We start from the raw sequence: 249,509 nt of genomic DNA, 5'->3' as shown, positions 1-249,509 counted from the left end.
GAGAGTCGGGGAAGTTTGGCAGAAACATCAGACCAAATGTTGCAGGATTATAAAAGAGGGAGACACCACATCTCCATCCAAAACCTCAAGGTAGTATTAGATTAATCGGTCACCTCTCTTATAAATCCAACATTCTTTTCATTCTTAGTCGATGTGGAATTTAACAGCTCAAACTTGAAACCCAACAAAAACAATCACTTAAATATTGGTTCAAATGTCTAACCCTCCAAGATAGATGTGTACTCTTCTCTCAATAGCAAAGAGAGTTTTAGAAAATGGAATTGAGCTCAAAGTGAAGAGATCACTTTCAAATCATAAGTTGTAGGGTATGGCTCAATATATGTTGTAGACATGATTGCAGTACTTAAATACAAAATTGTACTATGTAAATTATAAGTTTGATAAATAGAAATGCAATATAGTTGCTCTGCACTTTGGTACATCTGTCTCTAGTTATAAAACTCTTATAAAACATCTTATTTTCAACTTTTTTTTCCCACTATTATAAGAGTATATCCAAATCTTAAGTCCAAATTCTTGTGACCATAGAAGAATTTATTGCCATTGCATACTTCAAAAGGAAGTATGCCCGATAGAAATTCATCTTCCAATTCCTCCCAAAGTGGTCAAAACTCGCATATTCTTTAAGAAGAGGTCTGTTACATCAACGTCTCCTTTTTGCTATGGATCAGTGTTTAAAATTAACGCAACATTAATATATAATGATCAATATTCTTGTCAAAGTAGAGACTATCAAATTCAAAATATTCATGTCAAAGTAGAGAATATCATCAATATTCTTTTTCTTCAAATTTGACTTTTCCATGTAGAAAAAACATAGGAATAAAGTTTACTTTGATCTCGTAGGAATCTTGTTGGATTGACTGCATTTTATCTTTAGCAAAATACTCATATATAGACCGAATCTCTATAATAAATACTAATAGTACTACCCCTCAACTCAACATCACCCTAAGACATGGTACGTGCCGCCACAAATGTTTAGAAAGTGATAAGAATAGATTTTGTAAAGAGTGGCTTCAACACATAAGAACAAACTCACTCTATAGAAATACACGTCTTAGGACCACTTTACCGATATAATAGTTTCTATTCACACATTGCTTATTCCACCATCCTTTTCTTCAACACCTCAATGAAAGGGTCAAGAAACTAATAATCATTTCATTAATTCTTATTTTATTTTAAACATATGTACATTTGCTAGAATTATAATTTACCTAATTTTTCAATTATTGAGGGAGTTGTCAAGCTAGTTTTGTTTGTATTAGCAGGATATTTTTGTATTGAATTATTTTCGACTTTCGAACATATGATTTGGTAGGTCTTCTGCAATTCGTCATAGAAGGTGGGTAGTTAATCTTTGCTATAATATTGGGTCAAAATATTATTAGTTGTAAGGATTAGAATATTCCTTGTACTCACGATAAGAAAAATTTTGTTTATAAAAAAAGTGCATTTGATGTTTTATATCTGATAAAAAATAAATGAACACAAATAATGTGAAACTGCTTTATATTACAATGTTATGTTAATTTTTTCTCTTTTGCTAGGACTTGAATCTTGGACCTCCTGCTCCTTAACCCTTAGCAGTTAGCTCAACTAACTTCCAGTTGAGCTACTTATCCCAACCCTGAAACTACTTTGTATAACATCGGTTGTTTCATTGGTGTCGTAAAAGTTGTGTGTAAATAACATGACTCTTTATATTATTACTTTTGCTAAAGATATAATTAATTGGTAATTAAGAAGATTAGCTAGTAGTTAGTTGATGCCTATATATAGGCTTTGCAAGGAATAATAGACTTACATCACGATATCTTTTTCTTCCTCATTCTAATTTTGGTTTTCGTATCACGAATCTTGGTTCGCGCTTTATGGCATTTCCACTGATATAATCTTTTATAGTCACTTCTTCTCATTTGTAATTTTTTTCCTTTACATTTTTGAGCTTTACTCTACTTTTTTTCATATGGATGTCATGTGTGTACTCCCTAGTTAATATAGTACTTAATATAAACAAACACCAGAAGCATAATGTTCTCGTTGAAAATTGAATGCCACCCCTTACCTTGTCATTGAAATTAACCGAACTGAACCTGGAAAAATAGGAAAGATTGTCTAAGTTCATTGAAGTTGCTTTTTGAACAGTATTTACTTTTACATATTAAAAATTAAAATGATTCACCACATGATTTTATTTTTTTTGGAATTAATTAGTTGTTTGGGATTGGATTTTGGACTAGCTAGTTCAAATCCAATACCGAAATTGGATCCCCTGTTGCCTATTTTGTTCTTCGATTCATGCTGCCCTTCTCCAATGTCCGATAGTCAAGAAAAACAGTTTTAAAGAGAGAGAAAAAAATATGAATGGACGGTTAAGATTAATATAGCACATACAACGAAAGAGAATGAGTTGGAGAGGATCTAGATCCTCCAATACCACCTCATTTGAGCTATATAAGTCATAAACCATCCCCTATCAAGATATGTCTTATTCTACATATATGTTGCCTTATTCTCATAGACGAATTAAGTTAGAAGGGGACCAACATAAGTCACGACATCCTCCAAAAAAAAAATTTAATTGTAATTTTGGTCCCATATCTATTTTTTTTGGACTAAAGTCCCAGATTTTTTTTTCTTTCAAACTTACAAAAATTGTCCCTTTTTTTAAATGGAACTTTTTAGGAATTTATTTTTACATTTATTGTAATTTTGGTCTCAACGCATATTTAATCCCAAAAAAATGGTGGTAAATTATGCGCGACACATATATAAGGTATCAAACAAATTATGATTGAAGTGAGGGCCCTTGTCCACAATGTCTTGATCGTGGGTCCGTCTCTAAGTACATCTCACTATCGGTCATCATCCCTACCATAAATTTCAACGAAATTATGAAGCATTTCTTTCCATCGATCTACCATCACCGTAAAATATTTGATAATCTCTAAGACCTGATCCGAACATTATAGTACAAGTTTGTCAGCTCAAATAAAATCACATAAGTTCTCATTCAAGAGTTTTTATATTACGACATTTATAATATTCAATCCAATATTTTAAAATCCCACAGATGAAACCTCCTATGATGATTCAATCAATTCAACCACAATTAAATGACAACTTTTAAAAAAAAAGCATTTAAAAAGGTTTGAGAAAAAAATAACCTTTGAACCAACCTCAGTTGAACCGGTTCACTCCGATTCAATTTAATTCAACCACATACTAGTACCTAGTTAGTAGTATTTTAAAATTGTCTGATTTTATATGTGCCTTTAAAATCAGACACGTAGAATAAGTGGTGAGAGATTTTAATAGTATGTTATAAGTCTTGAAATCGATCACTAGGTCATTGTAAACAAAAAAAAAAAAAGTTTATCTGATTCTCAATTTAACCAGTCAAAAGCTTATAAGACTCTTTCCTTATTCTTAACACACTCCCCTCACACTTAAAACTAAACATATGGTCCAAGTCTAACCTACCTTAAATAAACCTTAATATCATTTTAAACACTTAAGTCTAACTCAACTATAAAAAATAAGTTTTATTATATAATTGATTCAAACTTTATTTTTTCTTACAAAACAATTATTCAAACTTAAAAACCTCAAAATAAGTAGAAAGAGACTCCTATAAAAAATATAATTTTTTTGAGAGAGAACATAAAAATAAAATTAATAAAAAAAACATTTATTATATTTAAATGTGTGAGTGAGTACATAGTATAAATGCCACCACCATGACAGTCATAGCCAGATAGCTCTTTTAGTTTAGTTCATAACGCCTCATTCTCCTATATCACCCTTCATGCATAAAACTATAACAACACCTCTCTCACTATCTCTTTTTCTTTCTCTCACACAATTTTATTCCTTGTAACAACTAAGAACAAACAAAGAACAAGAATAATGGTTGTTCTATCTCAACAAGCTACATTAAACGAATTATTTCACATAAACAAATACAAACCAACAAATCATCATCATGTTTTCAAAGGTGTTCCTGAGGTTGACCTTTCACACCCTGATGCTAAGACACAAATAGTCAACGCATGTATAGAGTTTGGATTTTTTAAGGTTGTTAATCACCATGTTTCATTGGACTTAATGACCAATTTGGAAAATGAAACACTCAATTTTTTTGGACAATCTCAAATAGAGAAAGAGAAAGCTGGTCCTCCTGATCCTTTTGGGTATGGAAGTAAAACTATTGGCACAAAAGGTGATGTTGGTTTGGTTGAATATCTTCTTCTCAGTACTAATCCTGATATTGTCTCTCCTAAGTCTCTTCAACTTTTACAGCAAAACACAAAAAAATTCAGGTACTCAAAAACCTCTGCTTTACATACATACATATATATAGATACGTATAAAATTTCACTAACACATACTTTGAATATTTTTGTATTACTGTCTGTCTCTGGTGTTATATAAATCAGATACATCAGTTTTTATTAACCCAACTATTTTTATATTTAGTATCGGATGGACGTAATTTTTACACATACATCTACTTATATTTCATTAATATGCCATGTTGCAAAATTATTTGTACTAAATTTTACATGACAGCACATATTAATGTCCGACGACAATGTTTGTCCCTGTTAGCATAACTCAGATGATAGAAACATTGCATATAATATGCAGAGATTGGAGTTCAAACTTTAATACTTTCACTTAATCATCTTAAACGGTAAAATTCTATCTACTAGACTACTGCTTGAAAAAAAAATTCTGACAATGCTTCGAACATCATATCATTTTGTGGAGGAAACTTGTGAGAGAAAAAATAAAAATTACTTACATGATAATATTAATATATGATTCAATACCTGTAGATTTGTTTTATACTAATTAAATTATTATCTTAGTGATTAAATTTAAATCTATCAAACTTCTAGTTGATATATGCAGATACAATGTATAATAGTTGTTGTAAACAATAATTCAATATTACAATTACATCTCACTATAATGTGACTTATTTTTTAAAATATCTCGATAAAAATCTACATAATAAAATATCATATATCGAATAACTAACTATATATAAAACTTTTCATGATGACATATAGATTAGTATTTATATGTTATCTTCAATTACAGAGCATATAAATAGCTCATAATAAAAGAAAAACAGAGCATATACATGAAACTATGACATATGAAGCACAATACTCTTCAGATTAGGTGTGTGTGTGTCAAACATGCATTGGTACCAGACACCGATACAACATTGACACTTATAATTATATTAAATTATGTTATTTTCTCAAATTTATTAGTGTCAGCGTGTTAATATCGTGTCAAGTTTGGTGTCTGTATTTGTATTCGCGTCCGTGCTTCATTAACTACGACAAAAAAAATATTATTTTGTTATGTGTGGTTTGATTTTGATTTGAATATTGTTAAACTTTGTTTGAAGGTGTGCTATTGAAGATTATGTAGTGGGAGTGAAGGAGGTGTGTTGTGAAGTATTGGAATTAATAGCAGATGGATTAGAAATTAAACCAAGGAATGTGTTTAGCAAAATGGTAAGAGATGAAAAGAGTGATTCTTGTTTGAGAGTAAATCACTACCCGGCATGTGGAGAGCTTCAAGCATTGAGTGGAGGAAATTTGATTGGATTTGGGGAGCATACTGACCCACAGATAATATCTGTCCTTAGGTCTAACAATATTTCAGGACTGCAAATTTGTCTCAGAGATGGGTCTTCTTGGGTTTCAATTCCACCAGATCATACTTCCTTTTTTATCAGTGTTGGTGATTCCTTACAGGTAACAAACATCCATTCACAAATTTACCGCATTCACACATTCGACACATCAGTGGTGTCGTTAGACTAAATGGACCGGTTTCTATCTAACGACCGAGAATGTATCAAATGTGTGGATGTGGAAAATTTGTGGTTACTACACATTAATATTGCCAAGTCTTATCTAGGCATAAGGGCTTGAGCACAAAATTTAGGCACATGCTCACAAATAAAAAAATTAAAAAATAAATAAAATAGACACATCAATTAATTTTACTTTATTCCTTTTCTATTTAATTTTTTTTAGTTTAATGCGAGTGTGGCTAAGAAATATTTATTTGGGCTTATGTCTATATAAGTATTTCTCTTACATACATACAAATCAATAAGATTAATGAATGTACACATGCGTGTAAAAAAAAAAGAATGTGCACATACATGTGTGTAAATTTATTTTGTATCAATATCTAATAACATATCTTCATCGGTCACATCATGTTTGCCAATTTTTAAATAAAAGGCTGTTACATAATTCTATGTTATGCAAAACGGACTTTACACAACATAAAATTATGTTTCTTGTTTGATTATTTATTATATTTTACGGTAAAGTCAATATTTTTGTCTCGAAATTATAAAGAACATCATTTTAGTCTCTTAAATTAAAAAATATCAATGACGTAATTTTTCACTAAAATTAATGAATGTATTATTTTAAATAGTTTCTTGTTGCATAAGATAAAATTGATTGATATTCTATAATTTGAGTGACTAAATTATCATTTTGCAAATTTTAAAAACTAAATTCTTTGATATATGATATGATATAGTTTTAAGGATCAAGTTGTTGATTAATGTATTATTATTCTTATTATTCTTATTATTATTATTGAATGAATAAAAAATTGTTTTTATAACCTAAAAGTCAATGTTATTCCTCATAATCTGCCAGCAAATAATTTTGTTGTTTTTCTTCCCTACCTCACTCAACACTATGTGGTAAAGAGAAAGACATGTCGATATTATATATGGGAATTTTCTACTAAGGAAATTTATTTGTACTATTTTGAGTTTGAGGCTTCTATATGTTTTTCAAATTTCAGGTTATGACAAATGGGGGACTAAAGAGTGTAAAACATAGGGTAATGACTGACACAAATATGTCAAGGTTGTCAATGATTTACTTTGGAGGGCCACCCTTAAATGAAAAGCTAGTACCTTTGCCATCAATATTGGTATCAAAGGAAGAACAAAGTTTGTACAAGGAATTCACATGGAGGGAATACAAGAATGCTGCTTACAAGTCAAGGCTTTCTTATAATAGGCTTAGTCTCTTTGAGAAAAAAACTTCTTCTCTTGGCCATGCCAATTGAATTAGAAGATCATAAATCTCATCCATTTTGACTATGTATGTAAGGATATGTTCAAAGAGTTGACCTTGACTTTGATACAAATAAGGAAAATCACGATACTTGTTTGTTTTTACGGCGACAAAATTTGATTTTGAATAAATTAGTTATGCAAAGTTTTTAAAATTTTGGGTTGAATATAATTTAATTTTGTGAAATTCTTTTACTTATAAATTCATGTTGAGATATCATCCCATTCAATGAGAGATTTTTAACAGGTGACCCAATTGATCTTGAAGTGTACTTATGATATCATCTTAAATTTTTGGGTTGAATTCAACTCAACCTTATAGAACAAACTTATAAGGCCAATACCACCTCTACTTATAAATTCATGTTCATGTCTCATCTCATCCAATAGATAACTCTTAGCACACGTAGATTAAATGCAAAATGTGTTGCTGTTGGTGGATGATTTCATCACTTTGATCCAGTTATGGATGTTTCGTCTAAGCTCATTTGATGGCCGCTCACCGTAGTCATGTTTCGTTAGTGGATTGTTGGCTTGTGGATTTGCTTTTGTGTTGGCGGTCGGATATGCTAGATTGTGCTCATGGTGGGGTTTTTGTTTGCTTCGCATTTGGTTTTATTTAAGGGATATTGTCTTTTACCCGTAGTGTTGGTTTTACAAGGTTGGATATATTTGTAACACCATTTAAAGTTGAATTCTACAATTTTGTGTGGTTTAGGTCTTTTAGAATTTCTATAATTTCATAAACGAAATTCAACCTTAAACAGTGGAAACAAAATTGGAATTGAATAGCCGAAATACCTCCCGTCATTGTTGTTGCTCACAATGTGCACTTAGTGGTAATTTCCACTTATTTAAATTAATAAATAAATAATTAAAGGAGATAAATCCAACAAGGTCTACTCCCCCAATTTTATTTGTTTAAAAAAAATAAAAATGAGTTGAAAAATAAATTCAAAGCTAAACATCAATTAAAAAAAACTAGTCACCGACCCGTGCGATAGCACGGGTTTTGTACACCAGCATATATGATATTAAAAAAATAAAAATAATTGCAAAAAGAATAAATAAAAACAACTCAAAATATAGTGATGATAAAAATAATAATATTCAGTACAACGATATATATAGATAAATAATTTACAAATTAACTACTAAACATTATGGAAAACTTATTTGGATCAATTAGTGAAACATAACGATTCACGGTTTCACCAAAATCCGATGAAAACATTTTTGGCAACATGACGGCGCCCTAAAATAAAAACAATAAAATTGTTAAATTTTTATTAATGTTAACTGACTTATTGCAACACATACAATCATATGATATAATAAGTATACTTACTTCATCAAGATGAAATTCAACATAATAAGTTCGATACTTGATCCGACAATAATTAACGTATTTCTCCAAGCCAGTTATTGGATTTGGATCCAATGGTGCTATGTATTTGATAACAAAAAAAAACATCAATAAATATAAAACGGGTCGAGAATGATTAGTTAGAACATATAAAAGAGAGATGACGAAAGCAATGAAAACTTTTTAAACAACGTAGCGCAAGTTGAGTTTCTCTATTTTGATGATCCATATTGGCAATGAAAACAGAAAATACGTGAAACTTCATCTATATATAGATGAAAGTAGATGATTTGAGACTATATATTGATGTGTTTTTAATTGATGATTTTTATTTAATAAAAAAAATGAATATGTATAAAATGGAAAGAAAAAAAATCGGATTTTCTATAAAAAAAAGGTTAAAAAAATACAGTAACATATTTGATTTTGTAGATGGAAAAAAAAGTGGTTTTTGTTTTTAGAAAGAAAAATAAAACGTGTTAAGTTTAAAAAATGTGCATTTAAATAATGTTGATTACTTGTTGGTTACAAAATTATTTCAACATAATTGATATGGTTTAGTGGTAAGTATATAAAGAAATATAACCAAAAAGTGATAGGCTCGAATCCTGTTGAATATATGGTTTGATTCTTTTTTTATATGCCGTTAATCTTTATTGAGAGGTGTATTCCAAAACTCCAAATTGTTGTTTGACAAAAATAATTTTATCATAAAAACTTTTAAAAATATAGTATACATTTGTAAAATTAATTTGTGCTCTTAAAATAAAATCAAATATATAGACTTCTCTCGATCAATTATACTTTATTATCTTCTTTCTTTTATGCCTCTGCTCCGCTCGCTCACTACTCTGCTTGAAATGGAACTGTCACTACCAGTTCTTATGTAATATATTTAATAAAAATTTCATCCCATTCAATATTGTATAGTTTTCTAAGTCAACTACACGTATAGCTAGGATTTAAGATAAATTAACAAGACAATTGGTTCATATCTAATAAATGTTGACCTGAATTTATAATACAGTGGTTCACGTATATACTCAATATTAATAATTCGACGACATAAAATGATTAATAATATTGTGTCAATTTATAATTGAAAAAAAAATGTAAACAATCATTTTCAACTTTATATTTTTTTTGCCTAAAAATACTATATAGTAGTATATTTTTTATATAAATAATAATTTGCATATATTAGGTGGATCATGTTGAAAATAATTTAATATATGGGCTCTAGTTCTTTGTAGATGTACATCAGTACATGTCACAAGTACTAATGTACTATGTATTTGATTTTTCTCTTCACTTCTATGTTGTCTTGTGTGATGTGTAGTTAGATATTTGTTTGAGTGAGTGTTTGAGAGAAGTATTTGTTTGGTATAAAAGTTTACGTATATTATTTATGGCCGTTTTTATGATTTTGGTGTCCTATGGGCAAACTTATAATTTGGGCCTAATTTGAATTCTTAAAAGGACCAAACTTAGGTACAGTTCCATATACACAGTTTTTACTGTGCTAGATACATGAGGGAAGTTATTTTTATTTAAAAACAATTTTCTTTTTCTTTTTTTAATTAAAAAATATAAATAACTACCTTTTTATGAGAGGAACAGGAAAAACTGCATCTAAAGAAATGCATATAAGTTTTGTCCTTCTTAAAATTCCTAAGAAACATTGAATTCAACTGCTAATTTTTTTTTAATGAAATTACTGTTATGTCAACAATCACAAAAAAATAATTGACTCTAAAAGATTCTCCGGGTGATTGTATTCCTCACCATTATCCTTTTCGTCACATTGACTTTTCCTAAAGCTACAATGCTTTGTTGGAAGTTTCGACTCTATACCTATATATCAAATGCAAGACTTTTGACAATATTCATGCTAGATGAAAAATCTTCATTTCTATATTTCTCAAAGTACAACATTATACCCCAACTTTTTTTTCATTATTATTATAACTCCAATACATGTTTAATTTAGATTGCAACTTCTTATGATATATCATTGTATTTTTTTTTTTTTGAGCAAGACATATCATTGTAAATATAAATAATTATTCCTAATGGTATTATTGTAAATATAAATTTAAAATATATGTAAATTTAAAATCTTCAAAATCTAGTTAGGCATATTATTTTTAACCATTAAATTTTTTGGTATTTAGGGTCTGTTTGGAATAGCTTATTTTTTAGATTATAAAAAACAATTTATGCAAATAAATAAATTTTTATTATGTTAATTTATAAGTTCCAACTAACATAAATTGTATTTTTATAAGCTATTTTTTTATAAACTACCTTGACAAATTTATAATAATACATAAAAAAATTATTTATTTGTATAAGGTGTTTTGCATAAGCTCAAAAAAATAAGTATTTCAAACGGCCCCTTATTTATTTTATTTATTTTGGCATATATAATATTAATATACCCCTAAAAAATTATTTTGGGCCCTAATTTGTAGGGGCCTAGGACTGTCGCCCTCCCTCAGAAACGGCCCTGATATTATTCTGCAAACGTATATTATTCTGCAAACTGGTGAACCGCCCAGACCGTCCGGGTTATCGGTTCTAGTCCGGTTTACGCGTTTTCCTCCCGTTTGCTTGCAAAATGATTTTATGCACTAGCCAGAGCGGATGCAGGTCCGGTTCTCAGTTCCAACGGTTCGACCGGTCCGATTTTGACAACGTTGATGTTCACACTCACACCAATGTGTAAGGCACTTTGGTTGTCACCAACATAAAATAGTTTTTTTTTTTTTTGTTAACAAAACCAACATAAAATATACTCCGTATGAATGTGTTGTTTTTGGTGAATATTATGTAATCCAATATTTTTTATAAAAGACGTTTTATTTTTTAAAATTCATTAAATAATTAATATAGATAATTTTCTCCATTTTATCTCACTTCACCTGGATAAGGGGATAATATGTAGCGTGTGGGGTAAACATTTCTCCATTTTGCCACCCCATGTCATCAAGTCAATTTAATGCTTTCTTTATGCCCCAAACTTCCACTTCATTTGGGAGTGGTAATCCATGAAACCGAACCATTTTTATTCGAATAAACTCTTAAGAACATCCCTTATTCAAATAATACTTTTTTTTTCCAAAATATAAGCGTAAATTGGTCAAACAAAGTTGATGTATCTACTAGTAAATTTCATTAATCTTATACATAATGTTTATCTTTCTAAAAAATGGACAATAAATGGAATAAACACAAACTTAAAAAAAAAGTGTGTAACATCCACCAATTTCAAGTTTAGGTTCCCTTTATTTATTATTCCTCCATTTGTTTTCTATTTATAGAGAGATAAACACAATGAAAATCAGTGGACCCCACTAATCGTCACTCGTGTTTATCTCTCTAATCGAAAAATAAATGGAGGGACAATAAATAGAGGAAATCCAAACTCACCAATTTTTCAACACCGTTTGCTTAGAGCATATAAGTTAGAACTGAGGCAACTTCCAATCAATGTTTCAAAAGAAAAATAAAAAACATTTCTCACCAATTATTTTAGAAAGAATAATCAAAAGCTAAATACTACAATTAAAAGAACAATAGAAAAAATGTTTAAAAACAATAATAGTAAAGTACATATTTACTAATAAAAAGATTATACTCCTAGGCAAGCACTAATTTTGCCAACAAAACTAATTTTGCTATACAATTATTTTTTGATAAATTAAAAGCATCTAGATATCAAGGTAAGAAGCGACATCCCAACTATGTTGGCACCCCGCGAAGTCCCCATCGTCTACCCGAATCTCATATTATTAAAATAAGAAAATAAAATAATTACACGGGGGCAAGACCTTACCCCAAAGGAACAAGACGGAAATCAAGCTTAAGTAGTACGATATTGAGGGAGTCCTAACTTATCATTTAAAAAGTCATCACGTAGTGTGGGTGGTAAAAAAGACCACCACCTCATTTGTGTACAAGCATGACCCAAACTAGCTAGCTTATCCGCATACGCATTCCCCTCACGAAAAATATGAGACCACTGCAAAGTAAGACCAAGGTGCTTAGGTGCAGCAATTCGACCATCTATTTCGTAAATCCCACGGAACAACATTCATATCCTCAAAGGCGCGTAGCACGTTCAATGAATCACTTTCTAACCAAAGATAATACCAATTTTTTCTATGAGCCAACTCCATATCAAGAATCAATGCCATAATTTCCGCGTGAAACATCGACAAGTAATCACGAAACAGTTCTCCACACACTGCATAATTACTATTAACCGAGTCATCCATATTCACCTTCATCCAGCCAATGCTCGGAGTGCACCACAACACCATTTTCATTGCTGCAGAGGACGATACAGCAGTGCTGGGCATGACTGCCAGCAGCTGCAGAATTTTCTGTTCATCAGGTCATTTAATCTTTGCTGCGGGAATTGAGATTCTTGCATTATTAAACCGTATGCCATTTTGTGCTAACCAAATCGCATGTAGAACATGAAGTGCAGCGACATTGGCAAGTTGTGTGAGTAAGGGGACTCCAACCTGTAATTTTTTTTATTAGAATCATAAATTAAATTCAAATTAAAATAGATTAAAAATTTATATTAAAATAAAACAAAGTTCATCTAGTTTATTTTTATTTTTTTTACTAAAAGTTCATCTTAGTTTTTTCTTCTCGACAGTGAAAAAGTTCATCTCAATTTATTAAAGTATGTATTCTCTCTTCTATTTGAGATCATGGTCACTAAAGATTGCAAATCAGAGTTTTAAATAAAGATTAATCATTAATAAATCAATGAAGTGATAGAGTTGTCTATACTTTGCAAAAATAACGAGAGTGGATTCCCTCCGTTTAATATTGACTAGAGAGGTAGCAGTTTTCATCTCTCCGATTAAAATCTTATCAATTCATGTTTTTCATTTTTTTTTTAAATTTTTTAATGGAGGAAAACATAGTGGGAGAGAATCCACTCTTATAAATAACGTGACTAAACTAATAAATATAAATATATTGTCTACAAGTCCTAAATCAACTAATAAAAATTGTCGAAAGTGTTAGATCAGACATCATGATTGTTGTTTGAACTTCAACTCTCTCACTATAAATTTAAAATGATTTTATCATTTTTTCTATCTAAACAAACTACTCCCTCTGCTCCTTTTTTAGTGTCATTTGAGAATCGTGCGCACTATTCATATAATATACTTTGATTGTAATTTTTATTGATATATAAAAATAAATATTAGCATATAAGATGTTGTTCAGTTTGTCTCGACGAGTATTTTTAAGATATAAAATTTTATAATTTTTTATAATAGATAGTTAAAGATATTTGTGATAAAAGTTACGCATTGACATGTCTGCAGTAATCTAAAATGACATTTAAAAAGGAACGAAGAGTAATAAATATATCTACAACATGCTTTATATAGTATACGACGTATATACATATTAATTGCGCGCAATAAAAAAATACTCCTATATGATACTATTTTTCGAGAATGAATCCTCTTAATTTTTTATCTTAATTTTTTTCAATTTTCACTTTTCAACTATTGATCAATATTACACCATTTTTCTTAAATTTAAATATTATTCTATATTTAAAATTCAATAATTTGAATTCCCACATTATTTTCTCAAATTTTTTCCAACATGAGAGGATGATCTTTTCTCCTATTTTCCTTATCACACAACCAAACAAACATTAATTATGGTATCAGTTGGCCCGGTGAACATAACTAAGTAGAGAATCCAGATCCGGATTTATTATACTACTGTACAGTAGCTTGATAAACGCACGTGGTGAAACACGTGATTAAAAGTTTGAGTTCTTCCACTTCAACTATCTCTCTGCATTATTATTCATTTATTCGTTGGCCTCACTCTCAAAACAGCGCGGTGGGTGGTGCTGTTCACTTGGTAGCTGTATCTATTCTTCTCTTCATCCATTCTAGAGAGAGAAACACTTTTGTCAACTCTCTCTCTCTCTCTAAAATGGCCGACGATGAACCAATGCCTACTCGCTGGTCTTTCCAGGTTTGTTTTCCTTTTCCCGACAAATTTTCTATAATCTCAGATTCCCGATTATTTTTATCCCTCGATTCTATCATTACATCTTAATTCTTCTACTAAGTTCTTACTGTTTATTACTCTATCTCCAATCAAATTTTCTTTACTACAGGTAATTGAAGCTGTTGTTATTGTTGCTCCAATTGATTTTGCTTCTTTACTTACTAGCTTTCTGAATTTACTATATCAAAATTTACTATTTGCAGCACTTGTTATTTTTTTATTTATATATGATGTAAATGTAAATGTTTGGATTGTTGATTTGGTTAGATGTGATTTAGAATCTTGATCTGGTGGATTGAATTGTTAATTTTGAGTTTTTAATTATTTGTTTGGATCTCTAGGAGTTCAAAACTTATTATGATGTTAGGCTTGGTAGGAAGAGACTGGTGGAGAAGAATGGTGAGACGGCTGATAATGCGGTTAGTAATGGAAATTCTTCCGGCATTGTATCAAATGGTAATTTTCATGGTAAAAGAACGTCGGATAAAGCTATTTATGAGCAGTTTCAAAGCCAGGTACTATGTTTGATATATCTAGTTTCGTGGTGATTTGGTAGTTACTCCTTCAAATTTCACTGATATTTGTGTTTTGTTATGCTGCATTTCTGTGTTTCAGGGGCAGAATCCGACGCACACAAATGGTTTTGCACAAAACAATGTTGATGAAACCCCGTATGGTTCCTTGATCCGTTACTTTGTAGTATTGGGCATTGTAATTAGCACATACTTAGTTTCTGTTCTGCAGAAAAGGAATAGTATTAGTCTACCAACAATTAAAAACCATCATCTTGTTGACCAAATATCCATTCAAGTTGATTAAATAGGTAATTGACCGGTAGTAGTGTACTGGTCATGTGTATTAGTTTGTAATGTACTGTGAAAGTATACATATTTTTAGTGCTAATAATGAAAACAAATCTTCCATAGGAGAATGCTATATTCTATGAGCTTGGCATGGCTTATCCGTGTGCTAACCTTTGTAGCACTAATACTGCTTGGATTGACTTATTTGAACCTATCTACTGACATAAATTTTGTGAGACTGTTTGGCAGAACTTACAAAAACAGCCTATGACATTTTTCATAAGCTTATTTCAGCTTATTTTTATAAGTTCTCAAAAATATTTTATGAAAACAAACTTACAGAATATACAAAAACAATTTAATTTAATCTGATGTTATAAAAAGTGTATGTAAGCTTATACACAAGCGCTTATCGATGTTATCATGATAAGCGCTTGTGCAATAAGCTGTTTATCCAAACAGGGCTAGTCTGGTTCTTTCGGGTTTTTGGGTTTTTGCCACTCCCAATGGAAAGAAAAAGACCATATGACATACTTGTGCATAGTTTAACACCCACTACTGTAATTTATCCTTTGATCTTTACTCACAATTGTTGCAATTACTAGTATCATCATCATCATCTCATGAGTTCTCTGACACTTAAGTACTGTAAGACTGAGAATTCGTTTCCAACAAAAGGAAGAACTATACATATTGTACAGTTGTGCATCTTTAAGATGTGACAAATGAAATTGATTATTTGATCTTTGCTCACAATTTTAACCATCAGTACTCAGTAGGATTGTCTTTATGAGTTTTTTTGACTATTATGGAACTATATGAAAGATAGAGTACTTCTTCGTTCTCTGAAGTACTGATAACTATAATTATCCTTAACATTTACAGGCAGAAGTCTTTGCTTCCACCTTTTGAATCTGCAGAAATGCGTACTTTAGCAGAGAGCTTAAGTAGGTAAGATTTCTCTTCTTTTAGTATTTTATACACCCTTGAGACAACTGGTTACTGCCAGGATGTTACGTGTTTTGGTCAAGGTTTTCTCATGCCTTTCTATTCGGTTCTAAGTTCTATATTCATGTATGTATTTATCATTTCACATAATAACCATTGGCAGGGATATCATTCGTGGGAGTCCAAATGTGAAGTGGGAAAGCATCAAGGGGTTAGAGAATGCCAAACGTTTACTGAAAGAAGCTGTAGTGATGCCAATTAAGTATCCCAAGTAGGTATCGCTGATGAAAACTTACTATGCCTAATATTCCTTAGAGCTACTGGTGCCCTTTTTGCAACAAAATTCTAATAATGGCATTGTTAAGATTTAAGATATTGTTGTGAAATGGTTTACTTAAGATATAGAATGCTTTTCTTCCCCTCGTATTGAAACTGATCTTTCTCATTTGTCTAGGTACTTTACTGGTCTGTTATCACCATGGAAGGGCATTCTCCTTTTTGGCCCCCCAGGGACAGGAAAGGTTTGTACTTATTTGGCTCTCAGAAATATTTATTGGGTTGCTTTCTCAGTTTTATACTAAATTTTTTTTTTATATATATATATATATATATATATATATATATATATTAAAAAATAAACTATGTTAGAAAAAATATATAGATTTTCTATTTTCATATTTTCAATTTTGATGATTGTGAATATGACAGTTTTATTTTAATTTTTTATTTCAAATAAATGAATAACTGTAGAATTTTTTGTTCATATGTTGCAGACAATGCTTGCAAAGGCAGTTGCAACAGAGTGCAACACTACATTTTTTAATATTTCAGCATCGTCTGTTGTCAGCAAATGGCGAGGTATGTGGCTTAAAACCATTCCCTCTTCCTTTCCTGAGTATTTTTGTTTACGTAAATCTTAATCTTGGTATAAAACTTGAAAATGTTCAGCGTTTCAAGAAAGTGAGTTAATTCTCTTGCCTATGCATCAGAATAGGAATACAAGATAAACTAATGTCTTTAGATCATGATACGACTAAATATTGTTCTTCAAATACTATGATGTTAACTACCACTGGTGGACCTCCGCATTTTAATTGCTAACTTTTCTACCTCCATTTCTTTTCTGCCTCTATGTTTAGAATGTACGAGTCACTACAAGCATGTACATTTACAAAGATTTTTTTATGATTTCAGGTGATTCAGAGAAGTTAATAAAGGTGTTATTTGAGCTTGCAAGGCATCATGCACCTGCAACAATATTTCTGGATGAAATTGATGCAATCATCAGTCAACGTGGTGAGGCACGCAGTGAACACGAAGCAAGTAGACGGTTAAAAACTGAACTACTCATTCAGGTGATGCTTGTTTCTGAATTCTTTCATATCATTGAGTTACTTGTTGGGTACTTGGGTTATAATAGTATGGTTAATTTGTTTAAAGTTTTGTTATATTTAACTTCCATTGTTTGCTACCACCCACTAACACAGCCATTGATTTTTTCCCTTGGGATATCATATCTGGGAACTCTGTTGATTTATTTCTTAGTCTAAACTCTGTTGATTTTTTTCTGCGGGCAATGAATACAATGGCGATGAGGAGAGGATTGAACCTATGCCCTCATGCTAACTTTGAAAGTCATCACCTATACAGGATTCTTTTTTCAATGCCTCCCACACCCACCCTTCCCTATGTCGGATTATGTTATATGTGATGGGGACAAATGCCCTCACTGAGTATGATGAGGAATTTTTATTGAATATACATGTTATTGACATAAATTATCCCCATTAACCAGCAACTATGACTGAGACTTGAGTCTTAACCAATATTATCTCTTGGGGAGAAAGCAATAAAAGGTACTTCACAATTGCAAAAATTCACTACTAGTTTAAATGTAATATCACATTCACATCTTAAATAGGCAGTAATGACAATCATTGGACTTGTAGAAATTTCAGAACACTTCATATTCTTCACCATTTTACTTTACAGATAATCCTACATTTCTTCTAGTTCCCATGCAGTATGATGGAGGTCCTTAACCTTATACATAATTTGAACAGTAATACAAAGATTAAAGAGAGATTATGTCTCACAAATATCCAAATAAATTGTTAAAAATTAGCTTTTGCAGTACCTTGACGTGTTCCATTAGGTTATTTAAGTTTCCGTGGTGATTGGCATTTGGAACGGTGAAAGTTTTTCTTTTTTCTTCAGTTTGTTCCTTCTGCAAAGTCAGTCTTAAAGTAAATATGAATTATCAATACACAATGGTGCTGCATTTATATTCTGCCATGCTTTCTCCAAAATTAATCATTTAAATTAGATTGCAGATGGATGGTTTAACACGGACAGAAGAACTTGTTTTTGTTTTGGCGGCGACAAATCTTCCCTGGGAATTGGATGCAGCCATGCTTAGACGTCTTGAGAAGCGAGTATCCTTCCAAAGTTTATGCTTTTTGCTTAGTGTTCATGATAATTGAATTGGTCAAATTGTTCTAGTTTTCTAAATGACATTTTAATTCATGGACTTTGAAACTGATTTTGGGGAAGTGCCATGTATTATCTGTTAGATTTCCTTTTTCTTGGGAGCATTGAGTAAATTATTAAGCATTTCCATCACCTCATTACTTATGTTTTCTAGAGTACCGTAATTAAAACATTTTATTCTTTACAACTGAACCTAGTGTGCTTTCTAGTTTGCTTTGTTTTCAAGTTATCAAATTATCAGTAATTGTTGTTTTAGGGTTAAGTTTCATCTGCATTTGAAGTAGGCACCCTTACACGTGCATGTAAACATGGTATGCATGAAATACAGTGCACCCTTTTTATTTATAGTACTATATTTATTCCAACATTAGGGATGTACCAGCATTTACTATCTTTTAGATCCGTTTTGTGAGATAAAAATGTTGCCACTTCATTTTTGCCCCTTTCGATAAGCAAATTGATGTTCATCATCTTTTACTGCAACATAGAGGATATATCATAGTTCACTGCTTATTTAGCTGGTGTTCAACAAACAATCTCATGTTGCAATTGAATGCTGCATTAATTCTTTTTAATGTTTGTTCCTTAACCATCAATGAAAGATCCTTGTACCACTTCCAGAACCAGAAGCAAGAAGAGCGATGTTTGAGGAACTTCTTCCTCCACAGACTGATGAGGAACCGATCCCCTATGATTTACTTGTGGATCGGACGGAAGGATATTCAGGCTCGGATCTCCGCCTGCTTTGTAAAGAAACTGCAATGCAGCCATTGAGACGCTTAATGTTACAACTCGAACAGGAACAAGATGTGGTGCCTGAAGAAGGTATGTTGATTACAAAATCCAGCCTCAATATTTATCCATGATGTGTGGTGCCTGCATAGGAACACCGATATCTGTTCCCTTTTAGTTGATTTTCAAATATGAGCATTTCTCATTAAATTCGAACAATGGTCTCTATTCTCAATTTCTCATTATTATCGTTGCAGAGTTGCCAAAAGTTGGGCCAGTCAGGCCTGAAGATGTAGAGACAGCTTTAAGGAACACACGGCCATCTGCTCATCTCCATGCCCACAAATACGACAAGTTTAATGCTGATTACGGTAGTCAAATACTTCAATGAAATAGTAGTTGTTACTGTTAGGTGTCTGTGATCTGGTTGTCATAAAATCACCGCTGTACAATAAGGAAACAAAAATATTATTTTGGGTACAGTGATGTTTACAGATTTTGTTAACATGTTTATCACTTTATATGCGAGCGACCATTTTACTTGAACGTTTTTCAAATGGTTATGATATTTTATATTCCTCAGTTTGTGCTTCTGCAGCAGTAATATTACAATCTGTATGCAACTTTATAATTGATTTTGTACATTAGTATTACCAAGTATTTTTACAAACTTGAGGCAGAAATGCGTGTTTCAAAATGTCATACTTATTTTGTTTTACTTTGAAACAATATTTTGTTGACAAATTCTCACCTCCCTTCCCACAAGTTTAATTTTCGCACTATCTTATAGTTAGAAAATGAAGACATGTTTCAATGAAGTATTCTTCACGTCAACGCTTCAGAAAATCCTTGAACAGAAAGCTCTTCATAATTCTTATTTCTGCAGACTAATGGTGATTTGGTTTACATGTGTGTGGATCAATTGGAAAACTCAAAATATGATGGTTTTTAGGTCTCAAGATAAAACTAATTTTTTTTCATTATTATTATCGATATTTTGGTCCGATTCACAAGTTATAACTTGACGGGTTGTTGGTGTGGAGAATCTCTCTCGTGACTTAGGATTTCTTGATCTTAGAGTGGCCCTACCCAACTAACTCTCTCTAAATAAGAGCTCGCCCATCTCGATATGAATGAGAGAAAAGGTATGTCCTTCTGTGAGAGACTCCGAAGTGGGCTGCTTTCAAGGGCTAGAATTTTCCAATTTCCACATGAGATTGACTTAGCTTGGTCTTTCTGTGTACCCAGAGTCAGTTTTTTGCTGGTAAGCTTCAGGATTTTTCCTTAATTTTCTATACTTGTTTTGTAGCCTTTAAAGTGCCAAGGTTATGTGTTACTTTATTATCATATTTTTTATATATTTTATTTATTATGATAAAATCATAATATTTTTTTAATCTCATAGTATGTAATAATATTGTGATAAAAAATCATCGAGCTCAATTTAGCATGAACAATAATTTATTTATTTTTGTATAAGCAACATAAACTATAGAGAGTTACTTATAAAATTAGAGTTATTGTGCTTTATAACTCATTATAAATATTATACTTTTACCAAATCAAACTGTTGAATTAAAAATTCTCATTATTGAACGAATACATTTTCCAAATTTTACAATATAAGAAACAAATTACGTTGGTACTACAACAAAGGATAAGTTACACACATTTAAATTAACCAATAGAATAAACAAATAATATACACTAGCTAGCTGATTCATTTTCCTTGATTCGTGCAAACCTTCTTATTCCAATAGTGGCCCAACTTTTACATCATTCTGCAAAATATGAAGTTGAATACAATAAGAAAAGGTGTAAGGTATTTGAATTGAATGAGAAATTTTTGTTATGATATTTAATTTTAGAGGATGATTTAAATTCTTCTACTATGTAAAATTTATCGTTTCGATGATAAATTGGATGAATTTTCAATATGAATAAATTTTATGAAGTATTTTGTCGAAGTTAATTTTAAAAAATTTCAAATATTACTTTTTTGACGTAAGAAATTTCAGATATTATTTAAAAATTATGAAAGAATGATTTATAAATAAAATCTTAAATTGGTCCATGGAATTCTTTCAAATTTTAGAAAATGAACCCTTTAATTTTTTCAAGATTTTCAAATTGGTTCCTAAATTTTGAAATTTTGCAAATTGGTCCCCCTTTTTTCATATTTTAAAATTATCCCTCAACTTTTTTTTTTTTATAGAAATAGCCCAACAAAGATTAAGAATAAAGGATTTTATTACTCTCCGAACAAAAGAATTTTGAAATTAAGAGTGCGTTTGGACTTTGGATGTAGGAATTAGAAATTGTAGAGGATTTATAATTCTAAGCAATTCAAATTAAATGATTGTATTTAAATTACCATCATTTTTAACTATGTGTGTCTGGATAGAGAAATAGGAAATTTTATTGTGAACATTTTGAGCCACTTTTATAAATTTGAAAAGTTTTGGGTCAAATTTAAAATTTGAAAAAGGACCAATTTGTAATTTTCATAATTTTAACGGACCAATTTGCAAATTTTTAGGGACCATGTTGCAAATTTTGAAGAAAAAATATGGGTCAATTTGCAATTTTAAAAATATTATAGGTTTCAATTTGAAAATTTTGAAACACATGGAAGGAATGAATTTCAAATTCCTAGCTTTTTGGTTTCATTTGAAATTTCTTAAATTTAACTTGGACAAAATACTTCATAAAATTCCATCATTTGAAAAAATTTCAAATTAATCATCCAAACAAGGGAATTTAGACAAAAAAATTTAAATACCCTCAAAACATTCCTCCATCCAAACACACTAGAATTCAATTGAAGAATTTGAATTGCTTAGAATACTAATTTCTTTAGAATTTCTAATTACGTCATCGAAATATATCCTAAGCAAAAATAAAAAAGTTATCTTTATCAATTTGGAGTAAAAGGGTACCATAATATTATAAATAAGCATTCACCTTTTGCCAACTAACAAATATGGTATTTTTAAGGTAATCACTTCCTTATTCCAAAGATTTGATGCATAGATGGAAGTTTAGTCCCAGTGGTTGAAGGTTTGGATGTTTGAGGAGTTGGCCTAGTTGTAGAAACAAGAATCTTTTGAATGCTTAAATCTTTGGAACTCATATTGTGATGTCTAGCTAGAACCTTTAAATTGGAGGGTTTTTTTTTTGTGTGTATGGATGATGGATCACAAACAATTAAGTTTGATGAAACATGGCATTGAGGCTTTGTGTATTTATAATATGGAATGGAAAACAAAAATGCCATGTAACTTAATATTCATTGCTTAGAAATTTCTATTATTTTTCTTAATTCTTTCACATTTATTTTAATGTTCAACAAATTAAATTTGAGTTTGAAATGTTGTGTGTTGGTGCAAGATAGTATGGCAAGTGTATGTAGCTTGTAACACAAGGACATATCCAAGATAAATCGGCAAGACTAGTCCTCCTACATGGCCATTTTGCTATTTAATTATTTAATTGGAGGTTTAATACTCTCTTTTTTTGACTATATTGGCAGTTTAATACTTTAATAATAGTGTTATGATACAAAAGATAGGAGTAAGTAACTATTGAAATTGTGAAGAAAATTACTCTTATCGTCAAATTTGAATACACGTGACCATTTTAAGCCCCTGTGTGTGTTTGTTTGACAAAGATATATTTATTTACATTTTCTTTTCATGATATTTTTCACATTTAATCTTTTCTCACGCAAAAGGCCAAGTCATGTGCAACCTCAACAAGTCCTTTTTTTTTTTTGTATTGTATTTTATTTTATTTTATTATAATCATCATATACCCGTTGCACAATATCATTGTCTTAATATATATATATATATATTACTCGTGCGAATACGGACATGCGGTCTAGTATTTATTATCGGATATTATATTGTTGAAATTAATACATGTTACAAACCCAAGCTAGCAATACTTAATAAATGTTCCCTCACAAATAATATTTCACACCTGAAAAAAAATACAAAATCAGTTCCCACACACAAATGATAAAAATCATTATTATTCACTTTTTTTTTTAATAATATTCAATCTAGGAGAAACAAACGACAAAGAAAGAAAACAGAGTGGAAATATAATCAGAGAATGGAAGCCTCTACTAGAAGAAAATAACAAAATATATCACTAAACAAATACAAAAAGGTACACGAAGCAATTGGAAAATTAAGAAATTAGGGTTAAATGCAATTTTGATCATTCTATTTTACAAAATCTACAATTTTGGTCTCCCAATTTTATTTTCCACTATTACACATTTTTAATAAAAATATTCATTTATAATATAATGCAAACACAATAGAGATATGAACTTTGGCATGTGTAATGAAGGACAATTTTGTAAATCAACTCATAATTTCTCTTTTTTATACAACATTAATTATATTTTTTAATATGTGTAAAAGTGTCAAAATGACTTAATTATATTGTGATACGGAGGGAGTATAAAATTATTTTCAAACATATCATTGGAAGAGTAAAGAATCTTTTTCATATATATAATAACACATAAAAATAAAGCACCTATAAAATAATATGATAGAAACAATAACAATGTTCTTATCTTTTCAATAATTTTTTTTTAAATAGTAACAGTTTACGAAAAAGAAAATCTGGTGACAGTCTCCAGAAAAAAAAATACACATGAAAATGGATTTATTTATTAAGCTAATTTTATTAATTAATAACTATGCAATTATGTTGTTGTTTACTATATCTTCTATAAGCAAAGAAAGATAAAATTACTCGCATAATATAAATTGAAAGACTAAAGAAAGATAAATTAAATTTTGAAATAAATTATAACAGCACAAACATTACGACAATCACATAAAATTATATCCTAAAAAGTATAAATTTAATTAACTCACAAAATTTTTCTCGACACTGCCACCAAAATTGACCTTTTTCTGCTGATGGACAATCACGGTTAACTCCACAGGGGATAGTAGCTGTATTGTCAAATAAGAAAAAAGGAACATTACTAAGAGGTTTTATAATATTGCGTATAAGATAAATTTGAAAATGGTGTATCAAATGACATACTTGTCTTATAAGCAGAGAGTTCATTAAGAAAAGTAAAAAGAAAGATGATCAAAGCATAAACAAACATGTCGATGTTAGTCATATTTTTCTTATTTTGCATTTTGTAAGTACAATGTTTTTAAACGATTTATAAGTAAAATGTTTTGTTATAAAATTTAGCACTTAGGAATTGCAAGAAGTCATTTTTGTAAAATTGAAATTAATGTTAAATGTCTTCGATCGTGTAATCCAATAGGTCACTCAACTTTTAACATATATAAGAGTAACAAGAAGTCATTTGTTAATATTTTTGTTATAAAACTTCATAATATATTTTTATTTATATTTTAGTCTTTTGTAATAAATATGAAAAACAATTTAATGAATGACGAAAAACATTATTTATATATGTTTCGGATAGGTTAAAGGCCACAAGATAAGTAACTCATTTCTATGCTAAGTATAACACTCAAACCCACTATTTAAGTATTTCTACCTTTAGAAATAATATTTTCAAAATACGCAACGGAAAATCTAAGTTTGTTATTATAAAATCATGGTTCAAGTATTACATTCTTCATAAAAATGATACTAATATGATTAATTAGTAAAAGTGTCTCTTTATACAAAATAATCCTCTTTATAAAAAGATACAATTTTCCAAATAAATATCATAAGCCATAAAGACTCTATACACTAAGTACACCATTTTCCCGTGTCACAATCAGAGCGGAGCTTCACCGACGACTCGACATCGATAAACACATAACATGTGGATCTGGACCCAAAGTCCAGCACATAACACATAAAAGAGAGTTAGATAACATAATCAAATATACAAGTGTAAGTAAACGATACTTAATCACTTCATCACAATTCATGCATATTTATAAATCATAAATATACATCATCATTCACATACTTCATTAATCGCATTCAATTAGGAGTTACAACATAATTGTACTCGCACTTCATTTATAAGTATACCTCATCAATTTCATTTAATTATAAGCTACAAGAAGTTATAATCAAATATCAATCACAATCCACAAAACATCAAACATTTCCATCTTATGTGTCACATATCAATTATCACCAAAATGTACACATAGCCAATGCATTCTAATGCCACAAATCTTCATGTCATGTCCCCTAGACATATTTAATGCATGTGGTACCGTATTCTTTATTAAAGTATCTCACTTCTAATATTCTTCTTTATTAGATAAATATAATCTGATATCCTTCTTTATTGGAATATCCAATATCACATATAATTCATGAATGCATGTATGTATTTCATGAATTCACTCACAATCAATAGCATTAAGCTCTTCATTTATAATGTGGAACACTATCCAACATTTCATCTTTATTAAGATAACACTATACCTTAATATCCTTATTTATTAGAATAATATAATTCTAATATCCTTCTTTATTAGGAGTATACAATTCCTAATATTCTTCTTTATTAAGTTGATTCACATCTTAATATTCTCCTTTGGTATTTAAACAAACATCATTAACACACTCACTATGATTCATCCACGAAAATCAACAACAAACATCATCACTCATCAACAATACAATTAATCATGGTTATAAACACTTAATTGCATGTTAGGATACCTTAAATCCATGTTACAAGTGCCTAATTGCACTTTAAAACATCAACAAATAAGTCAGGCTCAGTGTTGCTTGCTAAGCGAAGCCATGGCGAAGACTGGCGAGCCAAACCCGTGTAAAATGGCTCCTAGCGAGGACGGTCACTACCGCTTGCTAAGCGAGGGCCTCCTGACAACAACGCTCGCCACCCGCTCGCTAAGCTAGGGCCTCCTGACAGCAATGCTCTGCATCGCGATTTCTAGCTCAAATCGACTCAAAACCCAAATTTTGATGTTCCAGACCCAAAATAAGTTCATTTTCAAGCATATAACACACACACACAAATATATATATATATATATATATATATGAAAGGACGGTTAGAATCACCGATCTACAACATATGCATCAACATCTAGTGAATTCTTCATTTATGGTTAAAAACTCAAGAACACCAAGATCTTGATCAAACATAAACAAATTCTCACTTTTTAACCCACAAATCCGTTTTAACAACATGATAGGAGTATATTAAACATGTTTCAATCGATAGATTTCACTTTTGTTTAGAAAAGATCCCTCAACCCAAAACGAAAATGGAGTGGAGAAAGTTCGGTTACGGAGAAATCGACATTCTCCCCTTTCTCGTATCACTCACGATTATGAAATCTACTCTCTTACCTTGGATTCGACGATTCCTCGAGTTTTGCTCTTGAATCTCTTAGCTCAAGCTCCTAGCCCTAGCTCTCCTCCTCTTTTGCTCTTCCTTCTCTCTATCTTTGCAAGACAACACCAAAAATGAACTCTTTCTCTCTCTAATGGGCTTAAATAGCGCCCCTTCCATAAGTTCAAGGCCCATTGGGCCTCAAGCCCAATTGCTCGGTCCAACTCGCTTTAAAACTCATAAACTCGCGCGTTAACTTAATTGCTCGATAAATAATTATTCGCCACTAAATTAATTAAAAGTCATTGCAACAATTAATTAAACACTTAAATAGCGAATAATAAAAATCGGGTCATTACACTAAGTTCATTACTACTTCTCATGTCATGATGTCGTCCACACATTAATAACAATCTCCCTTTGCAGGACTACTACGCCTTGGTGCACTGCCTATAGCGTTAAGGAACACTCTAAAGGAGATATTTGTGACTCATTTCATTCACATAGGCCCCACAAAACGGTTATAAGGAACACTCCAAAGGAGATATTTGTCACACAATTCATACACTATTTTGCTGGTATCTTTCTTGTTGATATTTGAAGCTCAAATCACCATCATCAATACATCAGACACCATCAAATTCACCAGAGGAACGTACGGTTCAATATAAATAATGCATTCAAGAGAGTACAACATAATGTCTTTAGTTGAGTATCGTACCATCCTTAAGTACCGCCTCATGATTCCGTTATTTCCTAAGGATGAAGTTTTCCCTATTTGTCGTAAAGCGTGTCTCAACACTTTTAGGGAGCATGCAGTTCATTGTATGGATCTTATTAGCTTCAAATACAGGCATGACTTGGCCAGCGATGTGCTTTTGATATTTTTAGACGTGAGGGAATATCTGTGAAGAAAGAGGAACTAGTGAACTTCTTGACTGGCCCACAAGAAGTAAGATCGACACTTCACCCAACGGATGTTCTGGTGTTTGGATGAATAGGTAGGAAACATGCTTGTGTAGATTTGACTGGAGTTTCCCCACTTATAGGACTAAGGGTCAGAGATTTTACTGTGAGACGGACAACCCTCAAAATTTGTAATGTATCAAGCCTAATTTAGAAAAAGCTTTTATTAAAAGCTAAGCATATGGAGTTTCTAATCATTCTCATTAATTAGAGTAAATCATTATTGTTGATATGTATTTAACCGTAAACATGCCTAAACATTATTGGAAAATTTGTACATGAAACTTAATGTTCTAATTTTATTAGCTTTTTTTTTTTTTTTGATACCTAATTTTATTAGCTTTTAACCATCAATTTCAACATCAAAAGCCCTTCTCATAATGATTTATTATTGTGATTTTGTGAGTCTCATTACATAATGTCTTTATTGTTGTTAGTCACATTAATTACTTGCTGCATATTTCAGGTGCCAACTTCAAATAGACATCATAGCTATGAAGCAAAACAACTCGATGGATTTATTGTGGTTTATGTCATTTGATAAGTTGAGAGAAATCATTTTTTATGGAGTTTTGGTTTATACAATTGATTATAGAGTTGCTTATGTTAGCAACCATGCTTTAGGTAAAATTGAATGGGAAAGCTATTTTTCTAGCAACATTCAATCCCACTAGGCAATTTGAAAAAGAAAAAAAATTATTTAGAATTATATAGAATTTTGTTATATATAACCATGATTATTATTTCCATATATATATATATATATGACACGTGCCAACTCACGGGCATGCGATCTAGTATTTATTATCAGAAGATATAATATTTTATTCTAGAAATTAATACATGATGTTACAGATCGACATGAGGTAGCAAAACTTAATAAATGCTTCCTCACAAATAATATTTCACACCTGGAAAAAAATACAAAATCAGTTCTCACACACAAATGATAAAAATCATTATCATTCACTTTTTTTTTTAATATTCAATTTAGGAGAAACAAACGACAAAGAAAGAAAACAAAGTGGGAAATATAATCAGAGAATGGAAGCCTCTGCTAGAAGAAAATTAAAAATAACAAAATATATCACTTTGGTCTCTCCATGTTTTGTTCTTCTTTTTCATATCAAGATTGCTTATTTTCCTCTATATGATCCGAAGGATTTAGAGCACCTAATTTTTTAAATTTCTACATTCGAAATATGGAGATGTAGTGACAGACAGACAAATGGTAGCTATCAAGCCCTGATACGTGACACGATACCGATACGGCGATACGAGAATTTTTTTAAAATTCCCGATACGATACGTTCGGGATACGTTATTTAAAAATTAAATTTAAAATTAAATATATAAATGCACAATATATAAACATAACTAAAATCGATAATGATAAAAATTAACATTCAAATTACTCAAAATAAGAAAACAAGTGACAATTATATATATTAAATTAAGTACTACCCAAAAAGCGGAGTGAGATTGGTAGCTCAACTGGTTAAAGGGTTTAGGAGTTGGAGGTCCAGACTTCAAGTCATGACAAGGAGAAAAACTAATAAAGACAGTTGATAACATCATACTAAAACATTCAATACTTAAAAGAAAATACGAATTGTATCAGTCTCCTCTTATACGTTTTCATCATCAAAAAACATTAATTGCACGATACTTTTTTGATCGATACGCGTATCAGAGAAGTATCTGACAAGTATTGGTTATATTTTTATTTAAAAAAATAATATTAATTGTCGCTACTTCTCCGATATGATACTTCTCCGATACGTGTATTGGAAAGTATCGGACGAGTATCGGTATCGAGTACGTATCAGACACGATACTTTGCCATTTTTGGAGTATTGGGGCTTCACATAATGGTAGAGTGTTATGGTTGTGTAGCTCTTTAGAGTGGTGTTGGAAGGAGGTGATCTAGAGATCAATCGATTTTCTCTGTTCACTTCTCTATTTTGTATTCATTTTTTAGTTGTGGGGGTTAAAAGTTCACATGGCTCAATACCCGAATGAACCCGTTCGATTAACCCGTGAATCGACCAATGCATAACCTGTCAAAACCGAAGTAATATATGGTCAGCAATGGGTTGGAGTTTTGCACTCAGTTTCGTTCGGGTGAGCCATTTTTTGCCCGAAACCGCCCATAACTAACTGATGCTCGCCCCTAGGGAATGGGTTGAATACATTTCTTTGGACCGATCCTTGATTGGGCGGACTCCCTTGAGTGAGAGGTTTAGGCACATATTCAATTTGATGGATAATCAATCGAGTACGGTAGCCTATATGTTTTCTTTATGGTGGGAGGCCGGAGGGGACGCGTGGGTGTGGCAGAGACAATTGTGGGTGTGGGAGGAGGAGATGTTGGAGGAGAGTTAGACTTTACTTTGGGATCTCTTTCTTGCAGGCCCAGAGAGTTTTGATGTGTGGTAGTGGCAGCTTGATGTTGTTTGAGGTTATTGGTTTCGTGGTGCATATCAGCTATTAACTTCTCATCAGCTTGTTACTTTGGATGCAGCTGAAAAACTTATTTGGCACAAACAATTCCCTTGAAGGTGTCGATTCTTGCTTGGAGACTCTTGTGAGACAGGTTGCCAACAAAAACAAATTTGGTAACTCGAGCTATCATCACTCCATAATCTTATTTTTGCGTGTCCGGTTGTGGAGGTGTTGAATCAGCTCATCACTTATTTTTCTCCTGTAGCACTTTTTGCCTCCTTTGGTCGTTAGTCCGGTCTTGGATCGGTATTTCTTCGTTGGACTCTCAAAATCTTTCAGACCATTTTCTTCAGTTTACTTGTTCATAGGGCGGTCTTCGAGCACGACGCTCCTTTTTGCAACTTATTTGACTCTTATGTGTTTGAGTTATGTGGAACAACAAAAATCAAATTTTTCAGAAGCTAAGAGTTGTCCCCACCTCAACTGTTGGACAACGTCAAACTCTATCTCTATCGATGGTTGAATACAACGAACAATAATCTAGTTTCAAACTACCATCTGAACAGTTTGTAATAGAAATAGGGAACGAGTGCTTCTGAACCTATCTTCAATAGTCTAATTCCTAATAGAGGAAAACAAAGGAATAACCACCAAGCAGGAGTAAGGGAGGGATCCGACCACACTTAACTACCCCGTGTGGTCACACACACTATTTATTTTTTCTGTCATTTAATTTATATCCTTTAAATTCCTGTTATTTACTTTTACCCGCACAACTATCTTTAAACCAAAGCGAATGCAAAATCATTCCTAAGTGAACTAGTCATTTTGGCACAATTCCTATGGAGAACGATAAACTTATCACTTTATTACTTGGTAGCGATTCTGTGCACTTGCAAAATCACCGTCAACATGAAAATGGATTTATTTAAACAAAATGCATCCATAGGTCCTTTAAGTTTTATGTTTGTATTTGATAATCCTTTAAGTTTTTTAAGTATCAGATAAGTCCTTTAAGTTTTACATTTGTATCAGATGGGTCCTTTAAGTTTTTTAAGTATCAAATCGGTCCTTTTAGTTTAAAGTTTTTTTATCAAATAGGTCCTATTAAATTTCTTAAGGACCTATTTGATACAAACTTAAAACTTAAAGGATCTATCTGACACATGTCAAACTTAAAGGATCTATCAGATACTTAAAAACCTTAAAGGACGTATCTGATACAAACGTAAAACTTAAAGAACTTATAGATGCATTTTGACATTTATTTATTGTTGGGTTTTTGTAAGTTGGCTACATTTTTGCAAAAACATATTTTAGCCAAGTGTTGAGACAAATGTGCTGACCCCAAGTGTTGTGACAAATGTTGGTACACTTTGGAACAACACCTGACTCTGCATCTGCGCGCGCCAGCTGGATGTTATTATTTTCTACTCAATCTTTTGAAGATCTGTTTGAAGAATTGTTTCAAGGTTTCTTACAGAGGAAGGCGCACGTGTTTAATGTGTTTCATGAGGCAGCCAAACCCTAGTTTTATTTTCCAAAGGAATTATATTTTTGGAAAATATATTTTTGCGGTTTCAAAAATATAACTATTATTTTCAAAAATATATCACTGCTGCCGCAATTCTAGAAGCCCTAATTTTGTCTTGAAGCCCAAGTCATTCTACTACTATAAATACGAAGGCAAGCATATGGTTTCAAGGATCTAAAACCGTGTTCTTACAAAGCGTGTGTTCTTAGGGTTTTAGAGTGTTAATTGTGAGCCTTTCTTGTATCTCATTGATGCAAGGTTAGGACCTGTGTTTTACTGAGTTGTAATTGTGAACTTCTCCCAAGCTTTGAAGTACGGAGATTGTTCTATTGTGTTGTGTGGTTTACTCGCAAGCTTTTAAGCAAAGAGTGAATCCTAGTTTCTTAGGAGTGTGTCTCCACCGTTTGTAATCGTTGAATTGAATAACAACGCTGTCTGTGTTGTTAAGGTGGGAATTGGGACGGGGTCTCATATCTAGGAGTTCCTAGGTAGAAGGGTCATTGAGTAGTGATTAAGTGAGAAGTTGTAAACGGGTGAGTTTAGCTTCGAAGTAATACTGCTGATAGTGGACTTCATTCCTGGATTGGTATCCCCCAGAGTAGGCTTTAGGCTGAACTGGGTTAACAACTCTCGTGTGTTATTTACTTTACTGTTTGTATTGTTTTATGTTATTTGCTCTGTTTATAGACAAGTGTTGGCGCACCAGTGACAACATCTGTCTACAACAGACAAGTGTTGCTACACCTTGAGCAACACCTGTCCACTGTGTGCCAGGAATTTCAATTGGTATCAGAGCAGGCACCCTTTTCTGAATTTTAGGGTGAGCTCCAGGGAAATCGTTTATGGCAAGGATGGACAAAGAAGGAGGTTTTGTTACCAGACCACCTCTTTTGGTTGGCGCTTCAAACTATGACTATTGGAAGTCCCGCATGATGGCCTTCCTAAAACAAATTGATAGCAAGACATGGAAGACAATTCTGAGAGGATGGACTCCACCTGTGAAGATGGACAAAGATGGTAAACCAACTCTTGAGTTGAAATCTGCTGAAGAATGGTCCAAAGAAGAAGATGAGCTTGCTCTTGCAAACTCAAAAGCATTATATGCGCTATATAATGGTGTTGACAAGCACATATTCAGACTCATCAAAAAGTGTGTCTGTGCTAAGGAAGCTTGGACAATTCTTGAGACTGTTCATGAAGGTACCTCTAAAGTGAAGCTGTCTAAGCTACAACTCCTAACAACTAAGTTTGAGAATCTAAGAATGAATGATGATGAAACCATTCAGGATTTTCACATGACCATACTTGATTTTGACAATCAATTTGATGCCTTGGGTGAAAAGATACCTGAAGAAAAGCTGGTAAGAAAAATGCTTAGGTCTCTACCTAAGAAGTTTGACATGAAAGTCACAGCTATAGAGGAGGCAAAGGACATCACAGATATGAAGTTAGATGAACTGGTTGGTTCTCTACAAACCTATGAGGTAGCTATAAATGAAAAGATGGATAAGAAAAACAAAAGCATTGCTTTTGTCTCAAATGCTGAGGAAGAAGATCAACAGAGTGACACAGAGTCTGAACACAGCATCTCTGATGCAATGGTTCTTTTGGGAAAACAATTTAATAAGGTGCTAAAGAGAATGGACAAACGCTCTAAGACAGGTGCAGCTGACATTGGTCGCAACACTTACAGGAATTTCAGAAAACCTGTAACAGATGAGAAATCAGCTCCAAATAAAGGTGTTCAATGCCATGAATGTGAAGGTTATGGTCACATTAGAAGTGAATGTGGAACCTTCCTGAAGAAACAGAAGAAAGGGTTAACTGTAACTTGGTCAGATGAAGATTCTGAGGGAGAAGCTGATACTGCAAAGGCTATACATGTACTGACAAGTGTTTGCACATCTGACACTGAATCATGTGAAGAAGAACTGACATTTGATGAACTTGCTGAATCATATAAAAAGCTGTGTCTGAAGAGTGCAGAAGTTTGCAGAGTCTCTGAAGAGCAAAAAGAAACAATCACTAAGCTACAAACTGAGAGAGCTGCCAATCTGTCAAGAATCTCTGAATTCAGTACTAAATGGGAAGATAGTTTAAAGATCATTGAGGAACAAAAGGCAACTATTATCAACTTAGAAGCAGACAAGATCAAACAACTGACTGAGATAGCCCATCTGAATGAAGAGGTAACTGAATTAAACTCTCATCTTGAGAATTTAAAGAAACATGTTCTTAGGCTATTCAAAGGAAGTGATCTAGATGAAATCCTGGAAACTTTGCCTACTCCTAGTAGATCAAAAACAGGCATTGGGTACGAGTACAAAAATGTTAATAGGATTATGGATTACAACAAAGAAGGGAAATATATGCCTGAGATGAGTAAACAACCTTCTCCAAAAATGCATGCCAGGATGTCGCCACACTTGTGTCCTAGACAGCAGAGACAACTGTTACCACATGTGGCACCACATCAGCAAAGATGGCAGAGACCTAGATTTATACCTAGACCTAGAAGCAGGTACCACTCATGGAGATGTCACCACTGTGGAAGAAAGGGGCACATAAGGCCCTACTGCTACAAATTGTATGGGTATCCAAGTGAATTTCCACAAGAGTCTGATCCATCCATGACTAAAACAAGGATGGAATGGAAGCAAAAAGATGATACAACCAATACCAAGGAGTATACAGCTGAAAGTAGTGGGAAAAGTCTGATTGCCCATACGTCACTCAGAGCCTCATCAAAAGAAGACTGGTACTTTGATAGTGGTTGTTCCAGACACATGACTGGTGTTGAAAAATATTTGAAAGAGGTAAAATCCTATGCCACAAGTTTTGTGACATTTGGAGATGGAGCAAAGGGGGAAATCAAAGGTATTGGAAGACTGATTGACCATGGTCTACCAAAACTTGAAAATGTACTCCTTGTAAAAGGACTAACTGCCAATCTAATCAGTATAAGCCAACTATGTGATCAAGGCATAAAAGTCAACTTTACAAAAAATGAATGTCTGGTCAGCAATAATGAAGGAGACATCCTTATGAAGGGTGTTAGATCAAAAGACAACTGCTACTTATGGATCCCTCTTGAAGAAGCTAATGTATCTACATGTCTCTTAACTAAAAATGAAGAGGTTAAGCTGTGGCATCAAAAATTAGGACACCTTAACCTAAAGAGCATGAAGAGAGTCATATCAGAAGAAGCTGTCAGAGGACTACCAAGCTTACAGATACAGGAAGGCAATATCTGTGGTGAATGCCAGATTGGGAAGCAAACCAAAGTGTCGCACCAAAAGTTGCAACACTTGTCCACCTCTAGAGTTCTTGAGTTACTACATATGGATCTGATGGGACCCATACAAGTTGAGAGTCTTGGAGGTAAGAAATATGTTCTTGTTATTGTTGATGACTTCTCTAGATATACTTGGGTAAATTTCATTAGGGAAAAATCTGAGACTTTTGAAGAATTCAAAAATCTTTGTGTACAACTTCAAAAAGAGAAAGACTGTGGTATTGTAAGAATCAGAAGTGACCATGGTAAGGAGTTTGAAAACTCCAAATTTGCTGATTTTTGTGCTGCTGAAGGAATAATTCATGAATTTTCTTCACCAATTACACCTCAACAAAATGGTGTGGTTGAAAGAAAGAATAGAACCTTACAGGAATCTGCTAGAGTAATGTTGCATGCCAAAAATGTTCCTTACAAGTTCTGGGCTGAAGCCATGAATACAGCATGTTACATTCACAATAGAGTAACATTAAGAAAAGGTACTGCTACAACACTGTATGAACTATGGAAGAATAGGAAGCCTACTGTGAAGTACTTCCATGTGTTTGGGTCAAAATGTTATATTTTGGCAGATAGAGAACCTAGGAGAAAATTGGACCCCAAAAGTGATGAGGGGATATTTTTAGGTTACTCAACCAACAGCAGAGCCTACAGGGTCTTTAACTCCAGAACAAGAACTATGATGGAATCAATTAATGTTGTTGTTGATGATAGTGATACAACGAGTGCAGATCCAGCGGAAGAGACAGATGTCATAACACCTGTCCCAACACCTGATGATGATCAAACTGAACCTGAACCTGATCAACATTCTGAATCTACTACAGAGGTTCCTAGACCAAACAAGGGACCTTCCACCAGAACACAGAAGAATCATCCTCTGGAACTTGTCATTGGAAATCCAAATCAAGGAATTGCAACAAGAAGATCAAAAGAAGCAATCTCCAATTCATGTTTCATATCAAAGATTGAACCAAAGAATGTTAAAGAAGCTTTGACTGATGAATACTGGATCAATGCTATGCAGAATGAACTAACTCAGTTCAAAAGAAGTGAGGTATGGGATCTAGTACCTAGACCAGATGGTATAAATGTTATTGGTACAAAGTGGGTGTACAAGAACAAAACTGATGAAAATGGTGATATTACTAGAAATAAAGCCAGACTTGTAGCACAAGGATACACCCAGATAGAAGGAGTAGACTTTGATGAAACTTTTGCTCCAGTTGCTCGCTTGGAGTCCATAAGATTGCTCTTGGCTGTGGCATGCATTTTAAAATTCAAGCTATATCAAATGGATGTAAAAAGTGCATTCCTAAATGGTTATCTAAATGAAGAAGTATATGTTGAACAACCAAAAGGGTTTGTAGATCCAAGCTTTCCTAACCATGTTTATAAACTAAAGAAAGCACTCTATGGATTGAAACAAGCCCCTAGAGCATGGTATGAAAGACTGACTGAATTCCTTGTCAGCCATGGATACAAGAAGGGTGGTAATGATAAAACCCTGTTTGTAAGAGAAGAGAAAGGGAAGCTAATGATAGCTCAGATATATGTGGATGATATTGTATTTGGTGGAATGTCGCGACAAATGGTGGAACATTTTGTGCATCAAATGCAATCTGAATTTGAAATGAGTCTTGTAGGTGAGCTAACTTATTTTTTAGAACTTCAGGTCAAACAAATGGAAGACACCATATTTATCTCTCAAGAAAAATATGCAAGAAACATTGTGAAGAAATTTGGAATGGAGGGTGGTAGTCACAAAAGGACACCTGCACCTACACACTTGAAGCTTACCAAAGATGAGAAAGGGGTTGATGTGGATCAAAGTCTCTATAGAAGTATGATTGAGAGCTTACTATATCTCACAGCTAGCAGGCCTGATATCATGTTTGCAGTTGGAGTTTGTGCTAGATACCAATCTGAACCCAAGATGAGTCATCTGACTCAAGTAAAGAGGATATTCAAATATGTCAATGGCACATGTGGCTATGGAATTCTATACTCTCATGGTAATGATTCTACCTTAATTGGATATTGTGATGCAGATTGGGCTGGAAGTGCTGATGATAGAAAGAGCACCTCTGGTGCATGTTTCTTCTTGGGAAACAATCTAGTATCTTGGTTTAGGAAGAAGCAAAATAGCGTGTCTCTATCAACAGCTGAGGCAGAATATATAGCAGCTGGGAGTAGTTGCTCTCAATTGTTATGGATGAGACAAATGTTGAAAGAGTATAGTGTGGAGCAAGATGTCATGACACTTTACTGTGACAATCTGAGTACTATAAACATTTCTAAAAATCCTATTCAACATAGTAGGACTAAGCACATTGATATACGTCATCATTTTATAAGAGAGCTTGTGGAAGAAAAAATTGTTACACTTGAGCACATTGCATCTGAAGAACAGTTAGCAGACATTTTTACTAAAGCTTTGGACGCAAGTCAATTTGAAAAATTGAGAGGCAAATTAGGAATTTGCCTTTTTGAAAATCAATAGCAGTTACTGCTTGGAGAGCGTGCAGCAGTTAATTTCTCTCTCCCACTTTTGGTGCACGCTAACTTAAGAGAGTTATTATTGGTTTTTCAAAACCAACCTATCTTCACGCAAACTTCTCATCTTCTTTTCTCTCTCACGCAAATCAACTCAACTTCCACCTTGTATTTTCTCAGAGAACGTTCAACTTCCATCTTCTTCAATCACAAAATTCACCTCTGTTCACTCATCATGTCTGACTCGGCCAAATCTTCACCAACAAAGACAGATGCTGTACCATCACCACAAGTGGCGATAAATGCTATTCCTCTCAACACCATACCTGCCACAAGTCCAACGATGAGGAGAAAATCCGTTGCAAAGAAGGCTAAATCATCGCGAACGAATACAAATCCTTCCTCTCCTGCTGCAATTAAAACACGTAAAGGCAAGAAAGGGAAAGGTGAATCGAGTAAGCCTTTTACAATGTCTGAACTTCACATTGATCCACTACCATCAAGTGGTGTTGCAACGCCTGTCTCCAATCCTACAGTTGAAAATGTTACTGCATCTGGTAAGATTTCTGTTAATTTAGGTCTTAATACACCAAAATCTGATAAAACCCTAGGTGTAGAGACCCCTGATATGTCTGAAAATTTGGGGAAAGTGTTCCTGACTTCCCTGTTGCTGTTGATGATAATATTGGTGCTTCTACTGAGACCAATAATGATGTTGCTGATGAGTCCATTAAGAAAACTGGTCCTGAGACTCATGTTGCGCCAAGTGTTGCAACACATGGCGCTACGCCAAATGTGGTGCCAGATGTTACCACATCTTTGGCACAAGAAAACCTGGTTGACTATTCTGAGTCTGATGAGAGTCCCCCACCTAAGGCTACTGATAAAGAAACTGTTCCTAATAAAGTTGTGAATGAAACTCCTGAGGTTATCATTGTTAATGAAAATGAGATTACTGTTAGTGATAAGACTATGCCTACAAATTCTGAGGCTAGTGTGGCTAGAAGGACTAGAAGTAAGGCTGGAAAAGGGGTAGAAACTGCTAACACATCTGCCCAAACACCCAAACCTTCTAGGGCTGGAAAAGAAACTGGTAAAAAGCCTCTGTATGGACCTCCAAAACCTGTAAGTAAGGTAATACCTAGAACAGAAACTAGGAAAAGGAAGGCTCCACCAAATAGTGATTCTGATTTTGAACCAGAGACAGATGTTGCTGCATCTGGCAGCACATCTAGGAAGAGTATAGGAAGGAAGAAGGTCCCTCAAACTGTTCCCTATGCTCCTTTAGACAATATATCATTTCATCTGGAGAATGGTTCTGCAAGATGGAAATTTGTATATCATAGGAGGCTGGCTCTAGAAAGGAATTTGAAAAATGATATTCTTGAATGTCCTCTTGTTGTTGAAGCTCTTGAGTATGCAGGTTTGATGAAAACTGTGGTTGGTTTGGACAAGTGCTATGACAGGCTTGTCAAAGAATTTTTGATTAATGTTGCTGAAAACTGCAATAATCCAAAAAGTCCTGAATATAGGCAAGTTTTTGTACGAGGAAAGTGTGTGAAATTCTCACCAATTGTGATTAATCAATATCTACAAAGAAGTTCTGATGAAGTGGCTCCTCTAAAAGCCACAGATAATGAGGTCTGCAAAGTCCTCACTGGTGGAAGAATTAAAGTATGGCCAAGCAAGGCCAAGTTGTCTGCAACTTCCCTCTCCCCATTTTATGCAGTTTTAAATAGGATTGCTGCCCATAATTGGGTGCCTACAACCCACTCAGGTGATGTGGCCAGAGGATTGGGAAAGTTTATCTATGTTGTGGGTACCAAGGCCAATTTTGACTATGGAGCTTATTTCTTTCAAGAAACCTTAAGCCATGCCCTGACTTATGCTGTTGAGAAGCCAGTTGCTCTCCCTACTCTGCTATGCAATATCATCCTTGAGCAACACCCAGATATACTAAGGAGTACTGATGTTCCTTGCAAAAGGAAAGGGGTGTTGGTTATTGAGCAGAGGCTGCTGGATGGGACAAATGCTGCAGCAGGTGCTGGCACATCTGTCCAGGCTGGAGCACTTTCAAGGAAGCAGATGATTGCTGATCTTACTGAGACTAGCAGAGCCCTTGAGGCTAGAAAATTGAAAATTGATCGTGTGATTGAGGCACTAAAGGCTGAGGAGGCTGCTGCGACTGTTGAGGGTGAGCCTGATGGACAAGAAGGTGAAGGAACTAGTGGCTCTGATGATGGCACTGAGGATGTGATGGAGGACTCTGATGAAAGTTCTTCAATATAGTTCTGATGTTTTCTTATTTGTTTCTGATGTACTTTTGGTGTTTCTTTGTTGGGCAAGGCCCTGGATTTCTAGCACCTGTGTGTTCTCTATGGTCTGTAATAATTGCACCCTGACACTTCTATTTCCTATGCATGCTGTTTGTCTAAATTGTGGCTAAAAAGGGGGAGTAGTGTGTGTTATGTGTGTGTGTGACAAGTGTGTGGACAGATGTTCCCACATCTGGTGACTGTGTTTGCATGAATTGTTCGTATGCTCGTATTGAGGGGGAGTGTGAGTAATATGCATGTACTGAGGGGGAGTAGTGAATATTCTTTCTCTATCTGGTGTGTGTATGCATGAATTCAGGGGGAGTGTGAGTAATATTATCTCTTGATCGCCTGAATATATTTGATGACAAATGTTGTGCCAAGTGTTATGGCACCCGACTAATGAGTCCACTATCCACTATGACTGAGAATTTATTTTTCTCAGATACTTTATGGGAATTTATTTTTCCTGTTGATCTTATGATGAATGGATGCGCGTTAAACTATTAGGAGTTTATTTCTCCTACTTCTTAGCATCTACTATTGGGAGTTTATTTCTCCCTTGTGTTGTTCCATGAGGCTAGTTGTGATTATTCCGCTGTTGCATTGCTTCTGATGCTACTTACCTCTCTTGGAAGTAGTTTTATTATGTGTTACTTTCTTTCCTAGCTGTGTGATCATGTTGACTCGAAGGAAAGGTAATACTGTATCTCTCTATATACTGGTCTAATATTGTTTTAGCCAAAATTTGCCAAAGGGGGAGATTGTTGGGTTTTTGTAAGTTGGCTACATTTTTGCAAAAACATATTTTAGCCAAGTGTTGAGACAAATGTGCTGACCCCAAGTGTTGTGACAAATGTTGGTATACTTTGGAACAACACCTGACTCTGCATCTGCGCGCGCCAGCTGGATGTTATTATTTTCTACTCAATCTTTTGAAGATCTGTTTGAAGAATTGTTTCAAGGTTTCTTACAGAGGAAGGCGCACGTGTTTAATGTGTTTCATGAGGCAGCCAAACCCTAGTTTTATTTTCCAAAGGAATTATATTTTTGGAAAATATATTTTTGCGGTTTCAAAAATATAACTATTATTTTCAAAAATATATCACTGCTGCCGCAATTCTAGAAGCCCTAATTTTGTCTTGAAGTCCAAGTCATTCTACTACTATAAATACGAAGGCAAGCATATGGTTTCAAGGATCTAAAACCGTGTTCTTACAAAGCGTGTGTTCTTAGGGTTTTAGAGTGTTAATTGTGAGCCTTTCTTGTATCTCATTGATGCAAGGTTAGGACCTGTGTTTTACTGAGTTGTAATTGTGAACTTCTCCCAAGCTTTGAAGTACGAAGATTGTTCTATTGTGTTGTGTGGTTTACTCGCAAGCTTTTAAGCAAAGAGTGAATCCTAGTTTCTTAGGAGTGTGTCTCCACCGTTTGTAATCGTTGAATTGAATAACAACGCTGTCTGTGTTGTTAAGGTGGGAATTGGGACGGGGTCTCATATCTAGGAGTTCCTAGGTAGAAGGGTCATTGGGTAGTGATTAAGTGAGAAGTTGTAAACGGGTGAGTTTAGCTTCGAAGTAATACTGCTGATAGTGGACTTCATTCCTGGATTGGTATCCCCCAGAGTAGGCTTTAGGCTGAACTGGGTTAACAACTCTCGTGTGTTATTTACTTTACTGTTTGTATTGTTTTATGTTATTTGCTCTGTTTATAGACAAGTGTTGGCGCACCAGTGACAACATCTGTCTACAACAGACAAGTGTTGCTACACCTTGAGCAACACCTGTCCACTGTGTGCCAGAAATTTCATTTATTAAGCTAACTTTCTTAATTAATACGCAGTTATGTTGTTGTTTACTGTATCTTCTATGATCAAGGAAAGATAAAATTACTTGCATAATATAAATTGAAAGACTAAAGAAAGATAAATCAAATTTTCACAAACATCACAACAATCACAAAAAATAAGATCCTAAAAGGTATAAATTTAATTAACTCACAAAAATGTTCTCGGCACCGCCACTGAATCAAAATTGTCGTTGGTGGACAATCACTTTCAACTTTGCAAGGGATATCAGCTGCATTGTCAAATAAGAATAAAGGAACGTTACTAAGAGGTTTTTATAATATTGCGTATAAGATAAATTTGAAAATGGTGTACAAAATGACATACTTATCTTATAAGCAGAGAGTTCATTAAGAAACGTAAAAAAAAAGGTGATCAAAGCATAAACAAACATGTTGATGTTAGTCATATTTTTCTTATTTTGCATTTCGTAAATGCAATGTTTTAAAACGATTTATAAGTAAAATGTTTTGTTATTAAAAAAATTTAGCACTTAGGACTTGCAAGAAGCCATTTTTGTAAAATTAAAATTAATGTTAAATGTCTCCAATCAATATGTCGTATAATCCAATAGCTCACTCAACTTTTAACATATAGGAGTAATTAACAAGAAGTCATTTGTTAATATTTTTATTGTAAAGCTTCATAATATATTTTTATTTATATTTTAGTCTTTTGTAATAGATATGAAAAACAATTATTAATAAATAACGAAAAATATTATTTATATATGTTTCGGACCGGTTAAAGGCCACAAAGTAACTCATTTCTATGCTATGTTCATTAATACTTCTCATGTCATGACGTCGTCCATATATTAATAACAATCCCCTTTGCAGGACTACTACGCCTTGGTGCACTGCCTATGGCGTCTAAGGAACACTCCAAAGGAGATTTTTGTGACTCATTTCATTTACATGGGGCCCACGAAACGGTTATACACGTACCTCTCCTATATATATATATATATATATATGCATATGCATTCACCTCAAAGTACACACATTTCACCTAATTCATACACTATTTTGCAAGTATCTTTCTCCTTGATATTTGTTGATTTCGGATTTAAAAAACAGTTAAAAATTAATTTTTACAGCCACCGAAGAGATTACTGGGTTGAGTCGCGGACTAGGTCGCTTTCTTTAAGACGTTTCGTGGCACTGCCCAAAATTGTGCAACCAGACTATCAACCACGCCGTCCCCAGGATAAAACAGCCCAGTTACAACAGTATACCGATATGCTACTGCACGGTAGAAATCGGTCAAAGAATACACTTTCTTGAATGGTACTACAATACCACTCGAATTGATGCTACGACATCAATCTATGATTCATCGGTTATTCAGTGGTACTACAATACCACTCAAATTGATGCTGCGACATCAATCTATGAATCACCGGTACTATGATACCACATGTGGTACTACAATACCACATGTATTGATGATACTACAATATCAATCAATATAATGACACTAAGGCCATTCCAATATGGTACTAAAATCATTCTCAAATCAAAGGGATAATGGTACTAAGACCATTCTTAATTTGAAGGAACTAGTGATACTTTGATCACTCTTAACCAAATTAATACTAATACAAGTACTAGTATAAAAAGGTCGCATGTTTACGATTAACAAGATAAAGATTTGTTCTTTTCTAAACAATTCAATCAGAATACCAAATAATGCAAATCTTTCCAATTAGCATAATCAAATAAAATTACAATAATTAATACTAAATCATTCATCCATGATCAACAAAATTAATTTACGGGAAGCCTCAAATATACATATCAGTAAGAAGACACCATCGGTATCGATCATTGTTAAAAAAAACCAATTACAATCTTGATATAAAATCATCCAAAATAGACTACCTAATTTAAATAGGTTCACATAGTTATATAGATGAGTGCAAGAAGACATTCAAAACTGGATTTCTTTCCTTCTATTTCTTAATATTATGAAATGCAATCGTTGAAAGAAAAAATCTCATTCACAACTATTATCTAAACTTTAAAGCTTAATTGCAAGATGTAATTTTCTTATTTGACATACTGGTAGACATGGCCAATTTATATATCCATAAGAAATCAATTTTGTTCCATTTGTCTTTGCATGGATTACAACCCCACTTTTGTATATTTGGAGAATGAATCATGGATGTAAAATAATCTAAATAAGTAACTAACCTCATTGTTAGTGAATTGCCTACAAGCAAAACGAGCATGATGATGACGACCAAAACACCATAGCAGGTTCGGCAATGAATTAGTGAGGAAAAATCTTGCCCACAGTGAACACCCACACAAACCTTTTTATTTTTTATAAAAACTAACTTTTATCCCAAAAGACTTAGCACATATATGTAACACATATATTGTAACCGAAAATAAATAAATAAATTGCATAATGAAGTCTCACATTAGTGAGATTTAATACCTCATTTAATTATTATTTATTTTCTCAAAAATACACACTAGTATGCTACAACACACTAGTATGTTGGTACCCGATATAAGACTCAATTTTATTTTCAATTCACACAACAATGTGAACTTTATTCCAACAATATTTGAAGCTCAAATCACAAGAGGAACACTCTATTATCAATGTACGGTTAAATATAAATAACACATCCAAGAGGTGATAACATATATTAGTGTAAGCAGTAAAAAAAAATATTGACTGCTGTCCCTTTTTCTTTTTATTATATATATTATTTGCCATTCAAAAAAATGTAAGCAGTAAAAAACGGACAAAACTTAACCACAGTTCTCTGTCACACCGTTAACCCACACAACACCTTATTTGTTTTTCCTGGCACAACCACTTCCGATGTTTTCAATCTACAATAGTTCATGAACCAAAAACCTTGCCGGAATAGCCACCAAGAACCACCATGTTTTTTCTACCTCCAAAAACACCCACAGATTCTTTTCTACACCTTTTATGAATAATTATAGTTATTAGCACAATATATAATCACTTGAATGGGGAAGTGACATCATTATTCTTTAGTTTCTTTCAATTTGAGAATTAGATATGTAAAAGTTTTGAACTCTTCAGATTCAACAATAGTGCATCCAGAGATAGAGGAATCAAATGAAAGTTATGGTCCGTTTGGTTTAGTAGAAAGAAAGAAGGAGAAAAAAAATTACGGAAATCAATCCAAGTTTTTCATTGGTTTCCGCAATTTTATTTCCTTCCTCTTTCTTTCCATTCAACCAAACCGAACATTTTAATGTTATTTAAAAAAAAATAGAGTTAATGTTTTCTTTAATTGGAAACATTTTGTTGGGAAAAACCGGCATAGAGAAAATAAATGAACGCAATCAACAACACAAGAATATAACGTGGAAACTTCAAATCGGAGAAAAAACCACGGCCGTTGTCAAAACCGACAACCAGAGAATAAACACTATGTGAAAAATTGTTACAACACATAGACTTCACTCTCAATCACCCCATGCCCCAATACACCCACACTCTCCAAAGTAAATATTTGAACTACATCTCAAATACTCTTAAACAAGAGCATAAGAGAAAAGCAAAAAGACACAAATATAAACTTAAAGTGTTTACAAGTGTTACTGCTTGGTGCTTTGAAACAAGGAACTTGAGGTCTCTTTATATAGCATTGAGCTCCTCCACTCTTCACTTTTCTAAGCAATGTGGGACTTCTCAAATATAATTTCCTTGACCTTTTTTTTTCCTTTATTAGCAATGTGAGACTTACATTGCAATCAACCCCAACAATCTCCACCTTGATTGTAATGGTCTTCAATCTTCATTGTCTACACCGACAATCATTATCTTATGCTTCCATTGTCTATACCGACAATCATTGTCTTCACCGACAATCATAATTCTCATTGTCTATACCGACAAATTAAATTATCATACTCCACCATAAAGAGTATACTCCACTTGGAACTAAACCATCCCAATATTTTTCTTCACTTGGAACCAAGTCATCCCAAGAATTTCATCTCGAAACCTCGCTGAAAATTTATGGTGCAACTTCCATGTTGGCTTTCTCCGGAAGTTCATCAGCCATCGAGATAACCGCGTACCTTGCATCAATGCCAACCAATGCATGCACGCTATCATCACACACCTTGCATCCATGTCAACCGATGTCAATGTGCCACTTGAACAACTTCAAATATCTATGAAACCACCTCAGGCATTTGTTAGGCTCCAACAATTCCAGTTTAGTTACACCGCCTAGTAAACCTTGTTTAACTAGTCCAACTAAACTCATGTCACTAACAAGTACCCACCCGAAGATCCACAACTTAACCAAAACATGAGAATCACCACTAGTAACAGATGCATAACCAATAATAGTATAACTATCTAACAAGTATCTACCTACTATCTATGCATCAAAGTTCAAGAAAATACCTCGCATTGTGTTAAAAGAAACTCACCCATACCTTGAACCTTACAAGCTTTCCGTCACCAAGATGAACAAATCCACCTTCAACTAGCTATAGGGATTCAAAAGTATTTCTTCTTCAACCACATGTGATAGGAGCTTCCAAAGTCCATATGACTCAACATTCCACTGATTCTCAACTTCCACTAGCACCTTCGCATCCTCATAATAAGTTGTTGTTTCAGACGTAACCCGAGTATTCTTAGCACCGCCTCTCCAGACTGATGTCGAGTATTATTACCACCGCCTCTCCAAGCTGACCTTGTGTAACCCTGATTGCATCAACACATCCTTGACTTGATTTTCTATAAGCCAAACATCAATTTTCTCTAGCCTAAACTTCACAGCGGAACTCCCTCCTCCTGAATCAAACCAAGAGCTCTGATACCAGTTGTTGGGAAAAATCGGCATAGAGAAAATAAATGAACGCAATCAACAACACAAGAATATAACGTGGAAACTCCAAATCGGAGAAAAAACCACGGCCGTTGTCAAAACCGACAACCAGAGAATAAACACTATGTGAAAAATTGTTACAACACATAGACTTCACTCTCAATCACCCCATGCCCCAATACACCCACACTCTCCAAAGTAAATATTTGAACTACATCTCAAATACTCTTAAACAAGAGCATAAGAGAAAAGCAAAAAGACACAAATATAAACTTAAAGTGTTTACAAGTGTTACTGTTTGGTGCTTTGAAACAAGGAACTTGAGGTCTCTTTATATAGCATTGAGCTCCTCCACTCTTCACTTTTCTAAGCAATGTGGGACTTCTCAAATATAATTTCCTTGACCTTTTTTTCGTTTATTAGCAATGTGAGACTTACATTGCAATCAACCCCAACACATTTTGTGTAGAATATGAGTGTGGAAGATAGTCAAGATACCATTGAAGATCTATGTTGATTATTATGTTGGTAGTTGTTCCAAGCGGTGATGAGAGTCGGCAAAATTTCGAGAATGGATCCTCTCAATTTGGTTTTCTTCAATTTTTACATCTCAACCATCAATCATCTTTTCTCCATTTCTTTTAAATTAAAATATTGCTTTATATTTATCATCCAATGGTCTATTGTTTCACATTATTTCCTCAATTTTTTATAATTTCTAATGTTGTGATTGTCAGGGTTAACAAAAGTAAAGAGATTTAACGGAGATTAGTTCATAACAAGGCTGATGTGAGTTAGTAGTCCACTTGTCATTATTTAGTTGGAGAATAGTTTGAACAACATCTAAAAAACTGCGGCTAAGTTTTGTCCTAAAAAAAATATATATGCCAATTTTCAGAACATTAACTTTAACTTCTTCATTAAAAAAAACTTTAATTTCTAAAAACACCAAAAGATGGATGATTTGAGAAATGAGGTTGAATTGTTTAAATAATTAAAAAGTATGAAATAATATAAAGAATGAAATTAGACCCATTAAAGAATCCATATGAGTTCTTTGGATAATGTTGCTCTTAGTTTTAGGAAAATCCGTTAAACACCTAACTTTAGAGAGTTGACAAAAAATATACAGTAAAGGCATTCAATTTTAATTTTGGTCTCCAACTGATAGACTATGCATTTAATTTTTTGACTCTATTTTTGAAGAGATTATCATGTAAAGGCTTAAATTTTAATTTGGAGTTAGACAAAAGTTATATATTTTAGTGCTTTAAGAAAATTATGATAAATCATTTTCCTCTTAGTAGTAATTTTAATATCCTTCATTGGCAATGATATCAGTGAAATCTGTAACCTATGCATGGATTGCTATGGACTAAGATTTTGCTATTGGATTGAAATAAGTGTTGTACATATACTTGGCAGCAGCAAGCACCAATATCATGTGTCATATATGTAATTTAACATGCTATTGAGTTTTTAGTACTTAAACTTTTAGCAATTCCATTTGATACCAACTAATCTTTTATTATGAAATTTGTAATGTATCAAGCCTAATTTAGAAAAAGCTTTAATTAAAAGCTACGCATATGGAGTTTCTAATTATCCTCATTAATTAGAGTAAATCATTATTGTTGATATGTATTTCATCGTAAACATTCCTAAACATTATTGGAAAATTTGTACATGAAACTTAATGTTCTAATTTTATTAGCTTTTAACCATCAATTTCAACATCAAAAGCCCTTCTCATAATGATTTATTATTGTGATTTTGTGAGTCTCATTACATAATGTCTTTATTGTTGTTAGTCACATTAATTACTTGCTGCATATTTCAGGTGCCAACTTCAAATAGAAATCATAGCTATGAAGCAAAACAACTCGATGGATTTATTGTGGTTTATGTCATTTGATAAGTTGAGAGAAATAATTTTTTATGGAGTTTTGGTTTATACAATTAATTATAGAGTAGCTTATGTTAGCAACCATGCTTTAGGTAAAATTGAATGGGAAAGCTATTTTTCTAGCAACATTCAATCCCACTAGGCAATTTGAAAAAGAAAAAAAATTATTTAGAATTATATAGTATTTTGTTATATATAACCATGATTATTATTTGCATACATATATATATATATATATATATATATATATATATGACACGTGCCAACTCACGGGCATGCGATCTAGTATTTATTATCAGAAGATATAATATTTTATTCTAGAAATTAATACATGATGTTACAAATCGACATGAGCTAGCAAAACTTAATAAATGTTTCCTCACGAATAATATTTCACACCTGGAAAAAAAATACAAAATCAGTTCCCACACACAAATGATAAAAATCATTATCATTCACTTTTTTTTTTAATATTCAATTTAGGATAAACAAACGACAAAGAAAGAAAACAAAGTGGGAAATATAATCAGAGAATGGAAGCCTCTGCTAAAAGAAAATTAAAAATAACAAAATATATCACTAAACAGATACAAAAAGGTACATGAAGCAATTGAGAATTAAGAAATTAGGGTTAAATGCAGTTTTGACCCTTCTATTTTACAAAATCCACAATTTTGATTCCCAATGGCAAAAACTTTAGTTTTATTAAAGGTGGAGAATGGTAAGGGTGAGCAAGAATTTCGATTCCGACCGAACCCGTTCTATCCGTAATCAAATTTGGTGCAACGGGCGGATTCGCACGATTGTTCGGGTCACTAGATAAAAAAAAGAATTGAAATGGTTAAAGGTGGGCGGTTTTGGTTTCAAAAAATTCATTCCGTCGGTACTTGAAACCGACATATAGGTAAGAAGGTGATACTTGTTTGTTCTTATCTTTAGTATTGAAATTACTTTGATTCAGGAAAAAGAAAATGCACACGTCATTTGGAACAAGGCTCGAGGTGTACTGTAATGTTATACACTGTCTTTCCATGGTCTTTTGTGGTACCAATATTTTTTAAAGTTTAAAGTGTATATTTTAGTGAAGGTGATAAAGTGTGAACCTTTCATCATACTTTTATCTTGGCTAAAAATATTGTGTGGGTGAGTTGAAGACTTTGGTCTCTCCATGTGTTTGTTCTTCTTTTGTTCTTCTTTTTCATATCAAGATTGCTTATTTTCCTCTATATGATCTGAAGGATTTAGAGCATCTAATTTTTTAAATTTCTACATTCGAAATATGGAGATGTATTGACAGACAGACAAATGGTAGCTATCAAGCCCTGATACGTGACACGATACCGATACGGTGATACGAGAAATTTTTTAAAATTCCCGATACGATACGTTCGGGATACGTTATTTAAAAATTAAATTTAAAATTAAATATATAAATGCACAATATATAAACATAACTAAAATCAATAATGATAAAAATTAACATTCAAATTACTCAAAATAAGAAAACAAGTGACAATTACATATATTAAGTTAAGTACTACCCAAAAAGCGGGGTGGGATGAGTAGCTCAACTGGTTAAAAGGTTTAGGAGTTGGAGGTCCAGACTTCAAGTCATGACAAGGAGAAAAACTAATAAAGACAGTTGGTAACATCATACTAAAACATTCAATACTTAAGAGAAAATAAGAATTGTATCAGTCTCCTCTTATACATTTCCATCATCAAAAAGCATTAATTGCACGATACTTTTTCGTTCGATACACGTATCAGAGAAGTATCTGACAAGTATTGGTTATATTTTATTTAAAAAAATAATATTAATTGTCGATACTTCTCCGATACGTGTATCGGAAAGTATCGGACGAGTGTCGGTATCGAGTACGTATCGGACACGATACTTTGCCATTTTTGGAGTATCGGGGCTTCACAGAATGGTAGAGTGTTATGGTTGTGTATCTCTTTAGAGTGCTGTTGGAAGGAGGTGATCTAGAGATCAATCGATTTTCTCTGTTCACTTCTCTATTTTGTATTCATTTTTTAGTTGTGGGGGTTAAAAGTTCACATGGCTCAATACCCGAATGAACCCGTTCGATTAACCCGTGAACCGACCAATGCGTAACCCGTCAGAACTGAAGTAATATATGGTCGAAAATGTGTTGGAGTTTTGCACTCAGTTTCGTTCGGGTGAGCCATTTTTTGCCCGAAACCGCCCATAACCAACTGATGCTCACCCCTAGGGAATGGGTTGGATACATTTCTTTGGACCGATCCTTGGTTGGGCGGACTCCCTTGAGTGAGAGGTTTAGGCACATATTCAATTTGACGGAGAATCAATCGATTACGGTAGCCGATATGTTTTCTTTATGGTGGGAGGCCGGAGGGGAGGCGTGGGTGTGGCAGAGACAATTATGGGTGTGGGAGGAGGAGATGCTGGAGGAGAGTTAGATTTTACTTCGGGATCTCTTTTTTGCAGGCCCAGAGAGTTTTGATGTGTGGTAGTGGCAGCTTGATGCTGTTTGAGGTTATTGGGTTCGTGGTGCATATCAGCTATTGACTTCTCATCAGCTTGTTACTTTGGATGCAGCTGAAGAACTTATTTGGCACAAACAATTCCCTTGAAGGTGTCGATTCTTGCTTGGAGACTCTTGTGAGACAGGTTGCCAACAAAAACAAATTTCGTAACTCGAGCTATCATCACTCCATAATCTTATTTTTGCGTGTCCGGTTGTGGAGGTGTTGAATCAGCTCATCACTTATTTTTCTCCTGTAGCACTTTTTGCCTCCTTTGGTCGTTAGTCCGGCCTTGGATCAGAATGTCTTCGTTGGACTCTCAAAATCTTTCAGACCATATTTACTTATTCATAGGGCGGTCTTCGAGCACACGCTCCTTTTTGCAACTCATTTGACTCTTATGTGTTTGGGTTATGTGGAACAACAAAAATCAAACTTTTCAGAAGCTAAGAGTTGTCCCTACCTTAACTGTTGGACAACGTCAAACTCTATTCTTATCGATGGTTGAATACAACGAACAATAATCTAGTTTCAAACTACCATAGGTGGTGGTCGAGCCCGTTTACTTGTTTGGGTATCGATTAACATTTCATGTGTTACTTCATTTTTGACATTTTGTAATATTTTGTAGTTTTCTCGGCATCAATTAACTATTTATTACTCTCTCTTCTTTCAATTCTTCAATTTATTTTTCTCATACCATTAATAAAGGACAATTTTGTAAATCAACTCATAATTTATATTTTCTATACAACATTAATTATATTTCTTAATATGCGTAAAAGTGTCAAAATGATTTATATTGTGGCAAGAAAGGAGTATAAATTTTTTTCAAACACATCTTTGGAAGAATAAAGAATCTTTTTCACATATATATAATAACACATAAAAATAAAGCACCTATAAAATAATACGATAGAAACGGTAACAATGTTCTTGTCTTTTCAATTCTTTTTTTTCTTCTTTTTTTAAATAGTAACAGTTTGCGAAAAAGAAAATTTGGTGACAGGCTCCAGAAAACAAAATATACATGTGATGACAGCCAATTATATGATGTTTTAATAGTAATTTAGGATAGTTTTAATTGCAATTGAAGTCCAAAAACAAGCAAATACCTGGAAAAGTGAAGTTACTTGGCCCAGAAACAAGAAAAGTGGAAAAAACAGCAAAAAAGAGAAAAAATGTAATAAAGCAGCGCAGTCATCGTACCCACGATGAATCTCAGCGTGGCGCGATGTGAAGACGGTTTAATTGAAGAAAATCTGCAGAAAATCTTTTCCATCGTACCACGATGGCTTGTCATCGTGGCACGATGATGACTTGAAAAACACACAGAAAATCCTGAAGAAATATTCCATCGCACCACGATAGGATCCATCGTTGCCACGATGAGGCGAAAATACACGCCATCATGGCCACGATGGGTGTGATGGATGCGCAGAAAAAGCCCAAACCCAGCTAAAAAACTATAAATAGAGCCTCCTTCCTCCACTATTATTCATTCAGAAATCACTCAACAATAGTGATATTCACTCTAGAGTTAGGAGAACTCTAAGGAGGAGGCAAGGAGGCCAAGAAACCCCAAGACCAATAATGTTTTTTTCTTTCTGTCTTTGTAATTTATTTTTCCTAGGTTAGGTGGAGTCGAGGAAGAACTCCCTTATGAATGCTTGGTTTGTTATTTTGTACAATTTGGGTATAAATTCAATTGTTTCTACTTTCAAACTCTTTTATTATCCGGTTTTATATTTATTTTAATATTGATCACATTAGAATAAAATCTAAGGACCTAGTGGATATCACATATGAAACGAAGCTAGTAATCCCGAATGAAGGATAGTATGCTAGGGACAACATGAGACCATTAAATTCAGTATCTGAGGTCTTAGTGTAGGATTAGAAAGAACGATAATTTCTACTTAAGGCAGAGTTAGGACTAGTTAGAGGCACACATGACGGCTTATGACACACTGAGTCACTGAGGTAATGATACCAACGTTTTAACAAAAAAGTGGAACTTTGGGACGATGATGCTTAAATAGAGTAAGGGTAACAACTAACTAGACTCTGAAAAGTTTGTAATAGAAATAGGGAACGAGTGCTTCTGAACCTATTTTCAATAGTCTAATTCCTAATAGAGGGAAACAAAGGAATAACCACCAAGCAGGAGTAAAGGAGGGATCCGACCACACTTAACCACCATGTGTGGTCACACACACTATTTATTTTTTCTGTCATTTAATTTCTGTTCTTTAAATTCCTGTTATTTACTTTTACCCGCATAACTATCTTTAAACCAAAGAGAATGCAAAATCATTCCTAAGCGAACTAGTCATTTTGGCACAATTCCTGTGGAGAACGGTAAACTTATCACTTTATTACTTGGTAGCGATTCTGTGCACTCGCAGAATCACCGTCAACATGAAGATGGATTTATTTAAACAAAATGCATTCATAGGTCCTTTAAGTTTTATGTTTGTATTAAATAATCCTTTAAGTTTTTTAAGTATCAGATAAGTCCTTTAAGTTTTACATTTGTATCAGATGAGTCCTTTTAGTTTTAAGTTTTTTTTATCAAATAGGTCCTATTTCTTAAGGACCTATTTGATACAAACTTAAAACTTAAAGGATCTATCTGACACATGTCAAACTTAAAGGACCTATCAAATACTTAAAAACTTTAAAGGACGTATCTGATACAAACGTAAAACTTAAAGGACTTATAGATGTATTTTGCGATTTATTTATTAAGCTAACTTTCTTAATTAATACACAGTTATGTTGTTGTTTACTGTATCTTCTATGAGCAAGGAAAGATAGAATTACTTGCATAATATAAATTGAAAGACTAAAGAAAGATAAATCAAATTTTCACAAACATTACGACAATCACATAAAATTAGATCCTAAAAGGTATAAATTTAATTAACTCACAAAAATTTTTTCGGCACCGCCACTGAATCAAAATTGTCCTTGGTGGACAATCACTATCAACTTTGCAAGGGATATCAGCTGCATTGTCAAATAAGAAAAAAGGAACGTTACTAAGAGGTTTTTATAATATTGCGTATAAGATAAATTTGAAAATGGTGTACAAAATGACATACTTATCTTATAAGCAGAGAGTTCATTAAGAAACGTAAAAAGAAAGGTGATCAAAGCATAAACAAACATGTCGATGTTAGTCATATTTTTCTTATTTTACATTTCATAAATGCAATGTTTTTAAACGATTTATAAGTAAAATGTTTTGTTATTAAAAAAATTTAGCACTTAGGGGTTGCAAGAAGCCATTTTTGTAAAATTGAAATTAATGTTAAATGTCTCCAATCAATATGTCGTATAATCCAATAGCTCACTCAACTTTTAACATATAGGAGTAACAAGAAGTCATTTGTTAATATTTTTATTGTAAAACTTCATAATATATTTTTATTTATATTTTAGTCTTTTGTAATAGATATGAAAAACAATTATTAATAAATAACGAAAAATATTATTTATATATGTTTCGGACCGGTTAAAGGTCACAAGATAAGTAACTCATTTCTATGCTATGTTCATTAATACTTCTCATGTCATGACGTCGTAAATATATTAATAACAATCTCCCTTTGCAGGACTACTACGCCCTTGGTGCACTGCCTATGGCATCTAAGGAACACTCCAAAGGAGATTTTTGTGACTCATTTCATTTACATGGGGCCCACGAAACGGTTATACACGTATCTCTCATGTATATATGCATATGCATTCATCTCAAAGTACACATATTTCACCTAATTCGTACACTATTTTGCAGGTATCTTTCTCCTTGATATTTGAAGCTCAAATCACAAGAGGAACACTCTATTATCAATGTACGGTTCAATATAAATAACGCATCCAAGAGGTGACAACATATATTAGTGTAAGCAGTAAAAAAAAATATTGACTGCTGTCCCTTTTTCTTTTTATTATATACTAGCGGCCAAACAGGCGCGTTCCGCGCCTGTTTGTGTGATTCGCGTTTTTTATTCTATTAATGTACATAAATTGTAAACAATGGTTTATTAGAAGTTTGATTTTTATTTAAACTAATTTGTGCATTTTCAGGTTCCCTCAAAATAAAAATTGTAATATACGTGTATTAGTCCGCACCATAGGAAAAGTAACGTTGAAGAAAAAAAAATCATAGCAACATGAATTATGTAAGTTTGTTGATAAAAGTAAAACTAAAAGAAGACATTTTTTCTTGACAGTACCAAAAGAAGCATATAATAGATATATTGTGTTATTAAAACATAGTTACATAGAGACGTTGAATCCAATGTAAAAGTCCCTTTCAAAAGAAAATCCTTATAAATGAATAGGTACAAATTAAGTCCGTCAACATTGTACAACCCTTGCTATTGTATAATATTCATATAATTTCATTTGAAAACACTCCTTATAGAACCTGTAAAACCTGAGAAAAATAAGCATAAAAAAGTAATTATTTAGTGGCCAATAATAAGAAGAAAAAGAAAAGACCCTTATTTTTTTTTTTTTACTGAAAATGACAATAATGATGAAAACAGCGTCGCTACGATTATTGCGGTTATTTAAACTTTCCATCTCTCGATGAGATCAGTTTTTTGTTAAGAGAAAAACTGAAAAAATATAAAGATGTATACATCATTCCATTATAAAAATATTGAGGACTCGACTAACAGGATGACGATTAAATAATTATGAAAAGAATTTATTCATAGTCACCCTCAACAATGTGATCTCTTCCCTCCACTCTTTCTATGATTACTCCCATAAAAAAGGAAGATGGTTAAAAGCGAGAACAATAAAAAACAAAATGCATGAAAAAATTTACATAGATGAAGAACAGAAACGAAACATACGAAGAAATAGGGAATGAAAATAAAAATGAGTTACACAAAATATATGGAATAATATAATGTATTGTTGGTGTCAGCCATGATTGTTGTAGTGTATTGCCTCAGTTTTTCCTATACAAACTTTTCTCCTTTTTATGCTAATAGGAAGAGGTGATTTTGCAGTGATTTTTCAACGTCGAACCACAAAATTATTAAACTAAATTAAGTAAAAAATATAATAAATCAAATGAAAGTAATCTGATGTGAAAGTCACAAAAACCAGCATATGAAACTATGAAAGAATCTCATTGTATCTGATGCACGGCCACTTCTAGTCACGCAATTTTCCTCTCCCCCACTTTTTTGTTGTTGTTGTTGTTGTTTGGATAGGCAAACCACTAAAATTCATGTTTCATTTTTTGTTGGTTTTTGCATAACTGATGCCTTTTGTAACGTGGGCTTTGAATCGAGAAAACTACCATGAGTTTACAGTTATTTCTTTTAAAATCTGCTTATTATAGTTACTTTCCATTTTTTCCTTTTTTTTTAATAAAAAAATAATAATTATTAAAGGGTAAAATTGGGATAATGAAAAATCCATACCAAAGTCATATATCCTATTTATTATATGTAAGATATATGTAAGATGTATAGATATGGATAATTCGACTTAATTGTACTCGCTTTTACTCTAGAGAATACACATAGATAACAATTTTAAGTTTTTTTTTAATAAAATTATTAAATCTAACTTAAAGTTGTGATTCATATTGTTTTGTTGCCCAAGGAATCTCCAAATCAGACACAAAAAACTAATTATTGGAGAACAATAAGTTATATAGAGACGTTGAATTAAATTAAAAATCATTCAACAATTTATGCAATTTTGTAGCATATGATCATCAGATGCTTCAATATGTAGTACAAAAAAATAAAAATGAAACGCTTTCGATCCAAATAAAATTCATTGCAAACAAAATTAACAAACCAATAACATGAAAAGTTTAGCACAATATTCAAAACCTTGAAGGGATTTCTCCTCCTTCTCCTTGCGCTTTATTCCATCTACTTCATGCTTGTTCTTGTATTCATATTTGGACTTAATTTAAACTGCAAAGTCACCACAAAAGTAAGAAACTTAGTAGTTGATTCAATGGTGTTGAAGTTGATTATGATGTGAACACATGCTAGGTTATTCAGCATTCAAGATATCCTATGAAAATGAAACCTTGTGAATTTATACCCAAGTAACAGCCAATTAATTACCACTACACAAAACTGCAAGTTAGAAAACATGGGACATGAATCTTGTCAAAAGTGCTAATAATAAAAAAAATGAAGAAATAGGAAAGGAAAATATTAAAAACATGAGAACATCAATTGCCAATGGTATCACTCAAGTAATTTGTGCATTCGAATTGAGTGAAATGTAAATAAATAACTTGGTCGAAATGTTCCAAATTTGAGTACGTCAAGAGAGAAGCATATATCAAAGACACAAAGAGACATGGATTCAAAATCTAAACACGGTTTTATTTCACGCTTTCATATATTTTTTAGTATTCAGTCTTGAATTTGACTAAACATCAATAATGTTTTTCATCCCTAATATCAATTTATGTCTTGCGATCGCTTATCTCAAGTAGGGTATTTGCAGATCGCTTAACATACTATTTGGTTTGCAGTTATTTAGTTTATCTAGAAACTTAGAAACAATGTGATTTTTCAAGTGATGCTTGTCTTGATTAGCATAAGACTAAATTATCATAAGTAAATTATGGGTTATTCCAAAAGAAAACAGTGAGAGGGACGTGTATAAACAAAAAAGCACGTGTTATTAGCATATCCCTAAACTTATTGTTAATTAGGCTATAATTAACGGGTCATAATACCAAGCCCAAAAGCCCATATAAATAGAAAAACAAAAACAAAAACAAAAAAAATTGATAGGGTTTTTAACAGAGTGTTCTTCTTGCGTATAAAAGAGATTCCTTATCCCATTCCACCGTTTAGTTCTTCTTCTTCTACTTCGCAGTCTGCTCCAATTTTCTCAAAGGTACAGTTTTATCACTTCGCAGCTTTCAAAACAGGGTATAATAGAAAGATAATTTATTAGTGGATTAAAACAGGGTATAATAGAAAGATAATTATAGCTTAAAATTCCAATCGTGGTGTCTGAATCAGAGATTTCAACACAATTCTCCATGCAACATGTATATAATTCTAGCTTAAAATTCCCATTAGTTTTTTTTTTTTTTTGGTTTGAAACCTTGATTAGCAAGTTTTCTGGTTCAATGTCACTATCATCATCACTCTTGCTAGTTCTTGGTGTCTTGCTGCATCCCTCCATCTTCAGTTATACACAGATAGGTTTAAGGTTTGATTTCATTAGCACTTCAAACACAATTCTTCTTGCGTATAACCAAAACATATAATATTTATTTATTTATTTAATTATAACTATCGTCGCAGATTGTGGTAAAAGAATTTGATTTCATTAGCACTCTATACATATGAATTAGAAAACTAACCAAAACATGACTAAAACATAAAAACAATGTTGACCCATTACAGCAAAATTGACTAAAAACATAATCATAGGAAACAAAAACTTACAGAATCTATAATAAATTTGGTGTTCTGATCAAATTAACCACACGATGAACAACTTCAATAACCTGCTTAAATTGATGAAAATATGAATTAAAAAAATATATATAATACCCAAAATTGAAAAGAGAATAAAGTACCAAATTTGAAACCCCTTTCAATTCTCAGAAAATGAAGAGTCACACAATATACCTTTGATTGAAGGAAATATAAGAAAAGGTCAGTAGAAAAAATGTGAAAGTAGAAAGTGATATAAGGAAAGAAAGAAATGCGTTTATCTAATGGAAGAGAGTGGGTTTGGTAGTTTTAGGTAGTTTATACGTGTTACAAAAAGGGTAGAATTGTAAAAGAAAAATCCAGCCCAAAAAGGGTAAAATAGGAATTAATAAAAATCCACACCAAATTGACACATCCCCTTTATATTATGTATAGATGTATAGATATTATTTACCATTCAAAAAAATGTAAGCAGTAAAAAAAAGGACAAAACTTAACCACAGTTCTCTGTCACACCGTTAACCCACACAACACCTTATTTGTTTCTTCCTGGCACAACCACTTCCGATGTTTTCAATCTACAATATATAATCACTTGAATGGGGGAAGTGACATCATTATTCTTTAGTTTCTTTCAATTTGAGAATTAGATACGTAAAAGTTTTGAACTCTTCAGATTCAACAATAGTGCATCCACAGATAGAGGAATCAAATTAGAGTTATGGTCCGTTTGGTTTAGTGGAAAGAAAGAAGGAGAAAAAAAATTACGTAAATCAATCCTAGTTTTTCATTGATTTCCGCAATTTTTCTTCCTCTCTCTTTCTTTCCACTCAACCAAACCGAACATTTTAATGTTGTTTAAAAAAAATAGAGTTAATGTTTTGTTTAATTGGAAACATTTTGTGTAGAATATGAGTGTGGAAGATAGTCAAGATACCATTGAAGATCTATGTTGATTATTATGTTGGTAGTTGTTCCAAGCGGTGATGATAGTCGGCAAAATTTCGAGAATGGATCCTCTTAATTTGGTTTTCCTCAATTTTAAAATCTCAACCATCAATCACTTTTCCTTCATTTCTTTTAAATTAAAATATTCCTTTATATTTATCATCCAAGGGTCTATTGTTCCACATTATTTCCTCAATTTTTTATAATTTCTAATGTTGTGATTGTCAGGGTTAACAAAAGTAAAGTGATTTAACGGAGATTAGTTCATAACAAGGCTGATGTGAGTTAGTAGTCCACTTGTCATTATTTAGTTGGAGAATAGTTTGAACAACATCTAAGAAACTACGGCTAAGTTTTGTCCTAAAATAAACATGCCAATTTTCAGAACATTAACTTTAACTTCTTGATTAAAAAAAACTTTAATTTCTAAAAACGCCAAAAGATGGATGGTTTTGTGAATTAAAGTGCAAAATTTATTTATAATTAAGGTTGGATATTTGAGAAATGAGGTTGAATTGTTTAAATAATTAAAAAGTGTGAAATAATATAAAGAATGAAATTAAACCCATTAAAGAATCCATATGAGTTCTTTGGATAATGTTAAACACCTAACTTTAGAGAGTTGACAAAAAATATACAGTAAAGGCATTCAATTTTAATTTTGGTCTCCTAACTGATAGACTATGCATTCAATTTTTTGACTCTATTTTTGAAGAGATTATCATGTAAAGGCTTAAATTTTAATTTGGAGTTAGACAAAAGTTATATATTTTAGTGCTTTAAGAAAATTATGATAAATCATTTTCCTCTTAGTAGTAATTTTAGTATCCTTCATTGGCAATGATATCAGTGAAATCTGTAACCTATGCACGGATTGCTATGGACTAAGATTTTGCTATTGGATTGAAATAAGTGTTGTACATATACTTGGCAGCAGCAAGCACCACATATCATGTGTCACTTATGTAATTTAACATGCTATTGAGTTTTTAGTACTTAAACTTTTAGCAATTCCATTTGATACCAACTAATCTTTGATTATAAAATTTGTAATGTATCAAGCCTAATTTAGAAAAAGCTTTTATTAAAAGCTACGCATATGGAGTTTCTAATTATCCTCATTAATTAGAGTAAATCATTATTGTTGATATGTATTTCATCGTAAACATGCCTAAACATTATTGGAAAATTTGTACATGAAACTTAATGTTCTAATTTTATTAGCTTTTAACCATCAATTTCAACATCAAAAGCCCTTCTCATTATTGAGAGAAATTTTTTTTATGGAGTTTTGGTTTATAATTGATTATAGAGTAGCTTATGTTAGAAACCATATGCTTTAGGTAAATTTGAATGGGAAAGCTATTTTTCTAGCAACATTCAATCCCACTAGGCAATTTGAAAAAAAAAAATTTATTTTTTATAATTTAGACGAGTTAACTCATCATGGTTATATAGTATTTTGTTATATATAACCATGATTATTATTTGCATACATATATATGACACGTGCCAACTCACGGAAATGCGATCTAGTATTTATTATCAGATATAATATTCTAGAAATTAATACATATATTACAGACATGAGCTAGCAATACTTATTAAATGTTCCCTCACAAGTAATATTTCACACCTGGAAAAAAAATACAAAATCAGTTCCCACACACAAATGATAAAAATCAATATCATTCACTATTTTTTTTTTTAATATTCAATTTAGGAGAAACAAATGACAATGAAAGAAAACAGAGTGGAAATATAATCAGAGAATGGAAGCCTCTGCTAGAAGAAAATTAAAAATAACAAAATATATCACTAAACAAATACAAAAAGATACATGAAGCAATTTGGAATTAAGAAATTTGGGTTAAATGCAATTTTGATCCTTCTATTGTATAAAATCCGTAATTTTGGTCTCCCAATTTTATTTTCCACAATTTTGATTCCTGATGGCATAAATTTTGGTTTTATTAAAGACTCTTGGCCGAAATTGCATGGTGGGGAGCCTGTATAAAATTCTGGCAAAAGTTTTATCAAACAGACCGAGGATGATGATTGGCAGTGCGATTTATGAGTCATAGACTGTGTTTGTGAAAGATTGACAAATTCTTGATGATATCCTCATCGCGAATGAGGTGGTGGATGAGGTGTGCAAGTCTAAAAAGAAGCTTTTGTTATTCAAGGTAGACTTCGAGAAAGCCTATCATTCGGTCGATTGAGGCTATTTATACGCCGTTGGGGAGAATGTATTTCCAATACTGTGGAAGAAGTGAATTAACGAATGTGTTTGTTCGGCAATAGCCTTGGTTTTAGTCAATGATAGTCCAACAGATGAATTTTCTTTGGAGAGGGGCTTAAGACAAGGAGGTCGATCCGCTTTCTCCTTTTCTATTTATGTTGGCGTTGAATGTGTTGATGCAAGTTTTGCATACCAATTCAATGTCTTTACGAGATATGGGATTGGTATCAAATAGGACCTAGCTATTTCTTAAAAACCTATTTGATACAAACTTAACTTAAAGAATCTATCTGATACAAACGTAAAACTTAAATGACCTATAGATGCATTTTGCCATTTATTTATTAAGCTAACATTATTAATTAATAACTATGTATTGTTTACTATATCTTCTATGAGCAAAGAAAGATAAAATTACTTGCATAATATAAATCAAAAGACTAAAGAAAGATAAATCAAATTTTGAAATAAATTATAAAAGCACAAACATTACGACAATCACATAAAATTCTATCCTAAAAGTATAAATTTAATATTTAATTGCATATTTGGTCCTCTATGTCTATTTTAGGTTTCAAGTTGGTCCCTTATGTTTTAAAAATTTCAAGTTGGTTCCTTATATTTATTTTAGGTTTTATGTTGGTCCCTTAAATGTTTCAAGTTGGTCCCTCAAGTTTCGAAAATTTGAATTAGTTAGTCCCTATTTAATCATCTTTATAGGACTAACCAATTCAAATTTTAGAAATTGAGGGATCAACTTGAAATTTTAAAAACTTGAGGGACCAACTTGAAACTTTTAAAACATAAGAGACCACTTTGAAACAAAATAAACATAAGAGACCAACTTAAAACCTAAAATAAACATATAGGACCAAATATACAATTAAGTCTAAATTTAATTAACTCACAAAAATCTTTTCGGCACCACCAATTGTAACGGTTTATGCTTGGTTGTGGACAATCACTATCAACTTTGCAAGGGATATCACCTGCATTGTAAAATAAGAAAAAAAAGGAACGTTATTGAGAGGTTTTATAATATTGTGTATAATATAAATTTGAAAATGGTCTAAAAAATGACATACTTATCCGATGAGCAGAGAGTTCATTGAGAAACATAAAAAGAGAGATGATCAAAGCACAAACAAACATGTTGATGTTAGTCATATTTTTCTTATTTTGCATTTTGTAAATGAAAGTTTTCAAACCATTTATAAGTAAAATGTTTTGTTATTAAAAAAATTTAGCATTTAGGACTCGCAAGAAGCCATTTTTTGTAAAATTAAATTAATGCTAAATGACTCCAATTAATATGTCGTGTAATCTAATAGCTCACTCGACTTTTAACACATAGGAGTAATTAACAAGAAGTCATTTGTTAATATTTTTATTATAAAACTTCATAATATATTTTTATTTATATTTTGGTCTTTTATAGTAATAGATATGAAAAACAATTATTAATGAATGACGAAAAACATTATTTATATATGTTTCGGACTGGTTAAAGGCCACAAGATAAGTAACTCATTTCTATGCTATGTCCATTAATATTTCTCATGTCATGACGTCGTCCACATATTAATAACAATATCCCTTTGCAGGACTACTACGCCTTGGTGCACTGCCTACAGCGTGTAACGAACACTCCAAATGAGATTTTTGTGATTCATTTCATTCACATGGACCCACAAAATGCTTATACACGTACCTCTCCTATATACACGCATATGCATTCACCTCAAAGTACACACATTTCATCAAATGCTTAATATATTTTTGGTCCCTATATGAATGAAAAGTAGGGACCAAAAATCATGGCAAAAAATACTTCAAGGACTAAAAATTGTGAAAAAAAAATTTAGGGACTAAAGGCAAAATTTTGAAAAACTATAGGGACAAAAAACATATTTAACCCTTTCTTTAAATAGAGCAGACCAAAACTTTTTTTATAAATCTATTTAGTTAAAAATGTCAGGCTGCATGCAATTAAAAAAAATCTTTCAGGCCTACTAGGCTAGCCTCTTTAATTTAATATGAATAATATGCTTACTACTATATATATATATATATATATATATATATATATATATATATATATATTGTCATCAAATTTGTACTTTAATTAAATTATAAATTTATTAACTTTTTCATTAGTTAATTTTTCACATATATAAATGTATTATTATAAACTATAATTGAAATATGATGACATATATAGTCAAATTCTCTAAAATATCATGTTAAATATAAAAAAAAACATTGGTTTATCAGTAGTTCATAAGTATATTTAAAAATAAATATAATTATTTATTTAAATATGTTCATGTGAAATTGATTTTTAAACAGGCTAACAGGTTACAGGTCACATCAGGCTTTCAAAAGGTCGGACTCAGGCCTAAAAATAAGTTTATGATAGGCCCCAGACCAGACTCAGACCTTCGATTTTTTGACATTCAAGCTCAGGCTTGACAAAGTCTGGCTCGGCCTAGTCTATTACCACCTCTATTATTATAATGCTCATTGAACAAAACTTAGATACAGTTTTGTAAGTGCAGTTTTTACAGTTGACTAATGAAATTATAACATGCGGATTATTTAATTATTTAATTTTATAAAAACTAAACGCCGTTGCATCCTCCGTTTCCCAACAACTTATTTGCTTTCTCTGGAAAATTTTCTCCATTATTTTTTCTTTCTCAGTTCTTTTCCTTAAACGTTGAAACAAAATTGAAATTGAAAAGAGATTTTTAGTGTGAATCAAAAGAAAAAAATATTTTCAAGTGATATTCAAAAAGGGCTCCATGGCAATTAGTATAATCAGATCTTGATAGCAATTTGCGAAATATACATCATCCCCGTTCAATTGAAAAAGGCCTCCATGGCACTTAACCATCATGGTTTATTTGAAACTTACAATTGACAAATATCCTTTCAGGTTGTGGTGTCACTCATTCAAACATGCAAATCTTGATATGGATTAATATGACATTAATATTTTATAAAACTTTTTACTTTATTCAACCAAGTGAAGTCATTTCTTGAGTTATGATGTCCATTATATATAGACGTCCAAAATGATCAGAGTCAAACATACTGATGATCTCAAACAACGACATATTTCTTCACAGTCGACCTGACACTGATTATCTCAAACAACAACATATTGTACCGATTGATTTTGTATGTCGAATCCATCATCAAATCAGTTGAATAAGTTCACAAATTTAGGATATGAAAAGAAAATATTATGAATAGTTGGTAGACTCACTAACCGTTCTAACTTTGAAAACATACTTGTTATCCTCAAGACATTTCAAAAGATAATGCATTTGAGTACTTTACTGCCTACTGGCAAGTTTTATTCTATGACGGGCATTGTACACTTGCTTTATTGCAGTCACATTATTAGGATCTCTCTCTCTTTCAAATGTGGAAATAATATTTCTAGGCGGAACCAAATTTATTGTCAATTCGGCAAGTGCATCCTTCTCTTCAGGTTTCAAATGGCCCGCAACTATGTGACCTTCTAACTCTTTGTCCAACACATGGTTGTGTAAGCCGGACACAACTATAAGATGTCATTCCTTTGATGCATAAAAATAACCACGGAGTCTAAATAGACATCTAAGTTTTCTCGATCCCGTCTTTTCGTATTTTTCCTTTTTCTTTGTTGGTTTATACACACCACCCCTTTCACAACTCAACACCAAAAATGGCTTTCTCCTATCCAAACCGTAGTTGGATCTCTCAATTATAATCGTAAACCGTAACTTGGAAGCTTCTTTGCGAACCGTAACTTTCAATCGCAAAATGAGAACTAGTATCAATTAAGATTTCTAGAGGTTGACAATTGATAGGATTCATCATCCATATCTACAAAAAATGACAACACATATCAACAACAAAGTAACATGAAATAAGCATAACATGATTAAGTGTATGCAACATTTATGAAATTAGCCATTAATAATAACACCTCAAAATTGTAACAATCAAAACCTTTCATATGAATCCCAAAATGATGAAAAACAGCCTATGTTTGAGCTTCCACAACAAAAAATAAAGGGTTCAAACTTAAAATTATCTTTGATTGAGCCTCAATAAGGGTAGAAACCTCTAGGCTCTAGCCAATGTTCCAATGTTGATTTTAAGCATTCAATCCAAAAAAAACAAAAACTTTTGAAGGAGGGGTTTAGATTGAGTGTATAGGTGAAGAAGAGAAAGTGAGATACCGTGGCTTCTAACCTATCTGTATATCGCAAAATTTCGGAAAACGTTTTCCGAAATTCTAGCAAGCGAAAAACAGATTCCGAAGGATTAAAAATTCAGTTCGTAGAATATTTTCATGTACAAATTTTCCAATAATGTTCTAATTTTCCAATAATGTTGAAATTGATGGTTAATAGCTAAATAAAATTAGAACATTATAATTTTCCAATAATGTTGAAATTTAAACATGCCTAAACATTATAATTTACTTGGAAAATTTGTACATGAAACTTAATGTTCTAATTTTATTTAGCTATTAACCATCAATTTCAACATCAGAAACCCTTCTAATAATGCTACAACATCAATCTATGATTCATCGATGATTCAGTGGTACTACAATACCACTCAAATTGATGCTACGACATCAGTCTATGAATCAACGGTACTACGATACCACATGTGGTACTACAATACCACATGTATTGATGATACTACAATATCAATCAATATAATGACACTAAGGTCATTCCAATATGGTACTAAGACCAATCTCAAATCAAAGGGACAATAGTACTAAGACCATTCTTTATTTGAAAGAACTAGCGATACTTTGATCACTCATAAATAGTAGATACTAATACCAGTATCACATGACAAACTGAAAGTAATCTTCCAAAGATAATAATTATTTTCATAAAACCAAATTTATCAATTTCTCGGAATGATACTCAATTAGGCAACATGTTCACAAAATTTCTTTTATATGATACAGTCGTAAATACATATCATATACATACATAACCATATAAGCAATTCAATAAACATATGATTTCTTTATAGTTCTAGTTGTGAAGCAATATTTTAAGGATATACTTGTGATGCCAAAGTACTTGTACCACAAGAATTATGTAAACAAAAAGGAAAAAAGAGATAACATTTCAACTAGAACCAGGGAAAGAAAATTGAATCGAATACCCAACAAAAAGGGGCTGAAATTTGCAAATTGAAAGGCACATATGTATGTATGTATCACTTTTCACCGACAAGAAAAAGATTTCAAGTAACACTAACCGGGAAAACAATTTTACTCTTTCATCTTCTACATTTGTGATGGAAGAATTGAGTTGATAAACTCTAGTAGACTTTTGATGTAGATATTGTCATATTTGAATGAATTAGGAACATGTTGCATTGATATTCCTTTGCCACTTAACAAGTGATTATCAGAGCCATGAAAATTATTCACACACCTCTATCTCGTTTTTTTTTTTCACTTGAGATACGGGTGATAGATGATGAGAAAATAAAAAAATCGGTTTTCTTAGCCTAGCCATCAATTAGAGTTATACTCTCATAAACTTGACAGTTACAAATTGATGAAAAATAAAATCACCATAAATTAAATAAATAAATAAATATGAGACTTAATTTATTTATTTCCTCAAAATTACACACTAGTATGCTACAACATACTAATATGCTCTAGTACCCGATAAGGGACAAAATTTTATTTTCAATTCACACACCAATGTGAACTTTGTTCCAACAGTATTTATCATCAGATATAATATTCTAGAAATTAATACATGATGTTACAGACATAGGTAGCAATACTTAATAAATGTTCCCTCACAAAAAATATTTTGCACCTGGAAAAAATACAAAATCAGTTCCCACACACAAATGATAAAAATAATTATCATTCACTATTTTTTTAGTATTCAATTTAGGAGAAACAAATGACAAAGAAAGAAAACAAAGTGGAAATAAAATCAGAAAATGGAAGCCTATGCTAGAAGAAAATTAAAAATAACAAAATAAATCACTAAACAAATACAATAAGGTACATGAAGCAATTAGGAATTAAGAAATTAGGATTAAATGTAATTTTGATCTCTTATTGTATAAAATCTACAATTTTGGTCTCCCAATTTGGTCTCCCAATTTTATTTTCCACAATTTTGATTTCCGATGGCATAAATTTTGGTTTTATTAAAGACTTTTGGCCGGAATAGCAGGCAGATATTATGTGGTTTATCACTGAGTTTTATTGGAACGGTAAACCGACTAAAGGTTTAAATTCCACGTTCATTGCTCTTATCTAGAAAGTTGACAACCCTCAACGCTTAATGATATACGACCCATTTCGTTGGTGGGGAGCCTGTATAAAATCCTGGAATTTTTTTTATTAAACAGACTGAGGATGGTGTTTGACAGTGTGATTTCTGAGTCCCATATTGCTTTTGTGAAAGATCGGCAAATTCTTGATGGTATCCTCATCGCGAATGAGGTGGTGGATGAGGTGTGCAAGTCTAAAAAGAAAAGCCTTTGTTATTTAAGGTAGACTTCGAGAAATCCTATGATTCAGTTGATTGAGGCTATTTATACTTCGTCATGGGGAGAATGTCTTTCCAGATACCGTGGAAGAAGTGGATTGACGAATGTGTTTGTTCGGCAACAGCCTCGGTTTTAGTCAATGGTAGTCTAACATATGAATTTTCTTTGGAGAGGGGCTTAAGACAAGGGGATCCGCGTTCTCATTTTTTGTTTATGTTGGCGGCGGAAGGATTGCATGTGTTGATGCAAGTCTAGCATACCAATGTCTTTACGGGATATAGGATTGGTGTGTAAGACCCGATCTTCATTTCTCACATTCATTTTGCGAATGTTCGTGCCTTGCAGGCTATTCTTGTGTTGTTTGAAATTATGTCGGGCTTGAAGGTAAATATCCCCGACTCTTGGTTAAATGATGTTGCGTCTGCTTTGCGGTGTAGAGTGGGAAATGTGTTTTTCCTCTATTCGGGCCTTCCTTTTGGTGGGGATCCGAGGCGAATGAGTTTCTAGGAACCAACGTTGACTCGCATAAAAAATAGGTTGTCTAGGTGGAAGAGTCGCATTCCTTTCTTTTGGTGAGGCAGTTAAAGGAGTTCAACTTTCCTCTTTTAGGTAAATGGTATTGGAGGATGTTGGTGGATAGAGTGGGTTTATGGTTCAGGGTATTTGTGGTCCGTTATGGGGCGCATAGAGGGTGTTTAAGAGAGGGAAGGAGGAGTGGGTCTTCTTAGTGGAGGGAGATTGTGAGAATCTGGGATGGTGCAGGAGATCTAGGGGGTGGGTGGTTCAAGGAGTGCGTGTCGAAAAAGGTGGGGAATGAGTTAGATACATTTTTTTGGACCGATCCTTGGTTTGGAGGGACTCCTTTGAGTGAGAGGTTTAGGCACCTATTCGATTTGACGGAGAATCAATCGAGTACGGTAGCCGAGATGTTTTCTTTAGGGTGGGAGGCCAAAGGGGAGGCGTGGATGTGGCGAAGACAACTGTGGGTGTGGGAGGAGGAGATGTTGAGGGAGTGTTAGGCTTTACTTCACGATCTCTTTTTGCAGGCCCAAAAATTTTAATGTGTGGTAGTGGCAGCTTGATCCTGTTTGAGGTTACTGGGTTCGTGGTGCGTATCAGCTATTGACTTCTCAGCAGCCTGTTACTTTGGATGCAGCTGAAGAACTTATTTTGCACAAACAGTTCCCTTGAAGGTGTCAATTCTTGCCTTGAGACTCTTGGGAGACAGGTTGCCAACAAAAACAAATTTGGTAAGTCGAGGAATCATCACTCCAGAATCTCATTTTTGCGTGTCCGGTTGTGGAGGTGTTGAATGAGCTCAACATTTATTTCTCTCCTGTAGCTCTTTTGGCCCCCTTTGATCATTAGTTTGGTCTTGGATCAGTATTTCGTCGGTGGACTCTCAAAATCTTTCAGACTATTTTCTTCAGTTTACTTATTCATCGTGCGGTCTTCAAGCGCGGCGCTCCTTTTTGCAACTCATTTGGCTCTTATGTGTTTGGGTTGTGTGGAACAAAAGAAATCAGACTTTCAGAAACTCAGAGTTGTCCCTACCTCAACTGTTGGACAACATCAAAATCTATTCCTATCGGTGGTTGAATACAACGAACAGTAATCTAGTTTCAAACTACCATAGGTGGTGGTCGAGCTCGTTTACTTGTTTGGGCGATTAATATTTCATGTTGTTACTTCTTTTTTGACATTTTATAATCTTTTGTAGTCTTCTCGACACACCTTGTGCTGAAGAGATTATTCGGTTAATTTATATATTTCATTTTTGCCTTTTCAAAAAAAAAATGAAAATAGTTGTTCCCCCCCCCCCCCCCCCCCGCAAAGTTAGAGAGATTTGATTTACGCCGCTGCCGAATTATTTTTTAAAATCCACCTTTGTAAATCTTCATATTACTAGGGTGGATTTTAAAATAAAATAAAAAATAGACAGGGGTAAATCAAATTTCACTAGCTTTGCAGGGGGTAAACAGATTATTTACCCAAAAAAGGACATATAAAATGTTATAAAATATTGGGATGTTACATTATTCTCCCCTTACAATAGTTTTGTCCTCAAAACTAGAAAGTCAAAAAGATATTTAGGATAGAGTTTCCTCACTAAATAAAATTATAGAGTAAGAAAATCACTTTCTAAAAGATGAAGTTAAAATATATTGACATTCTACCCACAAAAAATTTATCTATTATTAAAATAAAATTTTTCACGTCTAACATTCTACCCACAAAAATTTAGTTTCATCCCTAAAACTAGATAGTAGAAAAAGATTTTTTGAGGTAGAGTTTTCAAAAGCTCTTTATGTGAGGTACTCCTTTAAATAAATATCAACAAAATAATAAATTTTAAGAATTTCAGATGTGTACTTTGATGTCAAATAAATACATCATTTAAATTGAACAATTCTAGTAAAAAATTATAAAATTATTTTCAAACACATCATTAGCAGAATAAAGAATCTTTTTCACATATATAATAACACATAAAAAATAAAGCACCTACAAAATAATATGATAGAAACGGTAACAATGTTCTTGTCTTTTCAATTAATTTTAAAAAAAAAAAAATAGTGACAGTTTGCGAAAAAGAGAATTTGGTGACAGGCAAAATATACATGAAAATGGATTTATTTATTAAGCTAACTTTATTAATTAATAACTGTGTAGTTATATTAAGCAACTAGGTTTGGTATGGTGGTGAGAGGTTTTGATAATACTATGTTATAGGTCATGGGTTCGATCTCCAGCTCATTGTAAACCAAAAAACAAAAAAACTATGTAGTTATGTTGTTGTTTACTATATCTTCTATGAGCAAAGAAAGATAAAATTACTTGCATAATATAAATTGAATGACTAAAAAAGATAAATCAAATTTTGAAATAAATTATAAAAGCACAAACACTACTACAATCACATAAAATTATATCCTAAAAGGTATAAATTTAATTAACTCACAAAATCCTTTATGGCACACCCACGTAAAACGTTTTATCCCTATTGATACTGGACAATCATCGTCAGATTCGCAAGGGATATCAGCTGCATTGTCAAATAAGAGAAAAGGAACGTTACTAAGAGGTTTTTATAATATTGTGTATAATATGAATTTGAAAATGGTCTAAAAAATGACATACTTTTATGAAAAGCGGAGAGTTCATTAAGAAACGTAAAAAGAAAGATGATCAAAGCACAAATAAACATGTTGATGTTAGTCATATTTTTCTTATTTTGCATTTTGTAAATGAAAGTTTTTAAACGATTTATAAGTAAAATGTTTTGCTATTAAAAAAATTAGCACTTAGGACTTGCAAGAAGCCATTTTTATAAAATTGAAATTAATGTTAAATGTCTCCAATTAATATGTCGTGTAATCCAAGAAGTAACAAGAAGTCACTTGTTAATATTTTAATTATAAAACTTCATTATATATTTTTATTTATATTTTAGTCTTTTGTAATAGATATGAAAAACAATTATTAATGAATGACGAAAAATATTATTTGTATATGTTTCGGACTGATTAAATGTCACAAGATAAGTAACTCATTTCTATGCTAAGTCCATTACTATTTTTCATGTCATGATGTCGTCCACATATTAATAACAATCTCCCTTTGCAGGACTACTACACCTTGGTGCATTGCCTACAGCATATAAGGAACACTTTAAAGGAGATATTTGTGACTCATTTCATTCACATGGGGCCCACAAAATGCAGAACACACTACGGTATATGCATTCACCTCAAAGAATTTTGAGCATCGGTCGTCCGCTACTTAAGTCGCTGAACACACAACGCAGTACGTCCGCTACTTAAATAGCGGATGAACGGTGCTCAAAATTTTTGTGGTCTTTAGTAATAGACAATGGTCAAGGACAGTGGTGGAGTTTAATTGGTCATTAGTGAGGCTGTTTCCTTTTTCGGCCAATGCAATTCAAGCAAGAATTCTATAAATTGAACTCTCTCCTTTCATTTTTTCTCATTCTCATTTCTTCTTCCATTTCTTCTCAATTTTTTTTTAGTGTACTGTTAGTTGTAGTTTTGTTTTGTTAGGCGTTAACGGCTTCAATGTTCGTCGTCGATTAATCATAATGATCTTACGCATGTTCTTTGATGGCGGCGATTGAGATCATTATGTTAATCGGCGAAGGGACTTTTTGAGGCCTCTTTAGGGTCTGTTTGGTTCGAAGTAGATGGAGGGGAGGGGAAGTGATGGGGTAATCTTGACCGAAAAAGTTTCTTTTTATTAAATCATTTTTTTGACAGAATTAAATCATTTTTTTATTAAATCATTTTTTTATAAAAAAAAATGTTGAATATTTTAAATTCATAGAATATTCCCTTGATTTTTATTTTTTTTTTCAAGAATAAAAAACGTTTTTTTTTATTAAAAAAATTATTTAATAAAAAGATTTTTTTTTTGTCAAGATTACCCCCTCATCTCCCCTCCCCTCAATCTACTTCGAACTAAACAGACCCTTAGGATCATTATGATTAATCAGAAGGGACGGATCCCTTTTTTACTCCCAAAATGGGGAGGAGGAGGTGGTGGTTATGGCGGATTCGTCCACCTTAGGTTTGTGGTTGGGGAGGTGTTATAAAGTGCTTTATAACCTCCCAACAAGATTGATCATTATGATTAATCATTTTTTTTTCTTTTTGTATTTCTTTAAAATGTAATTTTCGTCAATTTATTTAGACAATAATATTTATGGGTGAATGTAATCAATTGTAATAATGTAATAATATTTATATTATGTAGTATAATAAATTGTTGTTACAATTCTCCTGTATTTTATATAATGTTGTACTTTTTTGTTAATTTTACTATCAAATCAACGTCCGCTACTTACTGGTAAAAAACTAACAAATTTTAACGCATCCGCTACTTAAGTCACGAATTCATTTTGTTACTTAAGTAGTAGACAGGGATATATTGGTAATTTTGTAGGGCGCACCTGAAAACCAGTAAGGTGACAAAAGTAAATCTCTTCGATGAAAAATTGTGAAGGCAATGCAAGAGTCAATAGTTCCATCCTCTAAGCTTAAAGAAGGAAGTTTGAAGAGCTAGGCATTAAAATTGGGTGATGGGGTCACTTATGACTTTGCCAAGGTCATCCTTGTTGCTAATAAAATCAGAGCACAAGGGAAGAACATGGGACCTGTGAAGATGACAGAAAATCTTCAAATCCTTTAATAACAGATTAAAATTAGACTCCATTTGCGACTCAATTGAGGAGTCCAAGGATGCTTGATTATGCTCAATTCATGAGCTACAAATCTCTAACTGTAAATGACCTAACAAATTTGAAGAATAATAGAGTGAGAATCAGTTCCAAGTAAAGATGGTTGCTCTAGCAGTAGGGAAAAATGGTAGAGTAGCCGATGTCTCACGTGGAGATGTATGAAACGTGGCAATATATGTTTGGTTCCTTGAGATTGGATGCTCTAATAACACAAGTGGAGACAAACATGTTCTATGAACTAAATGACGGCTGTAGGAAGGTGGTCAAACCTGGAAACAAGACATTAATGACATTACTCTCGGAAATGTGAGATGTACATCATGCCATTCTTCATGTGTTACTCGGAAATGTGAGATGTACATCATGCCATTCTTCATGTGTTATAACAAAAATCTACTGTGGCAGACTTGATGAACAATCTTTAGAGTAGGGGACAACTCAAAGAAAAAGGTTTGGTCATTCTCATTGAATCTGGAATATGCAAAGTTCATCTTAAAAGGGGTTTGATCATTTAAACGGTTATACCACCGAGACTACTAACCAAATGCTTAAAGAGGTCACTTGCTTTCATGCATTCTGGCAATGCCAGTCATCTCGGATAAAAGGGACTGAGAACTTTTTGAAGCAAAAGAATGATCCAAATCTATAAAAGTCTAATACCTCCACGATAAATAAAACAACTCATTAAGCAAATTTTTCAGAATTTTCTTCAGTTACAAACAAGGTAATCATACCTCATACACTTACAACTGTGTAAAAAGGAGTAACGGCACAAATACAGATGGAAAAGCACCTGAGTCCCAAACACTGAACCTATATTCCACACTAAACTCAGTCAAATTACATTAAGGGGCCTTCGCTGACTGTTCTGGCATATCATCTTCGTCATGGTAAATGTTCTCTGCCATCTGCCATATTTGAAGTATGTTGTCTTCAGCCACACTAGCAACAACCCAATCTTCACATGGGTTCCAAGAGAAGTCAGATATTTTGCTCGTATGACCGCCATGAATAAAGAGCAATTCTGGCGGACCATCTTCAGCATCCTCCGGCGACTGCTCTTCATCAATCCTACATAAATGAGTGAACAACGCTGTTATGGCAAATATTCTGACATATGATTATTAATACAATATATGAATCAAATATTGGTATTTTTTTTAATAATTCATTTTCATCAGAAAATCAACACGCAATGGCCATTTTAACTTGAAACGTTGAAGGTACACTACAAGTACCGATGCCCGTATATGATACACCAACAAAAGAATCAACAGATGCATGCAATTGGCCCCCTGTCCACAACAAAAGTAGCCGCTAAATCAAAGTCCAAGGACCGGGGGACAAGGGTGTCGGCAACTGATTTAATATCTATGTTAACCTTGATAAAGATTTGTCCCAATATTCGATCATTCTCATTATCATATTTACAGAACCTAATATAACTCAGGAAAGACGAAATTTGTTGTCCACTTAATTCACTAAAAAGTGTGGAGCTTTAATTCACCCACTAGTAAGAGGGGGAAGGGTTAAGGATTTACCTGGTGTGAGATATCACATTATTCGAGGGAGGTTAAAAAAACCAACAATTGAAATGTAAGAGAAATTTTAATCCAGGGGAAGGACCATCAATAGGGTTTATAATTTATAAACATCTCTAGTGAACCACTAACATACCAAAACTCCGTAAACATTTCAGTGCAACAAATAAAAATTCGCTATAAAGTCCAGATATGGTGATGCTTTCATCAAGCAATACCTGCTAAGATCCCACACCATGAGTCTCCTACCAAGACAACAAGAAGCCAAGACGGTCTCATTCTTTGGATTCCAGCCAACCTGGAAAACCTCCTCCCTGTTAAGCCGAAAACAACAATCCAGATCAATAACTGTTAAATATAATTACTTCTAATGTAAAATTAGAAACATCTGAGGAGAATGTTACTTGTGACAGTCAAAGGTGTGGAGAGGATTGGTGATCTTGCGCAGATCCCACAATTTCACTGTTTTATCAGTAGAACCAGTAGCAACTATCCATTCATTGAAGGGGTTGAAAGCCAAGCAGTTAACCTAACAAGATCCAATGTAAATATATAAAGAAAAGTGCTATTAGAAGTGATATTGAGAACGATATCAGCATTGTGAAAACTATAGAACACTGCTGAAAGATAAAGGCGAGTTAAAGCATAATATGAAAGACGTTAAGGAGCTGACAGATTGAAAATCTGAGTAGCATTGGAAATCTAATATGACTAGATTCTGTCGGGGTATGTCAAACATTCTCATGAATTTATAAATTTCAAAAGATATAATAAAAGATTGAACAGTGATAATTTCAGAACAATCGCCAAATATAATTTGGTGTTTCAAATTCCCTCTCACAATGGCACATGATAAACCATATGAAGCGGTACCAGTTAAACGTCCCCGTATCTTTCCACCTAACAAGTTATATCCAGGCCATGCTCATTTTGACAAAATTTCCGATTCCTCGCTAATTTCCACATTATCATAAATCAAATCATGCATAACAAATACTCAAATCAAACACATGTTCTGACAACAAAACCAATCCCTATACTATTAGACTTCTTTGAAAACCAATAGTAAAAGACCTTCTAATCCAAACCAGTAGCAACCACCCATTCATTGAAGGGATTGAACACCTAGCAGTTAACCTAACAAGATCATATGTATATATATATATATAGAAGAAAAACATTATTAGAAGCAGTATTGAGAAGGAGTATCCACTTTGTGAGATCTCTGGAACACTGCCAGAAGAGAAAGGAGAACTAGCGCACAATAGAGAAGACCGTATAAAGAGCTAACAGGTAGAAAATCCAAGTATACTCGGAATTTCAATCAGCAAGGAAAATATGAAAAGCCAGATATTTGAAATAGAGCCACAATGTATAATAGCAGAGTGGAGTCATGGCCAGTTCTTAAATATTGACCTTGATTACAAATTTGTGCCTTTTTCACATTCAATTTTCTATCATATCATCACCCACCCAACCCTAAATAAGTCTTTCAACACAGCGTTGAACCACAACTCCCTTTACATCTAATATGACTAGGTTTTGATGGGCTATAGGTCAAACATTCTCATGAAGTTATAAATTTCAGAAGAGATTACCAAATACTATAAATTGGTGTTTCAAATTCCTTCTTATAGAGGCACACCATAAGCCATATCAAGCAATTCAACTTCCCCGTATCATTGCACCTAGCATGTTATCCCTAGGTCATACTCAATTTAACAAATTTTCTAATTTCTCACACTAATTTCCACAAAATAGCTTGCAATTTTCAAGACGCAAACCGCTTTCACAATCAGAAAATACATCAAATCAAACACATGTTCTAACAAAACCAATTCCTAGATTTATTTTAGATATAGATTAGACATAAAAACGCACCTCGCTTGAATGAGCAATACAAGACTGAACAGGCTTAGTAACAGACGGTGTTCGAAGATCCCATATAAGCAAATACTGATCATCACCAACAGAACCAAACAAATACTCATGCCTCAAATGCCAAGCCACATCTTCAACAACACCTTCATGTACCTTAAAACAAAAAACAAAAACATAAACAACAAATAAAACAATTGACTTCAAACAAACAAACAAACAAACAAACAAGTACCTTAAAGATCTGCATAGCATCTAAAGATCGATTTTTGGGAGTACCATTAATATCCCACAAACAAATCTGAGCATCATCAGAGCCACTAAGCAAATGACCTTGTTTAAAAGTACTCCAAGACAAACCATAACCTTCAGTATTATGACCTCTTAATCTCAAATCAGGGTTACAAGAACCATCAAGAGGAGGTTTAGAAGGATGTTTACTATAATCAAAAACATAAACCTCAGCACTAATAGTTTTAGTAGCAATAACAAAAGGATTCTGAGGCATATAACGAGCCCTATTAACTTCACCATCATGATTAATCTGTTGAATAATCTGAACTTTACCATTAGCACAACCAAAACCACCAACTTCAGGACGATCATCTTCATAATGACGAGCATCGTTTTCGGAATCGTCGAGAGGAAGTTGAACTTGAGCTAACATGAGATAATTGGGTTCGTTTTCGGAAGTGTGAGTACCGAGGATCAGTTTTTGAACAGAGTAATCTTTTCCGGCTGGTTCTTGACGGTCGGGAAGCCATTCGACGGTCAGAGATGGCCATTCCAGAGCGTGAGTGATGACCAGATCGTAGAGAAAAGGACTGTTCTTTTTCCAGATTTTGTATTCTTCGTTGATTAAACGTTCTTCAATTTCACCTCTCATTTCTTCGTCTTCTTTCCCCATTCACAAAACCCTAATAACCGTTTCGTTTGTGTTGAAATACCCCTCTCACTCACTACTACAACATTCTATCACTTTTCTTCCCTCACTCTCTCTACTATTTTTTTTTTCTTTTATTTTTTTATTTGTAAGTATTTTAATAGTTGGAATTTTCATCTTTTACTTTACAATAAATAATTACATGAAATATTCTTATCAACTTAGTTGTTACGTTCGTTTCATCTTTTATTTACATCTTTTTATTATATTAAAAAAAAAACTATGAATAAAATTGGGGGACATAAACATAACACAGTAAGTTCACAGTATCGTATAATAATGAAACAAACCAACTTCTACTTAATCCTAAAAGACTAAAAAGAAGTCCCAAATAATTGAAGGCAAATGAACCGACTGCCAACACAGAAACGGTTCACGAACCAGCTACTCCCTGCAACAAGCATCAAGTGATGTTGGCTTTTTCAAGTGAAACTGTCCGAAATCAAGAAATGATACGGATATCGAGCAAGTTGTTGTTGAAAGGCCAAAACTCAGAACCAATCGAATGCCAGATACTTACCAGTAATGTTGGCTTTTATTTGTTTATTTTCTACCAGGAAACTTACAAAATTTTTATACCACCGCTTAGTTATGATTAATCTGAGTCTTGTTTAATTATTTAATTTCTTTTGAAGGAGGTTTAATTGAATTATAAACAATTTAATTTGTAACAAAAAAAACAATTTAATTTGCAATAAACAAATAGACCATTTAGATTGGTTCATTTTTTAATTACCTAATAAAAAATAACTTATAATATGCAGTAATCGAGGTTCGAGTCCCAGACAGTCCACTTATTCACCTTTAAGATGAAATTTCTAGCAACTAGGCTACTAGACCAAAAAAAGATAACTTAGACAATTAAATAAGTTTTTATAGTATTTCATAAATTCTTACTAACAAAAATTGTATTTTTATAAGTTTTGTTTTCATAAACTGCCTTTACAAACTTATAAATAAATATAATACATAAAAATTTATTTATTTGTATAAGTTAAAAATAATTCAATTCAAACGAGTCCTAGATATTTTTGGACTTTTAACTAATTTTATTTTTTAAAATCACACAAATGGATGAAAATATAAGAAATCAACCAATTTTGATTATTTTATGCTAAAAAGTTATAATTACTTTTTTAAATTAAATTAATGATTTAATTATTATTTAGATAGTTTAAAAAATATTTTTGTTTGGTCTTTCAAATTTTTGTATATGATTGTATTTCTAAAACAAAGTTATGTAAAAAAGGAATATAATATTGTCAACATTTTAATGACTTGGAACAAATTTGAGTCTCATCGGGTACTAGAGCATACTAACATGTGTAACATACTAACGTGTATTTTGAAAAAATAAATATTTAAGTCCTATATAGATAAGGTTACAAACTTTATTGACTCATTATTTATTTATTTTTCCTTTGAGAGCATACATTACCAGTGGTAGTGTTGTGTTTCTTGAGAATAACCCTATTTAGTAGTTAAACAACACGTGGAAAATAACATAAAAAGAGCTAACCTCTTTTTCCTTTTTATACGACCAGTAGACTATTTCTCTTTATAAAATATTCCACTTATCAGGGAAGTAGTGACTAAGTATCGTGAGATTGGTTCTCACTCTAGGATGTCTCTCTTAGAAAGAAGGTTTTGGCTTGGTGACTATCCTTCTCAAGTTCTACTGTTTCCTCAATTTTACACGACCTTTCAAGTTGGTAAAGCTTGCAAGGTATACAAAATTTTCTATCCCCTTTAAGCTTCTGAATTCGAAAAACAAATGTGTCAAGCTCTACAATTGTGTTCAGGTATCTTTATATATCTATATGTGGTTCAAGCCTGAAGTTGAAATTGTTTTGATTTTTTCTCTTTTGCTTGTGCGAGACAGATCGACTCTTATGCACTTATCATATTGAACCAATATATTGTGCATTAATTGAATCTGTTTAATAGAAAAATGTTATTTTTCATATCCAATTTATGAATCCAGTGAGGAATAATTTTGTGTTGATTCTTAATATGGTTGGTGCCATATTAAAAGTTAGAATAAAAGCTTTAGTCACATTATAGACTTATTTACATGATTATGCGTTATATAATTAGGTCTGTTCCTAATTGATTAAACAAAATTGAAGTTTATTTTATGTGTTGAGTAATACTAGTATTTGTATTAACTTATTTAAGAGTGATAAAAATATCACGTTCAAGTTAAGAATGGTCATAGTACTATGATTCCTTTAATTTAAGATTAGTCCAAGTACCATAAGAGAGTGGTCTCAGTACCATATTAGAACGGTCATGGCACCGTATTAGAATAGACTTAAAATCATAGCGCAATGGTTTTAGTACCATATTTGAGAGTGTAATCTTGCCCGATATCTACAGTGTAGTATTTACCGGTATCAGTAGAACTAGGCTGTTTTATCCTGGAGACTTCGTGGTTGATCGTCTGCCTTGCACAATTTTGGGCAGTGCCGCGAAACGTCTTAAAAGAACGTATCGACCCACGACTCAATCCAGTAATCTCTTCGGTGACTAAAAATTATTTTTAACGATTTTTTAACCTCGGAAACAAGAGGACATGACCCTTATAAAAATGGATAACATTATAACAAGATGCATTAAAACATAATTAATTTTGATTAATCAATAATAATTAATAACTTCAATAATTAATAATAATTAATTTTGATCCAAAGAAAAATTACTTGAATATAATAACACTGGTTTAGAATAGTCAACTTTCAACATCTGGAATCTGAATACCTTGCAGTACAATAAACGTGTCCACCTAAAAAAAACAAAAACAAAAGTAAAGTTGTTTCTATTTCTATTCTAATCCATCTTCTTCCACATCTTTCTTCTTCGGTCTCAATTTTTCTTCCAAATCTCAACAATCCCAATTTTCAAATCCCTAATTCCCAATCTCAAATCCAATTCCCTTTTTCTCATTCAACAACAATCAATCATGGATCTAGCTCCTGAAGAACTTCAATTCCTCAACATCCCTAACATCTTAAGAGAATCAATTTCAATCCCAAAAACTTCCCCTAAAACCTTCTACCTAATTACCCTAACCCTAATTTTTCCCCTTTCTTTCGCAATTTTAGCTCATTCTCTTTTCACACATCCATTAATTTCTCAGCTTCAATCCCCTTTCACTGATCCTGCTCAATCTGAACACGATTGGACTCTTCTTCTCATCATTCAGTTTTTTTACCTAATTTTTCTCTTTGCTTTTTCTCTCCTCTCCACCGCTGCCGTTGTTTTCACCGTCGCTTCACTTTACACCTCAAAGCCGGTGTCTTTTTCATCTACTATATCTGCTATACCAAAAGTTTTTAAGCGTTTATTTATTACTTTCTTATGGGTCACTCTTCTTATGATTGTTTACAATGTTGTGTTTGTTCTTAGTTTGGTTATTATGGTTATAGCTCTTGATAGTGATAATTCATTTTTGTTGTTTTTATCTGTTGTTGCTATTCTCTTGTTGTTTCTCGTTGCTCATGTTTATATTACTGCTTTGTGGCATTTGGCTAGTGTTGTGTCTGTTCTTGAACCTATTTATGGTTTTGCTGCTATGAAGAAGAGTTATGAGTTGTTGAAGGGGAGGGTTAGGTATGCTGCTGCTTTGGTTTGTGGGTATTTGTTTATTTGTGGGGTTATTGGAGGGATGTTTAGTGTGGTTGTGGTACATGGTGGTGATAGTTATGGTGTGTTTTCTAGGATTGTTATTGGTGGATTTTTGGTTGGTGTGCTTGTTATTGTGAATTTGGTCGGGTTATTGGCGCAGAGTGTGTTTTACTATGTTTGCAAGAGTTATCATCATCAAGGGATTGATAAGAGTGCTTTGCATGATCATCTTGGTGGCTATCTTGGAGAATATGTGCCTCTTAAGAGTAGCATTCAAATGGAAAATATGGATGTATGATTCTGGTTGGCGGACAATTAACCCAAGTGGGTTTGATTTGTAAGTTTGTTTTCTTTCTTTCTTATCATGTAATGATGAAATTGTGTAAAATGGTTCCGAAGGAAAGACTAATGATAGATTGTATGTTGGTTGAATTTTCAATACTTGCCTATTTAGTGTGTTTATTTTTTTGGTTTTTAATAAAAGGTATTTCAACCAATCCTTGTTTAGCAGTAGTAGATCAGATTAGTAATTTTTCCTTTCATTAATGCAGCATGATATCATGGCTGTGTTCATATATTAGTAGTTTTCCCTAAATTGCAACATAAATAAATTACTTTATTAGCTTTTTCTTTCACTTGTTAATGATTGAAGTTCAATCTATACTTTGACAATTTTTTTAAGTATTGTTTGTGCAAGCTATACAAGGATTAGTTACAACTACAAACTAGTCATTTTCGCCCAATTTTTTTTTGTTTCGTGTCATGCTTTGTAAGTTAACTACTTTGGAGGGCTTTGCAAAATCATTTGTGGCAAGCCATTCCATCCCACCAAAAGGCACAACTTGAATGAATATTGAATTTTCAGGAAGGAAAAGTATGTAAGACCAGCACCATTAACTCCCATTAATGCATCACAAGAATTCACAACATCTGCAATACTCCACGTCCGCCATCCTACTTCAACAACAATTACTTTGAAACCAAACCCTTTAGCCATTTTTGCTATTTGATATGTATTAGTGAAGGATCTTGAACTTTTTCATGAGAGAATCAGGAGCCTGGGCTTCTCTTACTTTGATTACCAGTATCTCTGATTTTGATTGCATTAACTCTCTTCAGCGAATAAGAATTTCTCAAGAAATCTCTGAAGTCTTTGATAGAATAGGAATACTTTTGAGGGTCAATGCTTAGCCCTTTATGATACTACCTTTTAAGGCCAACAATCACCTTACAGAAACAATGTCCATAATCTCATAGGTGGACAGCTTTTTAAGAAATGCTTGGTGTTTGACAATCCACCAAGGCTTCTTACTAGTTATGATAAGTTGTGTTTTGTGTGACATAATGTGGATTGGAGGATTTTTCCAGTGTTTGGCAATATTCTGTCCATGCTTCTTAAATGCAAGTGACCAAATGTATAGTTAAGCCTAATATTAAAAAAAAAAAATTCATCTCAAAGTCTATATTAAACTATATGTCCATATATTTAATTTCTCTCACATTATTATTTTTTTGTCAAGTAGACTAGTGACTAGAAAATTCATCTCAAAGGAGAATGAGTGGAGTGTCTCGGGTTCAAACCCGAGCTCCTGCACATATAGTGCGATGTCACACATTAATATTTAATTTTAAATATTTTAATTTCAAATTAATTTGTATTTATTATTTTACTATAAATATGTATTAATAATATTGGTGGAGAAAAAATCATTCTCCTTAGATTTTCTCTTAAACATTGAATTATAACCCTCTAGAAACGAAATAAAACAAAAAGAACACCTGGCAACATCAAAATTGAAAGGTAAACACAAGATCACAATTACATAGCAATTTTATTGGAAATCAAAATTTCTTGAACTATGAATATTAAATTATATTTGTTTCACTATCAACATTTCGTCTAGCATCAATATTTACTAAATAAATAACTAAACTAGAAAATAAGTAGTATTAATAATTTGTGGCAACAAGTTTTTGATGGTTTTACATGAAGAAGTCTTCAACCTATTCATTTTCTGTAAAAAATATTGATATTCAAACATCTCTTGAGCCTTTTACAGTGAGCTCCATCTAGGAATTATAAGTATGTGTATCATTGAAGATTTATTCGTCTTCAAAATTTCTTTGCGTCATGTCACTATATTTTCTTTGAGTGACAAAACTTATACTAGTTCTCTAGTATTTGCTTAAATAGAAAAACTTATAGTACTGGACATTAAGGGTGTGTTTGGAAGTCCAATAAGCTAGCTTATAGTTTATTGAACTAGTTTATAAGTTTGTTTAAAAAAAATAAAAGTGTTTGGTAAAAAACTTTTCTCACGAGCTTATAGCTTTTTTTGAGCTGCTATTTCAAGTAGCGTTTGAGCTTATAGCTTATAGCTTTTTACAGTTTTTTCCATTTATAACCTTTAATTTTATTTTATTATTTTTTATAAAATAAAAAACTACCCACTAAAAAAAATTACCCACTACATATAAATGTCCTTTTATGTCTTTTTATATTTATCAATCATTTAAAAAGCTAATTTTACCAAACACTTTAATTTCAATCAGCTAGCTTATAGTTTAATTTTACCAAACAGAGCCTAAGCTTGACTACGAACGTGTCACGTACGTATAAGCCATTGAATAAAACTTTCAAATGACTTAATCACACTAAGTTAACTACTTAAGTTGCAATTTATTTTGTGATTTTATCATCTTAGTGCGTCGTTGTTTGTTTTCATTTTAAGTTTTAGTGCGATGTATTTTATTTTCCTAATTTAATTGATATAGTATTAATTTGTTTCAGGTTGAAGGATTAAATTAAACTCGATCTAGTGCAGACCCAATTAATGATGTCAACACTACAAATTCAAAGAGTTGAATATTCTGGACACTTCAATATGATCAAATATGCATTAACATGAATGTTATGGGTTTGTTCACAGATTCATTTGTTTTGGTTTTGCGACTTTGAATCTGTATTATATTAATGTACTCAAAAAGATATTTGGTTATAAATTAATGTACTCTAATTTGAATGAATATTGTTTATTTAATAAAATAAAAAGCTGCTATTTATTGTTCATTCAAAGGTTGATATAGCAAGCTAGTACGATTTTTCACTTGAGCTATATATGTCTCACCAACTATGGCAATAAAACTTTTGTCAAAAAGAAAAAAACTAAGGTAATAAAACTGCAATAATTGATATCAACATTTTACCCAAGCTTTAGTTGGTTAATGTTAATAATTTTCAAAGCTGGCTCTGGTAGTTCTTGCTTCATATATGAAAAAACTATAATTACCTAACCAAAACATGTACCAATTAATCATTGAAAAAGCATCATATATGTCTTAACAGTCAACCACAGAGTCCTTTTCATTCCCAATTTTATTAGTTTTGGAGAATCCTTATAATTCAAGAACTAACAACTACGTGAGGAGCAACATTGTATAGATAAATTTATGCACCTTCCTCCATTTGTCATATATATAAAAGTATGTATCAAAATCTTAGTTTTGCCTACTAAGATATTATATATGGGCATCAATTAATCAGCTATTAATCAGAATGGTTTTTATTTGTGAGAATGGCATTCTGACATAGAGTACTACTGGGTTCTTTTGTTGATAAAATAAAAATGATTTACAATACAATATTTTCCAAAAGCTTTAGTCGTTTTGAGCAGAAAAAGTTGGGATATGGAGCATTTGTTGGCACTTGCTGATAGTTTTGAGTCTGTGAAGTGTTTAAGCCTTACTTGGGTCCTAAATATGATTGTGAGTACTTCACTTCTTCCTTTGTAATGTGATTAACCATTAGCCACTTGTTTCCATATATAATGCATGTCTAAGTAGTATAATAAGCATGCATGTTGTTTTTCATTTATATGGTTCTTTGGCATGAAATGCAGATAAATCCAATCATTTTTTTTCTTCTGTGAAATGAGTTTACATAAGTAACCTTTGAATATATCTTACTTCTTTTCACAGTGAACTTGAAGCTATCTATTGGTGTTGACACCAAAATGTTGATGGTCAATGACACTAGTGGATCACGTAAAATAGCCAAAGATATAACTCATGCTTCGACAAACAACTTAATTAAGCGCTTGTAGCATAAACAATTATCATATAAGTGCTTATGTATAAACTGTTTATATAAGAAGAGAAAATAAAATAAAATTGTTTCCATATAAACTATAGAATATTTTCATAAGCTATTTTGGAGAACATATATAAATAAGCTGAAAAGATTTTATGAAAAATGTTATAAGTTATTTTCATAAGCTCTTTCAAATACTTTCACAGGCGCTTATGTTAGTAAGCTCAAATAAATCAATCTAAAGAGACTCATGTTCTGAATTTCAAAAAAAAAAAAAAAAAAAAAGGGTTAATACAATAAGGCCTTTTCAGGTAAGAATAATATATACACTTTTCGAAACCAAATGATTCTGACATGTGTTTGTTTATGTGATTATTCTCTGGTCTACTGTTGAAGACATTGTAACCGAAATACTTGTTGGAGACATTGACAATTCTCTACATATGATTGAAGGTAAGATTTTTGAATCTCAATATGGTTAAAAGGATTTAAGGTAAACATTTAACCCTCTAAACTGAATATCTCATTTGTCAGATGAAAGAATTGTACCAAAGAACCCTGTGAATGCCACAAGAATCTCTCCACAAATGGCTAAAGGTAATAACAAATTCATATTAGTAAGGGCAAGTTCAGATCAGCTCTACTTGTGGTTTAAATATATGAACACCTTAACTTCCTTAAGTTCAATATAAAAAGTTAAAAATAAATATAGGCAAGAGTACACTTGGAATATGGTAACCATAAGGATTGTGGAGGCTAATGATTTTGACAGAAACTTCTTTATTTTGCAGTTGAAGATAATACAACAAAGACTCTCATCAACGAAACCGGTATCACTCTTACAAAAGCTGAAGGTAAGATCATCTGTTTGTCTCAGTTAGATTGAGACTTGAAAGCTTATAGTTCAAATAAGCTCCATTTGTAGATTTGCCATATATACTAACATTGATCTCTCTGTACTCCCCCAAATAGAAACTGCAAGGCTTAATCATTCTTCATTTTTCAGTTGAAAAATTAGAAACCGGAAATGTAGAGCAAGAACAACCACTATGTGTTTCAGAAGCAAGGACAGAATATTGCCAAACATAAGGAGATATCCGAGTGCATGGAAAATCCACTTCTGTTTACATCGTGTCACGCAAAACAAACAGCTTCGCTGAAAATGCCTTGTGGAGTATAAGGCCTTATGCTAGGAAGAGTGATGCATATGCAATGAGTAGTGTAAGAAAATGGTCAGTACAAACTGTAAAAGCTAGCCAACAAGTCTCACAATGCACCAAAAATCACAGCATTCCAGCAGTAATATTCTCAACTGCAGGATATACTGGAAACCATTTCCATGAATTCGGTGACATTATCATTCCACTATTTTTGACTTGTGCACAATTTAATGGAAAAGTACAACTTATCATAACTGATAAGAAGCCTTGGTGGATTGTCAAACACCAAGCATTTCTTAAAAAGCTGTCCAACTATGAGATTATGGATATTGATAGAGATGATGAAGTGCATTGCTTCCCTAAGGTGATTGTGGGCCTTAAAAGGTATCATAAAGAGCTAAGCATTGACCCTCAAAAGTATTCCTATTCTATCAAAGACTTCGGAGATTTTTTTAGAAGTTCTTATTCACTGAAGAGAGTTAATGCAATAAAAATCAGAGATACTGGTAATCAAAGTAAGAAGCCTAGGCTCCTGATTCTCTCAAGAAAAAGTTCAAGATCCTTCACTAATACAAATCAAATAGCAAAAATGGCTAAAGGGTTGGGTTTCAAAGTTATTGTTATGGAAGCAGGGCGGAACATGGGGAATATTGCAGATGTTGTGAATTCTTGTGATGTATTAATGGGAGTTCACGGTGCTGGTCTTACAAACATACTTTTCCTTCCTGAAAATGCAATTTTCATCCAAGTTGTACCATGTGGTGGGATGCAAGTGGAATGGCTAGCCACAAATGATTTTGCACAGCCCTCAGAAGAAGATATGAAAATAAAGTACTTGGAATATAAAATAACGCTGGAAGAAAGCACTCTTAAACAACAATATCCATTAGACCATATGATTATAAAGGATCCCTCATCAATTGTAAAACAAGGATGGGAAACCTTTAGGTCAGTGTATTTTGACAAACAAAATGTAAAGCTTGATGTTAATAGGTTTAGACCAACATTACAGAAAGCCCTTGAGTTATTGAATCAATAAGTTATGGTTTTAGATGTAGTTAGTTGGATTCTTTGGGCTGTCATAGATAGTATTCAGATGAGATCTCTGTAATTTATGCAACTTAAATAAATTCACATGTTTTTCTAATCATTTATTGAAATTTAGCAAATCAAAATAGATCTCCCAATTCATTCAAGTTATCTCTTATAGCTTACAATATCAGCTTGAAAAGAATCCATCTCAGGAGGGGTCTAACATGCATCATAATCCTCGAGAGAAAAAATAATTGTAAATACATATTCTATAATTTAACTGGATGATCACCTTGATTAACTAAGAAACTACAACTCCTAGAAACACATTAATATATTGCAAGTGAATTACCTTGATACGAAATTTAGTTGCTTACTCCTTCCATTTTTCATGAATTTGTTGCAAGTACAGTAGCTGCTCAGCTAGCCATGCTATGCTCTGGGTCAGATTTAGTTAAAAGCAATTGTAGAAATACACTTCTTGAAATGTGCCCCAAATTTAGGTGGATTCTGGATACAATCACCCCGTTACAAAATCAAAGGCTCAGATCTGTACCTTTCAGAATCAAGATCCCTAATAGCTCTGTACACTCTTGCTGGCAAAATTATCCCTGAATCCATTGCACCAAGGAGAGACCATAGACAAGCCTTGGTATAGGACCCTATCAAACAAATCTATCTAAAATATGTCTTATAAATGTAATTCAACTCCATTTAGCATCACTAAGCGATTTTTTTCTACTTTTCTTGTTTCTTTTCTTCAAAAGCACAGATGCATGATCAATATCACCAGATGAATGGGTATTATCCCCTTTTAACCATAGAATAGCCTCAGCAGCAGCAGATTTTTCTGCTAGTTTCTTGCTGCCGCATGGCTTCCCAACAAAATCCATGCCGTTGAATATAACAGTAGAACGGAATTGGTTGTTTCTCAGCTGCTGTGTTTTGTAAGTTGGTGCCTGATGTCCAGCCCTGGTAAGGAATGTTTGAAGCTGATTTTTAGAATTATCACCCCCACCTCCATCACCACTGTTGGATTTCGTTGCTTTCTTCAACTGTGGTAGGTCCTGGTGACTAAAGACAAATCTGCCATGACAGTGGTCTTCTGATACCAACAATCTTACAGCTGAAAGAAGCTGAGTATGCGATTGTATATCGAACATAGGATCCAGAAGCTGGCATAACATGCAGAGCATAAAGTAATTATGTCAAGGACTTAAAGAGAGACTGGAAATTGGAAGGGAGGGGAATATGGCTACACACAACTTAATTATTCCCTTGATAAGTATCAAAGTTTTAAGTTTTTTTTTTTACTCACAAAGTTTTAAGTTATGGCCAGTAAAATTGAACTTACTTTTTTCTGTATCAATTCCTCCAGTTCCCTCTTTAAAGTTGAGTAAGTCTTGGCTAATTCTGGTTTCATGAAAAATTCCAGATACCCTCCCAACATTTTTAGGTGACCATCCTGTCAAAAGAATCGTATGTTTACCATATGTCAAATCACAGTGAGTAGTCAAAAGGAACAAACAATAAAGAACAACTTATCGAGGGAAAACATGAAGAAAAAACAGAGTAGGAACTTACTAGTCCACCTTTGGATATGTTCCCACCAAATAAGAGCAGCATGGAGTCAGATATGGCAGTTGAATCCCTAAGGAATACTGAATTCACTTTAATCTTTTCATTAAACACTAACCATGGGTATGGAATTTTGGGTACACTTCCATTTACAGAGCTCTACACGATGGAGCGCCAAAATTTTAGAACTTTAATAGATTATATTTTCCCCCAAAACAAAACTTAGTCATAAACATACAAGAATTGATGAAAACATCAGGATATTGGAGGGAGAAACTTACAGCATACAGAAGAACCGGACCATCCTCCATTGTTTTCAGTGCTATTGACTTTTCCTTGTTCTGCATAACAATTTGCACAACCTCACATCAAAAACAAATTACATGGAAAAATTCAACTAATTTACAAATAAAACACGACAGACAGCATTCCCTCCATATCCAAGATAAACATATACAATATCCAAAGACATGAACACTTATCGATGTTACAGCATATGTATAAATATTTGCTTAAATTACAATTTCAGCAGTCCTAATTTTAACAAAGATCAATTTATGTTCCCCTAGTTGCAATGTTATCATCACCTCCATCATTTTCATATCGACGTTATTAGAATTTGGGAGGTCTATACTCAACCACAAAAGCTAGCTTGAGAGTTGAGCTTTGCACTACTATTATAAAGGCTATTTATGCCATATCTCTAGCCAATGTGGGACTTCTAACACACACCCTCACGTCCAGGACTAACAAAACGTGGAATCAACAACAACGGGTGGCCCAAATATGGGAGGTCTCCACAACAAACAACAAATGGATCTAGGATAGGTTCTGATACCATATTAGAATTTGGGAGGCCTATACTCAACCACAAAAGCTAGCTTGAGAGTTGAGCTTTGCACTACTATTAGGCTATCTATGTCATATCTCTAGCCAATGTGGGACTTCTAACAGATGTAATCAATCGCAACAGTTATATCCTACTTTTGATATGGCAATGCTGTGTCTTTCTTTATCTTTGTTTTTTTGCTGATGTGATATTAGATGTAATGAGAAGTTACTTTTTTCCGGTTTGTTGATGAGGATATAATAAAAAGTGCAATTAATATCAACAATGAACATTAAGGGAACTTAATGAGTCACTTTTAAACTAAGAGTAATATAGTTGAAATTGAAATAAGAAACAAAATTGAACTTCGACAAAATTATCGAGAGCATGAATGTGTGTTATACGCAGGTATGTTACTTTCATGAAAATGCCATAAATGTAGAAAATGAATTCTGCAGACAACAACTCAACATGCATCAAAGCCAGAACAAATTCAAAAAAGTGAAAATTAAAATTGAATTATCACAAAAATGAAAAGGACTCGTAAGTGGATTACCACAACAGAGGATATTCCGGGAAACAAACCCGCACAGATAACTGCTCGGAGCAGATGCTCCTCATTACTCCATTTATTGTTGGTTTCAGAATTGTTGCTAACCAGACCAATATCTTTGAGCAAGTTAAAGAATTGCTTTCGAAGAGAGTCAATGGCCCTAAGTGTCTGAGAAGAAAGAAAATTACGCCAACAGTACTCGTAACCAGCTTGCTGTGCTTCAGCATCTTTCCAACCATCATAAGCCCGGACAAGTGCAAGATGATCACTGTATGCACCAGCAGCAAAGTGGCCCTTGGCAGACTCTGCAAGCTGCATAAAAAGTACAAAGTAAACAGTTAAATAACCTTAGGTAACACAATGCATGTACTTCACTTAACAAGTTTAGCTTATTATGAGATAGTAGGTCTATAATATGAGCAATGTGGTCTAGATTTTCATCCCTGTTATCCCCATTCTTCTAAGATTATAAATTAAATTTCAGCATAAGGTAGAGTGGAACTGTGGTCTACGCTTCAAGCTCAAAGGGCTCTTCATAGAGGGGGGGTGTTAGTTATAAAATATTTGTGTCTGGGGATGTATTCATGAGTAATGACATACAAAGCTAGGTCTTCTCTACCTAGCGTACACATGACAATATTGATTTGATCCCAAGCAAATAATGAACGAGAAAGTGATATTTATTTTTTGAAGATGAGACAGCGATATTTTAATACAGTATAAAAAGTAAACCAATATAGGCACAGTTCCTGCAAAAAAACATGAATCCATGTTTATTCAATGGGATCAACCTAATCAACCAATTCAGAGTGCATGTGTTTTGGCCCAATATAATAAACAAAGCAGCACAGACATAAGAACTTACTACACTTTATGTCCAAAAACAAAACTGGACTTATGTGAATACATCAAAACTAATATAATTTACCACTATTTCTATCAAGAGGAGTGTGTCATGGGGAGGGGTGGGAGAAATATTAGTAGTGCTCATAACTTACATCCTTCTTGTCAGCCGGCACAACAAATGGGTCTCTCACACTAAGCCCAGCAACAACAGTCAATATGGGATCCAAACAGTTGAAAATAGCTCCCAAGATGAGCATCTTGCCAAGCTTAGGTTCTACGGGGAGCATTGACAACTTGCGCCCTAAAAATTGACAACTCAACATCAGCAGTGACTTTTGAAATAAATAAAAATTGAAAACTATCAGCAGTGACTTAATGCCTAAAAACGGCTTGGGAAAACAGTGGCGATGTGGCATCAGTTGATAAAAAAATGCCAGGAGAAGCTGAGACGATGATGCAGAAAAGTACAAGTTCTTTTCTTTTACCTAGAACTGTCAAATTTTCATTCTCATCTAAGGCACCGATAATCTTCAAATAGTCAACAGCATTTTGAACCTGCACAGTGAAATTAATAGACAACATAATAAATTGAATAAAACAAGTTTGATGCAAGTTGAAGAATGTCTTAAATCAACACATAGATTTCATTGAAAATAAATTCAAACAACCAGCATATTTCAGTTCAAGTTCCAAAAACAAGTGCAATGAATTTTACCGATAGAGGCTCTGGTGGCTGGAGAGCACTAGATAAAAACTCAGAGATGCTTCCAAGTTGTAGACTTTTTATTTGTAGACATAAGGACTGTAAAGGTGTTCTTAAAAGCTCTGGTAACTGATAATCATCAAAAGCATCATAAACACATTTGGGATAAAGATGATAGCATTCGCCAGATTGAACACGACCAGCCCTGCCTTTTCTCTAAAGAAAAAAAAAGTAGACTTTCTAAGCAACCAGATAACCAAAAAATTAATTAATGGTAAAGAATACATTATGAAGCTGTATTCAAATGATTCTTCCTAGAACCACTTTAGAGCCTGTTTGGTAAAGTGATTTTGACGTAAAATAATTCAATGATTATTTTTTTAGATATTTTTAAAAATCAGAAGATAATTTATGATTGCCTGCAAGTTTTTTTTTTTTTGGTTTACAAAAGAGTCAGTGAGGATCGAACCTAGGACCTCGTGCATACTACCCAAACCCCTCACCGCTAGATCAAACCTAGTGGCTTCCTTTAAAGAGGTGCAACACAAGGACTTCTCAGGAGGTCACCCATCCTAGTACTACTCTCGCCCAAGTCACTTTTTATATAATTTGAATACGGTCAGTTGTAATGATATTTCTTGAATATATTTTATATGATAATGTGAACATTATTAAGTTTTTTTTTACCAAAGAACATTGTTAACTTAATTAATAGTAGTATATACTAACATAATTATATAAATTAACATAATCACGTATACACAAATGTTTCTATGTTAATGTAGTCACACGCACATATATGATATATTCGAGAATGGGATGAAAAACAGGACTCAGCTGCATGCTTGTATATTATATCCCCAATAAGGGTGAAACAAGAATGGGACGAAAACGAGTATAATACAAAGGCCAAACTTGTCATATTAGGAAGATTTTAAAGCAAATGTACCTTCCGTGTTTTCAATTAGACTTTCTCTTTCATCTATTTTGACTGATTTTTTTCAAAGCTACTGAAAGTTAGCTTCTGATTTTAACCTAAAAAAATATTGTTATTTTTTTAGATTCTTATTATTTTAACAATTGAAGTCTTTAAAAAAGATTTATTTAAAAAAAGTTTTTTTACTTGAATAATCTACAACAAACAGACTCTTAATCTGACTTTCCTTTTGAAAGGAAATAGACAAATAAATTCTCAAATAATCCAAATTCACAAAACTAATTTGAACAATCTAATACCTGACGGGCAGCAGCTTTTGAGATCCAAGATGGAAGCAAACAAGGAGTGTTATTTAATGCATCATATGATGTCTCTTTTGCTTTTCCACAATCAACCACAAAGACAACGTCGTTGATGGTAATACTAGTCTCGGCCATATTAGTAGCCAGAACAATTTTCCTCACCCCTCCTTCAGGATTTTCAAATATTAATTTCTGCAAGGCAAAACAGGAAAGCAAACAAAATTCACTATGCAATATATTGAATGAGAGAGAGAGAGAGAGAATATTCATTCAATTGGAGTACAAAAACTAATAATACAGCACCCAATTTAATACAGTACTTAAACTTCAATAAGCTTAAGAGACTCATTATTCCCAACATTTTAATAAAAAAGCACACATTGGAAATATATTAAATTGTAAAATAGATAGCAACAACTCCAACAAGTAATATTTACTGTGGTAGCATTTCAGTCTATTACTAGCAAGGTCACCTGCTCTGTGCTGGACATAGAGCCATGGCATGCAAGAAGTAATACTCGGCTCTGATCGCCCAACAAAGGATGAGCATGGAGGTGATCCTTCAAAGAGTGTATATCATCCCAACCAGTCATAAAAACCAAAACAGCACCTGGCCTTTCATTCTTAACAATGTGGCAAAGCACATGTTCAATAAGGTTGAAACCAATTGAGTCAGGGTTCCAGCAGGACATTGATTCCTTAGTGCGTAGGCTATACCCCTTGTAGTCTGCAACCTCTAATGCATCCTATGCAACAACATAGAGAAATTAACAGAACTAGTCAAAAAAATAACCTCCCAAAAAAAAAAAGACAGCGAAGAAAATATTTCCAGATCAACTTGTGTACCTCAACAGCAGAAGCAATCTGGCTCTTTCTTTTTTTGAAAGATTGAGCTTGTTTCTGCATTTTCCATGATTTTTCTTGACCATAGTCATCAATTTGATTATAAGGAGTCAACCGATATCCAGTCCTTTCCAGAATATCCTCAAGAAATTGTGCTCGAACTGGAAATGTAAATCCCTAGATATTGCACATGTCCCAAAAACAAAAAGAAAATAAGTTTATTGTATCCTTTAACAACATCTATAAGCCAATGTTACTCGTAGCCAAAGCAGAAAATTTGGAATCTTAATATACTCGTTTGTGGAATATTAGCCGAAAAGTAAGCTGTCTGTGAGTTTACTATCTTACTATGCCAAATAACTCCAACAGAAGCATTTCTTTCAACAGCTAAGTTGTTGAATTCCTAAAGTACACAGTTTTACTTTTTAAAAGCATATACAATCATTATCGAGAGAGAAAATCCATCATGTCCATAAAAACAGAACATCACTGATCATTGAAAAGTTAACGAATGAATCACATCAGAACAAATTATATGACTGCTGAATACAACAACAAAGTAAGATATATTGTGATGGCATCAATTGAACTTAGTTGAACTTAGTTAAAATACAGAAATGAGTATCCTGAGCTTACAGGGATATGCATAGTTGGGGCACCATCAAAATACGAAGAAAAAAGTTCAGCATTTAAGGTTGCACTCATCAAAATTAATCTCAAATCAGGACGACGAGGGAGAAGATCCTTTAGGACAATGAGAAGAAAATCTGATGAAAGTGAAAACCAAAGGTAAGCATCATACTCACATATTAAACTTAACAAAACAATATTGGAATGAAACAATTATGACGCTACCTTCATTCATTCCACGTTCATGAATTTCATCAACAATAACATGAGTTACACCTTTTAAACTTCTATCCACAAGTAGTCTCCGCAATAACACACCCGTGGTGCAAAAAAGAAGACGAGTATCCCTCCCTCTCATACCCTCCAACCGAACTTTATAACCAACCTTTCAGAATGGAAAACATGCAAAGAATTTAAGTCAAACGGATAGCATATAAGTTTAAGTAGTTCAAGCATTGACAGACTAAAAAGGCCCAAAAACTAACGGATTCTCCCAATTTTTCCCCATGTTCTGCTGCAACCCTTTCAGAAACAGATATAGCAGATATTCTTCTAGGCTGAGTACAAATTATGTTACATAGAGCTCCACGTCCAGCTTCAATCTCAGATTCTAATATGTATTGAGGAAGTTGTGTGGTCTTACCGCAACCAGTTTCACCCGAGATAACAATGACCTGCAAATTTCATTAATGATACCAATTAATACACAAATTATCATTCAGCAGCACAAGCATACGCATATCAGTATTAATATTCTCAACAACAAATAGACCTGCAGAGAAACTATCACCACTTATTTTACCCATTCTAAATTATCATTTGCTCAGAAACTATAAGTGGATCAGTTTGATTGTTCGCTGCTGACTACTGTAACATACAAACAGACCGTGTAGTTCATATCTTACTAAAGTATATTGTAATATTTCTTATCTAATTAAATGTAAGTTATAATCTATGCCCAAATTTCTTATATTTGTTAGATAATTGTCTAAAAAAGTGGACTGCAGTGTCTATATCCCTCCATGCTTGTCCTTTTTTTCGTCCTTCACTCCTCCACCCTAATATTTCACATGTCAGCTTGATTCAATATGCAATCTAGTTTGCATCCAAGCAGAAGCTCCACATATATCGATATGCAATATAATACAAGAACTATGTGCTGCACACTATGAAAATAGAGAGTAAAAGTTTGCAGATCAGGTACGACTGATGTTGGATGAGCATAAAAAAGAAATCTGTTTAAGATTAAGATTAAGATAAAGATGAAGATGATGATGATGCTGGTGGTGGTGGTGGTGGTATCCTGATTTATCAAAGAACAGCATCTTGTATAAGTAAGAAATATTGACACTAATTCACAATAAGAATCTATAAGTTATACAATGGCACCTTATATAAAGGATCATACACGGACATCATAGCCTTGCACCTTTTTTCACTTGGCTTTTGATTTGTAGAAGTAAAAAATTATAAGGAAAGTAACACTCTCTCTGTGTCATAATAACTGTCATGTTTCCTCACAAAAAACTATCACAAAAAGAATGCCACTTTTAGTTTTTCAATGTAATTTTAAATATATTTTTCAATTGTACCCAATAATAAATATTATGTACATAACTCCCAAGTTATCATTCTCCACTTTTCCTTTATGATAATGGGAATACACTAACAGTTAATAAGGATAAATTAGTTAAATCACCATTCTCTTTCTTTCATTTATCATTTTTTCTTATTATGTGTGAAATGGTCAAATGCGACGGTTATTGTGGGATAGAAGGACTAATAAATTACAAATCACAGAGAGCACCGTTTATTCCCTTTTCACCTGATTCTCTGAAACGACTTTCAAAAATGCATCTTTCTCTTTGAATGCAGGAAGACTTCGGCGAAATTCAAGCATCTTTTTCCCTTCGGAAGATTCCTATGGACAAACCAGCATATGTTATAACATTTCTAAAGGCTAAAAATCAATGACAACAAACATTCAAGTGTAGAAATTTTCACTTATAGAAAATATCAATAAACAGCTGACATCATGTGATGTATCAAGGTAAGAAACCATATAACACGAATTGTAGCTATCAAATATAGATCTAGAATATTCAATCAAAACTGATTATTCAACAAGTTTGCAATTAAATAACCAAATTTCCATAATTGCTTTAATGTACTTTTCTCTCCACTAAAAATGTATTGTTAAATTGATAGCTATCGCTAGTGTGCAATAGCACCCTTATAGCAAAACTGAGTCACTTGCGGCTGGCAGTCATTATGGATATTACATAGCAGATCATTTTTGCATTAACTTTTTTCTTGAATAATACATTTCTGTATTGTAACCCACCTTCTCTTGGGATTTTCTTTTCACACATGTTCTCAGTTGCCACTGTATCTATCAATCATAGTTTTAAACTTATTGATTCTACAACTTTTGTTGTTATTAACTTGTACACTTAGCTTAAAAGTATTATTTAGTATTCAATTAATTATGAATATGCCTCTAATTTTATGCATCTTTACTTTTTGAGTATTTATGTGTGTAGTATAAATGATATAACTTATGTTGTAGTCTTCAGTATAGCAGTCATCCCACTATCCAAGAGTTTTACATGCAAGATATTTGAAAGATATATGTTTTCAAATGGCCAGACTAAAAGATAGGTTTGTTTACTTTGTAAGTTCCTGAACTATTTGAGGATTTTTTAATAAGTCATTGAACTAAGAAAATTGGCAATTGAGTCCCTAAACTTATCAACAATTTGTCATTAGGCCCTTAAATTGAAGAAAAAAATCAAGGCATTAAACTGTTGAATAATTTGTATTTGGGTCCCTCAATTACAATTTTTTTTTAAAGTTCAGGATGGGCCTAATTACAAATTTCGGGGACCTGATTAAATAAATGTTGAGGGGATTAATTCCAAATTCAGGGACTGGAATACAAACATTTTAATTCAAGAACATGTTTGAATATCATCAAATAGTTCAAGGACCTTCATTTTAATTATAACTAAAAGATATACCTCTTCTTAAGATAAAGATATGTATAAGATATATGGCCAGACTACAAGATATAACTATTATGAAAAAAATCAAGGCTGAACCAAAAAACATTGCTGGCTATAAAAAATTTACATGATATATTTCTATAAATTCACACACAATAGGAATGTGAAATAAGCAGAAATTACTTAAACAACTGAGACTGTATTGGAAAATGAGATGCACTTCAAAGTTTAGACAGAAAAAACAAGAAACCTTCCAGTCTTGTTGTTGCTGACGCAGTTGCAAACTTCTTCTTTGAAGGATTTTCTCTTTGGCAACACTATTATGGATCATGGGCTCCGGATGCCCATAAATCCCTTCATCAGCAGGAATGCTTCCATTATGCAAGGAATCATCCAAAGAGCCTACTCTTTTTATAGCCATATTTGAAAAATGAGCAAGGAGATGAGTGTCTACTTCTCTATGAACACCAAAGGGTAAGGTTACCTGCAGAGCATAGAAAAGCAGTCAATCAGGATACATGCAAAAGAGGATAGAGAATTTTCCAAACAGCGCAATGTTGCAGTGTTAAAACCGAAAATATCAAGACAGCTGTTTTCTGTTTATAATTATTTGCACTGTTAGTTGCTGGGAATCTATTATAATCATAAACAGGGTCACAAAACAATTGATTGACACCAAATCACATATTTTTCCACATCATTAAAATGATGAGGTGCCGTCATTGAAAATAGTTCATGCATTTCTTGATACGAATTAGAGTGCTTCTTGATCAATTTTCGCATCATTTCTTCTCCATACCTCACCAATTATTCACCTAAACCTCTCTCATCACTACCTACACTTTTGTCTCCAACCTTTTTCATCCTGGAACGGTAACAAAAAATATGTGATAACTCCCTTTAAACATTACAACTTTTATAAATTCCTTTATTAAAAAATTTACACCATCATATCAGAGTCAACACATAATTTCCCATGATCCCATCAGTAGAAATTTTCTCTAGATTGTTAGCTTTAAAATAGAAGCTTTGTGGCCATTTATAGTGATCTATGATAATTGAACTGAAACTGTGCAGTCCTCACTGACTTAATAACAGAGATATAATTTCTTATGGTTGATTGGGAGCTTAGTGAGCGACAGAGTAGTTTACTGAAACACTATCTCTCTCTACATACACCAATTAAGTAGTTTCTTGCTGTCCTCTATTTGGCCATTGTCCATATCAGCAAGCATACTTCACTGATTTCCACAGCCACTTACTCCAATCCTCCCCTCGATCACCACCGCTACTACCATCAACACCATCACTACCACCAGTAACTACAACAAAGTCTCCTTCACATGTGTCATTGATGACATCAAACAATAAAATTAGAGTTGAACTGAACTAATTACAGTTCTAGGGTTGCAACTCCAATTGTAATTCAGATAAGGTATCCCCTAAAAGTGTTTTCCTTCACCCAAACTTTACAGGTCCATCAAATTCATTTAGTTAACCCAGTTCATGCATTAAAATTCTTTGCCAAGATTCAAAGAAAAGGAGGCTGATTCTTTTCCTTTATACACAAGAATTAAAATAACAGAAATGAAATCTTTTATGCAAAGTAATACCTCTCTGAGTGGACGCTTATCATCGAGATCAGGGCGGTAATTTGGCAAAGGCACCTTGCTAAAGACAACAACTCTTGCATACTGTCGACTGCCAAAGTAAAAAATATATATTCACAAGACTGAAAAATAAAATAAAACGCAAGAGAAAATGTGAATGAATTGATGCAGAAGTGAACATACATACCTATATAAACCCATCCTGGTAGCTAAAGTTTCAAGTTGCAGAAAATCACGACGGTCCTTTTTCTCATTGGACACAACTTCTTGCTCGCCTTTATTGCGAAGAAGCATGGTGAGTTTCCATCTCCAAGAATCAATGTTTTCGAGAGTCGAATCGCCCTAATAAGCAAAATCACTCAGGATAATAAGTATTAATAGAATTCATTCAAAAATTGAGCAAGCGTGCTGCGTCTGGCAAAGTTTTATTCAATTCAATCTACTTCTAGGGGCCTGTTCCGATTGGCTTTTCTTAGTTTACTTACTAGCATAAGCCACACTTGTAACACTATCTTGGAGAACTAGGCCCTGTTTGGATAAACAGCTTTTTGGCAGCTTATAGCAAAAGCGCTTAAGCAGCTTATAGCACAAGCGCTTATTTGATAAGCGCTTACGTATAAACTTGCATAAGTTATTTCAATAGTAAAAAATAAAATATAATTGTTTTTGTAAATGCTATGTTGTAAGCCGTTTTTATAACATATCTTCGAAAACTTATGAAAATGAGCTCAAAAAAGCTTATGAAAAATGTCATAAGCTGTTTTTACAAGTTCTCGCAGACATACTCATAAAAACTTCCCATGTCAGTGGTTAAACTCAAATAAGCCAATCCAAACAAACCCCTACTTATGAAAACAGCTCATGACATGTTGAGAAGCAGTTTTTTCAGCTTATTTCATAAGTTCTCCAAAGTTGTTTATGAAAACAGCTTATAGATTATACAATTAGGTCTGTTTGAATAAACAGCTTATTTGCAACTTATACCACAATAATCACTAAGCTTACCTAAGCTATTTTTACAGCAAAAGATAAAATAAAGATAAATTGTTTTATATAAGCTACGAGCTGTTTTCATAACCTATATTCTTCCTTGGTCTAACTCTCATTTTCAAAACCCATTTTATGATTCCTTGGTCTTTAAGAAATCATTGGTCTAACTCTCATGTGAAGTTAAGGTCCATCAATTTCTCGGCGATTCTCATTTTTCGAGAAACTAATGTGTGTGCGGATAGACTAGCAAATATGGCACTTTCTCTTAGTTCTTTCACTTATTTTTTTGTTTGGACTTAATTATATTTTATATATACGTAAGATAATTACACTTGAATGAAAGGCAAACGGGCAACAAGTTGCGCCGCTACCCCTTTTATTGGAATCAACTTCCCTCAGTTTTGAGTCCTAGTTTTGCTTTGAACAAGCTTGGCATGCCTTGCTTTATATTTGTATCTTTTTAAGAGGGTTTTAGTCTAATCCCCTCTTCTTGTGTACTCCCTCTAGTCCTTAATATAGGAAGAAGTTAATTTTTTAGATACATTGAAATATTAATGTATCTAGTCTATGATATAGTCCAGATACATTAATATTTCAATGTATCTAAAAAGTGAACTTTTCTTATATTAAGGACCGGAGGGAGTATATGATCTTTTTTATATATCTATTTTGATGATAGTAGCCTAATGCTACTCCACTTTGCCTAAAAAAACAAAACCTATATTGAAAAACTTATGAAAATAAGCCGGTATAAACTTATGAAAGTTATCATAAACTGTTTCCATAAATTCTCCCAAACAGTCTCACAAAACTTATGTCAGTATATAAGTTCAAATAAGTCAATCTAACAAGCCGTAAATAACTCATTCATACTTGCCTATGCCATAAGACGATGCAAAATAAGTTGTTTATCCAAACAAACAGTGTAAAAGTATAATTAACTAAGAACCTAAGTAACAGTTATGTAGTTGATAGTGATAGGAATGTAAAAAGGAAACGAAAAGTAGAAAATGAATAAGAGTGGCGTGCAAATATACCAATTCTTTTTGGGAGCGAGGTTGAGAGTGAGAAGAATTAGCGAATTGAAGGTCGGAATCATCATCACTGGAAACGTCGTGGAAGGCAAAACGACCATAAGTGGAAGTTTGTTGGTAAAAAAGCGGAAGAGCAAAGGTCCTATGTCTGAGAGGAGCACCACCGTATCTGTGGTAGAAGGCGGCGGGAAAGGAGGATGGAAGGCGACGGATTGTGGTTGTTGGTGGTGGTGATGTTAGGGATGTGGAAGTGAGGAAATGACGATGAGTGGCGATTCTGGAGAAGATGCCGGCGGAGTATGGTGGTAATACGGTGGGCATCGGCATTCGAATTCGCATCACCGGCGGTGGCATGGTGAAGTGAGGTGCAGTAACTAACCACGCAGCAGGTTTTGCATCCCTAACTCAAAACCTCATTTTATCACTTTATTTTATTTTGCTATAAAAAAATAGTTTACAATTTTTTTTTTGGTAGAAGTTTACAATTTATTTTTATGAACTATTTTTTAAACTATTTCAAAAAAATTATAAACTATTATTTTTATAATTTTAAAACAAAAATTAGTAAACCTTTATTAAAATAAATTTAATACATTTTTTTTACGCAATTTAATACATGTTTTAAAACAAATAGTTTTAAGATGCCGCATAATCAATTTTTAGTCAAAAAAAATCAACGGGGCTAGTAAATGCAAAATAAGGTGAACTTGGGAGGCCAAAATCGAGCAATTCAAGTTTGGAGGCTAAAATCGAAAAAATTTGAAACTTATGGTGATTATAATCGCACAATTGAAAATTAAAGGGTCAAAATCAAACAATTATGAAACTTGAGAGCCCTGCTTCTAAGCTTTTTCTTCCCTCACTTGTGTCATAATAAAATAAAACAAAACACATTTTGCAACTCTTACTTTCTTACATATATCAAAAATATAATATATAATAATAATAATAATAATAATAATAATAATAATAATAACAATAATAATATAAATTGTAAAATAATGTTTGTTTTATTTTCCTTCACTTGTGGTGTCAAAATATCAAACCATTTTGTTTTCTTTATTCCAAAAAACAATGAAATTGTAAAAATAAATAGAGCACTAAAACTGCAATTAAATATTAGTAAATACTATACTATGTTCTCTTTTAAAATAAATTTTTATTTATACATACACATTGACAAAGTAAATAAGCAAAATTCGTCTTTGAATTTTCACTCATCAATTAAATTTGTTTATGATTTTTTTAAAATAGATAAAATGTCCTTAAATTTGTGAAATTTATATCAAATTAGTCACTCCGTCAACTTAGGTCGTTAAGGGTGCTAACGTGTGAGCTACATATTCATGGAGCAATTTGATTGATTTTAAAATTTGAATATAATTTTTTTTACCATTCACAAACTGCTCAAAAACATGAAACGCCTATTTGTTCTCAAATTTAATCACTAAATTTCTTCAAGCTCAAAATAAAGATGATGGTGTTTGGTTAACAATGGTAGAGAAATAATACAAACAAGAACTTCATCTTCAACCTCTATTTTTTTTTTTGGTCAATCTTAATGGAGGCAATGGGTGGTGATAAAGTATTTGATAGGCATAATTTATTTGTTTGAAATTTTCAAGCAATTAATATATTTTTTTAGGCGTTTTTAAATTTTATGTTGAGTTTTCTATTGCTGTAAATCCTCTGTCAAGAGGTAGAAGATAAAATTGAATTTTTATAAAATTAATAATTTTTATGATTCAAGTCAAAAATTAAACGAAGAAGAAAACGTTGCTTTTAAAAGGTATAGAATAAGGATTAAAAACTTCTAAACCAAGCACAAGAAGATGTGCAAGATATAGAATAAGAATTACAATGTTGCTGAGATACAAACCAAAAATTCTAAGCTCAGGAATTGCAATTAGAAGGGACCTAAGCTCGTATACCAAAACAACAATTTATAATAATAGCCAAAAAAAACACCTCACACTGGATGACATAACAAAAGCTTGCAAAGCACCCCGCAATTCAAAAGAGATCCTCCCAAACTGCCCAAAGCATCAGAGCTACCTTGCTACACAACAAAACCACTCACTGCAATCCTTTACGAGAGAACATAGGCCACCTGAATGATGAATTTCCTTCCCGGGGCAGCATCAAGAACCAAGACATAACTGGAAGAAAAAAAAAATTGCTATACAAAGTTGACAAAAATTCAGATTGGAAATCATTAGAATGAAATGGGATTCATGTTGAGATCCATGTCTAAAATAGATACACATGAATTTGTATTGATTGGGTTCAGTTTTGTATCGAATTGACATGCGACAGTCGTAATGTTTTTACTGTCTGTGGAGGCATTTGGCTTGATTTTCATTTGCGTTAATGCTCTTACACATGATAGCGTTGTGTGTTATTGAGCATGGTTTTCAGTATCTTATGATGCACTAAGTGGTAAAGAGCATTAACGCAAATGAAAATCAAGCCAAATGCCTCCACAGACAGTAAAAACATTTTTCCATCGTCGCCATTGTTAAGTAATTGACATTCAGAGCTTACCTTTCCACCTTCAGTGGTTTAGGCGGAAGGTATCATGTGTTGCATACTTTCCCATACACTGCATTTAACCACACACAACATAGTTCTACTTTAACCACAGATAAGCTTTCTATTAAATCTAAAAGTATATATGATATCCCATTATCATTATTTACACAAGCACACATAAAAAAAAACTCACAGGTAGCATATCTAAGATAGAATCTGACCATGATGCAGAATAAAATCCAGTACTAACATACCCTTAAGAATCAGTTGACGTCTTATGCAAATTATCTTCAATCAATATCTACCTGTGTATAGCAGCAGTACATACTACACAATGACCAATAAATAACAATTAATAATCTCAGGCTGCCAACCATGAATTTATTCTAGGAGTACTCCTCCATTTAAAACCTACTTGAAAATGTAACAAAATCACGACGACAATAAATTAAACAGGCATAAATTATAAATTTACATGTACAATTCATGTTTTGATTCAACTATAATGGTTTCAAAATGAGCTAAAAATAATACAAAAATTTGGAGCTTTGACAATTAAAAGCTAATCATTTTGACTTAGTTCAAACCTACTACTAACATATTTAAGTTTGAAGTGATGATGGATTAGAGGAAACCCGATATCCTTCGACAAAAAGTTTCAGTTTTTCTATTTCACCAATAGCAGAAAGCCATTCAGTAAGAATCTCCATGGTTACATAGTCAGGACTGCAAGCATCTTCCACCATTCTGTCCATAAGTTCAAATCCTTTGTCCAGCATTCTCTTATCCCGAACCCCCTTCAGAACAGCATTATATGTGGTTGTATTAGGCCGAACCCCCTTTACTTTCATGTCACCCATCAAAGAAACAGCCCTTTCAACATTGTTATTTTTGCACAGAGCGTCTATTAAAATGTTGTATATCACAGTGTTGGGAGGAACCATAGATGTAGAGCACATTTCCTCAAAAATCTTCATGGCCTCATCAACATTCTTCTTTAAACAATATGCATGTATAACTGCCCCATATGTGACAACAGAGGGCTTAAGACCCTCTTTAATCATCTTTTTCATCACCTTAGTAGCACTTGCAAAATCTCCAGCTTTGCCAAGATAAGAAACTAAAGTGTTATAGGTGACAATATCAGGCTTAACTCCAGTTTTTTCCATTTCGTTGAGCATTTCATAAACTCGTTCCAGCTTCTTCTTCTTGCAGAATCCACTGATGAGAACATTGTAGCATTCTCTATCAAGACCAAACCCAGCCCGTTTCAATTGTGACACAACAACACTGGCATCATCCATCCTTCCAGCAATGCTTAAACCAGATATCAAACTATAGTAAACAATTGCATCAGGTGAGCATCCAGAACTCAACATCTCATCAAAATATTGCATGGCTTTATCAATATTGTTCACACCACAGAAGGCAGATATCAGCGCAGTGTAAGTAACAGCATTTCCTTTCAGGCCCTTGCCTTTCATCTCATTGAAAAACTCAACTGCACTATAGACCTTTCCAGTTTTGCACATACCATCAACCAATGTATTAAGGGTGACCACATTTGGCTGTACTTGTTCCTCTTTCATCAGACCGAATAGCTCACGTGCTTTATCAATGTTGCCAATTTTGCAGAACCCATCAATCAAGCAATTATATGTAACAGCGTTTGGCTTATTTTTCATATCAGTTTTCATCTCTTCCAACAAACTCAAACCATCTTCTTCCCTCCCAACTTTACAAAGTCCATTAATCAAAGTGTTATACAAAACCACATCAGGTTCAACACCAATCCAACTCTTTTCTCCCTTACCTCTCAGTTTATCAAACACCACCAGCGCATCATTGATCCTCCTAGCCTTGCACAAATTATTAATAAGAATCCCAAAAGTTACGACACTGGGATGTATCTTCTTTTCTTCCATCTCTGCCAACAGTTTATTCATCTTCTTAATTTCTCTTTCCCTTCCCAGCCCTGTTAACAAAGCATTGCAAGATGCAGCTTCAACTGCACCACCCAATTTCATCACATTATGCAAAATATCCCACGCTAGACCGTTCTTCCGGTTCCCACACAGTTTGGATATCAACTGAGTAAGCTTAAACGTATCAGGAAAAACTCCACGTTCACCAAGCTTAGTAACCAACCCAACAATTTCCTCATCAGCAAGGCCATTTCCGGGGCGGTCCCTCTTCACCAAGTCACCAAAAACAATTTCACCAGTGAAATCATCAGGAGGAAACTTAGAATCCGGTTGAAGCATTTGATCGAGCAGGTGGCGGGCATCATCAGTACGACCCAATTTGAGCAAACTCTTCAACAGTGGGTTGCAAATTCGTGCACTTTTGGAAGATGGGTCAAGCTTGTAGAAGAGACTAAGCGATTCATCCAACGTTGGGGCTTTTGTTAAGCACTGCAAAAGAAAAATTGACACTGATTAACAAAAAAAAAATTATTTTTTTTACTAAAGAATTTTTATGTTATGCAATGTAAAGTAATACCTTATTGTTCGGATTTGCCAAAGGTGTGTTGCTGATGAATTTTCGTTGAGAGTGAGTAGAGTCGGATTCAAGGTCGGAATCATCACTGGAGACATAAGAGAAACTTCGTCGTTGGTGCAAAAATGGCAGAGCGAGTGAAGAGGATGAAAGGCGAAGAGTTGTTGTTGTGGAGTAATGGAGTAGTGGCAATCGAATTCGCATCGGCAGTGGCATTATGATTATAACAGTTTTACGGATGTGTCCGGAGATGGCCGGCGGTGGATGGGCGAACGGCGGTGAGTCAGCAGAGAGAACAAAGGAAAGGGTTTCGCGTGAAAAAGAAGAGGGAAGGATCAAGTCATAAAGATGGTATTTTTGTAAATTTGAGTTTCTAGTAAGGGTATAAACATAATTTTTTCTCCCTAGTCCTTCAAAAAATTGATTTGCTTTTTGCTTTTGATTAAGGTGCAAAGTATGATTGCGCCGTGTACTAAGGAAGATCCGGATTATATTTCTAACTCTGATCAAAATTGTGAGATTCACTGAAATGAAAAGATCTTCTTCTATTCTCAATTTCACCAGCTTTGTAGTCCAGAGGTAACTGCACTGCCATTTAAACACAGGTATATATAGGTGTCTATGTACAGTATCTTTTTCCTTCAAGCTTGTTGTCTATCCTTCATGTGTATATAAGAATATAATATAGCTTGTTATTATTTTGTCCATAGAGGTGTAAATATTGAATTTTTGCATGTGGGTATTTTTTTTGTGGACTTCTTTTTATGTGTTTCATTGGTCTCCTTACATAGATGATGGGTCATCCATGTAGAATACTTCCACCTGGGAAGCACGGACACTCTTCAGATTAGACGTGTCCCGGTGTCGGACATGTGTCGGTGTTGGACACCGACACTTATAATTATACTGAATTATGTAATTTGCTCGGATTATTATTGGTGTCGACGTGTCTATGTCCATGCTTCATAGACTTCCAGACTATGAAACACAAACACCGACACCGGATAAAATTTTGAGAAAACGACATATTTGAGTGTAATCAAGTGCGTCAGTGTTTTGTTGGTGTCGGACATTGACACGTCTTGGATACTGGGACACACCTTCGATCAAAAGTATTGGCGCTACTGAGCTTGGACACTTAAGATAATGCTGTAAAGGTTGCAGTTAAAGTCTGAATATTTGTTTTTGATATATTTCATGAGCAGGTGGTGCAAAGGTGCATTGAGTTCTTATTGTTGTCTCTCATTTCCATTTGTTGTTTTTGTGTTTGAATTCTGGTTTATTGTTTAAAGATCAATCCAATTTTGACACTAGGAATAATAGTTTCGTCTGGGATAATTTTGTGATCAAGGGTTTGGGATCTTCAAATGGCTGCCTGATATCTTTAAATTTTGTCATGACTAATTATTAGTGATTAAGTTTCAAGTTCAAAGCAGAATTTTACAAACTAGTATGTAGGGTGGTTGAAATAGTCTAGTATCTGTAATTGTGTTATGACTGTCCTGACACTAATGGTCGGGATTCCAATAAGTTCGTATTGTTCATATCAGGATATGACAAAATGGTTTGAAAATCTAGAGTGCTCGAGTATCTTCGTTGTTTTAGAATTGGGGGAAATGATCATGTGTGTTTTGTTTCTTATGAGCTATTACGAGAAAAAGCCGCCAAATTTTTCAACGATAGAAACCTCCGATGCAGAGACAATTTTATGTGATCCTTTACTTGAATGCTTTGTTGTTTTACTTTGAAGGATGGTTTGAAAACAATATCTGTTTAGCCAACTAATAACCTCTTTGCTTTTTTAGGGTCAGTTTCTTCTGCAATGGCTGCTTCATCTTCACTTTTCTCCTGCTCAACGCACATGGATGTGCTTGCTCCAACGATATCAAAATGCCCTAAAGATGTTGTACGCTGTCATAGCAAAATCTCCTATAAGGAACCTAGTTATTTAAAATCAACATGCTATCCTATTTCAAGATTTTTATGCATGAACAATTTGTCAAAATGTGACAAAATGAAAAAAAACTGGCAAAGAGATGGAATCCATTGTTTTTCAGAGGGGCATAAATTTCAACTTGATGATGTTCTTGATGCTCAACAGTTTGATAGAGATATTCTCAATGCCATTTTTGAAGTTGCACGAGATATGGAGAATATTGAAAGGAATTCTCCTGAAAGCCAGATTTTAAAGGGTTATCTTATGGCTACCTTATTTTATGAGCCCTCTACTAGAACTAGACTTTCATTCGAGTCTGCCATGAGAAGATTAGGTGGAGAGGTTTTAACAACTGAAAATGCTAGAGAATTTTCGTCTGCGGCTAAAGGAGAGACGCTTGAAGGTTTTGATTGAATACCTTCGGTTTCCTTTTTAATTTCAATTTTAATGTGGATTTCTTTCTTTATGGATTTTTATGGTGTTTTACCTGCAGATACAATAAGAACAGTTGAGGGTTACTCTGACTTAATTGTGCTTCGACACTTTGAAAGTGGTGCTGCCAGAAGAGCTGCAGCTATAGCTAGTGTTCCAATAGTCAATGCTGGGGATGGTCCTGGACAACATCCGAGCCAGGTATGCATGTTTCCATGTTGGATTCTGTTGCAACCAAAGTACCTGTGTTTTGGATTATATTATGTTGGGGAAATTATCTCTCACTGCTAGTCCATTTTTCAATCCTTCTAGTTTGTATCATGGATGCATTTTGTTTTTTTGGTTTAACATAAATGATTGTGAAAAAGTATATGCATTCCGGATTTTGAAAAGTATAAAGGCCACCCAAAATTTGATGAAAATTTTAAAAGCATCAAACATGATGATGATCAAAATAGAGTTCCATGACATTCAAATATTAAAAGACAGAACATGAGTTTTTGTTTCTGCTATGTTTCACCTCTCACTAACATCCACGTTGATAAACTATTAATTATGATCAACACAAACATTTGACCAAGGTCTAGCAAAAACTTTAGAGTGTGTTAGCTTGAACTCGTTCTTTTGTAGACCCTGACTTTAGCCTATTGTGAACTATATATAATCTTCCCATTTGCATGTGTTATTAAGCACTTTCATGCTTCAACAGATTCTGTGTTCATTTTTTTAAAAAGAAACTTTTTCTTTGTTATCTTTCAAATGCTGTATAAGACTTCTTGAGGCAGGTTCAAGGTCTAGTTTTGTGATAGTCTGTAATTGAAATACAACTATAATAATGTGAGTTCAAAGCTTAGCTACTATTTCAATCACTCTACTCAGGCACTTTTGGATGTCTATACCATTGAAAGAGAGATTGGAAAGCTTGATGGTATAAAAGTTGGGCTTGTGGGAGACCTAGCTAATGGGAGGACGGTTCGTTCATTGGCCTACTTGCTTGCAAAGTACAAGGATGTGAAAATTTATTTTGTCTCCCCTGATGTGGTAAAAATGAAGGTAATGGTTGAACATTCTTATTTTTACTCATAGTGTATGTTTGAGATTTATAATAACTGGTAGTTAGAAAATGGATTTGGGATTACGATCACAATGTATCTCGGCAGATATATATTGTCATTTTGAATCTTGCCATTTGTGTCGCTATAAAGCACAACCTTGGTATGTCACTTATGATATTTACACGTATAGGATGATATAAAAGACTACTTGACATCAAAAGGAGTGGATTGGAAAGAAAGTTCTGATTTAGTGGAAGTTTCGTCAGAGTGTGACGTGGTTTATCAAACTCGTATTCAAAAAGAAAGATTTGGAGAAAGACTTGACCTTTATGAAAAAGCTAGAGGCAAATATATTGTGAATCAGAATATTCTCAAGGTGATGCAGAGACATGCTGTGGTTATGCACCCTCTTCCAAGGCTCGACGAAGTAAGCATTCTATATCAATATGTTATGACTTGTGCAGGGTCCCTCTAGGAGCATAAGCACCGAGTTTACACAATTTACAAATTTGGTATTGTTTTCGTGCAGATCACTCTCGATGTTGATGCTGATCCAAGAGCTGCTTACTTTAGGCAGGCCAAATATGGTTTATATATTCGGATGGCTCTTTTGAAACTCTTGCTTGTTGGGTGGTAAACCTGAAATTCATCTTCAAAATGTATGCAAGATACTGAAACATCAACCATACCTCTTTTATATTGCATGTTCTTAACAGCATGCTGCTACCAATTTTACTTTTTAATATCAATAGTAGATTGTTTTCAACTTAAGAGTTAGTCTCCATGTGACTTCATTAAGGGGCACCAACGTAGTTTTAAGCATGAGGTCAACGATTTGAATTCTGAAAACTAACATAACCACCAACTTTTTAATATTTATCTCTTTAAGAAATGTTAATATTTGTGGTTTGAAATCAACCTGGCCTATAGAATCATACTAATAGGTGAACGTGAGGATTCCAATGTAATTCCAAAAGTGCCATCTTTTCATGTTTTAGAGCTTATGTCTTATAAGCTCGTATGACCAAAAAAATGTTTGGTAACGTTTTTTTTCCTCACAAACATATAGCTTATTTTGATAAGTTAATTCAATTAGTTTATTGACCTGTTTGGATTGACTTATTTATTGGCATGCTTTTTGTGAGACTGTTTTGAAGAACTTATGAAAATACTAGCTTATAACAATTTTCATAATTTTTTTCAAATTATTTTCGTAAGTTCTCCAATATAACTTTTGAAAATAGCTTGTAACTATATAAAAACAACTTATATAAACTTATACATAAACACTTATCACACTTATTATGATAAGTGTTTGTGCAATAAGCTGCAAATAAATTGTTTATCCAAATAGGCCTTATAACTTAAAACTTGTAGCTTATAGAATTTCAAAAATACTCCCTCATTACCAAAGTAGGGAACTCAGGGGCGTAAAATATGGAAGAAAAAAAAAACAATTCGCGAGAACCTTATAAAATACGGGCGAAGGAAGGGTGAGAGATACAAAAATATTAGATTTTATAAGGTCCGCATCCTAGGTAGCGAACTCAATTTGCACCCTAGATTGTGAACTTTTTTTTTCCTTCCAATTTTTGCTATTTACACACTCGTATCCTATGGTGCGAGGCGTATAATTGGAAGGTTGGGGGTGCATGAAGGACTCAGGGGCATGAAAAGAAGAACTATTAATTTTTTCTTCCAATTTTATTTCGGTCATCTTACTTGAAAAAGGTTAAATATTAATGAAGCATTTTTTTTATGTCATTTCATATTAATAAAGTTAGTTCAACTGTTAATTTTATCAAATACTACAAATTTGATCAGCTAATTTATCTGCTAAAATTATAAGGTAACTTATTCGTTATTCGTTATAACTTATAAGTCAACAATTAAAAGTTAGCATATAAGATAAATGACCCGTTTAAAATTTTAAATTAAGTTAAAATACCAGTGCAGTTTTTTAAATGCAATTTGATCTTAATTTCTAGCTCATTTTCTCCTATTGTTCATGTAGCCATCATCTCACTGCCGTCATTGATTTTGAAGAGAAAACTCAATTGGCATGGTAGTAGATTAGAAGAGCAACCTTTAGGCAGACTCTAGTATACCACCAGATGGAATATAAATAGCAGCGGCAAAGAGGGCGCAAAGAAGAAGAGCTCAAGGTTGCCACATCATTCGATTTGCTGCCTCTCTTGGATTAGCAATAGAGGCGGGCTGTCAGCCAAGCCAACAAAGCGATGAGAGCGAGACGACCAGAAGCAAAGGATCGATCGATTGGAATAGCCATTAACTCCTCACGCAACACAACGCGCACTCTAATGATTCATTAAATGAATCACAAAATAAGACGTATCCGAGATTAATTCTTCTTTTATTATAGACAAAATTACACTACAGGTCATTTATCTTATTTTTTTGTAACACTTTGATCCTTTATCTTTTTTTTGTAACACTTTGGTCCTTTATCTTTTATTTTAACACTTTAGTCCTTTATTTTTTTTACTTGTAACATTTTAATCTTTTTTTTTGTAACAGTTTGGTCCTTTATCTTTTTTTATTTGTAACACTTTGATCCTTTATTTTTTATAAATAAATAAGATATATTGGTCATCAATATATTGGTCATTCTTTTGAAATAGATTGACCAATACATTATGCAGAATTTATATTTAGTCTCACGGAACTTGTGTTTTACTAATATAATTGAAAAACTCCCGAAAAAATGTTGAGACTAAAACAATAAGAATTCTTATTCATCTCGAGGGGATTGATCTCTGCAGGGTTGTGCGGATGATACTTTTAGTTTAAAAAAAAAAGAATTAAATACAAAGTTAAAAAATAAATGACATTTTTTTAGAAGTTTTGTTTTGGAAGATATTTTGTTGTTGATATAAGGACAAATTAATTTTTTGAGAAATAAATTACCTTTTATTTTACCGGAACAAAAAATTCACTTGTCATAAATACATTGGTCATTCTTTTGAAATAGATTGACCAATACATTATGCGGAATTTATATTTAGTCTCACGGAACTTGTGTTTTACTAATATATTATGTTGTCTATTTTTTTTAATAATTTACAGGTTATATTCATATTAATATGGGAACATAATTTTTTTGGTTATATCTACGCGCCTTATATTTTTACTCATATATTAATAAAGTTGTATATATTTTTATTAATTTTACGAGTTATACTCATATATTAATACGAGGACATCATCTTTTGTGTGAATTCTGAGGGATCTATATTTTTCTTCTTATTAATAAGATTTTCCGTTCTTTAATAATTTATGTAGCACGTATATTTATACTCATATATTAATACCAGAACCTTTTTTGTTTTTAATTTCTACAAGATTTATATTTTTAATCATAATTTAATAAAAAAATTAAATTTTTTTATAATTTTACGGGTTCTAATAGATCATATATTAATACAGAGACCTAATTATTTTGTTGATTTTTACGAGACCTATGTTTTTTATTAATATATTAATAAGGTTGTCAATTCTTTCATAATTTCTACATGACATATATTTATACTCATATATTAACACAAGGATATAATCTTTTGTCTGATTTCTGCAGGGCTATATGCTTTTACTCTTATTAATAAAGTTTCCAATTTTTTACTATTTTTTGTGAGATCTATATTTATACTCATATGTTAATACAATGACCTAATGTTTTGTGTAATGTTTGTGGGACCTATGTTTTTTACTTATATTAATAAGCTTGCATGTTCTATTGTATATGCGGAACATATATTTATACTCATATATTAACATGAAAACTTATTTTTTATGTTGTCTATTTTTTTTTACAATTTTACGGGTTATACTCATATTTAATATTTAATACGGTGACCTAATTATTTTGATGATTTTTGTGAGACCTATATTTTCACTAACATATTAATAAGGTTGCCTATATTCTAATAATTTTTACGGGACTATATTTATACTTATATATTGAATACACAGACATAAGTTTTTGGTTATTTTTACAAGACGATGTTTTTACTAATATATTAATAAGGTAGCCTATTTTTTCATGATTTTTCCATTATCTATATTTATTTATTTTTTTTTGAACAAAATTCATATTATACTAATACGGATATCTGAGGCTTTTTTGTGATGGTTTTACCATTGTTCTTTTTCTATTTTTTTTTACCAAATATTATATCCTTTCTTATTTATTTTTTTATCTTTTGAATTACTTTCTAGTAAATTATTATTTCATGTTAGCAAGTGAGGAGCGGCAACGCCGCGACTCCCGTGCGGACGCACGGGTGTCCAGCTAGTTTTTTATAAATAAATAAGATAAGGATCAAAGTGTTACAAAAAAAAAGATAAAGGACCAAATTGTTACAAAAAAAAGATAAAGGACCAAAGTGTTACAAAAAAATAAGATAAAGGATCTGTAGTGTAATTTTGCCTTTATTATACTAAATAGTCTTTTTGTATGTTTTTATATTTGGTTAATTTTCTTTTATAATTGGTGCGATGACTCATCCTTACAATTTTTTTTACAATCATCCTTACAAAATAGTTATATTTCTTTCTTCTCTAATTATAATATTATTTTATAAAAATTTAAAAAAATTCCCTAAATTTAGGATCCGCCACAAATTTTTAAATGCATTTATTATTCTTTTTCAAACATACCGCTTATTAATTTTATCAATGTCTTTGAATATGAAAAATCAACCATAAATATATTTATATACAAAGAATAATTTAATAGTAGTGACATATTTTTTTCTTTCTTTCTTTTTTGATGGAAACAATGACACATTTTTAAGACAAATTTATTACTCCAAAATAATTTCCTAATAATCATGGTTTTTGTCAAATGGTTGATATAATAAATTACTGAAGGAGTAATGTTTTGAGTCTTGGATGGAAAAAAAAGGGAGGACATAGATCATACAGTATCTCATTAGTTTCTTGAAATGTTGGCCAATAAAATGCAGTACAAGATGCATCTAACGGTCAAGGATGACAATCTTAAAAGGCAAGAAACATTGGGAAGCAACCAGCTTGTAGGTACCAAATAAGTAGTAGACTAGTAGGTGGTAAAAAAGTACAGAAATTAACTATTGCATTGTAGATTCATGTTGCATAGTGTTTTTTTGACGAAGTGTTGCATAGTGTTAAAAGCTGTTAGGTGAACTTCATTGGTATTACTATTAAGGTAAGATTATGTTTGGGATCCAGTTCATTCCTAAGTTTTTAGTAAGGGTAAAATTAAAATATTTGAGGTATAAAAGATATATGGGAGACCTAGAGAGAAAACATCGTTGAATTCAGCATAGTAGGAAGTTGTTTGCTATATCAATTTTTTACTATTTAACCGGTTTTTAATGACTAAATTGGCATAGAATAATAAGAAATAAAGTGACACCATTAGTTGTGAAACAAGTTCATATGATAATTTGATAATATAATCATTATTTTTATTGTATAAAATAGTAATAAAAACCAACAAGGTTGGTCATAGCGCACAGCGTAACAAATTAATATTCAAATAATTTAATTTTAAATAAATATTTATATTTAGTGTCCGACAAAATATTGAATATGACCGTGTCAAGTAGAGAGAATCTATAGAAAACCGATAAAAAATAATACTAATAAATAAATAATAAATAACTATTTTTATTTTCTTTTGAAGTTTAACGAGTCTAACAGTCAAACTGAGGTGTTGGACAGTGGATGATTGCAAACTAAAATTTACGAGTTAAGATCCACTCTATTTCGTATTCTTTCCATTTCTTCCATTATTATATAATAGTTTAAGAAATATAAATGCAAAAATGTGACGTTTTAAAATCTCTTTTATACACCTCAAAACTTTAATAGTGAAGGAAATAACAGTAATAAAAATAACCAACAACGAATTTATCTGAGTAGTAATGTTCATGATCCCCTTAATGCTATGTTTGGATTGGTGGTAAAAGGTGGAATGGAATGGAATGGAGGGGTAACTAACTAAATTCTATTGTTTGGATTTGCAAAAAATGAATGGAGTGAAATGGAATACAATGGAACTCATTCCATCCCATCTCATCGAATCTTATAATTTTCTTTCCCCTCCAAATTGGGGTGTATGCAATGGAATGATATTTTTACTCCATTTCGCTCCGTTCCACTCAATTCTATTATATTTCATTATGCTCCATTCCGTTTTGTATCATCAATCCAAACAGAGTCTAAGCATGTAGTCAAGGGTTCGATTCTTGGCTTGTGCTATGGAGAAAATTTGGTTGGGAGTGGAAAATCCACCTTGTGTGCCCCACATGTTCCCCCGACGGATTTTGCATATTTTCGGTCGCTAAATCGGTCTCTAAAGGCGATATTTCTAGTAGTGAGACATGTCTAGTTTGGTCGTCAATTTGAATGAATAAATATCATCGTTATTTTATTTGGCATCAACCCTCTAATTTATGGATTTGGATCCTCTACATTCACCTACATATAGTTTATTTTTAAGGTCAAATAATTTATAATTATCATCTACCATATTATCTCTCTCCCTCCATTCTCCCTCATAACATTTCTGCACTAAATATAATATAAAGTGAGTATAGGTGAATGTCAGATTTTTGAATGTAGAGAATCTAAATTCCTAATTTATATGAGAAAGGGTTCTCGGTAATCTAAAGTTCGACCGTGAGGTAAAGAAAGTTTGGCAAAAAACCATTCCCACTAAAAATCAAACTCGATTTCTCTCGAACTAGTAATAGGAGAGCTCATGAACCACTTCAGCTCAATCACCTGGCTATCATTGTTATTTTTAGTATATTTTTTTGACTAAAATTAAATGATATTTTGCGAACAAAGCCACAATATTCATGTTAATTGCATAACGACAAATTGCATCATACAATTATGATTGTATTTAAGTGTCTGGAATATCTATGTCATCCAAATATGTAGCATTGATGACACTTAAATCAACATTGATTGGATATGCACTGGATCGAGCGAAACTAATCATTCAACCTGAAACAATGAATGCGACACTAAGACGGAAAAAAGATGCACCACACAAAACTCAAGATTTGTAGGATTGTTGACACCAGAGTCGACATTGATTGAATCTGCAATATATCGAAACAAATCATCTAATAACCTGAAACAAATGAATATCGCACCAAGAAGGGAAAATAATATATATTGCATCAAGACATGCAAATAAAATACACCGTACCAAAACGAAAAATAAGAAAGAAACAAATATGTGGAAATAACACTTATTTATAACTAAAAGAGAAAGAAAAACAAATTAAAAGATATATATTAAAGACAAACATTTTTTTTTGTGTTAACTCTACGGTTCTCAGGAAAAGGTACCCGATAATTTTGAGCTCGGTTGCGAAGTAAATAAAATATGATAATAAATTATTCCCACAAAAATTGAAATAAAACAAACTTTTTTTGTGTTTGTTTTCACCACCAGTATCCGCTCACTTGATCGTCTAATCTGGTTCATGTGTCAATTTTGACATCAAGTGGTTTCAGTCATCTCTCGATCGCAGTCGTGGGGATCGAACCGTGGTTCTTCCTATCAAATCTAGCTCCAATCACCACTGAACCAATTAATGATTGATAAAACAAATATATATATTTTTTTTACTAATTAAACAAACGTATTTTTTAGTTAAAAATAAAAAACAAACATATTTTCTCATCTAAAGTGACGAAGTTATTGAGGATCTAGTTTTACATTTTTGTTATCATTATTACAGTCTAGCTGTATATTTTTTTGCTTTAATAAGAGAAGATATACTGTATTATATATAGCTTATAAATGCGATCACAGGCTTAATAATAAATAGAATCTTATATAGATTTTGACTTAGATACATTATTTTCCCAATTCTTAATACGACAAGATGTAAAGTCCTTAAAAAAAAAAGAAGACAAGATATAACAATAAAACCCCAATTTTTGATGATATTGATCACTGTTAGTAAGAGTAGTAATTGCAATAATAGACTAATTGTAGTAAATAAACCACTTTTCAAACTGATTCAAAATGAGCACGCACAAATTATATCCTTCAAGGACAATAGTACACATTCACTTTCACTTATGGAAAATAAACAAAGGACACAATCCTATAATCCTAGTTCCTACATCCTATATATACGCACTACCAAACTAAAAAGCCTATAAAAGATAAAATAAAGTAAAAAGCCATATTAGTATATAATGTAATTACTTATATTAGTATAATTTATTTCCGTTTTTCACAAAAATAAATATAAATATTTTTGTAAATTTTCTTTAAGTCCTAATATCTTCTCGGCCTGAACTAAAATTTTCACCACAAATTTATTCTATAATAAAATCCTTAGTTGGTTTGTGGTGATTGACGCTGAATTTGGTTGGGAGGAACACAATTCGATTCCCCGCAACTACGATCGAAAGAGGTTGAAACAACCTGATGTTTGAATTGACCTCCGAATCAGATTAAATTGACGTTGAAAACAAAAAAATTATTTCTATCAAGTAGCGTACTATAGCCGTGGATAAATTTATGCATTTTAAACGTGAAAAAAACTGTTTCTATTTAATAACATATTAGAGCAGCGAATAAACTCGTGCAGTGTAAACATAAAAAGTGTGTGGAATTTGAAGTTGAATTCAAACAATTACATATCAGCGTTTTCGCGACTACTAAATTATAACAAGAAAATATTATAAGTAATTATTTATCAAAAAAAAATAAAATGCAACGCACCATTAACAACATTGTCAGATCGAATGACCGAAGTTTAAACTAATAAAAAATTCAAAAATTGTCAAATCAAATGTTATAATCGAAGTTCAAACAACTACTCTCTCGCTTATATATGAATTTACGATACTTTATCATTTCGTCTGTATAAAGAAAAACCAAATGCAACCAACACAAGCAATGAATGATGAAACTCATCACGAGAATGAACATGCATATGAAATTGGAATGATAAACTCTCACTCTATCACACACAGTCTCTACAAACTTAAACACAAACAAGATTAATGTGACTGATAGAATTATTATCGAGTACAAAATGGAAAAAAGAAAGAAAGAAGAACAAAGCAAAACAGTACTTGTAATGCCACGTGTCATATTCAGAGTGGAATCATCCTTTTTCGAAGGTTGAAACTAACAGCAACAACTCTCTCTCTCTCTTAAAACTTTCTCTTTCCACTGTGCCATGTCAGATCTTAAGCTTGTCCTATGACCCCGGCGAATCCGTATTTGTATGTGTCTTTCTCTCTCTAAAAAACTTTCTCTCTCTATAAACACAAACATCACAAACCTATTCTATCTTTCTCTCTCTATTTATACATTTGTCTGCCCTTTTCTCGTTTTCTCTCTCTCCTCGAATCTCTCGGTGCTGTATCCATCTCATCCAAGCCCTAAACACTTCCTTTGCCCCTTTCTCAATTCCCTTTTCAATTTCATGCAATTCATCTATTTATTCATCTTTGATCCATCGAAAATATTGGTATGCTTCTTAATTTCTATTGTTTTTGCTGATTTTTTTATTTGCTTCTGTTGGTTTTGGGGTTTTTGTTTTTGTTTATGTTGAATTTCAGCTAGGTGTTGTTTTCTTCTTGATTTTTAAGCCAGTATGTGTTTAATTGTTGCACAATTTGTTTGATTTTAATTAGCTTGAATGTTACTTGGATTTTGAACTGGTTTCTTCAGTTGAATAGTGATTTAAATGGGTTTATGAGTTTTGTTGTTTGTAAGTTTAATTTAATGTGCATGATAATGGTTTAGCATTTTGGAGTTAATTGCTGGTTTTCATGAGAAATTTTTTTGTGTGTTGTTGAAATTCAGCGACTAGCTAGCTGTTTATTGTGTATGTTTCATTAGATTGGATTTTATTATGTTAGATTTAGTACATTTAATAGTTTTAACATCAAAGTGTTGCTTAGTTGTGTGTCTATTTTGATTTGAATAATCTGATTTGGTTGGATTCATTGATGATTTTGGATTGCGGCAAAATTGCAAATCTTATAGTATCTCGAGAAAATGTTTTATACTATGATTTTTGTTTGGGGGGAGGGGGAGAATTGTTGGTTTTAGGTGTAGGAAAGAAATATTTGTTTCAAGTTTTTTTGTTTGCTTAGTGTGTGAATATAGTTGCAAATGGGGGCCTAAAATTTTCATTCTGAAACGAAAACATATCATCTGCTTGGTGTGTCAATATAGTTGCAAATGCTTGCTGTGCACATCACGTCGTTTCTGCTTAACTTTGATTGCCACATTCATTTGTAAGCCTAGCTGACTGATATTAGCATGTTTTCCAACCAAACTTGCAAAATTTGCTGTATGACACACAATGTTGTTAAATAGTCATGACAGTGTCATTATAGCATAATTTTTTTTTGAAGAAATCGCTACTGTTCTGTGATACGCTATTTTTTATTATAAACTATTGTAAAGTAGCAACTATAGGCGCCATAGCATTGTAGCGTAGCAAAGTTTGAGCAAACTGCTCTTACAATGCGATCTGCGACGGACAACATTATGACGCTAATTTATTCTACATTCCATGGACTCATTCAATATCTTAACAAGTATCAAGTTAGAAATTACTTTTCTATTTAGCTACTATGTTATTCACTTCAACCTCGGGGTTTCAGTCTTACCTAAGACCTATCTCATGACTTACCTTGGTTGGAATTTCTAAATTCATTAATGTTGAAATAAGTCACAACTTAAATGAACGAAAAATGCATAGGACTTCTAGTAGCATTGGTGAACGGTTCTCTAGTTTGGCACACTCCTTAATCCTTTTTCTGGTGATTGTTGAACTTTACTTAATTTGGTTATGAGAAATATTGTTGATTACAAGGGTTAATATATAGTTATTGTTTAATTCTATTTTTCATTTATTATTGTTTGCAGTATTGGCTTGTTGTGGACCTACCGATGACATGCTGATGGCGAAAGTGTTGATTTCTTATGCAGGGCACATGTGAATAAAGAAGGAAATCAAATCATCTGCACCTAAAATGCTTAACAGGAACTGGGTTTTAAAGCGCAAGCGGAGAAAACTTCCCGTAGGACCAGATCAGTCCGCTGGTAAAGAGCAACCCAATGGTAAAGAAGATAATTCAGTAGCATCTGAATCTTCTAGGAATGCTTCAACTAAACGTATGCTAAACACTGAAGAAGGCACTGCTAACGCTAAGAAGAAGGGACATGACGGGGTGAGTTCCTTATTGTGTCTAATTGGTTAGTTAGGGATAGTTTACCTTGAGTTAGACCTTTATAAAGAAGGGGGTAAGCAGGAAACACACTGAAGCATTTTTATTTTTATAATTCCATATATTTGGATTACTTCACTGTTTTGATGGATTTGCGTCTTTGAGAGTCTAGACAATTGCTGCTAGATTTCTTATCACTTATGCTATGTCATTGTCACTGTTGAGGGGCTTTTTGATTTCCAAATGAGGTATGAAATGTAAATATACGGTCACCTATAATTATGGTCATTTATGTCCATTATTTGTTGAATAGTCCTCATAAGCTGCTTGGTTGCTTCTTGATTGATTACAATTATTAAGCTATATAAGTAAAGAGGATCAGCCTAGATACACCAAATTCAACATACTTTTTAATTCTCTAGGATTGCGTCACGGTCTTAATTGTTCTGATACAAATGGCTACCACTTTTTGAATTATTGTTGTTTGGCAGCTCTGCAGCATGATGCAGATGGCAATGTGTTATGTATACATTTATTTGGTGTTAATGGTTGGAGAGAAATGTAAAAATATTTGAAAGAGAAGTACATACCGCCGTCTCTTGTTTGGGAAAGAATTGTTTTGGCTTTTATGGTGTCAGCTGACGAGATTTTTTAGTGTTCTCTGTCTGATATAGCGGACTTGTTTTCCTGATATTATTTTACTTGTTTAGTCTTTATTTTTACCTTTAAGAGGATATACTGTCAAAACATTTATTTCTAATAATTTTTTTTTCTTATGGGACATACGCCGTGGGATTAGATTTAGATGCGTTGTCATGTGAATAATTTTCTCTTATTTTGTTTGTTATGTATTTTATTTTCTAGCTGCATAGTGCATATGTTATCCTGTGTGTTCATAATTTCATCTTTTTTCAATTAATAATATTTTATTTATAGAATTATTTTTTTGGATGCTTCCAATTAAGTCTTTTTTTGTTTGTTTTCATATACTGTTAGTTTGAACGCTCTAACTGTGATATAATAAAACTTTTGATCCAGTATTTCTATGAATGCGTGATTTGCGATCTTGGAGGCAACTTATTGTGCTGTGATAGCTGTCCTCGCACTTATCATTTACAGTGTCTTGACCCTCCTCTTAAGGTATGGTTGTTTGAGTTGGTTTTATGTTAAGCTTTTCAATATTAATTAAAATGTCATGATTCTCAAGTTGTCTATGTGTATTTGTTTTGATAATTTGTGATGTTATCTCCTGAAGCGTATCCCTATGGGGAAGTGGCAATGTCCAAGGTGCTTTGAAGAAAATGATCAACTAAAGCCCTTAGACCACCTGGATTCAATTTCAAAACGAGCGAGGACGAAGACTGTACCTGTAAAATCAAAAGCTGTAGTTAACCCCATCAACCTGGAAAAGGTTTCTGGAATTTTTGGAAATAAACATGTTTCAAAAAAAAGGTCAAGCAAAGCAAAATCTGTTTCAACTGTGGGAGGCAAATTCTTTGGAGTGAAACCATTGTCTTCTCCAGTGGATGCAACTTGTAGTGACAAGCCAATGGACCCATCTCTTGAGAGTTGCAAGGAAGGAACTTCATCATGTGTGGATGCTGTTGACAAGAACTTGAACTTGTCCCCAACAGCCTCGCCTGTGGACACGGTGTCAGCTTCACCTGATAAGGAAGTTTTATCTCCCTCTAAAATTACTAATTTAGATGCAAATGATGACCTGCTGGAGGAGAAGCCCGATTTATCTTGTGATAAAATTCCCTTTAGAAAAACACTTGTTCTTGGTATTACTGCTGGTGGAGAGGAAATGAGGAAAAGGAAGCTTAAAGTTATTAATGATAATGCTAATCAAAAGAAGCATAGGACTGAAAAGGGGAAATTGTTTGTCATTACTCCTATAAAGTCAAAGTCTGGAAATAATAAAGTAAACAAGAAGCAAAAGTCCAAAACGCACAAAATTTCTACATCTATATCAAAAGGGGATGTCGGGAAAAAGAAATCAGATGCCCAGCGGAAAGACAAGGTACTTGTTCTGCCTCTAATTTCTTATATGATGTTTACTTCTAGGAACCTATAAAACATCTTAATTGTTTATAGTTTAAGAATTGTCCTTTTTTTTTAATAATCAAGAATTGTCCTTTTCACCCCGCATGACATCAATTTTGGACCATGGGGGACTATATCAAATGAAATACTAATCGTACTTCCGTACTTGCCCTCCCTATTATATTCATACCATATGCAAGTGAAATGCTATTTTTGCGGCACTTCATGCATTTATTGGAACTTCATTAAGAATGCATCTGCGATGTCCAACTTATGAAAGGGTTAATGATTGTTGCCTTCAATTCTGATGACTCAAATCGGCAACAGAGAAGATCTTTAAAAAGAATCATTTTGCCCAAATTATGAAAAGGTTACGATTGTTGCCTTCAATTCTGATGACTCAAATCAGCAATGTGAAAGATCTTTGATATGAATCGTTTTGCAACAAGTGTATCTTTTTTTAAAAGGCATAAGTCGCATAATCTGCCTTCAATGCTCAAGTTTATTTTCATTTGTTAATTTCTATGCATTTCCCATATCCCAGGCTGCTGTAAGCTTTCGGCTAGGAAAAAGTAAAGCTTGAATGTATTTCCCACATTGTAGGCTGTGTAATATTGTAGTAGATGTAGACCACCAAGGGTATGTTCCCTTAAATATTTTGAGCAAGATGATCAGATACGCAATATCACATCAGGTAGAACAATTCAAAAGTTGGAACCTACCTTTGTGATAAGGGAAGTAATATGCTAATTTTTCACTCGATATTTTCTCTTCATTCTCCGAAATGTCTTGACCTTACATTTCGTACATGAGTAAGTAAAACTTCTAGAAACAATACACCTTCCAGAGTTGGTAGAATGCCATTTAAAACGGATTGCAATTACTTCACGTTATGACAATGATCGTGCTAAGCCGTTCTTAGAATCAAAGAAGCTTAATACTTTAGTCATTGACTAATGCGAGCCAATACTAAGCTTCTTTGATTCTAAGAACGGCTTACCACAATCATTGTCATCAGTTGAAGTAATTGCAACATGTTTTAAATGACATTCTACCAACTCTGGAAGGTGAACTATTTCTGGAAGTTTTACTTTTCCATATGTACAAAATGTAAGGTCAAGACATTTCAGAGAATGAAGGGAAAATATTGAGTGAAAAAGTAGCATATTACTTTCCTTATCACGAAGGTAGGTTCCAACTTTGTATTGCCCTACCTTTGTGATAAGGGAAGTAATATGCTAATTTTTCACTCGATATTTTCTCTTCATTCTCCGAAATGTCTTGACCTTACATTTCGTACATGAGTAAGTAAAACTTCTAGAAACAATACACCTTCCAGAGTTGGTAGAATGCCATTTAAAACGGATTGCAATTACTTCACGTTATGACAATGATCGTGCTAAGCCGTTCTTAGAATCAAAGAAGCTTAATACTTTAGTCATTGACTAATGCGAGCCAATACTAAGCTTCTTTGATTCTAAGAACGGCTTACCACAATCATTGTCATCAGTTGAAGTAATTGCAACATGTTTTAAATGACATTCTACCAACTCTGGAAGGTGAACTATTTCTGGAAGTTTTACTTTTCCATATGTACAAAATGTAAGGTCAAGACATTTCAGAGAATGAAGGGAAAATATTGAGTGAAAAAGTAGCATATTACTTTCCTTATCACGAAGGTAGGTTCCAACTTTGTATTGCTCTACCTTTGTGATAAGGGAAGTAATATGCTAATTTTTCACTCGATATTTTCTCTTCATTCTCCAAAATGTCTTGACCTTACATTTCGTACATGAGTACGTAAAACTTCTAGAAACAATACACCTTCCAGAGTTGGTAGAATGCCATTTAAAACGGATTGCAATTACTTCACGTTATGACAATGATCGTGCTAAGCCGTTCTTAGAATCAAAGAAGCTTAATACTTTAGTCATTGACTAATGCGAGCCAATACTAAGCTTCTTTGATTCTAAGAACGGCTTACCACAATCATTGTCATCCGTTGAAGTAATTGCAACATGTTTTAAATGACATTCTACCAACTCTGGAAGGTGAACTATTTCTGGAAGTTTTACTTTTCCATATGTACAAAATGTAAGGTCAAGACATTTCAGAGAATGAAGGGAAAATATTGAGTGAAAAAGTAGCATATTACTTTCCTTATCACGAAGGTAGGTTCCAACTTTGTATTGCTCTACCTTTGTGATAAGGGAAGTAATATGCTAATTTTTCACTCGATATTTTCTCTTCATTCTCCGAAATGTCTTGACCTTACATTTCGTACATGAGTAAGTAAAACTTCTAGAAACAATACACCTTCCAGAGTTGGTAGAATGCCATTTAAAACGGATCGCAATTACTTCACGTTATGACAATGATCGTGCTAAGCCGTTCTTAGAATCAAAGAAGCTTAATACTTTAGTCATTGACTAATGCGAGCCAATACTAAGCTTCTTTGATTCTAAGAACGGCTTACCACAATCATTGTCATCAGTTGAAGTAATTGCAACATATTTTAAATGACATTCTACCAACTCTGGAAGGTGAACTATTTCTGGAAGTTTTACTTTTCCATATGTACAAAATGTAAGGTCAAGACATTTCAGAGAATGAAGGGAAAATATTGAGTGAAAAAGTAGCATATTACTTTCCTTATCACGAAGGTAGGTTCCAACTTTGTATTGCTCTACCTCATGTGATACTACATATTTGATCATCTTGCTCAAAATGTTGGAGGGAACATATCCTTGAATGCAAAAACAAAGTATGAGAGTGCAGATTGACAACACACTAGCATTTGATTAATGACTAGAATACCGGAGATAACTATTGTATGAGATGATCTCTATAAATACATTCACCATATATTGTATAAGAGCAAGTTTAAACATATCAGATCTAGACATTTCTTTAGTGAGATTTTTTTTAGGTTTGTGTCATTGGGTTAGATTTAGGAATATCAGTAGCTGTGTTTTATAGGTTTAAAAGCATTTATGATGTGATAAAGCATATTAAGTTTACTTTCTGAATTTATTAATCCTTCTATCTTATCCTTCATATATATTGATATGCTAGCTGAGATTTAGAGTATATTATTGTTGATGTGATATTGCATTTGCGTTTAGCTGTAATGTAAGCATTATTTGCTTTTGCTTGGGTGCAGAAATTCTCTCAGGTAATGAAAGACACATCAAATGAGCTTGATAAAGCAGGAAGCCAGTTGGACGGAACTTTAATGAATGAAGACAGTGCTATTCTTGAATCTCTGCAGGTAACCATCTATACACAGCTGTTGAAGAAATTGCCTTCCTTGTTATCTTGTATATGATTATCATGTCTTCTTTTTTACTTTTGTATCCATCTCACAGGTTGATCGAGTCTTAGGGTGTCGAATACAAGGTGAGGACACAAACTCCATACGTCACTTATCCTTGAAAGCTGGGGATGACTCACCTTCCGGCGATCTGGTAATGTCAGAAAACCAGAAGCTAGTTGAAGATAATTCTGCTTGTGATAATGATGTGGATGTTGAAATAGCAGAAAATCTTGATGATCCTCTAAATGTCAAAAGTTCTGATGAAGGAAAGTTGAAAACCACCGATAGAGTGGAAAAAATTCAGGTATACAAGAGATCAATAACAAAGGAAAATAAAAATGGAAATCTCATAAATTCATCGAGTAAAGCCACTGATGATTTAGGCTCCTGTGCCAGGGATGGTACAGATCAGGATGATTATGAGGTATCTGCTGAACAATTGGAAAAGGCAAATGCCATGTTGGAGACAGAAGAGAATCTTGATGTTGTTTTAAGAGATGACAGTGAGCTTCCAAAAGATTGTGAGATGCATGACTCTCTTAAAACTAAACAAAAGGAAGTGGATGTGGAGAAGGGAATGGGTAACAGTGTTGATAATAAAGTTCAGGATGCTATTGGGGTTGAATCTGCTTGTCCAAATGGAGAGAAAGTTTCCTATGAATTTTTAGTTAAGTGGGTAGGAAAGTCTTACATTCATAATAGTTGGATTTCTGAATCCCACTTAAAAGTTATTGCAAAGAGAAAACTAGAAAATTACAAGGCAAAATATGGAACAGCGACAATAAATATTTGTGAGGAACAATGGAAGAATCCGGAGAGGTTGCTTGCTATTCGCAATTCCAAACATGGAGCATCTGAAGCATTTGTTAAGTGGACTGGAAAACCTTATGATGAATGCACTTGGGAAAGTTTAGATGAACCTGTGCTTCAAAATTCTTCTCATTTGATTACACGTTTTAAAATGTTTGAAACTCTCACATTTGAAAGGGATGCATCAAAGGAAAATTCAACTAAAAGAAGCAGTGACCGTCAGAATGATATAGTTAATCTTGCAGAGCAACCTAAAGAGCTAAAAGGTGGTTCTTTGTTTCCCCATCAGCTTGAGGCTCTGAACTGGTTGCGTAAATGCTGGTATAAGTCCAAGAATGTGATACTTGCTGATGAGATGGGGCTTGGGAAAACAATATCTGCTTGTGCTTTTATTTCATCTTTGTATTTTGAATTCAAAGTTTCACGTCCTTGTTTGGTCCTAGTACCTCTTGTCACAATGGGTAATTGGCTTGCTGAATTTTCATTATGGGCTCCAGATATAAATGTTGTTCAATATCATGGCTGTGCAAAAGCAAGAGCCATAATTAGGCAGTATGAATGGCATGCAAGCGATCCAAGTGGATTGAATAAGAAAACAGAAGCCTATAAATTTAATGTGCTTTTGACTTCATATGAAATGGTCCTTGCCGATTATTCACATTTTCGGGTAGTTCCTTGGGAAGTTCTTGTTGTTGACGAGGGTCATCGACTGAAGAATTCAGAAAGTAAGCTGTTCAGCTTGCTAAATTCAATCTCTTTTCAACACCGTGTTCTGTTGACGGGCACCCCTCTCCAGAACAACCTTGGTGAGATGTACAACTTGCTTAATTTCTTACAGCCAGCATCATTTCCTTCCCTATCTTCATTTGAGGAGAGATTTAATGATCTTACAAGTGCAGAGAAAGTTGATGAATTGAAAAAACTAGTTTCTCCTCATATGCTTCGCAGACTTAAAAAGGATGCCATGCAAAATATTCCTCCCAAGACAGAAAGAATGGTTCCTGTTGAGTTGTCATCCATCCAAGCTGAATATTATCGTGCAATGCTTACAAAGAATTATCAAATATTGCGGAACATTGGGAAAGGTATTCCTCAGCAATCTATGCTGAACATTGTGATGCAACTGAGGAAGGTCTGCAATCATCCATATCTCATACCAGGAACTGAGCCCGACTCTGGATCTGTTGAGTTCCTTCATGAAATGAGAATAAAGGCTTCAGCTAAGTTGACTCTTCTGCATTCTATGCTAAAGATTTTGTATAAGGAAGGTCATAGAGTTCTTATTTTCTCACAAATGACAAAGCTTCTTGACATCCTGGAGGACTATTTGAATATCGAATTTGGGCCTAAAACATATGAGAGAGTGGATGGCTCTGTGTCTGTAGCAGATCGTCAGACAGCAATTGCACGCTTCAACCAAGACAAAAGTCGATTTGTTTTCCTACTATCCACCCGATCTTGTGGACTTGGGATAAATTTGGCCACTGCTGACACTGTCATCATCTATGATTCTGATTTCAACCCTCATGCAGATATCCAAGCAATGAATCGAGCACACAGAATTGGGCAATCAAATAGACTTTTAGTATACCGGCTTGTGGTTCGTGCCAGCGTTGAAGAGCGTATCTTGCAGCTTGCTAAAAAGAAATTGATGCTTGATCAGCTTTTTAAAGGTAAATCTGGATCTCAAAAAGAAGTAGAAGATATTTTAAAATGGGGAACTGAAGAACTCTTCAATAACTCTTGTGGACTAAATGGAAAAGATACAAGTGAGAATAATAATAGTAACAAAGATGAGGCAGTAGCAGATATAGAACATAAGCATCGGAAGAGGACTGGTGGTCTTGGTGACGTATACGAGGATAAGTGTACAGATAGCAGCAGCAAGATTTTGTGGGATGAAAATGCCATTTTAAAATTGCTTGATCGTTCAAACCTTCAAGATGCTTCAACTGATATTGCTGAAGGGGATTCTGAGAATGATATGCTGGGCTCAATGAAGGTGAAGTAATTGACTAAGATCTAGTAGATACAGTATTTATTTGGTTCTTTGAATTTCTTACACGAGAAGAGAGATAAAATTGTCTGGAAACTAGATTTTGTACAAAAACATAACCTACATTTTATGTACTCTTAATTTGATCGTATCACCATGCTCGTAGATACAGGTGAATATATTAAATGCTCTGCCCCTTATCATGGTTGATTTTTTCTTATGTAGGCCCCTGAGTGGAATGACGAACCGACTGAAGAACATGTAGAGGGTGAATCCCCTCCTCATGGAACTGATGAAACGTGTGCACAAAACTCTGAGAAGAAAGAGGATAATGCAGTGATTGGCGGTGAAGAAAATGAATGGGACCGACTATTGCGTTTGAGGTAAGGAGCTTCTATTTCACAATTTCCAAGTTCTGTATAAATGACTATGCTGTATAAGAAAATATCTATTTAATAATAATGAAAAATGTCATTTTAAGGTCCATTATGAACTTAAAATATAAACGTGAGAGATGCTTTTGTTGCCAGAGAGCACTGTAGATGAGGGCAGGGCAGTACCTCCTTGTCAGAAAATGAAAGCAGAGGTTTATGATACCCATTTAGACTTGTTTTACTTGCCTCTGTTGGCATGAGGCTTAGGTTTTGTCAATCTTTGGGTTTTTTTTGCTTCAAGGTTTCTGTTAGAATTAGTCACATGGTTTGTGTAGTTAGTCACATGTGAAATATGCATAGCTGTAGAATCCCAAATTAGTCGCCAAATAGCATTAGAATTGGCAATCAGATTAATTTGTAAATACATTATAAATACGGCCTTTTGTGGTCTGATTAGACACAGAAATTCAACTTTTTCATTTTCTTTATGGAGGTTTGTTTATATTCCAAGAAAATGAGTACATCTTTTGAGGTGATTTATAGTTCTTTTCCTTGTTTTCTTCCTTTGTTTCACAATTCACATCCATTAAGGATTAGTCTTGATCCTTGTATTCTGTCTTTAATTCTCTTAGTTTCTCTTTTAGTAAAACTGCTTTTTTGTATACAAGCTTTAGTGGTCAAATGAAGACAGAAGGCCCAGGAATCAGTTGTATTTAAACATGGCCATCACGTGAAATCAAAATGCAGGCTGAACAATACTTGTTTTTTACATGTAATTACTTATGAGAACTGAAGTAGCATGCAATGAACTGTTTGATCATGATGGTGAAGGAGCTATGATTAATTTACAAGAAACCACTTTTTATAAATGAAAATCTTCTAAGTAAAACCTGAACAGGTTTTTTCTTTATAAATGACAAATGATTATTTTTGTGCTGCATGCATTTGGATAGCATAGTTAGCCATCAAGTGGTGTGACTAATGTCTTAGCTTGGATTTTATTGTACATTTAATCTGGTTTGTAGGTGGGAGAAATATCAGAGTGAGGAGGAAGCAGCTCTTGGTCGAGGGAAGCGGCAGAGGAAAGCTGTTTCTTATAGAGAAGTATACGCTCCACACCCAATTGAAGCAGTGACTGAGGTAATTTGCTTTCTTTCTGCTAGTAAGTAGAGTCTATTTCTTAATAAGCTGTATTAATTCTAATTGGGAGATGGTGACTGATGAGAAGTGTTTGTTTCTGATAAAATCTCAAACATCTTCCCATATGTTTTTCTCAGTTATTCAAGTTAATCAAATTTATGATTGGTTAAGCTAGGTTTAGGGCTTCCTTCTTTCTCATTGATCAAATGCTTTTATGGATTTTGTCAAACTAGAACTTCTTGTTTCTTCAGATACTAGTTTCTGACTGGTAGCATCTTGCTGTATATATGCTTTCTGATTTAAATAGCTCTGTGATAAGGATCACAACATTTTACATCATATCTGACACCTTCAAGAATTTAGCTAGGTTTGAATTGGTTTCTTTAGTGTGATCATATGACTCTCTAAACAATAACATGCATAGTTATGGAATGTTGTTACATTTGACATGAAAATTTATGTTGTAATTTAGATTGTTCATTTGCTTTACAACTTTTTGGTTTTTTAGTTTCTTATTTTTATTCTTCCTGGCAGAGATTATGCTTTTTTAACATTTTCTATTGATGTGCATGTTCAACCAGAGTGGCGTTGAGGAGGAAAAAGTACCAGAACCTGAGCGTGAATATACACCGGCAGGACGAGCCCTGAAGGCAAAATTGTATGTTTTATTTTTCAAGCTTTCTGAATTACATTAAACTTATTAGACATGATAATAAAGGTTGAACATGTCATCAGTACCGTTGGTTGTTTTTATGGCTTCTTTCTGGTATTCTGCTTAGGTGTCTTTCATCGGGTTTCTTTTAACAGTGTGCAGGAGGGGGTATATGTATTAGGTGCTATTTGGTTATGATCCTCTGTACTCTTGCTCGCTGTATTATGTGTGTGCATTGATCTGATTAGTTATAGCGGTTAGGAGTTAGTGTCAGTTACAACCGTGACCGATTCAATACATAAATAATTCCGAGTATAGCACTCACCATCATAGTTCAGAATACAAAGAATATTCAGAAATTCTTTTTTGTTGTCTCCCAATGTTTCCTGTTCTCAACTCAACATGCAATACCAATTCTTTCAGAATGCATTGTATTGAGGAAGTTTGTTTTTTTTTAAGAGTGTTCTGGTATATTTTCAAAAAGGATGTGTTAATATAAACCCTTTATGCTGTAATTTTGACTTCTGGAATCGACTTACCTGGAGCTCTTAGCAAATCTTGCATGCGAATGATAAATTGATCATGGTAGTTTTTTTGTTGTTGCACAAAGATGGTGGTAGTTTGAGCACTCAAACATTTTAGGTTTAAATCATTTCACTCTAATTGGTGATTTTCAAACACATTGGCCAAAATATTCATGTATTTTGGTAGTTTGATTGGCACTGTTATATCCGACGTTTTTTAGATTCATGATAAAATAGGTCCTTATTGCTGAAATATTGTACTTGTGAATGATCAACAGTGCTAAACTCCGTGCTCGGCAGAAGGAACGACTTGCTCAGAGGAATGCAGTTAAAGAATCACATCCTGCTGAAGGACTTCTAGGTACTGAGTCACCCGTGCATCCTCCAGTCATTGCCAAGGATGGAGATCTAGGAGCTGAGCCGATACATTCAGTTCAAGAAGGAACTTCTATCGACATAGAGGACAACAAAAATACTCAACTTTCAGAAGCTCAAAATAGCAATGCTGAGAGGATCGAGAAGATTTCAAAACATCAAATGAGCCATCACTTCGATGTTTCGGTCAACAATCCAGGCCGATCTTTATCTGAATTTTTGCCTCCAAATTACCACAATAAAGGGAGGGTTAACATGACAAACTCTATGCCAAGCAACAATCTATTGCCCGTTCTAGGACTCTGTGCTCCTAATGCTAATCAAATAGAATCATCAGAGGGTAACACTTCAAAGTTAAATTGGAGACAAAATAGGTACGTTGCCAGACAAGAGTTTCCATTCAGCCTTGCTCCTTGCACTGGGACATCCATGGATGCTGAGGCGAGAATTAAGGAAAAGACAGCAAATACCAAACTATCGGATGCATCAACAGAAAATTTACAACAGAGTTTCAAAAATAGCATCTCTGATAACTTTCTCCCATTTCTTCCAGTATGCTCTCTTAATATGCTTGTAGATTTTTTGTCAATTATGGTTGACTTTATGCATGTGTCACTATGATTGATGTCTTTTTGTTGTTGCAGTTTCCACCCTCTATGCAAGGAAAGGAATCTGATGCATTTGAGAGTACAGGTGCTAGATTCTCCACTTTCCAGGAGAAAATGGCCCTGCCAAACCTGCCTTTTGATGAAAGGTTGCTGGCGAGATTTCCACTCACAACTAAGAGCATTCCAAATTCACATCCGGACCTCTTACCTAATTTGTCTTTAGGAGGCAGACTTGAAGCTCTAAATGGATCTATGCAAGACCTCCCAACATTACCTAATTTCAAAATACCCCCAGAAGATTCATTTAGATATAATCAGCAAGACAGGGATATGCCTCCTACCTTGGGTTTAGGACAAAGGCCAACCACATTATCATCATTCCCAGAAAACCATCGGAAAGTTCTGGAAAACATAATGATGAGAACTGGCTCTGGACCAAGTAGCTTATTAAAAAAGAAGTCAAAATCAGATGGTTGGGCTGAAGAGGAACTTGATTCTCTCTGGATTGGTGTTCGTAGGCATGGAAGGGGTAATTGGGATGCCATGCTCAGAGATACCAAGTTAAAGTTTTCAAAGTATAAAACATGTGAAGAATTATCAGTGAGGTGGGAGGAGGAACAAGTAAAGATCTTTCAGGGGCCAGCTTTTCCTATGCAAAGATCATCTTCAAAGACAACCAAGACTACCAAATCTTCACATTTTCCAATCTCTGACGCAATGATGGAAAGGGCCTTGCAAGGTAGCAAATTTCTTTTACCGCCAAAATTTCAAAACCATCTGACTGACATGAAATTAGGATTAGGTGGTCCTGCAACTGGTCTTCCACATTTTAGAACAATAGATCGACCTAGTCTGCAAAATGATCACTTTGCACCTCTTCCATCTTGGAGCCATGATATAAACAGAGCAAAGTTTCTTGATGATGCTTCTGCTGAAACATCTGATAGACCAGGAACTTCTTCCAATGTGCCGACAGAAAGACCATTTCTGCTCAATTCTTTTGGAACAAGCAGCTTGAGTTCTTTAGGTTTGAATTGCTCAGGAAACATTAATATACAACAACAGGAGGATGAGCGTGTAAACACCAAGCGTGGAAAGTTGCCTGTACTTCTGGATGAATCACTGAACGACATGCATGAGAGTAGCTCAGGATTGTTATCCAACCCCATCAAACCAAATCACATGAATTCAAAAGGGGAGGAAATAGCTGGAAGTAGTTCTTCGAAAGACAAGCTTCCCCACTGGTTACGACAAGCTGTGAGTTCTCCTGTCAAACTTCCTAATCCTGAACTTCCTCCCACAGTATCAGCCATTGCTCATTCAGTTCGCATGCTCTATGGAGATGATAAGCCTACAATTCCTCCATTTGTTATCCCCGGACCACCCCCCTCCCTACCGAAGGACCCCAGGAGTAGTCTCAAGAAGAAAAGGAAGAGAAAATCACACAAGCTGTTTCTTCCAGATTATTCTCCAGACTTTCACAGCAGCTACCATGGTGATAATGGTGCTTCAAGCTCAACTCCTTTCCCACCACCATTTCCTCTACTAACTCCGTCAGGACCTCAGCACATTGAATCTGACCTCAACTTGCCCCCTCTTAATTTAAAAGTGGCAAACCCATCACACTCATCGAAAAAGACAAACTTAGGACTGTCTCCTTCTCCTGAAGTGCTCCAGTTGGTTGCATCCTGTGTTGGTCCTGGCCCTCTTCTTCCCTCAATTCCCAGTTCTTCAAGCTTTCATGAGAGCAAGCTTCCATTGCCAACAAGGCCAGTTGGCAGAGCCAAATTCAAAGACTCGGAAGGTGCCTTCAAAAATAAGAAGCCTAGGCAGATTTCACCAGAAAATTGGAGTTCATCTGAAGAGCATAAAGTAGAACAAGTCCCTGATAGTGGAGATTCCAGCAAGACTCAGTCAGATCCCTCCCGGGTTGAACAGCCCCATGGAGAGGAGGTATCATCTGAAGGAACAGTCTCAGATCATGATGCCAAGGATCAGGAAACATAACTGTAGTAGTGTCTTTTGTTAAAATATTGAAACCATATTCTTTCTTGCTGCTGAAGCCTTTTCACCAATGTGCTAGAAATTTTGTAGGTATGACAGTGAGTGAACTAGCAAATATAGTATTGTTGAGAACATGTAAAGTTTTTTCTCCAAGTGAAATGAAATATATAGTGTTGCTTGCTGTGTATTGTTTGTACTTTGTTGCCCTTTTTGTCTATTATTGCATGGCATTTTCGCAATTGGAATGGGACAACAATAATTCTTCATATAATCCTTACACCTTGTATTAGTATGAACTGTGAAGTATGCCTTTGGTAGGTCATGCCATCTCCTTTAAAGAGCTCAATTCTACAAATGTTATTTTTTTAGAATTTAAAAGCAACATGTATTATGTGAAAACTGATAATCTGTTATTTGTTATTCATCTAATAGAATTAAATGGAATCTCTGAATTTTCCTAATTTTTTATTTCCTAGACATTGCAAAATGTTTGAACTCTTAATATGGATTTTTTTTTAATTTCTTGTCAACTTGTTCTCCAAGGTAGATATAAATTCCAAATTACTCATGTAATGAGTGAGTATGTTCAGGTAAAATTTAATTTTATAAAATATTACATTATCTTAAAATAGTGTTAGATTTTATTTTATCTTATTATCTTAAAATAGTGTTAGATTTTATTTTATCTCATAATAACTCTCCTATGACATCATTTAGCATAGAGAGGAAATTGTGCATTTGATGTTTGAAAGAAAAACTAAAACCATATCCTTTCAAATAGAAATCGATGTTAGCTGTGTCTTCTATTATAACTTCCAAAATATCAAAGTGAAAGAATTGAACCTGAGATCTTAAGAGAGGAACATACTTTCAGGTCTCAAGCCAATACCACCAGACCAACCTAAGTGAGTTTCATATATCACTTTTTTAATGTAGCAAAAAAGTTAAATTTATTTATAATAGTAACTAGAGGAGTATATATCGATTATGACAACCAATTAGACACATTTTGTGTTTTGACTTTCATTGACTCAAGTGATCGAGTTAACTCAAGTGATCAAGTTAAATTGGTCTTCGTCTTCGACTGGCCGTGTTTTCAGTATATACACTGGTTAGTTCAAAACTTTTTTCAAAATATAAAAAGAGATTATAAGGAAGAACAATCGTATTAACTGTTAACAAAAGCTAATAATATGAGTTTATACTCCCTCCATCCCAAAATATAAGAACTCTTTGACCACTATACGTATGTCAATACATACTTTTGATTACGAATATCTTTAATTCTATACAGTAAAAATTATAGAAATTTGATATTTTAAAAATATACATCGAAACAAATCAAACAGGATCTTATATAATAATATTTACATTTATATATTTTTAGAAAAATACAATCAAAACAAGATATATAAATAGTGCATTTAGTCAAAGAATATCTTATAAAATAGGACGAAGGGAGTATATAACACAAAAAAACCATGGCAAGACTAAAAAAAGGTCAATAGGCTGGCATATATTAGCTACACATAGCAAGTCTCTAAGGAAATGTGTTAATTATTATTATTATTAACAAGATCGAGGATTAAGTAAGACTACTGAATTATTTTCATATCTTTCTGCCTTATACAACTGGTGAGTACACATAAGGATGGAATAGCCTATGTTGGGGTTTTGACTGGAGTAGAATTGTTTAAATTTAGACCAACAATTTGGAATACTATGGATTTTCTTTTGTTGTTTTACTAAGAATCCTATGGACTTTGTTGTCACCTATGTTTACAATAATTTTTGAGATACTTATAAAATCAGATACTCCTAATATCTATTTAAGAGACTAACTAGTTTAAATTTGTGGCAGGGGCAAATCCAAATGATTTGTAACCTAAACCATGTGTGTTGGTGCTAATTTTGTTAACCATTATTTGCGGAATTTTGTCTCATAGTAGTAACATATATTTGTGTAGCTGACCCTGCACATGACTTCCCATATTTCAAGAAATAACATCTCTAGCTTATCACACTCTCCCACACACACTTCTCCATTCATTCACCACAACACACAACCTAGTAGAAGAGTAGAATATGCTACATATATACATGTCTCTGCAGCTGGAACGTGATCACTTTCCACTACGATTAATAGATTACATTTAATTTCAACCTAACACTTGCACAGTTGCACTAGTGTGATTTTCAATTTCATTGTTTTTTTTATATGATTCTGCTTTTGGTAGATTAGTTTATAGGATTCTTAATGTGAAAGAATTAGGAGTTTTACATCGAGTATATCAAAATACTCAATGTGGTACTTAAGTCATGAGACTTACCTATCTATTGAATTAGTCTTTTTGATTGTGTTCTCTTCAGGTGCTTAAGTCATATCCATTGGTGCTTTTGTTGAGAGCCAAGTCACGGAAAAGTCTACCTATATGATGGATTAAGGTGTTCCACCGAACATTGACATGTGAGTGAAGTCGCCGAAAGGAGAGAGCTACCATCAGGTCAGTACCGATAAAGTGAAAATCGTTGTGGACGTCAATTATTAAAGGGCGTGGCAATGTTAAGAGTCTCCCATCAAGTATATCAAAGTGCTCGATATGGTACTTAACTAAGTCATGAAACTCTTCCACCTATTTAAACTTGTCTTTTGGGTTGTGTTCTCCTTATTGCTATAATGGATTAGAATTCTCATGTGAAAAGAAATGTGAAAATCTTGGCTATTAAAATAAAAAGAGGCCAAGGTTTTCGAATTTGTAGAATGAGAGAAAAATTGATTGATGGTTAAGATTGGAATCTTGAGAAAATATGAGAATAAAAATTGAGAGGATCCATGCATTTTCGAGAATACTACTTTCTCCGGTTTAAAATATTTTGACCTTTTTGCAAAATGAATTTGTCCTAAAATAATTGACCTTTTCAAAATTTGCAATACAATATTAATTTTTTTTTCCACTTCTATCATATAGTTAATACTGCTTACATTGTTCTTAATTCACTATTTTTCACTATGGTAATCGAAAATACGTACATCAATACTTATTAAATTTACTATTGTAAAAAGATATATATCATTCTTGTCTTTCATTTATACATTTATTTTAATACGTTTGAAAAAATTAAAAAAAGAAAAATACTAACTAGTTTTCCAAGGACATTAGTTAAAAAACTAAATATCATAAAAATTTGTATAATTTACTTTCTAAAAATATAAAAATGATTAAAAAATTACTTTCTTTTAAATTTTTTAACTAATATTTTAACAGTACTAATTTATAGTAGGATCCATTAAAAAAGTGCATGAGTCCTAGATCATGTTCTACTTTTTCTCTGACCATGAGTAAACATTGTTCCATATATAATGTTAAAAGAATAATCATTAATTAACTAAGTAACATGCCCATCTTCAGTGTTGACGACATTAATGTCAATGCAAATTGATAAAAGTACTACTATAGTAATTCATTAAATATTAGCAAGTGTCATTAAAATATTGTTTAAGGAGTTAAAAAAAAAAGGCAACTTTTGTATACAAATTTATATAACTAGCTAATACTTTAACAAATTGTCTATTTTAATTTTTAAGAGAAAATCTATTTTTATGGAGTATTTAATACAATATTGTTAAAACACTTGTCATCTTACACCTTACAAGTAATTCATATGAGCATAATTTATTCCACAAAAAAAAAAAAAGGAAAAAGGAAGTTCTTTAATATCCATTATTCTACTTATTCATTTTAAAATGTGAAATTCTATCTACTATTAATTGATGGCAAATATAGAAAAAAGAATTGGTCAAGGAAGAAAAATTAACTCACTAATAAACGTTACTAGAAAGAAAATATTGCAATATATATTTATTTTAGTAAAATTAACAACAACCTGATGATTTTAATTCATCTTGTGAATGATACATATTACATACCAATGAATGATCTTAAGTCATTTGGAAAAGGAAGTTCTTTCTAAGCCTCAAGGTTTTCTAGGACATTAACGAGCTTCTAAGACTCAACTCTCCTAAACTTAAAAAAAATCAATACTAACTAGCTACATACCACTTAATTATTCTAATTAATTAATAAATTACTATTGAGATTTCCCTGCAGCTACTTGAAGAACAGGACATGAAGTTGTTGGATTTGCCACAAACCTTGAAGAAAAAGCACAAAACTTATAATAGTAATCTTCATCCAATAAGCTTCCACAATCACTTGTGTCAAAATTCAATGAATAGCTTAAAGGGTCATAGTGACATTGAAACGAACCTTGTCTAATGCGGCTACGTGATCTCTTCAGTTTTTTCATAAGTTTTGTCACCAAACAACAACATATTGTTGATTTTGTAGCTTCAACAGATTTGGTTTCCATGGTGGTGGAAGATTCTTCTTTCATCTTCATGGTTGTGGAAATGGGAGAAGTTTTCTTTTCACAACCCATTGGCCACATATTTTGTTGAGTAGTGTAAGTAGCTTCAATCAATAGTATGCATGTGACTATGTAAAGGTTACTTAGTATTTATATAGGAAAAAATGTAAGGAATGTCTACATATAAATTTTAATATTTATAAGTGGCTCAATGTAAATTAGTATTTTAAAAATATTTAAAATTTAAATGATAATATTTCTCTGTTGTTTTTTTTTACTAAATACTTCACTATTTTGAAGTATAAATTAATAGTCATTTTTATTCTTACGATTGAGATGATAACTTAATTAAGATTGGTTTGATTAAAATAACGAAAAATAAAAATGAAACTCGCATCAAACTTTCATCAATCATGTCACTGTTTTAGCTGTAAAGAAAGAAATAGATTATGAATTTTACATATTGTCGATCATCTTTTTTTTTTCCAGAGTTCAGCCGCGAGGTAAGTAAAGCTTAACTAATAATTATTCTAATTGAGAATCGAATTCGGATTCTTCCGACCGATTCGTTCTAAAGAGACCTCATTAATCATTTGAGTCAAATATCTTGATCTATAATTTTAAATATTAATCGACAACCACTTATAAAAATAAGAACAATTTTTTTGATTATAAACAATTTTCTTGAAAACCAAAAGTTAATAATTAATAAAAAAGAAAAAATGAGTCCATTGTATCACTCACATAAAATAAAATACGAATACGAATACAAATCTTTTGATAACATTTCTCCATATATTAATGCAAATCTTTTGATAGATCTCAGAGAAAAGCAACAAAGATACTAATAATTAATATTGGGAACATATTTATAAAAGTTGGCTTGACTGAAATCTAGATCAGCCATGTGAGCACTATAATTAGCATAGAATTAAATATGTATAGATGAAATCAAGTGATATTTGATTTTGTTATAGTAAAAATGGTAACATTTGATTTTATAAAGATATTAATGATGGCCCCAACCTTACCAAGTGACGGCATAGCACAGAACAGAACAGAACAGGAGTATGTCATGTCCGGTTTCTGTTTTTACCTTTATTGGTTCATTTCCGTATTTCATTTTCAAAAGAGAGAATGTGATTTAGTATAATTTGAATAACATGTTTGGAGTATTAAGCGTGTGTTTGGTTCTGCGGCGGAGAGAATTGATTTTGGCAGAATTGATTCTGTAAAATTGATTCTGGCCAAAATTGATTTTAAGCTGAAGTGGTTTATGTTTGGATATATTCATGAAAAAGTGAGTTGAACAAAAAATTTGAGTGTAAAAATCAATTCTAGAATCAGAAGCTACGATTTCTAGCTTCAAGTAGAATCAATTCTGGAGGCAGAATCAATTCTACTTTTGAGAAACCAAACAAGTCAGAATCAATTCTACACGTCCAGAATCAATTCTGGATGCTCCAGAATTGAAACCAAACATACACTAAATAGATTAGATAGATTGTGGTGATGAGAATAGATTCTACCCAAGGTAAGGTTGAGGAGTTTATGATAGAGGGGACCATTTTTTTTTTGTAATTATTATGTTAGAGGTACAAAGATTTTATTATTTAATGATGACTATTTTTTAATGATTTTTTTTGGAAAAATAAGGTGAATTTTATTTTTTCAATTGAATTTTTTTATAGCAAAAAATTGAGTAAATTCTTTCAACTTATTTAAGAGATTTAAATTTCATAAAATTTGATCGGTTCATTGTAGATAAAGGGACAATTTTAACCCCTATACATTTGTAAAATATATTACATATAATTTTGATAATGTATGACACAAAAACACTTGATTATTGAGAATAATATATTTGAATGTGGAAGTTTGAAGTAATTTTGGGGTGAGAAAATTTCCCCCTTAAAAAAAAAAGCATGCATGGCTCTTTGGTGTGTGATTCAAATCCTTGCATCACTAATTTGGAACAGAACACAAGCTGTTAAATTACTGTATGCATGCCTTCATAAACTTTAGGAAAATAATCTATGGTCTTGTTAACAAATGCAATAAAGACATTATAGTTTTCAAACAAAGTAATGTTATTTTAACCGATACATTGAACTCAAGTGGTTAATAAGCTTTTCTTGGACGAATCGTTCAGGTGAATCCGAGCTCGATTCCTGATGAGAACAATTCTTGATCAGAGTTTACTTACCTCGAAACTGAACTCTAAATTACCAGGACCCCTTCTCTCGAGAATTAGAAGGTTAATTAAAAAAAATAATGCTATTTAAAATGTACAACTATCTTAGCCCCATATGCTCTAAGATTTTTCTTCATTCAAACCCTTCTCATTATAATTATATAAAATAAAAATAAAAACCCTTGCCCATATGTTTTGTAAATTTGAGTCCTTTTGTTTTCTTTCCTAATTTGATTCTTTTGAGTCTGTTTTTCTACCAGGAGCATAATGTATAACGGTAATTATTAACATTATTTATCATCATATGAAAAGAATAATCAGTAAATCAGTAATGCAATGCAATAAAATAAGCAGGAGGGTACAAAGAATATAGAGAATGGCACATGGTATGACAAAAGCATATTGCATAGCACTAATCAGTCAATGCACACAGAAATAATATAATGACTGCACTGCCTCGTTCATACAAAAATTATTACTCTATCGCATAAGCTAACAATACATTATTTTATTTTTTTTGAACAAGTACAATACATTATTAATCATTACAATTAAAGAACTAAATTCAGAAATATCATTGAGTGAATGAGTCGATGATGGATTGCATCCACAATACTTATGGAGTCGGTTTCAAAAATGACATTTGAGAGGCCTATACGTCCACGAGGTACCTGCCACTACAAACCGACCATCATGATCACGAACGCACAACCCCGAGCTTGTCTTTCCTTCCACATTGTGAAATCCCGCGTCAACATTACATTTAAACCAACCAAAATTCGGTTTATGCCACTGCGTCTGCTGCTGTTCCGTGGCAGAATTTGTGTAGCTCGATTTCGCATAATTTGAGCAGCTAGCCATTCCTCCCATAACCGCAAGGCTTTGTTACCAAGTTGCTGTGCTATTTCCTTCTCTCCATTCTATACCCAATTATTTCTATTACTCCATATAACCCATATCAACATAGCAATTTTCCCAGACACGTCTTTCTCTTCATGACAGCAAATATCAAAGATCACTTCCTTGACAGTGGTACTCTGTGCTGCAACCGTGACAGCAGGTTGGCATACACCCCTGTGCTTTCCCATGCTGCAATGCTGTGTGTACATTCAATAGTTTTAATAATAATTCTGACCCGAGAGATTAATCTCTACTCAATTCATCCCAATATACTGCAAATGATATTTTAGAAGAATCTAGATAAAATAATATATTAAATTCATCAGCTACTTTTTTTTCTTTCTTAACAGTATATGTGTAAAAAGGAAGAAGCACTTATAATAAAAATCAACAAAGTACTATGGCCTACGGGTCCTACTCACCATCTTAACTATCACCTTCAAACCTTCTTTTATATATTTTCTTGCATGAAACCTACTGATCCATTCCAGGGCCCTGATCAAGTAGCTTTTGAGTCCTAGATTCAGTTAATATTATTTTATTTCTCCATAGTAGGGCCAAGCGCAACCTACCTCTTCTATGATCGGTTTATCATTCACACACATGTGCAGCCAAAAAGTTGAATGGTGTTAATGATTAATTTGAACCAATTTTTTAACAACCGGACAGAAGGTCGAACCGTTAACCTCCAGTTTAAGGTTCAACCGGTCGGATCGGTTCAATTGTTATTAAACCGTTCATATAATTTTGAAGTCTGAACTTATTTTACTATAAAAAAATAAAAATAAAAAATCTTGTACTTGTTTTATATATGGAAATCTAAAGATTTTTTCCTTAAAAAAAATAAATCACATTGGTCTTTTTTAAAAATCAAACTTCTAAAGCCCAAATTTACTTATATATATATATATATATATATATAACACTGTTGGAACATGATGAAGAATTTGGAGGAAACTTGGTATTGAAATAAACACAAGTGTAAGAACCATGTATAGTGTGAATTGAAAAAAGACTCTTTGAGTCCCGCATTGGAAAGATCACACTACTTGGTAGTGTTTATATACCACTTTTGTAAGAAAGGGAGACCGCACACAATGTCGAATATCACACACGCGCGCCGCCGTCCGGCCGGCTCAGCTCGGTTCGGGACGGGCTTGGGTGATATATTAATTTTTTAATACTAAGAAAAAGAAATTTTTGAATTTAAATTTCTTTTAATGCGTGTCCCTTAATTCACACATGTTAAATACGTGGCCTATTCTTTTGCCCACGTTTTTTCGTTTGACTTAGCAATTTCAGCTCCTGAAAATCCTCTGATTTCAGCTCCCTACTTGCCTATATATAAATACCACTTCATTTCTTCAGTTTAAACTCACTTCTTTTTCTCTGCATTCTGAGAAAACTGCTTCTTTCTTACTCTCTATTTTTTTCTTCAAAAATTATTTTGTTGTTTCAATATTTGAACGGTTGTTGCCGTAGAATTGATATTCGTATATCAATTAGTGTGGTTCGAAATTTCGTACCATATTTGGTGTTATTCTGGCCGATACTACAGTGCAGTAGTTTATCGGTATTTATTTGAAAAACGGCTGTTTTATCCTGGGGACTTCGCGGTTGATATACTACAGTGCACTTCTTCGAGTAGTACCGCGAAACGTCTTAAAGAAAGCGACCTAGTACGCGACTCAGCCAATAATTTGTTTCGTTGCCAATTTTAGAAAAAATTCGTTTTCTGTTTTTTTTTTAAAAGTCAGTAAACCAGTTTATAACACACTAGTAACACAAACCCTAAAAAACTAAAATAGATGCACAGCACAGCCGCCTCCCCTGTTCTCTCTTCATGTCTGTGTTTTTACATGCCATTGTTATTGTTTTGTTGTTTCTTGTGTACCTCTGATTTCTTCTTCTTCTTCTCCGTCATCATTCCTTGTGTTCCATAAATAAACTTCCCTCTTTGTTCATGAAAAACTTGGAAGAAAATGGAAAAGTTAACGGTACATTTTTTTACACAGGAAAAGTTAATACTTAATAAAGATGGAAAAAATGAAAAAAAAGTAAGCATTTGTTTGAAACTGAAATAAAATAAAAAAAAAATATAGAAAATGTTTCGCTTCCATGTTTAGCGTTTCCCGGCCGGTTTTCTAGAACCGTGACCGGTTCACCGGTTTCGACGGTTCCCACCGGTTCACTCCGGTTCATAATGGTTTTTTACCGGTTTCACTGACTACCGGTTTTGGCCTTTCTTCCGGACCGGTGCTGTGTCCGGTTCATGGTCAAACCGGTCGAACCAGCCGGTCCGGTCCGGTTCTTAAAACATTGATTTGAACACATTATTATTGAGTATTTTTGTTTGGTAATACTATATTTTCATTTTATCTTAAAGAAAGGGACACTAGTTAGCATGACCTGATATTTGAAAAATGGTGTTGGGATGAGTGCTTAAATTGAGATAATGGAAGTGCCTGCACTGCATCTTATAATTTTCTTAAACAATGTCTAAGAACTCCTCTAAGCATCTTCAAAAAGGCAATGCATAAGTTGAGTGTAGATTTAAATAAATAATAAAATTAAAAAAAGCCCTTATGAATATTAGTTGCTGTAGATGGAGGAAAAGCAAATTTGAGTGAGAAAGCAGTGAAGGACAGTTAGTCAGTTACAAGTTACAACTATAAATTGAAGTGGACAATACTTTTTAGATTTCCATGCCCTTATGGTACTTACTTTAGGTCAGATATCGCACACTAGTCACATGGACATAGTGTATAAAGGATGCCATGGCACACGTGACATGAAACAGTCCACTAAGTGTTAAGTGCAGCTTTGATAACTCCTAATGATAATAATGATGCACATTATTGATTAGGACTACAAGGTCAAATTATAAATGTGATAGTTTAATATTTCTCCAAGATTGTTTTACCCTCTTAAGAATATTAGTATAAGGACAATCATGATAAACTGAAGTAACTGTTATGACAATAATCTCTACAACTACACAAGGGTAAATCAACTATTAGCAAAAAAAAATAGGTGTCAACCTCTAAGGTTGTCCACATAGGATCTGAGCTTTCATGTTTAGACAAAAATTTATCCTAATTTAGGCAATGTTTTCAAAATTGTTGATGGAGGGAAAAAAAAAAAGTGTGAAGAAATGATCAAAGGGCCACAAAATTGGGTCGAAAATGCAAGGCCTGTTGCATTTAGGCCCAAAACGAACGAAAAAAACAAAATGAGCTAGCAAGTAGTGTCACTTTCATTTCTCTTCCCACGTTGCTTTCTCTGTCTCTTTTCTTTTTCCTTCTTCACTAACCCATTTTGGTGAAAAAACCAAAAGCATGTTTTCAAATTTCAAATTCAAAAACTTCAATACAATCTTTATCTTTGTGACTCATCCTTTCTTTCTTCCATTGCATATACAAGATTCTCTCTCTTTTTTTTTTTCATCCCCCATCTCTCTCATAACAACAACTCACGCACAACAACAAAGCTGGTAATCTTCCTCCGTATCAAATCGGCACACCACCATCTCATCCTTTAATATGAAACCAAAAATGCCGACAACCATTGTTTTTCTGGTAACACTCTTAATATCTGGTTCTTTCATTTTTTAAATCCCTAATTTTCTTCAATTGTATTTCTAACCCTCTTTATCGTTTTTTTCAATTCTGAATTAGAGGCAAAAAATTGGTCTGAAACCCTAACAAATTAATCACGTCAATCAGGTGAGAGATATCTAAATATTTTTTTTTGTTTCTGTTATTGTTGTTTCAAATGAATTTTGATTCTATTTTTCTGTTTTCACTTAGATACATGGAGTAACTTTAATTTTGATTTCAAGCAAAATATCAATTGAAGCGGCTATGTATTGAAGTAACTTTGGTGATCTTTGGATTTTCATGAAGGAATGTTCAAAGGGCTTCTCAAAAAACAAGGTAGGTCTTTTGATTTTCTAAATCTAATGTTTAAATATTTTACTATAATAATGATTGTTTTTCTAACTCTATTGATTTCAATATTTGCTTTAATTGGTGTTCCTAATTTGTTTTCTAATTTCATTCAATATTTGCTTTATTGTTTTCTAATTTCCTAATTTGGATTTCTGTGTAAAAAAAAAAAAAAACTTTCCTTGGATTTCATGAGTTTTGATTATTTGTGTTTTTGTTGAAATTATTATTATTATTATTTTGGCTTTGGATTTCATGACTAATTAAATGCATGTTCAAATTGAGATTTCTTCCTTTCATGTATCTAAAGACACATGTTTATGCAATTTTCACTTTGACCTTGCAGCAAAGTTTGTAGTTACTGGGTTTTTTTTTTTTTTTTTTTGTAAATAAGTTTTTGATTGTTGGATAACCTCAGTTCCTAATTTTTCTCAATTGATAACAACCTCTTTTTAATTTGATTTCAAATTAACAACTAATATAAAATATCCTATCAATTAGTTGTTACTTATTTTACTTAAGTGGCAACCACTTTAATTAGTTGTTCTTGATGGCAACCACTTTATTATATATCAATGCATACAAAATAAAATCAATTAGCCATTTACCAATCCCTAATTTTATTCCATTCTCTTTTTTCGGCAAAAGACAACTAACAGTGATTTTGAATACAAAGAAAATCAATTGAAGCTGCAATGGAAGGAACCGCCATCAAGAAGGAAACACCGTCGGATCTGCTATTAGCAAGGACACATAGCAGGAATCAGTTCAAGTGATATTATTATTGTTAATGATTTTTTTTATGGTGTTTTGGTTTGATGGTGTGCTTTGTGACAGTTTTAGTTGATGTTAGTTTTATTGTTCTGATATTTATAAGCCTAAGAAAAATTAAGAACTCTCAATCTCTCATATTTACATGAAAAGAAAAATCTGGTATAAAAAAATGTCAACCAGCGAGAAATTCTTAGGTGAGTCCTCACCTAAGCATTAATGTTTAAGCACAACCAATAAAATTTTTACAACTCATTAATATATTATATAATTAAAAATAATTAAGAGAGTATTAATAAAATCAAATCTAGACCAAATCTGGAAAATAGGAAGAATAAAAAATAAATAAAATCATTAAATCAAAAAGTTTTTTTTTTTGCGCCAGATTAATTCAAACTTCTATTTTTTATTTTTCTGGTAAACCAATTGAAACTTCTACGATCTCTTCAATTTGAATGTGGTGGCTATGGCTATTCCCTCCCAATTTGTATGTGTTGTTTTCACCACCAACAAGGAAAAATAAGAAGAGAAAAGCTATATTTTTTTTTAGTCTTTATTTTTTGGAAATTTAAGGGCTATTCAAATTATTGTGATTCAATTTGATAAAAATAGCGGATTATTTCCATAAGTTAGCTTATAACGGATGAACTTATAGAAAATACCTTATAATCTATATATATAAGCTAGTTGATTCATTTTGCAGTATTTGGTAAAATTAACAGTTGAATTAATTTATAAATATGAAATAACATAAAAAAGAAATATATTGAATTAATATTTAATTTTTTCAAGTAAGCATTTTGGAAGAAAAATAATAAATTATAAGCAAATTGAATTAGTTTATCAAAATACGTGCATTTATCTAGTAAAAAAACTATAAGCTCATGAAAAAAATATGTAGACAGACAAATTTTTTATTAAGAGTTTTTGTCAAGAAAAATAGATAAATTTATTTAAAGTGAAATGGGCACAAAAAACGCTAAATTCACTAAAAAAGCACCAATACTAGCAGGTTACGAACTCTATTAATTATTTCCTTATTTTCTAGAATTGGTTTAGATTTGATTTTAGTAATACTCTATTAATTATTTAATATATTAATGAGTTGTAAAAATTTTATTGGTTGTGCCTAATCATTAATGCTTAGGTGATGACTCACCTAAGAATTTCTCGTCAACCAGCTTTGGATTATGAAAAAAGATGTTTCTCATTATTGTGTTTCATTCATTTTCGTATTTCATATCATTATATTTTATTCCTTCAATTTGTAATGATGTTGCTTCCTGCTCTACTTAGATCTTTGCTTTATTTTTTTGTTTTCATGTGCAATCAGAGGTTCTTGCTGTTCATCAAATTGAGGATAAATAAAGGTATGCCATGTTAACAATCAAAACAACTATCCATTTTCTTTCTAACGTGATGAGAATTTGCTTCATCTTTTCTCAAGGTTTTTTCGTTCCTTCCTGTTTATTTCGAAATATCTTATTTGAATTGAGGGGATGAAGACTATCAAATTGAGGGGTCAAGTTTATGAATTTCCATGGATTAGTTTTTTATGAAACTATATTTATATGAATTAGATTTGCTTGAATTAGTGTAATGAATATGAAAAAATATGATTATTTTTGGAATTTTTTTATTTTTTCCTGGTCAATTTTACAATTTTACTTTAGTTGCATACTTTTTTTTTTACTTTATGATTAATTATAGGATAAAGATTTATGAAAACTTTAATCCTTAGATTTCTAGGAATTTTGATTATGATGATGCAAAGTTTATTTCTATCACATGTAAAAGAAGTTGCATAAGATATTTTTCATCAATACTTTCATTGGTTGATTGGTTAGAACAATACTTGAATGAGTTAATTGGTTTGTGTGTTGAAACATAATGCTTTTAATAACACTAAGTAGTGTTGTGCTAATTTGAAGCTCTAATTTTTAACGACCAAAACACCTGTTTTAATGATATTGAATGAAAGGATGTATTTTTTTGGCAGACTTCACATTTTGACCTTGAACTCCTACTTTTGGTAATTCTTTCACAGTCAAACAAAAAATTTTGGCAAAGCTGAACACACAGTGTTGTGTCACTTTCAACTCTGCTTTTCTTCTTTTCTTTGTGCATCTTGACCATCCCATTTTGGTGAAAAACCAAAAGCTGTTACTTTGCAATCCTATTCTACAAGTTGTGACAAATGTTTTCAAAATTCAAATTTCAAAAATCCCTCCGAAGTTTAAAAAACAATGCTTACCTTTGTGACTCCTCTTTTTCTTCCTTTGTGATTCCTCTTTTGGACAATTTTTTGAATTGACCATTGAGAAACAATTGTTATCGTGTAATGTTGTAATGAGCCATATTTTTCGTAAGCCCAGTTTAATTCCCAACACAAACAAAAAAAATTGGCAAGGTCAGATCATTTTAATTTGCATATATTATAAGGATTCTCCCTCTTTTCTGTTTTTTTTGCCTCCTCCATCTCCAATAATAGGTGAGATGGGGTGCATTTCCATCCTCACTTTGGTTGATTAATGTCTTGAACACAATCAGGTGAGATCTATATAAATTTTTTTCCCTGTTCTTGCTTTTATTGTTGAACACAATCAGTTTTATTTCTTTTTTTTTTTATTTTGTATTTAAATGACAACACTGAATGTATTTTTATCTGATTATTTGTGTAAATTCAATTAATCACTCCATGTTTACATTCATTTTTACTTGAATTATGGTTTTTCCTTTAGGTGTCTGCGAAATGTACAAATGTGCCTGGATTGAAGCATTATTTTGGAAGAAGACCTGTTGGTTTACGAGCAAGGAGGCCTTTCATGCCTTCACCATTCTATCCACCACATGCTTATTGGTAAGCTATCATTAGAAGCTAAATAAACTACTTACCTAGAATTTGTTGTTACTTTTGTTTGTCTCTATCATCCATTTTGTAAGTTTTATGTCTTAAAAAGTAAATATGTTACTTTTTGTTTACATGGTGCTTCACATTGTGACTGTGATATTTGAAATTAGTGGATGAATTTGCTTCACATGTGTCTTTGTTGTGCCATAGAAAAAAGGAAAATAACAAAGTCAACAATTCAATTGTTTTGTAGTGATTAATATTAGTATGTTTGCTTGCATCCAGATTCACAACATATGTTGAATTTAGGTCCTTTGAGATATAATTGCAAGTTGCTTCAATTACATTTTATATTGTTATTGTTATTATGAGATTATATGTTTTCTCCTATATTGATTGATATTTTAGTTGTTAGTTTCATTGTTGGGTATATGGCTTGATTGAAGGTTTATGAAAGAATCCTACATCCATATGATATGACAAGATGATCAAGAGAATAGTTGAATGGTTGTTCCATATGCTCATAAGTAAGTAAGATGCATCTTATTTTTTAGTTTACTTTATTGATAGAATAGAGGTTCACCCAATTTATGGTATTTAAGCTTAATGTTATAGAATAATTCATTTTTTAGTATATAATGCTTGATTGAAGGTTTATAGGCTTCAACCGCAATGTAAGATTATAAGATAAATTTTGTGGAATGTTGTAAGGTTGCAAAGAATCTGCCATTTATTTGATGTAAGGCTTATTTTTTTATTTATTTTGAAGAAGCTAAATCATGTAAGGCTTATTGAAAAGGAATCAAATGTGCTTCTATTTGATCGGGAGTAGTATAATCTCTCATATACCTTACTTTGAAGGGTGTTTGGTAGTCTAAGATTTTGCTTTTAGTTTTATCATCACCAGCTCATTGTCTTCTATTATAATTTTGTCATCAACTATTTTTGACATGAGTGTGGAATGGTTGCAGGAAAGAGGTAAGATGAAGGGAGGTTACAAAGGGAGATAGCGCCAACACAAATTGTTACAGAACAATGAGATAATTTTGAGGATTATATTTAGTTTTATTATAGTGTGTAGTATTTCTTTGATTTTCCTTTCCATTACTTAATTTCATTTTATTATTACTACTACGTGCAAGAATTATAACTATAGAGGACATTAAGAGCATACCACTAGCCTATTGTTACTCCTACTGTCATGATAGAGATTGTATGGGAACTAGGCATTGAATCTTTTCTAGGCATGTGATCTATTTGTAATCTTTTTAGATATGATTTGTAGCATAACTAAAGTAGTTAATGATTATGTAAATCCAAATATTTTTCAATGATAAAGAAGTTTTTTTTTTTTTCCATACTTCTCTTTTTATATGTTGCTTTCCCTACAATGTTTTTGGGGATACTTTTAGTGAAAAAAATGAAAGCAAAGTGCTTGCACATTGAAAAACTTATGTAAATTACGGCATAGTTTTTTAAATAGGTGAAGTAGTGTAAAACAAATGAATTAAAATGAATTAAAACAAGAGACATATTAGTTTTGTGTTGTATATATAATTTTTTCAAAAACTTGGTATAAAAAGATGTGAAAAAGCTTTGATTTTTGAAAAAAGACATTAGTTTCTCATTATTATCATACAAATGTTATTTTATGACAATATAAATTTGAAGGTAAACGGAAATCTCCTAATATTGGGTTCCATTCATTAAATTTTTCTTGGTTCAAGAGATTTCATTTTGCTAACAACTTATATTTATCACATAACATTTACTCTTCACTCAAACTTGCAACATATATCCACATGAGCTTATGAACAATGTTGATAGTTATCTAACAAAATTTTAAGGGTAACTACAAAATACGTCATCTAAATGGAGAGGAAAAACAAAATGGACCAAACATAAATTTACCAATAATATTAGAGCATGAATTTCATATCACAAGGAAATGGAGTAATATTTCTCACTTAATTAGACTAACTACAATTTAGTAATTCTAACTTCTATGTATTAACGATTCACGACTTAAGAATTCCAATTTTAATGATAAAATAGTTCAATCTCATCTAACTCACGGGGACTGTATGATTTTATGTAGACTTTATCATACGCTCTATGTTTTGTGTATCCATTCAAGATTACATTAATTTTTTATGAAATTTATAATTTCATAATGTAACTGTGTAATATGATATATGTTTTACCATAAATAAATTTGAAATTTCGTATCTCTCAAAAATGCACGGGGACTGGATGATTTTATGTAGACTTTATCATATGCTCTATGTTTTGTGTATCCATTTTGTCTATCCATTCAAGATTACATTAATTTTTTAATTGAATTTATAATTTCATAATGTAACCGTGTAAACATAGATATATTTTTTACCATAAATAAATTTCAAATTTCGTATCTCTCAAAAATGCACGGGGACTGTATGATTTTATGTAGACATTATTATACGCTCTATGTTTTGTGTATCCATTTTTGTCTATCCATTCAAGATTACATTAATTTTTTAATTGAATTTATAATTTCATAATGTAACCGTGTAATATGATATATGTTTTACCATAAATAAATTTCAAATTTAGTATCTCTCAAAAATGCACGGGGACTGTATGATTTTATGTAGACTTTATCATACGCTCTATGTTTTGTGTATCCATTTGTCTATCCATTCAAGATTACATTAATTTTTTAATTGAATTTATAATTTCATAATGTAACCATGTAATATGATATATGTTTTACCATAAATAAATTTCAAATTTCGTATCTCTCAAAAATGCACGGGGACTGTATGATTTTATGTAGACATTATTATACGCTCTATGTTTTGTGTATCCATTTTTGTCTATCCATTCAAGATTGCATTAATTTTTTAATTGAATTTAAAATTTCATAATGTAACCGTGTAATATGACATATGTTTTACCATAAATAAATTTCAAATTTAGTATCTCTCAAAAATGCACGGGGACTGTATGATTTTATGTAGACTTTATCATACGCTCTATGTTTTGTGTATCCATTTGTGTATCCATTCAAGATTACATTAATTTTTTAATTGAATTTACAATTTCATAATGTAACCATGTAATATGATATATGTTTTACCATAAATATATTTCAAATTTCGTATCTCTCAAAAATGCACGGGGGCTGTATGATTTTATGTAGACTTTATTATACGCTCTATGTTTTGTGAGTCCATTTTTGTCTATCCATTCAAGATTACATTAATTTTTTAATTGAATTTATAATTTCATAATGTAACCGTGTAAACATAAATATATGTTTTACCATAAATAAATTTCAAATTTCGTATCTCTCAAAAATGCACGGGGACTTTATGATTTTATGTAGACATTATTATACGCTCTATGTTTTGTGTATCCATTTTTGTCTATCCATTCAAGATTACATTAATTTTTTAATTGAATTTATAATTTCATAATGTAACCGTGTAATATGATATATGTTTTACCATAAATAAATTTCAAATTTAGTATCTCTCAAAAATGCACGGGGGCTGTATGATTTTATGTAGACTTTATCCTACGCTCTATGTTTTGTGTGTCCATTTTTGTCTATCCATTCAACATTACATTAATTTTTTAATTGAATTTATAATTTCATAATGTAACCGTGTAATATGATATATCTTTTACCATAAATAAATTTCAAATTTCGTATCTCTCAAAAATGCACGGGGACTGTATGATTTTATTTAGACTTTATTATACGCTCTATGTTTTGTGTATCCATTTTTGTCTATCCATTCAATATTACATTAATTTTTTATGAAATTTATAAGTTCATAATGTAACCGTGTAATATGATATATGTTTTACCATAAATAAATTTCAAATTTCGTATCTCTAAAAAATGCACGGGGACTGTAAGATTTTATGTAGTCTTTACTCTTTATTATACGCTCTATGATTTGTGTATCCATTTTGTTTATCCATTAAATTTAATATTAATTTTCAAATTCTATATCTCTACAAACCGCACGGGGACTGTAAGATTTTATGCAGCCTTTATTATACGCTCTATGTTTTGTGTATCCATTTTGCGTATCCATTAAATTTAATATTAATTTTCAAATTTTATATATCTAAAAAATGCACTGGAGCTGTATGATTTTATGTAGCCTTTCTTATATTTTCCTTATTATATGGTTGTATTATGTTAATAATTAACATTTGTCTAATTGGTTATATTTAAAAAATCTTATGTCATTATTTAATCATATAATCTTGAGTGCTGTATTTAATTAGATAAATATTATCCCTCTAATCTAATGACAATGTCATATTATATTTAGTTTAATTTATAATGATATCGGGATATTATATGAAATTATTTATGTTTTAAGAACCATGTGATGTTTTATTATGGTGTGAACCATGTGTTGTTTTATTATATTTGGATTAGTATGAGTTTCAAGTTCTACTTTAAAAATCATGTGTTATATTATTGATTGACCTATGTCATTATTATTGTACTATTTCGTATTATTCGATTATTTTTAGGTCAATGTTTGATATCTTAATATTATGCCTAATTATTTATCATGGTACTACCAATTAAAATATATAACAAATGCTTGCCCGTGCGTTGCACGGGTCGAATATCTAGTAAGTAAACAACTGAGAACATGATTAAAGAAAGGCTGTAATGCCAATAACAAATGTGTAAATGCAACTATTGTACTGTTTATGTTTAAACATTTGATGTGAAAATTAGGGAAAGAACCATAAATTAGCATTCTGAAAATGTTCCATAAAATTAAGCAGAAAAGTGACAAGTCCAAAGGAAAATATTCAAATAGACTGGATGCAGATATTTGCAATATGAACAAGATACACCAGCCATTTAACTTGGGCGCATGCCATGCAATTAAGATGCGAGTTGATCAATGAAGCAAGAAAAGTTGACAAAGTTAGGGAATAAAAAAGAGAAGCGACCATTAAGTTTTCTGAGGCCATATATTTGTTGATTACCAAAAATTTTCAAATTCTACAGGTATATCAAAAATAAGGATTTCAATATAGAGTAAAAAGTTTAAGTAAACCTGGAATAGAACGATAAAAAGCATAGCGTGAATGTGAACGACTTGAGTTATTCATATGGCAGCGGCTTGTTCAAATCAACCATGTAAGAGGGAAAACTAGTTTTCAAAGTAGGATACTGAGATCAGTTTCTTGCCAGTTGCTCCCTCTTAAGCTTCCTTTTTTTTAAATCCATATTTTTGCCGAGTCTTTTAGTATCAAGTAATATGTAATGTCATCGAAGAACCTTCCAGCCCCAGTTATATAAACAACATCGTGCTTGTTTTCTCATCGTATAAAATGATTTTTCCATTTGTTTTCATAGTTTGGTATATCTACACAAATTTGCAGACATAACATTCAGAAGCATATACTTCAATAGATAAACTTACTTTGGTGAACAGCTAGCAAGTTAACATTCATATGAATATTATTAAAATTTGAACAATAAATTAGCTAAAAAAGAAGGCATACCTGATATGGCTGAATTAAGAATTCCATCTCCAATCAACATGTCCTTCATCCATTTTTTAGTTTTTGCAACAATTGCCCTTTCATGGAAGGTAGACTGACTATATATAGTAATGTTTTGTCACAACCGAGTGGAGTCCACATCATGTATGTTTCTCGGTGGTCATGCCCAGTTATCAGTAGTAATTTAATTACAGGGATACAACCACTCACTACTAACATGTTTCCTATGCATTTATCTAATAACCTCTCACTCAACTGTTATATGAGAACACAAAGTGAGGGTATCGATAAGTGATTTGATCTCAAAGTTATTGCAGGTACTCTATCCCCACCTTGCTCGTGAGAGTGATCAAGTCTTCTTGGAAACATCCGAGGTTCTTCCAAATTTTGAGTGTTCATTTAAATTTTTGCTGGACCGAGTTCTTCCAAATTTTGGCAACAACAATAAATGAGAAGGAAATTGATTAGCCGTGGAGCCATAGCAAGAACTTGATCATAGTATATCTTACTTGCAAGCGCTGCAAGATCTTGAAGGAGTTCCAAGATGGAAAGTAAGGAATAGAATTACCAATAATCTCCACAAGAACATACCCCATGTTTGAAATGGTGAAACCTGCTTGAATCTCGCACAATAATTTCTCTGTTTTTAATCTCTGATATGTACTTGATTGCAACATGACAGTCACCACAAACCCGCAAGTTTTTCATCACTCTTATTGGCTCTCCTTTTGGGATGGTCATTAAAGCAAAAGCAATAGCTATTTTCTCGCTGTGGTGTGTCAAGTTGTATTCTTTTTCCTCATTGTCCATGTCATGCAAGACAGCGCTAATATCAGGCACATAGCCCCGCATCTTCATTTCTGAAGTTAATTCTTCCATATACCGATTAATCTCCACAGACTTTGGGTGGGAATCATCACCCATATGGAACTGGTGAACCTGATTCTTCACTTCTACCCAGCTTATGCCTGGCTCTTTCTTCACCATCTTATCTTTCATGGCTCTCCTCACCTCAGAAACATTCTGCCACCTATTGGCTGAAGCATGAATACCAGCAAGTAGAACATATGAAGCTGAGTCTTGAGGATCAATCCTAAGAACTTCTTCAGCAACCCTTTTTGCCATTTCTTCATTCTTGTGGAGTTTACATGCAGATAATAATGTTTTCCATATAATTGCATCTTCTCTTACAGGCATGGATCTTATCATGGTCTCTGCCTCGTCTAAACAACCAGACCTGCCTAGTAGGTCAACCACACAAGTATAGTGTTCTAGTCTAGCCTCGAGTCCATACTTCTCTACCATCATGTCAAAGAAATCAAGCCCTTTATCCTTCAGTCCACAATGACTACAAGCATATAGCAAACTCAAGAACGTAACTTCATTTCCCGCCAAATTCTTCTGCTCCATATCATTGAATAGCTTGATGGCTTTTTCCCCTTGACCATGAAACCCATAAGCCGCAATCATTGAGCTCCATAATACAACATCTCGCTCTTCACATTCAGAAAATGCTTTGACGGAATCTTGCAAACTTCCACATTTAGAGTACATACTAACCAATGAACTAATTACACAAACTACAGAACTAGCTCCTGCTTTGATTGCTTCAGCGTGAATCTGCTTCCCTTGACAAAGGGTGGCTAACTCCGAACATGAACTGATAACACTCACAAAAGTAATCCTATCAGGTCTAAATCCTGCCATTTTCATCATACAGTAATGATCCAGAACTCCCTCAAAGTACCTACTTTGAGCTTTCCCAGCCATAAGTGTATTCCAAGCAACCAAATTACAATTCGGCATCCATCTGATAATTCTCTCCCCGTCACGCAAGCTTCCAGCTTTCATATACATATGAGCCAAAGAGCATCCAACAACCGAATTAAACTCAAACCCACATTTCACAACATAAGCATGAACTTGTTGCCCTGCAAACAAAGCTCTCAAATGTGCACATCCCCTAAGCACACTACCAAATGAATACTCATCCGGAACAAAACCCAGCCCATTCATCCTCGAAAAAAATAACAAAGACTCTTCATTTGCTCCAAACTTGATCAACCCAGTAACCATCGCATTCCACGTAGCAACATTCCTCTCAGCCATTTCATCAAACAACATCTTGGCATTCTCAGTCTTCCCCATTTCAAGATATGCCTTGATCATAATATTACACGACATAATGTTCCTCCTCGGCATTTGATCAAACAGTTTAACAGCAGCATGAAGCTCACCAAATTTTGAGTAGAGATTAAGAATGTGATTGGAAATAAACTTGTCTGAGGAACACCCAGAAGTGAAAATCAAAGAATGAAGCTGTTTTCCTAAAGAAAGAGAGTTTGTACGAATACATGATTGGATGAGAATTGAGAACAAACGTGGTTCTGTCCATATCTTGAATATGAAGCTTTCGAAGGCTTCTTTTATGTGCCCTTTGGAACACAATGAAGTAAGTTGTTGTTTTGTATCAGAAAAGTTGTCATTTTGCAAATGGGGTTTGAAGGAAATAGAGGAGAAGGAAGAAACACGACAGAAACTGGTACGAGGTAATCTAAACCTGGCCATAGATGAAATGTAACATGGTACGATAAAATGTATCGGCTTTGAAAAGTAAAAAACGGCGCCGCAATTGTGATTAACAAGCTTAATCTGAAGTATTGAGAACAAACAGCAAAGAAGAGTGCGAAGGAGAAGCGAGAGATCAATAACGAACGAAGACGAATAGGAATTGTGCTATGTGAAGGGTTTAGGGGATTAGGGGTTTAGCTTTTTTTTATTTTTTATTTTTATTTTAAGAGCATTCTTGTTTTCGTGGTATCTTAATTTTAACATTTGATCTTAGAAATACTCTGTCCGTTCCAAATTATAAAAAAAAATGCAAAAATCATATCTATTACTTAGGATTTGAAAAAAGTTAAAAGTTGTTGTTTTTTATAGTAATAGGGTTAAAAGATATATTTGATAATATATTATTATTTTTTCTAAAATATAGAAACTGTTTTTTTACTGTAACTTTTAGAAATTGTTGTTTGGTCTAACTTCTTACTTTTAAGTAAAAAGAAGAAAAAAAGGTGTTAGGTCAAACGGACCCTTAATATATTAAAATCGATTACCAGCAAAAAAAAAAAAAAGAGAAAGAGAAGATTAAAGTGATTCTAATTGACGTGATTATTTTATTTTCCTTTTAATTTTGTCAATCACTCAATCGTTCTTCACATTTATCATATAATTTTGTTGTGTATGTTTATTTTTGTTTTCTCACTTGTAAAATTTTCTAATACTTTCCTTCACTTTCTTTATCTTTTCAAAAATTTACACCGATATGTCAAAGATCATTAATCCTCTATTATTATTATTCACATCATTATACGGTGTGTGTATGTAGTAAAGGTGAGGAATTCATCGGCATACTAGAATTGATATTAAATGAAGCTTTGAATGAGAGAGAATTAGATTACTCCAGTTGTATCATTTGGGTCTACAGGATTCAAATACTATATAGGTTCAGTGTGTTGGGTAGTGGTTGCGAAGGTACCCGCAAAAGATATCACCATTTTGATGCTCAAGTTAGTATCACTATTTTATTTAATTAATTGACTTAGCAGTTGGCCGTCGTGCACGAAAGTCATTTTTCAGCTCATATGACTCGTTTGTGTTTGGGTTGTGTGGAATGAAAGAACCCATCGCTTGTTCAACAACTCAGCAAAGACTTTACCTCAATTATTGGACAAGGTCAAAACATACTCATTTTTTGTGGTTGAAGACGACGAATGAATCTATGATAGCAAACTTACATGGTTGGTGGTCGAGCCATTTGTTATGTTTGGACATCTACTAATTTTGTACTTTTTGGTGTTCATTTGACTGATATTTTTGTATAACTCTCGTAGTCACTTTCGGTACATCTTATGCTGATAATACTACTCGATTCCTGATTTTTGTATATATAATCCATTTTTGTCTATTAAAAAAATATATTATGAATTATATTTGGCTTAAATGCAGTTTTACCCCCCCTATTTTAAAATGCGGAATTTTACCCCCCCCCCCCCTATTTTATAATTTGTTGGATTTTGCCCCCCACCAAAATTTTGCACAAAATCTGCTTCTGAGCCTCAAGTTCAAAGCTTCGCACAGAACTCAATTTGGATCAATAATTCACCAAACTGGTACCGAAACGACCGCAATCGAGTTAGTTTTCCACAGAATCAAACTCCACTAAATTTGGAGTTACAGAGAGAGATTAATTACTGTTTTAGTGAAGGTCTGTTCAAAATTGATCAAAATTGAGTTGTGTGCGAAGCTTTAAAGTTGTGACTCGAAAGCAGAATTTTAGGGGGGGCAAAATCCAACAAATTATAAAACAGGGGGGGTAAAAGTCCGCGTTTTAAAACAGGGGGGGTAAAATTCCGATTTAATCAAAACAGGGGGCAAAACTGCATTTAAGCCATTATATTTTATATCAAACATTATTTTACCATTATTATCATAAATGAAAGCAAATTATCATAAACATTATTTTATCGTGTTTGGGGCCGGAACAAACAGATTGATATTGATCGTCCATCAGAATTAAATTACAGCCACAAGGTAGGAAGGACAAATGAGTTGGACATGCCAAATTCTATCCAAAGAAATAAGGAGAGTAAAATGGGGTCACATGTGAGTAGAATATTTTTGATAATGACTCAACATGATTATAAAGTTTCAAATTTTCTGCTTGATGTTGCATGTTAGCATAGTATTTTTTATGAGATACTTATAAACACTCTGACGTTTAAGTCATTACGCGAGTAAATAACAAAAAGTTTAAGGATAAAAATTACACAAGTTATTGGAGTATTCATGAGTAGGATTGTTATGATTGACGCTATCAATGTCAAAGTGAGTAGCTGTTGGCCCGGGCATTATAAATTGAATAGCGGTTATGAGTTGCCACAAATCAGATTGAATCATATGCTTCGTGAGGGCTCCGAATCTCCGATGGATTGAGCCTCTTTTTAGTAAAGTTTGGGGCTTCATCTAATGTTGATCTCACAATTCATGCTACACCTCCAAAATGCATTAGTGATCTTCTTAGAAACGATTTGGCCGGAACTTTCTTTCTTTGAATTTAGTTTCCTTTCTTTTATTTTTCTTTTGTTTTCTTTTAACCTTGTAACCAAATAATTCCCTCCTAAAATTAAAATAGACTCGATGGTTGTCACGCAAAATCATTATGATGACATGGTACTATATAGGCTGAATTGTTCCTTTCAATAACCAATTCAAACACTCCATGACCCCCCATCACATGAAGCAATTAACTTCACTTTTGATAGTACATACAATAATAAAGTCATTTTTTACCTAACTCCACTATACTACTCCGTCCCAAAATATAAGTAAAAGGAGGTCAACAAAAGTGAATGTATCTGGACTAAATTTTAAACCAAATACATCAACTTTCATTGACCAATTTTTGCTTATATTTTGGGACGGAGGGAGTACTATATTAATGTTGGATTTGCTCAACTTGTCCAATTTCATTACCACAAGCTTCATCCCACATGTTATTATGCTTGGAAAATATTTGCAAATTCTACTAAAAAGCCAAAAAAAATTCCCAAAATTTAGAGTTTCTTATCCTTGCCCATACCATGAGGCATCATAAGTATAGGGAAAGTAAATAAACACCAAACAATATAAAGTGGAGTAAGTAAGTGTATTAATCTTCCCTTTATAAGATGGATTAAATGTAATAAATTTACCTAAATACTAATGTGTCCTGTTCAAATAACTTGGGCAGAAAGAAATAAAAAAGTGTGAAATAAAGTAGTTTTTAGTTGAACAAGAGATCAATCTATATTCTTTCAAATTGGATGTACATATCAATGTGATCATACAATACAACTATGGATCGATAAAGTTATTTGTTCCGATACACCAAAATAGCCCCACATTGTTCGGAAGTTAGGCCTAAACTGAAGTTTATAAACTACACTTCTCTATCCACCGAGCCACCTTTTACACATAGCAAAACCATGAGAGCTTCACAAGACTTAAAGCAAACAATATCTCTAAAAAGTGTTGTGAACTTGAGGTCAGAATATTAGTATACGCACCAATTTGTTTAAAAAATTAGTCAGTTAAAAAAAAAAGGAAAAAAAAGTGTGCAAACAATGTATCGTATCGAATAATCTCAACCAAAAAGACGACTAACTGTTTCTGATTTATACTTCCAATTTTGAACAAATAACTACCAAAAAATTGTTTCTAAAGTAATTTTAAACAAATAATTACCAAAAATTTGTTTCTAAAGTCAATTCCTTTGAATGGTAGCACTGATTACCACAAGCAAGGTGATGTTGTTCATAAGCCACACTTACCTCAACTTTGTATAGGATGGCAATCATAAAATGAATTGTGATGAAGGGAATGGGAGACTATACATAGAAAATCTGACCAACATTTAAGAGACTCTCATGAGGAACATTGAAGATCACACTATTTTCCCTGCATATCTTCCTAAGAAACGCATAAATATAATCGACAGCTACTTTCTTGAAGAAATTTGAATCCCTCCTTGCCATCACAACTGTGTTTCCCAATATATGAACCACCCCGGCATCCCTGCAGCTATTCAAAAATTCAAGTTCATCGACCTCATTTTGGCTGCTTACATGACCGGAGGACCTAACTGTAATATTTGCATGCGGCGGCGATCTAACTTGTACTATTGAATCTATTGAATTAATTGTTAGCTCCACATTTGAAGAAACTGTGCTTCCAGTGCCATTCAACAAGCCATCTCTTGACCATTCTGTTTGGTGTCCGGTTATACTGTATTCATCTGAATCTGAACAACCTTCCATCATAGATTCAAGCTTAACAAACAACGAAAGGTTGTCGAAGAGTTTTTTCTCAAACTCGTCGTCTTTTTTGTGAAGGTCTTTGTAGCCATACCGTGCGACACATCGAAAAATGTGGTAATTCTTAGGTCCAATCCTCTTAACAAGGAATCTTTCTTCTTCCGGGACGGTGTAGACAGGAAGGTATTTGACACATACGAATACAACTACGGAATGGATGGCTGGTAGGTTGGTGATGAAATGAGAAAAAATCGGTGGTACTCCACTTGCCAGTTCTGTGTAGACTAGTCCGATTCCAGGTACACGAACGAGTCCTAAACTTGGGCCAAGCCCAAGAATCCATGCCATTGAGACCTTACTATGCATTTCAAACTCGTAGCGTTTCACTGTACCATAATGCCAAACATACATAATAATAAGAAATGCTCCAGCGATTACAAGTGGAACCCATCCACCTTGATTAACTTTGAAGATTACGGAGAAGAAGTATGAGAATTCAACGATCAACGATAAGCTGGTGAAGGCGAGTACAAGAATCCAGTGGCAGCGCCACACTAATATCATGATTAAAATCATAAGGAATGTCGTAACGAGCATGACAATCACAACTGCGGTACCTGTTATCACAAATGTAAATTCAAATCACATGAATGTTTAATAGTGAGAAATTATTCAGCATAACATTCAACAAAGGAAAAATGTACCATAAGCATTTCCAATCTGGTTTTGATTTTCGAACCCAGCCGTCACGGCAATGCAAAGAATCATAAGGATCCAATTGATATCTGGAATATATATCTGGCCAGCGAATTTTTTTGATGTATATATAACTTTAACTCTAGGAAAACAACCATGAGCAAGAGCTTGCTTAATAATTGAAAAAGTTGCAGTTATTGTCGCCTGGCTTGCAACTATAGCTGCCGCTGTTGCAACAACAAATACCGGCCAGTATATTCTCTCTGCAAAACTAAAGATAATCAATAACATGTAACAGAAACGAAGAAACAAATATGCATTGTTCTAACAAAGAAATAGAGATTACTTTCTATTCTGAATATGCCGATATATATACTTGCTGATTACCACGATATTTTTAAATTCTAAAGGTAAACCAGAAATGAAGATTTCAATATTGAGTAAAAAGTTTAACAGACCTGGAATAGAACGATAAAAAGCATCTTTTGAATGAGTCAAGTTATTCATAAGGTATGCAGCTTGTCCAGAATAGGCTAAAAGAAGGCAAGGAAACACAACTAGAGTAAATGCAAGCTGTACAGCTGAGACCGGAAAATGAGCCAGGTCAGCAAAAAGAGCCTCCGTCCCTAATAAAAATCATCCACAAGTTGTCAAGTACAAAAGGCAATAACTATTCACTAGTTGTATTTAAATACTACGGTCCAGTTTACAAGATTATCCCTAAACTGTACCGCAGGACTCAAGCGACCTGCCCACTTATTAGTAAACTACGAGCCTTTTACTCAAAACTAATTAAATGAGGGAAGGAATTCAAAAGCAACAAGGAATGCATTTTACCTGTTATACTGAGCATGATACCACCAAGGGAAGTCCATCCATGTTTTCCACCTCTTCTAAAATAGTGATATATATAAACAGGAGAAAAAGCTTTTAGGACTCTGATTCCATGCTTCCATATGTTAAATATACCAATACCTCCTATTAGGAGAAACCAAAGGAGGACAATTGGAGCAAAGAGCCAACTAACTCTGTCCGTTCCATAATGTTGCATGCTGAAAAATCCAATTAATATTACAACCGCAACCAAAACTACCACACCTGTATCCAAACATAAAGACGCTTTTCAACACCACTGAGCTTAAATTTGAAAAAACGACAAGTGCTTCCATTTATTGGTAGAAAAATAGAGAGATAAAAAAAATATTTGCTACAGGGGTAGGACCATACCACTGCTCATATTGGGCTGATTTACCTTGATGCCACCAACAGCTGATAAAACTACAATGAAAAAAATGGTTATGATTCTCTTGAAAAAACGGAGATGCATTAAAAATGATACACTCAAGAAAAATGAAAACTAATTAGCTTGAGAGAGAAGGCATAGATACCTGATATAGCCGGGGTAAGAATCCCGTCTCCGATAACCATGCAGGTGCCAGCAAGGACAAGAATAAGAATGGCACTCTTCCATGATTCTCGTTCCTCCAACCATCTTTTAGTTTTTGCAGCAAATGACCTTTCATGGAAGGTAGAACGACTATAAGTTGTCAGTTCTTCATCAGTGCGATGCTGATTGGGAATGGTTTTTATCTTTGCATGTCGACAAAGCAAAGAATAAAGCGCAAATGTTCCACCTGCTCTAAAAATGTTAGTTTTGTAAAACTTTGTTGCAGCTCGGAAGCCTGAAACTTGCATACCTGGCTAATGATCTATATACGAAGCTAGTATATTTCAATTACAGTTATGGAAAGAATCTCAGTAGTTGATAGCAATGAAACTAGTCGGTACAGACTCAGACATCACTCATTCTACACAAAACAAAACTGTGTGCTATTTCATAATAGCATTCATATATACAATTTCTTATATAGGTATATCAATTACATAGTCATAGGTCTTGAGCAAATCATAGAAGTAAATACCAAAAAAGAAAAAAAGATTAAGCCTCGAAAGGCTTAATGAAACTTAAACATTGAAAAAGGAAATACCAAAAATATCCTTAATATAACAACTTTTTCTGAAGCATTTAGCAGCTGCCATTTTGGCCACTAAAGCAGACACACAGCCAATACAGCAACCACTCTGCTACAGAAATCCAGTAGCGACTGACTACGCCTTTTCACAATGCCGCCATAGCACGCTATTGACTACTCTGACTTCAAACATTACCATATAAGACACAAACAAATATTAACTACACTGAATGTACAATGGGAATCTTATTGAGATACAATTTTCATTACAAATGAAGAAAAAAAGGAGTGGATTGCCATTTTGTAAAGTTGCAATACACTACTAAGTATTCCCTTTGTACAATCTCAAATATCTCAAGCATAAAATGTTTACAAAACAATTGATACCTTGTCCGTTGTCATTTGCTCTTAACACAACAAAGACATATTTGAGGAGAGGAACCAAAGTAAGAGAGTAGATAATCAAAGAAAGAGCTCCAAGTACTTCATCTTCATCTTTAACACCATTAGGAAATGTATTGTAGAAAACATACAAGGGTGAAGTGCCCAAATCTCCATAAACCACGCCAAGACTCTGATACGCAAGCCGCAGAATCAACAATGCAGAAAATTTCTGAACAATTAAAAACTTGGTTAACAAGGAATTATATACCAAATCATAGCAGCTTGCATATTAACTTATTAGAGCATCGGTAAAACACAGAAAAATCTCGACTTCTTAATCAAGTAAACATTCATATATGTGCTCAGCCTCAAATAGCTTGAAATCTCTGCATTTAAGAGAAGAGAGCCTCTATTGATTCTAAGGAAAGCACTGTTTTTACATTCAAATTGTGTTCAAATGAAGTCCCTGTCACTGTTAGTACCTAAAACATATATTAAATGTTGAAATTAAAAATAAGGGATAACCCTAATATTAGATTCCTAACATAAATTCCAACCATCCTTTTAGGTGGGAGTGTGGAGGGTTTAGAGGTAGGGGTGGAATGGCAGAGGGGGGATGGTGCAGCGAGGCGGCATATGAAATAGCACGGCAACGGAAAAAATAGGGTGGTTGAGTACCAATACACCATTTTTTAGTGTATATCAGATATCCTCTGCGTGAAACTGCAGAGACTAATCCCTCAAGCAGAATAGAATCACAGTGGACTGCAAAGCTCTCCTCATGAGTTTTAACGTTGCTGCATTCAAACGACTTAATTTGAACTCAGAACCTCTGGTTAAGCTGGAAAAGACTCAAACCATCTCATTCAAGCTCTTAACTTTCTAACGTTGGATTTGTAAATCAAAATTGCAAATATGGATTTCAGGATAAATTGAGAAAGTAAATTTAAGTAATGAACATACCATTTTCTCTATGATAAAATAAAATCAATATGAAAAAAAAAAAACAAGAGAGGCAATAGTACATCATACTTTTTCTCTATACATATTTCTGAGTCTCCCTGCTTCTTCATCCATCGGTTGATCAATCGTCTGATCCAAATCCCACATACTACCTTTGTCACCATCTTCATCTGTGTCTACTCTTGAAGCCATTTTCAGCTATGCAATCTTATCTTCCTCAATTCTACTACCCCTTAAGAAAAATACACAGAAAATTTTAACAACAAAAATCACTCTAAAATCAATGCATACTCCTCCAACCCCTAATGCAACCTATCCAACAAAATCTGAAAATTAAATCAAAATTGAAGATTCCAGTGAGTAGTCAATGGAATCTATGGAAAGTGAAAACAGAAAGACCAATCAAATTTTCAAAAAACAGCATAAAATTAAAAGCTATAACTTTAATCCTTTATAATGGTCCAACCTTAAACTTTTGAAAAATATAACAAAATTAGAAGAAAAAATTAAACTTACATAAATTAACATAACAAAACATAAATTAACATTGAGGGATAAATTGAACTGTCAAATAATACTCATATAATTAAAGTCAGAATTGACACCTAAAAATGTGATTTTGATTCATGTAACTTCACCAAACTTAATTATGAAAAGAAAAAAGAAGCCATTTTTATAAGTTTAATCAGATTATGAAGCAAGCTTAACCTGTTGGGGGGGTAGAATCAGCTACTTAGCAGTTGGCACTGAGAGTACAAAAATGGGGTTCTGCAAAAAACCGTTTTTTTTTTTTTTTTTTGCTTCCTTTATGAAAATTGAGAGAATTAGAATTCAGAAGTTATCTCTGAATATTCAAATGTAGATTGAAATGAAAAGAAGACATGCAAGATATTTCATGTGAAGAGGAAGATTGATGCAGAGGCAGAGTGTGTCGTTTAGCTCAGCTTGTTAAGGCTTTTTGTACAAAATGGTTAGCAGAGAGTCTTGTTTGTATGGAAGCTAGTAGACAAATATGAGACAGAGAAAGGTATAATCTAGAGAGAGAATATGTTTGTGTGATGATGTGAGTAGAGATCTTTAAGAGAGAGAGAGAGAGAGAGAGAGAGAGAGAGAGAGAGAGAGAGAGAGAGAGAGAGAGAGAGAGAGAGAGATGGAGAGAGGAGTGTGGATGTGGGGCCCACAGTTTATTTTGTTTGATCTTTTGTTCTGCATGTGTAACTAGTTATTAATTCTGTAGTTTCGCTGTAGTTTCGCTGGTGATTGACGCTGAATTTAGTAGCGAGAACTATTGTTCAATATCCGCAAATGTTATTGGAAGGAGGCTGAAAACAATTGATGTCAGAATTGACCACCAAACCACATTAAAATGGTGATGAAAGTCAAAAACAAAAATAACTAGTTATTACTTCGGTCTAATTATAAGGAAAAATTTACTTTTTAGATACATTCAAAATAAATTTGATGTATTTAGATTATAATATAGACTAAATACATCAAACTTTCAATGTATCTAAAAAATGAATTATTTTCTTATAATTAAAATCTGAGAGTAGTATCTTTTATCCTTAATATAAAAGAAAGTTTTTTTATTATTTTTTTTGGTAACAAATAAAATTATTTTTTTTAATAAATTGGGTAACTAATATATCTCATATATGGTATAGGTCAAATATATTAATTATTCAGTATATTTAAAAAAAAATATATTTTATATAAAGAATCAGAGGAAGTATTTGAGAGTCAAGTGAACATAGCTCGATTTGTAGAATATTACATTATATATTAAGGTTTAGGTTTGAATTTAAGATTTCTTGTTTATTTATTTTAAAAAAAGTAAATTTTTAACCACTAAAATATTATATTAAAAAAAAACTAGTTATTGTGTGATTATTGAAAATATTGATATTGTTAGGTTGAATAAAATATTCTCACATAAAAATTAACCTTTGAGGTGTGCTTGTTCCTTGGATAAGAAAAAATTCAATAAAAGTTAGATGTATTTTTTCCAAATTTTAAATAAAATATAGTATTTTTTATTAATGATACATTAATTTGTGTTGACTAAACTTTTTTTGTTAATATAATTAGGAGAATAATTAATCATTATAATTTCTCTTCATAAAAACAATCTTGCTCAACATTGAATTAAAAAAAAGGAGAGACTATTCTCATTTTTGTGCCATTAAAAGAAAAAAATAGTTTTAAACGAGGTGGCAAATTTTATTGAAATTTACACGTATAGCTCTAAAAAAAATTATTGAAGTTCACATAAAATTTACAAGTATAGCTGTAAAATTTATATAAATTTCAATAAAATTTACACATATAGTTGTAAAAAAATAGTTTTATATGAGGTGGCAAATTTTATATAAATTTTTGAGTTCAATTGTTCAAATCCAATTGAGTTAAAACTTATGAACGCATAAACAAAAAATATTATATTATTGTAAGAAAATTAGAACGCATGGTAGAATGTTAAGTGTTTAATTTTTTTGCTAAAGTTAGACTAAGGGTCTGTTTGATAAAAATAAGGTATAAGTTAGCTTATAGCTGATTGCTAAAAAGCTAGCTAATTAAAATTAAAGTGTTTGGTAAAATTAGCTTTTAAATGATTAATAAATATAAAATGACATAATTGATAGTGACTAGTTTCTTTTTTATAGTGGGTAGTTATTAAATTAAAGTGTAAAAAGCTATAAGCTATAAACTTAAACGCTACTTGAAATAGCATCTGAAAAAAAGCTATAAGCTAGTAAAAAAGCTTGTTACCAAACACCTCTAATTTTTTGAAACAAACTTATAAGTTTATATAATAAACTATAGGCAAATGCTAAATAGTGCCCCCGGGCACTCTTTAAGCCCTTAAATAGTAAGCTTTTTATAGAATTTTTATCAAAATGCGTAAAGTCAACGCATTGAAAATTGTAGTGTTTAACTTTTTGAATAAATTTTTTTTTTAAATGAAATGTTTAAAGAGTGCCCCGGAGACACTCGTTAGCAAGACCCTAAACTATAACCTAAGATTAGTATTTTAAATTGACAATTCTTTACAAAAGGTTAAAACATACATAAAAATAAAATAAAGAAAAGAATGATTCGGAGTATACACGTGCTAAACATTTACGTAATTTTTAATGGCAACGAAAGTATATACCGAATCTAAGATACATACTGTATTTATTATGGCGCCTAGCCACCTACTGATGTCAATGTTCAAATATTTAATTATTTACCAAATCATTGGTTCGAAAATGTATTTATCAGCTTAGTTAGATTTGGTTTAATTGTGAGGGATTTGAATAGTACGTTAGAAATTCCGGATTTGATCATTAGTTTCATTATAAATAAAAAATAAATATTTTTTCCGATCCTATATATAAGAGAAAATTTTTATTTTAGATTAATTAAGAATCTAATGTATGAATCTAAAATGTAAACTTTCTCTTATATATAGGATCGTAGGGAGTAAATTATTTATCAAATCATGTGCATTGGAAAATGATGTATCAACAAGATGCATCTTCTTTTTGATAGCACATTTCAAGAGAACTTTACGGTTAAACATGTTTTACTCGAAACACTTTAGATGAGTGACATTATGAAAAGTTCTCGCAAAATATGCAAGTGAAGACAAAACACATAAAACCCGTGTTAGTTTGTAAGGACAGTCAGCAAATATTCTAAATTTTTTCTTTAGTACATAGAGAAAATTGCAAATTATTGAAAACTCAGACAGACAAAGTAAGAGACCGGAGTTTGAACCTCGATATGGCACAAATGTTCCAAACTTTAATACTAATATTTTTCATCTATCAAAATATATAACGTCTTCCTTGCATGTCATATAAATCATCATTAAATCAATTCTTGAAAAATTTATGCCAAACAACTTTTTTAAGAGTATATATGCCAACAAACCTGATTGGTAGTATTTTGATTTAAGTTTTCTTACAGTAAATGGATTGGCTTCCGACCATGTGGTGCATGCCCCCTTTGACTTATTAGCTTTCATTTCTGACGCATCTATTGTTTGGCTTAAATATGTACTAGTGTCTAGTTCAAACAAACAAACATATAGTAATGTTCAATGTATTAGTGCTATTCATGACGTAACTTTCAATTAAAATGAAATTTTTAATGATTAGTTCCTTTTTTTTTTTATACTTCTTCTGTCTTCCATAATTCTTCGCACTTTTATTAACATTTGGTTCTGACTAAAACTATTTTTATTATAAATTGAACTCGGATTCTCTCGAACGATTCATCTTAGAAGAAACTCATTAACCACTTAAGTTCAATGTTTTGGTTTACTTTCCACACTTTATTAAACACACACCAATGAACATACCATTGGTTGATTCAAAGATTAACTAGACCCTTTCCCATTTCTCAATATACGGCATATAAATTGTAACAAGTAGTGTTCAACCGATTCCATATGAATGCATATTCGATTGATTGGTCTGAGATTATCCGCAAAAAAGATTTGTCTAAGTCATTTTGTTTCTTTTTTTTTCCCCAAGTTTCTTCCTTTTTTCTTTGTGAGTTTGGGGAGTATCCCTGTTCATAGGTCCGACATCCACTTGTTGGCCGTCGGGCTGCTTCTATTGGACCTGGAGTTGGTCAAGGCACAACTGCAGGGCAAGCTGTAAAGTATTTCCCGCTCATTTCCCACCCTATGACATCCCTACATTCATGTCACTAGATTTTTCTCAATGATTAAAACTAGCATTCCCCTCAAGTATAGATTTGCAAGGAAATCTGTTAAATCCAACACATTCAAGATGATAAAAGTTTCAAGAGCTGTGTATCTGGGGTGGGATGGGTAGCTCAACTGGTTAAGCTAGTTGAGCTAAGAGTTAAGGAGCAGGAGGTCCAGGGTCCAAGTCCTGACAAAGGAGAAAAAACTAACATAACATTGTAATACTAACAATTAACATTGCTTATAAAAAAAAAAAAGAGGTGTGTATCTAAGCCTTAAATTGTTAACCACAATTCGGCTACTGTCGCCTGAGTATCAGTCATAATATTCCTGACTCGCGCCCTACGTTCTATCTTGACAATTTCTAATGTTTTAGTAAAGATAACTAGTTGTTGAGTTTTGGATGAAAAAAAAACAAGAATATCCCAGCTTCAACTTTTGCTGTATTGACCTACCTAGTGCAATTTCACTGGATGTACAAAATTTAGCACCAAATTGGAGCACTTGTTTCCAGCAGTTTATGAGCACATGAGGAGATTACAATAAATTATAAGAATTCAAAGATTAATTGAAGAGTGACTAAGTGTAAATCACTAAACAGTATATATATATATATATATATATATATATGATATTGCTTAGAGAAATATATTAGATGTTGACTGGTAGAGATGGGAATAGGCTATGTCGAGTAAAACTTTGCTTAAATAAACCTGGCCAAGAAAAAGCCTAAGTTCCACATGTTACCTTTCACGTTTTTTGTAGGTTTGATCTAACATTTTTTAATATCTGGTATAACCTGCTAGCCCTGTCAGCGGTATAACCTATTCGTACTCCTATAGTCCTATTTACAAGTTACTAATACTGGCTTGATAGTTGTAACTCACAAAAGTTATACAGAATAATATGTTGAAACAAACTATGGATTTCTGCACTCAAATATTTACTATTTGTATATATTGTATGTTGTCAATATCAACACTATAACAATTAAAATGTAAGCTAGAAGCATGTCTGTCATTCACAAATTTGAAGCATGATGTAGTGCGTAACTTCGTATTCTGAGATAATAAATACATATAAAAGAAACTACATACAGGCCATTCAAACAGGTACAGGTAATGGAGTTGCAGGAGGAACCCGATTTTCAACTGGAATTTCAGTAAATTCTGATAGTAAAGCACGGAATTCATCTCCACTCAACGTCTCCTTCTCCAGAAGGACTTCGACTATCTTATCAATTGCTTCACGGTTGTTCCTTATTTGTTCCAAAGCAATTTCATATGCTTCATCTGATAATCTCTTGACGGCAGTATCAATGTCTTCAGCAAGCTTTTCTGACATTGAGTTCCTTGCCATCATTCTCATGATAACATCGCCACTTTGCGCTGATGAGTCCATAAGTGACCAAGGACCAATATCAGACATTCCAAATGTGACTACCATCTGCAAGAGTATCATTAACAATTATCCAAACAGCATAAGAAGATAAGCAAGGAAAATCAAAACATATTTTTGTAAGGAATATGGATCCTTCAAAGTCTAACAACACAACTCAGATTGTGCCGAATTTTTTTTACCAAAATGAAATCAGATTGTGATGTAGAATTCTATGAACAATTATTACCTGTCTTGCTATACCGGTGATTTGCTGCAAATCGCCACCTGCGCCAGTTGTAACCTCAGGCTCACCGAAAATAATTTCTTCTGCAGCCCTACCACCTAACCCTCCAACAATTCTTGCAAAGAGTTGTTGTTTTGAGATCAGAGTTGGATCATCTGAAGGAATGAACCATGTAAGACCCCGAGCTTGACCTCGAGGAATCAATGTTACCTTTTGTACAGCATCATGGCCAGGAGTCAAAGTTCTGCAACCAAGTAGAAATAGATGTTTCAAAACAACTTTACGGGAATATTTTCACTAGAACAACATATAAGTGTTACGTAACACAATAAAGTGAGAAAATCAAGGGTTGATATTTTAACCACCCATGATTTGTTATGCATGTGCATATAATATCAACCATGGATTTGTTTATCAACAATGGACATTGCTCGTTTTAGAGGATCCTGATCCGTAACATAGTCATTTAGACAACAAAACCGTGATTTCATTGCAATGTTACAAAACATTTACTTGAAAGACAAAACGATAGCTAATTTTTTACCCGCAAATGGCATGCCCGACTTCATGATATGCCACTAAACTTTTGCTCTTCCCATCAGTCATTAATGTTCCTTCCATTCCAGCGACAATCCTATCAATAGAATCATCAATCTCTTTAGATGAAATGCCTGACTTTCCTCTCCGACCAGCTAATATAGCAGCTTCATTCAACAGATTTGCAAGATCAGCTCCGCTAAAACCAGGTGTTCTCATTGCAACTATTTCAAGAGAAACATCCGAATCAAACTTTTTATTGTTGGCATGAACCTTTAGGATTTCAGTCCTTCCTCTTACATCTGGAACATCAACCGATACCTGCAAAAGCATTATGTTCATACCTTTAGGATTTCGGTCCTTTAGTAATTTAATCATTAATAAACGGATAAAGGTTTTTCGTAATATAATCATACCTGTCTATCGAATCGGCCTGGCCTCAATAATGCAGAATCAAGAATGTCGGCTCTGTTAGTTGCTGCAACAACAATGACACCGGTATTACCCTCAAATCCATCCATTTCTGTCAAAAGTTGGTTGAGGGTCTGTTCTCTTTCGTCATTCCCTCCACCGATTCCTGTCCCTCTTTGTCTTCCAACAGCATCAATTTCATCAACAAAGACAATGCAAGGAGCATTCTCTTTAGCCTTCTTGAACAAATCACGGACACGAGAAGCACCAATACCAACAAACATCTCAACAAACTCAGAACCTGATATAGAGAAAAATGGAACACCGGCTTCACCGGCAATAGCCTTGGCTAACAATGTCTTTCCAGTTCCTGGAGGACCAACAAGAAGAACTCCTTTCGGTATGCGAGCACCAACGGAAGTGAATCTCTCAGGCTTCTTGAGAAATTCAACCACCTCCATAAAATCCTGCTTGGCTTCATCCACCCCAGCAACATCATCAAATGTCACTCCAGTGTTTGGTTCCATTTGAAACTTGGCTTTAGATTGACCAAAAGCAAGTGGAAATCCAGGTCCGCCGGGACCTCCCATCCCACCAGATCTCCTCGAGAGAAGGAACAATACACCAATGACAGCAAGAGGGAAAGCAAGATTCCCAATCAAGTTAAACAAAAACGAACCGGAATCTTCTTGAGCATTATGAGCTGCAAAGTCAATGTTCTTTTCCCTTAACTTCTGAAGAAGCTCTTGGCTAAGTCCAGGAAGTTGAACTCGAACACGCTGCAACCTGTTTCCTAATTCAGGAGAAACAGCCTCAACAATAGCTATAGTTCCATTCTCATACACATCAACTTTAGTAACTCTATCCTTATCCAAATACTCTAGAAACCTCGAATAAGACATTCTCGACGATGAAACCCCTTGTTCATCAGCAGCATAAGCTTTTCCATTTCCCAATAATGCAGGTAAACCAACTCCAACATTTCCAAGCAACAATTTCAGAATCCCTCTTCTACCTTCCTGTTGAGTTTGATCTAAAGAAGCTTTTATAGAAAATGGTTTTGATGCCTTATTGTTCAAGGATGAAAATCTCCATGATGAAAAGATATATCTTCCATTCAAATCCTTACCAAGACTAATTCTATTACTATGTGTGGATAATGCATTTCCAACAAGACATGCTGATGATGCTGCCATCTGAAACCAACCAACACAACAGCATACAAAACCAAAATATGAATCAGGTCTTAGTCTCAATTACTATATTGTAAAGTAAACACTAACTAGTTCAATGTTTATCAAGAACAAAACATCATTGAATAAACAAATACATTATAAGAGACAACCTGGTCGTCAACAAAACTTGATGTATTTAGTCCTTATTATGAACCAAATACATTAATTTTTGTCAACTTAGTTGTCTCTTATAAAAATAACCAGAGGTAGTACAATTCTAGTTTCTTATCACAAAAACCAACTCATAAAATTAATTATAAAAGTTAGGAAACTTAACATTATTATAGAATAAATAAAAAGTACTACAAGCAAGCAGCAATAATAATAATTCTAATGAAAATATATAATTACTAAAAAATAATGAAGGAATTGAGAAAATAAAATATAGGGAAATTAATTAACATAACAGTAAGATAGAAGAGAAGAGAAAAGCACAAACCATAAAGGAGAGAATGTGTTGGTGGTGGTGGAGAGGAGGAAGGTGATGATGAATGAAGAAGAGTTGAAGTTAGCAACAAGTGGATTTATGAAGGATTGGGTGTGGCTAAAGGAAGGCCTACGTGGCTTTCTCTTAACGTTTGATTCGTTTCACATCGGTCCTAGATTCATGTCTTTGTAGTTTTTTTCGGTTTTTCCTTGTATTATATCCACATATGTTATTCACCAAAAAATACAAATTGATTCACAAAAAAAAACTCCACTATACTATTATGAATTTTACAATATATGACATAAAGATTTTTTTTTGGTGTATAATGAGTTGGGATCGAACCCAAGATCTATAATGTAATATCCAAACTCCTCACCATTAGACCAAACCTAGTGGCTTATATGACATAAAGATTTACTTTGTTATTTTAGGCATAAATATGGGTTCGTTTGGATTGACTTATTTTTGAGCTTATGCGAAACAACTTATACAAATAAATTAATTTTTATGTATTATTATAAGTTTTTCAAGGTAGTTTATAAAAAACAACTTATAAAATACAGTTTTTATTAGTAAAAATTTATGAATTAACATAAAAATTTATTTATATGCGTAAAGTATTTTGTAAACTAAAAAATAAGTCAATAACTAACAGGGTTAGATGATCTAGCGGAAAATATTAGTCTTTTTGTAATGTAATAAACTAATATTTGAATCTCGGTTAAAAGAGATATTCACATTTAGTTTTTAATGCGCCTCAAATATAATTGGCTCTAGTGATATACAAAAGAGTATTCAGAAGTGTTTAAATACGTATGAGTTGCATACATATGACCTAGTATTATAAGAGATATGCTTAAAAATGATCAGACATGCCTTATAGTCAAATTAATGTACTACTATTGTAACAAAAAAAATTAATGTGCGACTATAATTTTTTGTTTTGTTGAAATGACAAATGTTAGCGATTAATTATAGTGCACCGCGATACTGTTTAACATTTTCTAGTTCATAAGGTTTTGAATCTTAGACTTCAACTCGTTTAACTCTTACCTCAAATCAGTTGATATGTTATTGAAATAAAATGATTAGATTTTCGAGAGAGAAATTATAAATGGTAGTATACTTTAAAAACAAATTTAATCTCTACCATTAACTTAATCTATAATGGTCATTATGTATTTTTCTCATCTCTCATATTAAAAAATCCTCTCACTTGATACCCCTTGTCGATTTTTTAAAAGCAAAGAAAAATAAGAAAGGTACCTTAGTGTTCAAGAAATATCCAACACGTTCAAATGGAATTTGTAAAAAGTTGACCATGTATATAAACATTGAAAAATCTCCAACACAAGTAAGGATCTTGTCTTGATTAAAATTTGAGTGTCATATCATAGTGAAGCGTAGCTTAATTTCTGTGGTTCATTTCAATTTGATTATGTGCCACTCCACTCCAAGAATAAGACTGGACTTTCAACATTTCATTTTAACTTACTACGTGATATTTTCAAACTTAATCTACCTTTATGGGAATGGATACAAACCGTTTTTTATGTCTAATTCACCTGGTAACCAATAGTTATTTATTACAGTATTAGTCTAACTTTTTTCCTTCTCAGAAAAATAATAAATGATACTGAAATTCATATACAAAACTACAATAATTCGAATTCAACTAATAATATCAATATTATCGGTTAAACTAGGTCTCACGGACTAAACAAATTGACTCACTTTGTTTGACATTAAGCATTGAAGTGCTCTAAAAAATTGCCTTTCCAAAAATAAATGCCCTAAAAAATTATTTTACTCAAAAGTAAGTACTAAAATTTTTGCTTTCACATCCTTTTTTATAGAGCATCACTTCAATGATTAATGCCATGTGTTTTTACATTCAAATTAACTACGTTGAAATTTAACTTTTCCTTTCCGCACTCCCCATTATTTCGCATCTTAGGATTAGAAGTTAGAACGTCCCACTTCCCTAACCCAAGCCCCATTTAACATTTTTGAAAAACAACCTTCGAAATCGAACCTGTAAGGGGTTTCGAATTCTAGAGTTTGAATGATTCGAGTGCAGGATTGAAATATTTAACAAGCAAATTGAATTTGAATAGGAATGTTTATTATTTTCATTACAACCGAAAATAAAATTACAATGAAATATATTTATTACAAGAAAATATTACTGATAGTGCAGTATGAGACAGGGTATGAAGTATGAACTTATTTAGGAAATTGAAGGAAAATGGAATAACATATTTGATTCTGCATGGGCAAATAAATGGTCAATAAAATAATGATACATGTACATCCCTTTGCAACACCAAAACATGTAAGTGATAAAAAATTAAAAAATAAAAACCAAAAACAAAAAAGCCAATCATAAACAGATTGGAGAAGATACAGATAATCAGATATAATGATGAGTGGCATGCATGAATTTATCTTCAGAAATGTATGGGACTGAGAACTCCCTCATTGAAATTGTCACAAAGCCGCACAAACTGGGTAGAACTAGAACGTAATCTCACAAGGTGCGTGAAATGTTCTTCCTCGACATATAGGTTCCAGGTTTTCACCCGCATATGAACAGAGTGGTGACACTTCAACACCTGAACAAGAGGCAACCACATTTCATGAAAAGAAAGGAAGAGTAAGATAAGAATCATAAGATAAATATTTTTTTAATGAAAATATGTATAAAGCCCAGTATCGTGGCTTTAAAAACTACAGTAGACGCGACACCCGACTCATGATTATAATTACTTTCCTTTCTGGCAGTAAAGAGGGAGAACTTACCTGTTGCATATAAGGGCACTGAATGTGTTAAGAAGCCACCTGCAGCAATTACCCAACGAGTATGGAGTCGAAAAACAAGCATTCTAGCAGTATCTGGAGTGTCATAATTGGAGCCATTTGCATTTTTTACAGGCGCAAATTCCTCGTCCCGTAATATCTGAAATGGATACATAAAAGCGGCAATAAGAGTAGCATCTTTAAACAAGCATAGCGTCAGCAAATAAATTGCACAATTTAATGTAAAAGTTAGAGTTATAGTCACCTCAAAAAGTGCAGTGGTAGGAGCATATGGAAATGCATCAAATATAAACTGTTCAAGTTTGAATCCCATAGTATGTCCATGAATGGAAGGGATTTTCTTCTCTGCAAGGTGGTAACTGCATATAGAATCAATGCATGGATAATAAGACATCAAGATTTTTAAGAGTACGACATCTGATTAACTAGTGATGAGCTAAAATCTTTTTCCTACAGCAAATTGATTCTATAGCAGTATAAAATTACTTCTTAGTTTGAATTTGGTTATTAGACAGTAAGACTAAGGTTGCATATGTAGCAATAAATTAATTTCTTAACACTTGGAAGTCGATAACAATGAGAGTTGAGAAGCACGATAGGACACATACATGCTGTCCTTTTCAAGGCCATTTGCCACTTGGTTTAGAAAATCCAAAGTAAACATGTGTAAGCAAACCTGAAATCAAAAGGTTAATAAGAAATCTGGAAGATAACTTACACAGCAGCCGGAAAAAGTGATAATAAATTTTTCAAATACAGAGCGGAACAAATGCTATACATCAATTTTATACATGATTCCTGATCATAAACAATAGCGTTCATTTTATGCAACAGCTAGAGGAGCCGAACATTGTCCCATTAACGGGGTTGGTTAAATAGGTTGGTCGACACTATCAAGACATGCATTCTGATCTCTTTGAATTTAGATTTTGGTTGATAAAGCAAATTGAGTTATGAGCCTTATGACCTATAAGGTATTAGGGCGGGATTGGCAACCACATTGATGGATAGTAAGAGAAAACCTTATGGAGTAATATTTGTTTCAGATTTTTTTTATACTGAACCTGAAGGTATTATGTAAGATAATAATAAGAAAATTAGATGGTCATAAGATTTCCATAGTTTCTAACTAACGGATGATATATGACAGACCAAAGCTCCTGTTAGGAAGTGTAACTCTTCAACCCCTACCTTTCCATTTTATAAGAACACACCGAAATTCAAGAGAAATGATCCTCAAATCTCACAAAAAAATAAGTTTGGAAAGCACAATACATGAAATTTTAAAGAACAGACTAACGTTGCTCCAACAAAAACGAAGACGGCCAGTTGCTTGATTGACTGTGGAAGCTAGTGATGGATCCAACTCGCTGTATTCAACTACGGTAAGAGGACCACCTTTACCTCTCTGTACAAACACCCCAACCTTTTCTTGCGGATATCCCTGTCATATAACGACCAAATTAATAAGCATATACTATGTGAAACAAAATCTATTGAATTTTGATTAACGGAAACTCTAATAAAGATGCGTCAAATATTGAAGGGATCACAACAATTGACTTTTTCGTAGGCATCTAAAGCCAAAAGGAGTCATATTTGCAAGGAATACAAACATTAAACCTTGTGTTTTAGATTTTTCGTTCTATCAAATAATTGGATCCCTGGGGTATATTTTTATGAGTTATTGTCCAATTTCCTAAATGATTGGATCCCTGAGTTGTATTTTTTTTTTGAGTTATTGCCCAACTACCTAAAAAATTGGATCCCTGAGTTCTAGTTTATTTTCCTGAGTTATGTTTCCAATGTTTTATTTTTTTTTTGAATAATTGGATCCCTGAGTTATGTTTTCAATACTAACAGTGGTAGGAACATAAGTTGGGATGAAAATTATAATCCATGGAAATATGTAGAATAAAGATTCTCACACCCCAATGAAGGATGTGAGAAGGGTAGGGAAGAGAGAGATTGAAAAGAAAAAGTGGAGGAAAAGGAGTGCAAGATAATCAAGAATATTTTAACATGTCCTTTTTATACAGTCAAATGTTGGTCAAATTAGAAGTTATGTTAGTTTCTAGGGTTTGGACCTGGACCTCCTAGTTAAGAAACTCCTTAAGAATCCCTCAGCTCACCAACTAAAATACCTCCTTAGGAAATTCTAATGTGTTCATACTTCTTACAGTCCAATCTTCTTTCTGCAGATTCTTAGAAGGACACGTATCACGGTATTTTTAATTATGATAATCTCGACTATAGTGATATGAAAAGGAAACTGTGAATGTAACAGAGATTCAAAGAAGTAAACTAAAAGGACTCATCCCCTACAAAAATAATTCATGCAGAATGAATCCAATCATACACAACCATAACTTAATCTAACAAACAAAGGGATTAGAAAGATTTTTTTACTTGCACTGATCAGAAAAATAAAGGTAATGGATAACTTTACCTTGCGGACAACTTTTGCTGCAGCAGCGACACCTTTATCAATGAAGTAACCTAAAAAAGATGGATCAGCAACTCGAACCTGGTTCACAAGTCCAAGTCAATACATACTTCTTAAATAAGAAGTCAGAAATGACCAAGAAAACAGATTGATTCAACAGTCAAAAGAGGAAACAAAGAGAACTCACCAGTGCATTGTCAACTCCATAGCAATCAATATACTTAATTCCTTTTGAGGCCATGTCCTCCAATAATCTGGTATACTTCAGAGCTGAACACACACAAAAAAGGCAATTCAAATAGATTCAATCTTGCCCACCACTATCATATATTGTAATAAAGGGCTCATAAAGGTACCTGAATACACTCCACCATTCCCATCAGGAGCTTTTGCTACCTGGATTTAAAAGTTTAGAATAGTAATCCACAAGAATGAACTCAAATAGGGTCATAAAACAAAGGATTGGAAGGTTCAAATTTAGCATGGCAAACATAAAATTAGATAAGCAAAGCTATCAGTTGTAATCAAGGTTTTAAATAAAGGTCCGTTACCGCGAAAACGGCCGCGACAAAAAGGTATTGGGGCCTAGCGTTACCGTTTTTCACCGTTTTTATATGGTGAAAAAAAATCACGCCGAAACGCCGTTACGGCCGCGACGAAACACCGATACAGCCGCAAAGAAACGCAATACGACCGCGACAAAATGCTAATAGATAGAGATTTCTATTTTTTCCAATAGAAATGCATAAAAATCACATTTTTAATACAAATATGAACATAAATTATAAAGTGTTATATCTTTTTAACTCTTTACAAGTTCAAAACTTTACATTTATCTCATATTTAAGTTGTTATACATATATCATAGTACAAATAATTTTAATAAGATTTGTGCGATATTGTGATTTATTCACACCGCGACGACCGTATTTCATAACGCAACAGCCGTAACAGCCGAAATCGCGAAATCCTTGACGCGACCGCGACCGTGACCGCGACCGCTATTTAAAACCTTGGTTGTAATGAAGAATCTCATCCTCAAGTGCTCTCTAAATTAGATTATAGAAGCTTTACATGACTCAAAATAATTGGGAAAAAAGGGGTGTGGTAGAGAAAAAAACAAAGATTTAAGCTCAGTAAAATAATGAGACCTTACCCTATACGGAGTTTCCAAAATAATTCTACCATCCTTGGAAACACACGGGATTGTCCCTTGCCGGAAAAAGGTAACCTATATATCAAAGAGGTGAGCCTAAAGTAAGCAAATCATTGTAAAATAAGTACTACTAACACAAGAAAAAATATTAAAGACGTCTTACCTGTTCTGCTTCAAGACCAAAATATTTATGACTTTCAAAGAATTTCCGCGTTGCCTCATCAGTGAATGGACTAGTCATTATATACCAGTGAATTTGCGCTGAAGAAGCAGAACCTTCAATAGACAAACCAATGAGGATGACAAAGAGAATAATGCATGAACAAACTGAACCAAGACAAGTGAGACTTACTCTCATTTGTAGCTTGAGCAGCTAATCTCTGCACACACAAAATCCTCTCGGCTTGAAGTTGAAAAAGTGATTTTCCAGATGGAAGTCCAATATCTAAAATAAAGTATGAAAACACATAACTAAAAGATACATGTCATGATTTAATCTCAACACTTTATAATGACAGAAATATCACTTACAGATACGACATCACAATAAAGGAAGACTTATGCAAATGTCAAAGGAATGCATACTATCCTTCAGTTACTTTGATACAATTTAGAAGTAAAATTTAGCAGAAACTTTGGCAAGTCGAAAGGTAAAGATAATTGAAGAATATTAGAGGAAATGCATCCACTAATCTAGTATTCATATTTAGAATCAGTAAAAATGTCAATAGACCTAAGGTCATAAATATTCAAATGCCTTCTATTTATACGAGCAAATATTAACTTGCTTGTAAGTTGTAACACATTCATGGCTATCATTCAACAACTACCTTTATGCTTTCCACGATGAGGATATTCTGCTTTCTTTCTACTAAGAAGGATTTGAATTAAAAAAATCCATATTTAAATAGAAAGGGAAACTTAGTTTGTTTTCATTTCTTCCAAACTGGTAGTCTTCCCCAAATTAGTAGTGAATGGTGATAATTTATTGTGCTTTGTTGGGAGCTTAAATAAAAATTAATTATCTGTAACATTATACAAAATTTTATGAATTTCCTAGTAGTTAATAGTTACTAACAGATTTCGTCAAAAAAAAAAAATAGTTACTAACAGACACACATGCCAACTGAAGAAAGTCAGAAACTTGAGCTTCAATAATTTGCTTTCAATATCAAGTGAAAATACTCACTGAAACATCCTTTTGGATCTGAACTTCCAAGCCTAGTCCCCTGCATTTATAGTTTTCAGGACATTCTAGTCAGTCAAAAAGGCAAACAATTGAAATTTAATAGTTAAGAACAAAGACTGAAATGAACATAAAATTGTTCATAGCAATGCCTGATCATAAGCAAACTCAATTTAGTTAGATCTTCCTTATACTTTGATCACAAAAATATGACAATTTTTTGCTTATACTTTGAAACCTTAAAAGATCCAATATATATAAATAAAATATATTAATGTACCGAAAAATGTTAATAATATATTATAAAATATTAAATATTGAATAAAATAATAACAATATGGATGACACTATACTCTATTTGCTGTTTGGTTAGAATCCAAGGAGATGAGAGAGATGAGGGATAAGTGGTAACCCCATAACATAAAGCAACTTTATCATATTTAATTTAATGATTACAATAAACCAAGGGCCAATGCTTTACATCTTCATACTAGAAGCAGCATATGATACCACTTTCTTTCTTCTTTTTTTTTGACAAAACATACTACTAGTACTTGAAAACAGATTATAAACTTTTTTTATGATAAAAAAAAAAATCTGCTTTTACACTCTCACGTCTTTTAAGCCAATGATGTTGCTTTTGTAGGACAATAAAATTGAAGACTCTCAGATTCTAACTTATCCCTATCTATGGAGTGAAGACCCAAAAACAAAAAGTGTAGAATTATCACAAAATAATGCCTATAGAGGGAAAGAAAAAAAAAAGGAGTAATGTAATCATATTGCTTTTTTCTGACTAAATAATACCCCTATTAGTGTAATAAAGTTCACATAAAATAATACATATACCAGTAAATCAAAAAGCACCATTGCATGAATAATTCAATTCTAAAATATGTTAGTGGCATCATTATTATTAAAATAACACATCATTACTATCATTTCATAAATTAATTAAAAAGCATAGTTAATCATCTTCATCCATAACAAACAGTTAGAAAAATTACCTGTCCACCAGATAAAAGCAAAACAGCTAATTTGCCGTCGGAAATAGCTTTCAATCCCAATTTCCACCATTTTTCTCGTTCCTCATGACTTCGCTCCTCCACCTTCGAAACATTACTCTCCGGCACCGGTTCAATGGCAGCTGCCGGCAAACCTGTATAAAACCAAACCGTCAATCGCACAGCACATAGCATGCAACAATTCAATTATCAATTATCAATTATCAATTATATAAGAATAAAAACTACCTTGAGATCGCAATGAACACCGAATAATCCGATCAATTCTAGAAAGATCTAAACTCTGCAAAAACATAAGAGAACGAAATTGAAAATCAAATAGAACTTGAATTGCAAATCTAATAGTAAATACTATCAGTGAATCGGAATTGAATGAGAATGAAGTTACCTCAATGTCTCTGACGAGAAAATCGCGTTCCTCAAGAGAAAGTTCATCCCAAAGAGCGAAAACATCTTCTTGACCGTAGTCTTTGAGTCTTTCAAGAAGTGCTTGAGGCGGCGGAGAAACGACGCCGTTGGTTTCGATTCCAATTGACGATGGTTCTCTCATATTGGTGGTTAGTGATTTTCAGATCTCAAAAAAATAAAAATGTGAAGTGAGTGAGTTAGTGTTGTTGAATTGTTAAATATATTGTTAGTTGTTTGGTTATGTATGGTAACAGAGTAACAGTGGTGAGGAAGACAAGAATCAAATCAATCACTAACCACCTTCCTTCCTACCTTCTTTTCCTTCAATTACTAAAATACCCCTCTCACTTTTACTTAGTTTTAATTAATTGACTAGTTTAGTTAACTAGTGATTGGAAAGTAATTATGTTGGCGTTTCTTTAGTTGGTATTTTACTCCAAGGATTTTGACTGCATTAAAGTGGTAGTTAAAAAGTTGACTGATTCATTGGATCATAGCATTGTGTACAATGTACTAGTACATGTTAGTGTTACTGTTACTGTGTGATGTTAGGTTCAGATTTGTTGCAATTTTAATACACCTGAAGACAATACATACATGCGTATATTATTATTGGCTGGCTTTGCAACATTTTTTAATAATGTTGACACATGTTTCCTTATCTTTTATTCATTCATAAAATGCAATGGTTAGCATGTAACAAATTTCGAGTTTATGTTTTATAGTATAGTATATAAGTTTACTTTTTTAAAAAAATATTATTTGATCACACTTTTTTTTAAGCTTATAGTTTACTGATTCATAGTTTATTTTTATAAGTTAATTCAATTACTTATCTTTATTTTGATAAGTTAACTCAATTAGTTTATAGTTTAACTTTTATGACTTTAAGTAAAAAAAAAAAACTAATAATATTTATTTCATTTTATTTTAAAAAAATTAAATATTAAATACACGTATTAATTAACTGATACTTAAACATTTTTAGCAAATATTTTAGAAATATCCAACAAACCGATTTTGAGACCCTAGGCAAAGAACTGCCTTGCCCTTGCTTAGGGTCGGCTTTGGTATATATCATATACATATGTTATTTAATGAGTCTAAAAGATGAATTATTTCTTATAAAAAAAGATGAAAGGAAATAATAAATTTTACTATTTAATTAAGAGTTTGTTTAGATTGATTTATTTTTGAGCTTATGCAAAAACAGATCATACAAATAAATAAGCTTATAAAATACAATTTTTATTAGTGAAGATTATCTTATCCGAGTATATCAAACAAAGTCATTTTCCTATAACCTGCTTACCCTAACGACACTTACCAAATACAGTAGTCATTTTCCTATAGCCAATGCAAGGGCACACAAGATTGTTTGATAAGTATCTAAAGTGGAAATTCGTATCTTCAAGCAAGCTCATTATACTATAATAATAATAATTAAATTTTGACAGTTTACCTTAACACACCCAACCGACCCGGGCAAATTAATATATTGAAAAATCAATGTCAAGGAGTTAGGCCTAAAGCATATTTCAAATATATACGTGGATATTTTTTGGTACATGGATATATATGGATATGCTCTTGATTTTATAAAATCTTTTAACATACCTTGTCATGTGATTGCCCACTCACCAAGACTTCGGGTACCCATTTTGTTCTCATGTTCTCCTATCATTGAGTTTTTTTGTTTTTTTTTTTGTTTTACACACAGGTAAGATAGGGACTATGAATATTCATTTACGCAGTAATAAATTTAAACTGTTCATTTGAAATTGAAGAGTCTAAGATAACTCACATAGTAAAATAATCTAGACTATTTATCAAATTAGACAGTTCAAAACTTAACTGCGTCACACAGTTGCACCGTTTTTCGTAAGTTTGACACTATTAAAGCATATAGTTCAAATTATATAATTTTTAAAAGCAAAATAAAATTGTAGATATATAGTAACCTTGCACGCATATAAACATCACGATCTCAATGTACATACATAAAAGAAAAGGCAGAAGTGCAGAACATTGTATATAATGCTATGTCTCATTTTATTTTTGTTGACTTAATGCTATGTCTCATTCTTATATCGTATCGCAATAAATGCATCAACATCTTAATCCCTTGCATCAACACTTCAAGCCAAGCACAACTTTACATTTTACTTTTAATAAAAAAAAACTTTCCAATGTATTTATTTTTATGATAAAATTTATTTGTAGTCTATAATATTATAAACATTAGGTTTACTTCTTATATAAATTTTATATTTACACAAATTAAAAATGAGTAAAACTTATATAAAAAATCTAAAATTGAAAGGTCTAAATATTATAGCCATAAAAAAAAATTACTAGCTACGAAACAAACTTTAGATACATTTTGTCAGATTGGAGTAGTTGCCGATCAAAATCGAATGCTCCTGATTTATTTATTTTGTTACGGACGAATGGTCCTGATTTAAGTATGGTATTTTTAGAATTATTAAATATAAATAGAGACCATCCGATCTTAATCAAACACTCACAAACATTATGACCGTGTGATTGCATGTAATCCATTTCCCATATTGTCCCTACCAACCTTTCCTTGTTATCCTAATAAGAATCACGAAATGTCATGTAGAAGTGATTAAAGACAGTAGATCTTGCATTATTGTTAACTTTTGATCACATGTGAAAGTAGTTTTGTTGTTAGGATTAGGTTTTTGGTTTGTTAAGGCTCTATTGGCTTCTGAAATTTCAAACTTAAATTACAAAGAATGTTGAAGACGGTACAAACATAAACCAAAACAGAAACATGATTTAAATAAAGTATCAGAGGAAGTCCAATAAAGTCCTTAACATCATCAGACCGCGTAGGAAATATAGCACAATTGAGAAGAAGGTTCATATAACTCGAATTGACAACAAAATGAGAAAGCTCAGAAGTAGAATCGTATGCTTAACAGATATCACAGGGATGATCCTTTCTCATTGAGTGATTCTTTAACTGCTTTTAAAAGCGAAGGCATCAGGTTCTGATTTGTAACAATAATACCAGTATCAACATCAAGAAACTTTCCTTTTGAGAAGTCCAAAGGGTTCCCTGCAGCATCTGAGACAATACCTCCAGCTTCTACAAAAGTTAAAAAAAAAAACAAAAACAGTCATGTACAGAAGTAGGATCATATGCTTAGTTGGTTCTCTAAATCGGTTTCACCGCAGATCATTACTTGAATCATTGAAAAACCATCTACTTTTTGACTCTAATGATTTAGCATGAATGACATTGAGATCATATACAAACAAAATGTTAGCCAGATGGTGTAGTGTAACATTGACTTAAGATTCATCCGGAAGCAGGTAAAGTTGTGTGACAGATTCATGGTAGTAAAGTAGAATAATTGAAGGTTTATTGAAAGTTAAACGAAGAGTAGCTTGATTCTGTAAGCAATATCATTATGTTCAAGACAAAAAAGAAAGAAAAAACTCAGGCTCCTTGTATGTTCAAAGGCTTCAAACATAGATGTAAGAAAGAAACAATAAAGGAGGTATCTAGTAATCAACTTTTTGTCTGGCGTAGAGAACATATGGAAATGGATTATAACTTCTCAACAAAGAAGAAAACTAGTGTTAACTTCACTTCTAGATTTCCTTAGCAACACACTCTAGATTCCTAGGATGCTATTGCATATCACTAAAAAAATCCAGAAAATTAGATTGAATTTTTTTGCAGAATGCATTAAATTATGTAAAGTATAATCTCATAATAACTACTAGAAAGAAAACATGAATTAATCAAACACTTTCAAGAAACAATGTTCATAAAATATATTCCGAATAACTTGACCTACTAGATCTTTAGATGGCTCATATATAAATCTATACTTTAATGGCCTTATATCTTGATAAATAGCCAACAAAATAATATGCATGACTATGGGGTCTGTTTGATTACAGCTTTTAAACTGTTTTCCTTTTTTTATAAAAAAAAAAAACCTTGTCTGAGTGGCTGTGTTATTGCTGTTACCCGACCCCTTCCACTGTCACTGCCAGTACCCAACAGTAACACTATCCCCTCTCCACCACTTCCCCCATTATGATCTGCCACTGCCACCCTACCCTGCACCATCTTTTCCACAACCACTGCCCGATACTGTCCACCGTTTCAACCCCCCGCCTCCTCTGCTACCCAACACCCTCCATCGTCTCACCAACTTCCACAAGGCACCATTCACCTTTGCAGCTGTCACTCTCAATTTTCAAAACGTGTTTTCATTCTCAAAACAAATTCATTAAGCATATTTTTTATGTTCTCCCTTCTCATCACTAAAATTGTTTTCAATTTACTTTCAAATAATTTTTTAAATTAAAATTATTATTTGAAACAGTTTTTCATAACAAAAAAGAGCTCAATCAAACAGGCCCTAAATCTGGTTAGTTATTGTTGCTTACTTTCAGCAGAACATACTTATCAAGAACATATTGGCCAATTTCTTGAACACACGGGCTGAAAGATGAGGTGAAAGGAAAACATTTGTAACCAAAAAGACATTATGAAAGGAACAAACGCACCGGTCACAACAATAGCGCCAGCAGCATGATCCCATATTTTTTCACGGTAACCTTTGTTGGGGAAACGCAAATATATAGCCCCGTCTCCTCTGGACAAAGCTCCGTATTTTGCTTGGCTGTCAATTCTGACTGGCGGTGCTTTGACGCCAAGTTTCTGTTCATGAAGTTGTAATGTTCAAGGAATGTCTGCAGATTAGATCTAAAAGTGCAAGTAAAGGAATAAACAAAAAAAAAATGATAAAAATGGAAAGTGCTAGACAATGGAGATAGCATTACTTCTGCAATAGTGCTAGACAAGTCATGTGAGGAGTGTGCTGCTTCATAAGATTCAAAAAATGACGCTTCTTCTGGATTATCAACAGCACTGACATTCACCTAGATGATGATGACAAGATGATTGGGTAATTTGGTCATAACACAATTGTTGAGGGTATAAGCAAAAGCTTCAAGTAAGACAACATTCTATGATCACAACCTTAGTTTGTGTAGAACCATCCAATGTCTGCATATATGTTCCGTCGCCAACTTTAGCAAAGAAAAGACACCCGATTTCATTAGAAGAAGAATGCTGCTGATTACTGCCAATGGTCGCCAGTGGAAGATTTGGACAAGCCAAGACACCCAATACAACTTTCCCTTCATGTAGCAGAGCTAATGCTATGGCATATTGGTCTCCTCTTACAAACCTATAATATTGTCATTTCGCAAGCAAGAGCTTCAGTGACTCAACATAATAATCATGCAAGTGAAACAAATAGCATAAACATACAAAATGTAAATTAAGAAACTAACAAAGAAAAGTAACTATTCAATCAAATGCTTAATTATTTTGCTGCGTAAAGGAAATCTGTTAACAAATTTTAGTCACTCCATAAACATAGATTCAAAAGTTTATATTCATCATTATCAGAGATTCCAATTTTCAGCAACTTGAAGTTTCTACGCAAACCACATTTTCAATTTAAACATGTCTTGTAATAGAAAATGTAAAATGTAATGAAATCCAACCTCAGTTTTTGTCCATACTTTCTAATGAAATAGTGAATAATCACTGCAATCTTATTACACAATAAATAAGACATATTACATGTATATTTATTAGATGTTACAAACTCCATGTATATTTATTAGATGTTACAAACTCCATGCTGCAAGAAGATTCCAATTTTCCAGTAAGAGGAACAAATGAAGATTAGACAAGCAAAAGACAATATTCACAACCCATTGACTTTTTGTTTAAAGAAGCATACCCTTTAGTACCATCTATTGGATCCAAAACCCAGTGCCGACCAACGGAACCACCTTCGGACTTACCATTATCAATGGCCTTAAGCACATCATCAGTTGTTAAAGTAGAAAAGCTGTGTGATTGTTCATTAGCCAGAGTATCATTGACAAGTTCTGTAATGCGCTTCAGTGTATCCTGGCCACTTTCCTTACGAAGATCCCCTGAATCCTAATAGAGTTTAAACACTGGATTTCAAGAAAAGAAAGTGGATTCTGCATGTCCAATAAATTTTTAAGAATTAAGAATTTCACCTCCTCAGCTACTAATGAAAATTGTTCAGAAGGAAGCTCTCTCTGAAGCATCAAGCTGACCAAGGCCTGTGAACCTGCCAACCAGAAGTAAGCAACATAAGTTATACTATCAGAACTTGTAATTCAGCCAAACTTAAATGAATGAGAATAGAAGCTCTTCTAAGAATAAAAGCTTAAAGTTTCTTGGTGAAGGCTCGAGAATGGTTTCATGCCAATACATGTCCCATCATACAAGATCCTTATGAGAATGAAGAAAGGGAAAACCTCAAGCCCTTGTTTAGGTAATGTAGAGAAAAATATGCACGCCTATCAAAGGACTAAACCGCCAACATCAACACCACCTCCCAAATCTGAAAGACTTGAGCTGGAGCTAAATATTTGCCTACAAGCTCATCTGGTGATAAAATAAACTTCAAAATGAAGAATAGTGAAGCAGACAAAGATCAAACTCCTGACCCTGGGCCTATTTGTATTGACTTATTTGAGCTTATCTACTAACACAAACACCTGTGAGACAGTTTGGAAAACTTATGAAAACAGCTTGTAACATTCCATAACCTGCTTTCAACTTATTCCCACAAACACAAACTCTCCATGATAGCTTATACAAAAAAAAATTGACATTATTTTATTTTTTCTTATAGTTTGTAATTCAAACAGTCCAAACAATATTGATATGAACTCTAAGCTCAATGTGGAAGCCATCTCATAGTTTTATTACATCTCTAATGCCTATAAAACCATAGCTTTGGTTGGAATAACCAACTTTACTCTCAAGGAAGAAATAAAATAAATCTCAGGCCTGTTTGAATTGACTTATTTGACCTTATTGATTGACATAAGTACCTGGGTACAGCTTATGACATGTCCATGAAATAATTTCAGCTTATTTTCATAAGCTCTCCAATTAGTTTATAGCTTATATGAAATAACTTATACATAACGACTTATTATGCAATAAGCGTTTTGTTTATGCTATAAACACTTAGTTAAGCTGATTATCCCAACATTATACTATGTTTGTTGTTGTTGCAAATTGAATGCATGATAAAATGTTCGAAACAGAAAGAAAGGAAATGAAATCGTTAATATTACTAACCATAATCAGCAACAGTGACAGGACTTTTGTCTGATTTAGAGTGAACATCAGATTGAAGAAGAGCCTTTTGCACTTTCTGAACCAACAAACCATACAATACAATACAATACAATACAAGAAAATCAATATCGAAAAAGCAGCGAGAGTGAAGAATGACATGACATACCTGACAGAGACGAGCAGCGAGAGTGGCAGCTTTCTTAGCAGCAGCGAGCTCTTTATCGTAAGACATTGAAGAATAAGAAGAAGAAGCAATTGTCGTTAATGGAGAGCAACGATGACAACACAAGGAAGAGGATCTTTTTGTTGATGATGATGATGATGAGAAAGCAGAGAACGTGGTAGTGATGATGGATTTTTTCCTGATAGATTCGTAACAATTCCAATCCCTTATTGCTACTACTGTTCTTGTAGCTCCAAACAAACTCTGAGTCCCCATTTTTCGTTCTCTTTTTTTTTTATTAAATTAAATAATTATATATTTCTTGTGTGATTCCATTTTTATTTTTATTTTATTAACTATATTTTTCTATTTTTACAAAATAGGGGTATTCTTGTAGCTCCCAACAAACTCTGCGTCCCCATTTTTCGTTCCTTTTTTTTTAATTAAATAATTATATATATTTCTTGTGTCGTTCCATTTTTTATTTTATTTTTATTAACCATTTTTTTCTATTTTGACAAATAAAAAAGTTTTTGTCATTATATTTTAGATTGTAATACCTTTTTCCTAAAACCTTTTTATTTAGGAAAAGATTAAGGATTTTTATGGATTTACACATTGCAATAAAAAAATTAAGAGAGAATTAAAACAAATATTTAGAAATTTGTCATATTTTTATTTTTTTTTGCAAAGCATATAATCGATTTCATTTATTTAAATTCATTTTGTACTTTCAAATATAAAAATTCGCATAAAGTGGCAAAACAAATGGATTTATAATGATAATTTGATTGACATAATAATTCATTAATTTATTTAGAATCCATGGTGGTCGAAGGTGGTGGTACGCATAAGCGACTGCTAGCTAGAGGTGGTGGTGATCATAAATCAGTGACATTTTTTTTTACTAAGTCATAAGGTTTGTTATAGTGGTGATGGCTTGGATAGTATGTCATGGGTTCGGTCAATTCAAAATTATTTTGTTTCGATCAATTCAAAACTATTTTGTTACCCTATCCAAATAGTGATATATTTTTGGAGTAGTTGGTATTAACCGCAATCTTTGGTACGATTTGGCAAACTTGTGGAAATTGTTCATCAAACTAATTAATTAGATAATTTGCTGCTATGAGTTTTATAATAGTTCAAAAGAAGAAGACATCATTACAAAGAAATATATATAAATTCAACATCAATAATATAAATTCAAAAGTACAAGCAATCCAAACCGGTAAGTATAGGAAAAAGAACCGTACAATATAACAAAGATACAATTATCATCATAACCTCTCGCACTCATCACACACAATAAAAAGAATTATGCAATTAATGTCTATTGCATGCAAAGATAAGAAGGATAAAGAAGTGTTTAAGGACTAGATGTTGAAGGTGGTGGTGAGAAAAATGGGAAGGAGGGGAAAGTGGTTGGGATTGTGGGAATGTTGGGAAGTGAAGTGGCTGATGACAATGGTGGAATATTAAGAGAAGGAAGTGTTGGAATATTGGTAGTAGGAAAGCTAGGAAGTGGTGGCATAGTGAGCTTAGGAAGAGATGGAATGGTAGGCAATGGAGGAAGATTTCCTTGAGGCAATGTTGGAGGAATCGAAGGCAAAGGCGGCAATGTTGTCGGCAAAGTGGGAATGTTAGGCAAATTTGGTTGTGTTGTTGTTTGCAAAAGATGGCGAGCTTCTATGCTCAAGCTTGACATGAGTGTCATAATAAGAAGTAAAGTTGTGGTGAAGGATTTGTTTGATGCCATTTTGATGAATTATAGGAGCTAGCTAAGGAGTGGTTTTTGTATAGAGAGAATTTGCTTTGGGATTTTATGAAAAACAAAGGGATGGTGGATGGTGTTATATAGAGTAGTAGAGACTTGGAGAAGCTTTTGCAATATCTTAAGTTAGTTCAACTTCCTTTGTTTCACTTTGACAAAAGCATGTTATGTGGTTAGATTGGTTGGCTACTAATATATGTATATGTGTTGGCCAGCTCTTTTTTATATGGATTTGGTGACTCAGACTTGAGAAATTCTTACATGGTCACATGACCAAGAAACATTTATTTGATCACACATTCAAAACACAATAAATTATATAATCATATGAATATATACAATTTTAGAAGTGGGCCGGGCCACAAAACACTCTTTTATTCTCTTGAAATTATATTTTTTGCTCATGCGAATAAAGTTTAGAACGTATAACGTTACTATTCACATAAGAATTATTATTCCCAATGAAAATCATCATACAATAATTCAATCAGAAACGAGGGACAAAGGATCATCATAATTAAAAGTGCCATACTTATAAAATGTATCCGTAGGCCTTGTTAGAATCAAAGATACAAACTAAGAGAATAACAAAGGAGGCAACTAGGGTTACATAATAATATTAGACTTGCATTACAATAGCTTAGAATACAATGAGTTGTCTTAGGAATATATAAAAAACATAAATAAACTAAATTACTATTATGCCCAAAGCCCAATTACAACCAAAAGCCCATTACATTATTAAATCACTAATATATTATCTTAACAGCCTAAGCACAATCATATATTTACATATTAAAAATGATATTAAGAAAAACTTCAAAATATTGGAACATTTATTTGGTCATAATCTGATGCTAATTAATTAATACTGTCTTGCTAAATTGAAAATCACCTATATATCCTTTGTCTTAATATGAATATGAATAACTTGTAGTAATCTACTAGGATAGAGGAGATCTCTTAGGAGCACCCTTTCTCCTGCAACTTCCAAGAGAGAGGAAGAAACCATTGCTTTTGTTGTTGTTGTAGGGTTCTTCACGTGAAATATTATTCATAGAATGGCTTGTAGCTTCTTCAGTATTGGAGTAAGAGAAAGTAGGGGCAAATTGGGTATTATCTTCATCAATAACCTCAGAGCTATCCACCCTTAAACCTTCAAACTGTGAATATGAAAAATCTGATTCATGGAATCCATGTAATATGCTCGACAAGCTTTCACCCATGCATACCATGTGATCAACCTACATCATTTTACTATACAATTAGTTTGTTTATTTTTTGTGACTTACAATCTTTTAAATTACTGTACTTCCAGTTCCTATGATAAGTTCCAAAATAGGGTTTGGATTCTGTGCAGACTGCACGCAGTCAGTAAATCTGGACCGTCCGATCAAGATCAGATGGCTCAGATTTTAAGATCAATTTTAATTATAAAATCTGATCTTAAACTTTGGATTGTCTGATCTTGATCAGACGGACTGGACGTGGCCGGCTACATTGCAGTCACTAAATTCCTGACTGCACCGAACCCAAATCGTTCCAAAATATGTTCACGTGATCGTAGCCCGATTGGTAGTAAGATTGTATATGAGTTTAGACATGCTACAATTATTATTCACTTTAAAATATGAAACTCTAACAATCCTACTTGATTAAAAAAAAAAATTATTGAAACTTATGTTGTCTTGCAAAACTTAAAAATAGACAAGTTTTTAACTTAATAGTAGTTTAATAATAGTAATACACAAAAAAAATAATGAATTGATTCAGGTAGTAAGGATCTTAGTCCCCTTAACTATGAAGTCATGAATTTGATTACTAACTCATGTGTATGAAAAAAATTCGGTTGAAAAATGAAAATTCACCTTACGTAAACTTAGTATCAATATGTGGTAACCAAAAAAATAAATAATAATATACACAAAATTAATTATCGGCTTAATTGTGCGTTTATCTCCCTATTAATTTTAAAGCTGAACTTTTTTATTCCTAACATTCCTTGCTAAAATTGTGATTTTTTGGTTTCAATCTATATCTTTGAACCCTAGTTAAAATTGTGATTTTTTTCATCCAAAATACCGATTTGTTGCCCCCAAATGTAAAATTTGAATAGAAAATATCTTAAAGTGAAAAAATCATCATTTTTAAGTTAAAAATAGGATTGAATACAAATTTGCAACGAATATTAAAATTGAGCGATAAAAAAATTTGGTTTTAAAATACAGAAAACTGTTTATGTAAATATAATATAGTAAAATAAGTGGACGAAAGAAAAATATCTTCAATTATACACTTTTATTATTTGTACGACCTACATAGGGAGCACTAAAGAAAATTTTAACACGTTTTTATCCACATCCCAAAAAGCATAAATTAATTAAGGCTGCAAGTTCTATCTGCATTTTATTTATGCATTTGCTTGTCAATATAAAGAGAGAAAAGACACTAGTAAGTTCTTAATGGGGTCTTCTTCCAAAATGGATTCCCTATAGTCAAACTATTTGACTGCAGGTTAATCTCAGTTTTACAAATTTATTAATATATATTATTTATTTAATCAAAATTCAATCCAATGGTTTACATGCAGTGACTATATGACTGCACCATGCTTTGACTGCACGGAATCCAGGTTATCTTCTTTGAGAGCAAAATTTTCATTTGCTTTTCTATATAGATATACTTACATAATTTTTTGATGATTTATAAAATAATTAAAATAATAAATGAAAAATTAAAATTTTGTGAATATAACTAAAAAAAATTATATTTGGTCACATAATCGTATCGTATAAGAATAATTTCTTCTCCGATAAGAATAGGGTACCATCATTTGACATCAACTAGTTAGCTCTCAATGCATATATATCGGATAAAATTTAACTTTCTTAATACACACAGGACTAAGATATATTAAGTCTTGATCTAAGGGTCGATTAATTTGAGGGGACCAATTCCACTGCTCATTTGCTACTTTTACAAGTGGCATCAATTATTTACAAAAGTTAAAAAACAAATATGGATGTTGACCAGTAATTTGTGTGTGAAAGTAAATGGCCAAAAGGAAATGATTTATATGAAGAAAGAGAGTTAAAGAGACATATAAATGAGACAAAAAATACCTTGCATGAGAGAGAGCAGAAATGGAAGGGCTCCTGAAGAATCCTGTCACAAGAGCAGCAAGAGTTGGCATTACTGCTGCCTTTGCATGACCTTGACTGTACCCTCTCATTTAAGAATACCACTTTTGCACCGTTAACTGTATATGCCTGCATATTTCCAATATTTCAATTCATTATTTCTGCGATGTTAATTCATCTTTTTTTTATTTATTTATTTATAATTGTATTGCTTAATTATGAGTGCAATGTAGATGATTTCTGGCTGCTCTCACGGCCCAACAGTTGTATCAGAGTCGATGGTTCAACGAATGGTTTGATCGGCTTCTTGTATCAAAAGTCTTTCTAACAAGGGTGGTCAGACGGCGTGTCCAGTTGAGTGTCACAACGACAGTGTAAATGTATAGATGAAAAAGCTTCCGTTTGAGGGGGATCGAACATTCGCAAAAAAAAATGGATGGACTCACACTTGAGAGGATATTGTTGGTATTCCAAGTGTGAGTTGCGTCTCATATTAGATAAAACAGTGGATGATGAACACTTTATAAGTAAATTAGTAAAATGATCCATAAATCTAATACTTTAAAATTTTAGATTAAGATGTAATGTCAAACTGATTTATTTAGTTGTTCAAGGTTCGGTGAGATGATCGCCAGACTCCTCATGACCCGACACAAATTAATCTCTCTTTATAATGAAGGAGATATTAAATTGGACCTCTTCTAAAAATATTAAAGATTAATTTGGATATTATTTATGAAAAATATTAAAGAGTGTGCCCACAAAACACAAACAAATATTAAATTTTGAGTTGAAAAGTGATATGATTATGGTATTCAATATTTTTAAAGTATAAAAATTCAATACAAAATTATTATTTATTTCGTTCTAATGTATTGTTAGCAACTTTGGTTCTACTGTATTGTTAGTAAGTTGTATTTGTCTGACCTGAATATTGGAGCAATCGATGAGTTTTTCAAGATCACCCAATCGAACCACGTCATGGTAAACATACCTTCTCACCTGCACAATGCCATCAAACACACCTCAATTATTGTCACACATTATTGTTCATGATGCATACCAACGAGTATTGTGAGTTAGTTAAAAAAAATACCAACTTTCCATATTTACATATCATCACAAAATTATCTACCTAACTTTTATCCCTATTTCTATCCATCTACCTAACTTTTATCCCTATCTTAGATATCAATGAAATGCATGTAACCATTTTTTGGATGGATATAATGCCATCAAATGAATTATCATTAATGAAAGTAGAGTATTTCTACTCCTATATACAAGATTAAAAATTTTACTTGTTCTCTTTTTAGGAGTATAAGATAAGATAAGATTGGTTTGATACCAACATAGTCTTGAGAATTGATGGCTTGTTGCATCGACTCAAAAATTAGTCTCGTAGGGTCTGTTTGGCAAGCCAAAAAAACTAGCTTTTAACTTTTGTCTTATGGCTTATAAGCTAAAAGACCTGTTTGATAACAGACTTTTCAGAAAGAGCTTTTAGCTTATTTTACTGACTTATATATTCTTTTTCAGAAGCTATTGCAAAGCTTCTGAGCTTATAGCTTCTAGCTTTTCATTTTTTCTTCTTATTTTACCCTTATTATTTTAACTAAAATTCATGTTTACCCTTTATAATTTATTATCATTAGAATTTAAAATAAAATAAGTAAATGCATGTTTTAACGTTGCTTCTTTTAAAATCACATGTATATAGTATGTTTTAACGTTGTCTTATTATCTATTTTCAAATATGAAAGCTAAAATATTTTTTTTTATCAATTCATAGGTACGTACGTTACTATAATTTTTTTTTGAAACAACGTACCTTACTATAATTAACCATTATACTATATTGCGAATATATTTTGTCGTTATTTTTTCATAAAGTATATCAACCGAAAGGAAAATAATTTTTCTTAAAAAAATTCAGCATATACAAATTAGTTTAATAATAATATTTGAAAGATATATTTATTGAATTAATAAACTTAAAATATTGTACAAAAAAAATAAACTTAAAATATTAAATTCTAAGTATCTTAAATAGTATTAATTTGATAAAAAAATTATCGAATTAAAAATGTCCTTTTATGTTATTTTACATTTATCAGTCAGTTGAACCACTAATTTTACCAAACACTTCAATCAGCTTATCAGCTAGAAGCTATCAGCCAACAGCCATCAATCATCAGCCATAAGCTATCAGCTAGCTTATCAACCATAAGTTTTTTTTGTCAAACAGAACCATAGTGAATCTAAAAGCTCTAAGATACGAAGATACTTTGAAGCATCTATTAGAGGTCAAATATCTTATGGGTCATGTTAAACAGGGGCACTAGTTAAGCATACTTAAAAAGGAAACAAATGATAAAGTTAATGATGAGAGAGAATAACTTTTCACTTCATTAAAACATTCAATGCACAATTTACGAGATAAAACTTCTATATTTGTATCCTTAACTAGTGCCCCGGGGGCACTGTTTAGCATTTTTCATATCTTATTTATAATGTGTTCGGTTAAAAAATGTTGATTTTATGATTAAAGTGCGAAGATTAAATAGTATAGTGATAAATGTGTTTGGGATTTGATTTTCACCTTCAAAATAATACATAAAATAGCTAACATTTATTGTTTCAAAAAAATGTGTGTTCATTGATTTATAAATGAGGGAATTAATAAATCTAACGCATTAAAATTTTGGATAATGATTTGATATCTAACTCACTTGTATAATTACTCTTAATTTCAATGTAAATAATCTCTGGACTCCCTCTCATGACCCAAGACGAAGAATATTTATGTTAATTTTGAATACATAAATACTTGATGTAGTTAATTTAATAAAGCACGTTATTCTCTTTTTAATGAAAACATTATTTTTTTAAAAAAAAATTAACAAGTATGTCACTCATTTTGAAACGAAAAATACTAAAATATTATTTACTACAATAATGATCACAATAATTAAATTTGGATTGAATTTGAAACTATGCACATGTATTGAAAAATAGGAGAATTAACAATTAAATAGAATTTTTTGTAAAATAAAAATTGAATTTTATAAAAGACAATAGAATTTTTTATGAATTTGAAAATGACAATAGGAAGCTGCAGGAGGTTTCAAAGTTGAAATAGAAGAATTTGGTCAAAGCTTTCGCTTTCAATGAAAGGAACTTGTAAGGGAAATTAGATAAAAAAGGGATCTTCACATTAATGGGAAACAAACCAAAATATAAAAGTGGAAAAATGATGATATCTGGGAAACATATCAAACTCAATGAGACAATATTGGTCACTGACTGCTGGTTATTATTAGTTCAATTCAATTGACCATACCTTCCTCAATAAATATTGGAAAATAAAAAATTGAATTATTATTAAATTTTAAAATATAGTTATGAAGAACATGTATGAAATTAATTGCATGACACAAAACCCTTTACTCAATTATCCTAAACCCAAGAAATAACAAATTAAACTTAGAAAAATACACCAATAAAATATCCATGTCCTAAATAAAACCATTGATATGCAACAACTTGTGAAAATAATTTATCATTATCAATTATTTTTCACACAAAAAAAAAAAAAACTTTATCATTTTTTGTTGAGCAGCAGAAAATTTATTAACTAGTACTCATCATAATATAAGGCATGTTATGAGAGCCAAACATAGTACAAGAGATAAGTCTAAATAACCAAAAATTAACCTCATCCATTAATTAAAGACAATATATATATAGATGCATCTGAATTGAATCATGTGTGGGAATATAAGTCTAAATAACCAACCAACACAAAATGATCAACAAGCTGAAAGAAAGAAGAAGAAAAATGCTAGAAAATTTTCTATATATTAAAATAAAAAACATGAATTTGGCAATACCCTTTGAAAATTTAGAGTTTATAGACATAAACAAAAAACAAAATTTGGATTTTGGAAAACATGAGGATGAAATAGGGAAGGAGATCATATATAGTAACTTATTTAGTTTGTTATAGTGTTAACTCTCAGGTTTTCAGATAAATTATGTAATTCCGAATTCAGTTACGAGATGAATAAAATTTGATTAAAAACTTATTATTTCAAAAATTAAACTCAGATTCTTCCGAACAATTTATAAGAGGGTGTGATAGAAGTAGTACCTGAAGGAGGGGATGATGGGGGTGAGAAGGGAGACAGTGAGGGCAGATAGCAAGACAACAATGTAAGCAAAAAACGTTCTTTTCGTTCTTCCTTCTATTAATATGGACCCCACAACCACCAAAGAATGTCTCAGCCATTAATCTCTCTAACCATGCAGGAACTTTCATGATGTCTCCTCTTCTTCTTCTTCTTCTTCTTTCTTTCTTTCTTCTGATGATGGGTCACTTCAACTCAACCACTTGTGTTAATTTAATTGTTTATTTATGATTGATGCTTTCTTTGTTTTTTCTCTTTCTAGTAACTTAGTATAACTGTGTCTAGTTATGTGTTTGGTTGGTTTGTGAGAAACAAAACAGAACAGAACAGGATACTAAAGTTTGCTGTTTATGTTGGTTTGGTTTGGTTAGGTTAGGACTAGAAGGACCATTTTCCATTTTTCTTTCTCATCATTACATGTATAGCAACCCTAAACTCATGAACAGGATGTAGTATGAGTCGGTGATAACTATTTAATCTTCTAATTCCTCCATCTTTAATTATAAGATAAGATTATGTATTAATAATTGGTGACTACTTCTCTACCCTCACATAAAATGAGGGTAGTTGCCCTATGCTGATGTGGCACCAATAAAATTCATCCACATGTATTTAAGTCAAACATAATTAATTTTTTACCATAAAGTAATTTTGATTACTTTTATTTTCAATTAATTATATTTTATGTTACTAGTTTTCTTTAATTATATTTTAGACTATGCGTAAATATAATTAGAATTAATTTGATCATTGAATGCTTGTTTCTAAACATTATATATTGATTCTAAAATATCAATGTTATTAGTAAAAAAAAATCAATGTTATAGGCTCGAAAAAATAAATATATATATCAATGTTAGTTTAAATAAAAATAATAAGAGAACAAAAACAACAAAAGAAAAAAAAACTAATATCTCTAATTTAAATATACAATTCCACTTGTACATTTATTAAATGAAATCAAATAATGCTTCAAAAAAAAACCAAATCAAATAATTCATGCTATTCCGGTGTAAATACTCCATTCGTTTCAAATTACTTGCTCTCTGGTGTGGACTCTGACTGGTAGTGCAAGGGGGCAATTTGATTGACTTTTTAAAATTTCAGGGGGGTATTTGCCTATTTCAAAATTTCACGGGGATATTTGACGAATTTTAAAATTTCAATGTGGTATTTGACGGTTTACTCATTGTAACTCATTACTTGGTGCAATTAATTCGATTTATTTGAGTTTTGAATTTTCAATAATATGGTAATAAATATTGAATCATATTCCTTATTAGTCAACAATCATAAATCAAATTCTTCTTAATTCAGTGGCCAATCAAGTGGATCAATTTTTTTGATTACATTCTCCTAATTTCATTTTGTCTTCTCTAAACTATTTTGTTTTCAATTTTTTCCCGATATGGACAACCAAAGAAAACAAAAACAAAATGACGATGAATAGGAATCACATTCTATGACATAATAGGAAAAAATAAGGAAGAAAAAAAAAACACGAAAAAATACGCTAAAAAACATAACATGTAAGAAATTGAAAATCACAAGTTTTAGAATCTTGAAGAAATTCGGTAGATCGGTGGCGAAGGCTGCAGTAAAGATTGACATCGGATAACACAAAAGCGGAGGAGCCGTAGAATGCTAACATGACAGTGGTGGAGGTTGCGGCAGAGATTGAAAGGTTTAAGAAGAAGAAGAAAGTTTTTTTACGATAAGAAGAAAGTTTTTTTTTTTTACGCGAAGAAGAAAGTTGTTTGAGACGTAAAACAATTTGAAGAAGAAGCGAACAAATCAGAAGTAATTAGGTCCAAAATATAAATTCATAAAATATAATACATAAAATATAATTAAATGAAAATAAAAGTAGTCTAAGTTACTTTGTGGTAAAAAATTAATTATGTTTGACTTAAATAAATGTTGATGGATTTCATTGGTGCCACATCATCAAATGGCACCTACCCTCAATTTATGTGAGGGTTAATTAGAAAAAACCTTAATAGTTTCTTTAAAAAAATTACTTTGATTTAAAATATTATTGAAAATGTGTACTCTCTCTTAAAATTCGTTTGATTGGCAAAATATAAGTACTATAACAATATAGGACAAAACAACATCGAACAAAGATTAAGATATTGGACAAATTTTAATTATTACGATGACCGGTGAACAAAATGTTATTTTGCTATTTTAGACAAGTTGTGCAGCAAACAAAAAGTTATATCATGATTCAATAGGACAAAAAATTTAGTTTTTGTTCAGTTACTTGACCCCCTTTTTGTCCGGTCCCAATTTTTTTTAAAAAAATCAAACATATTACAATTAAAATTGTCCCCCTTTATTTTTTTAGTAGATCATCAAACACTCATTTAGAGGAGGAATACTTACTTGGCACAAATTCAAGTAAAAAATATTGAAGCACACACTCAAAAATAAAGTTAAAGTAAAAAAAATAATGTCACATCACTTAATATTTTCTTTTCTTTTTAATTTATTTGACTTATATGCGTGCGCCTAAGTATTTTTCTCTTGAATTTGTGCCCAAGTAAGTTTCTCCCCTTAAAGTGTTAATAATTGTGTGGATAAATTTTATAACTAGTGTATTAAGGGCACTATTTAAAAAATAAATAAAAAATTATATTAAAAAGAACACATTTATATCTTTATAAAAAAAAAAAAAACACATTTATAATTTTAAAAAGAGAGTGTCTTTGGATCATTTGTTAAGTATACAAAAAAACAAAAAAATAATAATATTGAAAATGTAACTCTTTACATTTTTACGGTATTAAATATACAAGCAGAGTCTATCTAAAGCAGAACTAAGAAAATAACTATATAAAGTCCATAAAAATTAGAGGCATAATTAGAGGCATTGCATTATATATTTAATACCGTAAATACTTGTGGCTGCTTATATATGCCAAAAAAGTTATGTATATAATTGTTATATATAATTTTTTTTTTATAAGAAAAAATTGAATTATAAGAAGTACTAGGTGTACTCAAACCATACAATTCAAGAAAAAATAAACCGTTAGATTCTTTAAATGCACACTAACGGGTCATTACACTAATCAGAAAATACAAAAGAAAAAATATTCCATATTCGTCCTATAAACCAAAACCAGGAAATAAACGTATATAATTTGATCCACTAAAAAAAACAAATTGTTATATATTTAACACTTTACTATCGTGAGAAATGAGAACAATCAATTATATCCGTTTGATTTCAACTATTAGAAATTAATGGTTTAGATTGAATATTCCTTAAAATAAGCACGCATAGTTAACTAATACTTCTTCATTCTCAAAATTAATTACATTTATTTCTCTAATAGAATTAAATGATCTTTTTGTACGGAAAAATTAAAATATCTTTTCAATATCGTTCCATCCCTAACTCATTATTTGCAAACAATATAATGCACAGATTCACGGTGGCAATGAAGCTGCTTAAAATATAATTCACGGTGGCAGTAAAAAAAAATTGTTTGATCCAAAAATGTCTGTTTTAATATTAAGCACAAATATTTTTTGAATTATGCATATTTTGGTGTCAAACACCGGCACAACACTGATATTTATATACTTATATTTATAATCATTGTATATGTTTTAACTTTTAAAATTATTATCGGTGTCGATGTGTCGATCAATACCAACAATAATTTTAATGTAAAAAGCAAGACGTAGATATAAATCAAGGACCGAATCAATATTCTCCATATTGCTCATGATTGTTGGATTGTTTAGGTTCATGATTGAGAGGCTTAATTCATATCGAAGCTATAATTACATTGTTGCTCCCGAAGTGAGCGGTAAAATTGGTTCAGTTAATCCTAAGGCTGAATATCGAGTTTTACAACATTAAGAACAAGCATGAATTAATATTGCTTCAAGCTGTATCTTGTCAGAGAGCTTCGTGTTGATAACGTGTTAGAAATAAACTTCGAGAGCTAGAGAATAAAGATAGGAAAATGAGAGTTTTGTATTATTCTCTTTACACGTGTGTCTTTACGTTAAAACAATAGTCCTGTTTATCGGACACAAATAAGCAAGTGAATGATCAAAAATATTTAAAGACCACTTAACAAGCCACTCACTGATGAGAGTTATAGAAAAGTGGAAGATTAAAGAATTAACATCCACTAAGTTAGTAACTTAATTATTCATAACTTATTGAAATTTATAAGTGTGTTGTTTATTTATTTTTTAATAATAATTTATCAGTTATTTAGCATGCACTAAAAGTTAATATTTTCGGGAGACGATTGAAACCACTCGATGTCAGACCTCAGAATTGACCCCGAACCAGATTAAACCGGCTGTGAAAAGAAATTTGGTACTTTCCGGTGGGCTCAGCCCATATCCTTTTTATAATGTGTTTTATAAATATGTTTTACAAAATGATTGCCCCACTTTAGTAAAATTGGATTACCAATCAAGTTTTTTAATTTTAAATTTTTAAAAACTAAAAAACTGATCTTGAGAAGGGAATCAAACAGACCTTAAACTTTCAATGTTGAGAAATGCCACATGGACTTTATCAAACTTCTGCAAGGAAAGGCCACAGCCTGCATTTGAGCTGGTAATGTCTATTGTTTCATTTAAACCAAACCTTAGAGATGCTCTTTTGTTAATTATACTATCAAAAGGGACATAGTTGCAGTTTTTAGTCTTCATTTTTTGTCCAAATCCTATTTCATTTTTTATTTTGTATTGATTTTCTTTGTTGTGTTGGGTTTTTTTCTGTTGGAAAAATATTATGACATAGAATTATTATCAAATAAATAAATAAGAGAAATTATTATTACAGATAAATAGACATATAATAAAATAATTTAGAACAAGAAAAACTTATCGCATTATTGACTGAGGCGTGCAATGCACTGAGCTTAAGAGTATTTCGCCGCCACAGGTAAGTTACCCGGTGTAGTTGGCCTCATAGCTAATACCCTCCAGGATACAACAGTCACATCTTGCTAGCACTGCACGTGAATTAGCAAGGTCTCAACGAACTCCTTTTGGATGCTCATGGGAACTTAATATTTTATATATTTTACTTGTGTCACTTAGTTTCCTATATTCTTACTCTCTCTCGTTCACCCTTATATATATCCTATTGCTAATCAATCTCATAAGGCCAATTAACCATAATCCATAAAATCTGTTTATTAGGATTAAAGAGTTGTAACCGCCCAAGTAAATAGGAACAACTATTTTGACCAAGCAAATTAAGTAACGTGCATAATTAACAATAATAACAATATTAATAATAATAAACATAATAATTTAATATATAAAATAACTTTGAAATAAATTATTGGATAAAATATCCTACATTTTCTTGTTAGTTGATGATCAATCTTGGTGTACTCCGTTGCCTTTTGCGCTTATTGACACACAATCATGAAAAAAGCATCAAGAAAGAAGCTTGTTGGACTATATCAAACATTACAGCTGGAACTAAGGAACAAATACAGGTAAGCCAGGAAGTCCTAATTTCTTTGTCAATGTCTATGTTTTTACAAATGTTTTTTTTTTGTTACTTTGTTGTCTACTTGCGTAAAATATGCATACATAATAATTACGTACTAAGATTTATTACTCAAAGAAGAAATTAAACTTTTGAAGTTACAGAAATGTCTATTTTTTAAAATTCTGACTTTGAGAATTTATGATATTCACTTGTCTATTGGGGTTACAAGGTATTTGGTGGGTCAGGGTTGCATAAAACCACTATGTGATCTGCTTGTTTGCCCCGATTCAAGAATTATCTCTGCCTGTTTAGAGGGTCTAGAGAATATTCTGAATGTCGGAGAAGCAGAGAAGAGCGTAGGTAACTCTGGACATTCCAACTTGTATGCTCAGATGATAGAGGATTCAGAGGGAATGGAGAAGATTGAAAACCTGCAGTATTGCGACAGCCCTGAAATATATTTCAAGGCTGTTAAACTTCTTGAAACATTCTGGTTGGAAGATGAGATGATACTACCTCCAGGATATGACGATCAATTTGGTTTCAAGGCTTCAATCCCATCTGGTGGATTCAACTTCAACTGAAGACCCTTTCTTGAGAAGGTACATGTTTTACTAGTCTTTCCGATAGCTAGCTAAAATATCATATGATCATTATTTTGGGTCATTTTTGTGTAAAAAAACTCACCGCTAAACTCAACATTTATAGGGACTTGGTTGGACGAATCAGGGATTTATGTTGAGAGGTTGCTGTAATCAAGTCCGGAGGGTCTTGGTTGAATGAATCAGGGACTTATGCCGAGTGGCTGCTGGGATCAAGTCTGGAGGGTCAGTTATCGCACCTTGTGTCCAGATACAGTCTGGTCTAGTGTCCATTGTTGTCAATGAGGTGCTGAGGAGGGTCAGTTCCACTAATATAGGGATCAAGTCTGGAGGGTCAGTCATCGCACCTTGTGTCCGGACACAGTCTGGTCTAGTGTCCATTGTTGTCAATGAGGTGCTGGGGAGGGTCAGTTCCACGAATAGAATAGAAGCATGGCCTTGTCAGCTGTGTTCTACTTAAAATACATTATTCAAATTTCCAAAAGAAAAACCAGTGCTCTGTTTGTACTACATTGTTTCATGCTTCTCCTACTTGAATTTTCCATTGCAAGTTGCAACACATGGAGAGTATATCACTCTGGTTTGATCTGCATTTGATTTGGTCTTATCTCTAGCCAACTCAAAAATGTTAACAACTCAAAATTTATTGGTCTTTAGCTGGTTGTTTTGACTCAAGTTGACATCTTTAGTATCCATCTTTGTTATTTTATTTTGGTAATCATATATTTTTATGTGGACCAAATTGGATTTTCTACTACTAAATAAATCAAACATGGTGAATTTTCTATTTTTCTCCAACCTTTCTCATTCCTTTCTCTTTTCAATCAAACACATTAGAGTAATAAATGATCAATTATAACTTGCAAGACAAACATGTCTTCTACAACTTCTGAGAAAGCTAAGCTGGTGATTCATCATGAAGTAGTTCTTATTATGTATTTGTTGTGTTACTTAGTTCACATAGGTATCACATACTTGAATGTTGTGTCGCAGAGTCTATGATTTACTCTTAATTCCATCAAGTAAGGATTCAAGCCGCAGAGTCCGACAAGCTGCACTAGCGGCAATTATGTACTCTACCTCACAAGAAGAAAGAGCAACCAAGGTTTGATTCATAGAGCAGTATTGAAACACGCCTAGAATTGTTTTTCCTATCCTCATGTTTTTAATTAAAAAATTTGGTGCATTTTCTTAGGTAATTTTCAGTTAGCTCTTCACATAAAAACTCATAATTATCAATAATAATTTCTCGAAATTTTCTTTAATTTTGGTGCAAGTCATTCAAAAGTCACCAGGGGTTGTGACAATTGATAATAATCAACAAGAATCACCCATGGCTCAAATTAAAAATGACCTACAAGTTTATCTAGTTCATGAGGAAGTGATATTCCCAAATATCACCACTGAAATAGTTTTGTGCAGATTCAGGTATAGGATCGCACTGCAGATTTAGAGGAGAATCAAGTTAGGAAAACAGAGGAACAAGATAATACATATTATGATATGCATATTGTTGATTCTTGGAGTGATACAGTGACAAATTAGGACTATGGTGATTCAATTGTTATTGTGTCCCTCGTGACTTTGAGATATTGAAGAAAGAATTACCGTCGCGTATTATAGAAATATCGGACAATTAACGTTGTTTGATGATTGAAATGGAGGAGAAGAGACTGATATAATATTAATATTAGAGTATTATGTTTTTTATGAATTGTCAAACTATGTTTTTTTTGGGTGGTACTGATGATTTTTTTTTTGGGAATAATACTAGTTATATTCTTTTTGGGTAGTATTTAGGTGTAATTGTCACTTGTTTGCTTAGTTTGAGTAATTTGATGTTAATTTATTTTCATTGTCGATTTTAGTTATGTTTATATATTGTGCATTTGTATATTTAATTTTAAATTTAATTTTTAAATAACGTATTGCGACCATATCATATCGAGAATTTTGAAAAATTTTCCTATCAATATCGTATCACGTATCGAAGCTTCATATGTTCTACCCCAAAGAAGAGTCTTTTATAGAAGTGATCACTAATTAAGGCAAAAAAAAAGTTAAAGGGAATTCAGTTACATATTAGAATTTAGAGGCCTATACTCAACCACAAAACCTAGCTTGAGAGTTGAGGTTTGCACTACACTTCTATATTTGCCGTATCTCTAGCCAATGTGTGGCTTCTAACATCCCATCACGTCCAGGACTGAACAAGCTGGAACGTGGAATCAACAACGGGTGACCCAAATATGGGAGGTCTCCACAACAAACAACAAATGGATCTATGATACGCTCAAGGGGTAAAAAAATACCTACGTAAATATGAGAAACTCTTTGTTCTTGCATTCACTCCACCATCATCTCATTACTCTTTACACCCTCTCAACCACTGACTCCGCTGTTTCCTCCACTACTCCGGACAATCCTATATATAAGGCACGATAAACATGAGAAATGGATAAGTTATTTCTTTTACCAAATAACACTTTCCATCTCTATAGTATGCATTTTAAAACAGTCGTTTATGTTGGAACATGAAAAAATAGAAAATTCAATTAAAAAATAGGCATGCACACTACTCCTTCTTGTCTCATTTATAAGAAAAAAAATACTTTAAATTTTGGTTATTATTATAACCAAAAGTTATCTAATTTTAAATTAATTAATACTACTATTTCTAATATACCCTTATTTAATTCTATTATTTTTAGCATTTATTTCACTTTTACACTTTTCAAAAGGGATAATATAGTAAATTTAACTTATATTTTGCATTAAATTAATAAAATTAACCACGCTTAACTAAATCACGTTGTGTTAGTATTCTTCTCTTGCAAACAATCGCAAGAGGTAGTAGCACAATAACCAAAGTAGAGACGCTTGAGTTTTCCAAAACAAAAACTTAACTTTGTTCATCTAGAATTTACTTTTATCATTTTCAATATTTACTTTTACTTATTCTCATGAAATTTAATGCAAATAACATTTTATTTACTCTCTCTTCTATTTTTCATATAATCAATAACCAATATTTTTATTTTTTACATTCTACTATGAAACTTATTTAAAAAAAAAAACATAAAAAGTCAATACTTCAAATTATGATATTCTACTTTTATTTTATTTTAATAAATGTGAAAACTTTTCTTTTGCTTAATATGAGAGGGAGGGATAATATGGGACCGAGGAAGTACTTTTTAGGTTGATTGGATATTAAGTACTTTTCTTATGCTCTCGGTCAGAATGTTTTGTAACAATACAGTATATATGAAGCATTTTCCATTTCTCTTAAAGAAAACCTAAAGGTTCTACTTCTTGCTCCTTAATCTTGATTCTTTTTTGTTCCAGTTTCTTTTGTTTACTTGAAAGATCTATATAATGGCAAAAAAGTATGAAGGATGTGCTGTGGGAATAGACCTTGGAACAACTTATTCTTGTGTTGCTGTGTGGCTTGATGAACACAATAGAGTTGAGATTATACATAATGACCAAGGCAACAAAACCACTCCTTCTTTTGTTGCTTTCACTGACGATCAAAGGTTGGTTGGTGATGCTGCTAAGAATCAAACTGCCTTGAACCCTGAAAATACTGTCTTTGGTATATTTCTATTTTTGTTTTAAATTCAGCAAGTTTTAGTCTTTCAAATATTTTGTGTCATTTGGTCCTGCTTTTCATTCAACTCATGTAGATCATTACAAATTTTAATTTATTTGTTTTTGCTTTTGTGTTTATTACATTATAGAAATTTCTCTTGCAAAAGTTTTAATTTTTTTATTTTAAAAATCCATACTTTAAGCGATCAAAAACTTTTTTAACCCTAAATTTTATTTTGTCAGATGCTAAGAGGTTAATAGGTAGAAAGTTTAGTGACCCCAATGTCAAAAGTGATATGATGTTGTGGCCATTCAAGGTCATTTCCGGTGTCAATGACAAACCCATGATTTCCCTGAAGTACAAGGGACAAGAAAAGCAGTTATGTGCCGAGGAAATTTCATCTATGGTTCTATCTAAGATGCGCGAGATTGCAGAGGCGTTTTTGGAATTGCCGGTCAAGAATGCTGTTATTACTGTGCCTGCTTATTTTAATGATTCTCAGCGGAAAGCTACCGTAGATGCTGGTGCCATTGCTGGCCTTAATGTTATGCGGATAATCAATGAGCCCACTGCTGCAGCTATTGCATATGGCCTTGACAAGAGAATTAACTGTGTGGGAGAGAGAAATATTTTCATCTTTGACTTGGGTGGTGGGACTTTTGATGTGTCTATCCTTACAATTAAGGATAAGGTCTTCCAAGTTAAGGCTACTGCTGGAAACACTCACCTCGGAGGAGAAGACTTTGATAATAGGATGGTGAACTACTTTGCCCAAGAGTTCAACAAGAAGAACAAGGTGGACATTACTGGAAACTCAAGAGCCTTAAGGAGGTTGAGAACAGTGTGCGAGAGAGCAAAAAGGGTACTATCTTTTGCTGTTGTCACCACCATTGAGGTAGATTCTCTATTTCAAGGCATTGACTTCTTTTCAACAATCACTCGTGCCAAATTTGAAGAAATCAATATGGATCTTTTCGACGAGTGTTTGGAAACTGTTAAGAGTTGTCTCACCGATGCCAAGATGGACAAGAGTGTTATACACGATGTTGTTCTTGTTGGTGGCTCATCTAGAATTCCAAAAGTACAACAGCTATTGCAGGAATATTTTGCAGGGAAGGACTTGTGCAAGAGCATTAACCCTGATGAGGCTGTTGCTTATGGCGCAGCTGTGCAAGCTGCTTTGTTGAGTGAAGACTTTAAAAATGTTCCAAACTTGGTGCTGCAAGATGTTGCACCTTTGTCTCTTGGTATCTTTGTTAAAGGAGATATAATGGATGTTGTTATTCCTAGGAACACTAGCGTTCCAGTCAAGAAAACACGACACTATACAACTACTATTGATAACCAACCTTCTGCTGATATCCAGATTTATGAGGGTGAGAGAGCAAGAGCTAGTGAAAATAATCTGCTTGGTTTTTTTAATCTTTCTGGTCTCCCAGATGCTCCCCGCGGTCTCCCTTTAGATGTATGCTTTGCTATTGATGAAAATGGTATTTTAACCGTATCTGCAAAGGAAAAATCCACCGGAAGCATTAACGAGATTACAATAACTAATGACAAAGAAAGACTGTCATCCAAAGAAATTAATGACATGATAAGAGATGCTGAAAATTACCGTGCTGAAGATGAAAAATTTCTAAGGAAGGCCAATGTATTGAATGCATTAGATTATTGTGTTTACAAGATGAAGAATGCTTTAAAGAATAAGGATGCCAATCTAAAGCTCTCCTCTCAAGAATATGAAAATATCAATTCTGGAATTGCGAAGGCCACAAATTTGCTTGAGAGTAACCAACAGAGTGAAATAGATGTTCTTGAAAATCATCTGAAGGAGCTTGAGAGTATGTTACAACTCATTATAGGCAAATCTTTCTAGTTTTATGTTTTCTCAATTGCTATTTCAACTGTTGTTTTGGTAGAGTTTTTTGTTTTGAGACCATGACTTAGATTCTTGTTTTCATGTTTTGTAGTTATTTTAATTAATGGCTATGAAGTCATTCTTGTTTAAACTTTAAAGTGATGAGACTTGAGAGTTTATGAATGGATAATATAAGATGAAGATAAAAAGTGCACTGATCCAAACCATTTTCTGTATCATTTTATATTTATACAAATGTGTCTGTTGTGCTAATGTTGTGATTGTCTATTATAGCTGTGCCTGCTTCAAACAGTCAAGACTCAACCAAAACCAAAGTCATTTCTATAATACCTCAGTTTGCCAAACAAAAAATTATTTTCATAAAAAAAACCAAGTATAAAATTAGGGTTATGCTAACAAGTACGTTAGGGACACTTGTTAAGTAACCAAAAAGGAAAATTGTGTTGAAAAGAACATTTTTGTTAAGCTTTTAAAGAATGGAATCCTCGAATGACACCTTTTATATCGGCAAAACGTAAAGGTATTCATATTATAAATCTTACTCGAACTGCTTGTTTTTCATCTGAAGCTTGTGATTTGGTTTTCGATGCAACAAGCAGAGGAAAACAAGTCTTAATTGTTGGTACGCAAGAAAAAAGCAGCCGATTTAGTAACACGGATGCATAAGAGCTCGATGTCATTATGTTAATAAAAAATGGTTCAGAGGTATATTAATGAATTGGTATACTATAGAAACGAGATTTTGTAAATCCAGGGACTTGAGAATGGAACAAAAACGGGACTCTTCTATTTCTAAGACATTATCACTCATTAGCATTTTTCTAAAATTATGTTCAATTTGTCTTGAAACTTGAAGGCTTTTTGGTTGTAAATTTACACTAATTTTACTCTGGGACTGTGTTGGCTTTCTCTTAGTGTGATATATGCCATCTCTTATTCATCAACATTGGTTAGGAGTTAGGACTTAGGACTTAGGAATGATGAATATCAGATGACTATCTCTTGGAGTTCAAAAATTGATATGAAGAATGATGAATACTTATATGACAAGCATGGAAACAGACCATAACACTTCATGCCTGATACAGGTTTCAATTGACAAATGTATGCAACACACACTCAAGCATGAAAATTGAAAAATGTATAACTTTAAAGAATGCATAATGTTAAATGGCCTCAAAGATATGAGATATTCTTTTCACACCCTACTAGTTTCTCGCGCGCCCTACGCCTTTCCCATTTTACCCTTCTGCTACTTACCTAGCGGACGTTATAAAAATGAGAAATCTTTGAAAATGTCGTCCGCTAAGTAGCGGATGTTATAAAAGTAGGGTGTTTTTGGGGGTATCCGTTACCTAAGTAGCGGATGGGGGTGTTTTGGTAAATTCGCAGGGCACGCGAGAAAATGGGTAGGGTGGCAAAAGAAAAACTCCAAAGATATACCTACATATTTAGAGAAGTAACCAAAGCTTACTGTTTCAAGTAACAGTAACGTCAAGTTCAGTTTAAAACAGAAAATGGTAAAATAATTCCTTAATTACTGTCAATATCTCACACTTTCATAAGATAATAGTATCAAAATCCTTCTAAATAAAATTATCATCGATATGGTAAAACTATATATTTAAAATAGAAATCATCTTTCAACAAGTAGCTAATAACTTTAAACTTCAAGTCCTAAAGTTGTGGTTAATCGTTGTCTTACGACGATGGTTGGTCTAGCAATGGTTGATTTTTGACTTTATGACGATGGTTTGTCCAGCAATGGAATCTGCAAAACACAGATACTAAATCAACTACTTTTCATGATGTAAATGTACAAATAAAGTGCAGCAAGAGATTGCATGTCTTGCATTAGTATCTTGGTTTGGAGCTAAACCGTCTACAATACCTCTGTTCTGAACATATCTTAGCTCACACTATAAATATATAGAAACAAAAAATACAGACAAATAGTATAGAGTATCATGTTAATAATCAAAATAGTCAATCATTTTTATTGAAATGATAATTAGAATCAAATAGGTTTCATTTACTTGAATACTTTCTTGTGTGCCAATTCCATCAATAACTTGAGATCTAAAATTTAGTCAAAAAACTTGAGATCTAAAATATCCTTGACTTTCAATTTACCTCTAGATGTACACATGCCCTTATATCCTTGACTTTCATTTAATAGGATTTGGCTTCAAAATATTCTTTGAATCGCTCTTATACTTTCCTGCACGACTACATGCTAGAGTAAAACACTTTTTAGTTTTTACCACCATCTCCATTTTTTGAACAGGTTTTACCAATCCCAAAACCCATACATCGAGCTGTAATAAAATAGAAACCAATAAATCATTGGTTACTTAGCATGTGACCTCTTCGGCCGGCACACTCATTCTTGTGTTTCGTGGCCAAATGATTCATAGGATATAGCAGCACTGTTTATCCTTTTTTGTTCAGAGTATACATCACCAACATTTTTAATTTAGCAGATACAAACTAGATTGGAAGGAAATAGTGATCCCTTAATTGCCCTTTCATTTGGTGCATGGCTTATAAAACAAGAATAAAATCATGACACAACCTACAAAATCAAGGACATACTAAGGTAAATCCATGATGGACTCTGAATTATTAGTTATGAGCATATAATAAGACACTCAATTTGAAAAGGTCAATCTGAAACAGAAATTAAGTAGGTAAAAACAGATATTTTCTTCATATATCTACTTCATTTACCAAAAAGTAGCCTTGTTCACCAAGCTGTTTCAGTTTAAAAGTAAAGTTCTGTCTGGTAATCAGATAGTAATGAATTTGAGAGTGAGCTGCCAGTTACAATTATACTCCCTCCATTCCAAATTATAAGAAAAAGTTGATGTATTTAGTTCCAAATTTTGAACCAAATGCATCAACTTTTGTTAATCCACTTTTGCTTATAATTAGGAATAGAGGGACTATCACCTGCATAATTGTTAGAGATTAAGAGCATTTATCTACCGATATAAAATACATGTGAGACTGTTTGGAAGAGATTACGGAAACATCTCCATTAGTTGTTTTCAAGTTATTTTCATAAGCTCTCCATGATAGTTTATAAAAAAAAAAAAAAAGCTTATAAGAAAACGGCTTGACTTTATTTCATCTTTTGTTATAGAAATAATTTATACATAAGTGCTTATAGAGCTTTGGTTACACATATTCAATTTTATTGGGCCTTATCTTTGTAGAAATAGCTCATTTGAAGCCTTCATTCTTATTGAAACTTTTTCTTGGATATATTGAAGTGAAATTACTATAGACCAAGTAATTCTACATATTTATATTAGAACCATATCAAATATTCAAATAATTGCACCATTAGAGTATGAGAATATGATAAGACACTCAATTTTAAGAACTTTTAACTCTTAAGGATAAGTGATTGGTCTTGCTTCTCCTTGTCAGAAAAGGCCATAAAAAGTTGGACCAAACACTACCTAACTAGTTGTACATTACTACACATGTAATCTGATATTGAGAACTGAAGATAAAAATTTCAGGAAGGTTCTCATCTGTTGATTGAAGCTTAAAATTTAACAAACGCAAACATGGAAGAAGTAAAAGGAATCTCTATATCCATGGTTGGTGAGTGCAATATCACCAAATGTAGTTCTAATTACGTCTAAGGCTCTGTCCTCTCGGATTTTTGCAGTTCAATCCATCCTAAGCTTTGCAAGGGGAAATGTCAAAGCATAGCATATACTAATTATAATGAGTGTGGTAGATGAGAAAGTGTTAAAAAGACAGAAATACTGATTTTCTCTTATTTTCTTTCTCTCATTGTCTCACTTGCTCAAACTCTAATAGAACAAAACAATTTAGAGATACAGAATATCATATTCAACAATAATGAAGACACAAATACAAAAAGACATAAAGAAAGAAAAAAAAATACCTGAACAAAGATTTTCGCAAGCTCTTCACAAGAATATATGTTCAGGAGAGATTTTAGAACTACAATGGCCATTTAAGATATAGAGAGAAAGAGACGTAGAGGGTTTCTGAAAATTCCCAGTTCAACGGCCGCATTCTAAAAAAGATTTTCATATTAAGAAGAAAGAAGTTCTCATGAAAGCCATTACACAAATTAAAATCTTACTAGAAGGAGAGAGAGAGAGAGAGAGAGAGAGAGAGAGAGAGAGAGAGAGAGAGAGAGAGAGAGAGATTAAATAGATATGCCAAAAGAGAGTTAACAATAATTTAAATCAAAATATAAGTACATAATAATCCTCAATTATGCAACTAAACCTATCCTAATATCAACAGGAGAGAAAACCGTGACTTGACATACATATGAATAATGACAAAGGATGTGAATTTTTATGCATTACCCCAAAACTTTTTGAGGGAAAAGAATATAAATCTCAAGATTTTATTCCAAATTCATAAGTAATACATATCTGTTTATAGTATGGCTTCCGAACATATGAAGAGTATGCACCTCAAACACCTGTTGGATATTAAGTGTGTGTTTGTTTCGTGTTTGGTTCCACGATTTCACAAAGTAAGAAGTTCAAGCTTCACTTCACCGCATGATGCCACCACGAGAACAAGTAGAGGCAAAGACTGTTTAGACTGCCCTTCCTGCAATTAGAGGTTTAGGAGGGGATAGAGATCGAATTTCAGGTGCAGAATTGGGGAAAAGTATGTTCAGCTTGTGCATCAGGATGTCAGCCCTAGAAGGAATTTCATTCAGAAGAAACTGCTGAACTATTGGTTTCTTAAACCACTCCATGACAGAATCCCCCGGCGCCCTAAGAACCACTTTACTCACCTCAAATGGAGACTCTACTGAGCTTAACATCTGTGCAATCACAATCTTTAATGTTGGTCCCGTCACCAATTTAATCCGTCTTGGGACAATGCCGTAATACAACATACGCTTTCTGAACCTATGAAGAGTGTGCACCGCTGCTATAAGGGCGGCTCCAACCGACAAGTTTCTAACATCAAGGGACCAAGCAATGTGCTGATCGAAAACTATAGCCTTTGGGAAAAGTTTATTCTCATAAGCAACCTTCCAAACACATCGAGCTCGGTTGATCTGTCCCATAAGAACTAGGTAATTGAGAAGAACATTGACAAAGTACTTTGCAGCACCTTCCTCCAATTCATAATCAATACTTTGGAAGAATTCCCTTACAAAAGTCAACACCGGCTGTCCCCTCTGTTCCGGGCCTGTGAAAAGTCCACACATAAATGAATGTGCCTTATGCTTTGTAGCACTAAGGATGGACATCAAATGCCTCTCATTCTCTTCTTCCTGACACCTAACAAGATGAGCTAAAATAGAGGTGTAAAGTATCAAATCAACTTTTGCAGCGGAGTTAACATATGTTTCAAGAAGAGGCTTCGCTGACTCGTATATCCCGTTCTTCATGCACGACTCAAACAATTGTCGGATTATAAAATTATTGGTTCTGATCCCCGACGAACCCATGAAACGAAGCCACCTCAAAGCAAGATCAACAGAACCTTCCTTGATATACACCATCAAAACATCACTAGCCGTCACATCCACGGAATATCCCATGTTCTTCATTTCAAGTAGAACTTTGGCAGCAACATCCACGAGTTTCTTATTAGCAAGTAGAGTTAACAGAACTGTATAAGTACTTAAGCCAGGCCTTAAACCTGCATTAGTCATTGAATTGTACAGTTTCATGGCATGATCGATTTGTCCAGATGCAGCATGCATTTCCAAAAGACAAGCATATGTTGATGGAGTTGGTAGAAATCCAGCTTTCTCCATATCTAAAAATGCAGACATAGCAATATCAAGCTTCCCTGATTTTGCATGAGACTCAATGATCAATGTATACAGGCCAAAGTTAGGCCTGAACCCTGCTAATTTCATCTCGTCCCAAAGCCTCAAAGCAGTTTCTAACTTTCCAGATTTCACATAAGATTCGATTAAAGAAACATATATAGTAGGCGGCGGCCTGTACCCAAAACCTCGCATCTCCATGTAAACTTTCATTGCACTGTCCAATCTCCCTGCCTTACCCATTGAATCAACAAGCGACGCAAAGATGTTTAAACCCGGTCGAAAATCTCTTCCTTTCATTTCTTGGAAGAGTTTGAAAGCAGCATCAAGACGGCCCGACTTTGCCAAGTTTGGAATCATCAATTCATAAGTCGAACTATCCAATTTACAATCGGCTTTCTCCATACTCTCATATATCTCAAATGCCTTATATGGCAAACCCTTATTCAAAAACAAAGTAATAAGCGAATTATACGTTTCGGTATCAACTTCACAACCAACATCCTGTATTTTCTTAAAACAACAAAAAGCAACTTCCAACCTCTCCGCCTTAGCCAAATACCGAATCACTCGATTACACGAAACAACCAACGAAACCCCATTATTACTAGAATCACCAACCATCTCATCAAACAATGACTGTATTCCATCGAAATCCCTACGCTGATTCAAACCATCAAACAACATAACATAACAATCATCACTAGGCAAATACCAAGATTGTCTCTTAGACCACCTAAACAAACTCAAACAAGCATCACCATCATTAATAACCTTCAAAGCTTGACTAACATGAATCATATTTGGTACAAACTGAAGTTTATCCAATTGAGTCTCCAATTCTGGACCCCACTTCCATCTCTTAACAACCTCAACAATTTTTGCCACGGCTAATGCATTCAAAAAAGGTTTTTTAACATCACCCACCATATCATGATCATCAATCCCAGGCTCTACTGACCTAATACCTTTACCCTTATAAATAACACTACCTGATTCATCTAAATACTCAATTTCCTCAGTAAATTCCTTAGACCCATTAGTGTTATTATTGCAGTAACATCTCAATAAACTGACATGGCCTATAAAAATTGAATCTTTGAACAAACCTGGGATTTTCCACGTGGAAGTGAAACCGGTTGTTGATGGGAAAATTTTGAATTTTGAGGAAAAGGGTGTTGGGGAAATGAAGGAATGAGAACGAGAAAGAAAGGGAAAATGATGGGTGAGTTTGGAAGTAGTAAGAATCAATTGGCGATTATGAATCATTGAATTGAATAATAGTGATGGAAATTGGTCACTCACTTTGTGTTCTTGTTATTGTTGTCATAGTCGAAGTAGTCGTAGGTTGTTTTGTAGAAAATGCTAAAACCCTGAAATCCTGTTGGGATATGAATCCTCTGCTGTTTCGTTATATTCAGCTATGTCTCTTGCTCTATTTTAAACCGTTGGATTAAATCAATGGATGCAAGATAAAAATTATACTACATCCATGATGTAGTCCCTAATTATAAGACCAATGGAAAAAATTACTGAGATTAAGAAACTGGGTTGCGCCATTAAATTTGTTGACAATTGGTATTGTTTTATAATTTTATCATTCAAGAAAGAGAATGATTTATTGTTTTTCTAAAGCATTTATATGCACTTTAATTAGGGATTGTTTTGTAATGCCATGAAGCTTATGTATGTAGTTTTTCAAAAATTGAGTTTTGCTATTCAAAAAGATTAGTGGCGCAGCTTGTTCTTTGTCTATCTTTTGTTCCTGTGTAATTATTTTTTATATATATTATTAATTAGGGATATGTTAATAAATAAATAATTAACATTCTTAAAAATATGAAATGAATCTTATAAAGAGTCACGGAGAAAAAATGCAAAGAGATCTCATATTTGGGGTTAGGAGTGGAGGTAGTAAATAAATACTCCCTCCGTTTTATAATATAAGTGAAATATGATAATTTGAAGTATGATTTTTTGTGTTTTTCTTGAAATAACTTTCATGGAAAGATGTAAAAAAGAATTTTTATTGGTTATTGATTATTGAGAAAATAAGAGAGAGTGAATTAAATGTAATTTACAATTAATTTTATGGGAATAAGTAAAAGTAAATATTGAAAATGATAAAAGTTTGTTTTTTTTTCTTATAATTTGGGTCATGTAAAAGTGATTTATTTTGTTTATAATATGGGACGAAAGGAGTAAATGATTTACACTCCATATATTTAGGGCATGATTGTTTTTCTTCAATAATATGCGTTTATATTATATAATGTCAAAATTAATATTTAAATTTAAAAAAAAAAATACAAAGAAAAAATTATTTTTTTTAAATCTAAAACAAGCTGCGGGTGACATTTTAGCTAAGAAAAAAAAGGAAGGAATAAAAGGTGGCTTGGATGATGAATTTTGCAGAAAAAGAAAAAGCGATTTAAAAACTGAGGTAAACCCTAAACCAGTGAAGAAGAAAGTGAAGAAGAAAATGGTTGGAGCCAGAAACTTGATCGTTCGATCAATGGCACTTCGTCATGCAATCAAGAACACTGTTCGTCCTTTCTTAACCAACACCAACATCCATTCACGCATTACCAATTCATCTCTCTTCGCCGCCACAATCGCCTCTTCCTCTTACTCCTCTCACCTCTCCTTCCACCAATCTCGTTCCCTTGCCTCCGCTTCAGCTTCTCCTGGTGTTGTTGTTGTTAATACTGCGGAAGAGTTCAATAAAATCCTTAGCAAAGTTCAAGGTTTGTTATCTAATCTTTTTCACTGTTTAATTTTACCCTCTTTGATTGTTTTTTGTATAATTTCTGATGATTTTTCTGTTGAATAGATGATTCCTTGCATGCCATCTTCTATTTCACTGCTGTTTGGTGTGGACCTTGTAAGTTCTTTTTTCCAATTTGTTTCGCCAATTGAGTTCAGTGAACAATTTCCAAATCATGATGCATGACACCGACACATCAACACCGATAAAAATTTAAGAAAATGACATAATTCAATGTAATCGTAAGTGTCAGTGTCAGATATCGATGCGTGTCTGACACACGGACACGCCTAATCAGAGGAGTGTGTGTGTTTTATAGGTAGTATATCTGACCCTTTTTAATATGCTACATATGATGATGTAGAATCCTAGGAGAAGAACACTAATCTATGATTTAGTATGATTTTTGCAAATGGTTATATAAATATAAAAGCATAACACCCTTTTATGATATACTCCCTCCGGTCCTATATATAAGAAAAAATTTACTTTTTAGATTCATAGAATGATTAATGTATTTGGTCGAAAAAATGGACCAAATACATCAATCATTCCATGAATCTAAAAAACAAAAGTTTTCTTATATAAGGGACTAGAGGGAGTATTATGTACATGACATTTTAGTAGCAATGATGATCAATCATTTATGAGGTTAAATTCACGTGTCAGATGATATGATTTCAAATCATTGGATATGTAGGTAAAATATTTGGAAGGAACCATAAAACTGAAAGTAACAGTAGGAGAAATCAACTTAAAACATGAATAAGATTGATGCAATTCTTTGTGAAATTCATATTTCAACCACTTTGAACTTGGGATGGTCCTCTTCTATCTTTCAAATGTTTGTCAGCAGCCACTTCTGTGGGTATATAGGTTTTTTTTTTTTTACGTGGGATCTTAATCTTTGGCTATGTCTGGTAAACGTAAATGGTGTTCTGTATGTATTATACAGACTGGATGACATAGATGTTCCGGTTCTTATGAAACAGAAGTTTTACATTTGGTTTTGAATTAGAGATGTTCAATTAACATAATGAATTAAGGTCAATTTAGTAGCGTGTTTAGTGATGTAGTAGGATCTGGTTCAAGTAATTAGAATGTCTAATCTATTGCTGACTTGGGATATTAGGTATATCCATTGATGTTAGGTTCACCTAATGCCGTCACTGGTGTTGAGAATATCCTTAAGATCCCTAGTTTTTTTTTTTGAACCCCTTAAGATCCCTAGTTGAAAATACAAAATGTTAACAAAATAAATTCCTGTCGTTGTTCTGGTTGAAAGGTTGGTCATTTGTTAAAACTGACAAATGCCTGTGTAAAAACTATGTGGGTGACACTCTATGCCCATAGACAATCAGCTAAGAGACAGTGTTCATGTTGTATTCTTCATATATTTTCCTTGGTACCTATATATTCTAAACAGAAAATTTCACAGTTTTGCTATTGTTATTTCTGTTTAGGCAGGTTCATTTCCCCTATAGTTGGAGAGCTCAGTACGAAGTACCCAAATGTGACAACTTATAAGATTGACATTGATCAGGTGTGGAATATATTTTTAATTGTGTAATGTATCATTTTGAACTTTGAATGCCATTTTTTAACTTTATATAATGAATTGTTTATTAAAAAATTTGCATGATTTCTACCTCTCTTCACTTTACATTTGATTGGTTTTTACTTTTCAAATTTTGCCACTTTGGTGGCAACTATCTGGCAATTTCCTTATTGGGATCTGGCGGTTTCTCCCTTTTGTTTTCAGATTTTAATTTCTCTTCCATTTTAGAAGCGTGAATTTGCAATGGCTTGAAAATATTGTTTTTTGAACAAGCTTGAAAATATTGTTGCATTATGATATGCCATGTATCACAGTAGCCAAAATATTTACATTTCCCTCCTAATATATTTCAGGAAGCAATTCAAGACACATTGAGCAGGTTGCAGATTACATCTGTGGTAATTTATTTAATCTTCTTGTTGAAAGTTTATTTGTTCAAATATTGTTAGTGGAGATAAAAATTTCAAGTAAGTCTGCACAATATAATCTGTCTGCTTGTACTCATCAATCATGTAACGTTAGCCATCAACCATTCATAAGAAGAAGAAATGGCCGTGAAATTGGAAATTTTGCTCCAGTTGGATTGTCATCCTTTTTATTAATCTATATCTCTTGTTTGATTCACTCTTGCTGGTATTGCTTCAATGATTTCGGTAAATTTTTTGTTTTGTTTGGTTACCTCCCCTTAGCGCCTTTAGTGGATCATTGCTTCATTAAAAAAGCAGGGAACATAAACTTAATTCATGGAAGACTTCAGTCATAGATGCATAGTTAGTTATCAGTAGCTCTATAGCAATTGAGTGGCCTTAGGCTGCTGCAGGTGTTATACTGGGTTCTGTTTTTCAGTAGTGGCATCTATCCTTTATGGGGGGAAAAATCATTTTCTACCCCCTTTTGAGTCATAGGACCCTCTTCTTTTGGTTATATTTGTGATATGCCTTCATTTTACATTAGAAATATACAGGTTTCTGTTTCCTTGCAATGCTGTACATACTCAATTAGGTTATGTTTAATTATCAACTGCTTTTGCTATGTTTGTGAGTTTACACATACTATGGTTTATGTATTATTGAACACGTGTGCTGTATTGTTGATTTTGACATTTAAAATTGTGTACTCGATGATTATCAAAGTAACATAAAATTTACTCAATGTGGATCTTGGCTCTAATGTAGAGCATACATCTCTGCTAGTCTGGTTATTGTACAACATACACCTCTGCTGGCCTTTCGTAAAATTCACGACTTGAACTCACGATTTTATCCCCTTTATGTGTTCTAGAATTAAAATAGTGAATGACTGATGATTATGACTTGTTTTTTCTATGATGGTATGATTAATGAAATGATATTTTTTATGTGTTAACTAGATTTTTCAATTGTTTATATCCAAGTAAATTGACACATTTCTCATTTTTATAGTTCCTGGATGTACTACACTTTGCTATATAATTCACTTGTAAATTTGTACTTACCACTTTTTATAGATGTACTACACTTTTATAGTTTTACACTTTGCTATATATATTACCGTGCAAAAGTGAGATGGCATAACAACGATTTACCTTGCTGCAGCCAACACTTCATTTCTTTCAAAATGGGAAAAAGATCGATGAACTTGTAGGTGCAGATGTTACACGTCTGAATCATATTACGGAGAAACTCTTCAAGTAATCCTTCTTATGTTATGTTTTGTCAATCCACTTCTATTAGGTTTTTCATTGGTGTCATTTTTGGTCATAATATTCTAATCTCTTAAGGATGCGTTTTTTTATCAGCTGTATATTGCTTCCTAGATTTGCATTTTGGCTAACTAAGTGTTCTATATTTCAGGAAGGACTGAGTCTGATTTTGAGGTGGGAACTGCTGATGTCCGATTGAGTACAAAATGATAAAACTGGAACTTCTTAGATGTTCTTTAGGTGTCACTAGTTTGATTACAAATGGCCTTGCCTAACTTTGAAGTGTTATTTGTGGCATTCATTTTATTGTATTTTTAAATCTCTACAAGATATTATAAAGAATTTGCATACTTGTGTGCAGGACAGAGGATATTTGCAATATGTTAGTATTTCTTATGTACATACAGAAAGAATACTGTGAAATTGAAAATTATTGAAACCTACATCATTTAGTGTTAGTTTTTGCTCGAGTATTTGTGAAATATATTATGCATCAGATATACGAAATAGAAGGGGTGAAAACCAGACAATAAATTGATTTACAAAATGATTTAATATGTGGAGACCATTTTTAGAATGAGTTATGGAAATCTAACTCCTCTCTATCACAACAGATTGTAATTGCACACGTTTGATAGATGCTTTTCAAGTTTGGTAATGGTTTTTTTGGCTAATTGTTCACCAGAAGATTTGAGTCTGGCATGTTGTTCATTAATCTTGCGAATTAAATGAAATTTCAAAGTCAACAAAATTATTTGCTATCAGAAATTTACCAACCCAAAGTTAAAATTGTTATAATTTTTTAAGGATATAACAAAAATAAACCATCAAATTTAAACCAATTATTTTATGAAATGAGTAAGCACTATAGTATAAGAGGAAGAAAGTGAACCCTCCCATAAACTATCAAACTTTAATAAAATGGAGGACGCATATGGCGTGGTGCCATTAACGCAACATTATGCTTGTGTTGTTAATCTCTTAGTCCACGCTGGCCGCTTGGGTGAAGTAGTGGAATTTATCAACAAAACGCCGACCGAGCTGAATGAGATGATTTGGCAGACTTTGTTCGGAGCATGTAGGATGCATGGAAATACTGAATTGGGATCACTACAACTCAAAAGATTCTATCAACTCAACCTGAACATTCTTCTACCTATGTTCTTTTTGTCCAACATTATGGAATGCATGGTTGCTTGAAGATGGAATTAGTTTGAGAGATGTCATGAAAGAATGAGGCATTAGAAAGGAACCACAGGGTATAGTTGGATTTCTGAGAGGTGAGGTTCATAAGATTTATGCTAGAGATCAACAACATCCTCAGAAAGATAAAATCTACACTATGTTAGAAAAGTTGACTAGGCATGTTAAGTACATGCATTATGAACCAGAGTTTAGTTAGTTTAATATTCTAACTTATGAAATAAATTTATTGATTAAAATAGTGCTTAAAACAATTAGTGAAAATAAGGGAGGGGATTATAGGGGTCATCCATGTTTGTGACAAAAAATAATAGCATGATTAAAGTTATGACAAAAACTGAGGTAACATGTGGCCACCTATTGCTCCAAATATAAAATTCAGATGACACCTATTTTTTTTTTTTACAATGTGATATATTTTGTTGATGACTAATTTATGTAGGAGAATTTAACCGATTACCTTTATTATAGTTTTATCTTCCAATCACGTTTTTCTAATCCGACGAGTTTAATTTGAAGCTTAAATTTGAACTAAGTTCCACTTATAGCTATAGCTATGTAATATTGGCAAAATAAGAAATTGAAAAAAATACAAAAGAATTGATGAAAATATGTCACAGAAGAAACATATAAGTAATTATATTTTAATAAAATAATAGAATATTACAAAATTTTATGCAATCTAAATATAATAAGTTATTTAATAAATAATAGATACATAAATGTAATAGGGGTTTCGTAAAAATAAAATAACGGTGTTAAAATTTACAATACAATACTTTATATTTCAATCATATATAATAGTTATTCTTACATGCATAATTTAAAGAGTCATATTTAATACATGAAAAAAATATGATATTTTCGACCAACACAACAATATTTAATATTGAAATGCATGACTATAGTCATAATTAGTTCATGAGAATGAGAGAAAATCAATTAAATGTGAATTATCTGATATTTAAAATTCATTTTTTAATTTAAAATAAATAATATATTAATTTTTTATATTATCTTTAATTAATATTCATAACACTTAAATTTTTAGACTAAAAATAAAATTCCTAATTCCAGAAATATATATGAAGTAAACTCATACACTCTACTAGTTTACGTTTCGATTCCACCTAGATTAAATAAATTGACCTAAAAACTCGATTCTGACAATCTTGCTCATAGAGATTAAGCAAGTTCTAAAATATATCTTTCTTAAAAAATCAATCATCTTGCGTCCAAAGATTCGTTCTTTTTACATTTTTTTTTATACACCTTTGATAACAACTAGCAAGGAGTGATATTTGGAACCAGGGAATCCATCCTGTTAATTGTGTTTGCGAATTCTGGTAAAAGGACTTTGGTTCAAAAGTTAAAAGAAGTAAGGATTCTAGTTTTTTGTATGAATATGATTTAATATTTTGATATTTTAGTCGTTAATGAAAAAATGCATAAACAATTAATGCATTGCAGAGGCTATTTCAACATCCACCAAATGTATTAATACATAAAAAATGCATAAACAATTAATGTATATTACCGATCATGTTAATTTTTTTATAATTTTTACTAATAGACAATTAAAGATATTTGTAATCAAAATTATGTATTGACATACGTGCAATGCTCAATTGATCCTTATATTTTGGGACAGAGGGAGTATTAAATTGAAAGCAAATCTTTTATAAAATAAGTAACCACTATAGTATAAAAGGAAGGAGGTGAACACTCCCATAAACTATCAAACTTTAATAAAATGCCAATTGAGCCGAATGAGATGATTTGGCAAACTTTGTTAGGAGGATGTAGGAAGAATTAGCTATGTAATATTGGTGCAACATTTAAAAAGTGCAAGTGCTATTTCTTTTATAGACAAATGTTAGTAAAATTAGTGGTTATGGGCATATACGATGTAGATGACTATATAGATAATCTCTATAACGACTTCGGTAGCGTTTATGAAAATAATCAGCATGTCATCTAGTTGCTGAAATTCATAATACAGCCACAGTATACATCCAAACAGTCCTACCAAGTATGGTAGCGACAGGATGTTCTTGGCATTCTCATTCTATAAATTCGGACAAAAGTGGACCTACAATAATTTATTTACGCTAAAATAAAATTACTTATGTTATAAATAGATCAATCTCTACCCTCTATTATATTTTTATTTTAATCTAATGGTACTATTATTAATAAAAATAGTTTATAAATAGCAAAGGTCATTAAATTAAAATAAAATGGAAGAAAGAACATTTTTTGTGTGTATATATAATGCTTAAAGTTACTTACATCGGAGCCAAGAATATAGAGAAAGATATAAGATTCGCCGCACAATAAAATTTAATTACATGCACACATATACGCACATAGTAATTTATTTAATTTAAAACATACGCACACGCACGCACGCATATACGCATGCATAATGCATGCATATCATTAAACGAGCATTTTTGTTTAAACAAAAATAAACATTCTCAATGAGCTACAAACAAAGACTATCAATAAGACCAAGAATGAACCGATCACAAATTTAGAACATACAAATAATTTTTAAATAAACTAGAATTTATAAATATAAATGTGTATATACCCGAACAGGTGCAGGGGCATATACGATGTAGATAACTATATAGATAGTCTCTATAACGACTCCGGCGGCGTTTATGGAAATAATCAGCATGTCATCTGGCTGCTGAAATCCATAATACAGCCACAGTATACAATATACATCCAAACAGTCCTACCAAGTATGGTAGCGACAGGATGTTCTCGATGCTTCTCTTTCTATAAATTCGAACAAAAGTGGACCTACAATAATTTATTTACGCTAAAATAAAATTATTTATGTTAAAAATAGATCAATCTATGCCCTCCATTATATTTTTATTTTAATCTAATGGTACTATTATTAATAAAAATAGTTTATCAATAACAAAGGTTATTAAATTAAAATAAAATGGAAGAAAGAACATTTTTTTGTGTTTATATATAATGCTTAAAGTTACTTATATTGGAGCCAAGAATATAGAAAAAGGAGATAAGATTCGCCGCACAATAAAAGTTAATTACACACATGCACACATATACGCACATAGTAATTTATTTAATTTAACACATACGTACACGCACGCACGCATATACGCATGCATATATGCATACATATCATTAAACGAGCATTTTTGTTTAAACAAAAAAAAACATTCTCAATGAGCTACAAACAAAGACTATCAATAAGACCAAGAATGAACCGATCACAAATTTAGAACATACAAATAATTTTTAAATAAACTAGAATTATAAATATAAATGTGTATATATCCGAACAGGTGCAGGGGCATATACGATGTAGATGACTATATAGACAGTCTCTATAACGACTCCGGCGGCGTTTATGGAAATAATCAGTATGTCATCTGGCTGCTGAAATCCATAATACAGCCACAGTATACAGTATACATCCAAACAGTCCTACCAAGTATGGTAGCGACAGGATGTTCTCGACGCTTCTCTTTCTATAAATTCGAACAAAAGTGGACATACAATAATTTATTTACGCTAAAATAAAATTATTTATGTTAAAAATAGATCAATCTATGCCCTCCATTATATTTTTATTTTAATCTAATGGTACTATTATTAATAAAAATAGTTTATAAATAACAAAGGTTGGCTTGCATCCGTTCGGGTTGGCTTGCATTTCACCGTTGCGATCAACGCATGCGGTAGTCCCGGGATGATAAGATGGTCCCGATTCCAATTCCCTTTTGTTCACATTCCTCGCCGACATATGACTAGTGAGTTGGTTGTGGCTTTGACCGCTAGTTCTTCGGCCGATCAGAGGTCTTTTTTCATGGAGTGGTTTGAACCACTCCAAACCGGAGTGTCATACTTTGCATATGCATTCTGCAAGATCCTTGAGAAACACAAATGGACAATCCATCGACCATGCTAGGTTGGTCGAAGAGATCTACTATTTCATGATGGAATTCAAGAATAGGCTTGTCATAACACGGAGATTGAGTGACAATTTCTAGGAGAATGTAATGCAGGTCCAGCACTTTTGTGTGATGATTCACAGTTTGAGACCAGTTTTTTACAGCTTTGAAGGTTGCACATGTTTAATAGGTTGTTTTTAGAAATGATTAATTATGGTTAATGAAATGGGATGAATGTAATGACTACCCAAATAGTTTAATTGTTAGATTTGTGTATTTATTAATCTCTTTTAGAAGTGATTAATTATGAATGATTGCTTTTTGTAATGAATCTATCCATCGGATAATTAAGTAAGTGATTAATTATGTTTTCATGACAAACAAAAAAAAACAAAGGCTATTAAATTAAAATAAAATGGAAGAAAGAACATTTTTTTGTGTTTATATATAATGCTTAAAGTTACTTGTATCGGAGCCAAGAATATAGAAAAATGAGATAAGATTCGCCGCACAATAAAAGTTAATTACACACATGCACACATATACGCACATAGTAATTTATTTAATTTAACACATACGCACATGCACGCATATACACATGCATATCATTAAACGAGCATTTTTGTTTAAACAAAAATAAACATTCTCAATGAGTTACAAACAAAGACTATCAATAAGACCAAGAATGAACCGATGACAAATTTAGAACGTACAAATAATTTTTAAATAAACTATAATTTATAAATATAAATGTGTATATATCCGAACAGGTGCATGGGCATGTAGATGACTATATAGATAGTCTCTATAAAGACTCCGGCGGCGTTTATGGAAATAATCAGCATGTCATCTGGCTGCTGAAATCCATAATACAGCCACAGTATACATCCAAACAATCCTACCAAGTATGGTAGCGACGGGATGTTCTCGGCGCTTTTCCTTCTATAAATTCGGACAAAAGTGGACCTACAATAATTTATTTACGCTAAAATAAAATTACTTAGGTTATAAATAGATCGATTTCTGCCCTCCATTATATTTTTATTTTAATCTAATGGTACTATTATTAATAAAAATAGTTTATAATAACAAAGGTCATTAAATTAAAATAAAATGAAAGAAAGAACATTTTTTTGTGTGTAAATATAATGCTTAAAGTTACTTACATCGGAGCCAAGAATATAGAAAAGGAGATAATATTCGCCGCACAATAAAATTTAATTACACACATGCACACATATACGCACATAGTAATTTATTTATTTTAACACATACGCACGCGCACGCACGCACGCATATACGCATGCATATCATTAAACGAGTATATTTGTTTAAACAAAAATAAACATTCCCAATGAGCTACAAACAAAGACTATCAATAAGACCAAGAATGAACCCATCACAAACTTAGAACGTACAAATAATTTTTAAATAAACTAGAATTTATAAATATAAATGTGTATATACCTGAACAGGTGCAGGGGCATATACGATGTAGATGACTATATAGATAGTCTCTATAACGACTCCGGTGGCGTTTATGGAAATAATCAGCATGTCATCTGGCTGCTGAAATCCATAATACAGCCACAATATACATCCAAACAGTCCTACCAAGTATGGTAGCGACAGGATATTCTCAGCGCTTCTCCGTCTATAAATTCGAACAAAAGTGGACCTACAATAATTTATTTACGCTAAAATAAAATTACTTAGGTTATAAATAGATCGATTTCTGCCCTCCATTATATTTTTATTTTAATCTAATGGTACTATTATTAATAACAATAGTTTATAATAACAAAGGTCATTAAATAGGGGTGGGTGGGGTAGCTCAGTTGGCATTTGCTGACTGAGCGGGTGTAGGCTGTTGGTCAGGGGTTCGATCCTTGGCAGCAGCAATTGTAGTATTTTCTTTGTAAATAAGTTGGTGGTACTTATAAACCATCAACTTTTAAAAAAAAAAAAAAAAAAACAAAGGTCATTAAATTAAAATAAAATGGAAGAAAGAACATTTTTTTGTGTGTATATATAATGCTTAAAGTTACTTACATCGGAGCCAAGAATATAGAAAAGAAGATAATATTCGCCGCACAATAAAATTTAATTACTCACATGCACACATATACGCACATAGTAATTTAACACATACGCACACGCACGCACGCATATACGCATGCATATCATTAAACGAGTATCTTTGTTTAAACAAAAGTAAATATTCCCAATGAGCTACAAACAAAGACTATCAAATAGACCAAGAAAGAACCGATCACAAACTTAGAACGTACAAATAATTTTTAAATAAACTAGAATTTATAAATATAAATGTGTATATACCCGAACAGGTGCAGGGGCATATACGATGTAGATGACTATATAGATAGTCTCTATAACGACTTCGGCGGCGTTTATAGAAATAATCAGCCACAGTATACATCCAAACAGTCCTACCAAGAGGACAAGAATGACAAGGAGTTGAATTTGACTTTGAAGTAACAATACAATCTATCATTTTATTTTTCCTAAGAGAATCTAAAATAGATGCTTCTGGGTGACCTAAACGGTCATGCCAAATAGAAGTAGATAAAGCTGCAAACTCGGAAGAAAATTTGTTTTTATTTTTGGCTGTGTTGGAGATGGGATATAGCTGGCGTTGGCTCTCACATCTCATTAGAACCGTCCCCGTCTGAAAATCCTTCACAGAAAAACTAAACGGATCAAATTCGACAAAAACATGGTTATTGATAAACTCCAATTTAGTGTATTATATGTAGATACTTTTTGTGATATTTTATAATAATTACTTATTATTATATAGATTACTAGCTTGATTTGCTCTTATTATAGAAAAGAGAAGAAAAGATAAAAAGATGTAAATCCAATTTTTGAATCACTAAACATGATATATTTTATTATTATTATTATTATTAGTAGTAGTAGTATTAACTACTTACCATTTACCATTTATCTTATTTTATGCAAACAAGCCGAAATGAGTAAGTATAACTTACGCTGGCGGTGAAGATTAAGGGGGGTGCCTTCACAATTAAGAAAATCAATTTGTCTTCTACAGCAACTTAACATGCAATTTGAAGAGCTCTGACAACTCAAATGCAAGTAGCTAAGGCGGTGAAGTAGGAGAGAGATCTTACAGATTAAGGAAAATGGAATTTTGAGCTCTTAAGGAACAATATGAGGCGGCAATTGTGTGACTATAAATAGGGCTGCTCAAACACAGTTTGGGGGGACTGTACGTTGTACATATATATAAGACAGTTTTGGACAGTTTTGGAGAGGCAGAGATTGAAGAACATAGAGGAGAATACCAGCAACAATTGAAGTATTTTTTGGTTATTCTCTTCTCTTAATTTCATGAATCTTTTAGTGTTCTTCATGATTATATGTAGCTAAATACTCTTCTAGGGTTTATGGTAGATCTTGTAATTGAAATTCCTTATACTATGTCTTAGTTTTATTTTCTAGTTTCTTGTTTGGATTTCTATTTTTAGTTCAATTAATTTTATCCTATTGATTTTATCACATGATTAGTAATGATCAACCTATGAATGTTTATAATCAATTGATTGATCAGCGATCGTACTGCAGTTAATTGGTGGACCTATAGGATAAATGAGACTTAGGTTATTGCATGACCAAACCTTAATCTTAGTCTTCCAATCATTTAACCTTTTTGCACTTTATGCTTTTCTTGAATTTAAACTCTTTGCATGACCAAACAAGGGGTTAATTTAGGAAAAAGAATATTAATCACGAATGACCAGACGGATTAATAGTTTTAGTAAAGGGATTAGTAATTGAGTTAAAATAATGGAATTCAAGTGGAACTAGACATAGAGAATCAATGATTGCGAGTGAAACCATGACCCCTAGACCTCTCTCTACTAGTTTACAACTTCACGTTTTTATTCTTGTTCTTACTCATACTCGTCATTATTTTCTCTTTAGTTATCATAAACAACTCAACTCTTTATCCGTCTAGATAATAAACAATCTTAACTAGTTTGGTAATTGTTAATTAATCCCTGTGGATACGATAATCTTTTATACTACTTCTGCGCTAGAGTACACTTGCTCTAAGTGTGTTTTTAACGCAACAATTATCGGTAGTAAACTTACGAACAGTACTCAGTCTTGCCTTATCTAAAGCATGACAAATTCACCGGTTAGACGTCAAAAATGCTTTTCTACATAGTGAACTCAAAGAAACAATGTATATGCATCAACCATTAGGCTTTAAGGATCCGAATCATCCTCATCATGTCTGCCGTCTGAGAAAATCTTTGTATGGGCTCAAGCAAGTTCCAAGAGCTTGGTACAAACGATTTGCATATTATGTCTATTCCATCAGATTCTGCCAAAGCAAGTCGGACAACTCTCTGTTCATCTACAGGAAAAATACACACATGGCTTATCTTCTTCTTTATGTGGACGACATCATTCTCACCACCTCTTCTGATGATCTTCGCAAGTCTATCATATCACGGCTCAGCTCTGAATTTTCTATGAAAGACTTGGGACCACTGAGTTAATTTTTAGGTATTGTAGTTACTCGACATGATGGTGGTTTTTTCTTATCTCAGAAAAAGTATGCAGATGAAATTCTTGCACGAGCAGGCATGACATCATGCAAATCATGTCCTACTCCAGTTGACACTAAACCGAAGCTTAGCGCCAAGACTAGAACTCACTATGAAGACCCATCATTGTACCGAAGCCTTGCTGGTGCTCTTCAGTACCTCACTTTCACGAGACCTGACATCTCATATGTGGTGCAACAGATATGCCTTTTATGCATGATCCCATGGATGATCACATGCACTCTCTTTGACGCATTCTGCGATACATTCAGGGTACTAGTCACTACGGTTTACATCTTTATCCATCATCCATTACATCATTGATCTCTTACACGGATGCTGACTGGGGGGGGATGTCCCGACACTAGACGTTTCACTTCTGGTTATTGTGTTTTTCTTGGAGACAACTTATTGTCATGGTCGTCTAAACGCCAAGCCACACTATCTCGATCTAGTGCTGAAGCTGAGTATCGTGGGGTTGCCAATGTCGTCTCTGAGTCATGTTGGTTACGTAACCTACTCCTTGAACTACATTGTCCAATACACAAAGCTACTGTGGTATATTGTGATAACGTTAGTGCCATATATCTCTCCGGCAATCCTGTTCAACATCAACGCACAAAACATATTGAGATGGACATTCATTTTGTACGTAAAAAAGCTCGTGGCCAGGTACGCGTTCTGCATGTTCCATCGCGCTATCAAATTGCGGATATCTTCACCAAGGGTCTTCCCCTAATACTATTTCAAGATTTCCGTGACAGTTTAAGTGTACGCCAACCTCCTACTTCAACTCGGGGGTGTGACAGAACATGGCAGCATACACATCTATATATGGAACATATATTGTACAGTAATGAGATATTAGTAAAGGAATATTTGTATTGATTAGGCATAATTAGTTTTCCTATTATGCAAATTGCAACTCTTGTATATAACACATGTTGATGATCAATAAAAAGCATCGAGATATTTTCCTATAATGTTAGTTATCGAAATAGAAGTTTCTTGATACAAGGACGGTTTCTCATGAACAGTATTTGTTTCTTTCTCTTCTTTTTTCATGCCCACGAATAAAAGGTATTCCACATATATAATACCTCTAAAGTAAGTTAAGGGACAAATTAAAAAGAATATTAAGGCTTATTTTAAATTATTTTCAATATATATAGTATTCATTCAAATAATATAAAAGAAGTTACGTGTGACAAAGTTGAGCAGGGAATTAATCATCTTTAGAACGATCATGACTAGCAAGGTAAGGAAATCACTAAGAGCAAGCAAGTGGAGCTCATAATTTGATGAGGAACAATTTTGGAGCCACATGAACATTCACACTTCACTGTATGAAGAATTGGAACACCTTTTCTAGTGACACAAACAAACTATTTGTTTTTTAGTAGTGGAATTAAAAGTCCCCTTGTAGAAAAGAAATTTCTTTACGTGCACGAGACATTGATTGATGGAAAGAAAGTTAATACACTAACAAAATTGTATAAGAAGTCATTTATCTTATAAAGTTATTTACTTTTTAACTAAAAGATTCAATTTCATTTTCAGTTTATGACAAAAATAATATAATCAAATTAATTAGACATTATATGTGACATAGATGTTAAAAACCCAATTTTATCCAATTAGATACTATATTTATTTTTAAGTTAAATTGTATTTTTGGCCTCCTAATTTTCACAAACTTGCGATTTGACCTCTTAACTTTCATAATAGCAAACTTTTAAAAACTTGTGATTTTGACCCCCATGTTCAAGTCAATGCACATGTGGCAAGGACTCACATGCTACGTCAACATATTTTGTCATGTGGATAGTGGCTCACATGCCACGTCAACATATGTGGCAAGTCATGATGATGTGGCATGTGAGTCACTGTCCACGTGACAAGATATGCTGACGTGACATATGAGTCATTGTCTACATATGGGCTGACTTGGTCAAAATCAACGGATGACAATCTTTTTGCAATAGGGACTAAAGTTAGGGGGCCAAAATTGTAAGTTTGCAAAAGTTATGAGGCCAAAAGTACTATTATGAAAGTTAAGAGGTTAAAATCACAAGTTTGTAAAAATTATGCGGTCAAAAGTGCAATTTTGCCTTACTTTTATGAACAAGAATGCACATGGGTTGACCTCGTGGTGAAGAATTGAGTCCTTGAAATTTTTCTCTTAAGATCTCAAGTTTGAATCCTCTTAGTGTCACTTCTTGTGTTAGACTAGTCCATACATAGCAAAAGAAAGCTTTGACTTGAAATGGACACCCTCGCAAGTGGGCGTTAATTAGGACAATTTTAAATAAGAGGTAGTGTAAAAACATGTTTATAAATAAGAACAATTTTCACCTAAATTGGTTTCTTAGGGTTGAGTCACTTAACTCAACATTATCCACTTGTATAGAAAGTTAGAAATCATTGTTTGGGAGAGAGTTGTTAGCCTTGTTATGGTTTTGGTTAACTAACTTATCTATGTTTTCAACTAACATGCGGAAAGCTTAAGCATGATGTTTTTTAAAGCATTCCTATATATTTTCTCTCTATATATATATTGACATGGACGTTATACCTAAGTTGATATCTTGCTAGCTACCCCTAACAAAGATTAAACTAAATATATACATATTATTTTCAACGAAGAAAGTAATATTCATATTCATAATTCACAATAATAGTACTGCAATATTTATTACTTCTTACACCTAATTTTGAAACGAAAATACGTTACTATTAATGTACTACATGAGAGAGAGAGCAGTACATGGATGGAGTAGTACATGAGTACAAACAAGCTATAAGATATGGTTTGGTGAGACTGAAACGTGAGGAAATAAAATCAGACTAGTAAACCTATTTGACATTTTAGAAGTTTCGAAATTAAAATCAAAGTCATTTTCGGTCAAAGTGATTATTATATTATGGGTCATAATATTTTCCTTATATTATTTGTCGAATAATCAGATTTAGTCCTCAATTAGTTATAACTGGGAGACTAATTAATTAATATGTCCCCAACGTGAAAATATCATAAATTAATTTGAATTTTATTTTTGTAAGGATCAAATTATACCGTCTAAAATTTATGAAAGATTAAAATAGATCTTTACTTATTACAGATGCAAGAAAACATAATAGAACCAAAACCACTTAAATAAAATATGGACCAAAATTGTACCATCACAATATCCAACATTTCGTTTATATTTGCTTGATTATTATATGTATGAATTATTAATACTTAATTACACAATCTAAAATCCCAATCACACAATCTTAAAAGAAAAACTATCAACATAGTATATGTAGTTTATTAAATTTAACAATATTGTGTCTATTTAGTGGTCCCAATGTCCCATGCATTTTTACATTAGATGATCATCATCCACTTTTTTCGTATTGGAGTTCTTGTAAATTCAACATACATATGAAATGATATCCATATAATTTATATTAAAACATGAAATAATGCAAGTTATTGCATGTGAAAGCTAGGGTGAGAAAAAAGCTGTTTTTTGTGGATACCACATATGATAAGATAGCATAGCCCATTGTTTCCTTTTATCTTTTTTTAAAAAAAATATTTAAAAATTAAAGTAAAAAAATAGTAATTGTTGTTTTCTTTAGGTCAGTGCCTTAGTGGAGTCTTCATACTACCATTGCTTTGATAAGGCTTTTAGTGGGAAAAATGTCATATTTCCAACAATATCTGTCTCGTACTACAATATATAAAAGTATTTGGCTTTAATTAATTCACCTTTCCTACTTTGACCAAAAAATAGAAATTTGTTGATTCGTTTATTTATGATTGTTTACTTTCATTGACAATCTTATTTTTTTGGACGGAACTTTCAATAGCAACATTTTTCTGATCAGTCACCGATATGATTGTTACACACGAAATGAGATGAAGACCGTTGACATAAAATTAAAGATAGGAGAAAATTTTAGGTGAATCCTCAAGTAAGTATTAATGATTAATATCAAGATTTCTATTAACATCAAGATTAAGGATAGAACTATTCATATCAAGATTTTTTTTAAAGAGTATTGTTAATTATTTAGTAAAGAAATATTTACATAGGGTCTGTTTATTTCATGGATTCTAAACATATTCCTGAGAATCTAAGGCTGGAAATAAAATTACCCGTGTTTATTAAAATGAAACCAACAATAGTTCCAAGGAAATAATTATTCCAGGGAAATGGTTTTTTCCCACGTTGCCAGGATTATTAATCCCTTCTAATAGACGCAGGAATATTTTATTCCCAAGGAACAAAATCAGTTATGTATAAAACTACCAGCCTACACCACTATCTACCCACGATTTCACAAATGTTCCCTCTTTCTTTCTTTTATTTTTTTCAAAAAAAAAAAATATTAATTATTTTAAGAAAAATTAAATAAAAGATTCCTGGGAATTAATAATGTATCCAAACACTTTTTTGAAAATTTTATTCCTTGGAAAGTCATGCCAGGGAAAGTTGTTCTTGAGATTAATTTTTGTAACCATGAAACAAACGCACCCATAAGAAATAGAAGCATTCATCCAATATTTATATTTTGTAGATCAAACGAATATTATTAATGAGCATATCAATTTTCAGGCGACTTCTAATATCCACAATCCTCTCAAGTGGTGTATAGTGCAAAGTAGTAAATAATACTATAACGAATTCGAATTTTACAAAATTCACTGTTAGATTGAAAGTTTATATCATATAGACCATCCATAATTTTTTTTAAAGAAATTGAAAATCATGTAATATGTTATTGAGACCCATAAAATTAACTGTATTCAATAAAAACTCACCGTTAACGATGATTAATCTCTCTCAAAAAATCTATGAGGCACACAAGATAGGTTTTCCTGTCTCAATCAAATTTTCTCCATATACTTAAGAGAATCAAAACTCTTATCGCCGGGAACAATTGATTGTTGTGTATAATGTACTCCCTCTGTACCACAATATATGTCGCTTTGACACTTTTACACATATTAAGAAAGATAATTAATGTTGTATGGAAAAAAGAGATTATGAGTTGATTTATAAAATTGTCCTTCATTTATGGTATGAAAAAAATAAATGAAAGAATTGAAATAAGAGAGTAATAAATAATTAATGGTATAATTGAAAAAATAAAGCGACATATATTATATATTATGGTACAAATTTTTTCTCCAAAATAACATATATATTGTGGTACGAAGGAAATACTATTTTATTACGCCAAAAATTCAACCATAGAAACGAACCATCCTTTTCTTTGTATGGTGGGGTAAAATTAAAATATCCAGCTTGATGTTTAACGTCAACGTCACGTGGGTCACAAATCACAATAATAATATATCAACCAATCCAAGCGGAAAACATGTATACATAGTACATACATAAGTTAATTAATCTACACATAATACTCATTCAAAAATACCACGTTGAAATGAAGAAAAGCACAGGGATCACGTGTTGCAGTTCATGCCAAGCAGGAAGAATAAGTACTAAAAATGTTTTTAAAAAATATGACAGAACAAAATAGACAATTATTTATCCCTTTGAAATGTGGTAAAAAGAATTAATATATCAATATGTGAGTTTTCATTACAAAGGGATGCCTTGTGATTTCGTTGTCTGCTAATGCGATTTTCCGTCATATTGTAGTGTATATTTGTTTTTCCGTCTTTGTATGATGTTTATTTTTATTTTTTTAGGTTGAAGAATTAAGTTTGATATAGTGATCCAATCAATGACTTTAGGGTCATCAATGCTACAGATCCAGAGACATTAATATTCTGAACACTTCAATACATTCAAATATATGAAAACTTAACACACACTTCACAATCACAACTATTCTTTCCAACTCTCTCTATCCGAAAGTGAAACCGTCTCTTCTCTCAAAAAATATATGAAAACTTATGCAATTTACCGTTTTGTACTATTAACTTAAATATTGTGAGTTTGTTTGCAAATTCATCATTTTTATTTTTATCAATTTTGAATTTGTATTGCACCGATGCACTCTATAAATTTGAATGAATGAATATAATTTATTTAATAAAAAAAAAGTTAATTGTAAGTAGCAGATAAAAATCTATTTCTATGATTTGTTCTTATCGATTATCAGATAAAAATACATTCAACCAAGGGATGTATGCCTCACCAAAATTTAAATGCACATATTCTCTAAAGTTAGATAAATTTTTTTATCTTTATAAATATTCTAAATTTTATGAACCAAAATTTAAAAAAACATTTTATATACTTATACTTTATTATAATTTAAATTTTTTTAAAGGAATATAATTTAAAATTTTAAAACATACATTTCCATATAAAATATATTTTGTACCATGTGTGTAAATGCAAAGAAAAACATAATTGACCTTCCTTGACCAGCCTGCCGGAAGCAACCTTTGAACAGAAAAAACGTACTGTAATTCCATTTCCATTCCAGAACAAGTCACGTTTGACGGAAAAACCAGAAACGCGTGCAGTACAACAATACTAGCAGCGTAGTACAACGGACTCATTCGTCATTCCATAATACCCAAAGGGCATATCCGTAAATACATACAACAAATCTCCCTCCAACTCCAACAAAACAATAATCTCCAATCCATTTCACCTTCCACTTTCGTTAACAAATTGCTGTCTTCACCTAATACATTATCATCATTAACAATTAATTAATTAATTAACAACAAATTTAAATTAATTAATTAATTAACAAAATTATATTAATCAAATTTACAAATATTATTGCTGTCTCACCATCTCCATCGGAAACTGTTTTTTTCTTTCTTCTTCATTTTTTTCTCTCCAATTTCCTTCCACCTTTTTTCCCTCTTTATATATAACACATCTTTTCTTTTTCCTTTCTCTCGTAATTCACCTCACAACATTCAAATTACATTCTCTCTTTCTCTCTAATCATCATGGCGCCGAGCATTCAACTAACTTCCGCCGGCGCCGGTAACGACTCCGACTCCGGCGACCTTGAAGATGTCCGCCTTCTAGATTCCTACGATAAACGCGATATTGAAGACGGAACCAAACGGATTCAGGTTAGAATCTCCGGCATGACATGCGCCGCTTGTTCAAACTCCGTTGAAGCCGCTCTTAAGTCCGTCGACGGCGTAATTGAAGCCTCCGTCGCTTTACTTCAGAATAAAGCCGACGTCGTTTTCAATAAAAACCTCGTCAAGGTTTAACTCTTTTTTTTTGAATTTTTTTATGATTTTGCTTTGATTTGTGGATTTGTGAAAGTGTTTAGTTACTGATTTTAGAAAGTTTTTGATATTTGTGAACCCTAGGATGAAGATATTAAGAATGCAATTGAAGATGCAGGTTTTGAAGCTGAGATCTTACATGAACCGGTTTCCGTTGGACCGAAACCGGTTGGTGATAGTACGGTGGTTGGACAGTTTACGATTGGTGGTATGACGTGTGCGGCGTGTGTGAATTCTGTTGAGGGAATTTTGAAGAATATCGCCGGAGTGAAAAAAGCGGTGGTGGCTTTAGCTACTTCATTAGGTGAAGTTGAGTTTGATCCAAAAGTTATTAGTAAAGAAGAAATTGTTAGTGCAATTGAAGATGCTGGTTTTGAAGCTTCTTTTGTGCAGAGTACTAGTCAAGATGAGATTGTTTTAGGTGTTGTTGGTGTTGTTGATGTTCAGGTTTTGGAGAGTATGTTAAGTGGTTTTAAAGGGGTGAGGCAGTTTCGGTTTGATCCTTTGTTGAGTGAACTTAATGTTGTTTTTGATCCTCAAGTTCTAAGTTCTAGATCAGTGTTTGATGGGATTTGTGCAGTTAGTAATGGCAAGTTTAAGGTGCATGTTAGAAGTCCTTATGCCAGAATGGCTTCCAAAGATGGATCAGAGAGTGAAACCATGTTTCGACTTTTTACTTCCAGCTTGTTTCTTAGTGTGAGTATTGCTTAACATATTTGTTGTTGTTTGTTTGGTTTCGTCGAACTTTAGTGTGAGTATCTCTTAAATGACATGTGTAGATATAGAGAAATAGTGAGTAGGGGTAAGAAATTATGTAGTTAGTAACTACTGTATGCTCAAACCTTAAGGTGTTAGTGTAGAATGAGCAAGGGCTGTAATTAGTCCGGACAGAAAATTCATCTATTGGAAGTGGTATTGTGTCATATTTTTTTTTCCATAGAAACATGTAGCTGAAGTAAAATGAGACTCTTGATATTGTTACAGAAAGGAATCATATTTAGAATTTGAGAGCCTGTGTAATGTTGTTGTCCCTTATTTTGTTTAGATTCTTGTTTATTCATTCCAATCTTTTGCATTGATTTTTGCTTGATGCATTTGTCGCAGATTCCTCTCTTCTTCATGGGGGTAATTTGTCCTCATATTCCATTTATATACTCTTTATTGCTTTGGAGATGCGGGCCTTTCCTCATGGATGATTGGTTGAAGTGGGCATTAGTGAGTGTCATCCAATTTGTGATTGGAAAGCGCTTCTACATAGCAGCTATCAGAGCTCTTAGAAATGGTTCAACAAACATGGATGTCCTGGTTGCTTTGGGAACTACGGCATCATATGTTTATTCTGTTTGTGCTCTTCTGTATGGTGCTCTTACTGGATTTTGGTCTACAACATACTTTGAAACAAGTGCTATGCTTATAACATTTGTATTGTTGGGCAAATATTTGGAATGTCTTGCCAAAGGAAAGACATCTGATGCCATTAAGAAGTTAGTAGAACTGACTCCTGCAACAGCTCTGTTGGTTGTTAAAGACAAAGGTGCACAACACTTTCATTTTATGTGCTTTGTTTTCTTAAGAAAATGGAAGTGAAACAGCTGATTTCCTGATTATCTTATATATAGGTTGAAATTAGTGATGGTTATGTCATTTATCATCTAGATTTCATCATAACATCAAATTATAACTTGCCAATATTTGTTTTATTTCTAGATGGTAAATCTATTGAAGAAAGAGAAATAGATTCCCTGCTTATTCAACCTAGTGACACATTAAAAGTTCTTCCTGGTACAAAGATTCCCGCTGATGGTATTGTTAGCTGGGGCTCAAGTTATGTGAATGAGAGTATGGTGACTGGTGAATCTATACCTGTTTTGAAGGAGATCAATGCATCTGTTATTGGAGGTACAATCAATTTGCATGGCGTCCTTCATATTCAAGCCACCAAAGTAGGATCCGATACAGTTTTGAGTCAGATAATTAATTTGGTGGAGACAGCCCAGATGTCCAAAGCTCCCATTCAAAAGTTTGCTGATTATGTAAGTATTCTGGCCGTGCTCTTTGATGGTTTTTATGCTCTGTAAGTGTTTAATGATAGATTGATAGTGTAAGCATTTTTATGCAATTCCTACATTGCATTACATAGCCTATCCAAAGCTTGGAGAAAGAGGAGGGTTTTCATTAAGAAGTCTGTGGCCAATATAAAACTCTGCCGAATCCTTGTAACATGGACTGGCATAGGCTTCCATTTTTCTTGTTATTATTGTTGTATCATGTATGCATTTTTACATAGATCAGTTCCATTCTTTGTGGTAAAGAAAGTTTCAGCTCATGAATGAATTTCGAAACTAAGTGAAATGTTATCTGTTTTTGAATGTCCTGAAAAATGACAACACATAATTTCACGCTTTAAATGATTGTGAAGTTCTTGTAACTAAAAGACACATTGAGGGGCAAGGAGTCGGCATTTAGTTTTCCTGGGCTGCTGTTCCTGAAAATGAAAATATGAGTAAGCCCATAGAGTAGGAACAACACTTTGATGCCTTAACCCTCTGTTCACTGGAGCTCCTTATATGAAATTATTCATAAAAATTAATTGTTGTTCAGTCATAATTCAAACTCATGTTTATTTGCTTTCACGTAATATTCAAATTATTCGGTATCTTAACTTTATAATCTTGCTTGCTAGTTGATTGGCACCAATGACTGAATATATATTAATGAACTCAGGTACCCTTTTTTTGGCTTGCAGGTAGCAAGCATATTTGTTCCTACAATTGTAGCTCTGTCATTATTGACACTATTATGTTGGTAAGGTTACCTTGACTAGTTTTGGCATATTGTTAAAAATTGATTCTAATAAGTGATTGGAATGCTTATCCCTTACTCTTGTGGACATATTTTGTTTAATAATAGGTATACTGCTGGGGCTCTTGGAGCTTACCCGGATGAATGGCTGCCGGAAAATGGAAATCACTTTGTTTTTGCCCTTATGTTTTCTATATCTGTTGTGGTGATTGCATGCCCATGTGCACTTGGTTTGGCAACACCAACTGCTGTCATGGTGGCAACTGGGGTTGGGGCAAACAACGGTGTGCTGATTAAAGGAGGAGAATCCTTAGAAAGGGCTCAGATGGTGAAGTATGTTATATTTGATAAAACCGGAACTCTAACTCAGGGTAAAGCCACTGTCACTGTTGCCAAGGTGTTTGCAGGAATGGACCGTGGAGAATTTCTTAAATTGGTGGCTTCTGCTGAGGTGACTCTTAATTTTTTTGATGATGATTGTTCTCTTTGATTCTTATTGTCTGTCTTTGGTGTTGTCACATACTTACAATTTGAACCTAGATCCAGCAATAAAGGACAGAATAATATTTTTCTAAATTTCCTTCCTCCTGTTCGACACAGACAACTCAACTTTCCTAACAGTGTTTTGGCATTTTGAAATAGGATTAGGAGTGATGTTGAAGAAGATTAGTTATTTTTGACTTTTTGATTGTGTTAGAAAATTTTGACCTTGCATTTCTTATGATACCTATTAAGGAATCAAGTTATCTACTGTAATTTTGTCAACTATTTTTTTAACTGTTTTATTTTTAAATTTTAAATTCAGGCTAGCAGTGAACACCCGCTGGCAAAAGCGATATTACAATATGCACGCCATTTTCACTTCTTTGATGGGTCCTCTCTTACCAATGGTTCCCAGAATGATGTCAATGAGTTAAAATCAGGGTGGCTTTATGATGCCTCAGACTTCTCTGCTATTCCAGGAAGGGGTGTGCAGTGCGTTATAGATGGACAGCGTGTTTTGGTAATGTTTTTTATTTTTTTTAGTATTCTAGTATGGTTGTGATTCTCTTTTAATGAATGGAACTAGCTGTGACCTGTGTAAAAACACGGGTCTTGTTAACAAAAAATGTGTTTTGTGGAGAGGGACGCATCTCATTAGGGGAAGGCTTATTTTAGAATAGATAAATGTGTTTTATATTTGTCCAAATAGTTGCTTATTTGAGGCAGTATGTTCTGATCAGGTTGGTAACAGGAAGCTGCTGGAGGAAAGTGGCATAAATATTTCTACTGAAGTGGAAAGTTTTGTTGTAGAGCTTGAAGAAAGTGCCAAGACTGGGATCCTTGTAGCATGTGATGGTATATTGATTGGAGTCATGGGCGTTGCAGACTCACTTAAGCGAGAAGCCTTTGTTGTTATAGAGGGCCTCCAGAAAATGGGAATCACACCTGTTATGGTTACAGGAGATAACTGGAGAACAGCTCGCGCTGTTGCCAAGGAGGTTTGTATTTGTTTCTCTAATATTTTTGTTTTGGTTAGAAATCTTGGTACTGTGATAATTTTGAGTGGGGTTCCAAGGTTGTGCTTAATTTATGCATTTAACGTATGGACTTTTTCTAGTACCCAAGAAAGCCAACATATTTGCATGGAAAATAGTAGTGTTATAGTAGTATGTAGTATGAAAACCATACCTGGTCTTTGATAAAATAAAATAAAAAAACCATACCTGGTCTTGGTTCTCAAGCAAGCTGTTGATTTTCTTGTGTATAAATGCAAGAGTAAAGTTTGAAAGAAATGCTATGGTTTTAAATTTATTACTACAAATATTTTAATAATTTTTTTTTCTTTTGACGAAACAAATATTTTAATCATATCTTCATTATAAATCATACCGAATATCCGCTACTTCATGACAGTAATAACTTAAAATTTTGTGCAGAACTTGATGTTATAGTCAAACTTTGCTAAAAAATATGATGTTTCATTACAGGTTGGTATTCGAGATGTTAGGGCAGAGGTTATGCCTGCAGGAAAGGCTGATGTTGTTCGTTCATTCCAAAAAGATGGAAGTATAGTTGCAATGGTGGGTGATGGTATAAACGACTCTCCTGCATTAGCTGCTGCAGATGTTGGTATGGCAATTGGAGCTGGAACAGATATTGCAATAGAAGCCGCTAATTATGTGTTGATGAGAGATAATTTGGAAGATGTGATCACAGCTATTGATCTTTCTAAGAAGACCTTTTCTCGTATTCGATTGAATTATGTATTTGCGATGGCCTACAATATTATCGCCGTACCAGTTGCTGCAGGGGTTTTATTTCCTTCACTGGGGATCAAGCTTCCACCATGGGTTGCTGGTGCATGCATGGCTCTCTCGTCTGTTAGTGTTGTATGTTCTTCTTTGCTTCTTAGAAGATATAGAAAACCCATACTTACTACAATACTTCATGAAATAGTTGTAAATTAACAAGAAATGAAAAATAACAATTTCAGAGGGTGCAAATGAGTTGGACCCTTGTAATTCCAATTTTGTGCATTTTCCTTAAGATCCTCTCACGTGCGCGCTCATTGTGCAATTGTAATTGTAGCCGCCAATTTATTGTAAATTTACTTGTAATTGCATAGCCCTCACTCTTCTCTCAGTGAACAGAGTCGTGTGCCCCTTGACGGCTTAAAAATAACTTTCTATGACTGTCTGCCTGCAGAAGAATGCAAGGTTGATGAACAGAGTCGTGCACGCTCATTGTGCAATTGTAATTGTAGCCACCAATTTATTGTAAATTTACTTGTAATTGCATAGCCCTCACTCTTCTCTCAGTGAACAGAGTCGTGTGCCCCTTGACGGCTTAAAAATAACTTTCTATGACTGTTTCTGCCTGCAGAAGAATGCAAGGTTGATGAACTTCTTCCGCTACATGTTTTGCATATTTTAACTCACCCATGCGTGTCCCTTCCATGACTTGGGTTTGCATATTTTAACTCACCCACAATTTCTTTGCGATTCTTGATTTTTTAATAACGAGTTTCTTGAAGGACCTGCTTTGTGAATTGCGAGTGTAAAAATGCTAGTTGATCGTAATCCGCATTCCACGGTACGGTAGAATCAAGAAGGTGGTGTGTAAAACGTCTAAATGAGTGTTTGGATCTGCGTTGAAAGCAAACAAACAATCGATAAAAGGTGGGGTATAATCTTAATAGGAGTGTATTTTATAGAGACTAAAAATATAATTAACTCTAAAAAAAAATACTTGTATCATTTTTTGAACCTAAACTAAGCTGATAGTAATATAAACAAAAGAATAACCATGAAAACCAGAATTTTCAATGGAAGATGCATCATCAAAATCAGACACCAATAACGTTGGAAAAGTATAAAGAAGTACTAGTAAATGTCAGTGCACACTAAAAGACTAAACTCAAACACAAACAAAGTGTGCCATTCAAAAAAAAAAAAAAAAAAACACACACAAAAAGTGTAACTAACATTTTTTCCCACCTTATAAATTAACCACCAATATTTGCCTATAAAAAATGGTGTAAAAATTTAAGGTAGGAGAGATGTAAAAGAAGAGAGGAAGTAGTGATATGGTTTGGTTGTATGAGCAAGGTAGTTTGACTTTGTAAACTTGTTACTATCTACTTAAGAATTTGAGTTATTTTTTAGAAGTGAATGTGCAATTTAAAGAAAAGTGTATGAATTAGAATTATCAATTGAAAAATTTATAGCTGAGATGGTGCTAAAATTTGATAAAATATGTAATTGTTAAATGCATTCTATAGATTATGTGTATGCTTTCACATTTATTTATTTTTAAAAAAAATCTAAAGTCAAAATTGCATAAAATGAAATAAATTAGTAAATCTTTTTATGACATTTGATTTAATGGTGGTCCGTGGACAATGAACTAACCAATATATAACAGAGACTATGATAACAATCAATCAAATTTTTATGCCTTGAAGTGCAAGAATGTATTGAAATAAAACCTTTTTTAAGTTGTTTTCAGCTCATGCATGATAGTGATTGAACCCAACTTATACAAATATACGCGCTTAAATCCATTAAAGCATTTGTTGAAGAGTTCCATGGCATATTTTCTAGTTAATTAACTTATACTAATCTTGCTTTAATTGTATATATATATACCAGTCCCTACACTCTACATTGGTATTAGTCCAAGGGAAATAGTCCACCTAAATTTATTTCATGGATATTTTAATTAATGTCCTAAAATGGAAAATAATATGAGATGGAATGAGTAGTATGTTTCTCCTCAATTTCTAATTGAATGTAGTTTAAAAAATTACAATGATTAAAAAACAATAAATAACTCAATGGACGTAAAAATTTATTGATTTTTTCGTAAGTTCTTATTTATTTATTTATTGGAGTTTTAGTAAGTGTTATAAATATTTTGTGGAGTATAAGAATAATAAATTGATTTAAACACTGTTTATTTGAGGACAAAATAAAAGATAGAGCTAATGTTACATTAAAAAATATAAAATATAAGATATAGTAGTGATTATGAGCATGTCATGTTCAAGTTATTAGTTCTTATTTTCAACTTGATGTTATTGGAGTCTATACTCCGTTGGAAAAACTTAAAAGAGCACAATCAACAATACAAGAATATAATGTGAAAATTTTAAAATTGGAGAAAAAATCACGACCATTTTCTAAACCGACAATCATAAAATATCATTATGTGAAATTGTTACAACACATAAATTAAATTACACTTCTTTTTTATTTAAGAAACCGACCGATGTGAGACTTCACAATCAACCCCAACACACTTTTCGTTTACTTAAATTTTAGTTTTTCTTTCTAAGTTTCGACTCTTTGTAAGTTGTAATCCAAAAAAATAACACTCAGTTTAGTTTATTTTTTATTCCATTTTCTATAAAGTGATACTCAGTACTACTAGTATATAATAGATGAATTATCATCTCAAAAATACAATTTAGATGATAAAAGATTATTGAAATACTCCAATTTTTTAATATTTAATATGCGTGAGTTTCACTGTTAATTAATATCTTTAGAACAAAAAATAAATACAAGTAAAAGAAGTAATGGATTTTGAAATTTGCTGAAGAGTAAAGAACCGATTGAGAACAAAGAAGAAATGAAGAAACCATATATAGTTGCCACTTGCTATACCACCAAGATATGTAGCATCGGTACTCCTAAAATGGTGAAGTACCCGTACTGGGTACGTATCAATACCGGATACTCCATGGTACTCGTATGGTACGCACCGATTCCGTACCCATTTTTATTTGATTGATTTATGACGATGAATACGGAAAAAACATATTGACTGTTGA

General features: G+C 32.7%; 19 protein-coding genes, 6 long non-coding RNA genes and 1 pseudogene across 37 annotated transcripts; 9 read left to right on the top strand and 17 right to left on the bottom strand.

Annotated features, from left to right (window-relative positions):
- The first annotated feature begins 3,783 nt into the window (after nucleotides 1-3,783).
- LOC123918774 (gibberellin 2-beta-dioxygenase-like) lies at nucleotides 3,784-7,293 on the top strand. Its single transcript, XM_045970921.1, has 3 exons — nucleotides 3,784-4,349; nucleotides 5,456-5,807; nucleotides 6,889-7,293. The coding sequence occupies exons 1-3, from the start codon at nucleotides 3,937-3,939 to the stop codon at nucleotides 7,156-7,158; spliced, it is 1,035 nt and encodes a 344-aa protein (XP_045826877.1). The 5' UTR covers nucleotides 3,784-3,936; the 3' UTR covers nucleotides 7,159-7,293.
- Nucleotides 7,294-14,295: 7,002 nt separating this feature from the next.
- Nucleotides 14,296-20,161, top strand: LOC123918773 (katanin p60 ATPase-containing subunit A-like 2). Its single transcript, XM_045970920.1, has 11 exons — nucleotides 14,296-14,561; nucleotides 14,939-15,112; nucleotides 15,213-15,268; nucleotides 16,286-16,351; nucleotides 16,512-16,619; nucleotides 16,803-16,869; nucleotides 17,122-17,206; nucleotides 17,543-17,703; nucleotides 18,682-18,783; nucleotides 19,441-19,663; nucleotides 19,828-20,161. Exons 1-11 carry the CDS (start codon nucleotides 14,520-14,522, stop codon nucleotides 19,959-19,961), a joined length of 1,218 nt encoding a protein of 405 aa, XP_045826876.1. The 5' UTR covers nucleotides 14,296-14,519; the 3' UTR covers nucleotides 19,962-20,161.
- A 3,277-nt stretch (nucleotides 20,162-23,438) lies between these two features.
- On the bottom strand, nucleotides 23,439-24,784 carry LOC123918771. Its single transcript, XR_006812908.1, has 3 exons — nucleotides 24,647-24,784; nucleotides 24,472-24,552; nucleotides 23,439-23,554 (listed from the first exon to the last, which is right to left on the bottom strand). It is a non-coding gene; the product is annotated as an uncharacterized LOC123918771 (long non-coding RNA).
- A 3,357-nt stretch (nucleotides 24,785-28,141) lies between these two features.
- On the bottom strand, nucleotides 28,142-42,244 carry LOC123918770. Its single transcript, XR_006812907.1, has 4 exons — nucleotides 42,119-42,244; nucleotides 41,946-42,023; nucleotides 28,191-28,774; nucleotides 28,142-28,156 (listed from the first exon to the last, which is right to left on the bottom strand). It is a non-coding gene; the product is annotated as an uncharacterized LOC123918770 (long non-coding RNA).
- A 6,566-nt stretch (nucleotides 42,245-48,810) lies between these two features.
- LOC123918769 lies at nucleotides 48,811-54,320 on the bottom strand. The gene is made up of 3 exons (XR_006812906.1): nucleotides 54,162-54,320; nucleotides 53,989-54,066; nucleotides 48,811-48,942 (listed from the first exon to the last, which is right to left on the bottom strand). It is a non-coding gene; the product is annotated as an uncharacterized LOC123918769 (long non-coding RNA).
- A 2,436-nt stretch (nucleotides 54,321-56,756) lies between these two features.
- Nucleotides 56,757-58,918, bottom strand: LOC123918772. The gene is made up of 3 exons (XR_006812909.1): nucleotides 58,707-58,918; nucleotides 58,521-58,582; nucleotides 56,757-57,014 (listed from the first exon to the last, which is right to left on the bottom strand). It is a non-coding gene; the product is annotated as an uncharacterized LOC123918772 (long non-coding RNA).
- Nucleotides 58,919-60,856: 1,938 nt separating this feature from the next.
- LOC123918767 lies at nucleotides 60,857-62,924 on the bottom strand. Its single transcript, XR_006812905.1, has 3 exons — nucleotides 62,787-62,924; nucleotides 62,610-62,690; nucleotides 60,857-61,095 (listed from the first exon to the last, which is right to left on the bottom strand). It is a non-coding gene; the product is annotated as an uncharacterized LOC123918767 (long non-coding RNA).
- A 4,396-nt stretch (nucleotides 62,925-67,320) lies between these two features.
- LOC123918766 lies at nucleotides 67,321-71,532 on the bottom strand. Its single transcript, XR_006812904.1, has 3 exons — nucleotides 71,395-71,532; nucleotides 71,216-71,299; nucleotides 67,321-67,565 (listed from the first exon to the last, which is right to left on the bottom strand). It is a non-coding gene; the product is annotated as an uncharacterized LOC123918766 (long non-coding RNA).
- A 2,636-nt stretch (nucleotides 71,533-74,168) lies between these two features.
- LOC123918759 (WD-40 repeat-containing protein MSI1) lies at nucleotides 74,169-77,959 on the bottom strand. The gene is made up of 5 exons (XM_045970907.1): nucleotides 77,162-77,959; nucleotides 76,930-77,082; nucleotides 75,453-75,577; nucleotides 75,267-75,362; nucleotides 74,169-74,578 (listed from the first exon to the last, which is right to left on the bottom strand). The coding sequence occupies exons 1-5, from the start codon at nucleotides 77,831-77,833 to the stop codon at nucleotides 74,353-74,355; spliced, it is 1,272 nt and encodes a 423-aa protein (XP_045826863.1). The 5' UTR covers nucleotides 77,834-77,959; the 3' UTR covers nucleotides 74,169-74,352.
- Nucleotides 77,960-80,653: 2,694 nt separating this feature from the next.
- On the top strand, nucleotides 80,654-81,935 carry LOC123918763. Its single transcript, XM_045970916.1, has one exon. The coding sequence runs from the start codon at nucleotides 80,832-80,834 to the stop codon at nucleotides 81,792-81,794; it is 963 nt and encodes a 320-aa protein (XP_045826872.1). The 5' UTR covers nucleotides 80,654-80,831; the 3' UTR covers nucleotides 81,795-81,935.
- A 3,966-nt stretch (nucleotides 81,936-85,901) lies between these two features.
- LOC123918758 lies at nucleotides 85,902-87,785 on the top strand (annotated as a pseudogene).
- A 111-nt stretch (nucleotides 87,786-87,896) lies between these two features.
- On the bottom strand, nucleotides 87,897-102,099 carry LOC123918749 (DExH-box ATP-dependent RNA helicase DExH3). 2 transcript variants are annotated; one of them, XM_045970894.1, is made up of 20 exons: nucleotides 101,903-102,066; nucleotides 101,642-101,866; nucleotides 99,802-99,956; nucleotides 99,618-99,705; nucleotides 98,255-98,488; nucleotides 96,825-96,920; nucleotides 95,485-95,673; nucleotides 95,225-95,384; nucleotides 95,006-95,136; nucleotides 94,373-94,546; nucleotides 94,000-94,272; nucleotides 93,524-93,718; nucleotides 92,300-92,503; nucleotides 92,070-92,139; nucleotides 91,737-91,885; nucleotides 90,742-91,050; nucleotides 89,638-89,697; nucleotides 89,363-89,515; nucleotides 89,133-89,243; nucleotides 87,897-88,953 (listed from the first exon to the last, which is right to left on the bottom strand). In XM_045970894.1, the coding sequence occupies exons 1-20, from the start codon at nucleotides 101,990-101,992 to the stop codon at nucleotides 88,483-88,485; spliced, it is 3,537 nt and encodes a 1,178-aa protein (XP_045826850.1). In that variant the 5' UTR covers nucleotides 101,993-102,066; the 3' UTR covers nucleotides 87,897-88,482. The 2 variants fall into 2 exon arrangements, with proteins under 2 accessions (XP_045826850.1, XP_045826849.1); XM_045970893.1 differs by having other exon boundaries at nucleotides 101,642-102,099.
- Nucleotides 102,100-104,531: 2,432 nt separating this feature from the next.
- LOC123918754 (pentatricopeptide repeat-containing protein At3g61520, mitochondrial-like) lies at nucleotides 104,532-107,099 on the bottom strand. Its single transcript, XM_045970901.1, has 2 exons — nucleotides 106,673-107,099; nucleotides 104,532-106,584 (listed from the first exon to the last, which is right to left on the bottom strand). The coding sequence occupies exons 1-2, from the start codon at nucleotides 106,883-106,885 to the stop codon at nucleotides 104,773-104,775; spliced, it is 2,025 nt and encodes a 674-aa protein (XP_045826857.1). The 5' UTR covers nucleotides 106,886-107,099; the 3' UTR covers nucleotides 104,532-104,772.
- Nucleotides 107,100-107,117: 18 nt separating this feature from the next.
- On the top strand, nucleotides 107,118-110,941 carry LOC123918762 (aspartate carbamoyltransferase 3, chloroplastic). 6 transcript variants are annotated; one of them, XM_045970915.1, is made up of 6 exons: nucleotides 107,118-107,248; nucleotides 108,481-109,008; nucleotides 109,099-109,238; nucleotides 109,917-110,090; nucleotides 110,283-110,519; nucleotides 110,622-110,941. In XM_045970915.1, the coding sequence occupies exons 2-6, from the start codon at nucleotides 108,492-108,494 to the stop codon at nucleotides 110,727-110,729; spliced, it is 1,176 nt and encodes a 391-aa protein (XP_045826871.1). In that variant the 5' UTR covers nucleotides 107,118-107,248; nucleotides 108,481-108,491; the 3' UTR covers nucleotides 110,730-110,941. The 6 variants fall into 6 exon arrangements, with proteins under 6 accessions (XP_045826871.1, XP_045826870.1, XP_045826868.1 ...); XM_045970914.1 differs by having other exon boundaries at nucleotides 108,475-109,008; XM_045970912.1 differs by having other exon boundaries at nucleotides 107,136-107,274.
- An 8,073-nt stretch (nucleotides 110,942-119,014) lies between these two features.
- LOC123918748 (protein CHROMATIN REMODELING 4) lies at nucleotides 119,015-135,354 on the top strand. 2 transcript variants are annotated; one of them, XM_045970892.1, is made up of 11 exons: nucleotides 119,015-119,610; nucleotides 121,023-121,327; nucleotides 122,363-122,464; nucleotides 122,580-123,347; nucleotides 126,534-126,641; nucleotides 126,739-129,498; nucleotides 129,718-129,875; nucleotides 130,892-131,006; nucleotides 131,588-131,664; nucleotides 132,461-133,109; nucleotides 133,202-135,354. In XM_045970892.1, exons 2-11 carry the CDS (start codon nucleotides 121,130-121,132, stop codon nucleotides 135,170-135,172), a joined length of 6,906 nt encoding a protein of 2,301 aa, XP_045826848.1. In that variant the 5' UTR covers nucleotides 119,015-119,610; nucleotides 121,023-121,129; the 3' UTR covers nucleotides 135,173-135,354. The 2 variants fall into 2 exon arrangements, with proteins under 2 accessions (XP_045826848.1, XP_045826847.1); XM_045970891.1 differs by having other exon boundaries at nucleotides 119,327-119,610; nucleotides 121,086-121,327.
- A 6,767-nt stretch (nucleotides 135,355-142,121) lies between these two features.
- On the bottom strand, nucleotides 142,122-158,572 carry LOC123918755 (pentatricopeptide repeat-containing protein At2g41080). 2 transcript variants are annotated; one of them, XM_045970902.1, is made up of 3 exons: nucleotides 155,736-158,512; nucleotides 155,285-155,596; nucleotides 142,122-142,828 (listed from the first exon to the last, which is right to left on the bottom strand). In XM_045970902.1, exon 1 carries the CDS (start codon nucleotides 158,301-158,303, stop codon nucleotides 156,300-156,302), a length of 2,004 nt encoding a protein of 667 aa, XP_045826858.1. In that variant the 5' UTR covers nucleotides 158,304-158,512; the 3' UTR covers nucleotides 142,122-142,828; nucleotides 155,285-155,596; nucleotides 155,736-156,299. The 2 variants fall into 2 exon arrangements, with proteins under 2 accessions (XP_045826858.1, XP_045826859.1); XM_045970903.1 differs by lacking the exon at nucleotides 142,122-142,828 and having other exon boundaries at nucleotides 154,873-155,596; nucleotides 155,736-158,572.
- A 3,347-nt stretch (nucleotides 158,573-161,919) lies between these two features.
- On the bottom strand, nucleotides 161,920-167,685 carry LOC123918752 (potassium transporter 10-like). 3 transcript variants are annotated; one of them, XM_045970898.1, is made up of 9 exons: nucleotides 167,314-167,685; nucleotides 166,675-166,837; nucleotides 165,646-165,871; nucleotides 164,674-164,919; nucleotides 164,513-164,563; nucleotides 164,123-164,383; nucleotides 163,744-163,911; nucleotides 163,294-163,548; nucleotides 161,920-163,206 (listed from the first exon to the last, which is right to left on the bottom strand). In XM_045970898.1, exons 2-9 carry the CDS (start codon nucleotides 166,795-166,797, stop codon nucleotides 162,164-162,166), a joined length of 2,373 nt encoding a protein of 790 aa, XP_045826854.1. In that variant the 5' UTR covers nucleotides 166,798-166,837; nucleotides 167,314-167,685; the 3' UTR covers nucleotides 161,920-162,163. The 3 variants fall into 3 exon arrangements, with proteins under 3 accessions (XP_045826854.1, XP_045826855.1, XP_045826852.1); XM_045970899.1 differs by having other exon boundaries at nucleotides 166,675-166,828; nucleotides 167,314-167,684; XM_045970896.1 differs by having other exon boundaries at nucleotides 166,675-166,931; nucleotides 167,314-167,648.
- A 4,548-nt stretch (nucleotides 167,686-172,233) lies between these two features.
- Nucleotides 172,234-175,708, bottom strand: LOC123918753 (ATP-dependent zinc metalloprotease FTSH 2, chloroplastic). The gene is made up of 5 exons (XM_045970900.1): nucleotides 175,554-175,708; nucleotides 173,885-175,075; nucleotides 173,476-173,789; nucleotides 172,935-173,175; nucleotides 172,234-172,753 (listed from the first exon to the last, which is right to left on the bottom strand). Exons 1-5 carry the CDS (start codon nucleotides 175,554-175,556, stop codon nucleotides 172,412-172,414), a joined length of 2,091 nt encoding a protein of 696 aa, XP_045826856.1. The 5' UTR covers nucleotides 175,557-175,708; the 3' UTR covers nucleotides 172,234-172,411.
- Nucleotides 175,709-177,758: 2,050 nt separating this feature from the next.
- LOC123918757 (UDP-N-acetylglucosamine diphosphorylase 1-like) lies at nucleotides 177,759-184,970 on the bottom strand. 2 transcript variants are annotated; one of them, XM_045970906.1, is made up of 15 exons: nucleotides 184,566-184,970; nucleotides 184,406-184,460; nucleotides 184,160-184,311; nucleotides 183,156-183,195; nucleotides 182,319-182,411; nucleotides 182,130-182,242; nucleotides 181,967-182,041; nucleotides 181,167-181,206; nucleotides 180,998-181,080; nucleotides 180,814-180,891; nucleotides 179,665-179,808; nucleotides 178,973-179,040; nucleotides 178,609-178,723; nucleotides 178,347-178,503; nucleotides 177,759-178,159 (listed from the first exon to the last, which is right to left on the bottom strand). In XM_045970906.1, the coding sequence occupies exons 1-15, from the start codon at nucleotides 184,725-184,727 to the stop codon at nucleotides 178,062-178,064; spliced, it is 1,473 nt and encodes a 490-aa protein (XP_045826862.1). In that variant the 5' UTR covers nucleotides 184,728-184,970; the 3' UTR covers nucleotides 177,759-178,061. The 2 variants fall into 2 exon arrangements, with proteins under 2 accessions (XP_045826862.1, XP_045826861.1); XM_045970905.1 differs by having other exon boundaries at nucleotides 178,347-178,723; nucleotides 184,566-184,833.
- A 2,236-nt stretch (nucleotides 184,971-187,206) lies between these two features.
- LOC123918760 (SAL1 phosphatase) lies at nucleotides 187,207-192,245 on the bottom strand. Its single transcript, XM_045970908.1, has 8 exons — nucleotides 191,947-192,245; nucleotides 191,781-191,856; nucleotides 190,682-190,755; nucleotides 190,393-190,598; nucleotides 189,618-189,828; nucleotides 189,419-189,517; nucleotides 189,143-189,296; nucleotides 187,207-187,703 (listed from the first exon to the last, which is right to left on the bottom strand). The coding sequence occupies exons 1-8, from the start codon at nucleotides 192,217-192,219 to the stop codon at nucleotides 187,540-187,542; spliced, it is 1,257 nt and encodes a 418-aa protein (XP_045826864.1). The 5' UTR covers nucleotides 192,220-192,245; the 3' UTR covers nucleotides 187,207-187,539.
- An 873-nt stretch (nucleotides 192,246-193,118) lies between these two features.
- Nucleotides 193,119-193,764, bottom strand: LOC123918765 (protein PELPK1-like). The gene has a single exon (XM_045970919.1). The coding sequence runs from the start codon at nucleotides 193,700-193,702 to the stop codon at nucleotides 193,313-193,315; it is 390 nt and encodes a 129-aa protein (XP_045826875.1). The 5' UTR covers nucleotides 193,703-193,764; the 3' UTR covers nucleotides 193,119-193,312.
- Nucleotides 193,765-194,561: 797 nt separating this feature from the next.
- On the bottom strand, nucleotides 194,562-205,736 carry LOC123914605 (protein RGF1 INDUCIBLE TRANSCRIPTION FACTOR 1-like). The gene is made up of 5 exons (XM_045965802.1): nucleotides 205,561-205,736; nucleotides 201,011-201,221; nucleotides 197,785-197,859; nucleotides 196,840-196,986; nucleotides 194,562-194,961 (listed from the first exon to the last, which is right to left on the bottom strand). The coding sequence occupies exons 1-5, from the start codon at nucleotides 205,734-205,736 to the stop codon at nucleotides 194,662-194,664; spliced, it is 909 nt and encodes a 302-aa protein (XP_045821758.1). The 3' UTR covers nucleotides 194,562-194,661.
- A 4,556-nt stretch (nucleotides 205,737-210,292) lies between these two features.
- LOC123918756 (heat shock 70 kDa protein 4-like) lies at nucleotides 210,293-212,814 on the top strand. Its single transcript, XM_045970904.1, has 2 exons — nucleotides 210,293-210,732; nucleotides 210,972-212,814. The coding sequence occupies exons 1-2, from the start codon at nucleotides 210,513-210,515 to the stop codon at nucleotides 212,603-212,605; spliced, it is 1,854 nt and encodes a 617-aa protein (XP_045826860.1). The 5' UTR covers nucleotides 210,293-210,512; the 3' UTR covers nucleotides 212,606-212,814.
- A 1,336-nt stretch (nucleotides 212,815-214,150) lies between these two features.
- LOC123918751 (pentatricopeptide repeat-containing protein At1g79490, mitochondrial) lies at nucleotides 214,151-219,812 on the bottom strand. Its single transcript, XM_045970895.1, has one exon. The coding sequence runs from the start codon at nucleotides 219,672-219,674 to the stop codon at nucleotides 217,209-217,211; it is 2,466 nt and encodes an 821-aa protein (XP_045826851.1). The 5' UTR covers nucleotides 219,675-219,812; the 3' UTR covers nucleotides 214,151-217,208.
- A 950-nt stretch (nucleotides 219,813-220,762) lies between these two features.
- On the top strand, nucleotides 220,763-224,869 carry LOC123918764 (thioredoxin O1, mitochondrial). 2 transcript variants are annotated; one of them, XM_045970917.1, is made up of 6 exons: nucleotides 220,763-221,152; nucleotides 221,239-221,289; nucleotides 222,636-222,715; nucleotides 223,084-223,128; nucleotides 224,305-224,399; nucleotides 224,563-224,869. In XM_045970917.1, the coding sequence occupies exons 1-6, from the start codon at nucleotides 220,888-220,890 to the stop codon at nucleotides 224,570-224,572; spliced, it is 546 nt and encodes a 181-aa protein (XP_045826873.1). In that variant the 5' UTR covers nucleotides 220,763-220,887; the 3' UTR covers nucleotides 224,573-224,869. The 2 variants fall into 2 exon arrangements, with proteins under 2 accessions (XP_045826873.1, XP_045826874.1); XM_045970918.1 differs by lacking the exon at nucleotides 224,563-224,869 and having other exon boundaries at nucleotides 220,765-221,152; nucleotides 224,305-224,403.
- A 15,862-nt stretch (nucleotides 224,870-240,731) lies between these two features.
- LOC123918747 (copper-transporting ATPase RAN1-like) lies at nucleotides 240,732-246,806 on the top strand. Its single transcript, XM_045970890.1, has 9 exons — nucleotides 240,732-241,366; nucleotides 241,475-242,086; nucleotides 242,495-242,924; nucleotides 243,098-243,423; nucleotides 244,137-244,195; nucleotides 244,301-244,643; nucleotides 244,998-245,195; nucleotides 245,416-245,673; nucleotides 246,163-246,806. The coding sequence occupies exons 1-9, from the start codon at nucleotides 241,097-241,099 to the stop codon at nucleotides 246,640-246,642; spliced, it is 2,976 nt and encodes a 991-aa protein (XP_045826846.1). The 5' UTR covers nucleotides 240,732-241,096; the 3' UTR covers nucleotides 246,643-246,806.
- The last annotated feature ends 2,703 nt before the right edge of the window (nucleotides 246,807-249,509 follow it).

The sequence above is a fragment of the Trifolium pratense genome, linkage group LG3 (assembly GCF_020283565.1).
Source record: "Trifolium pratense cultivar HEN17-A07 linkage group LG3, ARS_RC_1.1, whole genome shotgun sequence".
Lineage (NCBI taxonomy): Eukaryota > Viridiplantae > Streptophyta > Magnoliopsida > Fabales > Fabaceae > Trifolium > Trifolium pratense.
The sequence above is the reverse complement of the archived record's forward strand: the minus strand, read 5'-3'. Positions and strand labels throughout refer to the sequence as shown.

Coding starts and splice junctions, on each gene's coding strand:
- LOC123918774 (XM_045970921.1), top strand. CDS start 3,937: ATGGTTGTTCTATCTCAACAAGCTACATTAAACGAATTATTTCACATA. Junction 4,350..5,455: donor CAAAACACAAAAAAATTCAG/GTACTCAAAAAC, acceptor CTTTGTTTGAAG/GTGTGCTATTGAAGATTATG. Junction 5,808..6,888: donor GTGTTGGTGATTCCTTACAG/GTAACAAACATC, acceptor TTCAAATTTCAG/GTTATGACAAATGGGGGACT.
- LOC123918773 (XM_045970920.1), top strand. CDS start 14,520: ATGGCCGACGATGAACCAATGCCTACTCGCTGGTCTTTCCAG. Junction 14,562..14,938: donor CTACTCGCTGGTCTTTCCAG/GTTTGTTTTCCT, acceptor TTGGATCTCTAG/GAGTTCAAAACTTATTATGA. Junction 16,870..17,121: donor GCCCCCCAGGGACAGGAAAG/GTTTGTACTTAT, acceptor CATATGTTGCAG/ACAATGCTTGCAAAGGCAGT.
- LOC123918759 (XM_045970907.1), bottom strand. CDS start 77,833: ATGGGGAAAGAAGACGAAGAAATGAGAGGTGAAATTGAAGAACGTTTA. Junction 75,578..76,929: donor GTATTGCTCATTCAAGCGAG/GTGCGTTTTTAT, acceptor GGATCTTGTTAG/GTTAACTGCTTGGCTTTCAA. Junction 75,363..75,452: donor CACACCTTTGACTGTCACAA/GTAACATTCTCC, acceptor TCGGCTTAACAG/GGAGGAGGTTTTCCAGGTTG.
- LOC123918763 (XM_045970916.1), top strand. CDS start 80,832: ATGGATCTAGCTCCTGAAGAACTTCAATTCCTCAACATCCCTAACATC.
- LOC123918749 (XM_045970893.1), bottom strand. CDS start 101,992: ATGCCACCGCCGGTGATGCGAATTCGAATGCCGATGCCCACCGTATTA. Junction 95,674..96,824: donor AAGTCGTTTCAGAGAATCAG/GTGAAAAGGGAA, acceptor TGAAATTTGCAG/GTCATTGTTATCTCGGGTGA. Junction 89,244..89,362: donor ACATATCCAAAGGTGGACTA/GTAAGTTCCTAC, acceptor TTCTTTTGACAG/GATGGTCACCTAAAAATGTT.
- LOC123918754 (XM_045970901.1), bottom strand. CDS start 106,885: ATGCCACTGCCGATGCGAATTCGATTGCCACTACTCCATTACTCCACA. Junction 106,585..106,672: donor TGGCAAATCCGAACAATAAG/GTATTACTTTAC, acceptor TTTCTTTTGCAG/TGCTTAACAAAAGCCCCAAC.
- LOC123918762 (XM_045970909.1), top strand. Junction 109,009..109,098: donor TAAAGGAGAGACGCTTGAAG/GTTTTGATTGAA, acceptor TTTTACCTGCAG/ATACAATAAGAACAGTTGAG. Junction 109,239..109,916: donor CTGGACAACATCCGAGCCAG/GTATGCATGTTT, acceptor CACTCTACTCAG/GCACTTTTGGATGTCTATAC.
- LOC123918748 (XM_045970892.1), top strand. CDS start 121,130: ATGCTTAACAGGAACTGGGTTTTAAAGCGCAAGCGGAGAAAACTTCCC. Junction 126,642..126,738: donor CTATTCTTGAATCTCTGCAG/GTAACCATCTAT, acceptor TCCATCTCACAG/GTTGATCGAGTCTTAGGGTG. Junction 129,499..129,717: donor ATATGCTGGGCTCAATGAAG/GTGAAGTAATTG, acceptor TTTCTTATGTAG/GCCCCTGAGTGGAATGACGA.
- LOC123918755 (XM_045970903.1), bottom strand. CDS start 158,303: ATGGCCAGGTTTAGATTACCTCGTACCAGTTTCTGTCGTGTTTCTTCC.
- LOC123918752 (XM_045970898.1), bottom strand. CDS start 166,797: ATGGCTTCAAGAGTAGACACAGATGAAGATGGTGACAAAGGTAGTATG. Junction 164,564..164,673: donor TCTTACCCCGGCTATATCAG/GTATCTATGCCT, acceptor TTTTCATTGTAG/TTTTATCAGCTGTTGGTGGC. Junction 163,207..163,293: donor CCAGATTGGAAATGCTTATG/GTACATTTTTCC, acceptor TTGTGATAACAG/GTACCGCAGTTGTGATTGTC.
- LOC123918753 (XM_045970900.1), bottom strand. Junction 173,790..173,884: donor CAGGCCGATTCGATAGACAG/GTATGATTATAT, acceptor ATGCTTTTGCAG/GTATCGGTTGATGTTCCAGA. Junction 173,176..173,475: donor GTCGGGCATGCCATTTGCGG/GTAAAAAATTAG, acceptor ACTTGGTTGCAG/AACTTTGACTCCTGGCCATG.
- LOC123918757 (XM_045970905.1), bottom strand. CDS start 184,727: ATGAGAGAACCATCGTCAATTGGAATCGAAACCAACGGCGTCGTTTCT. Junction 181,081..181,166: donor GAATGGTGGAGTGTATTCAG/GTACCTTTATGA, acceptor GTGTGTGTTCAG/CTCTGAAGTATACCAGATTA. Junction 178,160..178,346: donor AGTGCCCTTATATGCAACAG/GTAAGTTCTCCC, acceptor CCTCTTGTTCAG/GTGTTGAAGTGTCACCACTC.
- LOC123918760 (XM_045970908.1), bottom strand. CDS start 192,219: ATGGGGACTCAGAGTTTGTTTGGAGCTACAAGAACAGTAGTAGCAATA. Junction 190,756..191,780: donor TGTCACTGTTGCTGATTATG/GTTAGTAATATT, acceptor TCTGGTTGGCAG/GTTCACAGGCCTTGGTCAGC. Junction 189,829..190,392: donor CCAATAGATGGTACTAAAGG/GTATGCTTCTTT, acceptor ACAATATTATAG/GTTTGTAAGAGGAGACCAAT.
- LOC123918765 (XM_045970919.1), bottom strand. CDS start 193,702: ATGGCATCAAACAAATCCTTCACCACAACTTTACTTCTTATTATGACA.
- LOC123914605 (XM_045965802.1), bottom strand. CDS start 205,736: ATGAAGACTAAAAACTGCAACTATGTCCCTTTTGATAGTATAATTAAC. Junction 197,860..201,010: donor CCCATCATCCCCTCCTTCAG/GTACTACTTCTA, acceptor GGCATTGTGCAG/GTGAGAAGGTATGTTTACCA. Junction 194,962..196,839: donor TCTGCTCTCTCTCATGCAAG/GTATTTTTTGTC, acceptor AAAATGATGTAG/GTTGATCACATGGTATGCAT.
- LOC123918756 (XM_045970904.1), top strand. CDS start 210,513: ATGGCAAAAAAGTATGAAGGATGTGCTGTGGGAATAGACCTTGGAACA. Junction 210,733..210,971: donor CCCTGAAAATACTGTCTTTG/GTATATTTCTAT, acceptor TTATTTTGTCAG/ATGCTAAGAGGTTAATAGGT.
- LOC123918751 (XM_045970895.1), bottom strand. CDS start 219,674: ATGATTCATAATCGCCAATTGATTCTTACTACTTCCAAACTCACCCAT.
- LOC123918764 (XM_045970917.1), top strand. CDS start 220,888: ATGGTTGGAGCCAGAAACTTGATCGTTCGATCAATGGCACTTCGTCAT. Junction 221,290..222,635: donor TGCTGTTTGGTGTGGACCTT/GTAAGTTCTTTT, acceptor ATTTCTGTTTAG/GCAGGTTCATTTCCCCTATA. Junction 223,129..224,304: donor GGTTGCAGATTACATCTGTG/GTAATTTATTTA, acceptor ACCTTGCTGCAG/CCAACACTTCATTTCTTTCA.
- LOC123918747 (XM_045970890.1), top strand. CDS start 241,097: ATGGCGCCGAGCATTCAACTAACTTCCGCCGGCGCCGGTAACGACTCC. Junction 242,087..242,494: donor CTTCCAGCTTGTTTCTTAGT/GTGAGTATTGCT, acceptor CATTTGTCGCAG/ATTCCTCTCTTCTTCATGGG. Junction 245,196..245,415: donor TAGATGGACAGCGTGTTTTG/GTAATGTTTTTT, acceptor TGTTCTGATCAG/GTTGGTAACAGGAAGCTGCT.